Below are 246,708 nucleotides of genomic sequence, written 5' to 3'. Positions count from 1 at the left end.
TTTGCCCATAGCCTGTACAGAGAGATACCATAAAACTATGGCACATAGGGATTCCCCTGTACTAAGCACAATTCAGCAGGAACAGCCCCCTAAGTTTGCTCATAGCCTGTACAGAGAGATACCATAAAACTATGGCACATAGGGATTCCCCTGTACTAAGCACAATTCAGCAGGAACAGCCCCCTAAGTTTGCTCATAGCCTGTACCGAGAGATACCATAAAACTATGGCAGCATAGGGATTCCCCTGTACTAAGCACAATTCAGCAGGAACAGCCCCCTAAGTTTGCTCATAGCCTGTACAGAGAGATACCATAAAACTATGGCACATAGGGATTCCCCTGTACTAAGCACAATTCAGCAGGAACAGCCCCCTAAGTTTGCTCATAGCCTGTACAGAGAGATACCATAAAACTATGGCACATAGGGATTCCCCTGTACTAAGCACAATTCAGCAGGAACCGCCCACTAGTGCTCACCTGACCGTGTGTGCTGCTGGGTGCTGATCGCAGGTTGTGTGGCGCTCGTTGAGCTCAATCATGAGCAATTGCAGCCCTGGAGGGTGTGGTGCGCCCAAGGATGCTGATCCAGGAAAGCCCCAGGCCTCATCTGAGTCACCTAGGCCTCGGGGTGCTTCTGCAGAAGGAGGAGTTTCTGAGGGGCCCCAAGCGGAGTCCCCAGTGCAAGTTGCGGGGTTTGACCCTGATATGCTGCCGCATGAACCGGGATTCCAGGAAAATCTGGCTAAAGGAATTCAGAAGTTTAAGGAGAAAAGGGCTGAGCTTGCGGCTCTGAAATCTCTAATAAAGACCAAGAGATATGAGTGCGCTAAGGCCTACAGCCTGGCCCGGCCCCGCAAGAAGGTAGAGATTGCTGCCCTGTGCGACAAGCAGCGCACTCTGGAGCGGGAGCTGGACTTCCTTGGCAAGGGAATCGGCGCGGTAAAGGAATCGTTTGATAATGCCGAGCGGTTCCGGGAGATGGAGCAGAGGCGCCAGGAGGAAAAATACAGGGCATCGCTGAGAAGCAGAGCCATTACTGAGGTGTCCAGCGATGAGGAGCCTGAAAGCTCTGGGGCCCTCCAGCCAAACCGGCCAGCTCCAAAGTGCCAAGGAACACCCACTGGCACTCCTACTGGTACCCCCACTGGTACCCCCTCAGGTACACCGGGCCTCCTAAGGGAGATCAGGCAGGTGGAGTCTCCTTGCTCCCTGAGGCCGCAAAAAATGGTCTTTTCTACTGATGAAATTGATGATATTGACCCCAAGGAAAAGGTGAAAGCAAAGAAACAGAGACAGCAGCTGGAAGTAAGTGGCTTTGTCTACACAGAATCTGATTTCCCTGTCCTGCCCTCACCCCAAAATCAGCCTATGTCTATGGGTGTCTCCCAGGCTGCCCCTCAGTCAGCTGAGGATGTTGGGGTGCAGTCAGCCCCTGCTGCGTTGGCCAGTTGGGCACAAAAAGCAAATGCCAATGTGGTTGCAGCAGGGAACAGTGAGAATCTGCCATCTGGGAGGAATGCAGGGCAGCCGACGCAGAACATGGCTGAAAGGGAGTCAGTTTGCCACACTGCTGCAAACATTGGTGCAGAACAACAAGCGGGCCCTGATGGTGACATCTCACAGCAACCAGAGGCCATTACATCCACTACTGTGTCTCTCCCAGAGCAGGGGAAAGCTGGAAGTGATGGGAACAACTATAAAGGCAAAGCTGCAGTCGCTGAGCAGCAGGAGGAACAGCAAAAGGGAAACAAGAAGAAGAAGAAGACCACGGCTGCTCCTAAATCTGGCAGGAAGAAGGCGGCTGCAAAAGACTCTGCAGCGGACTCTTGTAGTTCAGCAATTCCAACTGTTGCCATTTCCAATGGTGCAAGTGTGCGTGGGCGTGACTGCAGTGAGGGGATCGGTGAGCGACTGCCTGAGGCTGGTGAGTGCACTGGGAATGTGAATTCTGTGGGTGTAAATGTGTGTGGGGGGAAAGTGTTGGGGGGCTCGGGTCCAACTGTGCAAGGGTCAAATGCTGTTGTGCAAGAGGTGAATGTGGGTGCAGATACAAGAGCTGTGGGTGCAGGTACAAGAGCTGTGGGTGCAGGTACAAGAGCTGTGGGTGCAGGTACAAGAGCTGTGGGTGCAGGTATGAGAGCTGTGGGTGCAGATATGAGTGCTGTGGGTGCAGGGGTGAATGACCCAACTGGTGCAGTTAATGCCACAGTGGCGGGTGTGAGTGCAGCGAATGAGGTGGCGGGTGTGAGTGGCCAAAGCTTTGCTAATATTGTCCGTGGCAAGGCTAAAGTGCCTGGCAGTGTGAATGTGGCGAAGGTGGCAGTGAGTGGGGCGCGTGGGGGTGACAAACCTGCAGTGGGGAATTACCCCCGACGTGGGAGGATCTACCCCGCAGACTCGGGGAGGCGCAGGAATGTGGTGCGGTTGCAGTGGGAGGGGGAGGGTCCCTTGCCTGAGGGAAATATTGTCGTTGATAAGATCTGTGATATGGGCTTCACTGCAAATGATATTTATTGTTTTGTGCATAACAAAGTGTTCAAAGATTATACCATCAGCTTCATGAGGCCCCAGGAGTTAGATGAATTCTGGGAAAAGTTTAGGGATGCTGCAGGGATGTGGGAGGGGTTTCGGGCAGTCCCCGTGTCTAGGCCTGGGGTCTGCAAGGTCACCATTCTCATAGAGAACGAGTCCATCCCCCCCGCAGACCTAAAGATCTGGCTGAGAAGGTATGGGGATGTGATAGGGGAGCTGGAGAGGGACTTTGGGTACAGGGGGATATGGACGGGGGGCTGGCAGGCTAAGGTGCGCCTACGCACTGTAGGCAATGTCACCCAGCACATCCCCAGCTCCGCATACATTGGCCGGGATTTAGTCTGCTGCTTTTATCCTGGGCAGCCCAGGGAATGTTGGAAGTGCGGCTCCACCAGGCATTTCAGTATTAGTTGCGATGTACTGAAATGCGCCATGTGCCTTGGGGTAGGTCATGTGGCAAAGCACTGTCCCAAAAGTATCCGGTGCAACTTGTGCGGAGAGCTCGGCCATGCGTACGGTTCCTGTCCTATGTCGTGGCAAAGCATTGATGAGGAATACCGCAAGGAAATGGGGGTGCTGGAGTCCGAGGCCACACAGGGTCAGGTGGTTGGGGAAACTCAGCCTGTGCCTGAACCTGACCTGTTCATCCCCCATAATTCATCTCAGCCTTCCCAGGGCCCCCAGCCTTCCCAGGCCCCGCAGTCTTCCCAGGCCCCACAGTCTTCCCAGGCCCCATAGTCTTCCCTGGCCCCGCAGTCTTCCCAGGCCCCGCAGTCTTCCCGGGCCCCGCAGTCTTCCCGGGCCCCGCAGTCTTCCCGGGCCCCGCAGTCTTCCCAGGCCCCGCAGTCTTCCCAGGCCCCGCAGTCCTCCGCATCTTTTAGGGCAACACGGGGAAGGGGGAGAGGGAGAGGACAACCTAGTGGACGGTCACTAATGTCCCAAAGGGTAGTTCAGGAGACCCCCCCTTCTGAGCGGCCTAGTGTGGCTGGAAACACATTGGGGGATCGGGTTAAGGTGGGCGAACCCCAGAAAGCCGCCTTAGCCAAACAGAAGGCTACCAACACGAGTGGGGGGAATCACAGGAAGAAAGAGGAAAGGGCAGAGGGTGCCCATGCAAAGGAGGGGGCTGATCCCTTTCCTTTATCTGTAAATAGATTCGCTCCTTTATCTTGGGGGGAGAGGGCAGAGTTGGAGGAGGAGGAGGAGCTAAACAGGGAGCTGGCACGGTCTGATAACGCCAACTCTTCCTCTTCGGAGTTTGAGGACATAAGTCCGGCTGAAGCTGAGAAACTTCCATCTGGTCTCTCTGCAAAGAGGGAATGCTCTGACGATGATAGGAAGGTTAAAAGGAGGGTGGAAACCTCCTCATCTTAATCACCCTGTAAATGGCTGTTCCCCCTCCGATACGCGTCGTGACCATTAATGTCGTGAGCGTTAAGTCTGTAGGTGCAAGAGACACGGCCTTTTTTTTGCTCTCCCGAGTTGAGGCAGACATTTTATTTTTGCAAGAGACCAGATTATGCAATCTTCAGGTGCTCCATAGGGCCAAGAAGGAATGGGTGCACGGTCCTTCCTACTGGTCTCTTGCGGCCGAGATGTACAGTGGAGTGGCGGTCCTTTTTAAGACCAGTAAGGTAACAGTCAAACGGGTGATTGAGGTAGAGATGGGCAGATGTATGGTCTTAGACGTCCTGCTGAATGGGCAGTATCTTCGCCTTATTAATGTGTACGGTCCTCAGACCCTAAAGGCGAGGAGGGATCTGTTTAGCAGGATTAAGCCCTTTCTTTTTACAGCCCGGCGAATTTTTGGCTTTAACACCGTGACTAGGCCTATGGATAGGGGAGGTGCCGCAGGTCGGCTGGGCTATGATAGCATTTACCTGAATAGCATAGTTAGTCAGGCCGGCCTAGAGGATGTGCACATTCGCCACTTCTCTGACCGCACGGGTTTCACTTTTTATAGAGGAACATGTAGAAGTAGGATAGACAGGTTTTTTGTTAAACAGGACTTCATAGTGTCTCCTCCTGAGGTGACAGCCGTGGAGTTCTCTGATCACTGTATGGTGAGTGTGTCCTTGAATGTTTCAGAGTCCCCTCAGAGGGGAAGGGGTCTTTGGCGCCTGAATTCGGCCCTCCTGGGGGAGGAGTGTGTAAATCAGTCCTTCAGGGAGTTCTTTCAGGCTCAGGAATCCTTATTAGATCTGTGCAACACTAAGGCGGAGTGGTGGGAGATGGTCAAAAAGAGGGCAGCAGGACTCTTTTGAGGCCTAGCAAACAAGATACAAATTGATAAAGATCGTGCCTACCAATCTCTCAGGAGAAAGTTAGACAGACTGGTGTCTGATGGGGCCCAAGGTGGGGAAGTTGCCAGGGTCCGTGCCCTCATGAAGGAGTATCAGTATGACAGGTACTCTTCCCTGGTTTTGGAGAGGGACTACGGGAAGCACCACTCGCCCGACCCTTACCAAAACTGCCGGGAAGTGTTTTCCCGCAAGTCCATACACGGCTTGCAAAATGAGGCTGGGGTGCTAGAGACTTCGGTCCCTGGTATTCTCAGAGTTGTTAAGAACTACTATGCTAAACTCCTGAAGGGGCAGGGGCTCTCCCGGGCCAGCATGTCTTCCTTTCTGGAAGAGACCCCTATTCTGCAAGATGAGAATATTTCTTTTGATGAATTGGAGTGTGAGATTGGAGTTGAGGAGGTCAGGAAGGCAATTGATGGCTTAGGCCTCAAAAAGTCTCCAGGGCCTGACGGTTTAACAGCCGAATTTTATAAACAGTTTGTTGATGTCCTGGCCCCTCGTCTCACATAGGTATTCAATAGCACACTGGAAGAGGGCCTACTCCCTCCCTCTATGAGACACTCAGCTCTTATTCTCCTCTCCAAGGGTTTGGACCAGTCTAAGGTTGAGAACTGGCGCCCCATCGCTCTTCTCAATACAGACCGAAAGATTCTGGCAAAGGTCATGTTCAACCGCCTTTTTCCTTTTGCAGAAAGGCTTCTTTCCCCCTCTCAGCACTGCACAGTGAAGGGCCGCAGCACCTTTTCCGCTGTCCTTGGCATCCGGGAGGTCCTAGAGCGGTGCAGGATCTGCGAGTGGGGTAAGTATCTGCTGACTTTGGATCAGTCAAAGGCTTTCGATAGGGTAAACCACGAGTATCTCTGGTTGCTCCTTGACAGGTACGGTCTTCCGGGTAAATTTGTTAATTGGCTAAAGATTTTGTATAAAGGGGCCGAGAGTTTCCCACTTGTGAATGGTTGGTCCGGGGAGAGCTTTGGGGTTTCTTCTGGGGTCCGACAGGGCTGTCCTTTGAGCCCTTTGCTTTATGTATTTGCCATTGATCCCCTCATAAGGCGGATAGAGTGCGATGCATTAGCAGGGGTTCCTCTGTCTCCCGGGAGGGCCCTGAAGGTCTCCGCTTATGCAGACGATGTCACAGTAGTCGTGTCTAGTGGGGAGGAGGCAGAGACTGTGGCACGGGTGCTAAGGGACTACTCAAGGGCCTCTGGGTCCTTGGTTAATCAGAATAAGTGTGAAACTTTCTGGATGGGGAAGGGAGATCCTGCCTTCGATCTTCCGGATGTCTTCCCAGTGGCCCAGCCCAAAATTAAAATTCTTGGTATCGAATTTGGCCAGGGCGATTATGCCAAGCAAATTTGGGAGGGCAAGTTGGAAACCGCATCTGTTCTGGTGAACCGGTGGAAAGGGTTGAAATTTACCCTCAGAGAAAGGGTGGATCTTATCAAAACCTACCTGATTCCAATCTTTTTGTATCTCAGCCATGTGTGCCTTTTGCCAGAAGCTTTCTACGTTAAGATCAAAGGTCTCTTCTTCCAACTGTTATGGGGGAATAAGACAAACCTCATCAAAAGGAATATTACCTACCTACAAAGGAAGGAGGGGGGTCTCGGTATGGTGAACCCCATTGTGTTCTTCGTGAACACCTTTATTAAATACAACTATAACAACCTCCTCTTGGAGAAGCCTCCTTTGTGGGTGGAGATCTTCAGAGTTTAGGCCCTTCCTTTTCTTGAGTGTTGGATGAGAGGCGGCTTGGTAAAGAGCGTGCGTGCTCCTCATGCCCCTCTCCCGCCTTATGTTGCCGTGAGTCTGAAGGTGATGAGGCGGTGGTGTGTGTCTGTTGGGGAGATCAGGGCTTCTCCAAGAAGGGACATCGATAGGAGAGTCTTGGGTTCCTACTTTCATGCATCACTGGCCCTGAAAGACTGTCCAGACGAGGTGTTGAGATCAGGGCTCTCATTAGTCAATTCCCCAAGGGTTCCCCCGAAGCTCAGGGATGTCGTCTGGCGCTCCTTCCACGGGAAGCTCTATGTTAATGGGAATCTGAAGTACAGACGCACTGATGACCGTGACCGTGCCCACGAGAGGAATGCTCTGGGGAAGTGGAAACAATGGACCACTTCTTGCTTCAGTGCCCCTTTAACATAGATGTTTACAAACAAGTCTCTGCTGCCTTGGGCATTCCTTGCCTCTCTGGTTGTAATTACCAGGAGTGGGCCTATGGGGCATTCAAGCGCCACAGGGGGTATGATTTGGGCACCCTTTTCTTAGTCAGCTCTGTTGTCCACTTTTACACCTGGAACGCACGGTGCAAGGTTTCTCTCAGGCGTGAAGTCCTCCCCTGTCCAGTGGTGGTGGATATGGTACTGGGTGAGCTCGGGAAGATACGCTCTTTGGAGAGACAAAGGATGGATGGAGCAAGGTGGAAGGGTCTGTGGAGGGGCATTCAGTTTGACCCACCGTGAGTCTCTTGCTAATTCTGATGTCTCTTTGGTGATGGGCTAATACTTTTCACCCCCCTTAGATTTTTGCCTTCTATGTATTTTTCTGATGGGGCTTCATACGGTTTTAGGTGAGTAGCCCAATCTTTTGTCTTCCTGGAGTCAGAGCCATGTTTTGTGTATATAGTTGTGTATAGTAGAGTGGCACCCAGCCAGGCTGAGCCGCTCATTGAAGTTGAGTTAAAGTTGGAAATTGAGCAGCGTTGTATAGCTCAGGTGCGACTATACATCAGCTTTGTAACATTTGTACAGTTGCCCACAGAGCAAGCGGATACGTTTATGGATAAGCTAGTTATGTTTACTGCATGTAAATCTATTTAATGCTTTTGCTTATTTATTATGTTATTTTAAGCTTTATAGTATTAGGATGCAATAAACAAAAATTTCCCCTGTACTAAGTACAATTCAGCAGGAACAGCCCCTTAAGTTTGCTCATAGCCTGTACAGAGAGACACCATAAAACTATGGCACATAGGGATTCCCCTGTACTAAGCACAATTCAGCAGGAACAGCCCCCTAAGTTTGCTCATAGCCTGTACAGAGAGATACCATAAAACTATGGCACATAGGGATTCCCCTGTACTAAGCACAATTCAGCAGGAACAGCCCCCTAAGTTTGCTCATAGCCTGTACAGAGAGATACCATAAAACTATGGCACATAGGGATTCCCCTGTACTAAGCACAATTCAGCAGGAACAGCCCCCTAAGTTTGCTCATAGCCTGTACAGAGAGATCCCATAAAACTATGGCACATAGGGATTCCCCTGTACTAAGCACAATTCAGCAGGAACAGCCCCCTAAGTTTGCTCATAGCCTGTACAGAGAGATACCATAAAACTATGGCACATAGGGATTCCCCTGTACTAAGCACAATTCAGCAGGAACAGCCCCCTAAGTTTGCTCATAGCCTGTACAGAGAGATCCCATAAAACTATGGCACATAGGGATTCCCCTGTACTAAGCACAATTCAGCAGGAACAGCCCCCTAAGTTTGCCCATAGCCTGTACAGAGAGATACCATAAAACTATGGCAGCATAGGGATTCCCCTGTACTAAGCACAATTCAGCAGGAACAGCCCCCTAAGTTTGCCCATAGCCTGTACAGAGAGATACCATAAAACTATGGCACATAGGGATTCCCCTGTAGTGATGAGCGAATCTGTTCCGTTTCGCTTCGCCGAAAAATTCGCGAATCTTTAAAAAGATCCGCGAAACGGCGAAAAATTCGCGAAACAGCGAAAATGTCGTGCGACAAAAAAAGTTCATCGCCCGCGGCTATTATTTTGTCGCGCAGCTATTGTTTCGTCGCCCGCGGCTATTATTTTGTCGCGCGGCTATTGTTTCATCGCAGGCGGCTATTATTTCGTCGCCCGTGGCTATTATTTCGTCGCGCGGCTATTATTTTGTCACGCGGCTATTCTTTTGACGCCCGCGACAATTCTTTTTTGACGCCGGCGACAATTTTTGGATGTGCGGCGAATTTTTCCGCGGCGAATTTTTTCAATCGTTTCGCGAAACAATCCGCCAATGGCGAAACGCGGAAATTCGCCGCGAATCCATGCCTGGCGAAACATTTCGCCCATCACTATTCCCCTGTACTAAGCACAATTCAGCAGGAACAGCCCCCTAAGTTTGCTCATAGCCTGTACAGAGAGATACCACAATTCTATACTAGGTATTTGCTTGTACGGAATGAAGTGAACTACAAGAACATATTTCTTCCTGATAATAGACTCATAATTCAAACTAAGTAGCACTTGCAATGAGAAGTGGAACAAACAGTAAATCTGCACGTTGCCATTAATTGCGGGCTGAATTGGCGGCCCCTGACAGGCGGTATTGTTGTTATTATTAAGGCAATAGCAATATTTCAGGCGCCAGGATAGGGCACGGCGCAGGAGAGAGCTACGCACTGTTACCCTTATCTGCTCTAGTGATTTGTTCTTAATTAGCGCCGTGATCTCCTTAATAAAATCTGCCTAATGAAGTGGAATTACAGAAGCGCCAAGCCAAGCATATCCTTTCCATCACGGGGAGACAGCTTTCCCAAGATCCTCTGCTTCCCAAGGGCTGTTAATCTTGAGGGCCCAGTAGCGCTAAAGGTAACGAGATAGAAAAGAATCGGGAACAACTGATAGAATTGTACAGTGACAAGCGCGGAGCCTATTGTGAGCCAATGAGCAAACACCGTGCAGCCACCTGGGGATTTGTGTGCATGGGGATATCTATTCATTGTATACACAAGGATAATTCCCAGTACGGGGAAGCCAGGCTTATGGATTGGGAACTTCCCACAAATGAATGTTTGTTAAAAAAAAAAAAATGAAATAATAGCACTATATTTTTTCTTCTCAGTTTTTCTTACTTCGGTGCAGATCCTTGTATCCCATAGCAACAGAGAGCAAGCATTTGATTGGGTTGCTAGATCTGGATGGAAGATTGTACCTCTGCCCTGGGGCCAAACGATCGGATTACATTTGAGCTTATGGGGCAGTCGGTTCGGGGACCACATCAACAAGCCGATGCGGTCCCCGATCCGACCGGATTTTCTAACCTGGCCGATCGAGATCTGGCCAATTTCAGGCCAGATATCGGTCGGCCAGGCAGCTCTGTTCTGCCCATACATGGCCCGATTAGCTGCCGAATCGGTCCAAGGGACCGATATCGGCAGCTATAGTCGGCCTGTGTATGGGCACCTTTAGGGTGAAGACACACAGAGCTACTAGTAGCAGCTACTTGTCATGGCTACTAAAACAGACAATGCTGATCATTTACTGATAATTGTCTCTACGTGTGTTTTAGCAGAGACAATTCTCAGTATTGTCTATGGCAGGGGATTTACTGGAGTTTGGTAGCCTTGAAAAAATAGCTGTTACTAGTAGCTCTGTGTGTCTTCACCCTTGTGCAGGGATCCCCATCCTTTTATACGCGTGAGCCACATTCACATGGAAAAAGTGTGGGGGAGCTTGAAAAATGTTCCTAGGGGTGCCAAATAAGAGCTATGATTGGCTATTTGGTAGCCCCTATGTGGACTCGTAGCCAACATGAGGCTCTGTTTGGTAGTAGATCTGGTTTTTATACAACCAAAACTTGCCCCCCAAGTCAGGAATTCAAAAATAACTCCCTGGTTTGGGGGCACTGAGAGCAACACCCAAGGGGTTGGGGAGCAACATGTTCCCCCCAAGCCACTGGTTGGGGATCACTGCCCTTATGGGTAGGTGGTACAGTGCAAGTCATGTGAATTGTAGAAAATTAGTCCATTAAAAAGTCCTTTGCAAATAAAGTCCATGTAATCAACCCTTGAAAAAGTCTTTCCCTTGGAGATGCAACCTGAAAATGTATTGTCTATGGGAGGCCGAAGGGGACATTTGCTGCATGTGGAAATACACATCCCAGGGGTTAATCCCCTCTAGGATTCCAGTAATCACTCTAACATAATGGGCCTTATTGTCTCTTATCACCCACAAGACATGATATGGGCAGCAGGGGGTTCTTCTCCTATCTCTGGGGTAGGATAAGGATAACTTGCCCCGTCTCCCCAAAGCCCAGGACAAAGGCAGGATTCCAGTTGGATAAGCCTCGAGATTAAAGGACTAACTACTTAAGGTCCCCATACACGGGCCGATTCGCTCACTTGGCGACCGATATCCCCCACCTACGGGTGGGCGATATCGGGAGAATCCAGGATAATTTGATCGTTTGGCCCCAGTCGAATTATAACGACGGTTATAGGAAAAGTCGGTCCAGGGACCGCATCAACGAGCCGATGCAGACCCCGATCCGACTAGATTTTCTTACCTGCTCCATCGAGATCTGCCCGATTTCAGGCCAGATATCGGTCGGCCAGGCCGCTCGTTTCTGCCCATACACGGGTCGATTAGCTGCCGAATCTGTCTAAGGGACCCATATCAGCAGCTACTATTGGCCCATGTATGGCCACCTTTAGCTGGGAGCCTGTGCCAGATTGTTGAGCTGCCAGCCTTTTACCAACCCAATGAGATGAAACCACGCTGGCTTGATTGGCCAATCACGTGTTGGCTTCTTATTCAGGCGATATCACAATAGGCATATTGCACTCTACTTGTAGTGATCTGTGTGGCCTTGGTGCAATGTAGGGCTTGTACCTGTAGGGCAGTGTGTGTAGCTGGGCAAGATGGCGTCAGGGGAAGCTGCTGCACAATGGAGCTGGGATAGTCGGTACGGCGGCCATGCCAATAATGAATTATATCACAGCAGTGAAAGCTGAAGCCTCCGAATGTTGTCAAACAAGAACAGCCATCACAAACGGCAGCAGGTTCTCCGGTAGAAACCCAACACTGCTTGTGTAGGTGGATGAATTCTGCTTCGGGTTTCAGCTCTTCGGCCAAATCAGTTATAAGAACCCGAGCACTGATTAGCCCTTTGTTTGGATCACAATGGCCCCCGCACTGCAAATATATCAAATAACGGCCCCACCGACTGGCGCTCCTGGGAAAGCAAAGGGAACTTGGCAATAAACATGCGCTCAATCTGTTTCCCAATCAAGAGCCGTGTAAATGTTTAGAAAAAAAATAGCAGTATGGCAGCACAGTATAATGGGGGGGGGGGGGTTGTCAGTCATTGCAGTTGATAGCAGTATGGCAGCACAGTATAATGAGGAAGGGGGTCAGTCAGTGCAGTTGATAGCAGTATGGCAGCACAGTATAATGGCGGGGCAGTCAGTGCAGTTGATAGCAGTATGGCAGCACAGTATAATGGGGGGTCAGTCAGTACAGTTGATAGCAGTATGGCAGCACAGAATAATGGGGGGGCAGTCAGTGCAGTTGATAGCAGTATGGCAGCACAGTATAATGGGGGGGCAGTCAGTGCAGTTGATAGCAGTATGGCAGCACAGTATAATGGGGGGGCAGTCAGTGCAGTTGATAGCAGTATGGCAGCACAGTATAATGGGGGGCAGTCAGTGCAGTTGATAGCAGTATGGCAGCACAGTATAATGGGGGGGCAGTCAGTGCAGTTGATAGCAGTATGGCAGCACAGTATAATGGGGGTCAGTCAGTGCAGTTGATAGCAGTATGGCAGCACAGTATAATGGGGGGTCAGTCAGTACAGTTGATAGCAGTATGGCAGCACAGTATAATGGGGGTCAGTCAGTGCAGTTGATAGCAGTATGGCAGCACAGTATAATGGGGGTCAGTCAGTGCAGTTGATAGCAGTATGGCAGCACAGTATAATGAGGAGGGGGGTCAGTCAGTGCAGTTGATAGCAGTATGGCAGCACAGTATAATGGGGGTCAGTCAGTGCAGTTGATAGCAGTATGGCAGCACAGTATAATGGGGGTCAGTCAGTGCAGTTGATAGCAGTATGGCAGCACAGTATAATGGGGGTCAGTCAGTGCAGTTGATAGCAGTATGGCAGCACAGTATAATAGGGGGTCAGTCAGTGCAGTTGATAGCAGTATGGCAGCACAGTATAATGGGGGGTCAGTCAGTACAGTTGATAGCAGTATGGCAGCACAGTATAATGGGGGGTCAGTCAGTGCAGTTGATAGCAGTATGGCAGCACAGTATAATGGGGGGTCAGTCCAGTGCAGTTGATAGCAGTATGGCAGCACAGTATAATGGGGGGGGGTCAGTCAGTGCAGTTGATATCAGTATGGCAGCACAGTATAATGGGGGGGCAGTCAGTGCAGTTGATAGCAGTATGGCAGCACAGTATAATGGGGGGGGGCAGTCAGTGCAGTTGATAGCAGTATGGCAGCACAGTATAATGGGGGGTCAGTCAGTGCAGTTGATAGCAGTATGGCAGCACAGTATAATGGGGGGGGGGCAGTCAGTGCAGTTGATAGCAGTATGGCAGCACAGTATAATGGGGGGGGGGCAGTCAGTGCAGTTGATAGCAGTATGGCAGCACAGTATAATGGGGGGGGGGCAGTCAGTGCAGTTGATAGCAGTATGGCAGCACAGTATAATGGGGGGCAGTCAGTGCAGTTGATAGCAGTATGGCAGCACAGTATAATGGGGGTCAGTCAGTGCAGTTGATAGCAGTATGGCAGCACAGTATAATAGGGGGTCAGTCAGTGCAGTTGATAGCAGTATGGCAGCACAGTATAATGGGGGGTCAGTCAGTACAGTTGATAGCAGTATGGCAGCACAGTATAATGGGGGGTCAGTCAGTGCAGTTGATAGCAGTATGGCAGCACAGTATAATGGGGGGTCAGTCAGTGCAGTTGATAGCAGTATGGCAGCACAGTATAATGGGGGGTCAGTCAGTGCAGTTGATAGCAGTATGGCAGCACAGTATAATGGGGGGGGTCAGTCAGTGCAGTTGATATCAGTATGGCAGCACAGTATAATGGGGGGGGCAGTCAGTGCAGTTGATAGCAGTATGGCAGCACAGTATAATGGGGGGGGTCAGTCAGTGCAGTTGATATCAGTATGGCAGCACAGTATAATGGGGGGGCAGTCAGTGCAGTTGATAGCAGTATGGCAGCACAGTATAATGGGGGAGGGGCAGTCAGTGCAGTTGATAGCAGTATGGCAGCACAGTATAATGGGGGGTCAGTCAGTGCAGTTGATAGCAGTATGGCAGCACAGTATAATGGGGGGGGGCAGTCAGTGCAGTTGATAGCAGTATGGCAGCACAGTATAATGGGGGGTCAGTCAGTGCAGTTGATAGCAGTATGGCAGAACAGTACAATGGGGGTCAGTCAGTGCAGTTGATAGCAGTATGGCAGCACAGTATAATGGGGGGCAGTCAGTGCAGTTGATAGCAGTATGGCAGCACAGTATAATGGGGGGGGGTCAGTCAGTGCAGTTGATATCAGTATGGCAGCACAGTATAATGGGGGGGGGTGAGTCAGTGCAGTTGATATCAGTATGGCAGCACAGTATAATGGGGGGGCAGTCAGTGCAGTTGATAGCAGTATGGCAGCACAGTATAATGGGGGGGCAGTCAGTGCAGTTGATAGCAGTATGGCAGCACAGTATAATGGGGGGGGCAGTCAGTGCAGTTGATAGCAGTATGGCAGCACAGTATAATGGGGGGTCAGTCAGTGCAGTTGATAGCAGTATGGCAGCACAGTATAATGGGGGGGGGGTCAGTCAGTGCAGTTGATAGCAGTATGGCAGCACAGTATAATGGGGGGGGGGGTCAGTCAGTGCAGTTGATATCAGTATGGCAGCACAGTATAATAGGGGGTCAGTCAGTACAGTTGATATCAGTATGGCAGCACAGTATAATGGGGGGGCAGTCAGTGCAGTTGATAGCAGTATGGCAGCACAGTATAATGGGGGGGGCAGTCAGTGCAGTTGATAGCAGTATGGCAGCACAGTATAATGGGGGTCAGTCAGTGCAGTTGATAGCAGTATGGCAGCACAGTATAATGGGGGGGGGTTGTCAGTCAGTGCAGTTGATAGCAGTATGGCAGCACAGTATAATGGGGGGTCAGTCAGTGCAGTTGATAGCAGTATGGCAGCACAGTATAATGGGGGGGGGGGCAGTCAGTGCAGTTGATAGCAGTATGGCAGCACAGTATAATGGGGGGGGCAGTCAGTGCAGTTGATAGCAGTATGGCAGCACAGTATAATGGGGGTCAGTCAGTGCAGTTGATAGCAGTATGGCAGCACAGTATAATGGGGGGGCAGTCAGTGCAGTTGATAGCAGTATGGCAGCACAGTATAATGGGGGGGCAGTCAGTGCAGTTGATAGCAGTATGGCAGCACAGTATATATGGGGGGGGCAGTCAGTGCAGTTGATAGCAGTATGGCAGCACAGTATAATGGGGGGGTCAGTCAGTGCAGTTGATAGCAGTATGGCAGCACAGTATAATGGGGGGGGGGGCAGTCAGTGCAGTTGATAGCAGTATGGCAGCACAGTATAATGGGGGGGGCAGTCAGTGCAGTTGATAGCAGTATGGCAGCACAGTATAATGGGGGGTCAGTCAGTGCAGTTGATAGCAGTATGGCAGCACAGTATAATGGGGGGGGGGGGTCAGTCAGTGCAGTTGATAGCAGTATGGCAGCACAGTATAATGGGGGGTCAGTCAGTGCAGTTGATAGCAGTATGGCAGCACAGTATAATGGGGGTCAGTCAGTGCAGTTGATAGCAGTATGGCAGCACAGTATAATGGGGGTCAGTCAGTGCAGTTGATAGCAGTATGGCAGCACAGTAAATGGGGGTCAGTCAGTGCAGTTGATAGCAGTATGGCAGCACAGTATAATGGGGGGGGGGTCAGTCAGTGCAGTTGATATCAGTATGGCAGCACAGTATAATAGGGGGTCAGTCAGTACAGTTGATATCAGTATGGCAGCACAGTATAATGGGGGGCAGTCAGTGCAGTTGATAGCAGTATGGCAGCACAGTATAATGGGGGGGCAGTCAGTGCAGTTGATAGCAGTATGGCAGCACAGTATAATGGGGGGGCAGTCAGTGCAGTTGATAGCAGTATGGCAGCACAGTATAATGGGGGGGGCAGTCAGTGCAGTTGATAGCAGTATGGCAGCACAGTATAATGGGGGGTCAGTCAGTGCAGTTGATAGCAGTATGGCAGCACAGTATAATGGGGGGGGGTCAGTCAGTGCAGTTGATAGCAGTATGGCAGCACAGTATAATGGGGGGGGGGGTCAGTCAGTGCAGTTGATATCAGTATGGCAGCACAGTATAATAGGGGGTCAGTCAGTACAGTTGATATCAGTATGGCAGCACAGTATAATGGGGGGGCAGTCAGTGCAGTTGATAGCAGTATGGCAGCACAGTATAATGGGGGGGGCAGTCAGTGCAGTTGATAGCAGTATGGCAGCACAGTATAATGGGGGGTCAGTCAGTGCAGTTGATAGCAGTATGGCAGCACAGTATAATGGGGGGGGGGGGCAGTCAGTGCAGTTGATAGCAGTATGGCAGCACAGTATAATGGGGGGGGGCAGTCAGTGCAGTTGATAGCAGTATGGCAGCACAGTATAATGGGGGTCAGTCAGTGCAGTTGATAGCAGTATGGCAGCACAGTATAATGGGGGGGCAGTCAGTGCAGTTGATAGCAGTATGGCAGCACAGTATAATGGGGGGGCAGTCAGTGCAGTTGATAGCAGTATGGCAGCACAGTATAATGGGGGGGGCAGTCAGTGCAGTTGATAGCAGTATGGCAGCACAGTATAATGGGGGGTCAGTCAGTGCAGTTGATAGCAGTATGGCAGCACAGTATAATGGGGGGGGGGGCAGTCAGTGCAGTTGATAGCAGTATGGCAGCACAGTATAATGGGGGGGGCAGTCAGTGCAGTTGATAGCAGTATGGCAGCACAGTATAATGGGGGGTCAGTCAGTGCAGTTGATAGCAGTATGGCAGCACAGTATAATGGGGGGGGGGGGGGTCAGTCAGTGCAGTTGATAGCAGTATGGCAGCACAGTATAATGGGGGGTCAGTCAGTGCAGTTGATAGCAGTATGGCAGCACAGTATAATGGGGGTCAGTCAGTGCAGTTGATAGCAGTATGGCAGCACAGTATAATGGGGGTCAGTCAGTGCAGTTGATAGCAGTATGGCAGCACAGTATAATGGGGGGGGGGTCAGTCAGTGCAGTTGATATCAGTATGGCAGCACAGTATAATAGGGGGTCAGTCAGTACAGTTGATATCAGTATGGCAGCACAGTATAATGGGGGGGCAGTCAGTGCAGTTGATAGCAGTATGGCAGCACAGTATAATGGGGGGGGCAGTCAGTGCAGTTGATAGCAGTATGGCAGCACAGTATAATGGGGGGTCAGTCAGTGCAGTTGATAGCAGTATGGCAGCACAGTATAATGGGGGGGGGGGGGCAGTCAGTGCAGTTGATAGCAGTATGGCAGCACAGTATAATGGGGGTCAGTCAGTGCAGTTGATAGCAGTATGGCAGCACAGTATAATGGGGGGGCAGTCAGTGCAGTTGATAGCAGTATGGCAGCACAGTATAATGGGGGGGCAGTCAGTGCAGTTGATAGCAGTATGGCAGCACAGTATAATGGGGGGTCAGTCAGTGCAGTTGATAGCAGTATGGCAGCACAGTATAATGGGGGGGGGGGCAGTCAGTGCAGTTGATAGCAGTATGGCAGCACAGTATAATGGGGGGGCAGTCAGTGCAGTTGATAGCAGTATGGCAGCACAGTATAATGGGGGGTCAGTCAGTGCAGTTGATAGCAGTATGGCAGCACAGTATAATGGGGGGGGGGGTCAGTCAGTGCAGTTGATAGCAGTATGGCAGCACAGTATAATGGGGGGGGGTCAGTCAGTGCAGTTGATATCAGTATGGCAGCACAGTATAATAGGGGGTCAGTCAGTACAGTTGATATCAGTATGGCAGCACAGTATAATGGGGGGGCAGTCAGTGCAGTTGATAGCAGTATGGCAGCACAGTATAATGGGGGGGCAGTCAGTGCAGTTGATAGCAGTATGGCAGCACAGTATAATGGGGGGTCAGTCAGTGCAGTTGATAGCAGTATGGCAGCACAGTATAATGGGGGGGGGGGCAGTCAGTGCAGTTGATAGCAGTATGGCAGCACAGTATAATGGGGGGGGCAGTCAGTGCAGTTGATAGCAGTATGGCAGCACAGTATAATGGGGGTCAGTCAGTGCAGTTGATAGCAGTATGGCAGCACAGTATAATGGGGGGGGCAGTCAGTGCAGTTGATAGCAGTATGGCAGCACAGTATAATGGGGGGGCAGTCAGTGCAGTTGATAGCAGTATGGCAGCACAGTATAATGGGGGGGGGGGCAGTCAGTGCAGTTGATAGCAGTATGGCAGCACAGTATAATGGGGGGGGCAGTCAGTGCAGTTGATAGCAGTATGGCAGCACAGTATAATGGGGGGTCAGTCCAGTGCAGTTGATAGCAGTATGGCAGCACAGTATAATGGGGGGGGGGGCAGTCAGTGCAGTTGATAGCAGTATGGCAGCACAGTATAATGGGGGGGGCAGTCAGTGCAGTTGATAGCAGTATGGCAGCACAGTATAATGGGGGTCAGTCAGTGCAGTTGATAGCAGTATGGCAGCACAGTATAATGGGGGTCAGTCAGTGCAGTTGATAGCAGTATGGCAGCACAGTATAATGGGGGTCAGTCAGTGCAGTTGATAGCAGTATGGCAGCACAGTATAATGGGGGTCAGTCAGTGCAGTTGATAGCAGTATGGCAGCACAGTATAATGGGGGGGGGGTCAGTCAGTGCAGTTGATATCAGTATGGCAGCACAGTATAATGGGGGGGGGCAGTCAGTGCAGTTGATAGCAGTATGGCAGCACAGTATAATGGGGGGCAGTCAGTTCATTATTAAATCTGTAATGACATTGAGAAAGTTGTGCTGGTTCTGTACCAGTAGAAATAGATCCACCTTGTGTTCTGCTGAGCTCCAGGCGCCAGTCCAGTTCGCACTAATCTATATTTAATTTTATAGCAAATCAGATTGAGATTAGGGAGAGCCGGGCGCTTGGCACCACATTAGGGCACCGCGTTGGCTCCGGGAAGGTCAGTAACGGATCGTTTGCTACAAAGTGCACAGCATTTACTGACAGGGGCTAATTAGTGTGTATATTGGTGCATTGCATGCTGATTGCAGTAGAGCCAGAGTAGAGTGTGGCCCTAATATCGCTGGTAGTGAAGGGGTTAAATAAGGCTGAGATTTTCTGTTATATTATAATTTCTCATTTCTGCTCCGGCCTGCTTGTTATTGACTGTGAGACATGAGCCATAAAAGCTGATTTAATTGATTTGGAGCTCGTAAAGTTCTGGGTCTTGTGATCCAAGCGCAGGCGTCCAATAAACTACAAGGCCTGTCAGGCAAACGGCTTCCGCTCCGCTAGAAATGATACAGATTTGCCCAAGGCAAAACATTCATAATGGGAATTCTGCGGATGATTCCTGAAACTTTACTGCCCCCTGCTGGAGCAGCCAGGAAAGTGCAACCCAGTCCCTTCAGAAGTCGGAATTCTGTGCTGTGATACATCTAGTATGGACTAAAGCAAAATACTTTTGTAATTATATTGGGCTCTGTGTGCTGACTTGGGCCACAGCCTTTCCTTGGGGCTCATTGGGAATGAACTTTGTGTTACATGGATGGCAACTCCCAGTCGTATCTCCCAGTTGTATCCCATGCATTACATAGGCCTCCTTTATTAAGATGGGCCCTTGCTAAAATGGTAGAGGAAAAGCGTTGCAGTTAACACATCTGCCCTCCACTGAACAGAACCAAAAAGGCCTGACACAGATCCCTGTCCTCCTTTTATCCTTTGGGAAAGTCTTACCCAGTCCTACCCAGTCCTACCCAGGGGCCACAGTAACTTCCTACCTCCCTAAGGAACCCTATCTGGATGGTCAACCACCTCCTCCCATTGGTATCTAACTGACCCTGCCTACCAGCTACTCGGACTTCTCTCCAAAAAACATACCCTATTTCTAAATCTGCATTCTGCTTCCCGACCACAAGGTGCATCCGTAGGGTAACAAGAGGGGAAGGAGGCTCCAGGGCTGCTGGGTAGCCCAGGGAGAGAAGGTAAGAACTGGTAAGAACCACCCATTCCAATAGGCCCAATATGGTGTGCAGCCAGCCGTAATAAAGCACTGAATCCACTAGTCCACATCCCAGGTTTAACTTCAATGGAACTGGATCACAGAATAGAACAGTTCAACATTAATATTGGTTTGTTCCCAGCTGCATATTGTGTCATCCACCATTAATCATTCCCCTCTGCAATGATTGGCTCACCCACTCAGTGTGTCTTGTACCATTGATTAGGAGGTGAGTTAATCAATGATGTAATTAAAAACAAAATGATACCAATAGTGTTTAAATGTAAACCCAATGCCAAGACAAATCAAATCTGGGCTAAAATTGGCCACCCTCCTACTGGTCCCAGCCTAGTGATTGGATCATCTATTAGGGCTTATGGAGACCTGTTGGACAATGAAACAGATTGGACATTCTTTACCCGAAAGTGCAGATTAGAGAGATTATAGACAACTATATCATTGCTCACAAAGTGGTTTTTGCACAGTAAAGGTCCCCATACACGGGCAGATTGTAGCTGCTGATATCGGTCCCTTAGACAGATTCGGCAGCTTATCGGCCCGTGCAGGGGCAGAAACGAGGGACCTGGCCGACCGATATCTGGCCTGAAATTGGCCAGATATTGATTGGGCAGGTTAAAAGTTTTAGTCAGGTCGGGGACCGCATTGATGTGGTCCCCGAACCGACTGCCTCATTGCTCCCCCATATCGCCCACCCATAGGTGGGGATATCGGGTGAAGATCCGCTCGCTTGGCGATATCGCCAAGCGAGCGAATCTCAACATGTATGGGGAGCTTTAGACTCATGAAAGCAACTGCCTGATTGGTTCCATAGGGCATTAGTGTAAAGTTGAACTGACATTTGGAAGAGGGTCTTTATTTCTACCCCAACCACGGGGACTGAAGGAAACTAGGTATCATCTGATCTTGTGAATACGATAGTGAGAAATCTATTGTAGCACATCTGTCCCTAGGAAGCTTTTTCTGCTACGCATGGGCCAGTGGAGACAGATGGCCAAATGGTCAATGGCTGCATGATTATCATTTAACCTTACTCAGAGTTCTCTGTGCATTTTATCCAGTTATTGTGCAGATGGCGGACATCTCCTTCATCTAACTCGGCTTCAATGAAAGAAGGGGATTTAGTCACTTTCCTCGTGAGGGAGCAAGAGGACAGTGATAGTTGGATTAGGGACTAAGCCAATCAATTTGTACGTTTGGAAGATGATGTAGAGCCTCTTTCCAAAACAATGTAACACAAAAGGATGGTGACCACCTTATAAACATAAGCAAAGGTGAATAGTTAGGGATGCTGTATGGTGTTACCCCAATTATGCCAAATCCCCACCCATAATCCACCTAAACCATTTCTACTTCCCCCAAGCCCTATCCCTGCAAACCATGCTTTTTCCATCCGCTCACTCTCCCACTTTCAACCCCCAACCCCAGTCCTCCACACTCTCTTACTGACTATTGCACCTACTTGCCCTTCAGGAACTAGTTAGTCAGGACAGGAGCATAAAGAGAATATATATATATTATTGCCCCCTAGGTAGCTGCCACTGGTGCCTACCCCTAGTTCAGTCCCTGGTAATGTCACAAGTGCAGGGTGACACTCAAAATTCTAGTACAGGTATAGGACCCGTTATCCAGAATCCGGAAGGGTATTCCGGATAAGGGGTCTTTCTGTAATTTGGATCTTCATACCTTAAATCTACTAAAAAAACAATAAAGCATTACTTAAACCCAATAGGGCTGTTCTGCCCCCAATAAGGGGTAATTATATCTTAGTTGGGATCAAGTACAGGTACTGTTTTATTATTACAGAGAAAAGGGAATCATTTAACCATTAAATAAACCCAATAGGGCTGTTCTGCCCCAATAAGGGGTAATTATATCTTAGTTGGGATCAAGTACAGGTACTGTTTTATTATTACAGAGAAAAAGGAATCATTTAACCATTAAATAAACCCAATAGGGCTGTTCTGCCCCAATAAGGGGTAATTATATCTTAGTTGGGATTAAGTACAGGTACTGGTTTATTATTACAGAGAAAAGGGAATCATTTAACCATTAAATAAACCCAATAGGGCTGTTCTGCCCCCAATAAGGGGTAATTATATCTTAGTTGGGATCAAGTACAGGTACTGTTTTATTATTACAGAGAAAAGGGAATCATTTAACCATTAAATAAACCCAATAGGGCTGTTCTGCCCCAATAAGGGGTAATTATATCTTAGTTGGGATCAAGTACAGGTACTGTTTTATTATTACAGAGAAAAAGGAATCATTTAACCATTAAATAAACCCAATAGGGCTGTTCTGCCCCAATAAGGGGTAATTATATCTTAGTTGGGATTAAGTACAGGTACTGGTTTATTATTACAGAGAAAAGGGAATCATTTAACCATTAAATAAACCCAATAGGGCTGTTCTGCCCCCAATAAGGGGTAATTATATCTTAGTTGGGATCAAGTACAGGTACTGTTTTATTATTACAGAGAAAAGGGAATCATTTAACCATTAAATAAACCCAATAGGGCTGTTCTGCCCCCAATAAGGGGTAATTATATCTTAGTTGGGATCAAGTACAGGTACTGTTTTATTATTACAGAGAAAAGGGAATCATTTAACCATGAAATAAACCCAATAGGACTGTTCTGCCCCAATAAGGGGTAATTATATCTTAGTTGGGATCAAGTACAGGTACTGTTTTATTATTACAGAGAAAAGGGAATCATTTAACCATTAAATAAACCCAATAGGGCTGTTCTGCCCCAATAAGGGGTAATTATATCTTAGTTGGGATCAAGTACAGGTACTGTTTTATTTTTACAGAGAAAAGGGAAATCAATTTTAAAATTCTGAATTATTTGCTTATAATGGAGTCTATGGGAGATGGCCTTTCCGTAATTCAGAACTTTCTGGATAACGGGTTTCCGGATAACGGATCCCATACCTGTATTACAAGCACTAAACTAATCACTGCCGATCATTTGACCGAAACGACTAATTAATGAATGAAAGAAACCAAACCAAGGCATTTTTGTTGATGATTTTATTGGTTTATATATTTGATTTCTTTAAATAATAATTAGTACTGCTGCTTTAGACAAAGTCTTTTTCTTCTGACACATCTAACAAGCTGCCTTTAATGCAACAAAGAATCAATTAGTGTTAGGTCCTGGTTACACATATAACACAACCCTCGTGAGTTTTACATAGTAAGTACAAATGTAGTGGTCGGTAAAAAACAGAGGGCGTTTGTTTTTGGGTTTTTTTGGTTCTTTTCAATTAATTCAGAGAAATATGAAAATATTTTCTAATATTCTCCACATATTTATGTACATTTTTTAACCCCTTTAGGTACCAAGGTAAATACTCGTTGAGTCAATTTTTGCCGATTTTGGGCCCCCCCCTATCTACACATCTAACCCCGCCCATCTTTTTTTTTTTTTTTACAGAGAAGTTTATCAAAAGGACTAAAGGCCATATCTGTATTGTGTGCAGTACAAAGCAACGACGGAAAGTCCATTTCGCCATAAGAAACTGATAATAATGGAATCTTTAACACCGATCTTCCCGACAAAATCACCCAACCAAGACACGTACAATATGGATATGGGGAATGCTATGAATATCTATGGAATGGCAGTTTTGTTTAATGCTACAAAAACATTGGACACAATGGCGGCTACATGAACCAATCACATTCCCATTTGGTTCCCATGTTCATATATCATGGCGCTGACCTTGATTATCCAAGCGTTCGGCCAAGCTTGGGATGTAGCAGCATTAATATGTTGCCTAGCAACCCTGAGTTATACTCACTGGGTATCTATACCTTGGGTCAGCGTTGGCCGTTGAAGATGATTTTGGTGGTTTTTTTATAAATATTTGGCACAAAACTGAATGTACTAAGCAGTTAAACAATATGCTCAGCCCAATGTAAATGTAATAATTTATTGAGTTTTTTGGAAACTAGATTTTGGAATAAAATGCCGTATATACAAGGAAAAACTTGAATTTTGAGAATTAGTTTGTGGGTGACCACATTAAAAATCGTTGTTATTCCATTCACTGAAAAACATTCTTACAAATATAGTTGAAAATTGACTTCTATAGAAAATTGGCGGGTTTTAGCTGCTGAAGTTTATCGTTTGAATTTTTCAAATTTGATCAACTCACATTCAAAAATAGCTTTTATCATCATTTTGCACCCAATTTTCTCAAACCGTGGAAAAACATGAATTTAAATTAAAAAAAAAAAACGCCCCTTAAGAAAAGCTGAAGTTTTTGGGGATATGTCTATGTTAAGTTAACCATACACAGACTGATTAAAACTGCTAACTCAGTCTCTCTGAACTAAGCTGAAAGCTTATTGGCCCGTGGTTAAGGCCCATCATCAATTATGTCCAATCATTATCTGGTGCATTGATAAGGTCCTAATACCAGTGCTTTGGCCCTTTATGTGGGAGGCCAAATTGGGCCCAGTTCTAGCAGTATATTGGAGGCTAAATTGGGCCCAGTTCTAGCAGTATATTGGAGGCCAAATTGGGCCCAGTTCTAGCAGTATATTGAAGGCCAAATTGGGCCCAGTTCTAGCAGTATATTGAAGGCCAAATTGGGCCCAGTTCTAGCAGTATATTGAAGGCCAAATTGGGCCCAGTTCTGGCAGTATATTGGAGGCCAAATTGGGCCCAGTTCTAGCAATATATTGGAGGCCAAATTGGGCCCAGTTCTAGCAGTATATTGGAGGCCAAATTGGGCCCAGTTCTGGCAGTACATTGGAGGCCAAATTGGGCCCAGTTCTAGCAGTATATTGAAGGCCAAATTGGGCCCAGTTCTGGCAGTATATTGGAGGCCAAATTGGGCCCAGTTCTAGCAATATATTGGAGGCCAAATTGGGCCCAGTTCTAGCAGTATATTGGAGGCCAAATTGGGCCCAGTTCTAGCAGTATATTGAAGGCCAAATTGGGCCCAGTTCTGGCAGTATATTGGAGGCCAAATTGGGCCCAGTTCTAGCAATATATTGGAGGCCAAATTGGGCCCAGTTCTAGCAGTATATTGGAGGCCAAATTGGGCCCAGTTCTAGCAATATATTGGAGGCCAAATTGGGCCCAGTTCTAGCAGTATATTGAAGGCCAAATTGGGCCCAGTTCTAGCAATATATTGGAGGCCAAATTGGGCCCAGTTCTAGCAGTATATTGGAGGCCAAATTGGGCCCAGTAATAGCAGTATATTGGAGGCCAAATTGGGCCCAGTTCTAGCAATATATTGGAGGCCAAATTGGGCCTAGTTCTGGCAGTACATTGGAGGCCAAATTGGGCCCAGTTCTAGCAGTATATTGAAGGCCAAATTGGGCCCAGTTCTAGCAGTATATTGAAGGCCAAATTGGGCCCAGTTCTAGCAGTATATTGAAGGCCAAATTGGGCCCAGTTCTAGCAGTATATTGAAGGCCAAATTGGGCCCAGTTCTGGCAGTATATTGAAGGCCAAATTGGGCCCAGTTCTAGCAGTGTAAGGTCACCTTTACTGAAAGGTGGAGCAAGTGGAGCAGGTTACAGCTTTTTCTAGGGGGCCACAGAGAGTTTACAAATAATACATGGAAAAAAAATCCCAAACTTTATTTTTTTTACTTTTGTTTTTTTTATTGTTTCCTATAAATACGTTGGATTTGCTTTAGATTTTAATTCAAACTCTGAGAACATGTTAGCACAGGTATAAAAAGATGATTAAGAAGTTCAAAATTCCCTTTAAAACTTGGATGAAAATTGATCTGATAAAATGTGAATAAAGCACTTGAATTTCTATAATTAGCGATGAGGGAATCTGTCCCGTTTCGGCCTAAAAATTCGCAAAACGGCAGAAAATCTGCGAAACGCATTTGTCGCAAGACTTTTGTTGTCGCACGCGTGGTTTTATGCAGTGACCACGCCTATTTTTCAGTGATCACGCCCATTTTACAGTGACCATGCCTATTTCACAATGACCACGCCCATTTGGCAGTGAGCACGCCCAATTTGCTGCAACCGCGCCTATTTTGACATCACTGCGCAACTTTCTGTTGATGCGGCCATTTTAGAGTGACCACGCCTATTTAGCAGTGACCACACCTATTTTACAGTGACCACGCCTATTTTGACACGCCCGCACAACTTTTTGTTGATGCGCGGCGAATTTTCCGCAGCAGTTCTGCTAAATAATTCTCCAATGGCGAAATGGGGACATTAGCCGTGAATCCACACCTCGCAAAAAAAATTCACCCTATATATAATGTTTTACAACTATATAAGATTTCCTGGGCCAATTTTTGTTTCAAGATTACGTCAAAACTTGACATTTTTATGAAGGCGGTCCTAGAAATGTTGCATTAAAAAAAAAATAAGGGATGGGATGGTGATTTTGGTCATGTTTATATGCTAAGGCAAACTACAATGCCATGCTAGGCCAAGCTAATGGTATTGCTCACAAACCGCAGTCTAAGTACTACTAGTTCATACTGTAAACAACAAAGCATACAGAGTTTAAATTCAAGGCCACAACATTTTTTTTCTTTTTTTTTACAATGTCCCTTGTTTCTTTGGTTTGGCCGAGTTCAACTCGTAGTGTATAAATGCATAACTTATATAATTATATATATATAAAAAAAAAAATGAAAAATACCATTGACTTGTATACTTCAATCTGACGAACGCACAGCGTTCGCGGCTCATATAAAACTGGCGCCTGCTTTTTTTTTTCGAGAAAAAAACAAAAACAATAACACGAGAAGTCATATTCCTGAGCTCAGGGGAAGCTCCGCCTTTACGCTCCGTCCGGACTTCCGTTAAAGAGATCAAATAAAAAAAAAAGACATTGCATACAAATTCCACCCTGAGAGCATAGGTAGCAAAACTGGAAAAGGTCTTTATAGGATCCCACGTAATATATTTCTATAAAGGTGTTTTTTTATTGCTGTTAAAAATCAGTGCGATATTAAATCTATTGTCTAACAACGGTTATGGAAGAGCTCGGATGCAGCGTATTTATAAAAATTCTAATAAAAAAGAGAACACCAGATATTTATATTTCTTCTTAAATTTGATATTTATCCCCCCCTTTTCCCAGAAAGGCCACGCTTCTCTTAGAAGAAAATGCAAGAATGCTGTGTACAAAAACGAGATCCTAAATGTTCCCTTTACATATCAGACAATTCCAGTTTTATAATACAATTAGAGAAAATTCTTCTAACCTATACTATTTCCCTTTTCAATGTTTATCCAGGTTTTGTATTTTTTTTTGTTCTGCCTCACGGAACACTGTCGCGGCACAAGTAATACTGTCAAAAACATTTCCAAGTAAGACCCTAAAAACCGTCCTTCGTATCTTCTATAGAAACGTATCCCGCATCCTCCACCACTTTTCCCTCTGCTCTTTCCATATCTGCCTCCTGAACTAGAATAAACTTCTCTTTTAGCACATTCTTATTTCCATAGAGCACGACCTTCTCTTTGCTGAATATCAAGAAAAAAAACAAATGTGGATAATTTTCACAGTTTTGACAATGACATTTTCCGATACGTTTCCATTTTTTCCCCCCCTCCTCTGTTACAAAACAATAATAACATTAGTATGAACTCAATGGTGATAATGTGCAATTTACATTAGCTTTTCTATGAGATTTTTATATATACATCTGTTTTTCTAAATACTGTTCATTTCCTTTTTCTTAAATCAGAAGTTTAAAAAACGGCATTTTCATGGTAACTGTCTGGCATATATATTTTTATATATATATTTTTTTTCTTCTATCAATTGCTGTCATTAAAGAAAGAGTGTATGACATTGTAGAATCAATTCAAAACCATTTTAGGAGAATCCTTTACAGACTTCGGTTTAAAGTCTCATATATATATTGGTCCAAAGCCTCGATGCCTTCTATATAACATCGTTAGCATCTGAACTTCGTTAGTAATAAATTCTTTTCAACCCTACGCTCTAGAACATTTCTTTCCTGCACTGTCCCCCTTTGTCGTGTATCTATTATAAAAGGCACTTGTAAGTCAACTCAATTCAGAGTCAGTTGCAACAAAGTAGGGACCATTACCCACAATATAGTCTTTCGTCGCTTCATTTAATAGTAGGTTCCGAGATGAGAAGGCATATGGCTAGCTGGCAGCCGGGTATTCGGATAAATACTTCCAGTTGGTGAATTCCAGTATGCGTTAGGGGCTGCAAAGAAACTTGACGATGTCACAGGTAGAGCTGGAGGATGGGGGGCAACAAAGTTCATCTTCTGTGGATGTGCATGGTATGAGCTCATATATGGCAGTTCTGAGGGATACTTGTACATGGTGGACTCTGGAGGATGAGGTTGAAGAGCTTGAGCAATCCCGTGAAAATCAAACTTGTAGGCATAGCGCTTGCCGTGGACTTTAGTCATAATATTTTTATCATAGTAGTAACGGAGTGCGCGGCTGAGCTTGTCGTAGTTCATGTTGGGTTTGCTTTTCCTCTCCCCCCAACGTCTCGCCACTTCGTCGGGATCGGTCATCTTAAACTCTCCGTTGGTTCCTTCCCAAGTGATACAATTGGAGTTGGAACTGTCGGAAAGAAGTTCCAGTAAGAACTGCCAGAGCTGAATTTGGCCACTTCCTAAAAGTGGTAAAAGTAAAGCAATTTACAAAGCTGAAAATAATAGAGTTATACTTTTTAGGATACAATTAGATGCTACTAAGTGCTTCAAGTCCAAGTCTACTGATTAGTGATGAGCGAATCTGTCCATTTTGCCAGAAAATTCGCAAAATGTGAATTTTTTTGTCACGTGTGCCTTTTTTTTTGTGGCTATTTTTGATGTAACCGCGACTCTTTTGGACATGTGACCATTTTTCCCGGGCAGATTTGAGCTGAAGTTTTGCGAAACAATTAAACAATGGCGAAATGTGGAAATTCACTGTGAATCCATGCCTTGGCGAAAAATTCGCTTATCACTACTACACATATATAATAAGCATAATAATAATCTCTTGGTATGTTATAGACTGACAGAGTTTCTGCTGGACATTATTTATACTTTTTATTTCTAAAATACATTGTTTACATAGCAAATAATTCTTGAACCAACAAATGTATTTGTAGCTGTAATATTGGTGTGTAGGCGCCATCTCAGTGTATTGTGCCTGAGTCTGAGCTTTCAGCCAGCGCTACACATTAGAACTGCTTTCAGCTAACCTATTGTTTCTCCTACTCCCATGTAACTGGAGGAGTCCCAAGCCGGACTTGGATTTCTTACTATTGAGTGCTATTCTGATACCTACTGGGAGCTGCTATCTTGCTCCCTTCCCATTGTTCTGCTGATCGGCTGCTGGGGGTGAGGGGGGGGGATATCATTCCAACTTGCAGCGCAGCAGTAAAGTGTGCCTGAGTCTGAGCATTCAGAAGGAGCCAGCGCTACACATTAGAACTGCTTTCAGCTAACCTATTGTTTCTCCTACTCCCATGTAACTGGAGGAGTCCCAAGCCGGACTTGGATTTCTTACTATTGAGTGCTATTCTGATACCTACTGGGAGCTGCTATCTTGCTCCCTTCCCATTGTCCTGCTGTTCTGTGACTGAAGTTTATCAGAGCACAGGTCACATGGCTGTGGCACCCTGGGAAATGAAGACTATGGCTAGCCCCATGTGTAATTAAATATGTTTAAATTTTTTTTTCTGAATCTAAAGTTCAATAATAAAAAAAAAGCTAGAAGTATTGGGAACACCTCTCATAATGCAAAAGATTCGCCCAGCAGGGGAAAATGCTTACGATTTCTGGGTTCAATAATTTGACCATTGATAAATCTGTCCTTTTGCCTTCACAGTTCTGTGTTTATGCTGCAATAACACCGTTATCTACACCTCTATTGACTTGGTGTGACCCAACCAAACAAATGGAACAGCGGCAAAGAATTTCTGCCACAATTAATAGGTATTTTTTTTAACCACATTTATCCTTTCCATATAGCAATTGTAAATTTCATACAAACCTACCCCCCCCCCCCATAAAAAACAATGTTGAAATGAACTTACCTGGATTAGCAAGGCGGCTGCTCGTTGGCCCAAGAATCTGATATGGATCTAAAACGAATAACAAATATACAGGTTTAGGTCCTGTTACGCACACAGCAAACTTTACTGGTTATAAGGAGACCTTCAACTTATGGATTAATGGAAAGGGAAACATACCTTATTTTAAAGTAACAGGCAGAGCAGGCTAGTAAGGGAGCTTGGAGTAGGTATAGGAGGTGGGTCAGGGGTGGATCGGAGGTGGGTCTGGGGCGGGTCAGGGGCGGATCGGCGGCGGGTCAGGGGTGGAGAACAAGTTATTACAAATTGACCAGCAGCTACATAATTTGTAATACTGACTCCAGCCCTGGCTGGTATTTTAGTGGCTAGGCCGGTGGAATATCGGCCAGGTGGCAACCCTACCCCCCAGGAATTCCAATGTAGCAAAAGGCACCTGTTAAACAGTTTGTGCTCCGGCCAGAGCCAGTGCTTAGGGTTGCTTTATTTCTGGGAAATTGCATGTTTAGAATCCCAGAATATCTTTATTGTAATATGGGAGCTTTCTTTGCATTTCCACATTGGATATAGAAGCTCCGACTACTTAACCAGGATTCAGCTTTTATTTTTACAACTTTTTGTAACAGCAACCAAGTCCTTTCGATAATCCTGCAGCTAAAACAATCCAACCTATTCACAAAACCAAAATGGTCGCCACCCCCTTGCTTCCTCCTGGGTTCACTTCCTGTCTGGACCAACTTTCCTGTTTGGTGCAAACTGTATTAATAACTTCACTAACCCCCACAAAACCAATTGCGCCTCTTTACATGCTGATTCTACAGTTTAATGGATTGTGGGGGTTTTTTTCCAAAATGTTGTGTTACAGCCACACAGGGATTGGATAGGCTTGAGATTAACCTCTGAACCTCTCTCCGGCCTATCCATTCCCCACTTGGCTGTACCATGGCACTTTTAGAAAAAAAATCTGAAGCTCTAGAAAATGGCAGCACTGCAGGTTATGGCTGAATTACAGACTGAATTGGGTGAAAGAAGAAAAGGCGGGAAATAAAAATATAAAACTGAAAGCAGATAAGGAAGAACTGGTGGAGTTAACAGGGGAAAATGCTCTTCCATTTGGGTTTGTAAAGAGCCCTATGAAGTATTTATTGTTTATTTTCCCACACCAACATACTGATAACAAACATAGGATATTTATTTAATAAAGTAGCTATATTATATAGTACAAATGAGTACATATAAAAATGTCCCCATACTATAACAACTCACCTAGCTGTGGTCTGGGGTCTTCTGTTTTGGGAACTGTGGCTGGTGGTTGAGATGCTAAAATGAGACAAAAACACTTATTTGTCAAGGCAGTAAATATTGTAATTCAGATTTATATATAGACATAGACAGAGAAGGCTATTTATGTTTCACATGTAAATATTTTTGGTTCCTCTTATTGGTGTAAATAAGTACAGAATAGTGTGTGCTGTGCAGTGCTGGGGTCCTGAGAGTTCAATCCCAGTCAGGGCACAATCTCTAGAGTGTGTGAATGTGATAGGGACCCTAGATTGTAAGCTCCCTGGGGCAGGGACTGATGGGAATGGGATAGGGACCTTAGATTGTAAGCTCCACTGGGGCAGGGACTGATGGGAATGTGATAGGGACCTTAGATTGTAAACTCCACTGGGGCAGGGACTGATGGGAATGGGATAGGGACCTTAGATTGTAAGCTCCACTGGGGCAGGGGCTGATGGGAATATGATAGGGACCTTAGATTGTAAGCTCCCTGGGGCAGGGGCTGATGGGAATGTGATAGGAACCCTAGATTGTAAGCTCCCTGGGGCAGGGGCTGATGGGAATGTGATAGGAACCCTAGATTGTAAGCTCACTGGGGCAGGGGCTGATGGGAATGGGATAGGGACCTTAGATTGTAAGCTCACTGGGGCAGGGACTGATGAGAATGTGATAGGGACCTTATACAGTAAGCTCACTGGGGCAGGGAGTGATGGGAATGTGATAGGGACATTAGATTGTAAGCTCACTGGGGCAGGAACGGATGGGAATGTTATAGGGACCCTAGATTTAAAGCTCACTGGGGCAGGGACTGATGGGAATGTGATAGGGACCTAAGATTGTAAGCTCACTGGGGCAGGGACTGATGGGAATGTGATAGGGACCTTAGATTGTAAGCCCACTGGGGCAGAGACTGATGGGAATGTGATAGGGACCTTAGATTGTAAGCTCACTGGGGCAGGGACTGATGGGAATGTGATAGGGACCTTAGATTGTAAGCTCACTGGAGCAGGGACTGATGGGAATGTGATAGGGACCTTAGATTGTAAGCTCACTGGGGCAGGGACTGATGGGAATGGGATAGGGACCTTAGATTGTAAGCTCACTGGAGCAGGGACTGATGGGAATGTGATAGGGACCTTAGATTGTAAGCTCACTGGGGCAGGGACTGATGGGAATGGGATAGGGACCTTAGATTGTAAGCTCCACTGGGGCAGGGACTGATGGGAATGTGATAGGGACCTTAGATTGTAAGCTCACTGGGGCAGGGACTGATGGGAATGTGATAGGGACCTTAGATTGTAAGCTTACTGGGGCAGGGACTGATGGGAATGTGATAGGGACCTTAGACTGTAAGCTCCACTGGGACAGGGACTGATGGGAATGGGATAGGGACCTTATACAGTAAGCTCACTGGGGCAGGGGCTGATGGGAATGTGATAGGGACCTTAGATTGTAAGCTTACTGGGGCAGGGACTGATGGGAATGTGATAGGGACCTTAGATTGTAAGCTCCACTGGGGCAGGGGCTGATGGGAATGTGATAGGGACCTTAGATTGTAAGCTCACTGGGGCAGGGGCTGATGGGAATGTGATAGGGACCTTAGATTGTAAGCTCACTGGGGCAGGGACTGATGGGAATGGGATAGGGACCTTAGACTGTAAGCTCACTGGGGCAGGGACTGATGGGAATGTGATAGGGACCTTAGATTGTAAGCTCACTGGGGCAGGGACTGATGGGAATGTGATAGGGACCTTAGACTGTAAGCTCACTGGGGCAGGGGCTGATGGGAATGTGATAGGGACCTTAGATTGTAAGCTTACTGGGGCAGGGACTGATGGGAATGTGATAGGGGCCTTAGATTGTAAGCTCACTGGGGCAGGGACTGATGGGAATGTGATAGGGACCTTATACAGTAAGCTCACTGGGGCAGGGGCTGATGGGAATGTGATAGGGGCCTTAGATTGTAAGCTTACTGGGGCAGGGACTGATGGGAATGTGATAGGGACCTTAGACTGTAAGCTCACTGGGGCAGGGACTGATGGGAATGTGATAGGGACCTTAGATTGTAAGCTCCACTGGGGCAGGGGCTGATGGGAATGTGATAGGGACCTTAGATTGTAAGCTCACTGGGGCAGGGGCTGATGGGAATGTGATAGGGACCTTAGATTGTAAGCTCACTGGGGCAGGGACTGATGGGAATGTGATAGGGACCTTAGATTGTAAGCTCACTGGGGCAGGGGCTGATGGGAATGTGATAGGGACCTTAGATTGTAAGCTCACTGGGGCAGGGACTGATGGGAATGTGATAGGGACCTTAGATTGTAAGCTCACTGGGGCAGGGACTGATGGGAATGTGATAGGGACCTTAGATTGTAAGCTCACTGGGACAGGGACTGATGGGAATTATGTAAAATCTCACTAAAGCTCTGTGGAAATGTGTCAGTGCTGTATAAATAACAGGGAAGATTTACTAAAATGAATCTAAACAGATGTAATAAAAGGTGTAACTAATAAGCAGGAAGCTATGGGTTGCTATGGGTTACTAAATCTGGGAAAACTTTGCACCTTTTATTACAATACCCAAAAACCAGTGTTACCACTTGGAAAAAATTTAAAATTTATTTGTAAATCGGCCTGGTACATTGATATATGTAATTTTCATACCTCCCAACATTTGAAAAATGAAAAGAGGGACAAAAAGACTTGACCATGTGGTCAATTTTTTTGACCACGCCCACTTTGTGGCCACGCCCCAATTGCCACACCCCATTTTAAAAATAGTTAAAATAGTGCCCACGATGGCCCAATAGACAGAACCCCATAGAAAGTACCCTCCATACACAATGCCCCCATAGAAAGTGCCCCCATACACAGTAGCCCTCCTTACACAGTAGCCCTCCCATACACAGTAGCCCCCCTTACACAGTGCCCCCCATACACAGTAGCCCCCCTTACACAGTGCCCCCCATACACAGTAGCCCTCCTTACACAGTGCCCCCCATACAGTGCCCCCCATACACAGTGCCCCCCCATACACAGTGCCCCCCCATACACAGTAGCCCCCCATACACAGTGCCCCCATACACAGTGTCCCCCCATACCCAGTAGCCCTCCTTACACAGTGCCCCCCCATACACAGTAGCCCCCCATACACAGTGCCCCCATACACAGTGCCCCCCATACACAGTAGCCTTCCTTACACAGTGCCCCCCCCATACACAGTAGCCCCCCATACACAGTGCCCCCCATACACAGTGCCCCCCCATACACAGTGCCCCCCATACACAGTAGCCCTCCTTACACAGTGCCCCCCCATATACAGTAGCCCTTCATACACAGTGCCCCCCATACACAGTGCCCCCCATACACAGTGCCCCCCCATACACAATAGCCCTCCTTACACAGTGCCCCCCATACAGTGCCCCCCATACACAGTAGCCCTCCTTACACAGAGCCCCCCATACATAGTGCCCCCCTTACACAGTGCCCCCCATACACAGAGCCCCCCCATACACAGAGCCCCCCCATACACAGAGCCCCCCCATACACAGTAGCCCTCCATACACAGCCCCCCCATACACAGTAGCTCCCCCCATACACAGTGCCCCCCCATACACAGTAGCCCTCCTTACACAGTGTCCCCCCATACAGTGCCCCCCATACACAGTACCCCCCCAATTGCCCCCATAGTGAGTACCTCATACATAGCGGCCCCCATTGCGGCCCCCATAGACTTCTTGGGCTCCTGCTCCTTTTTCGGCTCCTCGTACGGCGGCAACAGGTCCTTTTGTAAGGTTGTGCCCATGCGTATGTGTGACGTCACACGTACACACGGGCGCAACCTTATAAAAGGACCTGTCGCCGCCGTACAAGGAGCCAAATAAGGAGCAGGAGCCCAAGAAGAGACGGAGCCGGAGCGCTCCGCTGCCGCCAGCGCATCCCGCTGGCCTGGATAGTTTAATGAATGTTCTGCATTTCCGTAATGCGGGACATTCATTGAACAATCCGGGACAGCGGGACGCGCTGTAAAAACCGGGACTGTCCCGCGAAAAGCTGGACAGTTGGGGGGTATGAATTTTCTGTCAACTTTTAAAATAAGTTATATTGATTCATTGCCTTTTTTCCCCCAAAAGTGGTGCAACTGTCCCAGCATGCACCCAAAATCATTCTTCAATTTCACAATTAAGGCAAAAAAAACCCAAACATGCTTCCCATGGACAGAATTGGGGATATTTTGCACAAACCTTTTGTTGGTGGGGCTGGATGATTGGTCCAAGCAGATCTCCTTGAGGGCTCATATGATAAATCTGTTGGGAACGAAGCACTGATTATTTCATTGTGTAAATCCTGCAGAACCCCAAAATTTTCCGAGACCTCTATAGGACCCCTTATGCGGAAACCCATTATCCAGAAAGTTCCGAATTCTGGAAAGGTCATCTCCCATAGATTCCATTTTAATCAAATAATTCACATTTTTAAAAATGATTTCCTTTTTCGCTGTAATAATAAAACAGTACCTTGTACTTGATCCCAACTAAGATATAATTACCCCTTATTGGGGCAGAACAGCCCTATTGAGTTTATTTAATGGTTAAATGATTCCCTTTTCTCTGTAATAATAAAACAGTACCTGTACTTGATCCCAACTAAGATATAATTACCCCTTATTGGGGCAGAACAGCCCTATTGGGTTTATTTCATGGTTAAATGATTCCCTTTTCTCTGTAATAATAAAACAGTACCTGTACTTGATCCCAACTAAGATATAATTACCCCTTATTGGGGGCAGAACAGCCCTATTGGGTTTATTTCATGGTTAAATGATTCCCTTTTCTCTATAATAATAAAACAGCACCTGTACTTGATCCCAACTAAGATATAATTACCCCTTATTGGGGGCAGAACAGCCCTATTGGGTTTATTTCATGGTTAAATGATTCCCTTTTCTCTGTAATAATAAAACAGTACCTGTACTTGATCCCAACTAAGATATAATTACCCCTTATTGGGGCAGAACAGCCCTATTGGGTTTATTTAATGGTTAAATGATTCCCTTTTCTCTGTAATAATAAAACAGTACCTGTACTTGATCCCAACTAAGATATAATTAATCCTTATTGGAGCCAAAACAATCCTATTGGGTTTAATTACTGTTTAAATAATTTTATTAGCAGTCTTAAGGTAGGAGATCCGATTTACTGAAAGATCCTTATCCAGAAAACCCCAGGTCTCGAGCATTCTGCATAACGGGTCCCATACCTGTATACACATAACATGCTGTGTATAAGTAGATGTTGGTTTTTATGGGGTGAACATTGATTGCTTCAGAGCTGCAGGCAGATGTATGAAGAGAAAATGTTCCTTATCTATTATTTGTTATATAAAAACACCATTATAAATAAGATCTAGTTTACCTTTGGCTAATGAATTGGTTTCTTTGTGGCTCTCACTGGTGAGTTTATTCTCAGTCAATGATATCATTAAGATTTGAAGCAACTATAGACTTGTGTTACATTTCACCATTTCCTCAAACACCAGGAGGGCTGAAACCCTACTATAGTTTATATAAATACCCCGCTGTGTAGCCCCGGGGGCAGCCATTCCTGCACTGGTACAGCTGGGGTGTTTGCTACAGAAACCCTACTATAGTTTATATAAATACCCCGCTGTGTAGCCCCGGGGCCAGCCATTCCTGCACTGGTACAGCTGGGGTGTTTGCTACAGAAACCCTACTATAGTTTATATAAATACCCCGCTGTGTAGCCCCGGGGGCAGCCATTCCTGCACCGGTACAGCTGGGGTGTTTGCTACAGAAACCCTACTATAGTTTATATAAATACCCCGCTGTGTAGCCCCGGGGGCATCCATTCCTGCACTGGTACAGCTGGGGTGTTTGCTACAGAAACCCTAATATAGTTTATATAAATACCCCGCTGTGTAGCCCCGGGGGCATCCATTCCTGCACCGGTACAGCTGGGGTGTTTGCTACAGAAACCCTACTATAGTTTATATAAATACCCCGCTGTGTAGCAATGGGGGTTGCCATTTGATTTTAAATAGGGCAATAGGGAATATTTGCATAGCAGCTAAGTTGTATAGAATACTATGGTTTCAATTCTTACACAGCAAGATAAACAAGGGTTTAATGTTATTCAGGGCTCTCTACAGGACTATAGAATGAAAACCTCTTTCTCTTATAAAAGTAGGATATTTCTTACCAAGGGATAATTTGCCCTTTACTGTTCCTGTAACACTGTTCCCGCTGAAGTGCAATACTATGCAGTTGAAGTTGGCTTTGTATTACGTACCTTGCCTGCTGGTGATTCTTTGGCTTGCGTCTTGATAAACGGATGTGTTGGGGAAAATAAAAGATGCGCCTCCTATAGAAAAGCAACATTAAAGTTATGTGTTTCATTTGGGCTTAATGAATATATTTACAAAGTACTGCATTACGTTAAGGCAGGGATCCCCAACCAATGGCTCGTGAGTTACATGTGTCTCACCACCCCCTTTGATGTTGCTCCCAGTGGCCCCAAAGTAGGAGCCATTTTTTTCATTTCTGGCTTGGAGACAAGTTCTGGAAGCCCAGAGACTCAGTTTACTCCAAGCAGAGTCTCCTGCAGGCCACATGGGGCTACCAAATAGCCAATCACAGCTCTTATTTGGCCCCCAAAGAACTCTTTTCATGCTTGTTTGGCTCATTTGAATGTAGCTCACAAGTAAAAAGGTTTGGGGACCCCTGCCTTTAACAGAACATAACGTGTTTACTAGTTCAAAAAAGCTATGAGCAGTTCCTTGCAGCCAGCATAGTATTTAACAAATTCGCACATTTATCAAAGCAGGGGGATGCGTCAATTCATCAGAATGTGTTTGATGGAGCATGGCAGGGGCGGGCCAAGCCGTCCGGGCGCCCTAGGCAACCCGATCGGCCACCTCGCCCGCCCCCTCCGTTGGCGCGCATGCTCAGTTCGGGGGGGGGGGTGCCATGCCGTGGGTCATTGCCCCCGCCGCTTGTCATTAGCGGCGGGGGCAATGGCAAAGTAGGGGAACTAGGGGTAAGCAAGAGAGGCTTCTGCCTGGCGCCCCCTAATCATTGCGCCCTGGGCAGCTGCCTCTTCCGCCTACCCCTAGTTCCAGCCCTGGAGCATGGAGCTCCATAGAAGCACACTGAGCTCTAACACCTCTCTAAATGATGAATCATGGCAAAACATATAGATCTGAAATTATGTAAAATAGGGGGTGGTATTAACTTTATTTCTAAACAAGTTATAGTCCATTTTTGTATATGAAGGGTAAATATATATTTCTGGGAATTTATGTTATAATTCAGTTTCCTTTCTGGTAGTCTATCTAGAGCAAATCTGGATATACACACAGGACCAGAACCACTGTATTACAAGTCTGATTTCTCTATATTGTTTCCATCAAACTGATCAATGGGATCAAAATAACATCTGAGCATCTAATGTGAGAGAAAATTAAAAAAAAACATTATTAAATACTGTTGAATACTATTGATATATCGAGGGCAAATCATTTTCCCTAAAATTTGGTATTATTTGGCAGGGAATGCTTTCATTGGTAGACACCTAATTACATCAGCTCCCATTATTTTGTATTCTCTATTTGCACTTAAGTTACAAACTAATATTCCTGGAAGTTTTGTTAAATTGTAAAATAGGCTGAAATGCTACAAATCCTTCTGTATTCCCCAGTTCAGTTCATAATCATTTTCAGTCATTCAGATAGAACCTATAGAACCTTTTGCATTTTACCCTTTATAACTAAGCCTTTTCCAAAATATCACTGAAATGACTTTACTACTTTGGAACTCATAAAATCCAATGATTTCCTTCGGGAAGAGGTAGAATTTGGTCAAATGAGGGAAGAAATCGCCAATTCCTATATTATCAATGTGGAGAAAACATCGCTGCTTATTATCATTATGAATTTCTTGATCTTCCTATAGAAAAATAATGGATTTTTTCCAGGTCGGTCTAAGCAGTGAAGTATCCGGAATATTTTGTCCAAAGTTCTTTGTAATCAGGGGAAATAGTTAAACATAATTCATAATTCTTTTGGTTTGGCCAAATAGTCAGTATTACACCAAACATTTGAGAACCCAAAAAATGTAATATTTTTATAATTAACAATAAAGTTCAGATGTCTAGAGCTAAAGTCACATGACTTTAACCCTTCCATGGCTGTAGTTGGCTTTCATTTAGGAAATCAAATACAAGAGTCAACCAGAAACATAGAATTGTATGCACTGGCGGGCGCCATAGATTCCATGTTTGACGGGTTGGATCAAGTTTGACTGAACATTTGGACAATATAGTCAAAGCTAAACTGGCATTTTTATATTTCTGTCGGAGATGTAGTTTTATAAATTGGCAAAGTTGGTGAAATTGGTGAAATCTGTGATGATTTACTGCTTTATCACTGGGTCTCATTTTTCCTAAGCCCTATACCAAGGCGAGCTAGCGCAGTGAGCCGTCCTGGTTTCCTATCAATATTTTGATTGGTCTCCTGTAATTACACAGCTTTATGTGTCATTGCCTGTGATTTACATGTTTCACTTCTCCCCGTAATATACCGCTACAGAGCACATGCTGTTCATAATATTAATTACAGCATATCGTAAATGGCTTTATTGGTAATTACAGCCCCGGTGTATAAAATATCATGACACATTTGCAAGAAATTCTTCTCCATTCATGTTTAATAGAAGGGATGGGATAGTTCCAGATTGAGGGTTTAATTTGAGAAATTGATGATCTCATTAAAATGTAATTACGTGGGTTGCGCCACCCTGTTTCAGAGAATGATATGTGAGAGTAATAAAGAATGACAGGTCTGTATTCACAATGGTGCATTGGTGGCAAAGCCTTAGTGGTTGTCGAGCAGCATATAAAGCTAATCATTTTCTCTATTTAGCTAAACAATTGTTAAAATAAATTGGCTGGATGAACATTGTATATGCAATATCTAGTATAAATAAATCTAAAGCAACTGGACTTGTTTGGTAATCATTGAAGACGTTTCACTACTCATCCGAGCAGCTTCTTCAGTTCAACTACTCGGATGAGTAGTGAAACGTCTTCAATGGTTACCAAACAAGTCCAGTTGCTTTAGATTTATTTATACTAGATATACCATGACCTGGATGAATGGAAATCTTCATAGACATTGTATAGGCAAATATTTGTGCAGCTAAAGCATCTAGTGGTACAGGGGGTGGATTTAAGCCTGATGTATTTCAGGCAACCCAAAATGTCTCCCTGAAACCTTCCACTGAGTGGAATGGGATAAGTCTGAAACATTTCCAGGCTAAAAAGCTGCATCTTTCCGTAGTATCCCATTCAAATCAATGGGGACGACAGGGAGGCAGTTTTGGTTGGTTGCTGAAATATGCCCTGTGTGCCTTTAGCCTCATCAATACTATTGGTAATGCCTCAGCTCTGTTTATGATTGAAGGATGAGGGTCTGTGCCAGAATTACCTGTATTTCTAGCATGCATTAACCGTGGCGAGTTTTGTAAGGCCTTATCAACATCATCTGAAGTCAAATGTGGAAGAGGAGCTACAAAACAAAACAAAGCAACACCAAATTGAAAAAGAAGACGTTTTGACGGTCAGTTGAACCCCCGCCCCCATTAATTACATTTTAAAATCAATCAATTGAAATGACTGAGCCTCAGTTACTAACAAACGGCGGATGTGCGCCAACCCAGAAACCAATCGGCATTTAGCGTAAATTGGTTCTATGTGTTAGCGCACAGGTACAACTTGGCAAAAAGATGCCCGTTGTGTTCAGCAAACGCCGTACTGAAATATACATTTGTTATCGTCAATGGCAAAATGGTTACTATCCATTTATATCAATTTGTGAGGGACAAAAGGAGTCTAAAAATATTATTCTACAAATGTGTCAGGATTTTATGTTGCATGCCGTGTTATTTTGCCATAAAATATAAAGTAGATTATTTTTACTATAAAAACAAATGTATTCAGGACAAAAAATACACTGTATGGTATAGACATGGTGAGGTTGGAACAAGACACACGTCTACTTCTTGACTACAAAGCCGACAGTTATATCTACAGATCTTATTTATAAGAAAGAAAATAGAAGTTCCGTTCCATGGTCAGACAAGAACATGCAGTAACAGTGGGTTCTGATGGTTATGTAACAGGTTTCCTTACTTTCTCTGAGGTAGTGAAGATGTGAGAGGAGGATATCGGCATTGTAACTTGGAGTTAGCCGATGGAAATCTTCTTTGGTCATCTTGCATAATTCCTTCCCGTCGATGTTTTGGAATAGAAGAACATCGACATCTGGAAGCCCGTATTCTTTTATCGCCCATTCTAGCCACTGTCGGACGTGATCTGTGCTCCACAAAGTAGGGTCTGAAAATACATAAAGGCTACAATGTACAGTTCTGTAGATATTGCAGTACATGACCAATTCCTAAACACATTTAAGAAAATTAGATTTATTTCTTTTTTAAATTTCAATTTTTTAGCATTCCAAAAGCCCCAAGCTAAAGGGTCACCCTGCTATTGTTCCAGGAGAATCCAGGAAACTCTTCTTGGTGAACCTTATCCATCAAACTTGTTTGAAACTTGCAGAATCCTACATCCTTTTTGGTGAAGCTGAAGCCAAACTCCAGCTCATTAGATGAATGAGATATCCCTTCACGTCCTACTAATAGTCCCCATACACGGGCCGATAGTAGCTGCCGATATCGGTCCCTTGGACCGATTCGGCAGCTAATCGGCCAGTGTATGGGCAGAACCGAGCGGCCTGACCGACCGATATCTGGCCTGAAATTGGTTAGAAAATCCAGTCGGATCGGTGACTGCATCGGCTCGTTGATGCGGTCCCCAAACTGACTGCCCCATAGCCGCTAATGTAATTCGATCGTTTGGCCGCAGGGCCAAACGATCAGATTATTTTTTATTTTAGCTACTTGCTACCCGATATCGCCCACCCGTAGGTGGGGGTATCGGGTGAAGATCCTTGGCGACATTGGCAAGCGAGCGGATCTTATAGTGTATGGGGACCTTAAGCTAAGTACACTGGAATACCTAAGGATGTCTGTATTGGCATTATTTATTACTCTACAAAGTACCAGGCAATTGGCAGGACGTATCTACAAGACTGCTCTTTAATAGCAAATATTTGCTTGGTAGCTATGATTTACTGGCTATGGAACTCATAATTATGGAACTATGGAATTCATAATTATAGATTGTAAGCTCTACGGGGCAGGGACCTCCATCCTCTTGTGTCTTTGACTGTATTTATCTTGTATTTATCTGTATTTATTGTTATACTGTGTATTTATCTATTATTATCTTAATAACCCCCTGTTTGTATTAATGTATGCTACTGTACAGTGCTGCGTACATAAGTAGCACTTTATAAATAAACATATACATACATACATACATTTCACATACATTCACTTAGACTGTAAGCTCTACGGGGCAGGGACCTCCTTCCTACTGTGTCTCATACCACATGGCACTTATTCCCTGTGTATTTATACTTATTTATTGTATTTATTTATTATATCACTTGTCCTCCCTGTGTGTAATTGTGTATTCTGTAAGATTGTACAGCGCTGCGTACCCTTGTGGTGCTTTATAAATAAAATTATACATACATACATACATACATACATACATAATTAAATGTATATTTCTAAGGCCTAAACAAAAGCACAACAATTATGTATATATTCACCTCTTTGTATTTTCCATAATTTAGGGATGCACCGAATCCAGGATTAGGTTGGGGATTTGGCCTTTTTCAGCAGGTTTGGATTCTTCAAATTAGGATTTGAATTTATTATTATTATTATTATTATTATTATTATTAACATTTATTTATAAAGCGCCAACATATCCCGCAGCGCTGTACAATAAGTGGGTTCCATACATTGGACATACAGAGTAACATATAAAGCAATCAATAACCGATACAGGAGGTGAAGAGGGCCCTGCCCAAAAGAGCTTACAATCTATTATTATTATTATTATTATTAACATTTATTTATAAAGCGCCAACATATCCCGCAGCGCTGTACAATAAGTGGGTTCCATACATTGGACATACAGAGTAACATATAAAGCAATCAGTAACCGATACAGGAGGGGAAGGGAGCCCTGCCCAAAAGAGCTTACACTCTACAAGGAGAAAATTTGGTTCGTTATTTGGCTAAATCATTTTGCAAAGGATTCAGGGTTCACTATCCTAAAATAGTGGATTTGGTGCATCCCTAAAAGAATGATAGACCTTTCTCCGACTGTTTTCTCTTGTTAATTGATACTTTTTATCAGAAAAATAGAAGCCAATGTAAATGTGCCCTCTATTTTTCCACTTGTTTCCTAACACCATTGCAACCGAGTAAAAATTCACCGACTCTTCACCAGTTCGTGAACAAATAAATTCAGTCGGGACACCAAATAAAATGACACAAAGGCAGCCGCAGTGGCAATGCCAACATTTGATCAATATGCCCCATTGTGATTAGCAACAGCTGCCCGCTGTGTGTGTTGGAAAAGCTCTCAACTACCACAATTAATCATCGTTTCTCCCGCAGTCTTGAAATGATTAGCAAAATGTACTTTCACATTTCAGAAACGATACAATTAGCTATTTAGGAAAATATGCGTTTGGCGCAGCTGACTGGACTGTCCTCTGCTGAACAAGCAGAATCAAACGGCGGAGGAAAGTTGAAAACACCTGGAAGGGAGACAGATTATGAACCATGCCAACGCATTTGGAACAAATAAACAAATAAAAGTGAATAAAATGCCTCTGCCCTTTTTTGAAAATTTTTGGGAGCAAAAAACAAAAATGTAAAATAAGTGCATAATGTTTCATTCATGGTCTTCCTCCGGGAGGTCCTGAGTCCCGAAGCTGTGCCATCATGTTAATACTAAACAGCAAAGAAACTAATAAGCATGGAACGGTAATAGGACACAATCTTACCAGCAGGTACAATAACTCTCCTCTCATTGGTTGTCATATTTGGGGGTGGAATGTGTTTTTCTTCTATGTAGCTGCCATAATTCATTCCAACATTATCGGACCCTGCGCCCATTTTGCTTCCTTTTCCTATACTGCAGTCATCCGGGGAGCTCCTGAAATGAAAAATTAGACACATTTAGCAAGATAAAATACACATTTTTTAAATCTGCTTGGCTGTCTGGTGTAAAATGGATTATTTGTGTTTACGTTATCAAATGTCATTTCCTGTATGTGGTTTGAAGGATGCTGACTCCTAACACATTCAGAAAACATTTAATGCTTAGTATGGCTCATTGTTGAATAAACTGGTCCGATTGCCATCTTGGAGTCAGGAAGGAATTTTTTCCCCTCTGGGGCAAATTAGAGAGGCTTCAGATGGGGTTTTTGCCTTCCTCTGGATCAACTAGTAGTTAGGCAGGTTATATATAGGCATTATGGTTGAACGTGATGGATGTACGTCTTTTTTCAACCCAACTTACTATCTTACTATTTAACTCTATATAGATACCTCTAATTCTGGGACAACTAATGGATTCATTTTTTGATTCTCCATTTGTGGCAGAAAAAATCCGCAATGGTGAAACACGAAAATTTGTCCCAAATCCATGCCTGCCGAATTATTTTGCCCATCACTATCCAGGAAGCCCCTACTACAAAGAGACATGCTTGGAGCTTCTGGATCCACTGATGGTTGTCTAGTCCTTTATCAAAGTACCTCTCAAAGACAAGTTGTGTTTTCCATTTGTAGACAATTTTACAAGCATATGGACTATAGCAATGGGCCGCTGCAGCAGCCATTCCAAATTCATCCCAGTCTTTGGGGGATATGGGATATCATTAATATTATTATTATTATTAAAAGATATTTTCCTGGACAATAGTGTCCAATATTGTATTTCATAATTAAACCATCTTCTTAGAGAAGGTCCAGAGACTGAAGATAATGTTTCATTTGAACTGAGCTTTTCTAGATTTCAAAATACTAGGATTTTTTCAACTGCTAATATAATGAAAAGGAAACCACAGCACCACCTGCTGGTTGCGTCTGCTGACTGACAGCTGGGAGAAAATGTCAGAAGAAAATGTAGTATAAATAAAGCAACTGGACTTGTTAGGTAATCATTGAAGATGTTTCACTACTCATCCGAGCAGCTTCTTCAGTTCAACTTATTTATACTAGATATACCATGACCTGGATGAATGAAATCTTCATGTCAGAAGAAAAGTTTTCTGTTGCTCAGATAAAAGTAGACAATTTGCTGCCGCTATGAAAATTCCAGTGTCGAACTGGCCCAACAGAATACCAGGAAAACTCCCGGTGGGCCCAGGTGTCAGCTTCTAACTATTTAGCCTATTTCATGGTCATTCCCTATTTGTGTATGGGAACAAGGAAGCTTGATAGATGGAAGGAAGTGTAAGGAAAGGAGAATAGGATAATAAAGCGTTTGAGGAAGGAGAGGAGGAATTAAAGTTCTGAGAGTGGGCCCATTGGCCAGGGTTATCTGGTGGGCCCCTGGCATCCCAGTCTGACACTGGAAAATACTCCGCTACAAACAATTCACCAAGTGAGAAAAAAGCAAAAGTGCTCAGAAGAATCTACTATACTGTTTTCTAATCAGAGCAACATCCAAAGATTTTCTTCTGACATTGTCTTCCGTCAGTCAGACGGTCAGCAAAACTGACCACTTGGTGGCGCTGTTCTTTACATTTCATCATATGAAACTGCTAATTGTCAGGGACTTTTGTGGGTTGGAGCTGGGGCCGAGGAGGAAGCAGAGTACTGGCAGGCAGCACTTAGCACAAATAAGGTATCTGAAGAGTCAGAAACAAGTAGATCAGACCAGGAAAGCAATTTAGAATGCACCCAGGAATAGGTCCTATATTCGGTTATTGAACTCTGGTCTCTGGTGTCTTTTTTTCTTTTAATTTTAGTACTGCGCTGCAACAACATCATGAGGCGCCCACCATGAGGTGCTGCTGTGCTATGGGCAACTTGGGAGTGAAGCGGAGTGCTTTTAACCATAGCGTTAATGACACTAATATCTTACAATCTAGAGAAAAAATTTAATTGCAAAAGTGCTCAGAAGAGCACACCAACGAAATGTATGTTAATTTATTTGGGGGTCTCCATTTCCATCAAGTGCCTGAGAGTCCCCCCCCCCCCCCCACATTAGGGGCTCTGTACTGTTTGCAGTAGTAGTCCTGGGAGTTATAGTTCCAAATTAGCTGAAAATCGTTATGTCCGACAGTTCTACTTTAAATAACTGGGCCGTACACAGTCTTTTCTGCCCTGGACCCCAACCAGAACTGACAGGGCCCTGGCGCAGGCACTTGGCTGGACTGTGAATTGACTTTCAATCTATGTAAGTTGGACGGGAGTCAAGACAAGCTTATTTGTGTAACAAGCGGCACGTTGATGGCTTCTCGTGCACCTTTTCATGTATCGAATAACAGCCCGACAGAGACAGACGGACTCATTTATTTCTCTTCGGAAAATATTTTGGTTGGTGCAAACTCAACATATTTGCTTTAAGCACGGTGCTTAAACTTAGAACACTGAGGCACGGCATCCATTACTATGAACATGACAGCAAAATAGGGAAGAGAGAACTAAGTACAGAATAGAGAATTACCCCCATATGTAATAATAAAAGACACTAAACTTGCCCAGGAGCAGTAACCCATAGCAACCAATAAGATGTTTACTTTTAAAAAGGTGACCAGTAAATGCTGCCTGCTATGGGTTACTGCTTCTGGGCAAATGTAGTGCTTTTTATTATATAACCCCATTAAGCCGGATGTAAGCTCAAATGATATCATTGTCATTATTACATAACATAGTGGTACAGTTATGGGATACGTTATCCAGAAACCCGATACCCAGAAATCTCAGAATTACGGAAAGCTTGTCTCCCAAAGACTCCATTTTAATCAAGTAATTCAGATTTTTAAAATTGATTTCCTTTTTCTCTGTAAAAATAAAACAGTGCTTTGTATTTGATCCCAACTAAGATATAATTACCCCTTATTGGGGGCAGAACAGCCCTATTGGGTTTATTTAATGGTTAAATGATTCCCTTTTCTCTGTAATAATAAAACAGTACCTGTACTTGATCCCAACTAAGATATAATTAACCCTTATTGGGGCAGAACAGCCCTATTGGGTTTATTTAATGGTTAAATGATTCCCTTTTCTCTGTAATAATAAAACAGTACCTGTACTTGATCCCAACTAAGATATAATTACCCCTTATTGGGGGCAGAACAGCCCTATTGGGTTTATTTAATGGTTAAATGATTCCCTTTTCTCTGTAATAATAAAACAGTACCTGTACTTGATCCCAACTAAGATATAATTACCCCTTATTGGGGGCAGAACAGTCCTATTGGGTTTATTTAATGGTTAAATGATTCCCTTTTCTCTGTAATAATAAAACAGTACCTGTACTTGATCCCAACTAAGATATAATTACCCCTTATTGGGGGCAGAACAGCCCTATTGGGTTTATTTAATGGTTAAATGATTCCCTTTTCTCTGTAATAATAAAACAGTACCTGTACTTGATCCCAACTAAGATATAATTACCCCTTATTGGGGGCAGAACAGCCCTATTGGGTTTATTTCATGGTTAAATGATTCCCTTTTCTCTGTAATAATAAAACAGTACCTGTACTTGATCCCAACTAAGATACAATTAATCCTTACTGGATGCAAAACAATCCTATTGGGTTTAATTAATGTTTTATTGATTTTTTAGTAGACTTAAGTTATGAAGATCCAAATTACAGAAATACCCCTTATCCGGAATACCCTTGGTCCCGAGCATTCTGGATAATGCGTCCTATACCTGTAGAACTTTCTCTGGTGCAGAATATTCATAAATCCCAGAATTCCCTCTACTGTGCTGTACTTTATATTCTTTTATAAGAGTTACTAAAATAGGGCAAATTTTGACTTTAATTTTAAATATCCCCACCGCTCCCAGGGGCAATTATCTCAAACCTATTTTATTATAATTATATTATAGCGTTATGTAAGTCACCAACAAACGGCACTCACAGTTCCATGTTATAACCACAATCCCAGCATGTCATGAAAAATTTGTCCTGTTCAAAAGGCCAGAAAAATGTAAAAAGAAGAAAAAAAAAAAAATGATAGTCCCCATAGAAGCCAAGGAATGTGCACGGGGCCTGGTGGAGAACCAGATGGTTGGAATTAAAAAAATATACAAAACCGCGTGTCCTGAAATTCAGATCCTTTGGAGGAAATGCATTCGTAACAGGACTTGGTTTTAGGACAGAGCATAGAAGGCTCCAAACCTCAGGGGGCGCTATTTGTCCAGAATATGCCCTTGTGTGATAACCAGTAAAACTGCAGGCTTCATTGCAACAATCTGATTGGTCACTATGGGTAACTATAGTACTATGGGTATCTATTTTACCCTATAATTCATCTTATGGTGATAGAATTCCAAAATAACATCTGAACTAAGAATCCCTCAGAAATGGTAAAAATCCATTGCAGTCTGCAGCGTATCTACTTTCTCTTTCATTAGTTTTATGCGCTTAAGTTGGGGACATTGGAAACCAGAAGGTGTTTTAGATGGACACATTTCGAATTGGATTACAGCACTTTGACTCACAGGAATTGTAAAAATCTGACAATATGGCGTAATTCAGACCAAAGCCGCAATGTCTCCCAATAGGGCATCACGTTTCACTGTGTTCAAATTAGCAAAGCTAAGCAATGGGGGAAATCACTAGGATTTATTTCTGAGGCTATAATTCTTCCCAGGCTTCTTGTGCTGTTATAGTGCAAATGGTTCTGTCATTATAGTGCCATAAAGCATAAATCAGATTACACAATACTGCTCTTGTTAATGATCTGCCTCCCTGCTATGGGAAAGAGCCCTTCGTTATATGAGTGTATGGTGCATTGTTAGAATATATCGATGTTATTCAGTTTCATTAAAGGGGAACTAAACACTCTCTTTCGAGCACTTTTGCAATTAACATTCATTCATTATTTATTTTTTTATAATATTAGAAACATTATACAGGTATGGGACCCGTTATCCAAAATGCTTGGGACCTGGGTTATTCCGGATAAGGGGTCTTTCTGCAAATTATTTCAACAGTAATTAAACCCAATATGATTGTTTTGGCTCCAATAAGGAGTCATTCTATCTTAGTTGGGATCAAGTACAGGTACTGTTTTATTATTACAGAGAAAAGGGAATCATTTAACCATTAAATAAACCCAATAGGGCTGTTCTGCCCCCAATAAGGGGTAATTATATCTTAGTTGGGATCAAGTACAGGTACTGTTTTATTATTACAGAGAAAAGGGAATCATTTAACCATTAAATAAACCCAATAGGGCTGTTCTGCCCCCAATAAGGGGTAATTATATCTTAGTTGGGATCAAGTACAGGTACTGTTTTATTATTACAGAGAAAAGGGAATCATTTAACCATTAAATAAACCCAATAGGGCTGTTCTGCCCCCAATAAGGATTAATTATATCTTAGTTGGGATCAAGTACAGGTACTGTTTTATTATTACAGAGAAAAGGGAATCATTTAACCATGAAATAAACCCAATAGGGCTGTTCTGCCCCAATAAGGGGTAATTATATCTTAGTTGGGATCAAGTACAGGTACTGTTTTATTATTACAGAGAAAAGGGAATCATTTAACCATTAAATAAACCCAATAGGGCTGTTCTGCCCCCAATAAGGGGTAATTATATCTTAGTTGGGATCAAGTACAGGTACTGTTTTATTATTACAGAGAAAAGGGAATCATTTAACCATTAAATAAACCCAATAGGGCTGTTCTGCCCCCAATAAGGGGTAATTATATCTTAGTTAGGATCAAGTACAGGTACTGTTTTATTATTACAGAGAAAAGGGAATCATTTAACCATTAAATAAACCCAATAGGGCTGTTCTGCCCCCAATAAGGGGTAATTATATCTTAGTTGGGATCAAGTACAGGTACAGTTTCATTATTACAGAGAAAAGGGAAATCATTTTTAAAAATTAAAATTATTTTCTTATAATAGAGTCTATGAGAGATGGCCTTTCCGTAATTTGGAACTTTCTGGATAACGGGTTTACAGATAAGGGATCCCATACCTGTACTACTATGGTTATTCCTGCTTCATTAAGACAGATAGGCTACCTCTCTCTGGGTTCCAGACTAGTGGCCATCTTTAGAATGCAATTTTCAAGTGTGGGGGGGGGGGGGTCTGAGCTTCTTTCTCTAACAAATGGGGGGAGGTGCTTCCCTCTTGGCCCAGCACTGGTTAATGTTGAGCCAGGCATTACTGCTACTAACTACACCTCAAATAAACATGTACCAACAGGCACTGTGAACCCTCACAAACCAAGGGCCCTAATACAGGTTACATCAGCCAATGACTGAAGAGAGGCCTGTACTCCCACACTACTTCCTGTTACTGCTAGAGCTGCATTACTTCCTGTCAGTCAGGTGATCTCTGAGGGAGCACTCAGCCCTCACTCAGCCCTCAATCACTAAATGGTGGCCCAAAGGAAAAAGATTAAAAAGGCAGTAATTGCTGGTGTAAAAGCCTGAGCACACATTATAACTGATGATTTATAGGATATATATATATATATAGTTTTCATTGAACATGTAAACATGGCTGCAAATATCAATCAAGGCCAGAATCTGGCAGTGCACAAAAGTCACACAATGGGATACAACTGACTTTGTAGTACAGTTGATGCCCCATAGAATCTTTGAGCGCTATCAGTGCTGTTTTGGGCCACAAAATGCACATTTAAGTTCATTTTCTTATTAGATATTTCCAGTGTTAACAGAAAGCGAAGGGGATGGCGAATGCCTTGTGGCTGCGGTGTTGCGGTACTGCCAGGCACAAAGCTTATACACTTAGAATCAGACTTTAGGCTGTAGATGTAACACACAAACACATTAGCGGGTTATATGTAAGGGAAATATCCAACCATAGTGGCAATGTAATAACAGGTGCAGTTTGTACAGGTAACCCACAGCAACCAATCAGCAGTCAGCATTTATTGTGCTATTTTATTTAGAATACAGCAGGCATTGTATTGCTTAGTATGGGATACTAGAGATTTATCTGTTACCTTACATGGCTCCCATAATCCTTAATTCCACCCTGTGATGTGCACAGTACATAGAAATTGACCACTCATTACACACTGGGAAATAGATGGTCATTTCAGTCACAATTAAACCAGCTTTAGAATATAAAATATTGTAGCTTAGGGACTTATTTTATAATGGGGTTCATAGTTATAGTGTGGGAGATAAATAAAGGGTTCCCTGTGACCTTACCTAATTCACTCTTTTTGTATGACAATAAATATTGGATCATGTGATTCAGTGCCTGGTTATAATAAATTCTCATTTCACAAGGCACCAAATCATTGGTTCTCTGGTGACCAGTTAGATCAACAATATTGTTTGAGCCTCTGGCCATGTTCAATTATCAGATCACATGGGGGCAGTACTGCTGTCTGGCAGGCAGTGGATTTTGATGGAACTGTTTGAGTCCCCACTGCAGATGCAGCCCAGATGCTATGCCATTAGTGATGGGCGAAATATTTCGCCAGGCATGGAATCGCTGTGAATTTCCGCGTTTCGCCATTGGCGGATTGTTTCGCGAAACAGATGAAAAAATTTGCCGCAGAAAAATTTGCCGCACGTCCAAAATTGTCGCCAGCGTAAAAAAAGAATAGCCGCGGGCGTCAAAAGAATAGCCGCGCGACGAAATAATAGCCCGGGCGACAAAAGAATAGCCATGCATCGAAATAATAGCCGCGGGCGACGAAACAATAGCCGCGCGACAAAATAATAGCTGCAGGCGACGAAACAATAGCTGCGCGACAAAATAATAGTCGCGGGCGACGAAACAATAGCCGCGCGACAAAATAATAGCCGCAGGCAACAATTTTTTTTGTTGCACGACATTTTCGGCGTTTTGCGAATTTTTCGCCGTTTCGTGGATCTTTTGAAAGATTCGCGAATTTTTCGGTGAAGCGAAATGGAACAGATTCACTCATCACTATATGCCACCCATAGAATCCTGCCACCCTGGCCACAGACTGAATCCACAACCACTACTTATTGAAATTTTCCAGTTTGTTGGATCAGTATCTAAACCAGCCCTGATCATGTATAAGCTAGAATAGGGACCAATCTAGGCCTATCCATATTCTAATAACCTACCAAATTAGTCAAGAGTGGCCCATTAGAAAAGGAATGTCAATTCTTAAAACCCGATTCAATGATATATGTTATAATAAGATGATAATTCATCTCTTACCTTGATCCATTGACTTGAGTAGGATTGCATTCCATCTTGATGGTGACCCGGGATGGAGGCTGAGAGAGCCAGTCTTGCTGAGGCACGCGTGGACTCATTTTCGAGGTTTGCCCATAGTCACTGGAAGAAGATGCGGTCATCTCCGTTTTAGTAAGATGTGGCGTTCCGTAGGCGCACTCAAACAACGACTGATCTTCACTCACCACTGAAAGCGCTTCCTGCAAATAAAATGCTCAGTATTAGATTTGGTGAAAAAACACTAAAACAGACAACAACCAATAGATGAACAGTCTATTGGTGCAGAAGCACTGTGCAAACACTTTGTGTATATCTTCTATTTCTTGGGTTCTATCATTTTTTGTAACTACATTTTTTGCTATAGCAATGTACACCTCAGAGTCAATTAAACATGGGTATACAGAGAAAGCATTGATTTCTCCCTGTGCCTAATGTATGAAATCCCTTTTAACAAATGGTTTTTTTTATCTTAAAAAACTAAATTATCCATACCATGGAAATGTACCAGGCTTTGTATTACAGTAGGTTGCAGTGGGCACCGGGTCCCTACCAATATTTTTTTGCTGCATCTCAATGTTATTCTGTTGATTACAGATATATGTTTTGATCACATCTAAACAAATCTAACACAATCCACAGGATAGAACTTGGGCAACAATGAAAGCCCTTTATTTGTAGTTACAGAGGTGGAGGGTGATAGAAATAAAGAAAACATATGGATAGAATATTGGTGTCCAGATAAATATATAGAGGGGTTAGAGATAGATGATAAATAGATAGATAGATAGACAGACAGATGATAGACAGATAAATAGATAGATAGATAGATAGATAGATAGATATATGTCTAGATCAGGGGGCTCAAACTCAATTTACCTGGGGGCCGCAGGAGGCAAAGTCAGGATGAGGCTGGGCCGCATAAGGGATTTCACAAAAAATTGGCATTCAAGGGATAATGCAAGGCACGGCGGGCGGGAGCTGCTGATTGTGGAAATGACGTTATGCCATCATAACAGTTATTATGGGAAGACGTTCTGTGTGCACAATTAGCTCCTAAGCAGCTAATTGTGCACACAGAACGTCTTCCCATAATAACTGTTATGATGGCATAACGTCATTTCCGCAATCAGCAGCTCCCGCCCGCCGTGCCTTGCATTATCCCTTGAATCGCAATAAAAATCGCGATCCATTCATTGCTTTTGAGAAGGCGTTGGTGCGGGCCACAAAATATTGTACCGAGGGCCGCAAATGGCCCGCGGGCCGCGAGTTTGAGACCCCTGGTCTAGATAGACATATACAGATAGATGATTGATAGATAGATGGATGGATGGATAGATGATAGATAGATAGATAGATAGATAGATAGATAGATGATAAATAGATAGATAGATAGATAGATAGATAGATAGATAGACAGACAGATAGATAGATAGATATATGTCTAGATAGACATATACAGATAGATGATTGATAGATGGATGGATGGATAGATGATAGATAGATCGATAGATAGATAGATGATAGATAGATGATAAATAGATAGATAGATGATAGATAGATGATAGATAGATGATAGATAGATCGATAGATAGATGATAGATAGATAGATAGATAGATAGATGATAAATAGATAGATAGATAGATGATAAATAGATAGATAGATAGACAGACAGATGATAGACAGATAGATAGATAGATAGATAGATAGATAGATAGATAGATAGACAGATGATAGATAGATAGATAGATAGATAGATGATAAATAGATAGATAGATAGATAGATAGATAGATGATAGACAGATAGATAGATAGATAGATAGAGAGACAGACAGACAGACAGACAGACAGACAGACAGATAGATAGATAGATAGATAGACAGCTAGCTAGACAGATAGACAAAAAATGCATGTTTAGCATTCATAAATGTATCAATAACCGCATTTGTCAAACAATTTGTTTTGCTGCCACAAGATGGCAGTGTATCAAAAGAGAGTGCATGGGGGTAAAATGCTGTCTGAATCAACTATCTGGAGCATTATTGTACATTATAATAAGTATTATGCCATAGATATATATCACTGACTAACACCAACCAACCACCATCAACACCTCTAGGCAACTTTTATGGAGAAGCACAAAACAAAGCAACTGTACACATTTGGCTCCTAGAGACACATTTTAGATGACGTTGCAGAGGATTTGATAACACATCTCCAGATGAATACAGCTCCACTGATTATCTGAATTATGTAGAGAAATAAGTTCCTACTAAAGAGCAACCTCATGTGATTGTTGCTACACTGTAAGCTTTTTATACAACATTTATTTTGTCCTTGAGGTCATAAATGCAATGCCTTTAGTGGATAACAATGCTAACATGTGGGGGGGGGGGGCAGCCTGAGACTAAGCGTTCCCTGTAGGTTTAGATCTGCTGATGCTTCTCCTGACTCATCCAAACACCAGTCCAGCTGCCCAGGGCTGGCTGTAGGCCAATGCAACTGCACGAAGGTGATCAAAATATTATGAACAAAAGGGCAGGGGGGCAGAATAATGACCAGTTGAGGAGCAAACATGATAGGATTGTATAGTGGGAGATTAGGAAAGGGTGCCTGGAAATAAATGAGGTGGCAATGGAGTATGGTGGGACAGATTCTGGTGGAAGGGAAATTCTACCACAGGAGACAAAGATACGGTAAGTATAAGCCACTATCATTGTTGAAAGCTCACATTGCTAATATACTAGATACACTTCCATATTCCTTTACATAGGTGGACATTACCATAATGTTTTTCCATTTTGTTTTGTTCAGAAACAGCTACAAAACAACTGTACATAAATGGCCATTGTCTGTACATATCTCACAGCACTTTACAGATGATGTTCAGTCCCATAAGTTACTGTCCAAACTGGCTAATGATTTATAGGCACACATTTAATGGGTCAATATGTTTATAACTTTGGGGGGGAACCAAAGGACCCAGAAGAAACCCAAAGCAGCTATGGGAGGAACATACAAATTCCATGCACCCAGTGATAATCAACATCCCAATAAACTACCATGATACCATTATATGAGTGGAAAAACTGGCAAATAGTTTTAGCGCAATGGTCACAATCCATGTATTTAGCATTGGAATAGTAATGTAATAGTAAAAGTAAAGTACAAGATAAATGTATATATAAACATAATCAGTTCAATGCAGGCCAAATATAAGCAAACACACACATGTATTTAAGTTAAACAAACATGTTGCCCATGTAAGCTGATAAGGTCCCATTACATAGGGACTAGGGGGCTTGCTCCGTCTTATATTTCGCCAGAGCACTGCAGTTACATCACATCCCACATTTGCAGTTTCTATTTCTTAATTTCTAGTAAATTGGATTTCATTTGCATGGGAAGTAAATGTAGTATTTCAGTAAGAAATTAGGCAAACCTTAATACTGGCAAGCTCCTCCTTGGAGAAATAGTTTATGGTTATCCTAAACTGCCCAAAAAAAAGCTCATTTATAATAGGCTAGTGCTGAATAAAAGGCTTGTTAAATTTCATTTCCACTTGATAAATAGCTCCAGTTTTATTTTGATGTTTTCATAACTCAATATCCCAAAGAAAATCGTAAATGTCTTATAATCATTCCCATAAGCTTGACACCTGGATGACTCCACTCTATTGGATTAGAGAGGGTCCAGAGAAGGGCAACTAAGCTGGTAAAGGGTATGGGAAGTCTTAGTTATGGGGAAAGGCTGGCCAAGTTGGGTCTGTTTACACTGGGGAAGAGGTGACATGATAACTATGTATAAATATATAAAGGGATCATTTAATAACCTCTCTAATGTTTTATTTACCAGTAGGCCCTTCCAACGGGCACGAAGGCACCCACTTCGTTTAGAAGAAGGGAGGTTCCGTTTAAATATCCGGAAAGGATTTGTTACTGTGAGAGCTGTGAAGTTCTGGAATTCCCTCCCCGAATCAGTCGTACTGGCTGATACATTATATAGCTTTAAGAAGGGGCTGGGTGGCTTTTAAGCAAGTGAAGGAATATATATGGGACATAGCTCCTGGTCCGATTGCCATCTTGGAGTCAGGAAGGAATTTTTTCCCCTCTGGGGCAAATTAGAGAGGCTTCAGATGGGGTTTTTGCCTTCCTCTGGATCAACTAGTACTTAGGCAGGTTATATATAGGCATTATGGTTGAATGTGATGGACATATGTCTTTTTTCAACCTAACTTACTATGTTTTTGTGTTACTCCCTCCCTGGCTTTTGTTCCCTTATGCCTAGATTTACTCTTATATTCTGGCTTGGTGTATCATATTTGCTAAATACAGATTTACCAGGAAGATCAAATTTACATCTTCCTGTCCTTCTTACAAGCTGCCGACCTTAATTATTACACGGAATGATGGGAACTTCAGCAAAGTCTTTAGTCAAAGTGCAGACGATTCTGTGTAAGAAATGATCAAGGTATTCAGCTTGTAAGAAGAAAGATACTGTAATAAATAATCATTTTCAAACGGTGCAGAATTAAAACAACTAAAGTATGTTTTTTTAACCTTTATTTTCCCTGGACGTCCCAAGATCGGTTTGTTTCCTCCTTTAGACAAGCACTTCTAAAGCACTTAAAGCAAATGTACTCTAAACTGAAGCCTTCTGATTTCCTGAGCAGCATATAAACATCCTGAAGGTGCATTCAAGGGAAAAATCCAGTCCACGCACGCCCTGTTTATCCACTGAAGGAAAGGGGTTAAAAAACAAACCCTGAAATAATGAATTTTCATGCGCACTGTGCCATAGGTTAATGCATATTGTGCTCATTGTTCTGGGTGTTTATATATAACAATGGGTCATTTTTGATTCGGTGTTGGAAAATGTCCAAGTGGTAGGTCACTCCAGTTTTCTTCCTTTGCAAGAACAATTATTATAAAGTATAAACTATTATAAAGTATAGTTTAGTATATTACAAAATGACCACAGTTACAAACACCTAGGGGCACATTTACTAATCCACGAACGGCCGAAAAGCGTCCAAATGCGTTTTTTCTGTAATAATCGGTATTTTTGCGATTTTTTTTGTCGCCATTACGACTTTTTCACGAATTGTTGCGACTTTTTCGGCGCCGTCGCGAAAAAATCGGATTGGTTTTTCCGCCGTTTACAATTGCTCAATACGAAAAAATCGCGACGGCGACGAAAAAGTTGCGCAAAATACAATAAAGTCGTGACGGCAACGAAAAAATCGCACAAAATACGCAACGGCGACGAAAAAGTCGCAAAATTTTCATTTCCAATCCAATTTTTTCCCAATGCGGGATTCGGATTCGTGGATTAGTAAATGTGCCCCCTAGAATTCATGACGATTATTCCAAATACATGTGTCTTATCTACTTTTTCGCGACTTTTTCGTTGCCGTCGCGAAAAAATCGGATTGGCTTTTCCTTTGTTTACAATTGCTCAATACGAAAAAATCGCGACGGCGACAAAAAAGTCGCGTGAAATACGATAAAGTCGTGACGGCAACGAAAAAAATCGAGCAAAATACGAATAAAATGCAACAGCGACGAAAAAGGTCGCAAAATCTTCGTTTCCAATCCAATTTTTTCCCATTCGGATTCGTGGATTAGTAAATGTGTCCCCTAGAATTCATTACGATTATTCCAAATACATGTGTCTTATCTACTTTTTCGCGAATTGTTGCGACTTTTTCGTCGCCGTCGCAAAAAATCAGATTGGCTTTTCCGCCGTTTACAATTGCTCAATACGAAAAAATCGCGATAAAGTTGTGACGGCAATGAAAAATTGCACAAAATACGAAAAAACTGCGACGGCGCCAAAAAAAACTTGCGAAATACGATAAAGTCGTGACGGCAACGGAAAAAATTGCGCAAAATACGAAAAAAACGCGACGGCGACAAAAAGGTCGCAAAATTTTCGTTTCCAATCCAATTTTTTCCCATTCGGGATTCGGATTCGTGGATTAGTAAATGTGCCCCCTAGAATTCATTACGATTATTCCAAATACATGTGTCTTATCTACTTTTTCGCGAATTGTCGCGACTTTTCATCGCCGTTGTTGGTTTTTCCGCCGTATACAATTGCTCAATACGAAAAAATTGCGGCGGCGACGAAAAAGTCGCGCAAAATACGATAAAGTCGTGATGGCAATGAAAAAATCGCGCAAAATACGAAAAAAACGTGACGGCGACGAAAAAGTCGCAAAATTTTCGTTTCCAATCCAATTTTTTCCCATTCGGGATTCGGATTCATGGATTAGTAAATGTGCCCCCTAGAATTCATTACGATTATTCCAAATACATGTGTCTTATCTATAGGGAACATACAGTTCCCATTTGAGGTCTTAGAACCTGCACTAAAACATTGCCATCTATATATTAAAAGCAAATAAATATTTGATTAACCCAAGAGGAATACTCATTGTGTAACTCTTTGGATATGTACACATAAACACTGTATTGAAATTCTCCTTGAACCCGTGCCAAGCAGGGATATAGTGATTATATAGGAGGCCGATATGGGGCAAAAATACTGTTCCTGGGCCCAATGCACTTGGACAGAACTTGCAATGTTCAATATCATTAGGTGCATATGGATCTCTCACTGGAATTGTGGGTAAGCATGAACTGGCCAATGACCCCAGGCACACACCCCATCAAGTCATTGGTCAGGATGATTTTCTATAATGTTGTGGGTTGTGGAATGATTGCATTATGGTACAGATTGCTCCGTCAAGTATAATATTGTTCTATTAGAAATCAATGGTACTGTATATAATAATGGCACAAATATTGATAATATGGGGCTCTACTAAAGAGTTGTCTAATTTTTTGACAGACCCAGGAAGCATTAGAAATAATGGATGGGCAGGATGTTGGAGCAGGAGATGGAGCAAAGCTGTCCAAACAAGACTTCAATCAATCTAGAGCAAAATACCCCAACTAAACACGTCACCAAGAATATGATATAGCATGATAGGCAGCTGTTGCTATGTGAAAACTTGTACAGCAACATTCCTATAATTTAGTGGGCTTCATAGATAATTTTAAATATAATATAGGGACGTTATGGTGTAAATTGAATAAACAACAGACTATAGAAGCTTATTAAGCTTCTTATATGTTATAACATATAGTTCCTACATATGACTATACTGGACTCATGTTGGTATTGTAAGCTCAATGCATTTTACTAAATCATCAAAACCTTTTATTATATATTTTTTATCTTCTAATGTAACCAAGATGATATTTTCCTGCCTGGCAGTGCCTTAAAACACATGGTGGTTCAGTAAAATCTGCTCCATCTGCACTAAAAGATTCAACTCCAATAAAACCTGAGCAGAATTGATATTATATTATCAACGTCTGGAATGCTGGGGTTCTTCCAAACCAGTGTAGGCACATTATTGAACAATCTGTAAAATCATTCCATAACTAAACCTTGGCAAAAGACAAAAGAAATAGACAAAAACCTTTTGCTAGTGATTCAATCTTAAACAACGTAAAAAAAGATGAACAACTGTCTTCAAAACTGAAAGAAAATAAATAAACCTTCCCTGTGGCACAAACATCTCCTTAATGGCAACCAAATTCATTATTTATTTAGGATTTAATGAGTGAACATTCAAATTCTAGAAGTACAGGTATGGGACCTGTTATCCCGGCTCGGGCCCCAGGGCATTCTGGATAAGGGATCTTTCTGTAATTTGGATCTCCATACCTTATGTCTACTAAAAAATCCTTTAAACATGAAATAAACCCAATAGGACTGTTCTGCCCCCAATAAGGGGTAATTATATCTTAGTTGGGATCAAGTACAGGTACTGTTTTATTATTACAGAGAAAAGGGAATCATTTAACCATTAAATAAACCCAATAGGGCTGTTCTGCCCCCAATAAGGGGTAATTATATCTTAGTTGGGATCAAGTACAGGTACTGTTTTATTATTACAGAGAAAAGGGAATCATTTAACCATTAAATAAACCCAATAGGGCTGTTCTGCCCCAATAAGGGGTAATTATATCTTAGTTGGGATCAAGTACAGGTACTGTTTTATTATTACAGAGAAAAGGGAATCATTTAACCATTAAATAAACCCAATAGGGCTGTTCTGCCCCCAATAAGGGGTAATTATATCTTAGTTGGGATCAAGTACAGGTACTGTTTTATTATTACAGAGAAAAGGGAATCATTTAACCATTAAATAAACCCAATAGGGCTGTTCTGCCCCCAATAAGGGGTAATTATATCTTAGTTGGGATCAAGTACAGGTACTGTTTTATTATTACAGAGAAAAGGGAATCATTTAACCATTAAATAAACCCAATAGGGCTGTTCTGCCCCCAATAAGGGGTAATTATATCTTAGTTGGGATCAAGTACAGGTACTGTTTTATTATTACAGAGAAAAGGGAATCATTTAACCATTAAATAAACCCAATAGGACTGTTCTGCCCCAATAAGGGGTAATTATATCTTAGTTGGGATCAAGTACAGGTACTGTTTTATTATTACAGAGAAAAGGGAATCATTTAACCATGAAATAAACCCAATAGGGCTGTTCTGCCCCCAATAAGGGGTAATTATATCTTAGTTGGGATCAAGTACAGGTACTGTTTTATTATTACAGAGAAAAGGGAATCATTTTTAAAAATTAGAATTATTTTCTCATAATGGAGCCTATGGGAGATGGCCTTTCCATAATTTGGAACTTTCTGGATAATGGGTTTCCGGATAACAGATCCCATACCTGTAGTACATTCCCATTCCAACTTAGTACATCATTTTACACAATATTTTTTTTAGTCCTTTGTGTAAAAATCTTACAGTTTTAGCATATAGTGTATTTTTAATAATGCACATTATGTCTATTGTACATCATTTATATCTCTAATAAAAAAAAATCTTTTTCCGGACAATTGGTGTTTGCCAGTTGTTCAGTAATCATTTAGTAATTGCATGTATTTCTATAATAAACACTGGTGTTACTACGTCTGTGCTTTATGTTCCCACGGAAGTTTGTGGTTAATAATGTTTCTATATTATTTTCATAACCCAGATGAATGTTTTAACTTCATACTTAGCTGCAGCACCAAAATATGGCAACATTTTTGCGTTATTATTATGATATTGTTATTTACAAACTAGGCATTAACGTATGGCATCATAGAAAAGATCATTTTTATTACTCCCCAGGCATTTGGTGGAAGGGCAAAATGACAGTTTCCCACAAATTTCTCCCACTGGTTTTTGGAATTTCTGTATGAAATTTTGGATTTATTTTTGATTCATATTTTCTTTGATTTTACGACTATTATGTTTCTATTATTAAAAACACAAAAAGCCCATTATAATTAACAATAGAATAAAACAAGGGTTGGCCTCTTAATGGGGAAGATCAAATAAAAATATGTAGCTGTACAGGTATAATAACAGTAAAAATAAAGTAATAATACAGTAATAATAAAACAGTACCTGTACTTGATCCCAACTAAGATATAATTACCCCTTATTGGGGGCAGAACAGCCCTATTGGGTTTATTTCATGGTTAAATGATTCAATTTTCTCTGTAATAATAAAACAGTACCTATACTTGATCCCAACTAAGATATAATTACCCCTTATTGGGGGCAGAACAGTCCTATTGGGTTTATTTAATGGTTAAATGATTCCCTTTTCTCTGTAATAATAAAACAGTACCTGTACTTGATCCCAACTAAGATATAATTACCCCTTATTGGGGGCAGAACAGCCCTATTGGGTTTATTTCATGGTTAAATGATTCCCTTTTCTCTGTAATAATAAAACAGTACCTGTACTTGATCCCAACTAAGATATAATTACCCCTTATTGGGGGCAGAACAGCCCTATTGGGTTTATTTCATGGTTAAATGATTCAATTTTCTCTGTAATAATAAAACAGTACCTGTACTAGATCCCAACTAAGATATAATTACCCCTTATTGGGGGCAGAACAGCCCTATTGGGTTTATTTCATGGTTAAATGATTCAATTTTCTCTGTAATAATAAAACAGTACCTGTACTTGATCCCAACTAAGATATAATTACCCCTTATTGGGGGCAGAACAGCCCTATTGGGTTTATTTAATGGTTAAATGATTCCCTTTTCTCTGTAATAATAAAACAGTACCTGTACTTGATCCCAACTAAGATATAATTACCCCTTATTGGGGGCAGAACAGCCCTATTGGGTTTATTTCAATAAATGGACCAATTGCAGACTAACATGCAATACTACACATATTTCTAAAAGTACATTGCTGTGAATTTTCCTTTAAACTAAGGGAAAATAGTATCAGAGATGCATTACACCCACTTCCAAGCACAGAGAAGCCAACTATGACAGCAGATAGTAGAAGGCAGAAGGCACAACTTACATTACTGTACTCCTCGTAGGTTGGGATGAATGCCATGTGTTGCATTTTTCCTGATCCAAATTTAAAATCCAACTTCTCATCCTTTTCTTTCTTTCGCTTTGGATGTAGTTTGGCATCAATAGTTACATTGATATCTGATAAACCCCGAGCTCCTTAATCTCTATGAGACCCAGTAAGAAAACAATCAGCTTCCTTCGTAGTGGATCTCTGTGGGTGGTTTCTGGCTACCCCAGGTCAGAAGATCAATCAAACGACGTGCCCCAGTAAGCAGTTTTTAAAAATACTCATTTGTAATCGTTTTTTTTAAAGAAAAAAAAATTAAGTTCTTTTAGAGAGAAAGCCAGACTCAGCTCCAGGGCTATATACTGTGCTGGCCCGAGGCAGAAGTGCTTCCATGCCTCCTTGAGTTTTGTAACTATTGTCTGACAAGGATATTGTGAAACTCCAAGTGAACTACTTCTAGTGATTGATGTTTAAGCACCAGGAACTAGCAGTTTCTTTAATCTGAAAGGCAGCATCTCCAATTCCTGTTTTGTTTCCCCTTACCACCCCGCTACAATATGCAGGCAAGCTAACCATTCATAAAATAGCAGCTCAGACTACTGTCCTTTTTGTATTCCAAATATAGCAACCTAAATTGGCCTTGATCATAAAACTTGATATACCCATCTACTTGTTTATATCTTTCCTTTCAAATTCCCCCATCTTGCTTGCTAGCATTGCATCATAATGTGGGGTACGGTTTAGTATTACTAGTTAAGCCAAGCCTAGTTACCCAGGAAGCCCTTCGAATAACATTGTTGTCTAATGTAGATATATATGTATGTATTAGTGATGAGCGAATCAGTTCTGTTTCGCCGAAAAATTCACGAATCTTTCAAAAGATCCGCGAAATGGCGAAAAATTTGCCAAACAGCGAAAATGTCGTGCGACAAAAAAAATTGTCGCCCGCGGCTATTATTTTGTCGCGCAGCTATTGTTTCGTCGCCCGCGGCTATTATTTTGTCGCACGGCTATTGTTTCGTCACCCGCGGCTATTATTTTGTCGCGCGGCTATTGTTTCGTCGCACGCAGCTATTATTTTGTCGCACGGCTATTGTTTCGTCACCCGCGGCTATTATTTTGTCGCGCGGCTATTGTTTCGTCGCACGCAGCTATTATTTTGTCGCGCGGCTATTGTTTCGTCGCCCGCGGCTATTATTTTGTCACGCGGCTATTGTTTCGTCACCCGTGGCTATTGTTTCGTCACCCGCGGCTATTATTTTTTTGCTCGCTGTTGTTTCGTCGCCCGCTGCTATTGTTTTTTGACGCCGGTGACAATTTTTGGACGTGCGGCAAAACAATCCGCCAATGGCGAAACGTGGAAATTTGCCGCAAATCCATGCCTGGTGAAACTTTTCGCCCATCACTAGTATGTATATCTTTATTTATAAAGTGCTACTTATGTACGTAGCGCTGTACAGTAGGATACATTAATACAAACAGGGGGTTATTAAGATAATAATAGATAAATACACAGTATAACAATAAATACAAGATACAGTTGCAATAGACACAAAGGGGAATGGAGGTCCCTGCCCCGTAGATATCAGTGATAGCTTTGATGCAGATATCATTCCCATGCACAATGGACACCTCGATACTACTCTACATACACTCAAATCATGATGTACAAGAAGAGGAGCTGGCTGGATGCAGACAACCATGAAGGAACTCAGAACTTCTGTTAGTGATATATTCACTTTTTTGCCTAAAATGTATGGTTTCGCCAGCAGTAGTTGGCACTACGATCTCACCATGAGGTCTGTTTTGCTGAAAGTTGCTCTGAAAATGCAGAGGTCATTATTATCTGTCCCCTGCCTTCTACATCAACCAATGGGATTGGACCTTGATTTGGAGAGAGACTATCTAGATCAGTGATCCCCATGATCCCACATGTTGCTCACCACCCCCTTTGATGTTGCTCCCAGTGGCCTCAAAGTAGGTGCCATTTTTACATTTCTGGCTTGGAGGCAAGTTTTGGAAGCCCAAAGACACAGACTCCAAGCAGAGCCTCCTGCAGGCCAGAAGTCCCCATGGGGCTTCCAAATAGCCAACCACAGTCCTTAATTAGAATCCCCAAAGAAGATTTTTAATGTTTGTGTGGCTCCCCAACATCTGAGTGTGGCCCAAGAGTAAAAAAAGTTGGGGAACCCTTATTTTTTATTGATTTTTTTGTATTCGGACCTGTCGTACTTTGATAAATGTGCCCCTAAATGTTTATACTCATTAATTTATACTAATAAATAAAATCATTAATATGTACAAATTTTCCATAAATACCCTTTGTTTTCATGAAAGCACAATACTATTTATTACAAGGTAAAGACTTTCATATTCTGAAATTTCTCTCCTGTTTTGGATTTTTTTTTTCCTTTGGCCAACTGAAACTGAAATAAAGAGCCACGCCTAGCTCTCAGTCTCTCTGGGTAATTTCTGTTTGGCCTTCATATAAAAAAAAGAGTCATAAATCCACTTTTCCGCTTATGTTTTGCTTTAAAGAACAAGTATTGGCATTGGGTTTATAATTTAAATCTTGCATTGGCATTCACAGAAACGGACAAGCTAGCCATTGATGTAGAGCTAACTTTTTGTTTATTGTATCATAAGTGAGCAACCACATGTGGTTTCAGTTAAGTAAATAAGAAGGGGAAAAAAACTGCTCAAACAAGACTTAGTGGTCTTTTTAATCCTGGATTCAGACTGCATGGAAAATGTCCGGAATAATTATTTTGGGTATGAAAGCATTCTGTTGTACTGTACTCAGGTTTTTAAGACCTATGGGCAAAGGTATGACAAATAACATGCCGTGTTACCCTAGAGTAGACCAGGAACAATTCACACTCTATAAACTACAGATAGGGAGAGAACTCCAACCAAGGAAGGGGAAATTCCTATGAAAGCAAAGGGATAACAAGCATTAAAGGGTAAATAATCATGTATTGTAATTGTTTCTTTATTGTGTGTCTGTGTGGTTTGTGCTAGAGCTACTATGCATTCAGTGGGGACATTGCTTTGAAAATGTTTGTTGAAAAACTCTAGAATATTTTTAAACCATATGTTAAGAGTGAACAAGAACAGCAACGAAATGACTAAGCAACACAATATGGAACTAGGCTCATACATCTGAACTTCTTCTAATAAGAACGACAATTGTCTATAAATAAATCATTTAACCATTAAATAAACCCAATAGGACTGTTCTGCCCCCAATAAGGGGTAATTATATCTTAGTTGGGATCAAGTACAGGTACTGTTTTATTATTACAGAGAAAAGGGAATCATTTAACCATTAAATAAACCCAATAGGGCTGTTCTGCCCCCAATAAGGGGTAATTATATCTTAGTTGGGATCAAGTACAGGTACTGTTTTATTATTACAGAGAAAAGGGAATCATTTAACCATTAAATAAACCCAATAGGGCTGTTCTGCCCCCAATAAGGGGTAATTATATCTTAGTTGGGATCAAGTACAGGTACTGTTTTATTATTACAGAGAAAAGGGAATCATTTAACCATTAAATAAACCCAATAGGGCTGTTCTGCCCCAATAAGGGGTAATTATATCTTAGTTGAGATCAAGTACAGGTACTGTTTTATTATTACAGAGAAAAGGGAATCATTTAACCATTAAATAAACCCAATAGGGCTGTTCTGCCCCCAATAAGGGGTAATTATATCTTAGTTGAGATCAAGTACAGGTACTGTTTTATTATTACAGAGAAAAGGGAATCATTTAACCATGAAATAAACCCAATAGGGCTGTTCTGCCCCCAATAAGGGGTAATTATATCTTAGTTGAGATCAAGTACAGGTACTGTTTTATTATTACAGAGAAAAGGGAATCATTTAACCATGAAATAAACCCAATAGGGCTGTTCTGCCCCCAATAAGGGGTAATTATATCTTAGTTGGGATCAAGTACAGGTACTGTTTTATTATTACAGAGAAAAGGGAATCATTTAACCATGAAATAAACCCAATAGGGCTGTTCTGCCCCCAATAAGGGGTAATTATATCTAAGTTGGGATCAAGTACAGGTACTGTTTTATTATTACAGAGAAAAGGGAAACCATTTTTAAAAATTAGAATTATTTGCTTGATGATGAGCTGGGCATATGGATTACCATTACACTTGTCAGCTCTTCCTTTCTCTCCTACATGTATCCTTCCATATGTTAAAGAAATCCATTTTGTGAATGCGCCATAAAAAAAACACACACACACACTCAAATTGTCATTGTGCGATTGTTCCCCTGAACAAAGCCTGATCCTTGCATACCACTTCCATATCTTCCAAACCACATCCACCTTCCCAAAGAATCAACAGGAAAACAAAGTGCAAACTCAGAATAACTATTTCCCCAGAACAATGCGCTCGGCTGGTATTGCCAAGGGATTTGATGGGATTTGATGAATATAGGAAGGAGCTACTTAAGGAGCAGCACTAAGGAATGTTTTGGAAGGACATGATAGGTTATATAGACAGAAGCAAGTCGGTAAAGGTTATCGGTTCAGTTCTTACTCTTGACCCAGCAGTTTCTGTTGAGAAAACAAAAATAACCTCCTCTGTTCCAAAAGGACATTAGTTGGGAGTCAATTTTACTAAACAATATATTTTTGAAATCAACAAAAAGTTAATTTTTTTTCAGAAACTGTTACAGTCAGTTTTTACAATTAAAAACATTAATAAGATTAAGGTTTCTCAGTTTCTGTATGTATAATAGTAAGGAATGAGGTGGAGCCCAAACACATAGGGGCACATTTTACAAAAGTTCATTCGAATGCTCCGAGCGTATTTTCGACTAATTTTTCGTACACCGCATGACTTTTTCGTACGCTTGCGCGAAAAAAATCGGAAAGGTTTTACCGCTGTTTACAATGGTTCGGTTTTAGTGACTTTCGGATCGCCAATACGATATAATCGTGACTAATACAATTTTTTCGTAAGCATTTTCGGGATATTTGCGATCTTCAGAAATTTTCGTTTCCAATCCGAATTTTTCCCTTTCGGGATTCGAATTCGTGGATTAGTAAATCTGCCCCATACTGAACCTTGAAAGTATTTTTTTCCATTGATGTAAAGGATATTCTTATTGGTTTATTTTGGAATCTTGGGCTACAAACACGGGGAGGATTATTTATCAGTTTTTCCGGCTTCTAGAGTTTTTTTAAAACTATAACCAAACTCATTTCCACAAACGTTGGTCATTTATTAAAAGATCCGAATTGAAAAAGCACAAAAATGCAAAATACGCAACTTTTTTGTTTTAAAAAACCCCCAAAAACCTCTTAAACCACAAGCCAAGACAGATCTTCCAATTGTAAAAGGGCCATCAGCCTTTGACTTCTACGTGATCTCGACAGGTTTTAGCTGGCGTATTTTTGCTTTAATAATAAATCATTTTTGAATAATAAATCTCGAAAAATCATGTTTTTTGCAACAAAATACAATACATATATATAATTAAATATAATATATATATATATAATATGCAATAATTAAAAAACCCCTCTAGATTTTACTAAATTCAAATGTTTGCTAAAAAAATCCAATATAAAAAACTTTATTGATTGAATTAAACCATTTAATTTGTATTCTTATCATCATTTTCAAAAAATTCTAAATATTTTAAAGACTTTAAAAAAACTGAAATTGAAAAAACAGAAACATTTTGCCTAGGACAACTACCTTGACTTTTACATGAATTTGCAAGTTTTAGATACTGAAGTTCTACATTTCAGTTTTTTGTGCTTAATAAATGTCAAGCATTTAAATTTCGGAAGCAACATTTTGAATTTGGGAGTTTTTGTGCAAAAAATTTTAAAAAAATTATAATTTGAATGTTGATAAAAATTAGACCAAAACAGGGTGTAATGTTCCATTTTTTTGCATTTATCACCCTGCCCACTCTGTGCTCTGTTTTGGATGGCCACCTCTATGAATACAGAGTTTCCTGCATTTGGCAGGACTGTATTCATGAGGGGTGGCGATGGATGTCTCCCGCTCCCAAGCTCTACTTATTCCCTAATTTGCACATTGTAGAGTGTAAGCTCTTTTGGGCAGGGCTCTCTTCACCTCCTGTATCGGTTATTGATTGCTTTATATGTTACTCTGTATGTCCAATGTATGTAACCCACTTATTGTACAGCGCTGCGGAATATGTTGGCGCTTTATAAATAAATGTTAATAATAATAATAATAATAATAGATTGTAAACTCTTTTGGGCAGGGCTCCCTTCACCTCCTGTATCGGTTATTGATTGCTTTATATGTTACTCTGTATATCCAATGTATGTAACCCACTTATTGTACAGCGCTGCGGGATATGTTGGCGCTTTATAAATAAATGTTAATAATAATAATAGATTGTAAGCTCTTTTGGGCAGGGCTCCCTTCCCCTCCTGTATCGGTTATTGATTGCTTTATATGTTACTCTGTATGCCCAATGTATGTAACCCACTTATTGTACAGCGCTGCGGGATATGTTGGCGCTTTATAAATAAATGTTAATAATAATAATAGATTGTAAGCTCTTTTGGGCAGGGCTCCCTTCCCCTCCTGTATCGGTTATTGGTTGCTTTATATGTTACTCTGTATGTCCCATGTATGTAACCCACTTATTGTACAGCGCTGCGGGATATGTTGGCGCTTTATAAATAGATGTTAATAATAAATGTTAATAATTATTCAGGTAGTGGGGCCCTAAAGCAGGCAAAAAGGACAGGGCTGGCCTGTTGTCGATTGGTTCTGGGTGCATGTGATCTAGCGCAAAGACACAACGGGGCCGATTCATTAAAACATGAGTTCGAATTTCTGATGATCGCAAATATCACAAAAATGCTTACGAAAAAATCGTATTAGTCATGATAATATCGTATTGGCGATCCGAAAGTCACGACATTTTCGTACCAAACGATTGTAAACAGCAGCAGAACCTTTCCGAATTTTTCACGCAAGCGTACGAAAAAGTCACGCAAGCCCGAAAAAAACGGTGAAAATACACTCAGAGCGTCCGAATAAATGCTCCGTGCCTACGTGTCTTAATAAATCTCCCCCATAGCCTTCCCATGCTGGGTGAATTTGAGCATTTCGAGTCTCCCCTTCGAGTATTCCCCTTACCGACATGAGCTCTAGATTATGCCATAGAATATACAGTACACAGAGGTGTAACAAGTTACTAGGTCCCTCAGCAAGATAGAAATATTTTAGAACCCCCCTAAACTTCAGCAATAAAACATTTTTCATATACAGTTACATAGTTACATAGTTACATAGGGTTGAAAAAAGACCAGAGTCCATCAAGTTCAACCCATCCGAGTAAACCCAGCACCCACACCCTATACTTACTGATCTATACACTCACATACATAAACTATATACTGTATACAACCACTAGTACTAACTGTAGATATTAGTATCACAATAGCCTTGGATATTCTGCTTGTTCAAGTACTCATCCAGCCCCTCTTAAAGGCAAAAGTTAAATAAATTGATTATCAAACAATGCCCCCTATACCTCCTGGATCCCCAGCGCTTGGAAGATACAGGTAACTTATACTGCTACACACAGTGTGTATAGTACTGCAGCACTGACTCAATAGGGGCCATTTATGAATGCAGTCACAGCGCCCAAAGCACAAAGCACCCCAGTTCCAGCATTATGTTATTTCCTTGGTGCTGGTATCACTCAAATTCTCTGGTTTTATAAGACTCTATATCAGTGATCCCCAACCAGTGGCTCAGGGGGAACATGTTGCTCCCCAACCCCTTGGGTGTTGCTCTCAGTGCCCCCAAACCAGGGAGTAATTTTTGAATTCCTGACTTGGGGGCAAGTTTTGGTTGAATAAAAACAAGATTTCCTACCAAATAAAGCCCCTGTAAGCTGATAGGGTGCATAGAGGCCCCTAATAGCCAATCACAGCCCTTATTTGGCTCCTCCATGAACTTTTATGGTGCTTGTGTTGCTCCCCAAGTCTTTTTATATTTGACTGTGGCTCACGAGTAAGAAAGGTTGGGGATCCCTGCTCTAGAGTAACGTTAAGGTATTTTTTTTAAAAAAAAAAGTAATTAATCAATTCTACCTTTCCACTCCCATGTAAAGGATAGCAAAAGACCCCATTTGGAGACAAGCTGCCAGTTCCACCTCAGGAAGGGTATATAATTCTCCCTAATGCTTATGTCCCAATTGAGTGGTTCATTGGGCAAAGGGCTTATTCCAATATGTCCTTTCCATCTGGTAAAGTTTCCCATAAACAGAATAGCATGTCAATGTAGGGCTGCTGTGCCCAGAAAGACAATTAAATGGTCCCCTATGGCATACGTTTTCATTAAATAAATCGGTAACTTTTGTACAAAACAAAAATTCGATTTTTAATGAAACTTGCCTTGAGTTTCTGTGTTATTTGTAAAGGATGTGTAACGAGCAGGGTAATTGCTGTTATCCCATTACATACCATACGTCTGTACTGCCGAGTACGACAAATGAATGTGTTCTGCAAGGAGCCCAGCCCTTCCTGAGTCTGCCCCTTAGGTTCATCTATGTTGGATGAAGTATGTGTGGCACGCTAATGCACTCCTGGCTCAAAAGGAAACACGCTACATTGTGTTACAAATATTTCCATCACTTGGACCTTAGTTAACTGGGACCCCTAAAGAAACATTGCTTTGTTTTGCACCATTAGCAAAACAGAAAAAGAGAGGCAGGGCATTTGGATGCGTATTAAAGGGTCAAGATATGCTGTAACTACTGTTGAATTGTGTTTAGTACTAGAAAAAAAAACAATCCTGGCTCATTGTACAGGCTATGCACAATCTTAGGAGGCTGTTCCTGCTGAATTGTGCTTAGTACAGGGGAATCCCTATGCTGCCATAGTTTTATGGTATCTCTCTGTACAGGCTATGCACAAACTTAGGGGGCTGTTCCTGCTGAATTGTGCTTAGTACAGGGGAATCCCTATGTGCCATAGTTTTATGGTATCTCTCTGTACAGGCTATGAGCAAACTTAGGGGGCTGTTCCTGCTGAATTGTGCTTAGTACAGGGGAATCCCTATGTGCCATAGTTTTATGGTATCTCTCTGTACAGGCTATGAGCAAACTTAGGGGGCTGTTCCTGCTGAATTGTGCTTAGTACAGGGGAATCCCTATGTGCCATAGTTTTATGGTATCTCTCTGTACAGGCTATGAGCAAACTTAGGGGGCTGTTCCTGCTGAATTGTGCTTAGTACAGGGGAATCCCTATGCTGCCATAGTTTTATGGTATCTCTCTGTACAGGCTATGGGCAAACTTAGGGGGCTGTTCCTGCTGAATTGTGCTTAGTACAGGGGAATCCCTATGACCCCTGAGTGCATGAATAAATACAGATTCTTGGGCCACGTTTGACAAATGCTGGTCCAGATCTGCACTTATAAGAGATATGGCAACTTGGCTATATCCATATTATTTAAAATAAAAAAGGTAGAAACATTTAGACTCCCAGGTCATATTATTGTTGTTACGGTACATAAAAGCAATATTTCTAAAGTGACATTTCTTCATAACTGCTCTTGGTTATGAGGCAGGAAATCATAGAACTGCATGTCCCCGCACATATTATTGGGAAACTTCCTCGTGATACTGCGCAACCCTCGGCCTTCAGTAACTGCCATTCCCGCAATTCGGTGCCTAAATGTCAGTCTTTCCAGATTAGGGTAACATGGGAAGCCAAGCGCCTGCCCCGGGGGCACAGGAAACACCATCAGTCCCCCTTCTGCTTTATGGCGCTCACAGATATAGTAGCGCGTCTATAGCCAACTCTCTCGCCTCTGTTGCTGAAACGTTTACTCATACGGTGTATATCATTCATAGAGCGTTCTTCTTATGTAATTGTCCCGTAGGATATATTAAAAGAGCAGAGAAACCACAAGGCAATAATTACAGCCCCTTGTCCTTCCTACTGGTAAACCACCAAAAGCAGATAATGAACAGGCTCAGATAATATTTTCATAGCGGCTCCCCTGTGTGGAAATGCATAGGACCCTCTTAAAAATGGTATTGTTGACCACTACTGGCTACAACACATAATGCCCAGAAAGGGTTAAGTGGCAGATGGAATTTAATGTGGATAAATGTAAGGTCATGCACCTGGGATGTAACAATATGCAAGCCCCGTATACCCTTAATGGGACTGCACTAGGCAAATCCTTAATGGAGAAGGACCTTGGAGTCCTTGTAGATAATAAACTTGGCTGTAGCAAGCAATGCCAGGCAGCAGCTGCAAGGGCAAACAGGGTCTGAGCTGTATTAAATGGGGTATAGATTCACGGGAGGAGGGGGTTATTCTTCCCCTTTACAGAGCACTGGTAAGGCCCCATCTAGAATATGCTGTTCAGTTTTGGTCTCCAGTGCTCAAACGGGACATTATTGAGTTAGAGAGGGTCCAGAGAAGGGCAACTAAGCTGGTAAAGGGTATGGAAAGTCTCAGTTATGAAGAAAGACTGGCCCAGTTGGGTCTGTTTACACTGGGGAAGAGGCACTTAAGGGGGGACATGATAACTATGTATAAATATATAAGGGGATCATATAATAACCTTTCTAATGTTTTATTTACCAGTAGGTCCTTCCAACGGACACGAGGGCACCCACTCCGTTTAGAAGAAGGGAGGTTCCATTTAAATATTCGGAAAGGATTTTTTTACTGTGAGAGCTGTGAAGTTGTGGAATTCCCTCCCCGAATCAGTCGTGCTGCCTGATACATTATATAGCTTTAAGAAGGGGCTGGATGGGTATTTAGCCAAGTGAGGGAATACATGGTTATGGGAGATAGCTCTCAGTACAAGTGAGGGAATACAGGGGTAGGGGGGATAGCTCTCAGTACAAGTGAGGGAATACAGGGGTAGGGGAGATAGCTCTCAGTACAAGTGAGGGAATACAGGGGTATGGGAGATAGCTCTCAGTACAAGTGAGGGAATACAGGGGTAGGGGAGATAGCTCTCAGTACAAGTGAGGGAATACAGGGGTAGGGGAGATAGCTCTCAGTACAAGTGATGGAATACAGGGGTAGGGGGGATAGCTCTCAGTACAAGTGAGGGAATACAGGGGTATGGGGGATAGCTCTCAGTACAAGTGAGGGAATACAGGGGTAGGGGGGATAGCTCTCAGTACAAGTGAGGGAATACAGGGGTAGGGGGAATAGCTCTCAGTACAAGTGAGGGAATACAGGGGTAGGGGAGATAGCTCTCAGTACAAGTGAGGGAATACAGGGGTAGGGGAGATAGCTCTCAGTACAAGTGAGGGAATACAGGGGTAGGGGAGATAGCTCTCAGTACAAGTGAGGGAATACAGGGGTAGGGGAGATAGCTCTCAGTACAAGTGAGGGAAAACAGGGGTAGGGGAGATAGCTCTCAGTACAAGTGAGGGAATACAGGGGTAGGGGAGATAGCTCTCAGTACAAGTGAGGGAATACAGGGGTAGGGGAGATAGCTCTCAGTACAAGTGAGGGAATACAGGGGTAGGGTGGATAGCTCTCAGTACAAGTGAGGGAATACAGGGGTAGGGGAGATAGCTCTCAGTACAAGTGAGGGAATACAGGGGTAGGGGGGATAGCTCTCAGTACAAGTGAGGAAATACAGGGGTATGGGAGATAGCTCTCAGTACAAGTGAGGGAATACAGGGGTAGGGGGGATAGCTCTCAGTACAAGTGAGGGAATACAGGGGTAGGGGAGATAGCTCTCAGTACAAGTGAGGGAATACAGGGGTAGGGGAGATAGCTCTCAGTACAAGTGAGGGAATACAGGGGTAGGGGAGATAGCTCTCAGTACAAGTGAGGGAATACAGGGGTAGGGGGGATAGCTCTCAGTACAAGTGAGGGAATACAGGGGTAGGGGGGATAGCTCTCAGTACAAGTGAGGAAATACAGGGGTATGGGAGATAGCTCTCAGTACAAGTGAGGGAATACAGGGGTAGGGGGGATAGCTCTCAGTACAAGTGAGGGAATACAGGGGTAGGGGGGATAGCTCTCAGTACAAGTGAGGGAATACAGGGGTAGGGGAGATAGCTCTCAGTACAAGCGAGGGAATACAGGGGTAGGGGGGATAGCTCTCAGTACAAGTGAGGGAATACAGGGGTATGGGGGATAGCTCTCAGTACAAGTGAGGGAATACAGGGGTATGGGAGATAGCTCTCAGTACAAGTGAGGGAATACAGGGGTAGGGGAGATAGCTCTCAGTACAAGTGAGGGAATACAGGGGTAGGGGGGATAGCTCTCAGTACAAGTGAGGGAATACAGGGGTATGGGGGATAGCTCTCAGTACAAGTGAGGGAATACAGGGGTAGGGGGGATAGCTCTCAGTACAAGTGAGGGAATACAGGGGTATGGGGGATAGCTCTCAGTACAAGTGAGGGAATACAGGGGTATGGGAGATAGCTCTCAGTACAAGTGAGGGAATACAGGGGTAGGGGAGATAGCTCTCAGTACAAGTGAGGGAATACAGGGGTAGGGGGGATAGCTCTCAGTACAAGTGAGGGAATACAGGGGTATGGGAGATAGCACTCAGTACAAGTGAGGGAATACAGGGGTAGGGGGGATAGCTCTCAGTACAAGTGAGGGAATACAGGGGTAGGGGGGATAGCTCTCAGTACAAGTGAGGGAATACAGGGGTATGGGAGATAGCTCTCAGTACAAGTGAGGGAATACAGGGGTAGGGGGATAGCTCTCAGTACAAGTGAGGGAATACAGGGGTATGGGAGATAGCTCTCAGTACAAGTGAGGGAATACAGGGGTAGGGGGATAGCTCTCAGTACAAGTGAGGGAATACAGGGGTAGGGGGATAGCTCTCAGTACAAGTGAGGGAATACAGGGGTAGGGAGATAGCTCTCAGTACAAGTGAGGGAATACAGGGGTAGGGGGATAGCTCTCAGTACAAGTGAGGGAATACAGGGGTAGGGGGGATAGCTCTCAGTACAAGTGAGGGAATACAGGGGTAGGGGGGATAGCTCTCAGTACAAGTGAGGGAATACAGGGGTATGGGAGATAGCTCTCAGTACAAGTGAGGGAATACAGGGGTAGGGGGATAGCTCTCAGTACAAGTGAGGGAATACAGGGGTATGGGAGATAGCTCTCAGTACAAGTGAGGGAATACAGGGGTAGGGGAGATAGCTCTCAGTACAAGTGAGGGAATACAGGGGTAGGGGAGATAGCTCTCAGTACAAGTGAGGGAATACAGGGGTAGGGGAGATAGCTCTCAGTACAAGTGAGGGAATACAGGGGTATGGGAGATAGCTCTCAGTACAAGTGAGGGAATACAGGGTTATGGGAGATAGCTCTCAGTACAAGTGAGGGAATACAGGGGTAGGGGAGATAGCTCTCAGTACAAGTGAGGGAATACAGGGGTAGGGGGGATAGCTCTCAGTACAAGTGAGGGAATACAGGGGTAGGGGAGATAGCTCTCAGTACAAGTGAGGGAATACAGGGTTATGTATGTATGTATGTATGTATGTATAACTTTATTTATAAAGCGCCACAAGGGTACGCAGCGCTGTATAGTCTTACAGAATACAAAATTACACACAGGGAGGACAAGTGATATAATAAATAAATACAATAAATACATATATATATATATATATATATATAAGTGCCATGTGGTATGAGACACAGTAGGAAGGAGGTCCCTGCCCCGTAGAGCTTACAATCTAAGTGGTTGGGTAACATACAGGCACAAACTGGAAGGTAAGAGGCACCAGGTATGGGCATTTGCCCTTAAGCGCAGGACTGGGCAAAATAATGTCTTAGTGCTCCAGAAGGTAACAGGTGATTTTTTTCTTAAAGAGAGTGGGTGAGTGTTCCCTACGGAGGGATTCAGGGATAGAATTCCAGAGGGAAGGAGCAGCGAGATAGAAAGGTTTAAGACGAGAGAGCGCAGTGGGTGTGGATGGTGTAAAGAGACGGAGGCTCTGAGAGGAGCGGAGGAGACGACCAGGAACATGTAGGGAGACCAGTGAGGAAATGTAGTGAGGAGCAGAGGAGTGAAGGGCTTTGAATGTCAGCAGAAGGATTTTGTAAGCTATCCTTTGCTTGACAGGCAGCCATGCTAGTGAGCTTAATTGAGGCTGAGCTGGATCCCTCTTAGGAGAGAGCAGGAGGATCCTGGCAGCAGAGTTTAAGATTGATTGCAGGGGAGAGAGGTGGGAGTCTGGGAGGCCAGTTAGTAGGAGATTGCAGTAATCTAAGCGGGAAAGGATAAGGGCATAGATTAGTGTTTTAGCTGTTGCTTGTGAAAGAAAGGGGCGTTTCTTGGCAATATTACGGAGGAAAAAGCGGCAGGTTTTGGCAGTGTTATTAATATGGTTAGAGAAGGAGAGGGGTAGGGGGGATAGCTCTCAGTACAAGTGAGGGAATACAGGGGTAGGGGAGATAGCTCTCGGTACAAGTGAGGGAATACAGGGGTAGGGGGGATAGCTCTCGGTACAAGTGAGGGAATACAGGGGTAGGGGAGATAGCTCTCGGTACAAGTGAGGGAATACAGGGGTATGGGAGATAGCTCTCGGTACAAGTGAGGGAATACAGGGGTAGGGGAGATAGCTCTCGGTACAAGTGAGGGAATACAGGGGTAGGGGAGATAGCTCTCAGTACAAGTGAGGGAATACAGGGGTAGGGGGGATAGCTCTCAGTACAAGTGAGGGAATACAGGGGTATGGGAGATAGCTCTCGGTACAAGTGAGGGAATACAGGGGTAGGGGAGATAGCTCTCGGTACAAGTGAGGGAATACAGGGGTATGGGAGATAGCTCTCAGTACAAGTGAGGGAATACAGGGGTAGGGGAGATAGCTCTCAGTACAAGTGAGGGAATACAGGGGTAGGGGAGATAGCTCTCGGTACAAGTGAGGGAATACAGGGGTATGGGAGATAGCTCTCAGTACAAGTGAGGGAATACAGGGGTAGGGGAGATAGCTCTCGGTACAAGTGAGGGAATACAGGGGTAGGGGAGATAGCTCTCGGTACAAGTGAGGGAATACAGGGGTATGGGAGATAGCTCTCAGTACAAGTGAGGGAATACAGGGGTAGGGGAGATAGCTCTCGGTACAAGTGAGGGAATACAGGGGTAGGGGAGATAGCTCTCGGTACAAGTGAGGGAATACAGGGGTATGGGAGATAGCTCTCAGTACAAGTGAGGGAATACAGGGGTAGGGGAGATAGCTCTCGGTACAAGTGAGGGAATACAGGGGTAGGGGAGATAGCTCTCGGTACAAGTGAGGGAATACAGGGGTAGGGGAGATAGCTCTCGGTACAAGTGAGGGAATACAGGGGTAGGGGAGATAGCTCTCGGTACAAGTGAGGGAATACAGGGGTAGGGGAGATAGCTCTCAGTACAAGTGAGGGAATACAGGGGTAGGGGGGATAGCTCTCGGTACAAGTGAGGGAATACAGGGGTAGGGGGGATAGCTCTCAGTACAAGTGAGGGAATACAGGGGTAGGGGAGATAGCTCTCAGTACAAGTGAGGGAATACAGGGGTAGGGGAGATAGCTCTCAGTACAAGTGAGGGAATACAGGGGTATGGGGGATAGCTCTCAGTACAAGTGAGGGAATACAGGGGTAGGGGGGATAGCTCTCAGTACAAGTGAGGGAATACAGGGGTAGGGGAGATAGCTCTCAGTACAAGTGAGGGAATATAGGGGTAGGGGAGATAGCTCTCAGTACAAGTGAGGGAATACAGGGGTAGGGGGGATAGCTCTCAGTACAAGTGAGGGAATACAGGGGTATGGGGGATAGCTCTCAGTACAAGTGAGGGAATACAGGGGTAGGGGGGATAGCTCTCAGTACAAGTGAGGGAATACAGGGGTAGGGGAGATAGCTCTCAGTACAAGTGAGGGAATACAGAGGTAGGGGGGATAGCTCTCAGTACAAGTGAGGGAATACAAGGTTATGGGAATAGCTCTCAGTACAAGTGAGGGAATACAGGGGTAGGGGAGATAGCTCTCAGTACAAGTGAGGGAATACAGGGGTAGGGGAGATAGCTCTCAGTACAAGTGAGGGAATACAGGGGTAGGGGAGATAGCTCTCAGTACAAGTGAGGGAATACAGGGGTAGGGGAGATAGCTCTCAGTACAAGTGAGGGAATACAGGGGTATGGGAGATAGCTCTCAGTACAAGTGAGGGAATACAGGGGTAGGGGAGATAGCTCTCAGTACAAGTGAGGGAATACAGGGGTAGGGGAGATAGCTCTCAGTACAAGTGAGGGAATACAGGGGTAGGGGAGATAGCTCTCAGTACAAGTGAGGGAATACAGGGGTAGGGGAGATAGCTCTCAGTACAAGTGAGGGAATACAGGGGTAGGGGGGATAGCTCTCAGTACAAGTGAGGGAATACAGGGGTAGGGGAGATAGCTCTCAGTACAAGTGAGGGAATATAGGGGTAGGGGAGATAGCTCTCAGTACAAGTGAGGGAATACAGGGGTAGGGGGGATAGCTCTCAGTACAAGTGAGGGAATACAGGGGTAGGGGAGATAGCTCTCAGTACAAGTGAGGGAATACAGGGGTAGGGGGGATAGCTCTCAGTACAAGTGAGGGAATACAGGGGTAGGGGAGATAGCTCTCAGTACAAGTGAGGGAATACAGAGGTAGGGGGGATAGCTCTCAGTACAAGTGAGGGAATACAAGGTTATGGGAATAGCTCTCAGTACAAGTGAGGGAATACAGGGGTAGGGGAGATAGCTCTCAGTACAAGTGAGGGAATACAGGGGTAGGGGAGATAGCTCTCAGTACAAGTGAGGGAATACAGGGGTATGGGAGATAGCTCTCAGTACAAGTGAGGGAATACAGGGGTAGGGGAGATAGCTCTCAGTACAAGTGAGGGAATACAGGGGTAGGGGAGATAGCTCTCAGTACAAGTGAGGGAATACAGGGGTATGGGAGATAGCTCTCAGTACAAGTGAGGGAATACAGGGGTAGGGGAGATAGCTCTCAGTACAAGTGAGGGAATACAGGGGTAGGGGGATAGCTCTCAGTACAAGTGAGGGAATACAGGGGTAGGGGAGATAGCTCTCACTACAAGTGAGGGAATACAGGGGTAGGGGAGATAGCTCTCAGTACAAGTGAGGGAATACAGGGGTAGGGGAGATAGCTCTCAGTACAAGTGAGGGAATACAGGGGTAGGGGAGATAGCTCTCAGTACAAGTGAGGGAATACAGGGGTAGGGGAGATAGCTCTCAGTACAAGTGAGGGAATACAGGGGTAGGGGGGATAGCTCTCAGTACAAGTGAGGGAATACAGGGGTAGGGGAGATAGCTCTCAGTACAAGTGAGGGAATACAGGGGTAGGGGGATAGCTCTCAGTACAAGTGAGGGAATACAGGGGTAGGGGAGATAGCTCTCAGTACAAGTGAGGGAATACAGGGGTAGGGGAGATAGCTCTCAGTACAAGTGAGGGAATACAGGGGTAGGGGAGATAGCTCTCAGTACAAGTGAGGGAATACAGGGGTAGGGGAGATAGCTCTCAGTACAAGTGAGGGAATACAGGGGTAGGGGAGATAGCTCTCAGTACAAGTGAGGGAATACAGGGGTATGGGAGATAGCTCTCAGTACAAGTGAGGGAATACAGGGGTAGGGGAGATAGCTCTCAGTACAAGTTGATCCAGGGACTGGTCCGATTGCCATCTTGGAGTCAGGAAGGAATTTTTCCCCCTCTGTGGCAAATTAGAGAGGCTTCAGATGGGGTTTTTGCCTTCCTCTGGATCAACTAGCAGTTAGGCAGGTTATATATAGGCATTATGGTTGAACTTGAAGGACATACATCTTTTTTCAACCTAACTTACTATGTTACTATGTACAGGTATAGGACCCCTTATCCAGAATGCTCAGGACCAAGGGTATTCCGGATAAGGGGTCTTTCCGTAATTTGGATCTCCATGCCTTAAGTCTACTAAAAAATCAATAAAACATTAATTAAACCCAACAGGATTGGTATGCATCCAATAAGGATTATTTATATCCTAGTTGGGATCAAGTACAGGTACTGTTTTATTATTACAGAGAAAAGGGAATCATTTAACCATTAAATAAACCCAATAGGGCTGTTCTGCCCCCAATAAGGGGTAATTATATCTTAATTGGGATCAAGTACAGGTACTGTTTTATTATTACAGAGAAAAGGGAATCATTTAACCATTAAATAAACCCAATAGGGCTGTTCTGCCCCAATAAGGGGTAATTATATCTTAATTGGGATCAAGTACAGGTACTGTTTTATTATTACAGAGAAAAGGGAATCATTTAACCATTAAATAAACCCAATAGGGCTGTTCTGCCCCCAATAAGGGGTAATTATATCTTAGTTGGGATCAAGTACAGGTACTGTTTTATTATTACAGAGAAAAGGGAATCATTTAACCATTAAATAAACCCAATAGGGCTGTTCTGCCCCCAATAAGGGGTAATTATATCTTAGTTGGGATCAAGTACAGGTACTGTTTTATTATTACAGAGAAAAAGAAAATCAGTTTTAAAATTCTGAATTATTTGATTAAAATGGAGTCTATGGGAGACAGGCTTTCTGTAATTCGGAGCTTTCTGGATAACGGGTTTCCGGATAAGGGATCCCATACCTGTACTATGCTACTATGTTAAATAACAGCTATTTTCAGTTTCTACCTAATTTTTGAGGATTTTTACTTATAAATAATACCATTCAACATACTATACATCTCTCCCAGAAAGCAACGCCACCCCGGCGCCTGTCCTGTAAAGTCCGAGATCATTCGTCGGTTGGCCTTTCAAGTGCCCCATGTCTATGGAATTCGCATTAGGAAGTCATAGCCACAGCGCTCTAGCGCTTCCTGCATTTGAAACACTGTGGGAAACAGTGGAGGGTTCTCATTAATCAGCTTAGTAGAAGTGCAGTTTTGTTCCCAGGGTGCACTGGGTCGTTGGCTCGCCATAGGCAACTGAGCGCAAATGTTATTACAGAAAAGGAAAGTGTTATATAATGCTGAAAGGCATGAAATTGCAGAATGTATGACTGTGGCTAGGTCTTATATGCAAGGACTATATATATGCAAGGACTAGTGTTCTAAGCTTGACATAGTCTAAGCAATTCAATATGGCAGCTCCCAGCCCTATGTACAAATCCATATATGCAGAGGAGGAATGCTCTGGGCTCACAATAAACATTGCCATTAGTCAGTTATATTACTAGGAATAACCCTAAACCTCATGGTTATTGAACCTGTTCATCATTTATCACCTGAGCCCAACCCTCTATATTCCTGGACCAGCAGCCTTTGCATCTGCTACTTCAATTGTTACATATCTGCTTCCAACTGAAGGCAAAACAAAGGGGAGATAACGGTACTGAGGGATTACTTTAGAAATAACAATGCTACCTTCTGTTCATTGCAGCAGAGTGGCTACAGTCGGCTGAAAATTACATTCATGAGAAAAGGAAAGTCATCTTAGAGAAATGTAACATAATTCAGACTTCCTTTTCTGAGTAGAGAAACATCACAACTTTCCATTTTTTACAAACGTATTTTTCAGGCGAATGCATTGATTATGTTAACCTTGGGGGGGGTCGGCAATTTATCATGGTGGTCCAGTACCTACACATACAGAGTGCACTGTTTGGCAGTGCTACATGCAGTTTTCAGCAGAACTGACCAGCAGGTGGTGCTATTGTTTCCGTTTTATTATATTAGCAGCTTAAAAATATCTATTATATTTTGAAATCTAAAGAAAAAACGAATTGTCATACATTTCATAAGTGCCTAGAGGAGCAAAGTGGACATTCATTCCTCTTGAGAGTTTACATTTTCTTTAAGTTGTAATAAATAGCTCGCTAACAGAGTGTATACCAGCATGGCAGTAGACAGTAGAGCCATATACCTAGTGAACAATGGTTGGGGGTTGTGAGCCGGGGGGCTTTGGGACCCTAGTGGGGCCGTAGGGTGACCTAGGGATTTGGCCCGGTGCTGTATACCAATAGGGAACAACTTTAAGAACAATGGGACATGGGGTGGTAGGCACTGTTTTGGCAAAAAGCTCAGTTTCTCCTACAGTGACCCTAAAGGGCAACTATACCCCCAGAATAAATACGTAACCAACAGATAGTTTATATTATATTCAGTGACCTATTAAAGAATCTCCCCAAACTGGAATATATATATCAGTAAATATTGCCCTTTTACATCCTTTCCCTCGAGCCGCCATTTAGTGATGGGCTGTGTGCCCCCTCAGAGATCAGCTGACAGGAAGTGATGCAGCTCTAACTGTAACAGGAAGTAGTGTGGGAGCAAAAGGCAGAACTCTGCCTATTCATTGGCTGATGGGGCCTAAAGTCTGTTTTGTTTGTGTACACTATTAATTGTATTATTCCAGGGTGGCCCTTAGAACTATTAATATGGCAATTTTCTATTTAGGATTACCCAGTGGCACATACTACAGGTATGGGACACATTATCCAGAATTCTTGGCACATGGGGTTTTCCGGATAAGGGGTCTTTCTGTAATTTGGATCTCCTACTTTAAGTTTGCTAAAAAAAAATTATTTAAACAGTAATTAAACCAACTAGGATTGTCTTGCCTCCAACAAGGATTAATTATATCTTAGTTGGGATCAAGTACAGGTACTGTTTTATTATTACAGAGAAAAGGGAATCATTTAACCATTAAATAAACCCAATAGGGCTGTTCTGCCCCCAATAAGGGGTAATTATATCTTAGTTGGGATCAAGTACAGGTACTGTTTTATTATTACAGAGAAAAGGGAATCATTTAACCATTAAATAAACCCAATAGGACTGTTCTGCCCCCAATAAGGGGTAATTATATCTTAGTTGGGATCAAGTACAGGTACTGTTTTATTATTACAGAGAAAAGGGAATCATTTAACCATTAAATAAACCCAATAGGGCTGTTCTGCCCCAATAAGGGGTAATTATATCTTAGTTGGGATCAAGTACAGGTACTGTTTTATTATTACAGAGAAAAGGGAATCATTTAACCATTAAATAAACCCAATAGGGCTGTTCTGCCCCAATAAGGGGTAATTATATCTTAGTTGGGATCAAGTACAGGTACTGTTTTATTATTACAGAGAAAAGGGAATCATTTAACCATTAAATAAACCCAATAGGGCTGTTCTGCCCCAATAAGGGGTAATTATATCTTAGTTGGGATCAAGTACAGGTACTGTTTTATTATTACAGAAAAAAAGGAAACCATTTTTAAAAAGGTGAATTATTTGATTAAAATGGAGTCTATGGGAGATGGCCTTTCCATAGTTTGGAACGTGGGTTTCCGGATACCTGTACTGAAAAAGATATTTTTATGGAGAGCTAGTTTGTCTTGGGATTTTCTTTAATGGTATTTACCTGGATTCTCCTGGTAAAGTCACAGGACAGGCAGTTATCACCTTAGCCACAAGTTTACTGGCAGGGTCGGGGCAGTTACCATTGAAACAATTGGGGGGACAGTTTAGACAAGGGATCCCCAGCCTTTCTTACTTGTGAGCCACAGTCAAATATAAAAAGACTTGGAGAGCAACACAAGCACCATAAAAGTTCATGGAGGTGCCAAATAAGGGCTGTGATTGGCTATTAGGGGCCTCTATGCACCCTATCAGCTTACAGGGGCTTTATTTGGTAGGAAATCTTGTTTTTATTCAACCAAATCTTGCCCCAAGTCAGGAATTCAGGGGGCAACATCCAAGAGTTTGGGGAGCAACATGTTCCCCCTGAGCCACTGGTTGGGGATCCCTGGTTTAGAGCATTTTGCAGCAAGCTCATTGAGCTCTTTAATGTACAAAACACCTTATCTCTTTATAATCAGGCTCCTTGGGATATAATAATCCTGAATTCTCACAAGGGACTGCATTACGATTAAAAAAAAAACCCTTTGAAGGACGCAAACAACAATTAAAATCCATTAGAAGTGCCTTCAAAGTGGGAATAGCATTAATGGGGGGGAGTGGATCTCATTAAATCGACTGCTGATTTGAATTGTTTATAAAAATCACGGCCTTTCAAACGGCGCAGGCAATGGGCCCCCGAGTCTAAAGATGTTCCCTGGCGATAGGATGTGCTCTTTTCATTGTTTTCGCCGAGCTAAACACTTTAGTGGGCCCTTGGTACATCCACCCCGCTCCGAACGACCGATGACAGGTCAAATGGCTGAGCAAAAATCAGTTGAAGGAAGAGGAAGTCTTGTCGGAAATGAGATTAATCTTGTAACGAGTGTTCAGAACTGATAACCCATCTGTGCCTAGAAGAGCCCAAGCCGGAGGGCTATTAACCTTCACCTGACAAGCTGTGTGTAACCGTTATAAACAACATTAAAGGCGCAGGATACTCTTTCCCCCCCCCCCCCCCCCCCATCTAGACTAAACATTCATGGTTGCGTTTCATGGTGGGTATGCTGTGTGCTCCTTGGAGATTACGGCGAAAGCATTCCATTCGTGTCACTGAGAAAACAGTTGGGGGGGGGGGGGGAAAAAACATATTTAATACATATTTAAGAGAGATGGAAAATGACGATCACGCCATTGTGTTCCCGAATGAAAAAAATACCAGTAATAATCATTACTGGCGTTGGAAACAGTATGGCTGCTTCTGAGGTCAGTGCCATGGTTGAAATGGTTACTGTAATAAAATATACTTATGGCAACCAATCAGCATTCTGCATACAGTGTATATACATGTATATATATATAGATATTGATATGTGATGTTACATCTATCACATAATTTGCTGTATTGTAGGAAATAAATTGCCCCTTTTATTAACATGTTAGGGTATTACTGATCATCACCAGGGGGTATATTGATCTATATAATACATGAGTGACTTCTAATATCCTTATCATTTACAGTAGGGGGTACATTATCCCTTATAATACATGAGTGATACTCAGAGTTCCCTGTATAACTCAGCCTGCAGCCTTGTGCCTTTATATGGGCACAGAACCCCTCAGTGACTGCTAATATCCTTATCATTTACAGTAGGGGGTACATTATTCCTTATAATACATGAGTGATACTCAGAGTTCCCTGTATAACTCAGCCTGCAGCCTTGTGCCTTTATATGGGCACAGAACCCCTCAGTGACTGCTAATATCCTTATCATTTACAGTAGGGGGTACATTATCCCTTATAATACATGAGTGATACTCAGAGTTCCCTGTATAACTCAGCCTGCAGCCTTGTGCCTTTATATGGGCACAGAACCCCTCAGTGACTGCTAATATCCTTATCATTTACAGTAGGGGGTACATTATCCCTTATAATACATGAGTGATACTCAGAGTTCCCTGTATAACTCAGCCTGCAGCCTTGTGCCTTTATATGGTCACAGAACCCCTCAGTGACTGCTAATATCCTTATCATTTACAGTAGGGGGTACATTATCCCTTATAATACATGAGTGATACTCAGAGTTCCCTGTATAACTCAGCCTGCAGCCTTGTGCCTTTATATGGGCACAGAACCCCTCAGTGACTGCTAATATCCTTATCATTTACAGTAGGGGGTACATTATCCCTTATAATACATGAGTGATACTCAGAGTTCCCTGTATAACTCAGCCTGCAGCCTTGTGCCTTTATATGGGCACAGAACCCCTCAGTGACTGCTAATATCCTTATCATTTACAGTAGGGGGTACACTCTCCATGTTAATTAATGAGTATATTCAGTGATCCTTGACCTGTATTACACAGATTTGAGCTTTCTATGTTTATATTGCCACAGGAGGGATACATTGATGACTATATAATATTTAAAAGTCAAAGGGACTGAGTTTTACCTGTAACTTGCTTGCTTTCAAGGTTATTGGCCCATTGGGATCACCTGACTGGAAAGGGTGGGAGCTACAACATGGAGCTGGGCACTGCCGCTGTATAAACTATAGTTAATGTTAGATTATCCCAATGGGATATATGGGATTTCAATTTCCCATGTAAAACACTGTCACCTGACATCCAATGCAACATTAAAACAATGTGTTGATATTATCTAATCTTTGGTTATATGAGTGTCCATTTCCCGTACTCAGTCATATCTGAAATATCTGAATTTCCTTCCTTTTTGTATCGCAGGGAGTTTTCTTGCTCATTGGGTTCAAGCAAGTAGCAGTAGAGGTGCTTAACTTATTGGGACAGAGACAATAGAAAGGAAGGCTTACTGCCTGATTTGCTTTCATTCTAACTAGAGAAGTATCCTTGACTGTCAATGGAAAATTCATTGGATCTACTCAGATGTGTATCTAGGGGGAGGCACAATCGAGTAATTGCCCTGGGTCCTTATATTTATTGGGATCCCACAGGGTAGCAGTTCTAGGTAGAAAGAGTGAGGGTTATATAGGCATATAATAGTGACAGCAAGGCAAAATGGCCTGAAGATTTGCACGTTTGGTGCCAAGTGAGCAGATCTTTGCCTGATTTGGCAACCCATGAGCTGGATTTATTTAGGCCAATCAGATTGTTTGGCCATGGAGAAAAGACAGCAACAGTCGAGCAACAGTAACAGTCAAGGTGTAGGTAAGGTGAGGTGGCAACAGTTGAATAGATGGTGACAGTAGGCAAAGATGGGGATAGCAGGACAAATGGTGATAGTGGGGCAAGTTGGCATCTGCAGATGATAGCAATAGTAGGGCAAGGCAGAACCACATAAGAGTAGGATAAGTAGTAGGGCAAGATAGCAACAGGAAAAGGAACAATTCAGCATTGTGGCATCTGTGGGGCAAAATAAAGGTAGTAGAGCAAGACAGCAACAAGTAAACCAAGACAGAGGCAACAACACTATATGGCTACGTAGTTAAGTTGGGTTGAAAAAAGTCCAAAGTCTACCAAGTTCAACCCCTCCAAGCGAACCCCAGTGTATATATAAATACTTTGCATCACCCACTTAGGTTTATGCTTGACAGGATAGGGACCTCCTTCCTCCTATGTCTGAACACATGAAACCATCTTTATTACATACATGTGTGGCCCCCAACTAGCAAAACCCACCAGCAGCCGAAGGCTTTACATCCACAGCAGCTGTAGGGCCCTAGGTGTCTTAATCCCACTTTATAATAGGGTCTTGCAAAATCTGTTTAGCCCTACAATCCACCCACAAACAAAAATGGTCCTGAATATGTAGTTTAAATACATTTAAAGCAACTGGACTTGTTTGGTAATCACTGAAGGCATTTCACTACTCATCCGAGCAGCTTCTTCAGTTCAACTGACTGGTATGGATAAGTGGAAGAGTACATATGCTAAGGACTTCCCAGTTGAACTGAAGAAGCTGAAATGTCTTCAATGATTACCAAACAAGTCCAGTTGCTTTATTATTATTATTTATACTAGATATACCATGACCTGGATGAATGAAAATCTTCAAAGTCATAATGGTCCTGGATATGGTTATATCAGTATCAATAATACTGTAACATTTTATTATCTCTTTAGGCTAAACCATTCTAGCAATCCAGAGACCCCCATGACAGCCTTCGTTAACAAACCGCAGACACGTTTTGCTTTAGTGGGAGACGCCCATTATAAATATTGATTAAAACAACAGTGGTCGATAGGGGACTATTGGAAAGAATGAGCCATTCCAAGCGATAATGAGCAGACAGGCAGGAGGGCGATTGCACGGAGCCCAGTGGAACATACACTTCCATGCAGAGCGCGGAAAGATTACAACTGCGTTCCCATGACCCTTTGCAAGACTATCAGACTCTGTCATTGCTAAAGCTCTATCCATGGAAAAAAATGCAGGGTGTGAAGCTAATATCATTGCATGTTTCAGCAAAGCCGGTTCTGGAGCCCTTAACGTATTAGGGCAGAACAAAAACACTGCAGCCTGCACACTTAAGATAATGGAATATAAATATTTGAGACAGAGGCTCACAATTGGTTATTTCTCTTACCCTAATTTCAACAAAGGCCATTCCAAGTAAAATATATTACAGAGCTCCGAGCCAAATCGGGATTGGGACCGAGCCAGGCTGAAGGCTTGCGGAGCAACCCCCCAACCACACAGACCACCATACGATTATCCAGATGCCATTATCACTTAATGAACATCTTTTTTACTTCCAAAAAACCACAGATAGCAGAGTATTTATACTTCTCGTTTGCTTCAGAAACCTTTAATATTTATATTGTGCAACTGAAACTGGTTTGGCTGAAAAGGAACAGCAGACCCATGTGACTTTAGATATTCCATGAGTTGCAGAAAGCAGGATATATCTGGACAGATAGATTGTGCATTGGATCCTACATAGAAATGTCAAGGGTGATCAAGCCATTTTGATCCCCAAGGGGACCTGCACCACTTGCCTTGTCACCCAGATGTCACCCAGAACCTCTGTGACAGTAGCTCCTAAAGCTCACCTATGGAGGACCTATATGATAAGAAATATGATAAGAGTTTAAAAGTCATACTTTTGACTTTAAAGTCAAAATTATGAGATAAAAAGTCATAATTTTAACTTTTTAAAGTCATATTAATGTCATCATTTTGAATTTATCAGAATTGTTTTGGTTTTTTTTTGCTAGTGCTCTTCTGTATTCACTTGCATTAATTAAAGCTGGACTTTTGGTTGAGATGTAATAATGATAGCAAATGATTGCACCAGGTCTACTAACCCACAGCAACCAATCAGTAGGGAGCACTGACTGGTCAGACAATTAATTGGTTGCTATTATTTACTAGACCTGCAGCCAACATTGCAAAGTTCATTAGATTCCCTTAACAGTTCTCTAATGGGTAGGGTAACCGGTCACAAAGACTGCACCAAGTCTAGTACCCTATAGCAACCAACCAGCAGGTACCATTTACAGATCACTTGTTTGAAGACAAGCATCTGCAATTTACAATATCTGGTATAAGCTTTGTAACATTGTCCCAAGTTACATGAGCTCTGATGAAGTGCCTATCTGTGGGCAGCCATTTGTCTCCTCTGCAAGTGACACCTCCAGTGGTGGCACAAATGCCCCTGGAAAGGCTGTGCCGGAGAATACCATCTGCTGCCTGGCAATTTTTTCTTGTAAAATGATGGTTGTTTATCTCTTAATTCCATGATCCATTGTGGATGGAAAAAAAAAATCAGTGGAAACTTCTATCCAACCCGTCACCCACAGCGTGAGAGTTGGACCAAGAGGAAGTGAAAGGAAAAAAGGTTACGGACCAAGAAGTCCCTAATAGCAACATGGCCAGCCTGCCCCATATGCCATGGGAACCAGTTGCATGCTTCTTTCACTAATAATACTCTCTAATCTGTTGTCTGGTTGTTTTGGGTTACTGGAGATTAAGTGGATTAAGTTCTGGTGATTCCCTTCACGGTATCAAAACCTGACTGACACCTTTTCCTTCACAATGTTACCAAGATCTGTCCTTTTCTCTCCCAAGCAACTTATTCTCTATATCCTTATCCTATATCCCACCTAACATTCTGCATCCTACTACTATCAGGTCTTTTGGAATCCAACCTCATCCCCCTTCAGTTCCCTCTTCTTAAACTTCTCTATTAGGGTGAAGACACACAGAGCTACTAGTAGCAGCTACTTGTCACGGCTACTAAAACAGACAATGCTGATCATTTACTGATAATTGTCTCTATGTGTGTTTTAGCAGAGGCAATTCTCAGTATTGTCTATGGCAAAGTATTTTCTGGAGTTTAGAAGCAGTGAAAAAGTAGCTGCTACTAAGTAGCTCCGTGTGTCTTCACCCTTAAAGCTCTCAAGAGATAACTGACTATTACAATCCTTATTATGTCTCCCTGTTGACCAATGGATATTGTAACGTTCTTCTGCTACTTTTCAAAGTCCTTTATTTCTTTGAACTTCACTGCATCTTCATTGTTGTTCTCAGTCACTGTCTTTTACTCCCTCCCTGTCATGTCTCTATACTGCTCCTTACCTCTGGCCATATAAGGGGCTAGATAGGAGGGATTCCTGCACAAGGTATGTATGTATGTATGTATGTATGTATGTATAACTTTATTTATAAAGCGCCACAAGGGTACGCAGCGCTGTACAATCTTACAATATACACAATTACACACAGGGAGGGCAAGTGTTATAATAAATACAATAAATAAGTATAAATACACAGGTAATACTTTGTATTTATCTATTTTAATACCCCTGTTTGTATTAATGTATTCTACTGTACAGCGCTGCGTACATAAGTAGCACTTTATAAATAAAGTTATACATACATACATACATACATACAATGAGTGCCATGTGGTATGAGACACAGTGGGAAGGAGGTCCCTGCCCCGTAGAGCTTACAGTCTAAGTGGTTGGGTAACATACAGGCACAAACTGGAAGGTAAGTGTGCACCAGGTATGGGCATTTGCCCTTAAGGGCAGGACTAGGCAAAATTGTGTTTTATTGCTAGTTTGGAGTATTTTGGGACATCCCCATGTGGTAATTAACCATTTATTTATCTACAAATTGACTTTGATGTAAAATAGTGCTCCAGAAGGTAGCGTCTGAGTTTTTTCTCAAAAGAGTGTTCCGTACAGAGGGATTCAGGGATAGAGTTCCAGAGGTAAGGAGCAGCGAGATAGAAAGGGTTAAGACGAGAGAGAGCGCAGTGGGTGTGGATGGTCTAAGAAAACAGCTTTAAAGGACAGGTAAACCCTACATGTATATAATTTGGGCACATCTCCCACACCCAAACCATACCATTTGTACTGCATATATCCCTCCGTTCGCCAGCACTATCACATTTTCCTAAAACAAATAGTAGTTTTCCCCGGCAGCCATTTTCCCTCTGACACATCATATACGTGCTGTAAAGCTTATGCAATGAGCAGGCTTACACAGGCAGAACTTAGAGAAGGAATCCCAAGTGATTAAGGAGATGCTGCAGCTTTACTATTAAAAACTGGAAATGACCAGTTATAAATACATAGCAAATGAAGTTTCTATTGTATGGGAACAGCTTGGGAACTGTGCATAAGGTTTATGAGCACTTACAATGCACGGTTTCATTTCATTGTATTTCAGCATTTAGTGTTGGGATGCGTGCCAGGGCTGGCTGGATGTTGATAGGCAAAAGGACCTTGAACATCCTGATTCACATTAGATGAGTTTGGAGGGGGGGGGGGGTGTTGTTGGTCCCTTCGAAGGGAAGCAGCCAAGTGTTTGTGACTCCCATCACAAACAATGCATTGTGAAATGGGAAAACAATGGCAGAGTTCTCATAAACACCCTTGTTTGATGCTGACTTTGTTCACTTCCAATCACATTGGATGATACGGCCGTGCTACCTTTAAAGTATATGATGAACAGAAGACTATTCAACAGGAAGTTGCTATTGAGAGCACTTCCTTAATTGGCCCTCCCTGGTTTGGCCAGTTATCTCTATGGGAAATTAACAAAGGAAGTATCTGTCTGCAGGCATTTTATCATTAGGGTTCTGCTGGGGCAGCACTTTGGTGCAATGGAGGCAGCAGGCACATTGTATTCGCCTGGGATCTATAATCATTTCTACCTCAGCGCTGGCAACAAGATGGTGGGGAGGTTTGCTGATGGGGCTGCTTTGTCCAGGGATTCAGAAATTTTTAAAAAAAATGATTCACAGTTGTCATTTCCTATAAATTTAGTCATATTGCCTACAGGTATTGAGAAATCATAGGCAAATTTCTTATTGTAATTCTAGAATGGGTTTCTAGAATCTTATAAGGATTAGATTTGGGGTGAGTGCTTATTTGTGCCCTGGGTACCCCTGGAACTATAGCGGGGTGACTGTTACCCCAATGTTTCTATATATCTGTAACCTTGTTATGGGCTAAGGGGGCCCAGCCTGAAGGCCAGTTAGGGGGGGATTTGGGGTGAGTGCTTATTTGTGCCCTGGGTACCCCTGGAACTATAGCAGGGCGAATGTTACCCCAATGTTTCTATATATCTGTAACCTTGTTATGGGCTAAGGGGGCCCAGCCTGAAGGCCAGTTAGGGGAGGATTTGGGGTGAGTGCTTATTTGTGCCCTGGGTACCCCTGGAACTATAGCAGGGTGACTGTTACCCCAATGTTTCTATATATCTGTAACTTTGTTATGGGCTAAGGGGGCCCAGCTTGAAGGCCAGTTAGGGGAGGATTTGGGGTGAGTGCTTATTTGTGCCCTGGGTACCCCTGGAACTATAGCAGGGTGACTGTTACCCCCAATGTTTCTATATATCTGTAACCTTGTTATGGGCTAAGGGGGCCCAGCCTGAAGGCCAGTTAGGGGAGGATTTGGGGTGAGTGCTTATTTGTGCCCTGGGTACCCCTGGAACTATAGCAGGGTGACTGTTACCCCAATGTTTCTATATATCTGTAACCTTGTTATGGGCTAAGGGGGCCCAGCCTGAAGGCCAGTTAGGGGGGGATTTGGGGTGAGTGCTTATTTGTGCCCTGGGTACCCCTGGAACTATAGCAGGGTGACTGTTACCCCAATGTTTCTATATATCTGTAACCTTGTTATGGGCTAAGGGGGCCCAGCCTGAAGGCCAGTTAGGGGGGGATTTGGGGTGAGTGCTTATTTGTGCCCTGGGTACCCCTGGAACTATAGCAGGGTGACTGTTACCCCAATGTTTCTATATATCTGTAACCTTGTTATGGGCTAAGGGGGCCCAGCCTGAAGGCCAGTTAGGGGGGGATTTGGGGTGAGTGCTTATTTGTGCCCTGGGTACCCCTGGAACTATAGCAGGGTGACTGTTACCCCAATGTTTCTATATATCTGTAACCTTGTTATGGGCTAAGGGGGCCCAGCCTGAAGGCCAGTTAGGGGGGGATTTGGGGTGAGTGCTTATTTGTGCCCTGGGTACCCCTGGAACTATAGCAGGGTGACTGTTACCCCAATGTTTCTATATATCTGTAACCTTGTTATGGGCTAAGGGGGCCCAGCCTGAAGGCCAGTTAGGGGGGGATTTGGGGTGAGTGCTTATTTGTGCCCTGGGTACCCCTGGAACTATAGCAGGGTGACTGTAGGTGCTTGAGGGCCAGTTAGGCTGGGATTTGGAGCTAGGTTTGCATTTCACTAGAATGAAAAGAGTAAACAAAATATTACAAAACTACATATAATTATGCAATTACAAAATATGTTTGTAGATGCAAATTGTGCAACTTCTGTTGACATGTTTGGTTATGTATTAACAAAGTGTACTTAAGGAATCCTCACCCATAAACCAACCCATCCACGGTGAGGTACCCCCCCCCCTCATATCTGTGGTTAGTGTCTGTGTCAGTTACAGCACTCAGTCATATAGGAATGTCTGACACATAATAAAGCTATGTAATAACCACAAACCTCAAAATGTCACTTACACATGAGTTAGCACATTAGAAATGCAACATCTGCCTAACAGAAAAAAGGTTGGTTTGTGCTGCGCAATATTGTGGCCCTGGTCCCTTCTCGCTCATACGATATACGGCTAGTAGGACGTTATGGAAGAAGCCTAGCTAGGATGTAGAAAATGTTAATTCTAGAGATATCAAGGAATCAGGGAGGAGGCAGGGTATCAAGAACCTTTAGAATAATGTCCAACAAAGAGAGTTAGTCGCCCGCGATAGATCTCTGCTACTGTGGGTGACTAACCGCTCCGAAATGCCCTTCCACTACTAACAATAGGAATCACCAAAGGAAAGGCCTACGCATTACTTAGGCTTTCTGAAATTGCGCTACTTTGAGCTATTTTGGAAAGCCGAAGCGATGCCTACTCCTATTGGTGCCGGTAGAAAGGCATTTCGGAGCGGTTAGTCGCTCTCAGTAGCGAGATCTATTGCGGGCGACTAACTCACTCTATGGTACATTAAGATTCTTTGAGATTTTCATTATATGAATACTTGATTAAAGGTTGTACTGCCGGAGAAAACCTTCCCGTAAAGCAGGGATCCCCAACCTTTCTTACTCGTGAGTCACAGTCAAATGTAAAAAGACTTGGAGAGCAACACAAGCACCATAAAAGTTCATGGAGGAGCCAAATAAGGGCTGTGATTGGCTATTAGGGGCCTCTGTGCACCCTATCAGCTTACAGGGGGCTTTATTTGGTAGGAAATCTTGTTTTTATTCAACCAAAACTTGCCCCCAAGTCAGGAATTCAAAAATAACTCCCTGGTTTGGGGGCACTGAGAGCAACATCCAAGGGGTTGGGGAGCAACATGTTCCCCCCGAGCCACTGGTTGGGGATCACTGCCGTAAAGCAAACTCTTGTAGAATATGGCTAGAAGGCCTTGCTGGTAAGATCTCAAACTCTAAAAGGAGTTGCATGATGTATGGATCATCAACACGCTGGGCAATTTACGTCAAGCGCCAAACTGACCATTGGTGAAGTGGAAGAATATACAATACTAGGGATCAATGCAGTGATGCAGAGGAAAAAGATATGTAATAAAAGGCACTATGTTTGGCCAGGTGAAGTAACACATAGCAACCAATAAGATGTGTGCTTTGAAACAGGTGACCAGTAAGTGCTACCTTGGCATACAGGTATGGGAAAGCTTAGTTACAAACCCATTATCCAGAAAGCTCTTTAGGAGATGGGAAGGCCATCTCCCATAGAGTCTATTTTCAGCAAATTATTCTTATTTCTAAATATGATATCCCTTTTTCTTTGTCATAATAAAACAGTAACTCGTACTTGAATCCATATTGGGGACAAACCAATCCTACTAGGTTTGCTAAGGAGCTGTGACCCATAACAACCAACCAGCAGGTAAGATGTACTGGTCACCTATTTGAAAGCAAACTTCTTAGTGGTTGCTGCTCCTAGGGCAAACATAGGGCAAACATTGTGCCTTTTATTACATTTGGGGGTTAGAGGCCTATTTGTCAAAATTCTAATTTGTGCAATTTTTTTTGTACCACAAACCAATTTACAGATTGAAAAAAGCACAAATATTATTCATTTATAAAAAAAAATTCTGAATATAAAAAAGCATAAATGAATAAAAAACACAGAACCAATACGAATAAGAATACGAAAACCTGGAAAAATCGAATTTACCTGCGCTAAAAAGATCGATTTGGGGGAAAAAAATGTGACTGTTAATAAATTGTCCTCTTATGGTATGGATCCAAATTACAGAAAGATCCCATATCCAGAAACCCTCAGGCCCCAAGTATTCTGGATAACAGATCCTATACCGGTACTTGATAGCTCTGTGTAACCATTGTCAGTATCACCAAACATTATTTTATTGTCCCACTTCTGCTATATATATATATACAGTACCTTTTAAACACATTCTACCCCAAAAATCCTGCAGCCTTAAGCCACGTAATTGACTTGTGCTTCAATGCATCATTTCTCCCCAGGCTTCTGTTACCGTATGAAACAACAATAATACTCCTTATCAGGACAGAACAGACGCGCAGAGCAGATATAAATATTTAGTTGGACAGCTTCATTGTTCCACCAAAATCCGCTCGCGTAAACTCCTCTCTGTTATTCCTCCCCAAAAGGAAAGTTTGTTATGGATTTTAAAATTTATTTAGTTTAAAAAATGTCTTTTAGCTTTTATTTAATAGTAATTAATTCTTGGGTGGATTTTAGTGTACAGGTATAGGACCCAGAATGCTCGGGACCAAGGATATTCCGGATAATGGGTCTTTCCCTAATTTGGATCTCCATACCTTAAGTCTACCAAAGAATCAATAAAACTGCAATTAAATCCAACAGGATTGTTTTGCATCCAATAAGGATTATTTGTATCTTAATTGGGATCAATTACAAGATACTGTTTTATTATTACAGAGAAAAGGGAATCATTTAACCATTAAATAAACCCAATGGGGCTGTTCTGCCCCCAATAAGGGGTAATTATATCTTAGTTGGGATCAAGTACAGGTACTGTTTTATTATTACAGAGAAAAGGGAATCATTTAACCATTAAATAAACCCAATAGGGCTGTTCTGCCCCCAATAAGGGGTAATTATATCTTAGTTGGGATCAAGTACAGGTACTGTTTTATTATTACAGAGAAAAGGGAATCATTTAACCATTAAATAAACCCAATAGGGCTGTTCTGCCCCCAATAAGGGGTAATTATATCTTAGTTGGGATCAAGTACAGGTACTGTTTTATTATTACAGAGAAAAGGGAAATCAGTTTTAAAATTCTGAATTATTTGATTAAAATGGAGTCTATGGGAGACGGGCATTCCATAATTCGGAGCTTTCTGGATAACGGGTTTCCGGATAAGGGATCCCATACCTGTATTATATATTTTCCCCTGTACTTTTTTGTGTATTTTTTTTTTTTTTTTTGAATTATAGAAGTATAGGATCTATAATCCAGAATTCTCGGTACTGGAAGTTTTCATTTACTTAAACATTAGATAAACCCAGTAGGATTGTTTATCCACCACTATGGATTCATGCAGCTTAGTTACTATCAAGTACAAGGTATAGGACCCATTATCCAGAATGCTCGGGACCAAGGGTATTCCGGATAAGAGGTCTTTCCATAATTTGGATCTCCACACCTTAAGTCTACTAAAAAATGAATAAAACATTAATTAAACCCAATAGGATTGTTTTGCATCCAATAAGGATTAATTATATCTTAGTTGGGATCAATTACAAGGTTCTGTTTTATTTCTACATAAAAAAGGAAATCAGTTTTAAAATTCTGAATTATTTGCTTATAATGGAGTCTATGGGAGATGGGCTTTCCGTAATTTGGAGCTTTCTGGATAACGGGTTTCCGGATAAGGGGTCCTATAGCTGTACAAGGTTCTGATTATTACAGAGAAAAGGGAAATCATTTTTAAAAATGAATATTATTTGTTATAAATGGACTCAATGGGTGATAGCCTTCCTGTAATTCAGAGCTTTCTGGATAATGGGTATTTGGATAAGCGTTCCTCTACAGGTATAGGACCCATTATCCAGAATGCTCAGGACCAAGGGTATTCTGGATAAGGGTTCTGTCTGTAATTTGGATCTCAATACCTTAAGTCTACTAAAAAAATCAATAAAACGTTAATTAAAACCAATAGGATTGTTTTGCATCCAACTAGGAATAATTATATCTTAGTTGGGTTTTATTATTACAGAGAAAAGGGAATCATTTAACCATTAAATAAACCCAATAGGGCTGTTCTGCCCCCAATAAGGGGTAATTATATCTTAGTTGGGATCAAGTACAGGTACTGTTTTATTATTACAGAGAAAAGGGAATCATTTAACCATTAAATAAACCCAATAGGGCTGTTCTGCCCCCAATAAGGGGTAATTATATCTTAGTTGGGATCAAGTACAGGTACTGTTTTATTATTACAGAGAAAAGGGAATCATTTAACCATTAAATAAACCCAATAGGGCTGTTCTGCCCCAATAAGGGGTAATTATATCTTAGTTGGGATCAAGTACAGGTACTGTTTTATTATTACAGAGAAAAGGGAATCATTTAACCATTAAATAAACCCAATAGGGCTGTTCTGCCCCAATAAGGGGTAATTATATCTTAGTTGGGATCAAGTACAGGTACTGTTTTATTATTACAGAGAAAAGGGAATCATTTAACCATTAAATAAACCCAATAGGGCTGTTCTGCCCCAATAAGGGGTAATTATATCTTAGTTGGGATCAAGTACAGGTACTGTTTTATTATTACAGAGAAAAGGGAATCATTTAACCATTAAATAAACCCAATAGGGCTGTTCTGCCCCAATAAGGGGTAATTATATCTTAGTTGGGATCAAGTACAGGTACTGTTTTATTATTACAGAGAAAAGGGAATCATTTAACCATTAAATAAACCCAATAGGGCTGTTCTGCCCCAATAAGGGGTAATTATATCTTAGTTGGGATCAAGTACAGGTACTGTTTTATTATTACAGAGAAAAGGGAATCATTTAACCATTAAATAAACCCAATAGGGCTGTTCTGCCCCAATAAGGGGTAATTATATCTTAATTGGGATCAAGTACAGGTACTGTTTTATTATTACAGAGAAACCCCACTTTATATTTGCTACATTTATATGACAATTCGCACTATGCTAATAAACATTCTCATCACAATTTTAGATACCAATACACTCACCTAATAAATTTGTAAGGACCTTTCCAAATTATTGTATATTTATACCTACCGACATCTCTATACGATTTCACATTCAATTCAGATCATAGCCTCGGTTCAAAAACACTTACATAAATTGTAATTGCCGCTCTCGTGATTGCAATTACAATATGAGCAGAAATATTCAGAATAATAATGTACATTAACAATTATTAAGCAATAGAAAATTATTGAAATCTTTTATGGAAAATAAAACAAAAATGAATTAGTTTACCAGGCAGCTAGTATGACCATTTAAAACAATAATATTCAATTATAGCACAAAAACAAAATCCTTAATTAGTGCATCTTTCGTTAAATCCAAATATGCAATTGGAAAACGGGCCGTTTCCAAAAAATAAAAAGGCAAAACAGAAGCAACATAATGTCGTATAGTGCGTAGAAAAAGTAATTCCAATGTCCAACCACCCGATTTTCAAGGGGAAGAAATACCCCAGACACAAATGTATAAAAACAGAAATTAAAAAAAAAAATTTGAAATGCAAAAAAACGATAGAAAAATTGCACGGTGGGTCCACACTATTCAAGGGGAAATTTAAAAAATATACGGTTTTGCCGAGATTGAAGTTTTTAAAGCATGCGGATGGTTGGGATAGGAAAAAGGAAATTTACTAAGCACTGCAGAGGAAATCTCGTTGCCTGCTATTGTGGCGGTTGGGGGTGTTGCCCGAAACCAGACTTATCTGTCTTTGATAAAAATGAACTTTTAATTTAAAAAGAAAAATACTCAATGGAAACAAAGAAGAAAAACCCCAAAACAGGTATCTTACCTTAATGGTGCTAGCCATCTTCCCAAACAGTTTTATAAATGGTTTAATATTGCTAAAAAAAAATAATAATTATAGCTTCGCGCTGAGCAGAAAGTGGATTTGATGGGGTTGTTTGGAGCGGATGAGATTGTGCTAAGGCTGGGAAATGAAGTCAGCCAGGGGCAGGAAGAGAATTCTATTGACCCTGGCCGCACTCGCTCCAAGCAACAGGATATTTGGGAGCACCGAGATAAGAGAACTTAAAAACAATGGTGTTTTTCTGGATGATACGTGCTAGGAGATATATATATATAATTTTTTTTTTTTTCAAGTGTCAAATGTCCAAGTCTGCACGGGCAGGTGTGACAGCACGGAGCGTATAAACGATACGCAAAAGTTCAGGCAGGATACAGATGTCAGGAATAGCTGGCCAGGAATATTTCTTTTTTTTTTTCTTTGTCTAGGTTCATTGTGGCGCGTCCCTGGTGGATAGAACGAGTTTTTGTATTGTTGATTGTTGCAGCACAACAATGTATTTGTAGAATGTCTACAAAGGGTAGAGACGTGTCGACGGTCCGACCTCAACGGGGCAATTAATAGAGCGGAGGGGGATTTGGATAAGGGGGTCATTTCACTTCCAGTTTGGGTCGCAATGGAACCTCCATGTGAAACATGAATGGAAACTAAGTTCGGGCAAATGTTGTCTATAAGGGTTGGGCAACTGGTCACCCTGCCAATGCTGATTTACAATTCACAGTAACCCCTCCCACAACACCTGAAAACTGTAAGGGTGTGGCTTTAAGTTTTTAGTTGGGCAGTTTAATTAAATAGTTGGACAAATGTTGATCATTATGGCAGCACTGGGAAACACTGTCAAATTAGGAGTAGCTTGTTTTAATAGCTTCATGGTAGAGTATTATTATTATTATTATTATTATTTATATAGCGCCATCAGTTTACGCAGCGCTTTACAGAATAGAGGGGTACAAAAGACAGAACAGTTAACATGGACATATAAACAGTTCACAAAAATGGCTTGCAGTTACATTGGATGAGGATCGGAGACACTAGGGGGAGGGCCCTGCTCGCAAGAGCTTACATTCTAAAAGGGAGGGCTGAGACATAAAGTCAGGGTAACTAGAGTAGCCCATAAGCTACAATGAGGGTACCCCTGTGTCCTATCACAGGCCTTTAATTACCACCTTTTTTATGCAACAATTGAGAATTCAACACTGGCAGTACATAAAGTTCTCCACACTAACCAGAGCACTACATGTTGCATCCCTGTGGATGGTTCCACATATGGTCACTACCCTATTACCCCCACTACCCCAACTGTGGGAGCCAAGGGTTCTGTATAGCTTGGATATCTGACTAGCCCTATGGCCCCAATGACTAGCTCTACAGAAGATGCCCATAATGTCATTCATATTCCAAAAAGGACCTTTCTCTGTACCGTGCACCACAAGGAGGCCTCTAATGGAGACATTTCCAAGAGAGTTTTAACCAAGGCCCAGCCTTAGAGGTTATTGCTACCTATTTACCAAATTGGAAAGTAAATGTAGATACAGTATGTACAATATATATATAGATGTACTGCCAAACAGAGCCAGTCCATATAGGGGCTACCAAATAACCAATCACAGCTCTTATTGGCACCCCCAGGAACTTTTTCATGCTTGTGTTGCTCCCCAACTCCTTTTACATATGAATGTGGCTCACAGGTAAAAAAGGTTGGAGATCCCCATGTTAAGCTCTGCTCACATGAAACCATAAGGGGCATGGCCCAGCAATACAGGGGTTATATGGTCGGATATTGTTGCAGCTGTGCTCAATATCACCCTAAAATGATGTGCAAGTTTTTATCCTGTGGCATCCATAGACATGAACAAATGCCGCTGCCCTCGGCTGTAGACAGTAGACATGAGCAAAGTGAGATTAATGATGGTACATTTTTACCATAGTTGGCAGGAAATCCTCAAACTTGTCACGGATCCCACTCCAACACAAAGTCCATTCATTTTAATGGTATAACGGCAGTGTGTGATAAAAGACACAAGTCCATCAAGTTCTACCACATCATTTTGTTCTCCAATCAAAGGCCTTGTACTAAACAACCCATCTTTAACCCTTTCCCTACCAGCGGCTGCAGCTGCAATGTGTGTAATGCACTACCGTGCCACATGGTGCTCAGACAGATTATTTTTGCTAAGTTCCTGGGTGGCTCCGTTTGTTTAATATTCTGGTTATAGACCCCTGGCAGGGTCCTGAATTTCCAGACGACTGCCCACCTAGACCTCTGCCTAATATTTGGGTTATGACTTTGCCTGTTCCAACATTGAATCTATGTCACAATCACCAATGCAATCTTTTCTACCTGGTCCTTAGAAAAAAACTATAAACGATACCCCCAAACAATGCAGCTCTCTATAGAACTATATCACATAAACAGCTCACATGTAAATCCATGCTTCATGTGAATAAACCATTTTCATATAAATATACTTATTTAGTAGTATGTGCCATTGGGTAATCCTAAATAGGAAACTGCCATTTTAAGCACTAAGGGCCGCCCCCTGGGATCATAGGATTCACGGTGCACACAAACAAGCCAAGGCACACATACATGCTAGGCCCCATCAGCCAATGAATGGGCAGAGTTCTGCCTTTTGCTCCCACACTACTTCCTGTTACAGTTAGAGCTGCATCACTTCCTGTCAGCTGATCTCTGAGGGAACACACAGCCCATCACTAAATGGCGGCTCAAGGGAAAGGATGTAAAAGGGCAATATTTACTGATATATATATTCCAGTTTGGCGAGATTCTTTAATAGGCCACTTAATATGAAATAACTATCCCTTCGGGTTGGCAGCTCTGGCCTTGGGCAGGACAGTAAAACACATAAGCAGCTGTTAAGCCAAGGGAGCTAAAATGAATAGGGGCAGGTATTTTTGTTGTCATATGGCCACTTACATACATGTTCTCAAAGGGGGCTTGACTTCCACAGCCGCTCCCAAGCCTTTTTTCCATGTATCTTTGCAAAGGGGAAGAAGCACACCAGTGTCGGCAATGCCTTTAAATCATTTATTTGCAGAAATGAACAAACAGCACAAGCTTTCGGGGGTGACCCCTTCTTCAGGTGCAATACACACAAGTGAACAATTTACTCACTAAATACCTTAAAGGAACAGTAACACCAAAAAATGAAAGTGTATAAAAGTAACTAAAATATAATGTGCTGCTGCCCTGCACTGGTAAAAGTTGTGTGTTTACTTCAGAAAGTCTACTATAATTTATATAAATAAGCTGCTATGTAGCCATGGAGGCAGCCATTCAAAGGAGAAATGCACAGGTACATAGCAGATAACAGATAAAACACTATTGTATTCTAGAGAGGTTAACTGTTATCTGCTATGTAACCTGTGCCTTTTCTCCTTTTTTCCAGCTTGAATGGCTGCCCCCGTGGCTACACAGCAGCTTATTATATAAATTATAGTAGTGTTACTGTAGCAAACACACCAGTTTTACCAGTGCAGGGCAACAGTGCATTATATATTTATTACTTTAAAGCTCTTTCATTTTTTGGAGTTACTGTTCCTTTAACAGACCATGTGACACTACCATGTGACCCATTAACCCCATCTCGGCTGCAATGCCAAACAGTCCCAAGCAGCCATTCAATTATGTGAACCGACAATCCCCTTCATGGGAGTCCTTTACACTTCATAATCTATAAAACATATAACCATAAACACAAAGGGGCTGATTTACTAATCCACGAATCCGAATCCGAATGAGAAAAATTCGGATTGGAAAACGAACATTTTGCGACTTTTCCGCATTTTTTGCGATTTTTTTCGTCACCGTTACGACTTTCCCGTAAATTGCCGCGACTTTTTCATAGCCATAACAAATTTCGTGAATTGTCGCGACTTTTTCATTGCCATTATGCCTTTGGAGAATTGTCGCGACTTTTTCATAGCCATTACGACTTTCGCGAATTATCGCCACTTTCGTATTGAGAGCTCGAAAAAGTCGCAAAGTACCGATCATTTCGAAAAAAACACATTCGGACGCTTTTCGGACGTTCGTGGATTAGTAAATGTGCCCCAAAGTATCACATTTAAAAACCAATAATACAAAGTATCCTACAATAAACAGTTACAAAGTCTATAAAAAACATTTCAAGCTGAAGCTTTCGTTTAAACCTTGAGGGGAAAGAGAATCCAATTTTTTAATCCACACTGCCTCTCTTTTTGATAATTGTTTAGTCAAATTTCCACCTCTGAGTAAATGGGCTTGTTCTAATACTGCCCATCTGACTTGTGCCACTGAGCGCTTAGCTGCATAAAAATGTTTGGCCACAGATAATTCAGATACATATTTCTTTCCACTTTCTTGTTCAGATTTTTCTTTTTCTCTCCTTATATTACTTTTATGTTCATTTAAACGGATACCTGAAAGCATAGACATAACTTTTATGATATATATAAAATAAATCTAGAAGTAAATGTACTGCTTTACTGCTACCTCATGTGCTATTTACAGGTACAGAAGGGGCTGGAACCGTGTCTATGTAGCACTTGCACTGAAAAAAAAGCATCAATACATTGGATTTTCCTACTACTAGTGGCACAAGGGAGCCCTATACATTATACCCGGCATTGACCAGTGGCACCCATAATGACCCATAATGCAATGTGTGCAGTGATAAGTCAAATCAACTGAACTGGAACTCAGTTCTGAATTAGGAAAGCCGGTCAGATGACTAGTGAATTGTCTTCAAGAAAAATACAGCAAGTCCGATTGATGTGACTTGATACAGATATACCATGACCCGGATGAGTGAGAACCTTCACAAATGCAACTTGTGCAACTTTGGCAAAAGGTCTCAAGGTCAAAAAATGTAGAAATTCTAGGAAAAAAATTTGAATTGTGGAAGAAAAAAAATGTGCATTGCTACCAATCTTCTTGCACAGCGACAGACCCAGGTATAATGCTGAGACCCAACAAACTCTGACTCTCCCATCCTTTTTATAGAACATAAGACCTGGCACATTCAGCTACTAGAGTTTCCCCAGAAGCTGAGTCCTTTATTTTCTTTGGATTCTGTCCAGTCCCGACTCTATAGCGGCACTACTGTCTCACAGACACTACAGTAACCCTTTTAGCTTAATGGGAGGGAAATAAAGGCTGATTCACCCTGCCCCATAGACAATAAAGATGAATACACGGAAGGCCCACACAATTCTTAACACTGAGCTCAATAACTCTGTGACACTCACACGCCTGGGACTCTCGTGGGGTCTCAAGTTGCCACATACTAGTTCCAACCCTGTTGCTGTGGCTCTGTACTGTCTACTTGGGCCCTGACCCCTCTTAACTCCACAGTGGAAGTACTTACCCAGTTCCCCTCTTGTAATGTATTTCTGGCCTGGCCTATCCGATGTAATGAGTATTCTGGCCATCTCTTATATATTATATAATATATATTAATGGTAGTGATGAGCAAATTTTTTCGCCAGGCATGGATTTGCAGCGAATTTCCACATTTCGCCATTGGCGAATTGTTTTGTGAAACTCCCGTGAAAATTCACCGCGTAAAAATTTGTCGCGCGTCAAAAAAGTCGTGGTCACATCAAATTGGGCGCGGTCGTGTCAAAAGTGGGTGTGGTTGCGTCAAAATTGGGCGCGGTAGCATCCCAAGTGGGCGTGGTTGCACTGAAAGTGGGCGCGACCATGCCACAATTGCCCAGTTGTTTATTATTATTGTTATTATTATTATTACATTTATTTTATTAACATTTATTTATAAAGCGCCAACATACCCCGCAGCGCTGTACAATAAGTGGGTTACATACATTGGATATACAGAGTAACATATAAAGCAATCAGTAACCAATACAGGAGGGGAAGGGAGCCCTGCCCAAAAGAGCTTACAATCTACAAGAGTTTAGTGAAACATCCGTGAAGTCACGGTTGTGCCAAATTGGGCACGGACGCGTCAAAAGTGGGTGAATGTTGCGTCAAATTGGGCGCAAAAAAGGGCACGGTCGCGTCAAAAAAGACGTAGGTGACAAAAAAAAAACCATGCGGGCGACAAAAAAATCACGCCACAAGTTCGTATCATGAATTTTCCGCCATTTCGCGAATTTTCTTGCCATTCCGTGAATTTTATGGCGAAACTGGACAGATTCGCTCATCACTAATTAATGGTCTTTATTGGGAAATAGGCACCCAGTCCCCCTCCTGTACTATAGTCACAGCTGTCAGATAGGGGAGCTAACCTGGGCCCCGCACTTAGGAAGGACAGTAGGGTGCCCCATGCTGATTGCAGAATTGTCTGCTTATTGACACCTCCATCAATATGGGGCCCTGCACTGGACAGTTTGCCCTCTGCCCTTTAAACTTTTGGGACTGACCTTTGTATTGGGGAACTATGCACCCTGCCCATTTCTTTCTTTGTATTTCTGGTCTAGGGATTTATGTACCCAGTCTCTAGCCTGCACTTTATTGCTAGTCTATAAGGACATGTCAACCCCAAAAATATTATTTTGCCTAACAAAAGAAAACATGAATATACATTCATTACATATTTGTAATGGTTTTTTGAGTTATTTGTATAAATAATTGCTGCTTTGGGGGCTCTGGCATATGAAACAATGTAACACAAGGCAGCAGCCTGACAGACCTGACTCGCTGGGGGAGACTGACCTTTGCAACATGGTTTAAAAAGTAACAACCAGGACAAATGCTGATTTCAATGGCAATTACATTTACTAATAACTTTTAAAGCACTTATAATTTTAATAAGAAAGTTGCTTTGAATTATGTTTTCTTTTATTAGGCAAAAAATAATTTTTGGGGTTGTAATGTCCATTTAGGTGGCTATACACTGTAAGATCCACTCATCTGGTCTTTACATGCATTGTAGTTCCCCCCATTATACTGGGGTAGTACCCCCCCCCCAGCCTATCTCCAGAACATTATATCTGGTCTGTCGGCGGCAATGTGTGCTCTTGTATTTAGTTCTGGATGCTCTTGGAATAAAAAGGTTCAAAGAACCCATATCTTGCTCTACGGCAGTGATCCCCAACCAGTGGCTCGGGGGGAACATGTTGCTCCCCAACCCCTTGGATGTTGCTCTCAGTGCAACAGTGCAGTGAATTCCTGACTTGGGGACAAGATTTGGTTGAATAAAAACAAGATTTCCTACCAAATAAAGCCCCTGTAAGCTGATAGGGTGCATAGAGGCCCCTAATAGCCAATCACAGCCCTTATTTGGCTCCTCCATGAACTTTTATGGTGCTTGTGTTGCTCCCCAAGGCTTTTTATATTTGACTGTGGCTCACGAGTAAGAAAGGTTGGGGATCCCTGCTCTTCGGAAATGGATAGATGTTCCCTTGCACAGGACCCAAACCCAGTAAAACAATATGGTTAAATTAACCTCATCTGCCTTATTCTGTATTGTATGTTTTCAATATTACTATATCATAACAACCAATCAGTAATGTGCTTTCTTTATTGCATCTACACCAGCCTTATGAAACCTAACCACTGATTGGCTGGTGCAAAATACTAGACGCTGGCACCATACTAGTGTATAACCATGGCTGTGTTTGTGCCAGGGAGGGGCGCTGGGAGTAGTACGGGTTACATAAGATGTGGCTTCTTACTGTTTGGGTTAGAGTGCCAGGCTGCCTTTATCTGGGAGATTTAAATAGCAGAAGCAGAGGATGTGCATTTAGAGGACACTTCCTGCCGCCGAGCCCCGCAGCACCGAGCGGGGAGATAACGCTGAATTGTTTTGTCATTGCTTCCCTGAAACAATAAATAGGCCATTCAGCATCAGTAGCCATACATTAACTCTTTCAGCGATAAAGCTACCAAACTGCAGGCAGGGGCCCAGGTCAATAGGCGAAGCCTGGGAACACGGCCGTAGCAAACCGAGCATGTAAATCTGTACAGGTATGGGATCCAGTATACGGAAACCCGTTATCCAGAAAGCTCAGAATTACAGAAAGCCCGTCTTCCATAGACTCCATTTTAATCAAATGGTTCAGAATTTTAAAACTGATTTGCTTTTTCTCTGTAATAATAAAACAGTACCTGTACTTGATCCCAACTAAGATATAATTACCCCTTATTGGGGGCAGAACAGCCCTATTGGGTTTATTTCATGGTTAAATGATTCCCTTTTCTCTGTAATAATAAAACAGTACCTGTACTTGATCCCAACTAAGATATAATTACCCCTTATTGGGGCAGAACAGCCCTATTGGGTTTATTTCATGGTTAAATGATTCCCTTTTCTCTGTAATAATAAAACAGTACCTGTACTTGATCCCAACTAAGATATAATTACCCCTTATTGGGGGCAGAACAGCCCTATTGGGTTTATTTAATGGTTAAATGATTCCCTTTTCTCTGTAATTATAAAACAGTACCTGTACTTGATCCCAACTAAGATATAATTACCCCTTATTGGGGCAGAACAGCCCTATTGGGTTTATTTAATGGCTAAATGATTCCCTTTTCTCTGTAATAATAAAACAGTACCTGTACTTGATCCCAACTAAGATATAATTACCCCTTATTGGGGGCAGAACAGCCCTATTGGGTTTATTTAATGGCTAAATGATTCCCTTTTCTCTGTAATAATAAAACAGTACCTGTACTTGATCCCAACTAAGATATAATTACCCCTTATTGGGGGCAGAACAGCCCTATTGGGTTTATTTAATGGTTAAATGATTCCCTTTTCTCTATAATAATAAAACAGTACCTGTACTTGATCCCAACTAAGATATATTTACCCCTTATTGGGGCAGAACAGTCCTATTGGGTTTATTTAATGGTTAAATGATTCCCTTTTCTCTGTAATAATAAAACAGTACCTGTACTTGATCCCAACTAAGATATAATTACCCCTTATTGGGGGCAGAACAGCCCTATTGGGTTTATTTAATGGTTAAATGATTCCCTTTTCTCTGTAATAATAAAACAGTACCTGTACTTGATCCCAACTAAGATATAATTAATCCTTTTTGGATGCAAAACCATCCTATTAAGTTAATTAATGTTTTATTGATTTTTTTGTAGACTTAAGGTATGGAGATCCAAATTACGGAAAGAACCCTTATCTGGAATAGCCTTGGTCCCAAACATTCTGGATAATGGGTCCTATACTGGTACCTAGTATTTTTTGGTATAAATTATATAGACTTAAATGCTAGAAATGCTACATCTCCATAGAGGTTTCTGGGATATGTAGTTCCCTGTGCCTATAGGTGCAATATTATGAAGCATTTAGTACATGTCCCTTGTGACTCTGACTTGATATTGTTTATATCGGACACCAGCTTGCATTCTCTCTAGTCTACGGAATGTTCCCGGGTGAATACAAAGGCTTGATTTTCCAACACAAACTGGCATCAAAGTGATGGGAAGGCTGGGCAGAGCTCCGCTTGGCATGCAATGTGGCAGTTACCTAATGAGAGGGCAGAGTTTAGGAAGCACATTGGGGCAGAGGTGTGCCAATTACACTCGCTCATATCCTGGCAGCATTACATGGGGGCAGCGGGTCTGGGTCAGTGCAGATCAAAGAGGAACATGTTATGGTCACTGTTAAGTTTACTGAACATGGATGTCCCTTTAGGTGGAAAAATCTGATGACTGCTTTCCAGTAAATCCTGCCTGCTGATTGGCTCAGGAAAACTCTACCTGCAAACAATGTAGGTCTCTATAAAAATATATTGCATAAACAGCTCATTTGTAAAACCCTGCTTCATCTAAATAAACCATTTTCATAAAAATATACTTTTTTAGTAGTATGTGCCATTGGGTAATCCTAAATAGGAAACTGCCATTTTAAGTACTAAGGGCCGCCCCCTGGGATCATAGGAGTCACAGTGCACACAAGCAAGCCAAGGCACACATACATGCTAGGCCCCATCAGCCAATGAATGGACAGAACTCTGTCTTTTGCTCCCACACTACTTCCTGTTAGAGTTAGAGCTGCATCACTTCCTGTCAGCTGATCTCTGAGGGAGCACACAGCCCATCACTAAATGGCGGCTCAAGGGAAAGGGTGTAAAAGGGCAATATTTACTGATATATATATTCCAGTTTGGGGAGATTCTTTAATAGGCCACTTAAGATAATATAAACTATCTGATGGTTACGTATTCATTCTGGGGGTGTAGTTTTCCTTTACTAGATGCAATTTCAATATTGCACCTACACCAGTATACACTTGTGACCCAGACAGACAGAAGCTGATATCCTTGTAGATTGTAAGCTCTTTGGGCAGGACTCTCCTCACCTCTTGTATCGGTTATTGGTTGCTTTATATGTTACTCTGTATGTCCAATGTATGGAACCCACTTATTGTACAGCGCTGCGGGATATGTTGGCGCTTTATAAATAAATGTTAATAATAATAATATCCAGTATTCTGCACAGCACAACGCACAGGTCAAACTGTTATTACCATCACAGACACAAGAGGGAGCTCAAGCTCCTTGTTCTAGGGTGGGAGTGTGTAGTTGTCAGGCGTGCGAGAGGGAGACCAGAGCAACATATTTGCACAATGTGCCGGAGATAGCCACCTGAGAAGTGGCAGAGCGCGCCTTCTTTTTATGTTCTTGCCAGCAGCCAATTAAAAGAGATCTTTTGTGAGCGCAGGTTCTCTCCAGATAAAGGGGCTTTAGACGGCAGCAGCCTGACAGATGCCACACCGACTATTGAACCGCCATCACCCCCCCCCTTTCCCTTCCGCTTATCAAAGATTTCTCTCCCATATTGAGCAAAGCTGTTTCATATTTTCAGCACTTGTGCCAAGCCTGGAGTTCATTAAAGTGCTTTGTGCATGAGTCTCGGCCGTGGCGTTGTGTCCCCGGCATAAATGCGTCTGCAGAGAAGCCTCGGCCAGATATTAGTCTAGATGTGTGGCTTTTAACCATACTCATCCTCGCTCAGCTGCAGACTGTGCCGTTGGCTAGCACTGGGCCAATTGTCACGCTGCCGCCATGTCGGCTGTAATTAAAGTGAGAATACTGGGCCTCATTGGAAAATCAAATAAGTGGCCCCTAAACATTTTTCATAAACATATACTGAAATTGCCCCATGTCCTGGAACCACTGTATCTCCTGGGCCCCTCCGCAGTCACATGATCTACATGTCTTATCAGGGGCAAACAAAGGACCGGGGGCTTATTCATTGCATTTCATGTACAGAGAAAATGTTTACATTTTCCATTTTGCTTTCCCTTTATATTTGCAAGTACAGTGCATGTGTAGGCTCTGCTTTTGGTTTGTCCTTGACCAATTTGCTGGGCTTGGCATTGTTTCCCATTGCTGGCCATTACCTTTCTTCTGATCTCACACAGTTCTCCTGTTGTGTTATAATCCAAGAAAATAGATAAATAAAGCCTGCACTCTGGTTGGGGGAAACAAATATTTTTTTTTAAAAATAGCCCCCGTCAGCGCTAGGCCTCTAGGCCGCTAGGCCACCTGGGGAGGGAGCTCCTGGTGCGGGCGGCCATGTTGTTTGGTGTGTATGCGAATAATGAGTAGATCTCCCTGCTCGCTGTGATTATAGGTGCCCCTTAGGTTGAGCCCCTGTCCTACCCCCTTAAGCCCCCGATCAGCTCCATAACCTGCGCTTTGTCCACCCAAGCTCCATTGTCCCACTTTTGTCATCACTTCTCCCTTTTTACATTACTGTCCATCCCCTTTGCATCATGACCCACCCCCTTTCATGCCTGACCCCCATTCCTCTACCTGTAAGATTGTCTTATGGCAACCCTAGTACAGAGATACCATAAACATAAGCAAGCGCTGCTGTTACCCCATACAATTTAGCAGGAATCTCTGAATATATGGAAAAATACTTACAATTTTTTTTTTACCAAAACCTTAAAACTGATACAAACCCCCCCAAATCTGCTTTGGTAATACAGTACATTTCTGTTTTATTTGTATTTTCAAATGTGATAGACTGTATCCAGTGTACATGTTTTGAAACAACTGTGGTTGTTGTTACTTTGCCTTGCTAAGCTTTCTTATCTCGGTAAGACACTCTAAATGAATGCGGTCAGTAGCTAAATAAGCATAAATAAGCAACATAAACAATGGCTCTCTATATAGGATTTCTGGGATCCTATATAGGATCTCTGATATAGACAGGATCTCTGATATAGACAGGATCTCTGGTATAAATAGGATCTCTGGTATGAATAGGATTTTGGTTATAGATAGGATCTCTTATATGGATAGGATTTCTGTTATAGACAGGGTCAGACTAGGGGGTGCAGGGCCCACCGGGGCTCCAACCTTGGGGGCCCCACACCCCCCAAGGTACACATCCCCTGCAGGGGCCCCCGCCGTGCACCCCTAACCCCCCCACCACCGGGGCCCCCGCCCAACGTCCTCCCCTGAATGCACATATGTGAACGCATCAGGGGAGGACATCGGTGGCCAGGGGAAGCGGCAACAGGGTCGGGTCTGGGCCGCTTGGACCCACCAGGGCTGGGGCCCACTGGGTAATTTCCCTGTGTCCCGGGGGCCCAGTCTGACCCTGATTATAGAGAGAATCTCTGGTATGGATAGGATCTCTGGTATGGATAGGATCTCTGGTATGGATAGGATCTCTGGTATGGATAGGTTCTCTGGTATGGATAGGATCTCTGGTATGGATAGGATCTCTGGTATGGATAGGATCTCTGGTATGGATAGGTTCTCTGGTATGGATAGGATCTCTGGTATGGATAGGATCTCTGGTATGGATAGGATCTCTGGTATGGATAGGTTCTCTGGTATGGATAGGATCTCTGGTATGGATAGGATCTCTGGTATGGATAGGATCTCTGGTATGGATAGGATCTCTGGTATGGATAGGATCTCTGGTATGGATAGGTTCTCTGGTATGGATAGGATCTCTGGTATGGATAGGATCTCTGGTATGGATAGGTTCTCTGAGCTCTCTGTCACATAGCTAGAATTGCAGCCAGAAAGGTACTGCTGCCTATTAAAGAAAGCACAGGACAGTAACAGGGTGCTTTATGCCTGTTTTCTTTTTGCACTTTGCACCTGTCTGCAGTTTGGTAAATAAGCCCTTACTGTACCCTTAGCTACAAAGTTGAGAGCCACTTGTTGACATGAATAGGGACAAGCAACTTTTTCCAGGTTTTGCAGGATACTGTTGCAGTGACAGAGGATTCTGGGTATTGTAGTTCTGTAACAGCTGGAGCCCAAATAAACACATGATCCACCCTGCCGAACGGCATCATTGCATGGATCGGCCCACTCTAAGTGCCCATTGTTTCTCTCCATGGAGCGCGGGGAGACAGTGCACATCTGGTTGGGGGTCCCGGGGGTTAGCTGTGTATATGTATTTATGGAGGTGGGTGGGAGTTTATTCCTGGTTGTAAACTGTTACCAAATGTTCCAGAGAAAGGCCAGGTCAATGCAACTTCATCTGCTCGGATCATGTGCGGCGCGTCTGGCTTGGCCTCAACCTCAAGGCGCACATCAAATAGCCCCGGTAGGGCAAAAAAAATGGCACTTTGTGATTTGGCACATGGGGGGGACTGGCGCACACGTCATATAATCTGATACTAAAATAAATACAAGGACTTAAGGCAACGTAGAGTTAATTAGGCTGCAAGATCAGTCTCCCCCCTTACTTACACCTTGTCAAGCGGCGGCGCATTGATTGAACCAAGACATAATCATGGGCACGGGCATAGCTGGCATTCCTGGCAGGGCAAGAAATGCATAGAACTGCTGGCACAATGGAACCATGGGATTCATACTCCCTGTGGCAAGATACTCACCCCTGTGCCACACAGGCAGAGCAATTCCCATACACTATAAAGGATAGATAGTGCCAGTGGCACCAACTAGATCAGCTGGCACAACTACACCATTACAATACAATAGGAACTCCTTTTCACTATAATGGGGAGCAGTTATTCTGACTGACAGTTTTCCCTTACAGATGACAATGACTGGGGCAGAAGCCATGGTAACTTTTGTCCTGGTTAAGCAACGCTGATATAATATATTCCCCTCGCCATCTTGCCCTCCTTCCATTCTTCTTCCCTTCTATACTATACTTTATTATACTATACTAGAATTTATTATACTTTATTATACTATACTAGAATTTATTATACTATACTAGAATTTATTATACTATACTAGAATTTATTATAATTTATTAAACTATAATATAATTTATTATACAATACTATACTTTATTATACTATACTAGAATGTATTATACAATACTATACTTTATTATACTATACTAGAATGTATTATACAATGCTATACTTTATTATACTATACTATTCTTTATTATACAATATTATACTTTATTATACAATATTATACTTTATTATACAATACTAGAATTTATTATACTATACTATACTATTCTTTATTATGCTTTATTATACTATATAATACTTGTATTGAACCCCTATGGACTGGAATGGACACGGTCGAACTGGAGAGTGTGGGACCCACTTGGGCGGCTGCCCCAGGGCCCCCACACCCCCCCTAAGGGCCCCCCGCATCAGCCCCCATATAGCTCTCTACCCTCATGGCACAACAGGCCACATAAGAGAAAAGAAACTATGCAAGCATTTATTAAATGGATTGTTCACTTGTAAATTAACTTTTATTATGATGTAGACATTATTTTTTTATGTTTTTTCAGTTATTTAGCTTTTTGTTCAGCAGCTTTCCATTTGGCATTTTAGCAGCTATCTGGTTGCTAGGGTCTTATTTACCCTAGCAACCATGCAGTGGTTTAAATGAGAGATATACGAATTGTAGAGGGCCAGCATAGAAAGATAAGTAATTAAATAACAATAATAATACCTTACAGATCAATAGATTTTGGCTGCCGGGGTCAGAGACCCCTATTTAAAGCACTTGGTCTTGGCACTACCATGTTCAGGCACCCAGGCACCACTAAGGACACCCCGGCCGCACCCATATAGCTACAGGAATATTGCACGGCTATTGCCGAGCCATTGCTCGCCCCACAAACCAGTAGCTCCCACTCACACATGCAAATCATTTTCATTTGCTCTGGGCTTTGGGCTTTTCATTGCTCTCCAAACCGTGGCAAACAGAGCTGTCATTTCTCAGGCTGAACATTCAAGTCGGTTCCTTATGAGAACCAGATGTTCAAACAAGCCGTCGCTTTGTATCCCTGCTCCCCGGCGCACAACCCTGACATTGTACCTCGGGAATAAGTCCGGGCAGAATAGCCAGGCTCCCATTCGTTATAAATAGAACCTTGAAAGTGCAGTTTGAGAAGATTAATAAAGGGTAAGTAAAACACAACAACCTGTCACTTTCCCTTTCAGCTGTTTCTGAACACAATTCCCAGTGTGCATGGGGAAGTTCCCCTTTAAATAAACTTTTCTAAGGAACTTTTCAATTGGTCTTATCGGCCCGTGTTGGGGCAGAAACGAGGGGCCTGCCCAACCGATATCTGCCCTGAAACTGGGCAGATAGCGATCGGCCAGGTTAGAAAATTCAGTCAGATCGGGGACCACATCGGCTCGTTGATGCGGTCCCCGAACTGACTGCCCCATTGCCGCCGTTATAATTCAATCGTTTGGCCCTGGGGGATCCCTGGGGGATCGAATTCGCCTACAGGTTCCCCGATATCACCCACCTGCAGGTGGGGATATTGGGTGAAGATCTGCTCGCTTGGCGACATCGCCAAGGAAGCAGATCTGCCCGTGTATGGGCAGCTTTATACTTTCTGAATGTTATTGATGGGATCGGTGACCCCGGCAACCTAGATTAGATTGGCCTGATTAAAACCTCATTGGCTGTATTCCCTCTACCAGAGAGCACGTGACATCCCACAATCAGGGTCGAACTGGGCCGCCAGGACACCAGGAAAAATCCCGGTGGGCTCCGGCCCTAGTAGGCCCCGGTGGCCCAGACCCGACCCTTGCCGGCGCTCCCCTTGCCCAATCATTTATGCGATCTCAGGGGAGGACGTCGGGTGGGGGACCCTGTCGGGGGTTAGGGGGGGCTCTTGCAGGGGGGTTAGGGGACGCGGCCAGTGGGGGCACCTGCAGGGCCCCTGGGGCGGAAGCCCCGGTGGGCCTTTCACCCCCCAGTCCGACCTGCCCACAATACATTGCACTGGCGCATAGTTCAACATGGCAGTCCAGAATTAGACTGTGGCTTTGCCCTTATATTATTACCCCTTCTATGATAAATCCCTCCAAGTGCTTGGGGGTTATTACAGAAAGGGGCAATTGTCTCTGTTCTCCCTCCCAATACCCTCACTGGCGGTAAAGAATCAAACAACTAATAGGATCGGAATCAGAAGGTCAGAAAGCAACATGCCCCAAAGCCAGAGCAGCAAAGTCCCCTGTAATTGAATTGAATGTCGTTGGCCAGACAACTATATTAAAATTCTTCTTTTTCCCCCCATGTTTCTCCCCCTTGTTTGATGCTCCAGTAGCTCCCGGTATGACGGCGAGTCCTGCGCTCGCAATCTGGAAGCTTATTGCCTTCGTGTTGCCTTGGGTGCATCACATGTTTCAGATTTAGCGAGAAGCATTCACGCCATCACATTAAATCCGCCTACATATAGGGGAACATCTCCACATGACACATACCCTTTACTATTGGGAGAGGGGGGTAGATCATATGTCCTATGGCATATTTGTATTTAACCCCTTGTAGAAGCAGCAGCGCTAGTCTCAAAGCTTTAGTGTCTGGCAGGACTTCCCATTGCCAACGGCCTATAGGGCTTATAACAGTGAATCCTCAGCATTCCATCCTTTGTGTTGGCATTCTTGGCGTGTTGTATCCCTCAATAAAGCGGGTGGGGGGGCGGTAGTGTGTAGAAATGATAAACCCTGGTGTATATTCAAGGTTGACTTTGTTGTTTTTTATTTCAAGCAACTGTGAAATTAATGGTTTGACCATGTATTATATCCAACGTCCTCCACCAGTGGGTGCAAATGGGGGGTGTGATGGAAAAACATTACTTAGGACAGTGATTCCCAAACTGTGGGGCTGCCTTCCATTCACTTTTGCTTCAGCAGCTCTCCAGTTTGGAATTTCAGCAATTACCTGGTTGCTAGGATCCAAATGACCTTAGCAACCAGGGAGCGGTTTGAATGAGAGACTGGGATATGAACAGGAGAGGGCCTGAATAGAAATATGAGTTATAAAAAGTAACAATGACTATAAAACTGGAGCCTCACAGAGCAATAGGTTTTGGCTGCCGGGGTCAGTGACCCCCATTTGGAAGCTGGAAAGGGGCAGAAGAAGAAGGCAAATAAAAAACCATACAAAATAAATAATGAAGATCAATTGAAAAGCTGATTATAATTGGCCGTTCTGTGATATTAAAAGTTAACTCAAAGGTGAACAACCCCTCATATCCGAACTGCAACCCCCCTGTTACGGCTGAATTGTGACACCCAGCATCCCTCTGGCAATCTTAAGCTGTCAAGGGATACTGGGAGTTGCAGTTAAGCAACTGCAGCTGCACATCACTAATGTATATTGTAAAAAAATGTAACAGTCATTAGACAATGGAACATGAACTTTCTTCTATATCCTTCAAGGGACCCCTCTGATGGAACCTGGTCCAGGAAATTCTCCTATCTGCCCAACCCTAAAGTCAACCATTTGTCCAAGAGTTGGGTTAAACAGAAATATACATTATAATGGGCATAACGAGGTGAAGCTGGAGCACTATAAGGGTGGTGGGGGATTCTGGGACAGGGCATAAAACCTCCCAGTTGGCATCTCTGTAGCTCTATTCATAGTTTCTAAGTCACAACCTTTGCACACTTGAAGGCTACTTACTTAACTGTGTTGGACTTGAACGTGCCTTCTCTGACTGGTTCTGATACTGTGTTGTTGGGGTTGGGGGCTGGGAAATGTTATTAGCTGGAGACACTGTTTACATTGGTACTTCCGCCAATTGGGTGTGTACCCTGCCCATTAGCCAGATGAGCAGCAGTGGAGAAGGTATATCAAACTTCATGGCTTCATGGATTAGACTCTTATGGACAATCTCTACAGGTTGCTTGGAACTGGGCATACACGTCAAGATCTGCTAGTTTGGAGTAGTTGCAAATGAATGTATAAAAACCCAATTTAGCTACCAGCATTTTGGGCCAAATTGAGAAGATCTATTCTTTTAGACACTAGGCTAACAACTGGATCATGATGGATCCCTAAGACAATGTCGGCCCGTTGATGCCATCCTCTCCCAGCTGGATTTTCAAGCCTGCCTGATAGATATCTGGGCAATTATTGGCTATATTTGAGCTGGGCAGAATGATTTGTTGACCACTAGACTGCCCACTCAGTCTAAGAGCCTCATGGATTAGATTCTTATGGACAATCTCTACAGGTTCGTATAGAACTGGGCATAAACTTCAAGATCTGCTAGTTTGGAGTAGTCCCAAATGAGTGTATAAAAACCCAATTTAGCCACCAACGTTTTGGGCCAAATTGAGAAGATCTAATCTTTTGGACAGCAGGCTAACAACTGGATCATAATGGATCCCTAAGACAAAGTCGGCCCATTGATGCCATCCTCTCCAAGTTGGATTTTCAAACATGTCTGATAGATATCTGTGCAATTTTTTAGCTACATATGAGCTGGGCAGAATTATTTTTTGGCCACTAGACTGCCCACTCAGTCTAAAGGTGGCCATACACGAGGCGATTTCGCTCGTTGTGCGATGAACGATTATATCGACAAACGATCGTATGGTGATCGAGTTCCCATACGATATGCCATCCACGGGCAACGATAATTCGGGAAAGATTTCGTCGCATCATTATCGTAAAATACGTACGATCGTACATCTACGTACGATCGTACATCTACGTACGATCGAATGTCGTTGACTTCCGCTGCTGGCAATCGTGACATGCGCAGAGAACAATCGTTGAAAGACAAATGTCTGACACTCACACCAACTGGCAGATTTTATCGTTAAACGACCAAAATTTTTAAACCTGGCCGATCGATTTTGGGGACGATAATGTCGGCTCGTTTAGTGGGCCGACGATCGTTCGTACACCACCAACTATACGATAACTTAACGATAGCATCGGATTGTTCGGGAATCGGTCGTTTGTAAGTAAAAAATTGGTCCGTGTATGGCCACCTTAAGAGCCTCATGGATTAGATTTTTATGGACAATCTCTACAGGTTTGCATGGAACTGGGCATACACTTCAAGATGTGCTAGTTTGGAGTAGTCCCAAATGAGTGTATATTAACCCAGTTTAGCCACCAATGTTTTGGGCGAAACTGAGAAGATCTAATCTTTTGGATACCAGGCTAACAACTGGATCATGATGGATCCCTAAGACAAAGTCGGCCCGGTGATGCCATCTTCTCCCAGTTGGATTTTTAAACATGTCTGATAGATATCTGTGCAATTTTTAGCTACATATGAGCTGGGCAGAATGATTTGTTGACCAGTAGACTGCCCACTCAGTCTAAGAGCTTCATGGATTAGATTTTTATGGACAATATCTACAGGTTTGCATGGAACTCGGCATACACTTCAAGATCTGCTAGTCTGAAATAGTCCCAAATGAGTGTATATTAACCCAATTTAGCCACCAATGTTTTGGGCGAAATTGAGAAGATCTAATCTTTTGGACACCAGGCTAACAACTCGATCATAATGGATACCTAAGAAGACAAAATTGGCCCCTTGATGCCATCCTCCCCCAGCTGGATTTTTAAACCTGCCTGATAGATATATGGCCAATTTTTGGGCAGAATTATTTGTTGGCCACTAAACTGCCAACACAGTCTGAGAGAACAAGTTGGCAGCTTTTATTGCTCTCTGTATGGCCACAGGGAATAACATTGGACCAAGAATTTCTAGAACATTTTCTAGAAAATTATTAATGCATTTCCTCCCTAGGATCGATGTTCACGCCAGGCTTAATGAGCTGAGCAGAATTCTTCCATATGGTTTTGTTTGTTTTTGAATTATTACCCATTAATCATGCCAGCCTCCCTACGTTTTTACCCAAAAAAGAAGCTTTTTGAAACTCATTACTTTAAAATGATGTTCACTAGGAGCAAATGCCTTGGTCCTTGGCTTAATGCAGATCATAATGGGGCTTTTTTTGGATAACCTTTACTGCAAATGTAATATTATTTCTTCTGCCAGGAAACAAGAAATAGGAGGCACGCCGCAGTCCCCCCAAAAGGGGCCGATTCTGCAATTTCAAAGGTGATCGGGGGGTCCCTCGTGGAAGCCTGGAACAAAGAGACTGTTGTACGGAACTGAGAATTCTCTTCTGTAGGTAATTGTAGCTTGAATTCCATGTTTTTTAATGAGTTCTACGTCTTAATTTTTTTTTTTCTTTCTTTTTTTTTGCACGGCCCAAAACATGACGATCTCTTCCTCGGAATTGGATTGTTTGGAGGCTACCGAGGAGAGAAACGGAAGGTTCTCCGTATATAATGAGTTTGTTGTCTTGGTTTACAACCGCCGCGGCTAATTCGAGATAGAGTGAGATGAAAATGTCAGTGTGAGCCAAATAAAGTCACACTTCTGGCTCAGCTTTTCCTGCTGCGGATGAGCCAAAATTCCCACCACAGGCAGGACGGCTCAAACCGAGCAATGAAAGCCTTGTGTTTAATTAATTCCAACACATTTTCCACAGTGCGGCCATGGTTAGAAACCCAGACTGGATCCGATCTTAGCTCTTTTTGTTTGCAAAATATTGAAGTGTGACTGTTTACCTGCATGTTGGGTTAAGGGTGAAATATTATTAGTCTTCAAGCTTCTAGGAACTCGCTTACCAAACATTACAGCATGCATGGGCAGCAGCGGGGGTATTAAGCTTCCACTTCTTCTCAAACAATGTCAGGAATCAAGGTTGGTGTGTACCCAGTGCCAATAAATAGAAATGTGAGTCGGACTGACCCAAGGGAAGCATTGGGTGAGACCTGTTGTTAGAGAGGCCCTTATAGAAACAATGAGTGCTTGAGTCTGAGCTTTCAGTAGGAGCCAGCACTACACATTAGAACTGCTTTCAGCTAACCTATTGTTTCTCCTACTCCCATGTAACTGGAGGAGTCCCAAGCCGGACTTGGATTTCTTACTATTGAGTGCTATTCTGATACCTACTGGGAGCTGCTATCTTGCTCCCTTCCCATTGTTCTGCTGATCGGCTGCTGGGGGTGAAGGGGGGGGGATATCACTCCAACTTGCAGCGCAGCAGTAAAGTGTGCCTGAGTCTGAGCTTTCAAAAGGAGCCAGCACTAAACATTAGAACTGCTTTCAGCTAACCTATTGTTTCTCCTACTCCCATGTAACTGGAGGAGTCCCAAGCCGGACTTGGATTTCTTACTATTGAGTGCTATTCTGATACCTACTGGGAGCTGCTATCTTGCTCCCTTCCCATTGTTCTGCTGATCGGCTGCTGGGGTTGAAGGGGGGGGGATATCACTCCAACTTGCAGCGCAGCAGTAAAGTGTGCCTGAGTCTGAGCTTTCAAAAGGAGCCAGCACTAAACATTAGAACTGCTTTCAGCTAACCTATTGTTTCTCCTACTCCCATGTAACTGGAGGAGTCCCAAGCCAGACTTGGATTTCTTACTATTGAGTGCTATTCTGATACCTACTGGGAGCTGCTATCTTGCTCCCTTCCCATTGTTCTGCTGATCGGCTGCTGGGGGTGAGGGGGGGGGGGGATATCACTCCAACTTGCAGCGCAGCAGTAAAGTGAGACTGAAGTTTATCAGAGCACAGGTCACATGGCTGTGGCACCCTGGGAAATGAAGAATATGGCTAGCCCCATGTGAAATTTCAAAATGAAATATAAAAAAATCTGCATCTTATAGAATGTCCTATACCTAACAACTAACAAATTCTTTTCATTATTTAGTGTTTACAGTTTTTGACTTATTTGACTTCTTGACCTCTTCTCTCCTATTCATCTATCTGTCTCTTGTTCAAACCACTGCCTGGTTGCTATTATAAACAAGACCCTAGCAACCAGATAGCTGCTGAAATACCAAACTGGAGAGCTGCTGAACAGAAAACTATATAACTAAAAGAAACACAAAAAAATAAAAAAATGAGGACCAATTGCAAATTGTCTCAGAATAATAATATCTGCATCATGCTAAAGATCATTTATTTTATAAATAAAACCACCCCTTTTAAAAAGAGATGCAAATGTTGCCCCAGGTTTGATAAGTCATAGCAACCAAACAGCAAGACCCGAAAGTTTAAAAGGGACATACAATAATACATACGTGCAAAAGAAAAAGGCAAATTTCTTCAGTGTTAGAGATCTGTGTGGGTCCAATTTCTGAAACCTGGACCTCACCCACACTTGCACCCACAATTTGAGCCACATACACCCACTACCAGTGTCTGCTTAGTTGTTCCTGGACCTGACCCACTTGGCGCAGCACCCCCTGTTGGAATTACATACAGTTAAGGCAACTAATGCAGAGAAAATGGTGCATGTGTGATGCCGTGACCACAAACGCCCCCAAATGCCACATACACATTACACATTATATGCACTGGAGGTTACACCTTTGGAAATATTGTCAATAAAGCCCTATCCCTGAATCTATGGAGACATGAAATATGGCAATTATCACTGTGTGGGAGCTCAGTGCCCTTAGACTACCCCCAGCCCAGCCTCCAAACCTACCGAGCTTGGGGTAAGAGTGACAATAAGGTGACTAGGGTGCAGCATGGGTGGCTGAGATCTTTCTAAAAAGGTAGATTCATTGGCGTTCCTAGACTGTTCTGGGCCCCCCTGCAAAAATTTTTTTCTGGAGGGGCCCGGAACGCATGCAAGCATTACCTACCCCTCTCTTTCCACACCTGATCACCCCTCAAATCTCCACTCCCTGCCCATCCCTCACGTCCCAACTCCCTGCCCGCTAGCTCTCAGGTAGGAGAGCGGTTGGGAGGGGGGTTTACTATAGAGAAAGTGGTCCGGGCCCCCCCAGCAACTGCTGCCTCTTCAAGGTCCCCATACACGTGAAGATTCGCTCGCTTGGCGAGGTCGCCAAGCGAGCAGATCTTCACCCGATATCCCCACCTACGGGTGGGCGATATCAGGGAACATGTTGGCTAATTCGATCGTTTGGCCCTGGGTCAAACGATCGAATTATAAAGGCGGAAATGGGGCAGTCGGTTCAGGGACCGCATCAGCTCCCCGATCCCACTGGATCTTTGAACCTGCCCGATCGATATCTGCCCAATTTCAGGCCAGATATTGGTCGGGTATGGCCGTCGTTTCTGCCCCTAAACGGGAGGATAAGCTGCCGAATCCGCCCAAGGGACCGATATCGGCAGCTGCAATCGGCCCGTGTATGGGGACCTTTAGTTAAACCACTGGGTAGATTAACCCCTGATTGGGTAACTCCCAGTATCCTACTAAATGACATTGGTGCACCCCCTATTCTCCTACTCCTTACTCTTCATAATTGCTGTACTTTTTTGGTTTTAATCTTCAGAGATACAGAACCCCGAATCGCCGCAGTTGGAGCGCTGCCCGCTCGTGCTTATCACATCATTATAGAAAGCCCATATAATAATAGACAGACACGAGGAATTGCCTTTTAGCGAAAGCCAAGACGTTGCACAATCCCTGTTTGTCAGATCGCTTTAGCGGCTGAGGAAGAAAAAAAAAAACTTGATTAAATAACAAATATGGGGCCAATTATCGGGACTATTTGATAATATGGACAAAATGTAAAGGTCCCTCTTTGAATTTCTTTACACAAATATTTCCTTTCAAGTTGTGTGTTCGAGTACAGCCCTCGCTTATATAATTTATAGGCTGAGAAAATCCTACTGTAACTGAGCCGAACCATTACAGGAACATGGCTGCCCTCACTTCGTGTATAATTGCTACAATTCATTCTCAAAGGGGACATATAGCCACCCCTATAGCTTCACATAAATTGCTTTTCTGGGCACTTTCGCCATTTACATTTGTTGTTTTCCCCAGACAGAAGGCAAGAGCTTCATTTACTGATGCAGGAAGCGTCTCCTGACACTTTTCTGTTCAGTTCTATTGCTCAGTCTGACAGAAACAGAGTTGATCCGGGGTACCTGGGGCCCACTGGGTACCCGACTCAAGGACCCACCACCGCTCCCGGTCCATCCTAGGCCACTCCCACTACGTTGCTTACTTACTGTGGAAAAATAAAGATGGCTCTGCTTCCCACTATGGAACACACAGCCATCTTTATTTGTTCACAGCAAGTAAGCAACATAGCGGGAGTGGCTGGGGGCGGAGTGGGGTGCAGACAGCATTATCACAGGATTGATGAGGTGCTTCCTGCATTTGTAACAGCTAAAGTTTCAGCTTTGCCTAAGCAGCCATTGTCTCACTGACTGGCTAGTTACATGGTTCCCTTTCCCTCCACTTGAATTGTACTAAGAGGAAGCCAGAATGAGTGTGACCCATTTTCCTGAGGGGCATTGTTTGGATCTGGCCATCCGAAAAAGCCCCACAACAAGAAAAACTCCCTTTATCTTCATCTCTGAAGAGAAATACGGGAATGGAACCTGTTATCACGAATGCTTAGGACCTGGGATTTCTATATTTTTTTAATTTGGATCTTCTACTAAGAAATAATTGAAACATTAAATACACTAAATAGGACTGTTCTGCCCCAATAAGGGGTAATTATATCTTAGTTGGGATCAAGTACAGGTACTGTTTTATTATTACAGAGAAAAGGGAATCATTTAACCATTAAATAAACCCAATAGGGCTGTTCTGCCCCAATAAGGGGTAATTATATCTTAGTTGGGATCAAGTACAGGTACTGTTTTATTATTACAGAGAAAAGGGAATCATTTAACCATTAAATAAACCCAATAGGGCTGTTCTGCCCCAATAAGGGGTAATTATATCTTAGTTGGGATCAAGTACAGGTACTGTTTTATTATTACAGAGAAAAGGGGATCATTTAACCATTAAATAAACCCAATAGGGCTGTTCTGCCCCCAATAAGGGGTAATTATATCTTAGTTGGGATCAAGTACAGATACTGTTTTATTATTACAGAGAAAAGGGAATCATTTAACCATTAAATAAACCCAATAGGGCTGTTCTGCCCCCAATAAGGGGTAATTATATCTTAGTTGGGATCAAGTACAGGTACTGTTTTATTATTACAGAGAAAAGGGAATCATTTAACCATTAAATAAACCCAATAGGGCTGTTCTGCCCCCAATAAGGGGTAATTATATCTTAGTTGGGATCAAGTACAGGTACTGTTTTATTATTACAGAGAAAAGGGAATCATTTAACCATGAAATAACCCCAATAGGGCTGTTCTGCCCCAATAAGGGGTAATTATATCTTAGTTGGGATCAAGTACAGGTACTGTTTTATTATTACAGAGAAAAGGGAATCATTTAACCATTAAATAAACCCAATAGGGCTGTTCTGCCCCCAATAAGGGGTAATTATATCTTAGTTGGGATCAAGTACAGGTACTGTTTTATTATTACAGAGAAAAGGGCAATAATTATAACAATAATAACAATACTCTATAACAATACTTTATTAATTAAAATTGAGTCTATGGGTGATGAACTTCCCATAATTCTGAGCTTTTTTGATAATGGGTTTACAGATAATGGATCCCATACCTGTACCATAAAACAGCAGCATAGATATTCCCCTGTACTAAGCACAATTCAGCAGGAACAGCCCCCTAAGTTTGCTCATAGCCTGTACAGAGAGATACCATAAAACTATGGCACATAGGGATTCCCTGTACTAAGCACAATTCAGCAGGAACAGCCCCCTAAGTTTGCTCATAGCCTGTACAGAGAGATACCATAAAACTATGGCACATAGGGATTCCCCTGCACTAAGCACAATTCAGCAGGAACAGCCCCCTAAGTTTGCCCATAGCCTGTACAGAGAGATACCATAAAACTATGGCACATAGAGATTCCCTGTACTAAGCACAATTCAGCAGGAACAGCCCCCTAAGTTTGCTCATAGCCTGTACAGAGAGATACCATAAAACTATGGCACATAGGGATTCCCCTGTACTAAGCACAATTCAGCAGGAACAAGGGGATGACTTAGGCTAGGAATTTCTAGGAACTGGAGAGGAATAAGCTTGCACATAATCACAATCTGCTGAACAAAACAATAAATAACCCATCAGATCTGAATATGAAGGTTTGGCTGTAATTCATACGACGCACGCTGTGATAAAAACAAATGTAATACGTTCCGTTTTGTTTGTTGTCGTCTTTGCTTTATGTTTGTGATTAGTAAAATCTAATAGAAATAATTCCTGGAATTTCTTTTAAACTGAGATCAAAAAATCAGGAGAGAGAAAAGAGACGCCCTTTCGTTTTCCTCCTCTTTCCTAATTATCTCGTTTTCAGACAAAAGCTGTTCCTTAATATACTCAAGTGAAAGGCCCAGAAGCACCGATGTGCATGGAAACCATTTGCTATTCCTACATACAGGATTTATTCATTTTTTTTAATGCAAACTAAAAGAAATTGATTTAACGGACACGTAAACCCTTGAAACAAATGTCAGAGCTCCTAACCACTTTTGCAATTTACATTTATACCTTTTTTTCTGGTTTTCAAGATACAGGTATAGAATATGTTATCTGTAAACCCATCATCCTGAAAGATCCAAATATATGGGAAGGCCATCTCCTGTAGACTCCATTATAATTAAAAAAAAATCAAAATTATTTCCTTTTTCTCTGTAATAATAAAACAGTACCTGTACTTGATCCCAACTAAGATATAATTACCCCTTATTGGGGCAGAACAGCCCTATTGGGTTTATTTCATGGTTAAATGATTCCCTTTTCTCTGTAATAATAAAACAGTACCTGTACTTGATCCCAACTAAGATATAATTACCCCTTATTGGGGGCAGAACAGCCCTATTGGGTTTATTTAATGGTTAAATGATTCCCTTTTCTCTGTAATAATAAAACAGTACCTGTACTTGATTCCAACTAAGATATAATTACCCCTTATTGGGGCAGAACAGCCCTATTGGGTTTATCTAATGTTTAAATGATTTTTTAGTAGACTTTAGGTATGGAGATCCAGTTTACGGAAAGACCCCTTATCTGGAATACCCAAAGGCCCCGAGCATTCTGGATCACAGAACTCATACCTGTTATTGCTAATATAATGAATTTGAAACAACAGCACCACCTGCTGTTCTGAACAAATTTGCTAGAAAATAAAAGGGGTGGGTCACATTTAAGTTAACATTTAGTATGTTATAGAACAGCCAATACTAAGAAACTTTTCAATTGGTCTTTATTATCTATTTTGTATAGCTTTTGAATGATTAGCCTTCTTTTGTCTCTTTCCAACTTTCAAACGGGGGTCAGTGACCCCAGCACCAGAAACTATTGCTCTGTGAAGCTACAGTTTTTATTATTATTTATATTTATAAGACTTTCTCCTATTCATATTCCTGTATCTCATTGTAATTCTCTTGCTAAGGTAATTTGGACCTTATCAACCATATAACTGCTGAACAAAAAGTAAAACTATTAATAAAAACAATAAATAAAAAAGCACAATTCAGCCGGAACAGCCTCCTAAGTTTGCTCATAGCCTGTACAGAGAGATACCATAAAACTATGGCAGCATAGGGATTCCTCTATACTAAGCACAATTCAGCAGGAACAGCCCCCTAAGTTTGCTCATAGCCTGTACAGAGAGATACCATAAAACTATGGCAGCATAGGGATTCCTCTGTACTAAGCACAATTCAGCAGGAACAGCCCCCTAAGTTTGCTCATAGCCTGTACAGAGAGATACCATAAAACTATGGCAGCATAGGGATTCCCCTGTACTCAGCACAATTCAGCAGGAACAGCCCCCTAAGTTTGCTCATAGCCTATACAGAGAGATACCATAAAACTATAGCAGCATAGGGATTCCCCTGTACTAAGCACAATTCAGCAGGAACAGCCCCCTAAGTTTGCCCATAGCCTGTACAGAGAGATACCATAAAACTATGGCAGCATAGGGATTCCCCTGTACTAAGCACAATTCAGCAGGAACAGCCCCCTAAGTTTGCTCATAGCCTGTACAGAGAGATACCATAAAACTATGCACATAGGGATTCCCCTGTACTAAGCACAATTCAGCAGGAACAGCCCCCTAAGTTTGCTCATAGCCTGTACAGAGAGATACCATAAAACTATGGCAGCATTGGGATTCCCCTGTACTAAGCACAATTCAGCAGGAACAGACCCCTAAGTTTGCTCATAGCCTGTACAGAGAGATACCATAAAACTATGGCAGCATAGGGATTCCCCTGTACTAAGCACAATTCAGCAGGAACAGCCCCCTAAGTTTGCTCATAGCCTGTACAGAGAGATACCATAAAACTATGGCACATAGGGATTCCCCTGTACTAAGCACAATTCAGCAGGAACAGCCCCCTAAGTTTGCTCATAGCCTGTACAGAGAGATACCATAAAACTAAGGCCTGTACTTTCCATTTGCTGACCTTACTTGGCCACTTCTCCCCAGGTTGTTGAAACGGCAGGTGTAGTTAGAGTGCGAATGCCCGACTAGCAGCCCCCGACTCACTGTTGCAGGAGTATTTTGCTGTCCCTCCATAATACAGAGAGGGATATATACAGACAGCTACAGAGCTGGATTCATCATTTCTATAGAACACAGCTCAAGAATTCTAATAAATGGGGTTTTTAGCACAAGCAGCTCGGAGCCTTTGTTTGGGGCAGAGTTTGCCAGCGCCGGGTTTGTGACTCATGTCTCATCGCTTTCATTTTCCACTGGAAATTGGAAAACCAAATGGCCACGGAAAGTCCCCTGCGCTCTCCGTATATTGGTGGCGTTGGCTCGTCAGCCTGGGCAGGGTGTTCAGCAATGTAATGTGCACCATTAGTCAGGCACTATATTTATATGAATAGGCGCTCTGGCCATTGTGGAACTACATGTCCCAACATCCCCTATCATCTAGAACAGAGGTCCCCAACCTTTTTTACTCGTGAGTCAAATGTAAAAAGACTTGGGGAGCAACACAAGCACCATAAAAGTTCATGGAGGAGCCAAATAAGGGCTGTGATTGGCTATTAGGGGCCTCTATGCACCCTATCAGCTTACAGGGGCTTTATTTGGTAGGAAATCTTGTTTTTATTCAACCAAAACTTGCCCCCAAGTCAGGAATTCAAAAATAACTCCCTGGTTTGGGGGCACTGAGAGCAACACCCAAGGGGTTGGGGAGCAACATGTTCCCCCCGAGCCACTGGTTGGGGATCACTGGTCTAGAAGATTAGTATCTCACTGGTAAATGTAGCATTATAGAATGGGTGAATCCCATTGGTTGGACAGGTCTGATTTTAATTTGATCCATGCAAACTGGTTGGTAGCAAGGCCAGGTATGGCACCAAATCCAAAAGCCCGACTGATGTCTGACCAGGGATTGGCCAGGCGTCTATTGGCCTGCTTTAGAAATCTCCATGCCAAATGAGCAGATGGATCAGTATATGGCTAGCCTAAATCCAGCACGCTGTGCCTGGGGGTTAGAGTGCTGCCTAGATTAGAGAGTCAGTACATCTGTGCGTTATTGCAGTCTGAGCATCTGGGGAACAGAGAGCATTAAGGAATAAGGATACAACAAAGGCCGATATGTCTGCACATCTGTTATTCATAATATCATGTGCCTCATTCCACACATGGGGAGACCTGTCCCTTTGCATCGGCGGCACCCAATCCCGGCATTGCTGCCGACCCGCGGGCACTTTTTCACTTACTGTATGCAACTTACCGTCATCTATAACACCAGTCTTTTATTTTAACCAGATATCAGGGATAAGGACTGTTGTTGAACTGTAACTCTCAGCTTGCACTGACAACCTCCATTGCTGATGGTCAGGGGTTGGGTCAGTTCTGGTTTTGCTATCAATAAGCTCTACTTGATATCTCTGCATACCTGGTATATTAAAAAAAAGTACAGCACAGAATTTTGGCCTAATATTGCTTTAAATTGGATTCCAGCATTGCAGGTATATCTTATCCCTAGTCAGCCAGTGTGTGGCTGCCCATATGTACTCAACTGTCTATCATGGAACAGACCATGACACCACAAAGCAGGCTGGTCAGTTACCCAATCAGAATACAAACATAATGGGCTTTTTCATTCTACAGGTATGGGATCCCGTTATCCAAAAAGTTCCAAATTACGGAAAGGCCATCTCCCATAGACTTCATTATAAGCAAATAATTCTAATTTTTAAAAATTATTCCCTTTTTCTCTGTAATAATAAAACAGTAACTGTACTTGATCCCAACTAAGATATAATTACCCCTTATTGGGGGCAGAACAGCCCTATTGGGTTTATTTCATGGTTAAATGATTCCCTTTTCTCTGTAATAATAAAACAGTACCTGTACTTGATCCCAACTAAGATATAATTACCCCTTATTGGGGGCAGAACAGCCCTATTGGGTTTATTTCATGGTTAAATGATTCCCTTTTCTCTGTAATAATAAAACAGTACCTGTACTTGATCCCAACTAAGATATAATTACCCCTTATTGGGGCAGAACAGCCCTATTGGGTTTATTTAATGGTTAAATGATTCCCTTTTCTCTGTAATAATAAAACAGTACCTGTACTTGATCCCAACTAAGATATAATTACCCCTTATTGGGGGCAGAACAGCCTTATTGGGTTTATTTAATGGTTAAATGATTCCCTTTTCTCTGTAATAATAAAACAGTACCTGTACTTGATCCCAACTAAGATATAATTACCCCTTATTGGGGCAGAACAGCCCTATTGGGTTTATTTAATGGTTAAATGATTCCCTTTTCTCTGTAATAATAAAACAGTACCTGTACTTGATCCCAACTAAGATATAATTACCCCTTATTGGGGCAGACATTTACTAGCCAACTGTTAAAGGGGAATTATACCCCCAGAATGAATACTTAACCAACAAATAGGTTCTAAGAAATTAAGTGGCCTATTAAAGAATCTCCCCAAACTGGAATATATATATCAGTAAATATTGCCCTTTTACATCCTTTCCCTTGAGCCGCCATTTAGTGATGGGCTGTGTGCTCCCTCAGAGATCAGCTGACAGGAAGTGATGCAGCTCTAACTGTAACAGGAAGTAGTGTGGGAGTAAAAGGCAGAACTCTGTCCATTCATTGGCTGATGGGGCCTAGCATGTATGTGTGCCTTGGCTTGTTTGTGTGCACTGTGACTCCTATGATCCCAGTATACCTTCTTCCTGCTGATTGGTTGCTATGGGCTACAAGAACATTGCTGCAATGTTACAGCATTGAATCAGCCTCAGACAAGCTTTTGAAGTACTTTAAGTTAAAAACAACCAATGAAATCATTGATAGATATGATAGTGTTAAAAATGAAACACAAATATACTGGCACAGCATTGTGTAACCTCAGTTAATAAAGATATGGACAGTCTGTCCGCATTCTCCAGTCTCACAATAAACAATGTGTTGGGCTGTATAATCCGTGTATCGTTAGGCAAACACACTGTGTTTGTTTTTGTTAATTAACCAATCATTAGAGCAACTGCTAAATATTTGTGCCGGTCACATGTTTGGCAACAAAGCCTTTTCTCTCAGTTATAAAACAAATGTGATTACATTGCTACATTATATTATATTGCTCCCGGGGCTACCTAAAGGTCCCCATACACGGGCCAATCCTAGCTGCCGATATGGGTCCCTTAGACTGGTTCGGCAGCTAATCGGCCCGTGTATGGGGACTACCGACGGGCCTGCCTGACTGATATCTGGCCTGAAATTGGGCAGATATCGATCAGGCAGGTTAAAAAATCTAGTCGGATCGGGGACCACATCGGCTTGTTGATGCGGTTCTCGAACCAACCGCCCCATTGCCGCCAATATAATTCGATCATTTGGCCCCCACCTTAAGGTGGGCGATATCGGAGTAACTCGATTGCGAGTCCCCGAATCCGATGGGAAAATCAAACCTACCCGATTGATATCTGGGCAATTTTAGGCTAGATATTGGTTGGGTAGGCCCGTCGGAGGTTCTCATATATGGGCAGATAGGCTACTGAATCAGTCTAAATATCCAAATCAGCAATCAGCAATTAATCTGCCCTCGTATTGCCACCTTATTCTCAAGGATGAGTTTTCACCATAGACTAGAGCACCACAGTGCCAGAGCATCTTCCAGGGGCACCAACCAAGGACAAATTCACATCAACCCTTTCCTTTTTACGTGATAGGCCTATATAACTCCTATATAACATGAAGCGCTATCTACAGCAAATTCCTGTGAGAGTGCCAGGCTCTCTGTTGGACCTTAGGAGGCCCAGTCCAACACTGGTATACACTACCCAGTCTACCCAATGTAAAATCACTTAGATATTGGGCAGTGGTTCTTAGTATAGAAAAATACTATCAAAGACTGTTGCTACAGTAGATTCAATATGCATGACAGCAGAAGCATGGAATGGCCCTTGAATGACAGCACTCACGGTTGGGTTTCAATAAAAGCCACACAGGAAAAACTCCCCCCCAGAGTTCTAAATTCTGGTTGACCAATGATCCCATGCACACCACCAGCTCTGAGGCCTTCACCAGAGGATTGGTTGGTCTGTGTTTATGGGTGGGATCCCATGAACACCACCAGTTCTGAGGCCTTCACCTGAGGATTGGTTGGTCTGTGTTTATGGGTGGGATCCCATGAACACCATCAGTTCTGAGGCCTTCACCTGAGGATTGGTTGGTCTGTGTTTATGGGTGGGATCCCATGAACACCACCAGTTCTGAGGCCTTCACCTGAGGATTGGTTGGTCTGTGTTTATGGGTGGGATCCCACGAACACCACCAGTTCTGAGGCCTTCACCTGAGGATTGGTTGGTCTGTGTTTATAGGTGGGATCTCACGAACACCACCAGTTCTGAGGCCTTCACCTGAGGATTGGTTGGTCTGTGTTTATGGGTGGGATCCCATGAACACCACCAGTTCTGAGGCCTTCACCTGAGGATTGGTTGGTCTGTGTTTATGGGTGGGATCCCACGAACACCACCAGTTCTGAGGCCTTCACCTGAGGATTGGTTGGTCTGTGTTTATGGGTGGGATCCCACGAACACCACCAGTTCTGAGGCCTTCACCTGAGGATTGGTTGGTCTGTGTTTATGGGTGGGATCCCATGCACACCACCAGTTCTGAGGCCTTCACCTGAGCATTGGTTGGTCTGTGTTTATGGGTGGGATCCCATGAACACCACCAGTTCTGAGGCCTTCACTTGAGGATTGGTTGGTCTGTGTTTATGGGTGGCATCCCATGAGCACCACCAGTTCTGAGGCCTTCACTTGAGGATTGGTTGGTCTGTGTTTATGGGTGGGATCCCATGAACACCACCAGTTCTGAGGCCTTCACCTGAGGATTGGTTGGTCTGTGTTTATGGGTGGGATCCCATGCACACCACCAGTTCTGAGGCCTTCATCTGAGGATTGGTTGGTCTGTGTTTATGGGTGGGCTAACTCTAAGTCACCCAGTACTGAAGAAGCCTAACTCGCCAGGCCCCATTCCATACAAAGCACTTGACCTACAAGTCTTTCAGCTGATGCTTGCCAGCCTTTGCTGGGATGTGTAGGAAAGCTTGCCAGCTACATTGCCGCAAAGTAACTGAACTCATCGTTTTTGGCAGTGGTTGTCAGGCTGATTTGGTTCAAGTCCCTTTTCTGAGAACCAACATTTGGTCAAAGCCTCCTTTGTTCATAACAAGGCTGTAAATATATGAAAGCATTGATGAATCAGCCATAGTTCTACGGAACATTAAGGTCATAAAAGTAGTGTTCACCCCAAATATTGCTCTGGCTTCCAAGGAGGGTTTCTGAGTGCTCAGGAGAGCAAATATGCATGGTCTTTACTTCCCCTTAATGGCCTTCAGACTGAACCATTGTTCTGGGCCTGCCTAGGGGATCCAACATTATGTTCTGTGGCAGCCTATAAATTGTCCAGTTGGGAATGTCCTACCATGCATCCTTTCTGGGAAGCTTCCTGCACACAAAGATAATGGACCACATTGGGTAAAGAAGTGTGCATTCATGCTCTGTACCAGTGCGGCTTAGACCTGTACATCACATGGTCTATAACAGTTTATATTTTAGGGTTTATACCGCATTCGGCAGGGGTGGGCCAATCAAAACAAAGCCGTGCACTGATTAGCTGATTTATGTGGCACTAGCAACAGTATATCCTTAATCCCCGGAATTTTATGACCTGTGACAGATGGAGAGCATAGAAACCAGAGCAGTCTGGCCGCGGCACGTGTTACTGTTTGATGGCAGAAAAGAACCAGTATCCTCATCTAATTTGCCCATTTCTTTCTATTAAAGCCTAAATGTTTGTTTAATACAGAAAGCAAAGTCATATCCATCCGCCAAAAAATACAAAAACTGGTTATAATCTGTCAATGTGATTAAAAATACCCAAATGGAATGGGGTTTTTATTTTGGAGGGGGGGGGTAATTTACTGTTTTATTATTGATTTAATTCAACCAGTGTGCACACTAACCTAGGAGCGTGAAAGAACAGATTGGTGGAGCAAAATATTTGGTTATCTACTCTCTCCTGGCCTCTAACCATGCATTGGCCCTTAGATGTTGTCCTCTCCTGTTACATAGGCATAAACCCATATAATCTGATTGTTGGATCAGATCAGCCCAAGGGATGGCCCAGTTAAGCAGATAAGATTTCAGTGTGTTATTAGTTTTAGTGTAATCTATGCATAAAACCCTAAATTAGTGAATTAGTTACCAAGGATATTAACCCCCATCACAATCCTTGGTGGAACCAGAGCAGATATAATCCCTGTCTGTTTAATTCTTATTTACAAGGTCCTCTTGCCCCAACTTGGGTTCTTCCTAAAGGTGGCCATACACGTAAAGATCGGCTCGCCTGGCGAGGTTGCCAAGTGAGCGGACCTTCTCCCGATATGCCCACCTACGGGTGGGAGATATCGGGGGAATTTAGCCTAATTCGAATTATTAACTGTTAAGGGCGCAGTCGGTTCGGGGACCGCATCAACGAGCCGATGCGGTCCCTGATCCGAACCTGCCAGTCGTTGCTGCCCCTACACGGGCTGATAAGCTGCAGAATTGGTCCAAGGGACCGATATCGGCAGCTACAATCAGCCCATGAATGGCCACCTTAAGGTCTCCTGCCTCAACCACATATCTTCTATTCCAGCCCAAGCTCTATACATACATCTACTCCTCTTCCAAAAGGCTCCAAAAAATTACAGCCCTTTGTACTTTCTGGGGTGGTGATTCCCAACAACATGTTGCTCCCCACCCCCTTTGATGTTGCTCCCAGTACGTTTTGGAAGCATAGAGACGCTGTTTTACTCCAAGCAGAAACTTCTGTAGGTCAGTCGTCCACATGGGGCTACCAAATAGCCAATCACAGCCCTTATTTAGAATCCTCAAGGAATTTTTTCATGCTTGTATGGCTCCCCAACACTTTTTACATCTAAGTGAAGCTCACAACTTAAAAAGGTTGGGGATCCCAGATCTGGGGGATCAACTAACACCACTATATCACTGAGCTACATTAGCCATTCCATACTTGTTATTTATAGAGGCAAACAGGTAGATGGTATCAACTATAGAAGTAAAAATACTTGTTTCACCAACGTATCCATATAATACACACCTGCACTAGCTTCAATGGCTTTGCTATAACTCTAGAAACATATAGGACATGGTATTATGACCAAGTACAGGCTTCATTTCTGTAAGAGTTGAGTATCTAATGCAGTGTAGGCCCTGGAACAGCTCTTGTTTTGAGATGGAAAAGGAGTTAACTATGAATTCCCGAATCAACGGCTGTATTTTCACAGCACCTACAGTAGACTTGGTAGTCACATCCTATAAAAGCAAACATCAACCAGCTGGAATTTCAGGCTGCGGAATGGTTTTCTTCTTAGTTCAACCAGTTTTCTTGATGCTGAATCAAAAAGGAAATGTGATATGTCTACTCCCTCCCCAACTACTATAAATATATGGCTGTAACTTGTAGATACTGAACCCACGGGCTTAACAACAGGGGTAGGGTGGTCACCCAACACCTTCATATGCGGAGCCACATCCTGTGCAGCTAATTAGCAGTTAATTTAGTTGCATGCTGCAGACTGCACTGTCATTTAAATTATTGGCTGATTAGTCTCACACCATATGCATTTCAATTCCGTGCAACTTTAAGTGTTATGGTTGACGTTGGTGGCCTTGAGATGCCGTACTGTTGTACACTGGGGGATGCTTTAGATTTGCCAGTGGGGCCAAGAGCTCACAGCCATACCACAGGAAAAACCATATTAGAAAGTAGGGACTTGTAAAGGAAAACAGAGCTAGGGTTATTCTCCCAAGTCAAGTATTCTCATGTGATCCTACTGAGGGCTACTTCAGGGAAAACCTGCCAGAATGCAAAAAGACACATGAGAACATGTTATGACCTTAATATTTCTCTGTAAGCACAAAGTGTACGGTCTTGCAAATCATTTGCTCCAATTCGTTCATTGCTATCGTAGGTATTGTCGTGTGGCTAAAAGTATCAGGAGAAATGTTTCACAAGAGTTATCCAGACATTCTGGTTAGATTACCAATTGGAACACTCACTGCTGGGTTCCAACCAATCTCTGTAACCAATATTAGCAAAAGAACTATTTGTAAGAACTGTGGGCAGAGTTGGACTTGGGAATCTGGCCAATAAGCGACTCCCCCTTCTGCAGATCATGGGCAGGCAGTAGGCCTGGGGTGGTGGGACACAATAGGACTCCTTCCTGGACTGTTGGGGTTTTATGGGGGAGCAGAGGCAAACAAGCCTAACATCCCCAATGTCAGGCTTTAGATAGAGTGGAGTTTAAAGGTCACCTGTAGTAGACAAATGTTTTTTTTTAGAATCTGGCGGCCTGATTGGATGATCTGGATTTGGCAGATAGCAGCTCTAACTGCCTGCATGCATACTGTAATGCCAACAGTAATGTTTGGTGGAGAAGGAATAATGGTATGGGGATGTTTTCCATGGTTTGGGTTCTTGGTTTCATTGAAAACAAACCTTAAGGCTACAGCCTTCTTGGCAACTGTGTATCTAACTTTGTGGCCACAGTTTGATAAGAGTTCTTTCCATGGTTTGATAAAGGCTCTTTCCCATTTCGCCACAAAGCCTGGTCCATGCAGAATGGGTTTGAGAGATGGCAGTAGAAGAACTTGCCTGCCCTCCACAAAGCCTTGATCTCAGTACAACTAAATACCTGTAAAATGAATTGTAACTCTGGTTACTGATCCCCAACATCAGTGCCCAACCTCACCTATGTGGCTGAATGGAACAGGGTTGGCCTGGGGTGTGAAGGGCCCACCGGAGCTCCTGTCCCAGGGGCCCTACCACGCCCCCCCCCCATAGGGGCCCCCCTAACCCCCCTCGCAGGGCCACCACCCGACTTCCTCCCCTGAGCACATAAATTTGACACGTCAGGGGAGGAGCGTTCGGGAGAGGGTTGGGTCTGGGCCGCCGGGGCTAAGCCCTGCTTGCACTTTACTTGTTGTGCTGGCTGAAATATTTTGACCAGACTGTGTGGAGAGTGCCGACTCTCTAGGCTGTGCACCAAGTAGTAATTCTCTGGAGGATGTAAGGGTGTGCTGGTGTAAATATTTTTCCCATTCTCCCGGGGGCCCACAAGAGCTGGGGCCCACCGGGATTTTTCCCGGTGTCCCGGTGGCCCAGTCCGACCCTGGAATGGAAACAAATTCCACCAACAAAGTTCCAAATCTAGTGGAGCCTTCCCAGAAGAGTAGGGTGGTTATAGCAGCAAAGGGAAAGCAACTTCATACTAATTCCTTAGGTCTGGGAGTAAGATGGTGGAGATACCTTTTGCCCTAGAACCTTTAAAAGTAAGATTCCATACAATATAATGCAGATTGTAGATTTCTCTCCTAATTTGCCCAATGTAATGATCCTAGACAGACCTGTGCACAGAGGACGGGCTATAAGGCAGCAGAGCGGAGCTGCTAAAACACGTTATACCGACATGAACTTCTGCACCAAAGTTCACAGGAAATTGCTGGCATTGAACTAATTTCACACTTTCTTTTAGCGCAAAGCAAATAGTTTGGCTTTTGCACAAATCCAGAATCGTTTCTTCTCCATTTGTTTTAACTTTGTCCAGATTTTTCGGCCTGAAATCTAACAGATGCTCACTTTCAAATATGACAATTTCTGTGCCTGTTGGGCTGTGCCCGGCCGCTCCGGCAACACAGGGATATTGTGCGTTTGCACAGTGCCACTTTGGGAGTCGAGTAACTGGGGTTTCAGATATTCCTGGAAGCGGAGAACATTAAAAAGTAATATTAGGCTTTAGGGCTTGCGTTCCCTACATAATCAGGCACAGGTCCAGAAGTCCTACAAGAAATGGTTTTCATAAAATCACAGCTTTAAATGAAGATGAATTAGAAGAATCCCAAACTGAGCGGAGAACTGTGCGCACAAACATAAACAGTCCGTGCTGAGATTTATTGCACCAAATGGATCATTTCTCATTTTGCAGAAAAAATGAACAATAATTGGAAGTATTTAATATATATTTTGCCAATTTTGATTTGTGAGTCTGTCTCCAACTAACAACAAAGCTCTAGTCAGGAGGATTATCAGAATAATCAAAGAACTAGATCAATTTGGAACAATCAAATGTATTAAATATATTTTAACAACATATGCATTTGGACGAGGGGGGGTAACAGATCACTAGGACTAATATCTTTATGGGCACTAATAATTATTAGCCTTTATTCCTACATCACCAAAATACTATGCAGTAGACCAATGTCTTATCAGCTTTTATTCCTATATCACCAACATATTATTTAGTAGACCAATGTCGTATTAGTCATATTCCTGTGGAGCCAGCATATTATTCAGTGGACAAATGTCTTATTAGCCGAATTCCTATAGCACCAACATATTATTCAGTAGACCAATGTCTTAATAGCCTTTATTCCTATAGCACCAACATATTATTCAGTAGACCAATGTCTTACTAGCCTTTATTCTTATAGCACCAACGTATTATTCAGTAGACCAATGTCTTACTAGCCTTTATTCTTATAGCACCAACATATTATTTAGTAGACCAATGTCGTATTAGTGATATTCCTGTGGAGCCAGCATATTATTCAGTGGACCAATGCCTTATTAGCTGTATTCCTATGGAGCCAACATATTATTCAGTGGACCAATGTCTTACTAGCCTTTATTCCTATAGCACCAACATATTATTCAGTAGACCAATGTCTTCTTAGCCTTTATTCCTATAGCGCCGACATATTATTCAGTGGACCAATGTCTTACTAGCCTTTATTCCTATAGCACCAACATATTATTCAGTAGACCAATGTCTTCTTAGCCTTTATCCCTATAGCGCCGACATATTATTCAGTGGACCAATGTCTTAATAGCCGTATTCCTATTAGTCCAACATTTTATTCAGTGGACCAGTGCCTTGTTAGTCTTTATTCCTATGGAGCCAACATATTATTCAGTGGACCAATGTCTTATTAGCCTTATTCCTATTAGTCCAACATTTTATTCAGTGGACCAGTGCCTTGTTAGTCTTTATTCCTATGGAGCCAACATATTATTCAGTGGACCAATGTCTTATTAGCCTTATTCCTATTAGTCCAACATTTTATTCAGTGGACCAGTGCCTTGTTAGTCTTTATTCCTATGGAGCCAACATATTATTCAGTGGACCAATGTCTTATTAGCCTTTATTCCTATGGAGCCAACATATTATTCAGTGGACCAAAGCCTTTATTCTTATTATAGGAAATAATTTACTAAATATCCATTCAGAATGTGGTTTTCATTTGCGAAAACCAAAGTAAAAAAAAAAATTATTATAATTATTGAGCAGTGCATTTTTTTTTTAATGTAAATCTCCACAAAAAGTCAGCCGGAGCTTTAATGATCATGTCGCACTGCGTGGCAAATCCCCCATATTGTTTGATACACTCGCCATGCTCGCTGCCACCATTATAAAAGCAAGCTCTTCTAATAAAAAACAATGGTAAAGCCTGTTGCAAATAAAACTAAAAGCCTTCAAAGCTAGATTTAGCATATCAAAGGAAGGCTCTTATTTCACTTTCTTGAGCAAAAATGCTGAAATATTTCATCATCAATCACAAGCTCCGGCTTCCCAAAAACTGGGGCTTTATGTAACGAGATGCTGCCTGTGGGTTGAAAGAAAACTCGAGCCATAATCCAGAATTGTTTTTTTTCTTTTTGCGTTTTGGCATCGTGATGTTGTAAACAAACACAAGTAACGTGGCCCCTTTGGCAGTTGGATTCCTGGAATGGGGACCTCTCTCTCTCCGATCTGCGCCTTTAGGGGGGGGGGGAGTTTCATGATCTTTAAGCAAAAAAGAGCCGAAATTCCATCCAAGGAAAATGGCTTGAAATGATAAAATAAGCAGGGAAAGATATACCCAGAAAGAGGTTTAGTTTGCAGGTGGCGGGGTTTTGCTGAGCTTCTTGAATTTCCCTGAAGGCAGAAATTTGCTGTAAATTACTGGCTTTACGCTCAAAAGTGCTGTTATGTAAATATTATCTGTTCTGTAATGCGAGCGCAACCCGCAGGAGCGCTGGGTAATTCCCTGAAATAGGAGAGCAACTGCCGGCTGAGTGCTAAGTGCCTTGCTAGGCTCTATGGGATGTTACAGGGTAACTATATGTGTAGCAAGATGGAACCTAGGAAATCCTACATGGGTTGCAGATAGCACTTCCGACCTTTGTGTTCTGAATGATCTGTATCATAAATATAGTATGTATGTATGTATATCTTTATTTATAAAGTGCTACTTATGTACGCAGCGCTGTACAGTAGGATACATTAATACAAACAGGGGGTTATTAAGATAATAATAGATAAATACAAAGTATAACAATAAATACAAATAAATAAATACAAATAAATACAAGATACAGTTGCAATAAGTTAAGAGTCAAAGACTCTTTGAGGTCCCTGCCCCATAGAGCTTACAATCTAGATAGTTAGTTAGATAGTTAGAAACTAAGGGATATATTTATCATGCTGTGTAAAAAGTGGAGTAAAGCATTACTGGTGATCTTACCCAGAGCAACCAATCAGCAATTAGATTTTAACAGTTAGAAAATCAAATCAAAGCATCTGATTGGCTGTTATATACAACATCACCGGTGATGTTTTACTCCACTTTTTACACAGCATGATAAATATACCCCTAAAGGTGCCCATATACGGGCCGACTCTAGCTGCCGATATAGGTCCCTTAGACTGATTCGGCAGCTTATCGGCCTGTGTATGGGCACTACAGACGGGCCTGCCCGACCGATATCTGGCCTGAAATCAGCCAGATCTCAATCGGGCAGGTTAGAAAATCTAGTCGGACTGGGGACCGCATCGGCTCGTTGACGTGGTCCCCGGACCGACTTTTTCTATGCCCATCGTTATAATTTGATTGTTTGACCCCATGGCCAAACGATCAAATTACCCTGGATTCTCCCGATATCGCTCACCCGTAGGTGGGGATATTGGGAGAAGATCCGCTCGCTTGGCAACATCGTCAAGCGGGCGGATCAGCCCATGTATAGGGACCTTAAGCCATAAAGCAGGATGGAAGGAAGGAAAATCCTTATAGAGAAGAGCCATCTGTGTAAGCATAAGTGGGAAATAGGTGTAACTCCCACCTAGGTGTAGGGATGCCCTGTAAGTGAGGTGGAGGTCCCCGTTGAGACAGGCAAGTCAGGTTTTTGGTTTACTAATGGTAGGGGGAATACATAGGTGTACTCAAAAGGTTAGGAAGGGAAAGCTTCAGTGGAAAGAACCCTGGGTAAGATCAGACCTCAGATGAAGCCCAGTAAGTAAACAAGTACTAGGAAGAGGTTGGCTAGATCCTATGAGGAGTGAAAGATAGGGCTATTTAGTAGAGCAGCCTAAAGCTCCAGTAGGTTAGTACCCTCGGTGGGCTTCACCAGTATAGGGACATGTTTGAGCCATGTAACATTGTTTCACAGACAAAGCAACATGGTGGGCATTCCAGTGAAACCTTTCCAGGGAAACAGAACTTATGTCATTGATGACATTCTAGTTTCCAAGCAGTAAATTCTGGAATTCTAGATTCTGGAACCTTCATTAACAAAAGACATTAGTTGACAAGAATGTGTATTCTGTAACCAGGAGTAATCAAACTGACAAGAGTACAGGTATGGGACCTGTTATCCAGCATGCTAGAGACCTGGGGGGTTTCAGATAAGGGATCGTTCCGTAATTTAGATCTCATATTTTGTCTACTAAAAAATAATTGAAACATGAAATAAACCCAATAGGGCTGTTCTGCCCCCAATAAGGGGTAATTATATCTTAGTTGGGATCAAGTACAGGTACTGTTTTATTATTACAGAGAAAAGGGAATCATTTAACCATGAAATAAACCCAATAGGGCTGTTCTGCCCCAATAAGGGGTAATTATATCTTAGTTGGGATCAATAACAGGTACTGTTTTATTATTACAGAGAAAAGGGAATCATTTAACCATGAAATAAACCCAATAGGGCTGTTCTGCCCCAATAAGGGGTAATTATATCTTAGTTGGGATCAAGTACAGGTACTGTTTTATTATTACAGAGAAAAGGGAATCATTTAACCATTAAATAAACCCAATAGGGCTGTTCTGCCCCCAATAAGGGGTAATTATATCTTAGTTGGGATCAAGTACAGGTACGGTTTTATTATTACAGAGAAAAAACACAAACCCTACTCTATCCCCAATAACAGAGGATACCTGTGTATGCTAAGAACTATAATTCAGTAATAGCTGGGGGGGGGGTAAAGGTTACCCATCTTGGTGCCTTGTCAGAGCAGGAGTTCGGGGGGGATTCACAAGCTGTGTTCTTTCCCTATGTTGGCAACAGATCATTAACATTCTCAGCCCTTTAGATTCTTTAATAAAGAAGAGGAACGAGCACATTGCTCTGACCATCTGCATCGCATTGTCTGGAGAAGTTGAAAATCCTCCTTTGAGTCTGTAGGGATCACATTTGCGTACAGATGGGAGTCAAATAATTTCCAGATTAGACAGTAATAAAATTGCTTGTGCCCAACGCTCTTATCTTTTACCATGTTTGTCTGAAGGCTTCTACTGGTACAAGACAAACATGTCCTTCATCCCCAGTCAACTGTGGTCATTAAACCCAGTAATTAAACACATGAAATGGGCAATATTGCCAACATACCCGTATTTGTGGGAAGGCCACAAAGGCCTGGGCCAAGGGCGGCGTGATTTTAGGGACTGCATGCCGCCCAACCAAATTTGTTTGTTCCCGGAGCACCGGGGACCGGATGATGAGGAGCGGGAGCAACATGGGGCAGTGGGGAAGCGGTGAGGAGGACTTAAGGAGAGAAACTACTGCGCGTACACAGGGGGGGGGGCATGACATAAGGTGGCATAGGGGTGCCCAAACTATAAATTCAAGGCTGAATGCATGGCCTACTGGAATTTGTATTGGCTTGGCTGCTGTAAAGGTGGCATTTAACTCATGTTTAACTGAGTCCAGGGTCAGACTGGGCCTCCGGGAAAATACCCAGTGGGCCCCAGCGGCCCAGACCCAACCCAACCCTATTGCTGCTTCCTCTGGCCTCCGATGTCCTCCCCTGACACGTTTCACAAACGGGCCCATGCGGGGGGTTTAGGGGTGTGCGGCAGGGGACATGGCCAGAGGAGGCACCTTGGGGGGTGTGGGGCCCCTGGGGCGGCAGCCCCAGTAGGCGATGCACCCCCCAGTCCGACCCTACATGAGTCTACCTATCTAACCTATCATTGAATGCCAGCCAGCATCAAACTGGGTGTCCAAGGCCCACTGGGGCTGCTGCGGGGCCCCCACCTTATTTTTACCACATTTACTAAACACAGAAACATCTAAATCCATTATCAAAACAAAATCAGTGCGTGAAATCATCAGAATGCATTTGACTTTGAGTTGTTAGAGCTCAGTGCTGGGTCTGGGCACCGCACATTGTAAATCCATGCAAGTTATAGGGGGATTAGCCTTTCTATAATAAAAAAGAGGTTGCTCCATTGACAGCATGTGTATTTTTTTACAGAGTATGCATTGCTGGCGCTCGGGGAAAAATACTGATGTATAATAAATCTGGCAAAAAAGACAAAAAAAGAGCGGCCCTTGATCTTCTTACTAATATTCTGCTCCTGTCAACAAAAGCCAAACTATAATAAAGAGGTGAAGACATAAAGCAGTAAATTACAGAGTCAATGACACGTCTGTAGATCCACCCATGTGGCAACCAGCGCCGCTAGAGACGGGACTTTTGGGTCAGGTTCTGCAGTATTTTCTAAATCTAACCCAGAGCCGTATTCCTATTCTCCCTGTCTGTGTCCCAGCCACTGCTTTCTGTTTTATTTTATTGCTTATTTTTCTTAAAAAAAGGAATTTTTAGCGGTGGCCACAAACAGACCAGATCCAACTCTTTCAACACTGTTGGCTCGGTCGCTTTCTGATTTCATCTGTTATCAAGTAAGAAATCTGGCTTTTGTGGGGCAACAGAAGCCTTTAGCCTAGAGATAAGAATGTTCCGTGGGCCTTTGGGGAGAAAGATTTAGAACAAATTTCAAGGTTCGTCTATCGAGGGTTTAATTCAGCGAGGTCATGGTGGACAGTACAGTATCTAGTAGTGGGGAGTCTAAAGCAAGTGAGCGATCTTGAAAACCGTCCACCACTCAAATCCAATTCTTCAGTTCAACTGTGTATTCTGGGAAAAGGGAAATCGTTTTTAACAATTAGAATTATTTGCTTATTATGGAGTCCTTGGGAGATGGCCTTTCCATAATTCAGGTAAACGAACAAAGGACCTTATACGCACACCCTTAACTCTCCTCAAAAATTCGCGCTCGGTGCTCACTGCGGGGGGATCGGCACCCTCCCAAAGAATCCAAATAGAAAAAGGCAATGGCACTCAAGAGCTACAAACGGGACTAGCCCTTTAGATACTTTATTATGCTTGACAAAGGGGTTGTTTTGCCCCGAAACGTTGCACTTCCATAATACTTTCCGTAATTCAGAACATTCTGGACAACGAGTTTCCAGATAAGGGATCCCATACCTGTATTATACTGGTGTTAGCGACAGTATGGGTCTACCTACAACACATATCCTCAGCCTTTACTATTAACCTACAACTCAACCCAGACCAACGAACTACAGATTGTTGAACAATTCCCTGCAATTTTCCTGCTTTATCAAAACTTCCCCGGCCCTAATATTTCCTGGCAGTTGACAAATTGATGCCTTTGTCAAACCCGACAGCCTTGCCAGTGAGATCTGAATGACAGATTAATCAACCTTTATAAATGTGTTGTAAAATATATATATATGGCCGCAGTATATATTAATGCATTATAACTGGGCTCGCGTTCTGGTAAAAGCTATATTTTGGCTCAGTTGGGTGAAACGAGGAAACCACAAATTGTAGTTGTGTTTGTAGGTTTTGTTGGCTGGTAAATGTAGGCACGGCCTCGGGAGCCATGATGGAAACAACATGTTGTCGGATAATGTCTAAACGAGACTCAGCGGGCTGATTGAAATCATTTTTTTTTTTTATTATTGTTTTTGTCTGTTTTTAAATTCAGCCAAAACCGGTTCATTTTATACTGATCGTATTAAGGACTATGCTAGGTTTCTGTTTATATATATATATATATATGTATTTAATATATATATGTAGCAGAGTGAAACACCAGAAACCAATCAGCAGCTAGCAATTAATGGAATGCTGTTTGAAAGCAAGCATCTCATTGGTTGCTATGGTTGCTACACCTGGAGGGGGCAAACGTTACGCCAATTACACTGAACCCTTAGATTCTTCTAAAATGCTTTCTGCAAATATTTTTCAAGTCACATGATGATTAAATTATGCTACAAGTGAAACGATATTGACTTCCCCCAGTACAAGAACTTCACCCCATAGAAGAATACAATTGCAATCATACTTTCCTTAAATATCTCTGTTTGCATAGTCATTCAGAGCAAATGTACATATATTTGTTTTATATTTTATAATTATAAAATGGTTATAATATCATTGGCACCCCTTCCGCCATCTTGGGATTTTCAATAACACAAGAAGCGCTTATTCTTTTGGAGCAGACATATTGTTATATAAATCTAGGTCAAAGCAGTTGACAGATACAGTCCCACAGTATACAATACAAGGCACTAGGGCAGATATAGAATAGACATAGTAACATAGTAAGTTGGGTTGAATAAAGGCACAGTTCCATCAAGTTCAACCTTAATGCCTATATATAACCTGCCTGCTAATATACAAGGCAATCAAATGTACAAGGCAATACAACATCTTCCCTTGGGTATCCTTGCCATAGATTAGAGTAGTAATATCAGTGTAAAGTCTACGGTTCCAGGTTACACAAGTTTCTATGCACATGGTACGCCCCAGCATGGAAAGGACTAGATCAAATTTGATACTACTGACCAAAGGAGCCTTTACTCTTTACAGCTGCCCCAAAACCTGTATGTTGCCTAGAAACATACTTTCCCCATTCAAACATATTAAATGGATACTCCAAATCCAAACAAAACAAAAACATTTATTTTACCAATATATTAATTTAAAGATTTAAAGTTAATTGTATTTACTTTTAAAAGCAGCATCTGATCTTTACTATGGGGGCTACCTGTCCTGAATACATATACGGGTATGGGACCTGTTATCCAGAATGCTCGGGACCTTAAGTCTACCAAAAATCATTTCAATATTGAATAAACCCAATAGGGCTGTTCTGCCCCCAATAAGGGGTAATTATATCTTAGTTGGGATCTAGTACAGGTACTGTTTTATTATTACAGAGAAAAGGGAATCATTTAACCATTAAATAAACCCAATAGGACTGTTCTGCCCCCAATAAGGGGTAATTATATCTTAGTTGGGATCAAGTACAGGTACTGTTTTATTATTACAGAGAAAAGGGAATCATTTAACCATTAAATAAACCCAATAGGGCTGTTCTGCCCCCAATAAGGGGTAATTATATCTTAGTTGGGATCAAGTACAGGTACTGTTTTATTATTACAGAGAAAAGGGAATCATTTAACCATTAAATAAACCCAATAGGGCTGTTCTGCCCCCAATAAGGGGCAATTATATCTTAGTTGGGATCAAGTACAGGTACTGTTTTATTATTACAGAGAAAAGGGAATCATTTTTAATAATTAGAATTATTTGCTTATAGTGGAGTCTAAGGGAGATGGTCTTTCCGTAATTCTGAACTTTCTGGGTTTCTGGATAAGGGATCCCGTATCTGTACCATTGAAACAAGGTAGCAGTAGTTGGCTATCCTTCAGCCAAAACTCCAATTCTCACAATACTGTGCATCCTTCTTTGGCCCTCCCTCTATTACTTACAAACTATGAATGTATATTGGACATTTTTCTTAGCTTTCATTAGTTAAAGGTTGAATTCATTGGGCGGAGTTCCACTTGCCAGTAGGGAATGTGCATAGCTTATTAAGTATTTGTTATAATGAAATATTTGTATTGAAAAGCAGACCAGTGAATTATACCTAGGCGATATCCCAGGCGATATCGGGCGAATTTAGGCTAATTCGGTCGTTTGACCCTGGGGCCAAACGATCGAATTATAACAACGGTAATAGGCGCAGTCGGTTCGGGGACTGCATCAACGAGCCGATGCGGTCCCCGATCCGACTACATTTTTTAACCTGCCTGATCGATATCTGCTCAATTTCAGGCCAGATATCGGTCGGGCAGGCCCGCTATTGCTGCGCCTACACGGGCCGATAAGCTGCCGAATCAGTCTAAGGGACCGATATCGGCAGCTACAATCGGCCGTGTATGGCCAACTGTAGCTATTGCCTATTTCTTCCTTATACAGTATTCTCAGTTGATAATATCCCAATATCACAGGGAGTAGATTATAGGTGAAATGTAGAAAAGTACGGTCACTCACTTTGATATGAGCCGATGGGTCTGGAACAGTCTGAATCATGTCCTTATTCCAGTCCGGATTACATACCACACAGTCCCAGGGATAGCTGGAAGGCAAGGGATACAGACGTGAGCCTTAAGGAACCAGTTGGAGAAACAGTGATAAATTAGCAGCACATTCTTGCCTGAAAGAAATCCTTTCTTGTATAAGTAGAAATATAAAACCACAGCACATCCAAAATATTTCAGTTAGAGGTCGGCGTTTGTTAACGTTGGGCCTGAAAAATATTTCCAAGAGCCTCAAAACTAGCGAGAGCGCGTCCCAGTGGTTCTGTGTTTGTATATGAACCTTATCTCTGTCACTGCTGTATAATTCATAGGGTTCTAAGGAAAATAAACAGAACAGAACCCTCCTGCTTATCTGTGCAGCTAATATGAAATAGCCTCCGTTAGTCAGGGGGCTTAGACAGTGGAAAAAAAAACCCTACATTCTCTGTTGGCGATCAGATTAGAGTAAAACACACTTTTTGTCCCAGTAGAGAAAGTCAGAAAGGAGCACAAATCCACTCAAATGACAGACGTTGCTGAGCCAGTCTGGGTGTAAAAACAGGCCCGGACTGGGAGTCAAAATAGGCCCTGGCATTTCAAATACACAGAGGCCCAAACAGCCCCCCACTAGCCTACTAAGTAGTTACTGCCTACAGCATCTTACAGCAGCCCCTCTGGCATTCCCAGTACCCAGAGTCCCAAACAGCCCCCCACTAGCCTACTAAGTAGTTACTGCCTACAGCATCTTACAGCAGCCCCTCTGGCATTCCCAGTACCCAGAGGCCCAAACAGCCCCCCACTAGCCTACTAAGTAGTTACTGCCTACAGCATCTTACAGCAGCCCCTCTGGCATTCCCAGTACCCAGAGGCCCAAACAGCCCCCCACTAGCCTACTAAGTAGTTACTGCCTACAGCATCTTACAGCAGCCCCCCTGGCATTCCCAGTACCCAGAGGCCCAAACAGCCCCCCACTAGCCTACTAAGTAGTTACTGCCTACAGCATCTTACAGCCCCCCCAGCCCAATAAATAGTGACTGTCTATGGCACCTTACAGCAGCCCCTCTGCTATTTGCCAGAATTCAGATTTCCAGTGTAGAACCTTGAGGTGCCACCATGTACCCATGGCATTGTTGTTTCTAGACTGTCCAGTGAATGTGCCGTTTCTGATCATCAAGTTCATAGACACCAAACCATTCTCGTGGCTACCATCCCTCGCTACGTGGAAAAAAATTGAAATAATGTTACTGTTTTTATAAGCACAAGTGCTAAGGAACAAGTTTCACCAACCTGCATGATTTAGAACCCTTAACCTACTTAGCAGCTCTGGTTCTGGGTCTGTGATGTTGAAAGGAGGAGCTTGATGGCCACTTGTGCATTTTCCAACCCAAATTAACTACAATTTCCTTACAGGTTCAGTTCTTAATATGGCACTGGTTCTTATGTTCCAGGTCCTGTTCATAAGTCACTGTCCTTCTATAAACTAAATCTGGCCGCACACGCACTGATAATATCGTATGAAACCTCGTTTATTACAATATTCGGTGCTTGTATGATGGCTCGACGAGGCGATATCGCAAAAGGCTGCGGATATCGGTCAATCGGCCATTTTAAAAGATTTTGATGGCGCTCAAGCAAAATCTACCGTCAGGGCTGAATCGGCAGAAGGAGCTAGAAATCCTATTGTTTCTACCTCCAAATCTGACAATTCAGCCCTGAATGTCAGTGGAGGGTGGGAACGATCTTTAGTGCGACCAATGGTCACATGAAAGATCGAAATTGCTACATGTATGGCCTCCTTAAGTCTTTAGAAGGGAACAAATCTGTGCCAACCAGAGCCACACTTGAAATGTGTTTCATTTGAGTAGATCATGAGATGGGATCCCTTCACCTCAATGCAAAATGAATACATTCCTTGTTATGAGCCATACACGTTAAGATCCGCTCCATTGGCGAGGTCGCCACCTACGGGTGGGCAATATCGGCCCTGGGGCCAAATGATCGAATTATAACGATGGCAATGGGCGCAGTCAATTCAATGAGCTGATGCGGTCCCCAATCCGACTAACTCTTTTTACCTCCCCAATCAATATCTGGCCAATTTCAGGCCAGATATCAGTCGGGCATGCCTGTCGTTGCTGCCCATACATGGGCCGATAAGCTGCTGAACTGATATTGGCAGCTACAGTCGGCCCGTGTATGGGGACCTTAAGCCGATTCTTTCTCATCCTTCACAAATTAATCAAAACAAAAGTCATCATAATCATGATTTTTGGGGTTTTTGAGCTTCTGTGGGCTCAACTGTTGCATGAAACCAGAGAGAAAGGGTTATCCATTCCACCAAGATATATCTATATCATATCTATCTATCTATCTATCATCTATCTATCTATCTATATCTATCTATCATCTATCTATCTATCTATCTATCTATCATCTATCTGTCTATCTATATCTATCTATCTATCTATCTATCTATCATCTATCTATCTATCTATCTATCTATCTATCATCTATCTATCTATCTATCTATCTATCTATCATCTATCTATCTATCTATCTATCTATCTATCTATCTATCTATCATCTATCTATCTATCTATCTATCTATCTATATCTATCTATCTATCTATCATCTATCTATCTATCTATCTATCTATCATCTACCTATCTATCTATATCTATCTATCATCTATCTATCTATCTATCTATCTATCATCTATCTGTCTATCTATATCTATCTATCTATCTATCTATCATCTATCTATCTATCTATCTATCTATCATCTATCTATCTATCTATATATCTATCATCTATCTATCTATCTATCTATCATCTATCTATATCTATCTATCTATCATCTATCTATCTATCTATCTATCATCTATCTATCTATCTATCTATCTATCTATCTATCTATATCTATCTATCTATCTATATCTATCTATCTATCTATCTATCTATCATCTATCTATCTATCTATCTATCTATCTATCTATCTATCTATCATCTATCTATCTATCTATCTATCTATCATCTATCTATCTATCTATCTATCTATATCTATCTATCTATATCTATCTATCTATCTATCATCTATCTCATATCTATCTATATCTATCTATCTATCTATCTATCTATCTATCAATCATCTATCTATCTATCTATCTATCTATCTATCTATCTATCTATCTATCTATCTATATCTATCTATCTATCTAGCATCTATCTATCTATCTATCTATCTATCTATCTATCTATCAGCTATCTATCTATCTATCTATCTATCTATCTATCTATCTATATATATGATCTAGAAGTTGTTGTTGATCTATTACACCATCATCAACCACAGATCGTCACCTTTGAGTTTCTTGAGCTGTACACTAATGCACCCAACAATTAATATTTCCAAATGTTATTTGTTTATCCCATGGTTCTGATACTAAAGCATAGCATCTTCAGGCATAATATCCACTAGGATTCTGCATTAGGACAAAAGCAATTACCAGTGCTGTAGAAATCCATATTTAAGACAATGACTAGTGACTGGTTAATAAGGACCCGGCTGCACTATAGAAGAATTACAGTGGATACATTTTATTTTATGGAAAGATAAAAATGAAGACCACCAGGTCATTTACTAGCAGACATTGGTTCTGCCGTCATATGGGAATGATTTTTGGTCCTTATTCCTGGGAGCCAGATGTGCTAAATAAAACATGGCCAGTTGATATTTTTGGCAAAGCGTGAACTCTAACTCAACTCTGCACACATTTTATTTGCCAAATGCCAAAAACCTATCAGTAAAATAGAAGAAATGTGGTACAAAAGTATCTTTTACTATATTGGTACCAGGTCTGCCGAGTCAGCAGTTGGCAGCAGTCTGGGCGCGCGGGTAAAAGGATGGTTTGTTTGTGAAAAAGAGAATTATTGTGACTCAAGGGTAAGAACGGAAAGGGTGTGTGTGTGCAAAATCGCAAGAGATAACGAAGGGTATAATCACAACTGCCGTTGTTGTGTTAACAAAACCACTAAAATATCTTCATTTTTTTATCCTGTATTAGATAATGTGTAACCATTGCTGCGGTACCTTCAGTAGGATCATCACATGTACCCTAAAGCCTTAGCCCTACAGTTGTTACCTTGGACTAGTGATGAGCGAATCTGTCCCGTTTCTCCTTGCCATAAAATTTGTGAAACGCCAAGAAAATTTGCGAAATGGCGAAAACTTCACGAAGCACATCTATTTTTTTGTTGTCCGTGCTTTTTTTATGTGACCGCGCCCTTTTTTGACACAACCGCACCCCTTTTTACGCAAGTGCACCCTTTTTTGACACAACCGCACCCTTTTTTGATGCACAACAAAAAAAATCTGGGCGACAAATTTTTCCGCTGCAAATTTTCCCCGAAACAATTCGCCAATCGCGAAATGCGGAAATTCGCTGCAGATTCATGCCTGCCAAAAAAATTCGCTCATCACTACCTTGGACAGATACAAACTAACTACCCAACAGGCTACACGTAACATTGATTTGGATATCAGAAATGATATAAGCCAGGGCTGCCCAACTGGAGGCCCGTGGGCCGGATGTGGCCCACCAAAGGATTTTTATGACCCGTTTGGCTCAAAGCTCTATAATCCGCCACCCTACATGCTATATATATAAATAATTGACCCTCTTCTTGAAACAAGTTGGACAACACTGATGTAAACAATGATGTACGCAGGCTGTACTACTGCCTTAAAAAAAAATTGTCCCCTGCGACTATTCTTTTGACGCGCGACTATTTATTTTGAAGCCATGACTATTTATTTTGACGCCGCGACTATTTATTTTGACGCCACGACTATTCTTTGATGCGCGTGACTATTCTTTTGACGCGCGACTATTCTTTTGACACCTGCGACTATTTATTTTGACGCAAAACTATTCTATTGATGCCCGCCTTTTTGGACGGAAAATGCAGAAATTCGCCGCGAATCCATTACTGGTGAAATGAGGTTTCGTACGATATTATCAGTGCGTGTATGGCCAGCTTAAGTCTTTACCCCCAAATCTTACCCTTTTTGACCTTCTGGCTTTCAGGTTGGAAACCCCCATCCAAGGCCCTGGGCTCCCTAGCGGCCAGACCCACAGCTGGAGAACCACCGGTCTATGGAATGCCTTTATACCCTTACAGGGACTAGAAAGCAGGAGCAAGAAAACTGTGTTGCTAGAAATAGCAAAATATAAAGCAGCCGAGAAAGTGTAGAAGAAATTAGAATGAAAACAACCATAAAGGTTCATTTCAGCTTAATAAGGCTTGGTATTTATAAGGAATACTGTAATGCAGATTGCTTGGGAGCATACATCATATTATACCAGGCCGTGTTTGTTCTGTGATGTAGTATATTGGCATTGTGGAAAAGAGAGCCTTGCGGAGTATCAGGTATCAGAGTTTCCAACGTTCTACAGAAGCGGCACCATCATGATGTCAGGCTCAAGGGGGGAAATTATTGCAATAAAGGTTTTTTATTGGGGGTTTTAATGCCGCAAGTTAATTGAAATGTGTTTTTTATTGAACATTGCCAAATATTTGCTTTAAATCTGTTTGATCTGAAACCCTTAAAAGCTCAGCAGAAATCCACTCTTTATTTAATCATTAGATACCTGTATCATCATGAGAAAGGGACTTACATCTAAACAGTCACCCCCATAGCAGTAGTAGTATATCATGCCTTGGTACTGCCAGCCTGTACCCTCAGCCTTCTGTCTGCCTTGGTACTGCCAGCCTGTACCCTCAGCCTTCTGTCTGCCTTGGTACTGCCAGCCTGTACCCTCAGCCTTCTGTCTGCCTTGGTACTGCCAGCTTGTACCCTCAGCCTTCTGTCTGCCTTGGTACTGCCAGCTTGTACCCTCAGCCTTCTGTCTGCCTTGGTACTGCCAGCTTGTACCCTCAGCCTTCTGTCTGCCTTGGTACTGCCAGCTTGTACCCTCAGCCTTCTGTCTGCCTTGGTACTGCCAGCCTGTACCCTCAGCCTTCTGTCTGCCTTGGTACTGCCAGCCTGTACCCTCAGCCTTCTGTCTGCCTTGGTACTGCCAGCCTGTACCCTCAGCCTTCTGTCTGCCTTGGTACTGCCAGCTTGTACCCTCAGCCTTCTGTCTGCCTTGGTACTGCCAGCTTGTACCCTCAGCCTTCTGTCTGCCTTGGTACTGCCAGCCTGTACCCTCAGCCTTCTGTCTGCCTTGGTACTGCCAGCCTGTACCTCAGCCTTCTGTCTGCCTTGGTACTGCCAGCCTGTACCCTCAGCCTTCTGTCTGCCTTGGTACTGCCAGCTTGTACCCTCAGCCTTCTGTCTGCCTTGGTACTGCCAGCCTGTACCCTCAGCCTTCTGTCTGCCTTGGTACTGCCAGCCTGTACCCTCAGCCTTCTGTCTGCCTTGGTACTGCCAGCTTGTACCCTCAGCCTTCTGTCTGCCTTGGTACTGCCAGCTTGTACCCTCAGCCTTCTGTCTGCCTTGGTACTGCCAGCTTGTACCCTCAGCCTTCTGTCTGCCTTGGTACTGCCAGCTTGTACCCTCAGCCTTCTGTCTGCCTTGGTACTGCCAGCTTGTACCCTCAGCCTTCTGTCTGCCTTGGTACTGCCAGCCTGTACCCTCAGCCTTCTGTCTGCCTTGGTACTGCCAGCCTGTACCCTCAGCCTTCTGTCTGCCTTGGTACTGCCAGCCTGTACCCTCAGCCTTCTGTCTGCCTTGGTACTGCCAGCTTGTACCCTCAGCCTTCTGTCTGCCTTGGTACTGCCAGCTTGTACCCTCAGCCTTCTGTCTGCCTTGGTACTGCCAGCTTGTACCCTCAGCCTTCTGTCTGCCTTGGTACTGCCGGCTTGTACCCTCAGCCTTCTGTCTGCCTTGGTACTGCCAGCTTGTACCCTCAGCCTTCTGTCTGCCTTGGTACTGCCAGCTTGTACCCTCAGCCTTCTGTCTGCCTTGGTACTGCCAGCCTGTACCCTCAGCCTTCTGTCTGCCTTGGTACTGCCAGCTTGTACCTCAGCCTTCTGTCTTCCTTGGTACTGCCAGCTTGTACCCTCAGCCTTCTGTCTGCCTTCGTACTGCCAGCTTGTACCCTCAGCCTTCTGTCTGCCTTGGTACTGCCAGTCTGTACCCTCAGCCTTCTGTCTGCCTTGGTACTGCCAGCTTGTACCCTCAGCCTTCTGTCTGCCTTTGTACTGCCAGCTTGTACCCTCAGCCTTCTGTCTGCCTTGGTACTGCCAGCCTGTACCCTCAGCCTTCTGTCTGCCTTGGTACTGCCAGCTTGTACCCTCAGCCTTCTGTCTGCCTTGGTACTGCCAGCTTGTACCCTCAGCCTTCTGTCTGCCTTTGTACTGCCAGCTTGTACCCTCAGCCTTCTGTCTGCCTTGGTACTGCCAGCTTGTACCCTCAGCCTTCTGTCTGCCTTGGTACTGCCGGCTTGTACCCTCAGCCTTCTGTCTGCCTTGGTACTGCCAGCTTGTACCCTCAGCCTTCTGTCTGCCTTTGTACTGCCAGCTTGTACCCTCAGCCTTCTGTCTGCCTTTGTACTGCCAGCTTGTACCCTCAGCCTTCTGTCTGCCTTGGTACTGCCAGCTTGTACCCTCAGCCTTCTGTCTGCCTTGGTACTGCCAGCTTGTACCCTCAGCCTTCTGTCTGCCTTGGTACTGCCAGCTTGTACTCTCAGCCTTCTGTCTGCCTTGGTACTGCCAGCTTGTACCCTCAGCCTTCTGTCTGCCTTGGTACTGCCAGCTTGTACCCTCAGCCTTCTGTCTGCCTTTGTACTGCCAGCCTGTACCCTCAGCCTTCTGTCTGCCTTGGTACTGCCAGCCTGTACCACACTCAAGCACACGTAATTGGCGTAGGTGTCCTGCCTTAAACAGAGAGTAACACTGGCTACAATTTACTTTGAACTTCACTGCCACTTAGTACCAACTGATTTGTATAACATACATTGTTCTATAGAACAAGATAGGTTTAAGTGTGTTTATTCTGCTAGGCAGCTCTGTTTATACTGCCGACCACTAATAAGCCTCAGACTGCTGGCAAGTGGTAGTGAAATGGCTGATATTTCTTCTGAATAGTAAAGCCAATGTTTTCATTGGAAAACGCTCCATGGAGTGAAATATGGGATTGTTGATGCATTATCCTATGTGGTACATTCCAAGATTGGAAGTCAAGGGACATGACAGGGTTGCGTAGTTTTACAAGCTCTTAGCGTCATCCGCCTCCAACTTAATGGGAAAATATCATCTGCAAAGAAAATATTTAATTTAAAACTCAAAATAAATGTTTAATGTTTAATTGATAATAATTAAAATTAATTGATATGAATTAATTGATATTTTTTTGGTGAAGCAGAGAAAGCAGCCTGATCAAGGGACAAGGGTGACATTTATGAAGGGGACAGGCTACCAACTAAAGGCTTTCCATTGAGGAACTCATAGTTATATATTAATGTAGATAAGAGCCTTCCTGAATCTTAATTATTCTCCATGATCAGTGGTTCAGGCATTTATACCACCTCATTTTTTTTCAAACCAAAAACACCATCAAAATGTCCAAAATCACCCACCATGGATGCATTGGTGCATTTTCATATAATAATGACCTGTAATGGCATTTTAATAGGGAGCACTGGGCGAAAATGGAAAAACATGGTACACCCCTATGTGCCCGGTGTCTCACAGCTCCTACCTACTATGAATTGCCATTGGTACAAGAATGCCAGGCGCTGTACCCTTTGTGGAGTCGCCATATCAGTTCTTTGACACCCCCAATGGATGGGGATTAGTGATGAGCGAATTTTTTTGCCAGGCATAGATTCACAGTGAATTTCCACATTTCGCCATTGCAGAATTGTTTTGCAAAACTTCAAAAAAATCGTGGTCGCTGCAAAATGGGTGCGGTCATGTCAAAAAGGGTGGGGACACATCAAAAAAGGGTGCAGTTGTGTCAAAATGGGCACGGGCAACAAAAAAATTGCACGACAAACGTTTCGCAAATTTTTCGCTGTTTTGTTGTAGTTTCGCAAATTTTTAGGCAGACTGAAATGGGACATAGTTACATAGTTACATAAGGTTGAAAAAAGACCAGTGTCCATCAAGTTCAACCCATCCAAGTAAACCCAGCACACCTACCAATCTATACACTCACATACATAAACTATAAATACAACCACTAGTACTAACTGTAGATATTAGTATCACAATAGCCTTGGATATTCTGATTGTTCAAGAACTCATCCAGGCCCCTCTTATAGGCATTAACAGAATCTGCCATTACCCCATCACTAGGAAGGGCATTCCCCAACCTCACTGCCCTCACCGTGAGGAACCCCCTACCCAACATCCCCCGGCAGGGCATTCCCCAACCCCCTCACTGCCTTCACCGTGAGGAACCCCCTACCCAACATCCCCCGGCAGGGCATTCCCCAACCCCCTCACTGCCCTCACCGTGAGGAACCCCCTACCCAACATCCCCCGGCAGGGCATTCCCCAACCTCACTGCCCTCACCGTGAGGAACCCCCTACCCAACATCAGCTGGCAGGGCATTCCCCAACCTCACTGCCCTCACCGTGAGGAACCCCCTACCCAACATCCCCCGGCAGGGCATTCCCCAACCCCCTCACTGCCCCCACCGTGAGGAACCCCCTACCCAACATCCCCCGGCAGGGCATTCCCCAACCTCACTGCCCTCACCGTGAGGAACCCCCTACCCAACATCCCCCGGCAGGGCATTCCCCAACCTCACTGCCCTCACCGTGAGGAACCCCCTACCCAACATCCCCCGGCAGGGCATTCCCCAACCCCCTCACTGCCTTCACCGTGAGGAACCCCCTACCCAACATCCCCCGGCAGGGCATTCCCCAACCCCCTCACTGCCCTCACCGTGAGGAACCCCCTACCCAACATCCCCCGGCAGGGCATTCCCCAACCTCACTGCCCTCACCGTGAGGAACCCCCTACCCAACATCCCCCGGCAGGGCATTCCCCAACCCCCTCACTGCCCTCATCGTGAAAAACCACCTACAGATTCATTATTATTAACATTTATTTATAAAGCGCCAACATATCCCGCAGCGCTGTACAATAAGTGGGTTTCATACATTGGACATACAGATTAACATATAAAGCAACCAATAACCGATACAAGAGGGGAAGAGAGCCCTGCCCAAAAGAGCTTACACTCTACATTATTATTATTATTAACATTTATTTATAAAGCGCCAACATATCCCGCAGCACTGTACAATAAGTGGGTTCCATACATTGGGCATACAGAGTAACATATAAAGCAATCAGTAACCGATACAAGAGGTGAAGAGGGCCCTGCCCAAAAGAGCTTACAATCTACAAGATTCGCTCATCACTAATGGGGATGGATGGTGCGAGGGAACATGAGGTAGGAAAGGACCCAGTAAAGACAGAGCCTTGGAGATCCAAAGGAAAATCAGAAAAGATGGACCCTGATAACAAGTACTAGCTAATCATAGGCTACATCCTGCAAGTAGGCTCTTTAGGAGAGAAAATAGTTTGGGCAAGTTAGTATAGCAGTCTGACTAGCACTGAGGGTTAATATGATTTGCTTCACCAGCACTGGGTACACTTTAGGGGAGAGGCTCTTTGAAGTTACCTTGATAAATAGCTCTGCTTGACATGTAAAGGTCCCCATACACGGGCCAATTCTAGCTGCTTATATTGGTCCCTTAAACCGATTCGGCAGCTAATCGGCCCATGTAGGGGCAGAAACGATGGGCCTGCCCAACCGATATCTGGCCTGAAATCGGGCAGATATCGATCGGACAGGTTAAAAATTAGGATCGGCTCATTGATGCAGTCCCCTAATTTCCCCCGATATCACCCAACCGTAGGTGGGAATATCAGGAGAAGATACGCTCGCTTGGTGACATCACCAACCAGATCTTATCCGTGTATGGCCACCTTAACATCTTGAAAACCGATTGTATGACACCCATCCTGCCAAAGTTAAAGCAACTAAATTGTTACCCACTTCATTAAAAACCTCTGATTACTGTATGTAAAGCCTCAAATTCTCCTTCTCCAAAGTACAACAAGGGTCTAGTCCTGTATTGGTTTCTTACTTACTTATATGGCCATATAATGTGGAAGCTAAAAAAAAGTAACTTTAACTTTCTCAGATATTCTGATATTAAAGGCAAACTATACCCCCAAACAATGTAGGTCTCTATAAAATATATTGCATAAACAGCTCCTATGTAAAACCCTGCTTCATCTAAATAAACCATTTTCATATAAATATACTTTTTTAGTAGTATGTGCCATTGGGTAATCCTAAATAGGAAACTGCCATTTTAAGCACTAAGTGCCGCCCCCTGGGATCATAGGAGTCACAGTGCACACAAACAAGCCAAGGCACACATACATGCTAGGCCCCATCAGCCAATGAATGGGCAGAGTTCTGCCTTTTACTCCCACACTACTTCCTGTTACAGTTAGAGCTGCATCACTTCCTGTCAGCTGATCTCTGAGGGAGCACACAGCCCATCACTAAATGGCGGCTCAAGGGAAAGGATGTAAAAGGGCAATATTTACTGATATATATTCCACTTTGTTGAGATTCTTTAATAGGCCACTTAACATAAGTAACCTATTAAGAAGTATAATATAATAAGTATATAGGCATTAGGGTTGAACGTGATGGACGTACGTCTTTTTTCAACCTAACTTACTATGTTACTATATTACATAATATAAACTATCAATTGTGACGTATTCATTCTGGGGGTATAGTTTCCCTTTAACATGATATTACTATCTAATCTAAACCCATGTGTCAGAGAAAAACGAAAAATGTTGATTTTATATCTATAATGTAGATTTAGCTTTTCAGCCAATCGGCCTATATCTCCGGCTCCATGCAGCGTCTCCATTCCAAGTATTAATGTATTAAAATAATGTGCTAAACACATTGGAGGAGCTTTGCTTGGAACCGCTTAAGTCCAAACAATTTCTTGCTGCAAAGGAGCAGACTTGCCCACCCAACGTGCCTTTATGTTCTTGTGATCGAATGGCTCAGAGGGGGGAAAAAAAATGGCTCCGATTCAAAAATATAAGACGGGGGGAATCTTCCCTGCCAAGAGCTTGATTTATTAGTCCTGACAAATTTTTGGCTTTTGGGGGGACGCGTCCGGCTACCTCTTAAACCATCATCACATGTGGCTGTGTCCGTCTCTCCGTCGGATGGAAACGATGACAGAGGCTGTTTTTTTCTTTATTTTTTAAAGTCTTTTCCACCCCCAAGAGGAGAGGAGCGAAAATCTGAAGCTCTATTTGAATGGCGGCCAAAAGCAACGCATATTAAAGTCCACATACTGTTAAATAAGCTACTCTGCGCAGAGTCAGTGACACTAAATAAATCTGTTTGCTCAGCGCCGTACCGAGCCAGACAGCTAGGAGAACTCCAGCCCCGGCAGCTCCCTATACGCCTCACCCATGGGTCCTGCAGGGATGGGACAATCCATCATGGGGCTTTCCTGCAATATCTCCTGGCTCTGCCGTACCTGCTATTGACTATCCCCAGCTGGGAACAAACACTGTCTAAACAATACACACGTCTACATGAACTGACAATGAACTATATTGTTATTAAAGGCGCACTAACTTTAATGGGGTTTTCCAGATAAGGGATCTTTCCAGAATTTGGATCTCCATAACTAAAAAATCATTTAAACATTAAATAAATCCAATAGGATTGTTTTGACCCCATTAAGTATTAATTGTATCTTAGTTGGGATCAAGTACAGGTACTGTTTTATTATTACAGAGAAAAGGGAATCATTTAACCATTAAATAAACCCAATAGGGCTGTTCTGCCCCAATAAGGGGTAATTATATCTTAGTTGGGATCAAGTACAGGTACTGTTTTATTATTACAGAGAAAAGGGAATCATTTAACCATGAAATAAACCCAATAGGGCTGTTCTGCCCCAATAAGGGGTAATTATATCTTAGTTGGGATCAAGTACAGGTACTGTTTTATTATTACAGAGAAAAGAGGATCATTTAACCATTAAATAAACCCAATAGGGCTGTTCTGCCCCAATAAGGGGTAATTATATCTTAGTTGGGATCAAGTACAGGTACTGTTTTATTATTACAGAGAAAAGAGGATCATTTAACCATTAAATAAACCCAATAGGGCTGTTCTGCCCCAATAAGGGGTAATTATATCTTAGTTGGGATCAAGTACAGGTACTGTTTTATTATTACAGAGAAAAGGGAATCATTTAACCATTAAATAAACCCAATAGGGCTGTTCTGCCCCAATAAGGGGTAATTATATCTTAGTTGGGATCAAGTACAGGTACTGTTTTATTATTACAGAGAAAAGGGAATCATTTAACCATGAAATAAACCCAATAGGGCTGTTCTGCCCCAATAAGGGGTAATTATATCTTAGTTGGGATCAAGTACAGGTACAGTTTTATTATTACAGAGAAAAGGGAATCATTTTTAAAAATTAGAATTATTCGCTTATAATGGAGTCTATGGGAGATGGCCTTTCCGTAAGTCGGAACTTTCTGGATGATTGGTTTCTGGATAACAGATCCCATACCTGTATTGTCTTTGGTTAAATAGGATGCAATGTTTTAAAAAATTAAATAAGCAGAAAGTGCCTGTGCATTGGCCAATATGAAATGAGATAGTAGGAAAGAAAGCCCTGTGTGGCTAGGTAGGATGTGCAAGTTACCAGGGCTGAACTTGAATATATGTAAGTATAACTTTATTTATAAAGGGCCACAAGGGTACGCAGCGCTGTACAATCTTACAATATACACAATTACACACAGGGAGGACAAGTGATATAATAAATAAATACAATAAATATATATATATAAGTGCCATGGGGTATGAGACACAGTAGGAAGGAGGTCCCTGCCCCGTAGAGCTTACAATCTAAGTGGTTGGGTAACATACAGGCACAAACTGGAAGGTAAGAGGCACCAGGTATGGGCATTTGCCCTTAAGCGCAGGACTGGGCAAAATAATGTCTTAGTGCCCCAGAAGGTAACAGCTGAGCTTTTTCTTAAAGAGAGTGGGTGTTCCCTACGGAGGGATTCAGGGATAGAGTTCCAGAGGGAAGGAGCAGCGAGATAGAAAGGGTTAAGAGGAGAGAGCGCAGTGGGTGTGGATGGTGTAAAGAGACGGAGGCTCTGAGAGGAGCGGAGGAGACGGCCAGGAACGTGCAGAGAGACCAGTGAGGGAATGTAGTGAGGAGCAGGGAGACCAGTGAGGGAATGTAGTGAGGAGCAGGGAGACCAGTGAGGGAATGTAGTGAGGAGCAGGGAGACCATTGAGGGAATGTAGTGAGGAGCAGAGGAGGGAAGGGCTGAATGTTAGCAGAAGGATTCTGTAAGCTCCTTTGCTTAACAGGCAGCCATGCTAGAGAGCTTAAGTGAGGCTGAGCAGATTCCCTCTTAGGAGAGAGCAGGAGGATCCTTTGGTTGGTATCCAACATAGGCCCAATCCTACATGGGTAACCAACCAACACATATAGTTACATAGGGTTGAAAAAAGTCCATCAAGTTCAACCCTTCCAAGTAAACCCAGCACCCACACCCTATACTTACCTATCTATACACTCACATACATAAACTATATATACAACCACTAGTACTAACTGTAGATATTAGTATCACAATAGCCTTGGATATTCTGCTTGTTCAAGAACTCATCCAGGCCCCTCTTATAGGCATTAACAGAATCTGCCATTACCCCATCACTAGGAAGGGCATTCCCCAACCCCCTCACTGCCCTCACCGTGAGGAACCCCCTACCCAACATCCCCCGGCAGGGCATTCCCCAACCCCCTCACTGCCCTCACCGTGAGGAACCCCCTACCCAACATCCCCCGGCAGGGCATTCCCCAACCTCACTGCCCTCACCGTGAGGAACCCCCTACCCAACATCCCCCGGCAGGGCATTCCCCAACCCCCTCACTGCCCTCACCGTGAGGAACCCCCTACCCAAAATCCCCCGGCAGGGCATTCCCCAACCCCCTCACTGCCCTCACCGTGAGGAACCCCCTACCCAACATCCCCCGGCAGGGCATTCCCCAACCCCCTCACTGCCCTCACCGTGAGGAACCCCCTACCAAACATCCCCCGGCAGGGCATTCCCCAACCTCACTGCCCTCACCGTGAGGAACCCCCTACCCAACATCCCCCGGCAGGGCATTCCCCAACCCCCTCACTGCCCTCACCGTGAGGAACCCCCTACCCAACATCCCCCGGCAGGGCATTCCCCAACCCCCTCACTGCCCTCACCGTGAGGAACCCCCTACCCAAAATCCCCCGGCAGGGCATTCCCCAACCCCCTCACTGCCCTCACCGTGAGGAACCCCCTACCCAACATCCCCCGGCAGGGCATTCCCCAACCCCCTCACTGCCCTCACCGTGAGGAACCCCCTACCAAACATCCCCCGGCAGGGCATTCCCCAACCTCACTGCCCTCACCGTGAGGAACCCCCTACACTGCTTCAAATGGAAGCTCCGTTCCTCTAATCTAAAGGGGGGCCTCTGGTGCGTTGATTGTTTTTATGGGAAAACATCCCCTATTTGCCTATAATCTCATGCACAGAGATGGGATAAAAAAGTGATGTAAAAAAAAATCAGGACCCCCTTCTACTTCACATTAATACAAGTGCAGGCAGCAGAAGAGGGGGGGCTGGGAGTTTAATAGACCCCCAGGGTCTGGGAGTTTAATAGACCCCCAGGGTAATAGGGTCTGCTGATACACTGGTTGCCTAGTGACTGAAACACAAAAGGGATCATTTGCAACCCTGGGGGGGGTTGGGGTGAAAGAGCATTAAGGGTGCCAGAATGCACCCCTTAGTGCTTATGTAAGACATAGCCCAGCCCTCCCATAGGCAGGCAGGAAGTACAGGGCCTCCTGCCCAAAGGAGTCAAGAGGGATGGAAGCCTACGTGCCCCTCTGCACACCCATTTAGAATTGAGCACAAAGTGCTCGAACAAGTGCAAAGTGCAAAACAATGGGCGACAACAATGGGCCATTTTTTTGCACTTTGCACATTGCTTGGGGCATTATGAATGTGCCCTAAGGGCCCATTTACTGCCGCAACCTCAGTTGAGGTTGTACAAAAATGGACGCAATCATTGCATGAATTGATACCATTCATACTTGTGCCCTTTTGCACAGCGTACTTGATTCATTCAAACAAATGCACTCGTGACAATTCTATGGAGCACCTAAAACCACTTCAAGTATTGTCCAGTAGGTGATGATGGGGTTAAAACTCCTTCATCCCTATTTTGCACCACCCCCCCCCCCAACCGCCACGCTTGGCTATTTACCCCTGTTTTCCATTTTCATTCTGGGAAAAAAAGGAACATCTTGGCACGAACAGAAATCTCAGTTGACCAGCATGAAAATACAAGCATTTGAAGTCAATGAAATCAATTTGTATTTGATCTTTCTACAAAGAAATAAAAGCCTCATTTTTCCATGAACCCCCCCCCCAACCCCCCCAACGCCTCAAAAAAAAAAAGGAAAAGAAAAGCTTGTGTGCCGGCACTCGACATCGCGTACAACGGGGTAGAAAAGCAAATAGAAGATGAACGGGGATATTCTGATGCCGCTAAAACAGCAAATGAAGGCGATTTATTTGGGGCTCTCAGGAGCAGCGGAGATTTATTTTTCTAATTCCTGCAGCATTCTCCTGATTCCGAGTGGAAAAGGGAGCCAGTGTGAAGGGCCTCGTCCCAGACATAGGAATTTATTGAGAGAAGGGTGGGGGGGGGGGGTATAAAATTAAACAAATAATGGCACTGACATTAATAGTTTTGAGGCTCCTAAAGGGAAAAGTTGTATTCCAAATTGGGTGTTTGTGTATTTTTTCCCCTTCAGAAGTTACAGAAGAATGGAGCCTCCCAATGAAATTTCGGGGCAGTAGAAACCATCAAGATCACTTTTTAAAGACACCAATGAACCCCATGATATTAGGTTGAATCCAGTCCTGGGTTGATTTTCAACCTAATTCTTCTTCCCTCTACCTTTGAACATGAAATAAGATCTCAAAAATGTCCAGAGTGGATCAGTACCTCCCTAATAACATGGGGTTGGTTAGTCTCTAGTTAACTAGGGTCATTAAGTAGGGCTAGGCAGAAGAAGCACGGGCCTAGGGTGCAAAAGAGAAGAGGCGCTATGACCTTAGGCACATAGCGTTTCTCTAATTTTCAACCTAATTCTTCTTCTCTTTAACTTTGAACATTAAATAAGATCTTAAAAATGCCCAGAGTATATCAGTACCTCCCTAATAACATGGGGTTGGTTAGTCTCTAGTTAACCAGGGTAATTAAGTAGGGCTAGGCAGAAGAAGAACACGTCTAGGGTGCTTCTGACCCTGTGCAGTCACTTTCCTTGGGTGCTAGAAGCTTTTGGCCTGGCTCTAAGTAGAGGGGGGGCTCTACAACCCTAGGCACATAGCCTTGCTGTCTTCTCTAACTCTGACTAATTGTATCCACTTGCCTTGGGCACCAGAAACCTTTGGTCTGGCTCTGAATTGATGACTCTGTAGAAACACCTGACAGCTCTCAACGAAACCTGGGAATTGTGTTTATCAGCTGTAGGGTCACAAATTGAACCTCCCAACGTCACATACAACGCCAATAGCCCCATCTGAACCTGGGGCCCTAGAGCAAATGGCCTTTCTGCTGCACCCCAGCAATGTCCATATAAAGGCACCCAACTGCAAAAATATAGAGGTAAATAGGAACGACGGTGTGACAGTTGAGGGGGTAGAACTAGGGGTGACTGCCCGGAGAAGAGGTTGCTCAGTACAAATGTTTAGATCTATGGCCACAGGGGGAATTGTTGGTTCTGGAATCGTTTTTGCAGAAGGGAGACCTTACACCCCTCAAATGATGTCTCTATATGGCAACTTGTATTTTTTCTTTTGAGAGCTGCTTGGGTCAGCATTAACGGAGGAGATAAAAGGTGTAGAATAAATACCCCTTTGCAATGCATTTGTTTCATATGGGAAATAATGGGGGTGATGCCTCAGCCTCCCCCTGTCCCTATTAATATACATTGGGGGGGGGTGCAAATCTCTGCACAGGAACCTGCAGCAATTTTTCTAAGTAAAGGACATGGGGCAAAGAGCAAAAAAACATGGCTGACTGCACTAGGGATGCACCGAACCCACTTCCCTACCGAATCCTTCAAAAAAAAAGGCTGGATTCGGCCAAATCCCGAACCGAATCCGGAATTCCGTGCATTCCTAGACTGCACCCACTCTTTGCACTTTGCACCCTGCCTTGCACATAATAATCCCCATGTGTGTTTTATCCAGTATTCAGATTTTTATTGCTTTCAGTTACAAATATCCCATAAAAGAAAATGTCAGTGTCAATGTAGGATCTGCTGTACATATAAATATATATATATACACATACATACATGGGCACGCAGACTATTTACAAAAGTAATTCTATGCTGTAAATAAGGCAAATCCGTGCAGATTTTGCTAAGGGGAAAGTCACTTTTCTCCCTACATGGGGGGGGGGGGGAACATGTTTTTTCTCTCCTGCAGATTAACACATGGCGGCCTACAGACTATCTTGGATTATGTGGCCGAATGGAATGCAGTGGAACTATTCCTGATGCTGACATCTGTTTAGAAAGGAGCGGAGAATTCCCCAAACAGAACCTTTACAATCAAAGTCATTTACCAATGTGCTTAGAATAAACAAAATAATTCCTATAGAAGGGAAGGAGACGTGAGTCATGTCTGACACATTTCTACGCGGGACCCCCCCCCCCCCCCTCTCCTCGTTGCCCTTCTCCTCTTGCTCCGGGAGCAGGGAGTTTTTATGAGCATTAAATAGCAGTAAAAGCAAATAGCGACACTATATACCGTATAGGCGTGCCAGTTTGGAGCCCTTTATGCGGCACGGTTGGAAGGGATCCACGGGTTTTATGGGTTTCTTGCTCTGAAATTGGGTAAACAATAACTAAACGTGGACATTTATTTTATATAACAAGTGGAACGTTGAACGGGGGGGGGGGTATTACTCCACTCCGGGTTCAGAACTGCTGGGCTTTTTAATAATAACTGCTAAGAACTCCTAAGGGCTCATTTAACAGCGCACAATTGGACGCAGCCGTTGCTCAAATTGAATTCCGTCCAGAGTTTTCAGTGCAATTGTGTGGGGTCCGTGCCATACCCTGTACAAACCCTGTTTGCTACACAATTACGCACTTATTGCACTATGTACAATGCACTTCCCATCATAAATGACCCTTCTTATCCCTTTATTAATTAAGCTGCCATTGGTCTTATCGCCCTGCTGACTCCATTCGTTAAGAGGTATCTTTTTAAAATTCTCCCCCAGCAACCAATCAGCAAGTATTTAGTGTTCACTCCACTCTACGTGGTTGCTGTGGGTTACTAGACCTGGTGCTAACTTTGACTTTAATTACATTACGTACTCTTCCCATTTAAGATTCCATTACCGTAAAATGTCTACAATGTAGATATTGATATACTCAAGGCGATTTACCTTTCAATTCCTCTTGAAAAAATAAAATAGTTAGGAAACCACTATTAAACTGCTGGCTATATCATACTGCTAAAATATATATAAGCCCCATTTTCACCCCAACTTTAATATTCAGAAGGCTCATTTCCTAAAGAAGCGCAACCTGCAAAAAAATAGAGCAATTCTCCATGACCAAGCTCAATAGTGTATTTGGGGTTGGAAAATGTTACAGATACAGGTATGGGACCCGTTATCCAGAATGCTCAGGACCAAGGGTATTCTTGATAAGGGGTCTTTCCGTCATTTGGATCTCCATACCTTAAGTCTGCTAAAAAATCAATAAAGCATTAATTAAACCCAATAGGGCTGTTCTGCCCCCAATAAGGGGTAATTATATCTTAGTTGGGATCAAGTACAGGTACTGTTTTATTATTACAGAGAAAAGGGAATCATTTAACCATTAAATAAACCCAATAGGGCTGTTCTGCCCCCAATAAGGGGTAATTATATCTTAGTTGGGATCAAGTACAGGTACTGTTTTATTATTACAGAGAAAAGGGAATCATTTAACCATTAAATAAACCCAATAGGGCTGTTCTGCCCCAATAAGGGGTAATTATATCTTAGTTGGGATCAAGTACAGGTACTGTTTTATTATTACAGAGAAAAGGGAATCATTTAACCATTAAATAAACCCAATAGGGCTGTTCTGCCCCCAATAAGGGGTCATTATATCTTAGTTGGGATCAAGTACAGGTACTGTTTTATTATTACAGAGAAAAGGGAATCATTTAACCATTAAATAAACCCAATAGGGCTGTTCTGCCCCCAATAAGGGGTAATTATATCTTAGTTGGGATCAAGTACAGGTACTGTTTTATTATTACAGAGAAAAGGGAATCATTTAACCATTAAATAAACCCAATAGGGCTGTTCTGCCCCCAATAAGGGGTAATTATATCTTAGTTGGGATCAAGTACAGGTACTGTTTTATTATTACAGAGAAAAGGGAATCATTTAACCATTAAATAAACCCAATAGGGCTGTTCTGCCCCCAATAAGGGGTAATTATATCTTAGTTGGGATCAAGTACAGGTACTGTTTTATTATTACAGAGTAAAGGGAATCATTTAACCATGAAATAAACCCAATAGGGCTGTTCTGCCCCCAATAAGGGGTAATTATATCTTAGTTGGGATCAAGTACAGGTACTGTTTTATTATTACAGAGTAAAGGGAATCATTTAACCATGAAATAAACCCAATAGGACTGTTCTGCCCCCAATAAGGGGTAATTATATCTTAGTTGGATTTAGATGTTCATCAAGAGTAGAGTATTGTAGCCTGTTGTGAAGGGCGCTAACGATATTTGGAGAAGCAGTGTTGAAGGAACTTTTAGTATTTTCTTAGAAAGCTTTTGACGAGTGCCAATAATAATTGTTATTAATTGCATTGGCCAAACAGCTCATTTTGGCCCAATTCCCTATGATATTCTGACAAATGCCCAGAGAAAACAATCATGCTGAGAAATGTAAAGCTTGTTACCGATATCACAGCGATGACCCCGGGGGTCTAACATGTAAATCCGGCTTTTCTATGAGTACAACTCCATTGGGCAGAAGCCGTTACAATTCCCAGCCAAGAACCTTGGCCAAAATGAATGTTATGACTATTACATGCCAAAGATGTATACTCTGATTAAAACATGGTGTAACTGTTGACATGCCAAGAGCAATGCCCCCAATCTAGGCAACAGTAAAGATTATGTAACATTTATAATCCTTATATAATCCTTATACACTATCACAAGGTTAATGTTTAGGCCACAGGCCTTTCAGAGGTTTGGAGCAAAGGTTCCAACTGTGTTTAAGCTCAGACCTATTAACATGTTGCCTTTGATAACCTTCACTTTGGGGTTTTTGTCTTTTAATTGTGCTGTGAATGTCTGAACTAAGAAACTAACTAAAAAAATTAAAGAAGGAAAGGTAAAAACTAAGCAAGCTTTATCAGAAAGGTCTGTGTAAATACAGCCATAAGCACTCACAGAAACGCTGCACTGAGTCCTCTATCAAAAGAAACACAGGATTTCTTGTCTCCTTTTGTGTAAACATGTTGTTAGGGTATCTGACTTCCTCTCTCAGAAAAATCCTTCATTTCTGGGACTGGAGTCTGTGCAGCTCTCTCCTCTCTCCCTTCTCCTGCTCCCCCTCCCATAAGAATTAATAAAACGCACTCCCCCCCACCCTTAGGAAAGTGTAATCTGAGCTATAATGGCTAGAGCTGCAGCAGGAAGCTACTTAGAGTGGACCTGTCACCCAGACATAAAAAGCTGTATAATAAAAGTCCTTTTCAAATTAAACATGAAACCCAAATTCATTTTTATATTAACACATCCATACCCATTATAAAGGAAATTAAAAATCCCAGCTGTCAATCATATATTGCCTGCCCCGCCTTTATGCCTTAGGCATAGAGGCGGGGCCAACAATAACTTTAGTTTCCCATTCAGTACTACCTAGATGTCACTGCACTCCTCACATTCCCCCTCCCTCCTCCTCATCTAATTGTGTAACCAGTGCAAGGATATGGGTATCAGGCCCCCCCATTCTGGCACATAAACAAGATTTTGGGGTGATACAAAGCTTTTCTTACTAACAGTGTCCACAAAATGGTGCCGGCCTGCTTGCTTTGACTGAGTGGGGTTCTATAAAGCTCAATATGTGAACAGCTTAACCCACGGAAGGTTATACTGCGCTAAGTACACAGAGGTTTGCTTAAGGGAACTGCTGGTACCTGGGGCAATTGGTGAGAAAAAAGACAAGGATGTCAGAATGTGAGAGGGTGGGTGGATAATAGAATACAGAGAAATGTAAGAGAAAGGGGACTAAATGAGAATGCATAAAGTATAGAACATGTTCTCTATAGACCATTTCATTTTGGGCTCTGACTTATTCTTTAACCATCTGAACTATCCAGTTTAGCAATGAGCAATGAGAATGCAATAGTGTTAGCCTTACCATTTGCTTCCGCAATATATATATATATATATCAGGTGTCCATTGTTCTCCTGGCTGAGCTCCCCTCCCCACACAACTGAGGTCAAATGTAAAGCTCAAAATCAGAAACCAAACACTAAAATGAAAGTGGCCAGAAATAGAAATGGGGCTGATGTGTCATTGTTCTGGATAAATTCACAGGATATAAGTCATACGCTACGATACTCTGAATTCTGAAGTGTTTGGTCTTTAAAAGCGTTGGACGAGCACCAGATGAGTAATGGCCGAAGGTTTCTCTGTGTTTAGCAAGAGCAATTTGTGGGAGGAAATACTTCTGTTTTGCTCCTGCGAGATAAATACCAAAGAAAGTATATTTGATGGATCATAGTTTACTCAGACTTCACTGAAGTTGATGCATATATTTATTAACACAGAGAACGATTAGATTGAGCAGAAAAATACTGCAACTGAACGCAGTTCTATAAGCACATCAACGGGGATTTCTGGCCAGCTGTCTCAAAAGCCTGGTTTTATCCTACTGGAAATTCACTTAAGATCATATGGGCAACCCACCAGTTGGGTGATGACAGTAGATAGGAATAGTGTAGGAATAGTGTAGGTCAGTGATCCCCAACCAGTGACTCGGGGGCAACATGTTGCTCCGCAACCCCTTGGGTGTTGTTGGGCGCCTTTCTGTCCAGCATTGCAGGAGTTAAGGAGCAGGGACGCAAATGGCCAATCAGGAGGAGAGGAGAGGCTGTATGTAGCCCTTCCGCTCATTAGCAAGTTGCCAGTGCAATTCGTTACTTGTAGTTACAAGTTGCTACATATTGTTGGCTTCTGTTAGAAACTAACTGTTACGCTGTTACCAGTTACCCCCGATTTCCTTCCCTCTGTTCGGATCCCCGCTCGGCTATTCCTCGCGGCGTTGCTCGGCTATTTCTCGCGGCGGTGCTCGGCTATTAAACGTGGTATGCTCGGCTATTTCTTGCGGCGGTGCTCGGCTATTAAACGTGGTATGCCCAGCTATTTCTCGCGGCGGTGCTCGGCTATTAAACGTGGTATGCTCGGCTATTTCTTGCGGCGGTGCTCGGCTATTAAACGTGGTATGCTCGGCTATTTCTTGCGGCGGTGCTCGGCTATTAAACGTGGTATGCTCGGCTATTTCTTGCGGCGGTGCTCGGCTATTAAACGTGGTATGCCCGGCTATTTCTCGCGGCGGTGCTCGGCTATTAAACGTGGTATGCTCGGCTATTTCTTGCGGCGGTGCTCGGCTATTAAACGTGGTATGCTCGGCTATTTCTTGCGGCGGTGCTCGGCTATTAAACGTGGTATGCTCGGCTATTTCTTGCGGCGGTGCTCGGCTATTAAACGTGGTATGCTCGGCTATTTCTTGCGGCGGTGCTCGGCTATTAAACATGGTATGCTCGGCTATTTCTTGCGGCGGTGCTCGGCTATTAAACGTGGTATGCCCAGCTATTTCTCGCGGCGGTGCCCGGCTACTTCTCGCGGCGCTACTCGGCTATTTCTCTCGGCGGTGCTCGGCTATTAAAGGTGGTATGCTCGGCTATTTCACATGGCGTGCTCGGCTATTAACCGCAGCGTGCTTGGCTATTAAACACGGCCGCTCAGCTATTAAACGCAGCGTGCTTGGCTATTTTTCGCGGTGTTTCCACGCCACTCACCCTCGCATTACCGCACTAATTAGGCAGCCCACTCAGCTTTCCACACTCCGGTGCTCATTCCTGCATCTGGGCTCCGTGTAAACCCTAAAGGTCCCCATACACGGGCCGATAGTAGCTGCCGATATCAGCAGCTTATCGGGCCATGTAGGGGCAGAAACGAGGGGCCTGCCGGACCGATATCTGGCCTAACATTGGGCAGATATCGATCGGGCAGGTTCAAAAATTCAGTCGGATCGGGGACCGCATCAGCTCGTTGATGCAGTCCCCGAACCGACTGCCCCATTGCCACCAATATAATTTATATAATTCAATTTATAAATATAATTTTTTTTTTTTTTTACCTACACGGTCCCCGATATCGCCCATCTGTAGGTGGGGATATCAGGTGAAGATCCGCTTGCTTGGCGATCTCGCCAAGCGAGCGAATCTCAACGTGTATGGGGACCTTAACAGATATTGCTCCCAGTGGCCTCAAAGTAGATGCCATTTTAAAATCTCTGGCTTGGAGACAAGTTTTGGAAGCCCAGAGACACAGTTTTACTCCAAGCAGAGCCTCCTGCAGGCCGGCAGTCACATGGGGCTACCAAATAGCCAATCACTGCCCTTATTTGGCATCACCAAAGTACTTTTTCATGCTTGTGCGGCTCATCAACATCTGAGTGTGGCTTAAGAGTAAAAAAGGTTGGGGATCCCTGGTGTAGGTTATATATCTTATCCGGGGCAAAAAAAAGTGTCCATGAAGTTCAACCCATCTAAATAAAGCCCCAAAGAGCATACAGTATCTCTGACTAAGGATGATGCACAGTGTTGTGCTCTGTTTAATAATCTCATTGTCCCAGCAGAATGACACTTAGGGATAGGTGGCACGTAGGTTCCACGGCTTCTTGTATTTTGTACATTGTGTACATTTTAATCTCATAGGGAATTTCCTTTGTGTTCTCTCTCTTGTTTAGTTGTACAGGAACCAGTTCTGTTACACCTACGGTGCAATTTGCATTTCTAAAGCGTTTATTTTTAAATTGCCAGTGGATGAAAAATGGCTCTGAATCGGAATTTAATGATGTGCCTGCAGCGGCCAAATCCCCCAGCAAAAAAAACAAACCTCGTATTGCTTTATTTGCTTAGGCAACACCTTTAGCAGACTTAACAGAACCCAAAATATTAGAATGGGCTCCTCAGCGCCTTAGTGACAATTTGGCTTTCAGATTAAACATGTAAAACATATTTGTGCAATTCAGAAACAAACAGATCTTGTATCTCCAAGAACATTGATCCAAACCCCCACTGTGTTCTACACTAGAACCCAATAGTGAATGGAGCACAAAGGTCCTCGTGACATGATACATGTTGTGTCAATAAGGCTATTTGTAAAGCATAGTACAGGTATGGGATTCCTTATCCAGAAACCCGTTATCCAGAAAGCTCCGAATTACGGAAAGCTTGTCTCTCATAGACTCCATTTTAATCAAACTGATTTCCTTTATCTCTGTAATAATAAAACAGTACCTGTACTTGATCCCAACTAAGATATAATTACCCCTTATTGGGGGCAGAACAGCCCTATTGGGTTTATTTCATGGTTAAATGATTCCCTTTTCTCTGTAATAATAAAACAGTACCTGTACTTGATCCCAACTAAGATATAATTACCCCTTATTGGGGGCAGAACAGCCCTATTGGGTTTATTTCATGGTTAAATGATTCCCTTTTCTCTGTAATAATAAAACAGTACCTGTACTTGATCCCAACTAAGATATAATTACCCCTTATTGGGGGCAGAACAGCCCTATTGGGTTTATTTCATGGTTAAATGATTCCCTTTTCTCTGTAATAATAAAACAGTACCTGTACTTGATCCCAACTAAGATATAATTACCCCTTATTGGGGGAGAACAGCCCTATTGGGTTTATTTCATGGTTAAATGATTCCCTTTTCTCTGTAATAATAAAACAGTACCTGTACTTGATCCCAACTAAGATATAATTACCCCTTATTGGGGGCAGAACAGCCCTATTGGGTTTATTTCATGGTTAAATGATTCCCTTTTCTCTGTAATAATAAAACAGTACCTGTACTTGATCCCAACTAAGATATAATTACCCCTTATTGGGGCAGAACAGTCCTATTGGGTTTATTTAATGGTTAAATGATTCCCTTTTCTCTGTAATAATAAAACAGTACCTGTACTTGATCCCAACTAAGATATAAATAATCCTTATTGGATGCAAAACAATCCTATTGGGTTTAATTAATGTTTTATTTATTTTTTTAGTAGACTTAAGATATGGAGATCAAAATTACGGAAAGGCCTCTTATCCAGAATACCCTTGGTCCTGAGCATTCTGGATAAGGGGTCCTATATCTGTACTGTGGCGGTGAGTGTTTCGGTAAAGGGATCTCTCTCAGCTTTGCCTTTGCTGTAGGATGGAGGAAGGGTTTTCCACACTGACTGCATATACACTGTAGCCCAGAGAGCTAACCCTTTCTGCTCTCCTCACTGGAACCATTGGGTCCTCTGCTAACTATTAACCTCTAAGTAACCCACATTTAAATGTTAGAAAAGCTGGGGAGCAACACAAACAAAAAATGTACCTGAGGAATCTGTTTTTCAGTCTCACTTTACTGCTGCGCTGCAAGTTGGAGTGATATCCCCCCCTCCCCCCAGCAGCCTATCAGCAGAACAATGGGAAGGGAGCAAGATAGCAGCTCCCAGTAGGTATCAGAATAGCACTCAATAGTAAGAAATCCAAGTCCGGCTTGGGACTCCTCCAGTTACATGGGAGTAGGAGAAACAATAGGTTAGCTGAAAGCAGTTCTAATGTGTAGCGCTGGCTGAAAGCTCAGACTCAGGCACAAGGCACTGAGATGGCGCCTACACACCAATATTACAGCTACAAATACATTTGTTGGTTCAAGAATAAAAGGTTAAATGACAGAGGGAATTATTTGCTGTGTAACAGTGTCATTTAGAAATAAAAAGTACCCCATAAAAATCATGACAAAATCACTTTAATTTGTGTATTCAGATCTTGGAAAGAAAATTGCATTATCCGTAGTCACAAATGTTTCCCCAAACTTGCTATAAGTATTGAGATGGCTTCCCGGTAGTATTGTGACTACGATGGGATCTATGGAAAGTCACAGGGATTTTCCTGTAAATGTTAGAGCATATTAGGGGCTTTTAAATGTTCCCCCCAATGGTACAAGCATTTGCTAAGCAGCGTTTGTGTATTCACTTCATTTATAAGCGCAGGCAAGTTTCATGGATACATTTGTTGCTATTGCAATTGCCAGTTGGCTCAGCTTTACATTTGAATTATGAATTTTCGAACGCTCCGATGGGCTACAGGCCAACAGCAACACTACTGACGGCCGAACACAAGAACCGAATTACAATCCCACACCAGTGAAACTCGCTGAAAATTCCAAAACAATTGATATAATGTAGTTTTACAGCACAGTTAATGTAAAGTGAACCCATAACAATCATTTTTATTGTATTGTATGTCAACTTCTAACCACTTGTACTTATATTGTGATAGATATCTATATAATGGTTATCTGGTCAACAAGTTGTGTAAAGGTTCATAACCCGTTATGCAGAAAGCTCTGAATTACGGAAAGCCTGTCTCCCATAGACTCCATTTTAAACAAATAATTCAGAATTTTAAAACTGATTTCCTTTTTCTCTGTAATAATAAAACAGTACCTGTACTTGATCCCAACTAAGATATAATTACCCCTTATTGGGGGCAGAACAGCCCTATTGGGTTTATTTAATGGTTAAATGATTCCCTTTTCTCTGTAATAATAAAACAGTACCTGTACTTGATCCCAACTAAGATATAATTACCCCTTATTGGGGGCAGAACAGCCCTATTGGGTTTATTTAATGGTTAAATGATTCCCTTTTCTCTGTAATAATAAAACAGTACCTGTACTTGATCCCAACTAAGATATAATTACCCCTTATTGGGGCAGAACAGCCCTATTGGGTTTATTTAATGGTTAAATGATTCCCTTTTCTCTGTAATAATAAAACAGTACCTGTACTTGATCCCAACTAAGATATAATTACCCCTTATTGGGGGCAGAACAGTCCTATTGGGTTTATTTAATGGTTAAATGATTACCTTTTCTCTGTAATAATAAAACAGTACCTGTACTTGATCCCAACTAAGATATAATTACCCCTTATTGGGGGCAGAACAGCCCTATTGGGTTTATTTAATGGTTAAATGATTCCCTTTTCTCTGTAATAATAAAACAGTACCTGTACTTGATCCCAACTAAGATATAATTACCCCTTATTGGGGGCAGAACAGCCCTATTGGGTTTATTTCATGGTTAAATGATTCCCTTTTCTCTGTAATAATAAAACAGTACCTGTACTTGATCCCAACTAAGATATAATTACCCCTTATTGGGGGCAGAACAGCCCTATTGGGTTTATTTAATGGTTAAATGATTCCCTTTTCTCTGTAATAATAAAACAGTACCTGTACTTGATCCCAACTAAGATATAATTACCCCTTATTGGGGGCAGAACAATCCTGTTGGGACTTCTTGGCCAAGGAGATCAAACACCACCATAGGCACAATTACATGTAAAGCTGGGGCATGCCCCCCCCCCCCAACCAATAGCAGGCATTCCTTCAAGCTGTAATAGAAAATAAAGTAACCTAAACCATATGGGCTCTCTCTACCCATACCAACCTTTTAGGGTGGGTGGCCAGGATGCTGTTTATGTGCCAACACAACAAGTTGCCCCACTACCTAAACAAATTAGTACTCCCTGCCTCCCCTGACTCATCAATCACTCTACTTACCCCGCACTCACTTGTTAACCCCTTACTTACCTGCTTTAACCACCCAGCCCAGTCAAGGTTCCTTCCTGCCCTGCTGCTCGCCCAATTGGAGCCCCAAGCAGTATCAAGCAATATCTATCAAGCAATATAATATAGAGAGCCAGGTTTCTCATTCTACTTATTAATGCTCCAACAAAAAACCCATAGAGATGGAATTTAAAGAAAAGCTGAAAAAATAGATATGGCAAAACATTGTTCAACCATTTTCAAGTTTTGGATCCGGTGACCCGCATAACAGGAAAGGATCCGACCAGTCATATTGCAGAGGTTTCACCCACTGACGTTGCCACCTTACAAAGCGTACAGTAAACAAAATATTTTTCATTTAACTTGAAAATCAGCAAAACAGTAGAATAAAAAATATTTGTTTTATAGTGATGCTGCTATCTGCTTTTGAGCCTAGCCAAGGGTTATAGCTCTGCCCTTCCAAGGTTTTGTTGCGAAATGGCTTGGAAAGAGCTGATTTTTCCACAGTTTTGTCAAAAGTTTGGATTTAAGATTGAAATTTGAAATTTTTTCAATTGAATCATCTATATCAGAATGAGTAATGTCAATTGGAAGGGTTGAACTTGATGGATCTTACATATTCTAATACTTCAGTTTGCTATTGGGTTCAGTTGCTACAGAAAATTAAATCAGTGCTAGAACCATTCATTACAGGTGCTTTGCTTTTGGCCAATGGCTTAGTACAGGTATAGGGCCTGTTATCCAAAAAGCTTGGAACCTGGGGTTTTCCCGATAATGGGAGTGTTCTGCCCCCAATAAGGGGTAATTATATCTTAGTTGGGATCAAGTACAGGTACTGTTTTATTATTACAGAGAAAAGGGAATCATTTAACCATTAAATAAACCCAATAGGGCTGTTCTGCTCCCAATAAGGGGTAATTATATCTTAGTTGGGATCAAGTACAGGTCCTGTTTTATTATTACTGAGAAAAGGGAAATCATTTGTTGAAAAGTGAATTATATGCTTAAAATAGAGTCTATGAAAGATGGCCTTCCCATAAGAGCTTTTTGGATAACAGGGTTTCGGATAACAGATCTCATACCTTTATCACTTTCCATGTCCAGTGAGATATAAATCTGATGAGCAGAATCCAGCACAAAGCACAAAATAATTGAAATATTTAGACCAATAACACACTCTATAGTCAGAACTGCTTTCCCTGGCTGCAGTCATTGACTATTGATTCATATGAATGGGAAAGCCTCTGCCTATTATACATAGGGCACAATAAAGTGAATGGGGGGCGACTGCAGCTTTTGAAGATGATCAAAGTTCTCCCGGAAAGGTCTAATTCCCCCTAAGATATCTGTGAATCTATAACTAATAAAGAAGACCGTTGGGGAAAATATATTGTAAATAAGATCTTTCATGACTCAAGTGGTTAGGTTTAGCAAATGTCAACAATATGGCATCTTCCAAAAGAACAGCAAGAAAATATGTGTGAAACAACCCCCCCCCCCACCCCCCGACAGAACTTCTACATCCAACTTGTATCCATCTTAGAAAGTACAAGCCAAGAATATTTATGGCAGGGATCCCCAACTTTTTTTTACTGGTTAGCTACATTCAACTGTGAGAAGATTTGGAGAGCAACACAGGCATATAAAATGGTTCCTGGGGTGCCAATAAGGGCTGTGATTGGTTATTTGGTAGCCCAGTGTGGACTGGCAGCCTACAGGAGGCTCTGTTTTGCAGTACTCATGGTATTTATGCAACCAAAACTTGCCCCCAAAGCAGGAATTCAAAAATAAGCCCCTGCTTTGAGGCCCCTGGGAGCAACATCCAAGGGGTTGGGGATCACTAATATATAGGGTATTTTTTGTATGTTTTCCATGGGGTCCCAATGATATTTATCAGAGGTCCTAAGTACAGCGCAGCAGTAGTGATGGGGCAAAAAAATTCGCCAGGCATGGATTCGCGCCAAATTTCCACGTTTCGCCATTGATGGAATTTTTTTGCGAACTGGGTGACAAAATTTGCCGCATAAAACTTGTCCAAAAAATTGTCATCCGCGTCAAAAGAATTGTCGTGCGTCAAAAAGAATTGTCTCTCTCATCCAAAGAATTGTCTCACTCGTCAAAGGAATTGAAAGATTCGCAAATTTTTCGGCAAAGCGAAATGGGACAGATTCGCTCATCGCTACTCAGCAACTCAATATGATACTAAGGGTCTTTATAGTGTTTGGCAAGATGCGCAGTTTGGTGGAAGAAGCTAAGTTTTATAGGACATAGTACTATTGTTGGTCCTACACAAAACTTCTATTTTCATAGCGGCAGGCCTTTAGCCAAGATGGATATAAAAGAACCTGGCGCTGGTTTATGTCTGAGACGATGATCTCCAAAGACTCTACATTCTCATTCTCGAACCCTAACACAATGAATGATCTGCACAGCCAGTCCCTCCGCCCCCGAGGCTCTCATTCCGCCAATTTCCTCCAGAATCCAACCCAAGTGGATCGATCCTTCAACCCATTTCCCTAGGAGTTACCCCATATTGTGTTGCTTTTCTATGTTTGTGTCCCCGTGAAACAAATACCCTTTCTCCTGAGCATTTTGTCACGAGGCAGGTCATTGCCGATAGTACTTGCTGTAACATATAAGAAGCTGTCAGAGCACAGGCAGATACTAATGAGTTTATAATCCCTCGCTTCGCGTTTCAGCTCATTGGCCGAATTTCTATCGGGAAGAACGCCCAACGCTTAAGGCCAATCAGATTACCTGCAGGCAAACAAAACATTCAATTGTGACTTGTAATATATTTCCTCCGAAGGCAAAATATGGAAGAGCGTGTTTCCTTTATTGGCTCCTCGCAATGAAACCTGAGCTACTGTTCCCTGAGAAGCATGGCTAGAATGTATAACATTCTTTGTAGGCACATTGTGTTTTCTATTTACCGCTCAACAAATGGATTTTATATTTCTGCCCGAGCCACGTACGTACACAAACATTCCATGCTACGGCGCGGGTCAGATTTCTGATACCGTTACTCCTTAAATGGATCCTGTTGTGCTTATGGGCACGTTCAGTTTACGGAATAAAATAGCCAAAAGTGCACGCACCCCCCCCCTTTTTTTTAATGTACTTTGCCTATAGCCGCACTGTAGGCAGGACCCTTAATCTGTTCCAGATGCAGAGGTTGCTAATTCCTTACAATGCCATCCATCAAACAAATAAAAGGTCCATTCATTTCATGAGTGGTGGTCGAAATGAAATCATGAAAGTAATTGAGAAGTTTGAATGGGACTCAGACGTTCTGCACAGTGAAGGAAGAATAGAGGCTAGGGTCTTAATCTCAGTGTTTGGATAGAGGACGGGGGGAGATCTGAGAGGAACAATATAAATAGCTTATCCAAGTACCAGTATTAAAAACAAAACGATGAAAGGAGAGGTCAGTGAGGAACCGTGGGGACTGTTCTAACTCATAACCATGACAAACTTATTGGCTGCTGTAAGATGCATCATAGTTGACTGTAACTAGAATATCGATTGATTATATAAACTGTATCTGGTGCTGACTCAAGGCGAGCAAGACACACACAGATTAGATATAACTAGTGATGGGCGAAAAGTTTCGCCAGGCATGGATTCGCGGCGAATTTCCGCGTTTCGCCATTGGCGGATTGTTTCGCGAAACGGATGAAACATTTCGCCGCGGAAAAATTCGCCGCACGTCCAAAAATTGTCGCCGGTGTCAAAAAAGAATAGTCGCGGGCGACGAAACAATAGCGCGCAACAAAATAATAGCCGCGGGCGACGAAACAAGAGCCGCGCGACGAAACAAGAGCCGCGCGACGAAACAAGAGCCGCGGGCGACGAAACAATAGCCGCGCGCGACAAAACAATAGCCGTGCGACAAAATAATAGCTGCGGGCGACGAAATAATAGCCGCGCGACAAAACAATAGCCGCGGGCGACGAAACAAGAGCCGCGCGACAAAACAATAGCCGCGGGAGACGAAACAATAGCCGCGCGACAAAATAATAGCCGCGGGCGACAATTTTTTTTGTCGCACGACATTTTCGCCGTTTCGCGAATTTTTCGCCGTTTCGCGGATCTTTTCAAAGATTCGCGAATTTTTCGCCGAAGCGAAACGGAACAGATTCGCTCATCACTAGATATAACTCAACATTATCAACGTATAGGGGCACAGTTACTAACCCACAAATCCAAATGGGAAAAAATCGGATTGGAAACGAAAATTTTGTGACTTTTTCATCGCCGGCGCGTTTTTTTTCGTATTTTGCGTGATTTTTTCGTCGCCGTCACGACGCGATTTTTTCGTATTGAGCAATTGAAAACCCGTTTTTTTCGCGACGGCGACGAAAAAGTCGCAGAAAATATACGATAAAGTCGTAACGGCGAAGTCGCAAAAATACCCATCATTATGAAAAAACACGTTCGGACGCTTTCGGTCCGTTCGTGGATTAGTAAATCTGCCCCATAGTCTTCAGGTGGCCATACACGGCCTGATTCTAGCTGTCGCTATCGGTCCCTTAGACAGATTCGGCAGCTTATCGGCACATGTATGGGCACTACCGACAGGCCTGCCCGACCGATATCTGGCCTGAAATCGCCCAGATATCGATCGGGCAGGTTAAAATATTTAGTCGGATCGGGGACCACAGCAGCTCGTTGCTGCGGTCCCTGATCCAACTTATCCTCAGGGCCAAATGACCCAATTAGCCTGGATTCACCTGATATTGCCCACCCATAGTTGGGGGATATTGGGAGAAGATCCGCTCGCTTGGTGACATCACCAAGCGAGCGGATCTGAAGGTATATGGCCACCATTATTCTATAGGGCAACTGTTGTCCCACTTAACTCAAAACAAGTCTAAAAATATATGAAAACACTGCCGTGTTTCAACAATATATATATATATAGAGAGAGCAGCACCCCCAAATCCCACTCTGTTTGACCTTCATACTAAGTTTATAAATACATGGTAATCTTCTAACTAAATGGCTCCCCTTTAGCCTTGGTTCCCAAACTGTTGGGATGGCTGGTAGGGTGGCGGGGCTCAGCCTGAAGGCCAGTTAAGGTCCCCATACATGGGCTGATTCTAGCTGCCGATATCGGTCCCTTAGACTGTTTCGGCAGCTAATCGGCCCGTGTATGGGCACTACCGATGGGCCTGCCCGACCGACATCTGGCCTGAAATCGGTCAGATATCTATAGGGAAGGTTAAAAAATCTAGTCCGATCGGGGACCTCATCGGCTCGTTGATGTGGTCCCCGAACAGACTTTACCTATACCCGTCATTATAATTTGATCGTTTGGCCCCAGGGCCAAACGACTGAATTAGCCTGGATTCTCCCAATATCCCCCACCTGTAGGTGGGGATATTGGGAGAAGATCCGTTCACTTGGAGACATCGCCAAGCGAGCGGATCTGAAGGTGTATGGGCACCTTTAGGGTGATATTTAAAAATAGCGCCTATTTGCTAACTTAAAACAATCAAATAGTCCATGAAGAGATCAATTTAATTGCTCTTAATGGGGCTCATTTATAAACAGTGGGCAAATTTGCACCTGGGCAGTAACCCATAGCAACCAGTCTGTGATTAGATTTTCCCAGCCAGTTGCAGGCGGAATAATTAAAGCGAATTGATTTGTTGCCATGGGTTTTTGCCCAGGTTCAAATTTGCCCAGTGTTTATAAATGACCCCCAAGGTGTCAAAATGAAGTGCAGTTGAACTGTGGCTCAGATGTTTGTAGTGGGGATGGCATTGCTTTTGGGGCTCCTCATTTCAACAGTGTTCAAATGTGGGTGCAAGTCTGCTGCGCCTATTGACATAGCGTGCCGAGGGAACCCTGGAATTGGAAGAATTAGAAGAATTCCAGCCGTCTGTATAGGCTAACATGAGGCATTAGTAGTAGTCCTTCTTCAAAATGAAAAGAAATTTTTGTGGGGATATTTGGTATCTCTTAGAAATGTTCCAATATAAATAAAGTTGTTTGTCAATGTAACTGCTTTTGAAAACATTATCCCTCTGTCAGTTTACATTCCTTTTACTTCTGGTTCTGACTCCTGAAATAATGTAGCAGAAGCCGGCTGATTAAGGAACCTAGAGGAGGCATTCCCTTACATAGGGTTAGAATTAGAGAACAGAATATCTGACTGGTCATCCTGAGGACTCGTATGTCTGCACTGAATGGCCAATACTTTTAGATAACTGATAATGAGGCTTTCGTTTACTCCCAGAGCCGCCATCAGTGGGGCACAGGGGGGACAGTTGCCCCGGGCCCGGACGATGTCGTCGCTTTAAAGGGGACCCGGCTGTGATACAGTTTTTTTGCTCAGAACTATGGGCCCTGTCATTGGTGGCCAGCATAAAATTTGATTGCTTGCGCCCCGTGCGTCCATACGCAACCATATAAAATGTGCAGATGCAGCGGGGAGCCGGGCACAGATCCAGAGGATGCAGCCGGGGGAGCGGTAGGGGGAGGATGCCGCAGGAAGCTGCAGGGGAGCCAGAGGGAGTTGCTGGGGTGGGGGAGCTGGAGGAAGCCACAGGGGAGCCTGGAGGAAGTCACTGGGGGGGGCTGGAGCCGGAGGATGCTGGAGGGAGCCACAGGAGAATGCTGGGAGGGAGCTTTGTAGATGCAGGGGGGAGCCGGGGCACATATCAAGAGGGGGGAGCCGGCAGAAGTCGCTGGGGGGGAGCTGGAGGAAGCCACAGGGGAGCCTGGAGGAAGTCGCTGGGGAGGGGGCTGGAGCCGGAGGATGCTGGAGGGTGTCACAGGAGAATGCTGGGAGGGAGCTGTGCAGATGCAGGGGGGAGCCAGGGCACATATCAAGAGGGGGGAGCCGCAGGAAGTCGCAGGGGGGGGAGCTGGAGGAAGTCACAGGGGAGCCCGGAGGAAGTCGCTGGGGGGGGCTGGAGTCAGAGGATGCTGGGGGGAGACACAGGAGAACGCTGGGAGGGAGCTGTGCAGATGCAAGGGGGAGCCAGGGCACATATCAAGAGGGGGGAGCCGCAGGAAGTCGCAGGGGAGGAGCTGGAGGAAGCCACAGGGGAGCCTGGAGGAAGTCGCTGGGGGGGGCTGGAGCCGGAGGATGCTGGGGGGAGCCACAAGAGAACGCTGGGAGGGAGCTGTGCACATGCAGGTGGGAGCCGGGGCACATATCAAGAGGGGAGCCGCAGGAAGTCTCTGGGGGGGGAGCTGGAGGATGCTGGTGGGAGCAGGGGGGGAGCCCAGAAAATTTTGTTGTGAGGGGCCCCGTGATTTCTGATGGCGGTCCTGTTTACTCCTTTGCAGTTCTGGAGTGGAAAATGACCCTAGGGAATCAAGTCATTGGTTTTATGTTTTGACTTAATGCTAATGGTGTTTTAGTGGGGCCCATAGACACATCAACAACCATACTGTTCAGCTCTTTGGGGGAGTAAAGGGGGCCATACATGAGCCAATTGTAGCTGCCGATATCGGTCCTTTAGACCAATAGGAGTATGTATGGGCACCAACGATGGGTCCCTGATCCAACAGTGCCTATGCCAAATGCCCCATTTCGCCCATCCATAGGTGGACATATCGGGAGAAGATCCGCTCGCTTGGCGACACTGTGTGGCCACCTTAACTCATTCCCACTATGTCTTAAATTTCTTATCACTTATGGATTTAATTCTATTAATTTACATTAACTGATACCCTGTTTTGTTTTATAAAGCATATGGCGCTATCTAAATAAATACAATAAAACACAAGGGAAGGAATGAGGACGTGTGTGGCCGGCTAAGCAGCAACTCGGCAACAGCAATTTTTTTCATGATATTCTAGCTCTGCCGGGTCCATTTTCCATATGGATTTTACACAATGTATTCATTTACCCTAATGGCAGATGTTTCAGAGCCTCTCAGTTTGTAGGAATCAGTAAAAACGTGTGCGACGGAGGGAGTTTGAAGGCAAAATCTATTTTGGCAGATGAGGAATGTTTATTGCACTGTTTGTCCAGTGTTTACTCCACGCTCGTTTATTTATTAGATGATAAAAGGATTAAGACAGATATGTACAAATAGATGTATCAGGAGACAAAGGCAAACATATAATTCTCAGTGCGTCATATTAACAAACTCTGCCATCTGTCAGCCAATAGCCTTCTGCGTTCAGTTTAGAAAAGAGATGAGTAGTGATGCGCAAATCTGTCCCGTTTTGCTTCGCCGAAAAATTTCCGAATCTTTCCAAAGATTCGAGAAACGGCGAGAAATTCGCGAAACAGTGAAAATGTCGCGCGTCAAAAAAAATTGTCACCCGCTATTCTTTTGTCGCCCGCGACTATTGTTTTGTCGTGCGGCTATTGTTTTGTCGCCCAGCTATTCTTTTGTCACCCGTGGCTATTCTTTTGTCACCCAGCTATTCTTTTGTCGCCCGGCTATTGTTCTGTCACGCGGCTATTGTTTTGTCGTGACGCTATTGTTTTGTCGCCCGTGGCTATTGTTTTGTCGCCCGCGGCTATTGTTTTGTCGCCCGGCTATTCTTTTGCCACCCGGCTATTGTTTTGTCACACGGCTATTGTTTTGTCGCCCGTGGCTATTCTTTCTTCGCCCGCGACAATTTTTGGACGCGCGGCGAATATTTCCGCGGCAAATTTTTTCATTAGTTTCACGAAACAATCCGCCATCGGCGAAACGTGGAAATTCGCTGCAAATCCATGCCTGGCAAAACATTTCGCCCACCACTAGAGATGAGCAAATCTGAGGGATATGGATTGACAATCATAGAAACTGACCCAATGTCCAAATCCTTTCAAACCGATACACACAGCAGGTCTATGGCAGTTGGAGCCTTGGTGTAATGGGTGTCCCTCACCATCTGCCAGTTATGATTAATACAGAGCCAGTGGGTATGAATGCACCCCCATATGACTGCACCCCCGGGCAGCTGATGGTACCACCAGTGGGACATTAAGGAGAACTGGGCAGTTCTTAAACTTCTTCCCAAGAATTATTTTCTTTCCCTAAGTCATAATGACGGTTTGTGAATCTTTTCCAGCATTATTTAGAGACAAATAACTTGAATGAATTTCTTCCAAGCCATAAAGTTGCCCCTATACATTAAAGCAATGGCAATAATATTTGGAAATTCTTCATTTCCTTGATATAACTCTGTGCCATCATTAAAGATTTCTGCCATAGGAAGCAATGGAATAGGATTGTTCAAAGCTGGAGATCACTTTCTGATGAAAGAGCCTGGGTGGGCAGGGGGTAAGGACAAGGCTGCCTTGTACCCGCAAGTACCTTTTATCCAGAGAAAGCAACCCCAGCCCTTCATTCCATTTCCCAGGTTAGTTGCAAGTATCTCCAGCTCATTAATCTCCTTCTTAAGGACTGGAGCCCAAAACTGCCCCCCCATACTCAAGGTGAGGCCTTACCAAGGATTGTATGAGAGCTAGTTATGTGAACCTTAGCCTAAAAGTCAAATAGGAGTCTGACCAAGGACCCCTGCGGTCACTAACAACACCGGTCCAATTAGAAAATGTTCCATTTATCACAACTTTTTGTTATCTATCCTCCAGTCAGTTCTATATCCAAATACAAATATTATGTTCCAGGCCTCAATTGTATCATTAACTTTCTGTGAGGTACTGTATGAAACGCTTTAGCAAAGTCTAAGTTGATCACATCCTCTGCCATCCCAGAGTCTAGGTTCCTGCTCACCTCCTCATAAAAGGCAATTCAATTATTTTGGCAAGATCTGTTACTCATAAACTCATGCTGGCACAAACTCATAGTATTGTTATTTGCAATGTAGTCATGTATCTAATCCCTGATTTACCCTTCCAATTGCTGTTTTACTGCCAATGTCAGACTAACAGGCTTACAGTTTTCAGGCTGAGAGCGGGATCCGCTTTTGAATAGTGGCACCACATTAGTAATATGCCATCTCTCTGAATCATGCCAGACCTCAGTTAATCCTAAAAAATTAGGTAATTAAATTAAACGTTATTGGAACAATAGCTGAATGGTTGATAATTCAATGTATATCTCTAACCTTGCAGTTGGCTAAGGGGGCTCTCAAGCTCCAAGGGTGCTTTAATCATATAATATATGATAAGATACACACGCCAGAGCTCTCAGATTGTAGCTGCTGATATGGATCCCTTGGACCGATTCGGCAGCTTATTGGCCCGTGTAGGGGCAGGAACGAGGGGTCTGCCCGACCGATATCTGGCCTGAAATTGGGCAGATATCGATCAGGCAGGTAAAAAGATTTAGTCGGATCGGGGACCGCATCGGCTCGTTGATGCCGTCCCCGAACCGACTGCCCCATTGCTGCCGTTATAATTCGATCGAGCAAAATATATATACCCGTAGGTGGGTATATCGGGAGAAGATCCGCTCGATTGGCGACCTCACCAAGTGAGAGGATCTTTACGTGTATGGCCGCCTTTAGAGCAGAAGGAATGGCCAGAATCAAGAGGGTGCAGTTGAACTTGATGTCTCTGAGCATCTGAAAACGCCTGTATGTGGGCAAACCAGCAGATTAGAGCAAATCTGGGTAATGAGGAGGATGTTGGCAACTCAAAGCAAATGCTCTTGTTATTCACAATGCAAGGGGTTAAAGTAATTCATTATATGTATATATGTGTATATCTAAAGCAGAAGGTGCTCCCACCCAAACCCGACAGGTGGAGCGGCGGGGCGACTGGTAGCAATCAGGCACGGCGCTGCAGCGGGGCAGGAAATCTAAAATTAGCTTTTACTGCCTATAATAGAGGATTTATGGAATGGTTTAATTGGCAGTCTTGGGAGCTAAACCTTAGCCGGAGAACAAAAACAGCACTTTGGGCAAGTTATATGGACTTTTCCTTTAGCGGGATGAATAATGTGAGGCGAGGAATGAACTTTAACAATGTAATATCCCTTTCTTCCCTCCTACCAAATGGCCCGACTCCTTTCTTTCCCCCCTTCCTTCATTCCCAAGAAATCCCTTGATTGATTTCACATTTTTTTTTTAGTGTTTGTGGCTTTTGTAGAATTTAAAACATATTGCATTTTCAAATATATGAATCAAAGTGCAACTGAGTATTACATACATTAGTGAGTAATATATTATAGTTACTGTCTATATATTTGCTTTATAATTAGCCCCTAGCCCTGTCTCACAGCCTCTTTGTCTCTCTCATTATATAACGGTTATACGGAACAGAGTTATACACAAAGCAGCAGGCTGAGTTATACAGGGAACTCTGTACTCATGTATTATAAGGGATAATGTACCCCCTACTGTAAATGATAAGGATATTAGCAGTCACTGAGGGGTTCTGTGCCCATATAAAGGCACAAGGCTGCAGGCTGAGTTATACAGGGAACTCTGAGTATCACTCATGTATTATACGGGATAATGTACCCCCTACTGTAAATGATAAGGATATTAGCAGTCACTGAGGGGTTCTGTGCCCATATAAAGGCACAAGGCTGCAGGCTGAGTTATACAGGGAACTCTGAGTATCACTCATGTATTATAAGGGATAATGTACCCCCAACTGTAAATGATAAGGATATTAGCAGTCACTGAGGGGTTCTGTGCCCATATAAAGGCACAAGGCTGCAGGCTGAGTTATACAGGGAACTCTGAGTATCACTCATGTATTATAAGGGATAATGTACCCCCTACTGTAAATGATAAGGATATTACCAGTCACTGAGGGGTTCTGTGCCCATATAAAGGCACAAGGCTGCAGGCTGAGTTATACAGGGAACTCTGAGTATCACTCATGTATTATAAGGGATAATGTACCCCCTACTGTAAATGATAAGGATATTAGCAGTCACTGAGGGGTTATGTGCCAGTATAAAGGCACAAGGCTGCCGGCTGAGATATACAGGGAATTTTGAATATCATTCATATTATAAGGGATAATGTACCCCCTACTTTAAATAATAAGGATAGGGTAGGCAGTCCCACAATATACACACCATGGTGCCCCTCACTGTCTGTTTTGCCTCAGGCCCTTACCAAACCATGCATGGGTTAATAGATAAATAAGCGAATATAAATGTCAGTTCCGTATCGCGCCTTTGTACAATACACATTGAGGTTTAAATCACTGAAAACTTTGCTCACATTCGCTGAGTGATAATAGACTTTTATTTCCTTCATGTTTGGGGCCTAATTGCTTGGCTTCCGCTCACCAAAGGGAGCTGCAGTCCGAGGTCATTGGGGTCGACACTGAGTAGAACCATTAAAGGTCAGCGCCCCCTCAGGCTATTGCTTTGCCCTCGCGCCTTCTCTTCGCTTCCATTTCACCCCCTTCTGTTCCGTGGGATGGAAAAGCAGCAATGGGATCATTAACAAAAGTTCTGCCAACCTAAACATTTGTTCATTTGTCAATCCGCAGTATGGACGGAGCACGAGAGGCTCACGCAGAGCCCAGAAACATGTGGTGCGCCGTGGCTTTATTTATTATATCAAGTACAGCCGGAAAGCCCCTTACCCGGAGACGTGGGGATCAATTTTATGCTTAGGTACTAAGTATTTATGTGCTATTTACTAAGTACAGGTATCGGACCCCTTATCCGGAAACCCATTATCCAGAAAGTTCCGAATTAGGGAAAGCCCATCTCCCATAGACTCAATTTTAATCAAATAATTCACATTTTTAAAAATGGTTTCCCTTTTCTCTGTAATAATAAAACAGTACCTGTACTTGATCCCAACTAAGATATAATTACCCCTTATTGGGGGCAGAACAGCCCTATTGGGTTTATTTAATGGTTAAATGATTCCCTTTTCTCTGTAATAATAAAACAGTACCTGTACTTGATCCCAACTAAGATATAATTACCCCTTATTGGGGCAGAACAGCCCTATTGGGTTTATTTCATGGTTAAATGATTCCCTTTTCTCTGTAATAATAAAACAGTACCTGTACTTGATCCCAACTAAGATATAATTACCCCTTATTGGGGGCAGAACAGCCCTATTGGGTTTATTTAATGGTTAAATGATTCCCTTTTCTCTGTAATAATAAAACAGTACCTGTACTTGATCCCAACTAAGATATAATTACCCCTTATTGGGGCAGAACAGCCCTATTGGGTTTATTTAATGGTTAAATGATTCCCTTTTCTCTGTAATAATAAAACAGTACCTGTACTTGATCCCAACTAAGATATAATTACCCCTTATTGGGGCAGAACAGCCCTATTGGGTTTATTTAATGGTTAAATGATTCCCTTTTCTCTGTAATAATAAAACAGTACCTGTACTTGATCCCAACTAAGATATAATTACCCCTTATTGGGGCAGAACAGCCCTATTGGGTTTATTTAATGGTTAAATGATTCCCTTTTCTCTGTAATAATAAAACAGTACCTGTACTTGATCCCAACTAAGATATAATTACCCCTTATTGGGGCAGAACCGCCCTATTGGGTTTATTTCATGGTTAAATGATTCCCTTTTCTCTGTAATAATAAAACAGTACCTGTACTTGATCCCAACTAAGATATAATTACCCCTTATTGGGGGCAGAACAGTCCTATTGGGTTCATTTACTGTTTAAATTATTTTTTGAGCAGACTTAAGATAGGAGGTCCGAATTATGGAAATCCCAGGTCCCGAGCATTCTGGATAACGGGTCCCATACCTGCATTAGCGAAAAAATAACAATCTAATGGCAGTTCTATTTGTCATTACCTCAGAGGCCATTGTTCTACAGTCAACTGGTTTTGCTTAAAGTTCTCATAATGAATAAAGGATAAGGCAGGGAACCCTATGGCAGCTCCTACTCAGGCTTCAGCTTTGACTCTATTGCTGAGTTCTGGTCAGTAGGATTGCAGTCTGGCCAATAGGGAACATGGTGTAGCACCAACCCAACTACATGGAGAAGATGTAGAAGACCAGCTTGGTGGCCTGGACACCTTCTGACGCCTAAACCCATTTTAGGGGTGTAATTAGAAGGTGCAACTTGACCCTTTCATTTAAGGGTGCCCCAAGGGTGCCTCCCTAATAATCTGTGAGTTGGGTAAGTGGGGACCCAGAGCAGTGCAACATGGCTAGGGCCAACAGCTTGAGAAGATAAACTGAAGCAGGTCAGTGAATTATAAACAGAAAATCCCCCCCAGTGTAAAGGGAGAAAGACCCCATGACATTTGGGGGAGAGAAACAAGAGTTCACAAGGCTCATTTAGGCTCATTTATGAAGGGTACAAGATGCACTTTTTGAATGCCAATCACCATTTTTTACCCACAATGCAGTACCCCCCCCCCCCCCCCCGTATTCAAGTGTCATTTAGGGCACCACAACTTGTGTAACTTGGGCCCAGGAATGGCACCCCTGATACTGTACCAGCACCCTATTTATGTGCCGCTTGATTCACTCGGCACAAGTTTGCTGCGCCTTTAGGTGCACCCTGCTGTGGCGCCAGTAGTTCCAGGGATCCCTAGTGTCAGTAGGCGCAGTCTGGCACCATTGGTCAGAAGAGACAGTTTGGGCGCAATGGAAACCATATGGCAGGAGCGGGTTCGGACACACGAGCCTTTATAAATTGCATTACCTTTGTAAATGACACCAATAGGCCAAAATGGCGCACAATCCAGAACTCTTCCACTTCTCCTGCCTAGAACCTTTGTACAAGCCAATACCAGCACCTACTATAGACACAGAACCATATTGGTCAGGAAAGTGACCCAGTGCCCAAACCTACACGTATCTGTGTAATTGATCAGCACCCAGATGAAAAACATTTGCCCTAAGAAAAGCACTGGCTGAACCAATAGAAATAGTTAGTATAAAATCTTGTATGAAAGGTATCTCAATGACTCATATTTTGCATAAATGCCTTGTTGCTAGGGTTATTTGGAACCTAGCAACCACATAGCTGCTAAAATAATAATAATAAATAACTCAAAAACCACAAATAATAAAAAAATGAAAAACAAATTCAAATTGTCTCAGAAAGTTAATTTAAAGGTAAACAACCCATTTAAACGACAAGTCAACCCAAAATATAAAGAAATCTTAAAACGGCCCAGGGTGTGGCCTGTGTGGCCTGGAATACAACTATTTTGGAAAGTAAAAAAGAACTAACAAGGTCAATAAATGGTGCAAAGCAGACTAGTAACCCCTAGCAACTATTCGAGTAGCATTTGCTGGTCAACTGTTTGAATATGTACATCTGATTGGTTCATATGGGTCACTAGACCTCAGCAACTTGTGCTTTTTATTACAACTTGTGAGCAAGGCTGTGGCCTTTGCTTACTTACCCTTTATTCTATTTATATATATATATGTACCATTACCTAAGCTGTGTTAGAAAAATGAGACTATATGACATACACCTCATATAAACCTCTTGATGTGTCCATAGTCAGACTGGGGTACCCAGTACCTACCAGGGTACCAGAGGATCTCCCAGTGGGCCCCAGACAAGGACATTTCCCATCAGACCACCTTTATGTCTACAGTTGGCCTATATAAAATTCTATACTATCTAACTGCCATGGGAGTAGGCCTAAATTGCCAGGTTATTTCGGGGGGGCTCTAAGACAGTGATCCCCAACCAGTGGCTCAGGGGCAACATGTTGCTCCCCAACCCCTTGGGTGTTGCTCTCAGTGCCCCCAAACCAGGGAGTTATTTTTGAATTCCTGACTTGGGGGCAAGTTTTGGTTGAATAAAAACCCAAAGTACTGCCAAACAGAACCTCCTGTAGGCTGCCAGTCAATATAGGGGGCTACCAGATAGCCAATAACAGCCCTTATTTTGCACCCTGGGAACCTTTTTATGCTTGTGTTGCTCCCCAACCCTTTTTACATTAGAATGTGGCTTATGGTTAAAAAAGGTTGGGGATCTGTTCTCTAAGAGATATAGTTGATGTAACTGACACTGAAATGTCTCAATGGGGGAGTTGTGTAATTTCCCCCTAAGCACACAGCTAAAGGTTAGAGAATCTGCTCTGGTTCTGCAGCCGCATATACAGTATAACTAAGTCCGGCTGTGGATACTGATCCATGGGATTGGCCCACTATTCCCCCATATGCTTGTACAGTTACCTCTCCCCCAATCACACGGCATTACGGCGGCTCTTTGATGTTCAGCTCTTTCATTACTGTGTACATTTCGCTTATATATTGTATTGGGGCCGCGTAACTGCACTGTCAGTTCTACTCCGTGCATTGGAAAAGCCCACAGACTGCAGATGTCAAACCCACGTTGCTCTACTGACTCGGAATTGGACTTAACACCAGTCTTCCAGGTTCATCGCAGACTGACTATGGCTGATGGAATAAACCTAGAATAGACTGTGTTGCTGCATTGGAACGGCCCTATGTGCTGCCATTATACCTGTGCTTAAAAGGCTGCTGTACCTTAACATTTCCCTGCAGGACTGAACTTAGTAGGGGGGATAGGTTTATAGTGCGGACTCCATACAGGCTGAGCAAATGTAGGGGGCTGTTCCTGCAGGGAAATGCCTAGAGCAGTGATCCCCAACCACTGGCTCGGGGGGAACATGTTGCTCCCCAACCCCTTGGATGTTGCTCTCAGTGCCCCCAAACCAGGGAGTTATTTTTGAATTTCTGACTTGGGGGCAAGTTTTGGTTGAATAAAAACCATGAGTACTGCCAAACAGAGCCTTCTGTAGGCTGCCAGTCTACATAGGGGGCTACCAAATAACCAATTGAAGCCCTTATTGGACACCCTAGGAACATTTTTCATGCTTTTGCTGCTCCCCAACTCTTTTTACATTTGAATGTGGCTCACAGGTAAAAAAAAAAGGTTGGGGATCACTGGCCTGGAGTTTGTTGGCATATACATATTGCCAATCCCTATAAATAAAGCTTAGTTATATTCAATGCTTAGTAATGCCTCTTATGTATATACAAATATATAGATTGTAAGCTCTACGGGGCAGGGACCTCTATCCTCTCGTGTCTTTGACTCTTAACTTATTGCAACTGTATTTATCTGTATTTATTGTTATACTTTGTATTTATCTATTATTATCTTAATAACCCCCTGTTTGTATTAATGTATCCAACTGTACAGCGCTGCGTACATAAGCAGCACTTTATAAATAAAGATATACATACATACATACATACATACATTATGTTTGTGCCAAAGACCTTCGGCCCCCAAAGCAAGGGTGGCAAGTCTGTGCCATAACTGGGGGAGGTACAGGTGAATCCATGGGTTGCATAAAACAGTTATAATATCCAATAAACATGTTCTGGAACTGCACACCCTCCCCTTTTAATAATGGTTGCACCCTAGGCCCCTGCTGCCTAACCCCAGTCCCTCAGGTGGAAATACTGTATATGAATACAGCCCAAAGGGCACTCTCCTTGCACTTCCATATAGTTGTACCAATTGTGTCCCTCCTGCCTCTTCTGTTACTGATGCTGTAGAACCCTGTTGCTACTACCACCCGGAACAAAAGCGGTAATTCCACCACCCCAGTGTGGTGCATCAATTGGCACAGCAAAATGGCAGCCATAGAATCACAGAGAGTCATTTAAAAAGCCAAGCACCAAAAATGATGCAATTAACCACATGATTGTGCACATTGTTTACCTGTCCCCCATATTCATATATACACATACTTGGGGGGGGGGGGGAAGTGGCCAGCAAGATTGGCTAGGGTGCCCGGCTGGCATGGCCCAGGGCTGCAGTTGCCTTTGTTTTAACACATCTCCTATAATTACGCCGGTATTGTGGGGAAAAAAATATATATCTATATATATAACATTTTTAAAAAAAAAATTATATTGAATTTTCCGCACTGTTCTTGTGTAAGTAAAGGAGCAAGAAAGCAATAGGCTGCCAGGGTACGGGGTTAGGAAGCGCAGGTCAGAGTATGGTAAGTGCTTGTCTAATGTGGTCACGGAGGTAAACAACAAGGGGCAGAGGGACTGGAAGTAAATATGAATTTTCAGTCCCAACCCTTTCGCCCAGCCATAGGGGGGAATCCCATGCCAGCAGGGTCTCAAGAGCTAACGCTTAAAGTGACTGCCGCGAGACTTTCCGATATAGGCACTGACAGACAGGTCACCCTGCGTCCTTCTGGCCTAAGAAAGGGTTAAACTGCGACAGTAAGAAAGGAATAAGCGGATAAAGTGTTGGAGCGGCTGGGGAGGGCGTGAGTGCAAACACAGCAGCACTGTTTCTATATTAAGAAACTGCAAAAAGGAAAATATACCCTGCTTTTAATAGGGTGGATCTTGCAAATGTTTTTCCTTTAATAGACAGTGACGTACGGCAGTCTCTTTTTATTTATACACAGTACATTTATTATGAGGATTTGCAAATATTCCCCGGGGGGAGCTGCCATATTGCTTACCTCATCTGATACCCAGGGCTCAGGGGCCCGGGCAGCAACTGCATAGAAGTTACCTGCCACTAAGGCCAACATTCTGCTAGAACAAAACTTTGCCACCCACAATGCATTGCTGGTATCTGCCATTGTAAAATTCACAAGTTCTTTTAGTATGCCTTTTAGTACTGGAAATATGAAGATAAAAACAACCTGTTTTTCTTAGCGAATGGTCGCTATTTCCTATTTTTAATAAGTAGCACCTTTGAGAGATACAGCGTCTTATGGTTGAAGATATTTTAAGACTTAAGGTTTGGCAAGAACACCCCAGGTTGCCCACACAGTGACGTAGCTAGAGGCAACCAGGCCCGGGTGTAGGCCATGTACCTAGACCCCCTGCCACCCCCCTCTATCTATGGTTGCACCTCTGTCCTCCAGACAATCAACAGCAAAAACTAGCCAGCCCCAGTTTTTACCCACACAGTGCCATAAATAGTGCCAAAATGTGCATCCGAGCCCTCGGCTGCCCCCTATTCTCTGGAATTCCAGACACAGAAAAATCTCCTCAGCCATGCCACCCTTGATAGGCCTTATCCCAGCTCCAGCGGGCCCTGTTGAGGGTGTGGGCTCAGGTGCCCCCACTGTATCCACAAGTGGTTGAATCATAAAGGGGCCTATACAGACCCATCAGCTGAGAACCATGTTGCCCAACAGATATCTGACCCTAAATTCAGTGTTGGACTGGCCCATCAGGATACCAGGAAAACTCCCAGTGGGCCCAGGTGTCAGTGGGCCTCTTGCTCCTGACCATTTGGCCTGTTTCATGGTCATTCTCTATTTCTGAATGGGAACAAAGAGGAAAAAATAGATGGAAGAATAGATGCTAGCATGTAAATAAAAGAGACTAGGAGAATAAAGTGGTTGAGTGAGGAAAGGAGGAAAAATAGTTTGGAGAGTGGGCCTAGGGGTCTAAGTCAGGGGTGCCCAAAAGGTAGATCGTGGTCTACCAGTAGACCACTTTAAACTTTCTGGTAGACATCGAGGTGGAATGCAGTGGGATGACGTCCCCCACTCTATATATATTTGTTCCCACTTTATATACAGTATGTTTCTGTGTCAGACTACAAAGTGGGCCATGAAGAAGGGAAGTAAAAACTACTACATTCCTTTTACATTAAACCTGAAGTTGGCACTTGAATAATGTTATGTGGGCATTAAATGTGAATTTGGCACTACATTTGTATATTGCTATGTGTATTTGTTAAACATCGATTGATACTTTTTCTTGCTTATTGCGCCAGATGTCGCACAATTTTTACTGGGGTAGATCTCATGACGGAGGCCAGGTGGCAAGAGTAGATCCCAGGGTGACAGTCTGGGCACCCCTGGTCTAAGGTTTGCAGGTGGGCCCCTGGGGTCCCAGTCCGACACTGCGACACTATATTGGTTGGACTGGCTGTTGGTTTGACCCCATACACAGCCCAATTACACTTTGAAAGGCCAAGTTATCAGTCTTTATCAGCCCATGTATCTTTCAACCTACTTCATAGCAACCAATAAAATATTTCCTTTCATAATTCTGAATTCAATAGACTGATCAGAGCTAATTTTTGATTGGTTCCCATAAGCAACGTCTATAAGTGCTGACCCACTTTCTTGATATATAACCCCAATAACTAGCCTTTGTTCCTATTCTGCACTGCTAATTAGGGGGGTTTCCATTCCCCACTGGTGGGTTATGGGTTATGTGTTTGTGGGTGTCCTGATGAAGGTACTGTGACTGTAACAAAACACACTGACTATTTCTTTACCAACAAAAAAGCGAAGTCAGAATTGTTTTATAGAAGGGTCGAACAATGCCATAGGATATTCTCTTGGCCTCGGTAGATTTACTATATTACTGCTATTTTCTTACATTTGGTTAGAAGTCCTTTGTGATGGAGACTCATTTCCAAGTTAACAAGGTAATATGTGTCTATAGCCAAGTCCAAGTTAAGTGATCCACTTGTGATTGCCTAATGCCATATAATGCTGCCACCCCTCTACCAAAGCCACCACTTTCTACCCTTGCACAGATATATCCAAGACCCACCGAGATCATAATAATCATTGAAGCTTCCTGTAGCACCCAGGAGCAGTAACCCTTAACAGCCAATTAGCAGGTAGGATTTACTGGTCACCTGTCTATAAGCAAACTTCTCAATGGTTGCTTTGGGCTACTGCTTTTGGGCCAACTTAGCGCCTTTTATTACATATGGGGGAGGCAGAGTTCTACATTAATTGAAAGTTACAAGCAAAATAAGCTGCCACTGTTCAAGGCAAATAAATTCCACCAAGAAGATGTCAAACTTGCGACCCCCGAGCAGTTGGAAAGCACATACCCCCCTGCGTCGTAGGCATCAGGCTGGCCAGAGTTGGTATCCCCCAACTGCTAGGGTGAGCGTCAAGGCTGACAAAGGACCCCAAAGCACTAATGTTGCTACTAATGACACCACATGTATTGGGCAATTGATTCAGCCGTGCATCTGTAACAAGTTAAGTTCTCCGACCCCCGCCGTGCACTTCTAGTTACCGACGAGAGAGAGAAAGCTGAACTGTTCTCCCCAGTGACCGATCCGCATGTTTTCTTAATAAACCCACTCGGAATTTGACCTTCCTGCGTTGGCCAAACCTATAAGTGCCCTATCTGCTTTCATGCTCCTCCAGCGAGACACTGCTTGTACCAAAAGGTGCGATATAATACAGTACGTGGCCGGGGCTTAACAAGGCCCCTCTGTCAACGGGGAGTCAAATAAAGTGGGAAAAGGTTGATCTTGAAACACATCAATGCCGGCCCGTACAATTGGCTGAGTCATATTCCGACTGGACTCTCGTGTAAAGGCATGCTTTTCTATGAAAGTAGCGACCATTATAAATAAAACCTGAGCATCTGGAGCTTAACCCTCCATGCCCCAGAGACAATTGCCCCAAGGGCTAAAGCTAGAGTTAAAGAAGCCCTTTATTCCCAGTGCAAAGCCTACGACTTAGGACAAGGTCACATACTCCTTCCTTTTCTGCTTTAAGCATCACCATTCATCCCAGTCACCGTTCCTTACAACCAAAACAACATTGGGGAAGGGAAATAGAATCCCATCTGGATAATACAAGTTACAGGTTTTCATAAAAACATCCCAAGCTACTCCTTCTCTTTAAAAAAGAGAGAAACGTAAAAGAAGCTGTCAAACACGTATGTTTAATACCAGTTACCAGTCTATATCTACATTAATTAATGACACAGAGCCTCTACAGCAGGGATCCCCAACCAGTGGCTCGTGAGCAACATGTTGCACCCCAACCCCTTGGATGTTGCTCCCCGTGGCCTCAAAGCAGGGGCTTATTTTTGTTTTTCTGATAAGGAGGCAGAAAGACCAAGTATAATGTCAAACAGAGACTTCTGTAGGCTGCCAGTCCACATAGGGGCTACCAAATAGTCAATTATAGCTCTTATCGGCACCCCAGGAACCTTTTTAATGCTTGTGTTGCTCCCCAACACTTTTTCCATTTAAATGTGGCTCATGGGTATAAAAGGTTGGGGACCCCTGCTCTACAGTAAATCCCATTACCAATATATATAAACTTGACCAACACTGTACCCATTGTGACGTCTAACTCTGCTACAAAGTCCGGCGACAGAATTCAGCAGAAATATAAGTTAGCAAAGGGGATAAATAAGCCTTGTTGCTGTGAAATCAATCCGTCCAAATTTCATTTTGGCTACCAGAATTCTCCTCTCTTTGGCGATGCCCGTCGGAAAGTTTGAAGCCACGGCTGACTCTATCCCGTGCCAACATCAGCTGAGAATGAAGGAAAAAAAAAAAAGTAGCAAGAACTTACCGAGTCTGCTGGATAGACGCGAGCACAGATCCCGTGGATGGAGACTTTTCCACTGCAGCAGAGTGGGAAGGAGGGTGGATAGAGGGAGGCTGGACTGAATGTTGTGGTGACTCCAGCAGGAGCAGCCGCCAGTCTGAATGTGTAATCTCTTCGTGTGAGTGAGTGGCTAATGTGTACAGTTTGGGAACTGCCTGCATGTGGATGGGGGGGAACGGACTGACTCACAGGCTCTGGGAATAGGTTCAGCCCAGTGTGTGTGTAAGTCTGAATGAGGCTCTTTCTTTCTCCAATCATGGATGAGTGAAAACTAACTCCAGTCCTCCCAGACCTGTCCTACCTCCATGGGCTCATCAAACCTTTCCCAAGGAACCTTGAAAAGAAACCAAGGAAGGGGGGGGCAGAAAGAAAAGAAAAAGCGCTGGGAAAAAAGAAAGTGATTTAGGCAAAGACAAAATGAAAACAACACCATTTCGTTCAAATTTTTCAAAAATATTTTACCTAATTTTTAAAAAGTTTCAAGATTATTATTATTATTATTATTAACATTTATTTATAAAGTGCCAACATACCCCGCAGCGCTGTACAATAAGTGGGTTACATACATTGGACATACAGAGTAACATATAAAGCAATCAGTAACCGATACAGGAGGTGAAGGGAGCCCTGCCCATAGAGCTTACAATCTACATTATTATTATTATTAACATTTATTTATAAAGCGCCAACATACCCCGCAGCGCTGTACAATAAGTGGGTTACATACATTGGCCATACAGAGTAACATATAAAGCAATCAATAACCGATACAAGAGGGGAAGGGAGCCCTGCCCAAAAAAGATTGCTTTTATAGAGGTTTTTTGAAGGCTAAAACGCACTTAATATGCGCCAAAGTCTGCCATTGGCTGCGAAGCCAAGAGCGATGAGTGGAAAATGCCGAAAATAATGACATCGTAAATACAGAGAGGGGAAAAACTCTGCTCACCGCAACTCATTCCCAATGTGGTTTTTGCATTTTGGCATTTGTATTATTTATGAAAATGAATGTTTTTGATAACTCACCCCCTTTTTCAGCAGGGTGCCCTATCAATGCATGTACAGGTATGGGATCCATTATCCGGAAACCCATTATCCAGAAAGCTCCATATTACGGAATGTCTTTTTCCCATAGACTCCATTTTAATGAAATAATTCAGATTTTTAGAATGCATTTCCTTTTTCTCTGTAATAATAAAACAGTACCTGTACTTGATCCCAACTAAGATATAATTACCCCTTATTGGGGCAGAACAGTCCTATTGGGTTTATTTAATGGTTAAATGATTCCCTTTTCTCTGTAATAATAAAACAGTACCTGTACTTGATCCCAACTAAGATATAATTACCCCTTATTGGGGCAGAACAGCCCTATTGGGTTTATTTAATGGTTAAATGATCCCCTTTTCTCTGTAATAATAAAACAGTACCTGTACTTGATCCCAACTAAGATATAATTACCCCTTATTGGGGGCAGAACAGCCCTATTGGGTTTATTTAATGGTTAAATGATTCCCTTTTCTCTGTAATAATAAAACAGTACCTGTACTTGATCCCAACTAAGATATAATTACCCCTTATTGGGGCAGAACAGCCCTATTGGGTTTATTTAATGGTTAAATGATTCCCTTTTCTCTGTAATAATAAAACAGTACCTGTACTTGATCCCAACTAAGATATAATTACCCCTTATTGGGGCAGAACAGTCCTATTGGGTTTATTTAATGGTTAAATGATTCCCTTTTCTCTGTAATAATAAAACAGTACCTGTACTTGATCCCAACTAAGATATAATTACCCCTTATTGGGGCAGAACAGCCCTATTGGGTTTATTTAATGGTTAAATGATTCCCTTTTCTCTGTAATAATAAAACAGTACCTGTACTTGATCCCAACTAAGATATAATTACCCCTTATTGGGGCAGAACAGCCCTATTGGGTTTATTTAATGGTTAAATGATTCCCTTTTCTCTGTAATAATAAAACAGTACCTGTACTTGATCCCAACTAAGATATAATTACCCCTTATTGGGGGCAGAACAGCCCTATTGGGTTTATTTAATGGTTAAATGATTCCCTTTTCTCTGTAATAATAAAACAGTACCTGTACTTGATCCCAACTAAGATATAATTACCCCTTATTGGGGCAGAACAGCCCTATTGGGTTTATTTAATGGTTAAATGATTCCCTTTTCTCTGTAATAATAAAACAGTACCTGTACTTGATCCCAACTAAGATATAATTACCCCTTATTGGGGCAGAACAGTCCTATTGGGTTTATTTAATGGTTAAATGATTCCCTTTTCTCTGTAATAATAAAACAGTACCTGTACTTGATCCCAACTAAGATATAATTACCCCTTATTGGAGGCAAAACAATCCTATTTGGTTTAATTACTGTTTTATTGTTTTTTTAGTAGACTTAAGGTAGGAGATCCAAATTACGGAAAGACCCCTTATCCGGAATACCCTTGGTCCCAAGCATTTGCATTTGCAACCATTGCTTGTTCAAAAATTTAAACAATGCCTAAAACTCATCATTTCTTACAGCAGATGGGAGAATTTTTTTTCAGTTTCGTTGAATTTTTAAACAATGATCCCAGATCGTGGGAAATATACGGTGACGGCAAGGAAATGGAACCAAAATGCTAAATTATTTGAAGTTTTTTATTTTATTATTATTATTAACATTTATTTATAAAGCGCCAACATATCCCGCTGCGCTGTACAATAAGTGGGTTACATACATTGGACATACAGAGTAACATATAAAGCAATCAATAACCGATACAAGAGGTGAAGGGAGCCCTGCCCAAAAGAGCTTACAATCTTTTATATAATATATTATCCTTCTGCAATATATTCAGTTGTTTAAATTTTTCCCTACTTTTTTTAATTTGGAAATTGCCCATTAATGTAATAACACATAACATATTTTAGCAATTTCAATTAATTTTTAATTAATAGGGTTATTTTATTACACCAAAACCTGGTAAATACAGGCAGTATAGCACACAGAATGCCCTCCTATGATAAACACAGTCCTAGAAGCCAAATAATAATATTTATTGTGTATTTTGCCCATATTGAATTATAAACTTTTTTAAAAAAATGACTCAGCTCATATAACCAATCAGATGTGTATAAAACAACACGGCCAAATCCTATGAGACCGTCTAATAAACAACGTTGGGGTTTCTATCGCTCCGTCTAATCCTCGGTGTTTACCTATCCCTTATTTTCTGCAGTTTAAGCAAAAAAAGAAAATACAAAAAAGCTCTTACAGAGCAAATGGCAGAAAAATTGGATAAGAAATGGAGGCAATTCTTGTGTGAATGTGGGCTGCATAATGTATTAATTGGTGGCTATTCCGGTGGCGTTTGGGCGCGCGCGGCACACAGAAGTCTGATTGTGAGCGGGGAGTGTTTTCAATGAAAGTGGAGTTATTTTAGCTACAGACGTGTTTACATTTCTGTGGTTTAGTCTATAACTTTCCCTTTTTCTTGCTTCAGGATTCTGCTCCATGAAGCAAAGCCCTCAGCTCCCAGACATTCCAAAAAGTCTGCCAAAATAATAGAAAAAAAAAAATATTAAAACACACACACACATATACACAGCGAGACCCCCATGATTAGGTCAGGCCGGGGGCTGTGCTGACAGAGTTATGAGCTCTTCTCTCTGCCTCTCTATCTGACTCTTCCACCCCCCAATGCTCACTTCTCTCAAACCCTCTCGCTTGCAGCCCCCCCCCCCTCTCTCTCTCTCTCTCTCTCTCTCTCGCTCTCTCCTTTAGGGCTCTATTTCCTGTCCATAAGAGACACACAATGAAATGATCCTGAATCAGAACTTCAGGTGCTTCGGCAGCAGTAGCTATTCGGTTACTGGGCCCCTACATAGGAGATAGAATAAGTCATTACATAGTTACATAGGGTTGAAAAAAGACCAAAGTCCATCACTAGTGATGGGCGAAATGTTTCGGCAGGCATGGGTTCGTGGCGAATTTCCGCGTTTCGCCATTGGTGGATTTTTTTGCAAAACAGATGAAAAAATTTGCCACGGAAAAATTTGCCGCACGTCCAAAAATTGTCGCCGGCGTCTATAAAGAATAGCCAAGAGATGAAATAATAGCCGCGGGCGACAAAAGAATAGCCGTGCGACAAAACAATAGCTGTGGGCGACAAAAGAATAGCCGCGGCGACAAAATAATAGCCGCAGGCGTCAAAAGAATAGCCATGCGACGAAATAATAACCACGCGACAAAAGAATAGCCGTGCATCGAAATAATAGCTGCGGGCGACAAAATAATAGCCGTGCGACAAAAGAATAGCTGCGGGCGACAAAAGAATAGCCGTGCGTCGAAATAATAGCTGTGGGCGACAAAATAATAGCCGTGCGACAAAATAATAGCCGCAGGCGATAAAATAATAGCCGCGCGACAAAAGAATAGCCGTGGGTGACAAAAGAATAGCCGCGGGCGACAAAAGAATAGCCGCGGGTGACAAAAGAATAGCTGCGGGTGACAAAAGAATAGCTGCGGGTGACAAAAGAATAGCTGCGGGTGACAAATTAATAGCTGCGGGTGACAATTTTTTTTGCCGCACGACATTTTCGCCATTTCGCGGATCTTTTGAAAGATTCGCAAATTTTACGGTGAAGCAAAATGGAACAGATTCGCTTATCACTACCCAGCACCCACAAGCCTATACTTACCTATCTATACACTCACATACATAAACTATATATACACCCACTAATACTAACTGTAGGTATTAGTATCACAATAGCCTTGGGTACTATATAAAGGCAACACGCGTGTATTTTGTCACATGTGCTGTCAAATGTTATTAATATTCATCCGACTTATTCCACTTATTTTCACACATACACACACTCATACTCACTCTCTCACACTAATATATACACTCCTACACACTCTCACATACACACACACTCATACTCACTCTCTCGCACTAATATATACACTCCTACACACTCTCACATACACACACACTCATACTCACTCTCTCGCACTAATATATACACTCCTACACACTCTCACATACACACACACTCATACTCACTCTCTCGCACTAATATATACACTCCTACACACTCTCACATACACACACACTCATACTCACTCTCTCGCACTAATATATACACTCCTACACACTCTCACATACACACACACTCATACTCACTCTCTCGCACTAATATATACACTCCTACACACTCTCACATACACACACACTCATACTCACTCTCTCGCACTAATATATACACTCCTACACACTCTCACATACACACACACTCATACTCACTCTCTCGCACTAATATATACACTCCTACACACTCTCACATACACACACACTCATACTCACTCTCTCGCACTAATATATACACTCCTACACACTCTCACATACACACACACTCATACTCACTCTCTCGCACTAATATATACACTCCTACACACTCTCACATACACACACACTCATACTCACTCTCTCGCACTAATATATACACTCCTACACACTCTCACATACACACACACTCATACTCACTCTCTCGCACTAATATATACACTCCTACACACTCTCACATACACACACACTCATACTCACTCTCTCGCACTAATATATACACTCCTACACACTCTCACATACACACACACTCATACTCACTCTCTCGCACTAATATATACACTCCTACACACTCTCACATACACACACACTCATACTCACTCTCTCGCACTAATATATACACTCCTACACACTCTCACATACACACACACTCATACTCACTCTCTCGCACTAATATATACACTCCTACACACTCTCACATACACACACACTCATACTCACTCTCTCGCACTAATATATACACTCCTACACACTCTCACATACACACACACTCATACTCACTCTCTCGCACTAATATATACACTCCTACACACTCTCACATACACACACACTCATACTCACTCTCTCGCACTAATATATACACTCCTACACACTCTCACATACACACACTCATACTCACTCTCTCGCACTAATATATACACTCCTACACACTCTCACATACACACACTCATACTCACTCTCTCGCACTAATATATACACTCCTACACACTCTCACATACACACACACTCATACTCACTCTCTCGCACTAATATATACACTCCTACACACTCTCACATACACACACTCATACTCACTCTCTCGCACTAATATATACACTCCTACACACTCTCACATACACACACACTCATACTCACTCTCTCGCACTAATATATACACTCCTACACACTCTCACATACACACACACACATACTCACTCTCATTTTCACCGTTTCGCCAATCTTTTACAACATTCGCATATTTTTAGGCGAAGCAAAATGGGACAGATTCGCTCATCACTAGCGGCGGGGGGGACAGATTATGGACTAGGGGTTGGCAAAAGTGGTACCTGCGTAGAACCCCCTCTCTGTTGCACCCTAGGCTGCTGCCCCTTTTGCCTTCTCCTAGTTCCGCCCTGGTATTATGTATTACTGTAATAGTCTCTCCTGGGATGGAATATACAACGAAATATATTGGTGAGGGGCGGGGCTACATTTATAGCAGATCTTTTCAAGCTTTATGTCTCTTATACGGTGAAAAATACCCCCTATCCCTCCAGTGCAGAGGGTTCCGCAGAGAGACCGTTGCTTCCTTAATAACCACAATTGATTATTATTATTATTATTAACATTTATTTATAAAGCGCCAACATACCCCGCAGCGCTGTACAATAAGTGGGTTACATACATTGGACATACAGAGTAACATATAAAGCAATCAGTAACCGATACAAGAGGGGAAGAGAGCCCTGCCCAAAAGAGCTTACACTCTACAAGGAATTCCTATAACTAAATAATAAAGAATCTCCGCGTTTCTCTGACATTGGAATTATTCATGTTTCATTGGACACTTTCAGCAATTCGCTAGAAGTTACGGGATTTTTTTATTTTACACGTTTATGGTTGAAAGCGACTTTTCTTGAAGTGCTCGGCGTTACAAGTTTCCATAAACCATAAACCTTCAGGATTTTGAAGGAAATTCTCAAAGCCCTTTTGTATTTCCTTTACCATTTGGGATTATTGGTGACCCGCAGGTGACTTTTTTTGTTTTTTTGTCAGGACTTTTTTACGAGCGCTTGTATTTCTGAAAATCACCAGACAGGACTAACATGGGTTCCCTAATCCCCCTTTTCCCTTTAACCGCTCCGTTATGGGCGCAGATTAGTTTTAATATAAACATATGGACCTGTACACACACACATATATAATATATTTCCCTTTTGAAGCATCGTTACTTTATATATTTTGGACATTACAAAGCTGGGGAATTTTATGGTACCGTTTATAATGCAAAACGGATGGTATTTATAAAGCCGCAGCACTATTTTTAGCCATTGTGTGGGCCAAGTAAAAGCTGGTGTAAATAGCTGCTGAACGGCACAAACTCGCATACAAACCTGAGAGATATTAAATATGGAAGCTGCACTAAGGTTTGAACTGGGTGTCCGGGGCCCACTGGGGCTGCTGCCTGGGCCCCCCAACCCCAACCCACTCCACCCCATCCCCAACCCACTCCACCCCATCCCCAACCCCAACCCACTCCACCCCATCCCCAACCCACTCCACCCCAACCCCAACCCACTCCACCCCATCCCCAACCCACTCCACCCCATCCCCAACCCACTCCACCCCAACCCACTCCACCCCATCCCCAACCCATTCCACCCCATCCCCAACCCACTCCACCCCATCCCCAAACCACTCCACCCCATCCCCAACCCACTCCACCCCATCCCCAACCCACTCCACCCCAACCCCCTCCACCCCATCTCCAACCCCAACCCTCTCCACCCCATCTCCAACCCCAACCCCCTCCACCCCATCCCCAACCCCCTCCACCCCATCTCCAACCCCAACCCACTCCACCCCAACCCCCTCCACCCCATCCCCAACCGCAACCCACTCCACCCCATCCCCAACCCGCGACAAATGGGTTTCGTGAATTTTTTGCTGTTTTGCCAATTTCATGGCGAAGCAAAACGGGACAGATTCGCTCATCACTACTAGTTACCCATAGCAACCAACCAGCAGGTAGTATTTACTGGGCAGCTGATGTGGGCAAACTATAGCTTTTATGCCACATTACCCTGTAGGTTTCCTACAACTTCAATGCACCCAATATCATCTTACAAACAGCTTTAAAGCTCTAGCACTGAAACAACAAGAAAAGGGTATTTATGAAGAGACTAGAGATGTACAATAAAGAAATCTATATATATAGTTCCCATGTCACACACTGAATAGAAACAGATCTGAGCCTGAAGAGGGCAGAAAATCTCGAAGGGTTATGTAAATATTTATACTGCTAAGATCTATCAGAGAAACGTCTCCTGGCCCAGATAGCGAGGCTCTCGCCCCTTCATTTCTATCAGCGTATTTAGTGCTTTCCATATGACATCATGGGGAATCACAATCAAGGCTTCTCGCTGCCGCACACAAAGTCACTCAAGGTGCCAAGTGAGCAGTCTCTTCCACTGAATTCAACAGAAACCGTCGGAGGAGAATAGACGCACTTTGGCTTCTCACAAGGAATATTCGGCCAAAGCCACCATAAAGAACTAGGGCTCCAGTATTGGGACATTCCACTACTCTTCAAGTGACGAGAGCTTTGGCTGAAACCTATTGATAAAAAATTACCGAACCCTATAATTTTCTATATTAATTGAAACACCAAAACACATTAAGCTCAAAAGGGCATTGATATATATGAAATGCTTGATTTAGGTAGTGATGGGCAAAATGTTTCGCCAGGCATGGATTCGCGGTGAATTTCCGGGTTTCGCCATTGGCGGATTGTTTTGCGAAACGGATGAAAACATTCGCTGCGGAAAAATTGTCGCGGGCGACAAAATAATAGCCGCACCACAAAATAATAGCTGCGGACGACGAAATAATAGCCGCGGCTGACTAAATAATAGCCGCGGGTGACGAAATAATAGCCACGCGACAAAACAATAGCCACGGGCGAGGAAATAATAGCCGTGCGACAAAATAATAGACATGCGACAAAATAATAGCCGCGGGTGACAAAATAATAGCCATGCGACTAAATAATAGCCGCGGGTGACGAAATAATAGCCACGGGCGACTAAATAATAGCCACGGGCGACGAAATAATAGCCACGGGCGACAAAATAATAGCCGCGGGCGACAAAATAATAGCCATGCGACTAAATAATAGCCGCGGGTGACGAAATAATAGCCACGGGCGACTAAATAATAGCCACGGGCGACGAAATAATAGCCACGGGCGACAAAATAATAGCCGCGGCGACAATTTTTTTTGACGCGCGACATTTTCGCCGTTTCCGTTTCGCGAATCTTTTGAAAGCTTTGCGAATTTTTTGGCGAAACGGGACAGATTCGCTCATCACTAGATTTAGGCCCTACCCATTTACCCATGAGTCTGTTTATACACATAAAGGGCCAGATTCAATTCAACGAGAAAAAAGTTCATCGCGTGAAAACTCATGGACGAGATTCAATTTGAGACGCAGTTCAATTTAGAAAATCTTATCATATTATGTGAAAACTCTAAAGTCTATGATAATGGTTTCTCACTGGATTGAATCTGGTCCAATATAACTTAAGGTGGCCATACACGGGCCGATTGTAGCTGCCGATATGGGTCCCTTACACCGATTCTGCAGCTTATCGGCCCGTGTAGGGGCAGGAACGAGGGGCATGCCCAACCGATATAAGGCCTAAAATTGGCCAGATATCGATCGGGCAGGTTAAAAGATTTAGTCGGATAGGGGACCGTTGATGCGGCATCGACTCGTTGATGCGGCCCCCGAACCGACGGCGCCCATTGCTCCCATTATAATTCGATCATTTGGCCCCAGGGCCAAACAACCGAATTAGCCTACATTTTCCCGATATCACCCACCCGTAGGTGGGGATATCGGGAGAAGATCCGCTCGTTTGGCGACCTTAACGTGTATGGCCACCAAGTCATTGAAACACACTGGGCCACATTCAGTTCATTGAGAAAAAGTCATCTCATGGTTTATGATATGAAAACTCATGGATGAGATTCAATTCAAGGAGAATTCTTTTTCTCCTAATTCAATCCTAGTTATTTCCTAAAGACTTTAATAGAGTTTTCATATGATGAAGTTTTTCTAAATAGAATGGCATCTTGAATTGAATTGAAAAACCTGTTTCTCACTGAATTGAATCTAGTCCAACATAACTAAGTATGAGGAGCAACTCATGAAGTTGCCTTTTTATTGGTCAAGCAATACCATAATGCCACAACCTGGGTTCCTAGATGCCTCAGCAAAGAGCTCCTGGTAGAACATGGATCTTCTGCAGAAGAAGGCAATGAGGTTATAGGATTGTGTGAAAGTCAAATCTAGTATATCTCAGGGTCTAGATTGTGGTTCATGCCATCCATAGGCCCCACTTTGTCTCTCAACATGTAGCATGGGTTCAACACATTTCCCCTTCAATGTACCATTCCAAAATACCAGCAATGAGCCACTTATTAATTGTAATTTGACAAAACAGTTTATGTAGAATCCAATCCCAAATTAACAGCCCAAGTAGTATTGGTTTTATGGAAAAAGACAATGATATTTTTCAATAGAGGCCACAGGACTACAAGGACATGGGCACTTAAGGACAACTTTATGCTTATCCATGTTCTCAGCCTGATAAGGAAGGAATTTTATCTGACCTCGGAAAGTTAAATGAATTTTTTTTAAAAAAGTGATGTTTTCTCAGAGATTTCAAAGTGTCAAAAATGTATTTCAAGTTTTCAAAGCTCAGATTGGGCCCTACCCAGGGATCAGTTGTGGGTCCTGTTCTGCACTATATACCCATCCAAGGAGGCAGCTTTGCTAACGGCTGAAATCATTTTTTTCCATTTTCATTCAAATAAACGTAGCATTTTTCTTGCAAGTGTAAATTTTATTCCGATTTGTGAAAAGTAGCGTTCAGATCAAAATGTTTTTGTGTTTTTTTGAGCCAAATCTTCTTTCACAAAAGCTTATTATCCTATTTATTCTTTTGCCAGGTCTATTTCATCAGATCTGGGGTTTTACAAAAAATTTGCCAAACATAAAATGCATAAAATCAATCAATGCCACCGAGGAGCATAGTCTAGAGCAGGGATCCCCAACCCCTTGGATGTTACTCCCAGGTAGTGATGAGGGAATCTGTCCCATTTCGCTTCGCCAATAAATTTGCAAATCTTTGAAAAGATTCGCGAAACAGCAAAAATGTTGCGCGGAAAAAAATTGTCGCCCGCGACTATTCTTGCTACAATTTTTGATGTGCGACTATTCTTTTGTCGCCCGCGACTATTCTTGCGACAATTTTGGATGTGCGACTATTCTTGCGGCAATTTTGGACGTGCGACTATTCTTTTGATGCCTGCAACTATTCTTGCAACAATTTTGGATGTGCGACTATTCTTTTGACGCCTGCGACTATTCTTGCAACAATTTTGGATGTGCGACTATTCTTTTGATGCCTGTGACTATTCTTGCAACAATTTTGGACGTGCGACTATTCTTTTGATGCCTGCAACTATTCTTGCAACAATTTTGGATGTGCGACTATTCTTTTGATGCCTGTGACTATTCTTGCAACAATTTTGGACGTGCGACTATTCTTTTGATGCCTGCAACTATTCTTGCAACAATTTTGGATGTGCGACTATTCTTTTGATGCCTGTGACTATTCTTGCAACAATTTTGGACGTGCGACTATTCTTTTGATGCCTGCAACTATTCTTGCAACAATTTTGGATGTGCGACTATTCTTTTGATGCCTGTGACTATTCTTGCAACAATTTTGGACGTGTGACTATTCTTTTGACTCCTGCGACTATTCTTGCAACAATTTTGGACGTGCGACTATTCTTTTGAAGCCTGCAACTATTCTTGCCACAATTTTGGACGTGCTACTATTCTTTTGACGCCTGAGACTATTCTTACAACTATTCTTGCGACAATTTTGGGACGCGCAACGATTCTTGCAACAATTTTGGACGTTGGACTATTCTTTTGACACCTGAGACTTATCTTTGCGACTATTCTTGCTTCAATTTTAGGACGCGCGACGATTCTTGCGACAATTTTGGACGTGCGACTATTCCTTTCACGCCCACGACTATTCTTGCGACAATTTTTGGACACGTGGCAAATGTTTCTGCGGCAAATTTTTTCATCCGTTTCACGAAACAATCCGCCAATGGCGAAACGCGAATCCATGCCTGGCGAAGCATTTCACCCATCACTACTCCCAGGGTCCTCAAAGTAGGTGCTTATTTTTGAATTCCTGGCTTGAAGGCAAGTTTTGGTTTCATAAAAAAACATTTGACTGCCAAACTGAGCCTCCCTTAATGTCCCCATACATGGCCGATTCTATCGGCCCGTGTATGGGCACTACCGATGGGCCTGCCCGACCGATATCTGGCCTGAAATCGGCCAGATCTCAATCGGGCAGGTTAAAAAATCTTGTCGGATTGGGGAAAGCATTGGCTCATTGATGCGGTCCCCAGACCCCGGCCCCAGGGCCAAACGATCGAATTAGCCTGGATTCTCCCGATATTGCCCACTCGTAGGTGGGGGATATCGGGAGAAGATCTGAAGGTGTATGGGCACCTTTAGGCTACCAGTCCACATAGGGGCTACCAAATAGACAATCATATTTGGCTTGTGATTGTCTATCACATTTTTCTTATGTTTGAAAGCACCTCAAGGGTAAAAAAAATGTTAGACTCCTATCAAGCTAAAAATTTAAGCTGTGGGTAAATTCTGCATTTTTTTGCAAAAAAACAAAAAACAAATTGCCAATGGGGAAACACCGCACATCCATGAATGGTGAAAAATGTTGCTCATCGCTACTTCTGATGGCTAGGCAACTGGTTCCATGAGTGGCCATGGAGTGTTCTAGATGAGGCTAGCAATGTGGAAATCCGGTACATTCTTTCCCTGAGTAATTGGAATAACACTTCCATGGAATAACATTGGAGACAGAAGACTAGACATGGGAAGGACGATACAAGCCAATAAAGAACCATCTTTTCACTAAAAAACTGTAAAGCTCATTAGAAACGCTGAAGTTGAAGAGCGGCGCGTGCTTGTAGCCACAGCCTAAGCCCCAGGAATGGTTTCTATCAGACTCACATTTCATGGGATACACAGCACGCTCAGTCACACCTGGTAATCATCTATTGTTGCTCTTTTCTGCCCAGGACATGCTTAAACGTACATGATTCAATTTAGGCAACAGGAGATCCTCATCATCTGCGATTCCAGCCCAGTCCCCAAAGTTCAAGGGATTTATGCCAGGGAAAATGTCGGAGGAAAGATCTCACTCTTGGTCCCAAATTGACATCGTTGCAAGTAATAAAGTTCACGGCTTTTTTGTTCTTTTTTCCTTGCAGGTGGGGGATATAGAGACTTCCATGTTTAACGACCTGCGAGTTTGCGAGAGCGACACGTGAAAGCTCGCGCTCTCTTATGTAAGGGCACGGGGGGAGGGAGTTACACACTGGCTTTTATATCAAGCAACGGAGTTGGATTATTCCCTCTAATACAGTGAAATCTTCAAAGGGCATGTGTCTAGGAGAGGGAAGATCGAGATTAGGAGAAATCGTTTCCGAGGAAATGAAAGAAACACAAATATAACCGTGGTTATTGCGGGCTGCGTCTTCCGTATGACTCCATGGTGCTGCCAGTTGGGGCTGCAGTGATGAAATGGAGGTCTAAGGGAAACATTTAGCATTTTCAAAAGACATATAGGTCCTTGCTGTTAGGGAAATACTGCCCGTACCTGAAGAAGAACACATTGGTAGTGATGGGCGAAATGTTTCGCCAGGCATGGATTCACGGTGAATTTCACGCGTTTTGCCATTGGTGGATTGTTTCGCGAAACAGATGAAAAAATTTGCTGCGGAAAAATTGTTGTCCGCGTCAAAATAATAGTCGCAGGCGACAAAATAATAGCCGCACGACAAAACAATAGCCGCGCATCAAAATAATAGCCGTGGGTGACAAAATAATTGCCGCGCGTCAAAATAATAGCCGCGCATCAAAATAATAGCCACGGGCGACAATTTTTTTTGACGTGCGGCAGATTCACTCCTCACTTCATATTGGTCATATTCTACTAAGTGCTTTGTAAGGTTCTGCTGGGGTTTGATCCTGGGACCTCCTGGTTGCAAGTGCTCATTTTTCTTTTCACATGGATCCCTGGCTATGTTTTATCACCCCAGAAGCCTTATTGGTGGGTTGACCCTGCCCTAAATAAGCCCAGCCCTCCTCATGTAGATTGTAAGCTCTTTTGGGCAGGGCCCTCTTCACCTCTTGTATCGGTTATTGATTGCTTTATATGTTACTCTGTATGTCCAATGTATGTAACCCACTTATTGTACAGCGCTGCGGAATATGTTGGCGCTTTATAAATAAATGTTAATAATAATAATAATAATCCAGTGCCTGAGCATTGGCCTTGCTTCTGAGCTCTGTGGCACATCCCTAGCCCTCTGTCCCTTCCTTTGGCTCCTGTTTCTGCCCTTGTTCTCCTCTTGATTTCATCCAGTCCTGCTCCTCTCTGTCTGGATCTGTTGTCCTCTGCAACCTGCACCTCCAGCTGCCACATCTATGTCTGATTATTATTATTATTATTAACATTTATTTACAAAGTGCCAACATATTCCTATTGAGTTTAATTAATGTTTTATTGATTTTTTAATAGACTTAAGGTATGAAGATCCAAACTACGGAAAGACCCCTTACCCATACCTGTACCAATTTTCCCAGCCAGAGCTCTGTGTCTCAGGGGAGCAAAATGCTTTAAAATGATGTTATTTTATATTTTACATGATTTCTCATGACTATAACATTATATAAAGAAATAATCTTCAATCCCTATAGTGAATTTGCTGAACCCTATAAAGGCAAACGTTCGGCACAGCCCGACATTGTTCCACGGATCCTCTTGTCCTCGCTGACCTGCCCTCCGCAATCTCTGCGCTCAGACAATATGACAGATGTGCTGCTCAATGTGTTTCATATCATCCGTTTGTGCGCTGTCCAAGCTGATAGGAATTATACATTATGAAATTTTTTACCAGTGGCTTGTGGTTCCCATATGTTATTATTGAAAACCTCTGGTTTCTGGGTCCCTTTTTATGACAATAGCTTGTCTGTAGCTCAGTTTAACTATCACAGTCTGGCCTTGATATAAAAGAAAGACTTAGAAGCGCAGATTAAGATTTAATTAAAAAAGTGAAATGGATTCAGGAGGAGAAAGGGTTCTGCTCTTCCAGGCTCTTGTGTAGACATGACTTTTGGCAAGAGGTTTGTGGCAGCGAGTGAAGCTCCACACATGTTAGGGGTTATTAACAGCAAGTTGATATGAGATGGGACCACACAATAACTTCTATGAGACTTGTGGGAGCTTATTCAGCAGTAGGCATCTCTAGAGGATACACTATCATGCCCTGGGGCTACAAGAATGAGGGCTTATTCACACATAGAGTGCAAAGTGAAAATCACTGCGCACTTCCAGCCCCCACACAGTTCTAGAACCAAGTGCTATGGGCAAAAATGAGAGTCCCCTACTTTGTAAATTGCCGCCCATGTTTGCATATTGGGAATTGGGTCGTCTGGGTCGTCATGGGTTGTCTGTCCTTTCCATTTTAAGCCCCTTTGGGGAATCAACCTTTGTCCAGGGCCTCCCTTAGGCAGTCGCCGGAAGTTTCCTCTCAAGACAACTTCGTGCGACTGTTGGACATCACAGCAACGCTTGTGCCATCCCACCACCGATTTACATTCTAGCCGGTGAGATGGCATTGTGGGGAGATTAGTTGCCCGGGACAAGGAAGATTGGTCGTGGGGAGACTAATCTCCCCATGTACCACTGCCCTTAGCTCACAACACACAGCAGTGATCAAGTCAACCCAAGTTCCAAGGATATTTTGGACATCATATAAGTTTTCAACCCAAATTATACCCTAATTGACCTTTGAGCTAGGCTTTTAGGTATATCTAGGAGATAAGATAGGGGCTAAGACACTCCTACCCCCAATCCAACCCCACCAGGGAACCTATCCCTACAACTTGGGACTGGACCAGTGCACTGGAGGAGCTGCATCTAGTTCAGTGCTGTCCAACTTCTGCGGAGCTGAGGGCCGGAATTTCTCTTGCATACATGGTGGAGGGCCGCTAATGGAAGCCAGTTTTGGCCACTCCCCCATTTTAAACCACACCCACTTCAAACCACACCCATTTTATCACAATGGTCACTGCAGGGATATCAACCATCATTCATATGTTAAAGAATTATATTATGTCCTATTAAGACATACCCTTAAATCCATATGCCTCCTCCTCCCCTGTGGATAGCACAGCAACCCCCAGCATATAATTACACACCTAAGGGACCATTTAATGGCTATTGCCAACTGCTAACAAACTCCTAGAACAAACCTCTGCCAGGTTCACCTCCCACAGGCAGCATAGGGTAGGCAGAGTATGGCACACACAGGCAGCACTCTGCCTGTCCTATGCTGCCTGTGTGTGCCATACTCTGCCTGTCCTTTGCTGCCTGTGGGTGCCATACTCTGCCTTCCCTATGCTGCCTGTGGGTGCCATACCCTCCCTGCCCTATGCTGCCTATGTGCCATACTCTGCCTACCCTATGCTGCCTATACACAGGCAACATAGTCCAGGCAGTACATACAATGTCTGAGGTGTGAAGAGGTGAACAATGTGGGTAATTACAGCCTGAGCCTGAGGTGTGAACACTGCAGGGGGTGACATAAACATTGTTGGGAACAAGTTAATGGCCAGGACAGGCTGCTAGAACCAGGGCCGATAGACAGACAGGGGCAGAAATCAGGTGCAACATTCATGTTATTGTAATATAACAATTTTACATGGAAAAGCCTCCTGCCTGCTACAGTAGTCGCAACCCACGTGAAGCTGTCTCTGTTTCCCGGCCCCACTTAGGAAGTCTTATATACAACTTCATTGCTCACAGGTTTAAGCAGGTAATTAATCACCACTCAATGCTACAAACTGCAGACTGTTCACTTAAACTCCATATCCCTGCTATTATTTCTTATTTATAGCCACAGGCACTTCATAATATCTAGAGCTAAAGCTAATGAAAGAACATTATTAAGGGGGCGAAGGGGGATGAAAGCCGAGTTATACATGTATTTGTAATGGCTGGATATCAATAATAAGTATCCAGAAAGAAATGAAGCTATATTTAATAAACAGAGGGGAATATATAAACAATAAATATTATAACACAATGTACTGGGTAATTTATTGATTAAGCTGAACTGTTAGAAAACAGAAATGATTTCACTAATGTTTCTGCAAAGCAAAACGGGACATCACTAGAAATCACCAAAGATACACAAAACTGTATGTTGAAGAAAGATGGTCTATGATATAATATTCTTTATAATTTGTATTCGTGTTGAATTAGCTCATACAACATTAGGGTAAAAACAATATTTATTTTGGAGCCGGCCCCCTTGTATGACCCCCCCAAAGATTATCGGCAGTGGATAAGATGAGCCCAATGTTTTGGCATTTTTATCTACTCCAGCCGCCTGAGACAGAAGATATTTGGGAGGAATTTAACATTGGGCATGCATAGCAAGACCTGTTTGTCTGGGGTTGTCACAAACAAGCAGATCTTTGGCAGATTTGGTCACCCATGTGCTGAGACAAACCAGGCTGATTCAATCATTTGGCTTCTGGACCAGCTCAAATTTCAAGCCTATGGAGACTCATCAAGAAAGGATCTAACACACCGGTCCCCAACCAATGGCTCAGGAACAACATGTTGCTCCCCAACCCCTTGGCTGTTGCTCCCAGTGGCCTCAGAAAAGGTGCTTATTTTTGGATTCCTGGCTTGGAGGCAAGTTATGGTTTCATAAAAACCATGAGTACTTCCAAACAGGGCCTCCTGTAGGCTACCAGTCCACATAGGGGCTACCAATTAACCAATAACAGCCCATATTTGGCACCGCAGATACATGTTTTTGATGCTTGTACTGCTCCCCAACTCTTTTTACATTTGAATGTGGCTTATGGGCAAAAAAGGTTGGGGTCCTGCAGATAACAGGCAATTGGAGAGGCCGGGAGCAACCAAGCTGGCAGCTTTTATCAACCCATGCTTGGCCATGCACAATTTGCTTAAGGTCTAGTTGCACCTACCCACCAAATTCAAGGTAACATTTACCAGCCTACTGTTTAACAAAGCACTGCTATAGCTCACATCTTTTGATAAAATATTGAGTCCATAAAGCAATGGGCTGTGACTGTTCTGCAGATACCTCCCCAATCTAAGGTCTTTTCCTCCAGGTTATGGTCCCAGAAATGGTCTAAAGATCTATTATCCAAAATGCTCAGGAACTAAGGTTTTCCAGATAAGGGGATCTTTCTGTAATATGGCTCACCATTCCTTAAGACTGCTAAAGTATCATTTAAACATTAAATAACCCTAAAATGACCTACAATAAGGGGTAATTATATCTTAGTTGGGATCAAGTACAGGTACTGTTTTATTATTACAGAGAAAAGGGAATCATTTAACCATTAAATAAACCCAATAGGGCTGTTCTGCCCCCAATAAGGGGTAATTATATCTTAGTTGGGATCAAGTACAGGTACTGTTTTATTATTACAGAGAAAAGGGAATCATTTAACCATTAAATAAACCCAACAGGGCTGTTCTGCCCCCAATAAGGGGTAATTATATCTTAGTTGGGATCAAGTACAGGTACTGTTTTATTATTACAGAGAAAAGGGAATCATTTAACCATTAAATAAACCCAATAGGGCTGTTCTGTCCCCAATAAGGGGTAATTATATCTTAGTTGGGATCAAGTACAGGTACTGTTTTATTATTACAGAGAAAAGGGAATCATTTAACCATTAAATAAACCCAATAGGGCTGTTCTGCCCCAATAAGGGGTAATTATATCTTAGTTGGGATCAAGTACAGGTACTGTTTTATTATTACAGAGAAAAGGGAATCATTTAACCATGAAATAAACCCAATAGGACTGTTCTGCCCCAATAAGGGGTAATTATATCTTAGTTGGGATCAAGTACAGGTACTGTTTTATTATTACAGAGAAAATGGAAATCATTTTTAAACATTTGAATTATTTGCTTATAATGGACTCTATGGATGTTCGCTATTCTTTACTTCAGAACTTTCTGGATAACGGGTTTCCAGATAAGGGATCCCATAGCTGTAGTAGAACTTGCTGGATATGAGCCTTTTTCTGTAAATGGTACAACACAGACATGAGCCGAATGTTATTCAGCGCTACCGTCTCTGCAAGTAAATTTAATTAGAGAAAAAAAACAATTTAGTCTGAGTTTGTCAGTACAAAGATTCCGTCCCGCAAAACTCAACATTAATTCTCCCTGTCGGCTAAATTGTTCTCAGCTGTTTGTGAGCAGCGCCGGTGCAGCAGGTCATCTCTCCTCGCCTCCAGCAGTGCGGCACCAGGTGGCAGTTCCACCCACCACTAAAGGGAAAAGGGTTTGTTTTTCATTTTTATTCTGGCCAACTTATGGGCTAATGTGAAACAAGGCGCAGAGTTTGCCTGGGTCTAGTAACTCATAGCAACCAGCTAGGTATGTGCTATTCAACTGGCTTACAGCACGAAACGCATAAGGCTTTTATGAACATGTAAACGTTATCAAACGGACACTGCCATGATGTTTATGGGGTACTTTTTATTTCTAAATGACACTGTTACACAGCAAATAATTCCCTCTGCCATTTAACATTTTATTCTTGAACCAACAAATTTATTTGTAGCTGTAATATTGGTGTGTAGGCGCCATCTCAGTGCCTTGTGCCTGAGTCTGAGCTTTCAGCCAGCGCTACCCATTAGAACTGCTTTCAGCTAACCTATTGTTTCTCCTACTCCCATGTAACTGGAGGAGTCCCAAGCCGGACTTGGATTTCTTACTATTGAGTGCTATTCTGATGCCTACTGGGAGCTGCTATCTTGCTCCCTTCCCATTGTTCTGCTGATCGGCTGCTGGGGGGAGGGGGGATATGACTCCAACTTGCAGCGCAGCAGTAAAGTGTGCCTGAGTCTGAGCTTTCAGCCGGCGCTACACATTAGAACTGCTTTCAGCTAACCTATTGTTTCTCCTACTCCCATGTAACTGGAGGAGTCCCAAGCCGGACTTGGATTTCTTACTATTGAGTGCTATTCTGATACCTACTGGGAGCTGCTATCTTGCTCCCTTCCCATTGTTCTGCTGATCGGCTGCTGGGGGTGAGGGGGGGGGGATATCACTCCAACTTGCAGCGCAGCAGTAAAGTGTGAGTGAAGTTTATCAGAGCACAGGTCACATGGCTGAGGCACCCTGGGAAATGAAGAATATGGCTAGCCCCAATGGGGAAAACAGATTACAATGCAGGATTCTGCTGGAGAAGCTCTATTAACTGATGGGTTTTGAAAAAAACATGTTTTCCCATGACAGTATTGCTTTAAAGATAGCATGACTACATTTCCCAGCATCCCCTTTCCAACGACGTTAGCGACGACTGCTCAGAGCTGCATTTCATCTGGATTCTCTTAGTCGCAACAAAGCCGGAAAGTCTACGCTTAAACGAGAAATCTTCTTAAACGAGAGTGAGGGAGAGCGAAGCAAAACTTCTGTTTTTGGCATCTCGGAGGCTGCTTTAAGGTTGGAGGGGGGAAAAAAAAATAGCAACGTAGAGTCTAGACAGAAGAGATTGGATTGAAATCTGGAAGTCATTGAGAGAAGCCATGGCACAGGCAGCGAGAGATCACGTTACACTAATTACACATGAGAAATGTGCATCACTTTGCCGAAATACTTGGAAAAATACACGGTCCGATGGCAACGGTGCGCGGCAGTAATTACCCCTCTTGCCCCGAGCCCATCAATTGCCCCCCAATACCCATATGGCTTAGACTTCGCTCGCTGGAACATACCAACTTATTTTACATTTGACTCCCATTTTGAAATTATTTTCCATTTTTTTTCAACAAACTTTAAATTCATAAATGGAGAGCAAACGGATATTTTTACATTTTTTTACTCAAAATAATTCGCCTGACGTTTATTTCAGCTGGAATGTTCTTGAAGTGGTTTCGTTTCAGCCATTTTTAGTCCTGCTAAACTTAGCGCGTGCCCCGGGATTAAACTTTTCCTAAAATATCCATAAAAAAATGTATATATATATATACACAGGTATGGGACCTATTATCCAGAATGCTCGAGACCTGGGGTTTTCCAGATAAGGGATCTTTCCATAATTTATAATTTAAGTCTACTAAATATCATTTAAACATGAAATAAACCCAATAGGGCTGTTCTGCCCCAATAAGGGGTAATTATATCTTAGTTGGGATCAAGTACAGGTACTGTTTTATTATTACAGAGAAAAGGGAATCATTTAACCATTAAATAAACCCAATAGGGCTGTTCTGCCCCCAATAAGGGGTAATTATATCTTAGTTGGGATCAAGTACAGGTACTGTTTTATTATTACAGAGAAAAGGGAATCATTTAACCATTAAATAAACCCAATAGGGCTGTTCTGCCCCCAATAAGGGGTAATTATATCTTAGTTGGGATCAAGTACAGGTACTGTTTTATTATTACAGAGAAAAGGGAATCATTTAACCATGAAATAAACCCAATAGGGCTGTTCTGCCCCAATAAGGGGTAATTATATCTTAGTTGGGATCAAGTACAGGTACTGTTTTATTATTACAGAGAAAAGGGAATCATTTAACCATTAAATAAACCCAATAGGGCTGTTCTGCCCCAATAAGGGGTAATTATATCTTAGTTGGGATCAAGTACAGGTACTGTTTTATTATTACAGAGAAAAAGGAATCATTTAACCATTAAATAAACCCAATAGGGCTGTTCTGCCCCAATAAGGGGTAATTATATCTTAGTTGGGATCAAGTACAGGTACTGTTTTATTATTACAGAGAAAAGGGAATCATTTAACCATTAAATAAACCCAATAGGGCTGTTCTGCCCCCAATAAGGGGTAATTATATCTTAGTTGGGATCAAGTACAGGTACTGTTTTATTATTACAGAGAAAAAAGAAATCAGTTTTTAAATTCCAAATTATTTGATAAAAATGGAGTCTATGGGAGACAGGTTTTCTGTAATTCGGAGCTTTCTGGATAACGGGTTTCCAGATAAGGGGTCCAATACCTGTAATGCAACAACGCTGTGTTTCCGAGGTGCACGGGATGCTGTTTGTTCCATCTGGCACCATTCATCTGCATTTTCTTTAACCAAAAATCAATAAGACAAAAACTTTGCACATTAGAAAATGATAAATAAATTTAAAAAAAACAGTAACAATGTAACGTGAATCTTTCATGCTTCGTTAAAAAATTTGCGGAACTACCAAAAAATTTGTGAAATGTCAAAAAAGTTTGTGAAATGCGGGTGCCAATAAGTTTCATTCCGTATATTGAAAAAATAATGGGAAAAGCGACCAATATTTTTGTATATGTGTGTGACAACTGCATTTTTGAAGTTTGACGGTTGCATAAAATTCAGCATAAATAAATATCTCTTTTAATCAACATTTATTTCCCACCATGCATATATGAGAACGTTTTTACTTTATTTATTTGTAATTTATTTATTTTATCTTATTATCTTATGACTACTCCCTTTCACACTTTAATATAGGGCTTGCAAAGGGGTGGAGCTTCCTCTTTGGCTGCAACTGTTGAACCAGGTTGATGTTCCCCTGAGCCTGGGATCAACAAGACCCAGTAAAAGCCAGTGGGATCATTACCTTTGGAGATGTCGGGGAGCAGGGACCCCGTGTATGAGGAATAGTAAGAGCAGACTAAGTTTAATATAGCAGTAGTAGTATAGTAGGTAGCAAGCACTTTTAGGCTCCAACTGGGAGAGATAGTAGGGAGTAGTCTCCTTTACAAGCTCTGCTGCCTTAGTGAAGGGTCCGCAGTCCTGACAGCGGTGTAGGATATAGTCTTCTCCCTGATCCACGTCTACTGTAGGGATCCGGTCCATTAAGGTGGAAACCCTAAGGATATAAATCTACTTAACCCAGTGGGGCATCATTTGTTACTGCTGCATCTTGTTCCATATGCATTTGTGAGTATTTACTGCACACAGCCTAAGTGAGTTGTAGTTTCACTACCTCCCCCTTGATCTTTCCATGTAGCAAAAGCCCATCCTGTGTGTTAGAGTCCAGGGTACCCCAAGCTCTATTACCTATCTAGCTGGTATTGTCTGGGTTGCAGACATTTCCAAGGAAGGTAGAAATGTGTTTCTATTGGAATCTTTAGACAGACAAGACAAATATACACATAAGTAGATTAAGACAGACAGATAGATAAACAGACAGACAAATAGATTGATAGATCAATAGAGTAGATTGCACAGACACGGCCAATAGAACAGGCTGCCATGTAGGAAAATATTCCTAAATATGACGGGGCCGCTGGAAGGCCTCCTGCAATCAGGGGATAATAACCAGGAAATGATCAACACTTCTGGTGTCCAATTGAGAATGTCTGTCCAATTTGTCATCAGGAAGCAGCTCTCCGTGTTTTCCCTTCATTCTTCACTTTGAAAACATCTGAAAGTGATTAAAAACATCATGTTCGGTTCATTAGGTGCTTTTTCTTCCTAGAGCCAAAACTGCTGATGGGGATGGGGAGACATGATCACAAGGATGAGTGGGAACGATATCACTGACCGTGTAATTGGCCGATTCCCCCCATGGACCAATCAGAGATCTTCTGGCTGAGCTGTGCCTTCAGGGGCTTGACTCAACGTGTTTGGGAATCAGTATAAGGGCCTGTCTGTTTAGCTTTAAAGGGGATATAAACCCAATCATAACGCTGTCCCACTGCGCCCCCTAGTCTTGCTATAGAAGTTGCCAAAAAACATAATTATAGATGCAAGGAAATTCACCAATGACCAAAAACCTTATTATAAATGCAAGAGAAGTGACCAATGAGAATGCTGATTCCCAGCACTGTGTCAGGCCCCTTGCTGGTACCTTACATATAGAGATAATGATGGCATTTTCCCCTCATTATATGGCACAGGAATCAGACATGGGGATAAAGGGACAGACTTGTTCAGTGCTGGGAAACTGTGCTTATTGCTCCCAACTCCAATTGCAGGAACAGAGAACAGGGAGCCGGATTTACTCACATCAGCTGGGATTCTCATTGGGGGATTTCTTGCATTTTAATGCAGCCGCTGGCCCTTGAGATTAGGAGGAAAGTTTAGGAAAAGTCTTATTGTGCAATATTGCTTTAAGAATACAACCCTGATGTTGCTGGACTACAGCTCCCAGCATGCCTCACCCTTCATTATATGTTACATTATTCTGGGGTTTGTAGTCCAGCAACAGCTGAGTAACATTTAGTTGAGCAGTGCAGTGTAGTAGGGTTTATATCCCCTTTAAAAATGTTATTTATATTACAAAATAACCTATATAGTGAATGATAAACCTCCTGTTGTAAAATATAAGGATATTTTAAGCCACTGAGGAGTTTCATGTTGATATAAAAGCTCAAGGCTGAAGGCCGAGTCCTCTTATACAGGTCATGGAACTCCAAGGTGACTTCTAGTATCCTTATATTTTACAATGGGGGGTACGTTATTTATTTCAGTGAGTCATGTGACACAAATTACATCCCTGAGCACCAATCATAAGAGTAAAATGTAAAGGATATTCATGGCTTTTGTGTATTATATCCTTCTGATACACAAGAACCACAAATATCCTGCAAATGATATCCTTATATATGGTTCTTAGTTGGTTATAAAAGAGTAGTACAACCCCTGTTGTAAAATCTAAGGATATTAGAAGTCACCTGGGGAGTTCCAAGACCTGTATAAAAGTCACAGGCCTATATTTTATATGATCATGGAACTCTTTGGTGACCTATTATATCCTTATATTTTACAACAGGGTATATTATTATGTATATAAGAGCTTTGAATATCATGTAAAATATATCCTTATAATCAGCGATGTCATTAGTTGTAATCAGTGATGTCATTAGTTGTAATCAGTGATGTCATTAGTTATAATCAGTGATGTCACTTGTGCTACGTGACTCTGAACTTGAATATTACGTACCCGCTGTTGAAAAAAAACACCTTGGATTTCCATTCTACGGCCAATGATACAGTCAACAATACCTTCCTACTCTACCAGTGGTTTCCTTTTCTTTTTTATTTGCCCATAAATCCTAGTATGTGGGACACGGTGGGGAGGGCTGTGGCTCGTGGGTGAATACCAGGCCCCCTGTACCCGAGGTGTCGGCTCCCATAGTCGAGTGAAGCCGCGCTGAGTAGAGTCTGAGGCAGTGAGAATGGAGAAATACAGTTGGGCATTATGGGAACAGTAGGGCAAGTTAGTGTTAGTAGTGCATGCAACTCCGGCCAGTGTTGTGTGGCTAGTGTGTGGCTAGTGGGTCGTGGGTGGCTAGTGTGTTGCTAGTGGGTGGCTAGTGGGGAGCTAGTGGGTGGCTAGTGGGAGGCTAGTGGGGGCTAGTGGGAGGCTAGTGTGTGGCTAGTGGGAGGCTAGTGGGTGGCTAGTGGGGGGCTAGTGGGATGATAGTGGTAGGCTAGTGGGTGGCTAGTGGGTGGATAGTGTGTGGCTAGTGTGTGGCTAGTGGGCTGCTAGTGGATGGCTAGTGGGTGACTAGTGGGTGGCTAGTGTGTGGCTAGTGGGTTGAAATACCTGCTGGTCTGTAAGGTTTATCAATGTTTTTCTAAACAATAGCTCCTCCTCCATTATTCCTTCCTCCCTCACAGCCCTTTGATTATATCACTTTTCCTAGAGGGGCTGCATTTTTCCAATCTTGATGCACATCATGGGCTCTAAATGTCTGCTCGTAAGCACTAGGTCACCTGATCAGGGCAATACATGTCTGCCCGTAAGCACTAGGTCACCTGATCAGGGCAATACATGTCTGCCCGTAAGCACTAGGTCACCTGATCAGGGCAATACATGTCTGCCCGTAAGCACTAGGTCACCTGATCAGGGCAATACATGTCTGCCCGTAAGCACTAGGTCACCTGATCAGGGCAATACATGTCTGCTCGTAAGCACTAGGTCACCTGATCAGGGCAATACATGTCTGCCCGTAAGCACTAGGTCACCTGATCAGGGCAATACATGTCTGCTCGTAAGCACTAGGTCACCTGATCAGGGCAATACATGTCTGCCCGTAAGCACTAGGTCACCTGATCAGGGCAATACATGTCTGCCCGTAAGCACTAGGTCACCTGATCAGGGCAATACATGTCTGCTCGTAAGCACTAGGTCACCTGATCAGGGCAATACATGTCTGCTCGTAAGCACTAGGTCACCTGATCAGGGCAATACATGTCTGCTCGTAAGCACTAGGTCACCTGATCAGGGCAATACATGTCTGCCCGTAAGCACTAGGTCACCTGATCAGGGCAATACATGTCTGCTCGTAAGCACTAGGTCACCTGATCAGGGCAATACATGTCTGCCCGTAAGCACTAGGTCACCTGATCAGGGCAATACATGTATGCTCGTAAGCACTAGGTCACCTGATCAGGGCAATACATGTCTGCCCGTAAGCACTAGGTCACCTGATCAGGGCAATACATGTCTGCTCGTAAGCACTAGGTCACCTGATCAGGGCAATACATGTCTGCTCGTAAGCACTAGGTCACCTGATCAGGGCAATACATGTCTGTTTGTAAGCACTAGGTCACCTGATCAGGGCAATACATGTCTGTTTGTAAGCACTAGGTCACCTGATCAGGGCAATACATGTCTGCTCGTAAGCACTAGGTCACCTGATCAGGGCAATACATGTCTGCTCGTAAGCACTAGGTCACCTGATCAGGGCAATACATGTCTGTTTGTAAGCACTAGGTCACCTGATCAGGGCAATACATGTCTGCCCGTAAGCACTAGGTCACCTGATCAGGGCAATACATGTCTGCCCGTAAGCACTAGGTCACCTGATCAGGGCAATACATGTCTGCTCGTAAGCACTAGGTCACCTGATCAGGGCAATACATGTCTGCCCGTAAGCACTAGGTCACCTGATCAGGGCAATACATGTCTGCTGGTAAGCACTAGGTCACCTGATCAGGGCAATACATGTCTGCTCGTAAGCACTAGGTCACCTGATCAGGGCAATACATGTCTGCCCGTAAGCACTAGGTCACCTGATCAGGGCAATACATGTCTGCTGGTAAGCACTAGGTCACCTGATCAGGGCAATACATGTCTGCCCGTAAGCACTAGGTCACCTGATCAGGGCAATACATGTCTGCCCGTAAGCACTAGGTCACCTGATCAGGGCAATACATGTCTGCCCGTAAGCACTAGGTCACCTGATCAGGGCAATACATGTCTGCCCGTAAGCACTAGGTCACCTGATCAGGGCAATACATGTCTGTTTGTAGGCACTAGGTCACCTGATCAGGGCAATACATGTCTGCCCGTAAGCACTAGGTCACCTGATCAGGGCAATACATGTCTGTTTGTAGGCACTAGGTCACCTGTGAAAGCAAAGTGATGGTTTGAGGGCTGAGAGGAATGTGTCTATTTCCTGTACTGGAGGTGGAAGCAGAGAAATCTCTTATAAATAGCAAAGTAAATAAGAGCGAGAGGAAAATATTATGAAGAAGATGGTTTGGGAGCAATATTCAGGCAGGGGAGCGTGATTTCTGGTTTATGTTACAGGAGCAGCGCGGGGCAGGGCTTGGGGCAGGGCTGAGACTTTCCATAACACTCTCTGACTGTAATGAGGTTTAATCTCATGTTCCTTCCTATGTATCCCATACTGTGCAGCCCGGGTCTGTACCTGTGCTCAGTATCAGTGCAACAAATAGGGCTTGAATTCTAATGTCTCATAGGGAATGTTATCCCAAAGCTCAGGCTTACAGATAAGGAGGAGTTCTTTTTACACAGGGAAGGGTCATTTGATGAACTACCTCCTCCCACTATTCCTCTAAGATCCAAGGTGCCAACTGTGGGAAACATGGAGCCCCCTGAGGATCACTGGGACTGCAAGACATTGTACAGCATCAACTCCAATAATAAGTACTGGTTCTGGTGCTGTTAGAGCGCCTATATTACAAAGGGCCACTAGGGGGCGATTCATATCCTGACTTCCAAACAAGGTTGGTTATTTTGCAGCAGATGAATGTGAGTGTTCCTACTCTGTGCCTTTGTAGCAGATATCCTGAAGGGGATGATGGAGAATCGGAACCATCCTAGGGACATTTGTGTTTGTCCTCGGGGGAACTACACTGTGATTGGATGGGCAGAGTAAGACTGTCTCCAATCAAAATTCAAATTATGGCCAGTCTTGCTGTTCCTCTTATACATACTGTATGTGACTGTCAGTCTCCCCGTTCCTGTTATACATACTGTATGTGACAGTCAGTCTCCCCGTTCCTGTTATACATACTGTATGTGGCAGTCAGTCTCCATGTTCCTGTTATATATACTGTATGTGACTGTCAGTCTCCCCGCTCCTGTTATACATACTGTATGTGGCAGTCAGTCTCCATGTTCCTGTTATACATACTGTATGTGACTGTCAGTCTCCCCGTTCCTGTTATACATACTGTATGTGACTGTCAGTCTCCCCGTTCCTCTTATACACTGTATGTGACAGTCAGTCTCCCCGCTCCTGTTATACATACTGTATGTGACAGTCAGTCTCCCCGCTCCTATTATACATACTGTATGTGACTGTCAGTCTCCCCGTTCCTCTTATACACTGTATGTGACAGTCAGTCTCCCCGCTCCTGTTATACATACTGTATGTGACAGTCAGTCTCCCCGCTCCTGTTATACATACTGTATGTGACTGTCAGTCTCCCCGTTCCTCTTATACACTGTATGTGACAGTCAGTCTCCCCGTTCCTGTTATACATACTGTATGTGACAGTCAGTCTCCTCGCTCCTGTTATACATACTGTATGTGACTGTCAGTCTCCCCGTTCCTCTTATACACTGTATGTGACAGTCAGTCTCCCCGTTCCTGTTATACATACTGTATGTGACAGTCAGTCTCCCCGTTCCTGTTATACATACTGTATGTGACAGTCAGTCTCCCCGTTCCTGTTATACATACTGTATGTGACTGTCAGTCTCCCCGCTCCTGTTATACACTGTATGTGACAGTCAGTCTCCCCGTTCCTGTTATACATACTGTATGTGACAGTAAGTCTCCCCGTTCCTGTTATACATACTGTATGTGACTGTCAGTCTCCCCGCTCCTGTTATACATACTGTATGTGACAGTCAGTCTCCCCGTTCCTGTTATACATACTGTATGTGACAGTCAGTCTCCCCGTTCCTCTTATACACTGTATGTGACAGTCAGTCTCCCCGTTCCTGTTATACATACTGTATGTGACAGTCAGTCTCCCCGTTCCTGTTATACATACTGTATGTGACAGTAAGTCTCCCCGTTCCTGTTATACATACTGTATGTGACTGTCAGTCTCCCCGCTCCTGTTATACATACTGTATGTGACAGTCAGTCTCCTCGCTCCTGTTATACATACTGTATGTGACTGTCAGTCTCCCCGTTCCTCTTATACACTGTATGTGACAGTCAGTCTCCCCGTTCCTGTTATACACACTGTATGTGACAGTCAGTCTCCCCGTTCCTGTTATACATACTGTATGTGACAGTCAGTCTCCCCGTTCCTGTTATACATACTGTATGTGACTGTCAGTCTCCCCGCTCCTGTTATACATACTGTATGTGACAGTCAGTCTCCCCGCTCCTATTATACATACTGTATGTGACTGTCAGTCTCCCCGTTCCTCTTATACACTGTATGTGACAGTCAGTCTCCCCGTTCCTGTTATACATACTGTATGTGACAGTCAGTCTCCCCGTTCCTGTTATACATACTGTATGTGACAGTCAGTCTCCCCGCTCCTGTTATACATACTGTATGTGACTGTCAGTCTCCCCGCTCCTGTTATACACTGTATGTGACAGTCAGTCTCCCCGTTCCTGTTATACATACTGTATGTGACAGTAAGTCTCCCCGTTCCTGTTATACATACTGTATGTGACTGTCAGTCTCCCCGCTCCTGTTATACATACTGTATGTGACAGTCAGTCTCCCCGTTCCTGTTATACATACTGTATGTGACAGTCAGTCTCCCCGTTCCTCTTATACACTGTATGTGACAGTCAGTCTCCCCGTTCCTGTTATACATACTGTATGTGACAGTCAGTCTCCCCGTTCCTGTTATACATACTGTATGTGACAGTAAGTCTCCCCGTTCCTGTTATACATACTGTATGTGACTGTCAGTCTCCCCGCTCCTGTTATACATACTGTATGTGACAGTCAGTCTCCTCGCTCCTGTTATACATACTGTATGTGACTGTCAGTCTCCCCGTTCCTCTTATACACTGTATGTGACAGTCAGTCTCCCCGTTCCTGTTATACACACTGTATGTGACAGTCAGTCTCCCCGTTCCTGTTATACATACTGTATGTGACAGTCAGTCTCCCCGTTCCTGTTATACATACTGTATGTGACTGTCAGTCTCCCCGCTCCTGTTATACATACTGTATGTGACAGTCAGTCTCCCCGCTCCTATTATACATACTGTATGTGACTGTCAGTCTCCCCGTTCCTCTTATACACTGTATGTGACAGTCAGTCTCCCCGTTCCTGTTATACATACTGTATGTGACAGTCAGTCTCCCCGTTCCTGTTATACATACTGTATGTGACAGTCAGTCTCCCCGTTCCTCTTATACACTGTATGTGACAGTCAGTCTCCCCGTTCCTGTTATACATACTGTATGTGACAGTCAGTCTCCCCGTTCCTGTTATACATACTGTATGTGACAGTCAGTCTCCCCATTCCTCTTATACACTGTATGTGACAGTCAGTCTCCCCGTTCCTGTTATACATACTGTATGTGACAGTCAGTCTCCCCGTTCCTCTTATACACTGTATGTGACAGTCAGTCTCCCCGTTCCTGTTATACATACTGTATGTGACAGTCAGTCTCCCCGTTCCTGTTATACATACTGTATGTGACAGTCAGTCTCCCCGTTCCTGTTACACATACTGTACGTGACAGTCAGTCTCCCCGTTCCTGTTATACATACTGTATGTGACAGTCAGTCTCCCCGTTCCTGTTACACATACTGTACGTGACAGTCAGTCTCCCCGTTCCTGTTATACATACTGTATGTGACAGTCAGTCTCCCCGTTCCTGTTACACATACTGTACGTGACAGTCAGTCTCCCCGTTCCTGTTATACATACTGTATGTGACTGTCAGTCTCCCCGTTCCTGTTATACATACTGTATGTGACAGTCAGTCTCCCCGCTCCTGTTATACATACTGTATGTGACTGTCAGTCTCCCCGTTCCTCTTATACACTGTATGTGACAGTCAGTCTCCCCGCTCCTGTTATACATACTGTATGTGACTGTCAGTCTCCCCGCTCCTGTTATACATACTGTATGTGACTGTCAGTCTCCCCGTTCCTCTTATACACTGTATGTGACAGTCAGTCTCCCCGTTCCTGTTATACATACTGTATGTGACAGTCAGTCTCCCCGTTCCTCTTATACACTGTATGTGACAGTCAGTCTCCCCGTTCCTGTTATACATACTGTATGTGACAGTCAGTCTCCCCGTTCCTGTTATACATACTGTATGTGACAGTCAGTCTCCCCGTTCCTGTTACACATACTGTACGTGACAGTCAGTCTCCCCGTTCCTGTTATACATACTGTATGTGACAGTCAGTCTCCCCGTTCCTGTTACACATACTGTAAGTGACAGTCAGTCTCCCCGTTCCTGTTATACATACTGTATGTGACAGTCAGTCTCCCCGTTCCTGTTATACATACTGTATGTGACAGTCAGTCTCCCCGTTCCTGTTATACATACTGTATGTGACAGTCAGTCTCCCCGTTCCTGTTACACATACTGTACGTGACAGTCAGTCTCCCCGTTCCTGTTATACATACTGTATGTGACAGTCAGTCTCCCAATTCCTGTTATACATACTGTATATGACAGTAAGTCTCCCCGTTCCTGTTATACATACTGTATGTGACAGTCAGTCTCCCCGTTCCTGTTATACATACTGTATGTGACAGTCAGTCTCCCCGTTCCTGTTATACATACTGTATGTGACAGTCAGTCTCCCCGTTCCTGTTATACATACTGTATGTGACAGTCGGTCTCCCCTACCTACACTAGCAATTATACAGCCGGCATTGCTTACATATCCCTATTACATGGAGCATTGACTCAATACTTCCTGGAATCAGAGGTTTCAACATCTTTTTCCTTCAATAAAAATATCTCTATACAGCCACTAGATGGCGCACCTGTAGGGGAAATCTCTAGTTGGAGAACAGATGAAACTGTTATCTCTGCAGCTCAATCAATATCATTTATATAGTGCCAGCAAGTTACACAGCACTTTATCATTTAACAATCAAGGGCTACAGATTAAAAGCAGGATTGGAGGGCCCTGCCCACAAGAGCTCACACTCTAAAGCACTCCAGATAGGCTTATTGCTGGGAGTTTTATTTCCAGTAAATGCATTATATATGGTATTCAATGTGAAACAGGCAAAGTTGTACAGAGAAAACTAATCAAGAGTTTTATTTCTGAGACAGTAACTTCCTTAGTCCCTGCCCTGAGCGATATCTGCGTACCAGTGAATAACCCTCGGCCGAGGGGGGGCGAGTTGCAATATTAAATTCTTCCTTAGAAATCTGAAATCCCAGGATTACACCAAAGGAAAACAGTAGATCCGACTTCAGATACATTTAGGAGCCAGCATAGAAATGTATGTATTTCTCAATGAGTGGGCACAACTACTTTTAAGGGATATAGGAAAGAGCAGGGCGCCACTTACAGTAATGCACGTAAGGTGATCTGCAATTTGCAGCTTGGTTGGTAAGCTATGCCCTATGTGTCATTGCATTTAATGAGAATGTAAACCCTCAAAACAAATAAATCTTTTCACTTTATTAGTAGTTTTTACACTGCTGATATAATGAATCTGAAACAACAGCGCCACCTGGTGTTCATTAAATCAGACTGTCGATACTTGGCTGAAAATTAGGAGCAAGTTCACAAACAATTCCTTTAGTTTTTTATCTGTTGGGCAAAATGAACAGCAGGTGGCGCTGTTTCAGGAACCCAGGGTCAACTATGGACCCCCAGGGGGCCCTAGTGCCTATGTAGGATTCAGTGAGGATCAAGGAGGAAAGAGATTGGAAAACAGGCTGGACAGAGACTTTATTGTGGCATCACAAAACAAAAAGGTAGTGGTACAGGTAGGGTTAAATGTTCTATTAGTGCCCAAGGCTCAGTGCCCAATCAAACCTGCCCCCCTGCCACTGGTCACTTACACCCCCTCCTGCTGCTACTGCAGAGCATTAGGGTTGCCTCCTGGCTTGTATTTAACCAGCCCAGCCAGTAAAATGCTAGCCAGGCCAGGGGACAGTATTACAAATTTACTAGCAATGTATTAGCCGGTAACTTTGTTATACCTACTTATTCTGCCTTTGGCCCAATCCTGCCTCCCCAATCCCCCTCCATCCCACTCATCACCCCTTCAGCTTTGCCTCCTCACAAATATTGGGTCCATATGGGTCATTCATGTCATAGCGCTGCCCTGTTGCATTATGGTCCTACACTGATTGGGTCCTAATCCCTCCCTGTGATGTCATTTGCCTGCCCCTCAGCTCCACCCCCTGCCCTATGCCATTGGCCGGTTCAGCTCTGGAAGAAAGGTGGCAACCCTATTGATCACTTGCAACAACAACACCCCTCCCTAGTCACTATCTCCTCCCCAGCTGATCACCCACCCCATTGTGCCCCAGGCAGCTGCCTTTTCTGCCAACCCATAGTTTGCCCCTGCAGCAACCAATCAGCAAGTAATACTGACATGATCCTATCAGTTTGAGGAATGAGTCCAGTTTCAGACTGGGCCACCTGGAAACAAGGAAAACTCCCGGTGGGCCCAGGTGTCAGTGGGCCCTCCTGCTCCTGACCATTTGGCCTGTTTCATGGTCATTCCCTATTTCTGAATGGGAACAAAGAGGAGAAATAGATGGAGGAATAGATGCTAGCATGTAAATAAAAGAGACTAGGAGAATGAAGAGGTTGGGTGAGGAAAAATAGTTTTGAAAGCGGGCCTATGGTGTAAGGTTTTCTGGTGGGCTCCTGGGGTGTGAGGAGCAGCAACCTTAACAAAACCCAAAATTCAGGATCAACAGCCAACTTGGAAATAGGTTAGGGTTTGGGTTTGGGAATGATTTTGGGGAGACCTTGAGAGCCTTGGAGTCAGAAGCTCATTTTATCAAATAAACCACAGAGGAATGGATAGAAGTGCGGAAAACATTAATTCCCTATTGCTGATTGGCTGCCAAGTTTTGATCGGGAGAATGTAATCTAACCTCAGATACAAGAGAAAACATATTCTCTTTGGTTTGTACTTTTTGTGTTTCTTTAATAATGACGATCTTGTTAACGATCAGGTAACAATTATCATATCCCTTCCAGCGCCTCGGAGAACAATGGCAGCCCTTGTTTGAAGACCAAGAGCAGGATGATGGATTAGATTAGAAGGTGTGTCCTTGTATCTCCTGCGGTTGTGGGACCTTGTGCCAGCGCTGAGCTGCCTTACTGGGAACCTGACAAGCTGTTTCCTAATTGGCTTCTCATTAAAGAGGCAAATATTAAGAGCTATTAAGAGCAGCTGAAACTCCACAATGCAGAGGGTTACCCTACTGAGCAGTGGGCCCCACTAGACAACCCATGCTACCAAATCTGTGGTCTGAAGCTTTATATCCCAATGAAGTCTTTGCCAGGCTCCTTGCTTGTCACAAGAAATGTTAAGCCAATCAGCACTAAGAATGCCCAGAAAGCACTAAGCACTGCCCAGATATATTGTGTCATGGACACGAGTCCAAAGAGTTGACTATGATCAGAAAGATGAGGAGCTAATGTGGACAACTTTAAAGACATGGACCATCACCAGGGTCGGACTGGGGGGTGCAGGGCCCACTGGGGCTCCCGCCCCAGGGGCCCTGCAGGTGCCCCAGCCAGCCGTGTCCCCTAACCTCCCCCCCCTGCAGGGGCCCCCCACCAACCCCCCACGCAGGGCCCCCACCTGACGTCCTCCCTGAGCACGTATAAATTGAATGCGTCAGGGGAGGAACAGTCAGAAGGGGGAGCACCGGCAAAGGTCGGACTGGGCCGCCGGGGCCCACCGGGATTTTTCCAGTGTCCCGGCGGCCCAGTCCGACCCTGACCATCACTGCCATAAGGCTGCTTCTGAGCCAATATTATTCCTAAATCCTGATATTACAACAAAATACGGTACTAAATAATATAAACTGACTAAGGTGCCTAATTGACCTATTAGGAAATGCCCAACTGGCATCTGGAAAACTTCATTTCCAGTAGTAAGTTCTTGGTTAGATTTTTACCACCATGTGTTGACTTGTGCTACAAGTGCACTTTAATTAATTGATTTAATTAGAAGACATGTTCATTTAAATTACTTATATTACATGGTCCAAATTGCAACTTTTTCCTACACACAGTTTCTACTACAGACCTTTAGACTAAAAGACCTCTGCAAAATTGGAGCAGGGTTCATTTCTACCCTCAGTTGGGCCCATAGGATAGTAGATATCACTGCAGTTATAAACTTACTCATTCTCCTTGATGGGACTTCTCGGATATTTAATTCTAATGAGCTTGTACTCCTAGAGCACCTTTAACCATAGTAATGGCTGATCATCCATCATGAAGGCCTGACTACGATAGGCCTTAGACTTACATTGCTTCTTCTTCTTGGGAGAGTCATCTGTTACTCACAGCCCATGGGACTATTTAGAAGATCTCCTAGGGCTTCATTAAGCTCCCCCCACCCTTTCCTGATAACTGAAGGGAAGGGGTACTAACACATTCCATTGGGTTGCCTATAGTCCTACATCTCAAGTTACTTTATCCACAATCCTTTACACCAGAGGACCAAGGGATCTCAATGACACTTGCACAAGGGCTAGCACAAGTAGTACAGTTGTATTGTTTATAGGAAAACAAAGTTTCAATCTCAAATGGACCTCAACATTGGTTAACTTTCTTCAAATAATAACATATGTTGGTCCAATGAACAAATAGATGTTATCTAACAGCCATGAGAAGGAATCTGCCTTCATAACTAAAACTAACTCTTAGCCCTTTTGGTCTTAAGGGAAAAGTGGTTTCTTGCTTCTCTTTCAAACAGGCTTATTGGGCCCTACAGTTTCTGAAGGCAGGATCTGCTCAAACCCCACTGTCTCTATTTAGAACCTTCTCCTCCACTTTATACCTGACTATGGGGCCACCAGAAGGTTCATCTTCGGCTTCCTCGTCCGCTAGGTTAGGACCTATTCCCTCTATATTGCAATATAATTGCTAGTTATGGTCTTTAGTATGACTTTGGTTAACTTTGTTCAAATAATAACATATGTTGGTCCAATGAACAAATAGATGTTATCTAAATATCTAACAGCCATGAGAAGGGATCTGCCTATATAACTAAAACTAACTCTTCACCCTTTTGGTCTCAAGGGAAACGTGGTTTCTTGCTTCTCTTTCAAACAGGCTTATTGGGCCCTACAGTTTCTGAAGGCAGGATCTGTTCAAACCCCATTGTCTCTATTTAGAACCTTCTTCTCCACTCTATAGCTGACTATGGGGCCACCAGAAGGTTCATCTTTGGCTTCCTCATCCATTAAGTTAGGACCTATTCCCTCTGTATTGCAATATAATTGCTAGTTATGGTCTTTAGTACAAATACAGTAGAACAAATAGATGTTATCTAACAGCCATGAGAAGGCATCTGCCTATATAACTAAAACTAACTCTTTGCCCCTTTGGTCTCAGTTTCTGAAGGCAGGATCTGTTCAAACCCCATTGTCTCTATTTAGAACCTTCTCCTCCACTCTATAGCTGACTATCGGGCCACCAGAAGGTTCATCTTTGGCTTCCTCATCCATTAGGTTAGGACCTATTCCCTCTATATTGCAATATAATTGCTAGTTATGGTCTTTAGTACAAATAGATGTTATCTAACAGCCATGCGAAGGCATCTGCCTATATAACTAAATCTAACTCTTTGTCCTTTTGGTCTCAATTTCTGAAGGCAGGATCTGTTCAAACCCCACTGTGTCTATTTAGAACCTTCTCCTCCACTCTATAGCTGACTATGGGGCCACCAGAAGGTTCATGTTTGGCTTCCTCGTCCGCTAGGTTAGGACCTCTTCCCTCTATATTGCAATATTATTGCTAGTTATGGTCTTTAGTATGACTTTGGTTAACTTTGTTCAAATAATAACATATGTTGGTCCAATAAACAAATAGATGTTAACAGCCATGAGAAGGGATCTGCCTTCATAACTAAAACTAACTCTTCGCCCTTTTGGTCTCAAGGGAAAAGTGGTTTCTTGCTTCTCTTTCAAACAGGCTTATTGGGCCCTACAGTTTCTGAAGGCAGGCTTCCTCGTCCCTCTATATTGCAATATAATTGCAAGTTATGGGCTTTAACATATAAAGCAGTCATTTCTACCTGGTGGAAGGGTTTTTGGAGCTGAAAGGCTGCACCGTTAATAAAATGAAGGTATAGTGGTCCTTCTAATACAGCACTTTGTCCTTTATAACAGGTTTTAGTCCAACAGTTTCTACCCTAAAAGCAAAAAGAAAACTACCGAACCCAAGGAGACCTCAGTGTATTGGTACCAAAAGTCCTAAGTTGACAAAAGAGTTTCTCAGCTATGTCCAGACGGGGGCAGTAAACGCCAATTCATCTAATAGTAAATGCATTCCTATTCCTGTGCAAGTTGGCAGCTCCAGTAGGTGCTCTGAGTTCCTTTATTTCTCTCCGAGATCTGGACTGTTTACATTTACCAAATGTTTTTGTTGGAAAAACCACAAAAGAAGGAGAAGAAACACAGAACCAGTTGGGGAGTCAGGGCATCCAAACATGTGGTAGAGAATTTATTTCCTTTACTGAATGGTTCTCAGTCCAGATCGGAGGTTTAAAATTCCAAAGGGGCTCTGTGCTCAGCCTACTGCCTGAGGGTGGGCAAAGAATCCTTCATTTTATTTCATAGGAATTCAGAAAGGAACAAGGGGTCTTTAGTGTAAGGACCAATCAGAGCAGCATCCTGGGATTGTTTAGCTGCCTGTTTTAGACTGGAGGGTTGGGAGGCCTGTAGCTGGGCAGTGGATAAGCTTCAGATGTGGTTGTACCAAAATGGAGGTTGAGCGAATTGATGATGTTTATAGATGTTCCTTGCCCCGCCTCCTCTTCCCACCAAGTGCATGTATTGATGCTTGGGAAGCCTATAGGTAGCTCCACGTTTCCTATAGTGAACACCATCAATACGCATAGCGAAATTGCACCTAAATAATCAACCCCAATAATCCCCCCAACATGGCCACAATTACACACACAATTCTGAATTCTGGGTAAAAAAACATGGCGACTTGCATTTGATACTGCACTTTACACACTGTACTTGTAGATGGAAATAAGCCTTTTGCAGGGTGGAATACATTTTTTTCAATTTTCATTCTACAAATTTTACTTTTGTGAGACAGCGCCCCCTAATGGCCATGGCATAGACAAACCACACAAACCATTTGAAATAATCCATCCCATTTTCCCAGCAACAAAAGTCAGACACAACTTTCATTGTTTCCAACATATACAATTGGTCACGGAAACTCTTCCCTGCTTATCCTTATGCCTTACTGTAAATCTTTTGGGCAAGTGAAAGCTACAGAATTTATTGGGCAACTCCCAATCACTCTGTGTAATGTAATCACTGCGGGACTCTTGGGAAATATGCAAATATACAGCTGGACTTGTTGCGCTAGCTCACGTTTTGCTGAATGCAGCACAATATGAGTTCTCAATGGATTTAGACACCATTTGAATCCAACAGTCTCTGCCTGGTGACTAAAAGCCTGCAAGCTTGACATCTGAATATTAAGGAAGTAACCTAAAAAGAGAAAAAATTCAAGATTATGATGAGTTTTCAAAACAAACTGACATTTACAATACAAAAAAGTAAATATTGGACCAGGATGTTAATGGGGTCTGTTTACATTTTGGAAGGGTTACAGTGACACAGAAACTATAACACTATAAGACCATAAAGCCAAAAATAAACTCCAACTTCAAGTCACACTGACCTTCCATAAGCCACATGCTTAGGTGAAAAATCTATAGGTACAAAGTTTCATATTTGAGATGATGTTGATTCGCGTTCTGACTTCTTCTACTATACCCAGGTTAGGGGCATGTCTAGATTTAGGCATAATGATTTTAGGGGAGAATAATGTAGAAGTAAAAAGGGTGAAAATGGCATATAGGTGGTGGGTAACTAGGGCACAAGAAGAGAGACAAACCAAGAGGCAAGACATTTTTTTCACGTGAATCCTCAACCCTTGTTATATCTGGCAGTGTTGCTCCACCAGAAAACCCAAAGTGCTTCCTTCCTGTTCCTGTTTCTTCCTCCCTCTTTGCCCCCCTGTGCCAGTACTAGAGCCCCTCTATGATCTGATTATGATGTTTGGCCATACCATACTGGCTATTGTAGACTCCTGATAATACAATATACATGTGACAGTTTAGAATAAGGTAACTGGTTAATTGCATGGAAACCATTCAGGGGATTTAGCAGTTGTGCAGGGGAGCAGGGGGGGGAATGAGAAGGCCTGAGAGTGATACCAGCCACCAACATGACCTCAGCCTGTGTCACTATGACCGTGTAGACCACGGAACCCTATGGGTGAGGCACCTTTCAGGAACTCGAGTCGCACAACAGAAGAATCTAAAGAATGCGGTGAATAAAGCTGAGCTGTGACTTACCCAGATAGACTAGTACAAAGCTTGGTGCACAGTCAGGGCTGTCTCTAGTTGAGGCCAAATAGTTGTAGATCTTTATTATTTATACACAGTATGACTGTACAACCTGTAGTACTACAACTCCCAGCATCCACTGAAAGCTGCTGGCTAGTGATGGGCGGAAAAATTCGGCAGGCATGGATTCGCTGCGAATTTCCGCGATTGGCAGATTTCTTTTGCAAAATTCGCCCTGGAAAAATTCGCAGCTCGTCCAAAAATTGTCATGAGCGGCAAACGAATTGTGGCGGGCGTCAAAAGAATTGCCGCGCGTCAAAAGAATTGTTGCGCATCAATTCTTTCGACAATTTTTGGACGCACAGCGAATTGTCTCTCATCAAAAGAATTGTCTCTCTCATCAAAAGAATTATCTCTCGCGCAAAAAGAATTGTCTCTCTCATCAAAAAGAATTGTCTCTCTCATCAAAAAGAATTGTCTCTCTCATCAAAAGTATTATCTCTCGCGCAAAAAGAATTGTCTCTCTCATCAAAAAGAATTGTCTCTCTCATCAAAAGAATTATCTCTCGCGCAAAAAGAATTGTCTCTCTCATCAAAAAGAATTGTCTCTCTCATCAAAAAGAATTGTCTCTCTCATCAAAAAGAATTGTCTCTCTCATCAAAAAGAATTGTCTCTCTCATCAAAAGAATTATCTCTCGCGCAAAAAGAATTGTCTCTCTCATCAAAAAGAATTGTCTCTCTCATCAAAAGAATTATCTCTCGCGCAAAAAGAATTGTGTCTCGCGTCAAAACACATCGTCGTGCCTCAAAACGTATTGTCACGCGTCAAAAGAATTTTGCGCAATATTTTCCCTGTTTCGCAAATCGTTTTGAAGATCCAAGTCTTGGAACTCATAGCAACCATTCAGATGTTGGCTTTCTAAAAGCTGAATACTAAATGCTGCCAGCTGATTGGTTGCTTTAGATTTTAATGCTACGGGGCAGGTAAAGGGGAACTTAAGCAGCAGCAATGAGCTTTCCCATTGTTAGTGAGACAGCCTTCTCCACAACGCCTAACATGGCGCAGCCCTTTATGATAGCGTTTGCTTTATATTGGAACTTACCTGAACTTCTCAATCCATTCTGACGAGGGCGCTATTTATATACTGCAGCTGCTGTTGCTCAGTTGAGCCTCTTTCATCAACTATATCCACACCCAGTGGCCTGGGACTCTACCAACCTATTTGTATGGGGAAATATTAATGAGGAAACAACATGGCAGCCATCCAATGTTACATAACTACCCTTCATATTTTTAGTGTTTGATTAAATAGATTTTGAGAGAAATACACAGTTAGGGGCAGTTTGATATTGTCTTCCCAAAATGTGCCCTGTACCCCATTACCTAAGAGTTTTAACTAGGCATGCCTCTGCTCGGCCAAACATCCCCCAACCCCACTGCAAATCAAATTCAGTTACAAGGTGGCGGAACACCTTTTGGAAGTCAGGTGGAACATTTGGCTTGGACAGATCAGCAATACAACAAGATGGCATAATAAAACCTAGGCCTGAGCCAACACACATCCATAGAATAGTGGGAATTGGCCAAATCAGTCCACGTAGGGCCAACTATAGTCCGATCAGACCCATACAGGCCAAAAATGTAACTTGAAGGACATGAGTCTTTTTTCAACCTCAGTTATTGTGCAACTGTGATAATATTTCCTTTTTTTGGGTACTTCCCTGAGCATATGAATGTTGGCCGCCTTCATTGGGTTCATCCACACCCAGTGGCCTGGGACTCTACAGACCTTCTTTTTGATGGCTAATATCAGGAAACATGGCAGGAAGCCAAGGTTACACAAGAGATACTATCAGTATCTGGACACGCATAGGGGAGGCTGAGCAATTGGGCTTCTGTAAAGGGGAATTTGGGATAAAATCATTAGAGCAGATTGCCAGATAACAGTCCCCTAGCCTGCTGGCAGCGTCCTACACATGCCAATTACATCTCAGCCCTGATACAATGGAACAGATTAGTCAGTGGGAAAATCACTTCTGACACAGAAATTCCACCTCATATTAAGGCTCCAAAGCTTGGGTGGAAATATCTAATGTAACCAATTATAATCACACACAGAGCAGATTGGAACAGGATTGTCATTAATAAAAGCTGCATGTCCATCATGTTCTGCGTCTAGATGATCCAAACTCCAACAAAACTACTACAGGTATGGGACCTGTTATCCAGAATGCTCAGGACCTGGGTTTTTTTTTAGATCTTTCCATATTATGGATCTCCATACCTTAAGTCTACTAAAAAAATCATTTAACCATTAAATAAACCCAATAGGACTGTTCTGCCCCAATAAAGGGTAATTATATCTTAGTTGGGATCAAGTACAGGTACAGTTTTATTATTACAGAGAAAGGGGAATCATTTAACCATTAAATAAACCCAATAGGGCTGTTCTGCCCCCAATAAGGGGTAATTATATCTTAGTTGGGATCAAGTACAGGTACTGTTTTATTATTACAGAGAAAAGGGAATCATTTAACCATGAAATAAACCCAATAGGGCTGTTCTGCCCCAATAAGGGGTAATTATATCTTAGTTGGGATCAAGTACAGGTACTGTTTTATTATTACAGAGAAAAGGGAATCATTTAACCATGAAATAAACCCAATAGGGCTGTTCTGCCCCAATAAGGGGTAATTATATCTTAGTTGGGATCAAGTACAGGTACTGTTTTATTATTACAGAGAAAAGGGAATCATTTAACCATGAAATAAACCCAATAGGACTGTTCTGCCCCAATAAGGGGTAATTATATCTTAGTTGGGATCAAGTATAGGTACTGTTTTATCATTACAGAGAAAAGGGAATCATTTAACCATGAAATAAACCCAATAGGGCTGTTCTGCCCCAATAAGGGGTAATTATATCTTAGTTGGGATCAAGTACAGGTACTGTTTTATTATTACAGAGAAAAGGGAATCATTTAACCATGAAATAAACCCAATAGGGCTGTTCTGCCCCAATAAGGGGTAATTATATCTTAGTTGGGATCAAGTACAGGTACTGTTTTATTATTACAGAGAAAAAGGAAATCATTTTTAAAAATTAGAATTATTTGCTTATAATGGAGTCTATGGGAGATGGCCTTTCCGTAATATGGAACTTTCTGGATTACGGGTTTCCGGATAAGGGATCCCATACCTGTATACTACTGTAGATCCTTACCTAAATATTTCTAGTTCATTTGCCAATGTATCCGGTTCTGGGAAAGAATTCAACAAAAGGGAATGTATTTACAGGCCTGCAATGACACGGGGGATTTTTCTCTGCTGCTTTTAAAGCCCAAAATGACAAAAATCACAATTTGGGGTAGCATAACAGTATGCAGTAGCATGCAGTAGCATAACTAGATGTTACTGGGCCCCAGAGCAAATTCAATTTAGGGCCCCAAAACAATGGTAAGTTGGCCTATTCTACCAAGATATGTTGATATTGCTCATTAATTTGGGACTTACTGGGCCCCTTACAGTCTTGGCCCTGCAGCAACCACAGGGTCTGCTTTCTCTGTAGTTTTGCCCCTGTTTGGAGTAGGTTCAAGTCTGTGAGTGAAGGGGCATGTGCTTATTCCTCCATACTCCATGTGATGGCAAAAATGATGGAAACTTCAAACCGCACATCATTAGTGATGAGCAAATTTTATTGGCTAGGGATGGATTCTCTGCGAAATTCCGCATTTCGCCATTGGCAAGAAACTGTTGCAATAATTTGCTACTACAGAAATGAGAAGTGAGTAAAAAGTCACAATGGCGTCAAAAAGGTTGCGGTTGCAAATAAGTCATGGTCGCATCAAAAAAGTCACGGTCATGTAATAAAAGTCAGGGCTGTGCCAAATAAGTCACTGTTACATCAAAAAAGTCATGGTCGCGCCAAATAAGTCACGTTAAAAAAAGTCATGGTTGCGCCAAATAAGTAGCTTCAAAAAAAGTAATGGTCGCGCCAAATAAGTAGCTTCAAAAAAAGTAATGGTCGCGCCAAATAAGTAGCGTCAAAAAAAGTAATGGTCGCGCCAAATAAGTAGCATCAAAAAAAGTAATGGTCGCGCCAAATAAGTAGCGTCAAAAAAAGTAATGGTCGCGCCAAATAAGTAGCGTCAAAAAAAGTAATGGTCGCGCCAAATAAGTAGCATCAAAAAAAGTAATGGTCGCGCCAAATAAGTAGCGTCAAAAAAAGTAATGGTCGCGCCAAATAAGTAGCATCAAAAAAAGTAATGGTCGCGCCAAATAAGTAGCGTCAAAAAAAGTAATGGTCGCGCCAAATAAGTAGCATCAAAAAAAGTAATGGTCGCTCCAAATAAGTAGCGTCAAAAAAGTAATGGTCGCGCCAAATAAGTAGCATCAAAAAAAGTAATGGTCGCGCCAAATAAGTAGCGTCAAAAAAAGTAATGGTCGCGCCAAATAAGTTGCGTCAAAAGAAGTAATGGTCGCGCCAAATAAGTAGCGTCAAAAAAAGTAATGGTCGCGCCAAATAAGTTGCGTCAAAAAAAGTAATGGTTGCGCCAAATAAGTAGCGTCAAAAAAAGTAATGGTCGCGCCAAATAAGTAGCGTCAAAAAAGTAATGGTCGCGCCAAATAAGTAGCTTAAAAAAAAGTAATGGTCGCGCCAAATAAGTAGCGTCAAAAAAAGTAATGGTCGCGCCAAATAAGTTGCGTCAAAAGAAGTAATGGTCGCGCCAAATAAGTAGCGTCAAAAAAAGTAATGGTCGCGCCAAATAAGTTGCGTCAAAAAAAGTAATGGTTGCGCCAAATAAGTAGCGTCAAAAAAAGTAATGGTCGCGCCAAATAAGTTGTGTCAAAAAAAGTAATGGTCGCGCCAAATAAGTTGCGTCGAAAAAAGTAATGGTCGCGCCAAATAAGTTGCGTCAAAAGAAGTAATGGTCGCGCCAAATAAGTAGCGTCAAAAAAAGTAATGGTCGCGCCAAATAAGTTGCGTCAAAAAAAGTAATGGTTGCGCCAAATAAGTAGCGTCAAAAAAAGTAATGGTCGCGCCAAATAAGTAGCGTCAAAAAAGTAATGGTCGCGCCAAATAAGTAGCTTAAAAAAAAGTAATGGTCGCTCCAAATAAGTAGCGTCAAAAAAAGTAATGGTCGCGCCAATTAAGTTACGTCAAAAAAAGTAATGGTCGTGCCAATTAAGTTGCGTCAAAAAAAGTAATGGTTGCGCCAAATAAGTTGCGTCATAAAAAGTAATGGTTGCGCCAAATAAGTTGCGTCAAAAAAAGTAATGGTCGCGCCAAATAAGTTGCGTCAAAAAAAGTAATGGTTGCGCCAAATAAGTTGCATCAAAAAAAGTAATGGTCGCGCCAAATAAGTAGCTTAAAAAAAAGTAATGGTCGCGCCAAATAAGTTGCGTCAAAAAAAGTAATGGTCGCGCCAAATAAGTTGCGTCAAAAAAAGTAATGGTCGCGCCAAATAAGTAGCGTCAAAAAAAGTAATGGTCGCGCCAATTAAGTTGCATCAAAAAAAGTAATGGTTGTGCCAAATAAGTTGCATCAAGAAAAGTAATGGTCGCGCCAAATAAGTAGCGTCAAAAAAGTAATGGTCGCGCCAAATAAGTTGCGTCCAAAGAAGTGGACTGTCAAAAGGGTTGTGCAGTAACCGCATTTTGCACATTTTTTTGCTGTTTTGTGAATTTTTCAGCAGTTTTGCCAATTTTTCCATGAAGCAGATGGGACAGATTCGCTCATGACTACACATTGTTTAGAGTTGCACTTAAATCTGCCCTGTGTGCTTGAAGGTCAGTGACATGTCTGTGTACCTTGGCTTCTTATCCATTGGAGAGAAAATGTCACTAGTCTAAGGGGTACAAAATAATTCATGTTAATGCTTATTGGACCATATCTGACCTCTCAGCACACAAGCCAATGGTGTGTAAAGGTCCCCATACACGGGCCTATTCTAGCTGCCGATATTGGTCCCTTAGACCCACTTGGCAGCTTATCGACCTGTGTATGGGCACTACCGACTGGCCTGTCCTACCGATATCTGGCCTGAAATTTGCCAGACCTCGATCAGGCAGGTTAGAAAATCTAGTTGGATCTGGGACGCGGCTCGTTTATGCGCCCCCAGACCGACTTTGCCTATACCCGTTGTTATGGGGCCAAACGACTGAATTAGCCTGGATTCTCCCAATATCGTAGGTGTGGATATCGGAAGAAGATCCGCTCACTTGGCAAGATCGCCAAGCGAGTGGATCTGAAGGTGTATGGGGACCTTAACTATAGGGTTGGCCATGTATGACCTCCTTAAGTTCAGGTGTGTGAGTGAACGTGTGAGAGTTTATACGTGCCAGTGAGTTTAAGCGTCTCCATTAGTTATTAAAGAGAACTGGCAGAAGACACGGTTGTTTAGTGAAGCTGACATTATAGAAATGTCGTTGAGTGAAAGAGGGCACGGTGACATGTACTAATGTAGAAAAACAAGATAAAAAGGAAAGATGTTAGTAACTAGACTCTCCAGCTGAAGTGTGGGTGTTGCTTAGCAATCCCAATAAAGCCTTGAAAAAATGCCCTCAATTACTGTAAGTACCTTCACAATCATCTCCCGGCGCTCTCTGCAGCTTCTCTTACATTCAGGGATGGCTGTCTCTTTCCTCCATGACAATGAGATCAGCTGGAGGGCTCACATCAAAGCCTGAGATGAGTTAACTTCCTGATATCTCTTTCGACATTCAGAAGTTATAGAGGTTTGCTAAATCATTGGTTATAACAAGCCCCATTACTTGTGGTTAAAGAGACATTCACATGTATGTTGCAGATAAAAGCAGCCTGGAGGTGCCAACTAAGAAGACTATTGTGTCTAAAATGTTGGACTGGGGTCTTATTCACATATCAATACGCCTGGCCACAAAATCCTGTAGGTGGCACCGCATCAGCCCGTGGTTAGTAGCTCTGCACAGACCCCCATATTATCCAGTAGTTGGCCTGAGGGCCAAATGATTAGCTCAGCCCAATATAGTCCACCAGTAACTTCAGAGAAGGTGGAGCCAAACAAGTTCAAAAGTCAAATAACTGAAGGGATGTTCTACTTTTGGTTCACTTATGTTCTCTTCCAGGGTGGTCCAAACCTAGTCAGGACCTGCCACAGGTAAAGCTTAGCTGCAGTCCAAACCCAAAGTTGCCAGGGGTTTCAAGCCAACCTACTCACCATTGTGCCGTACTCTACCAAACAGCCCTGGAGACATTTTGTCATTCTGTAGTCATTATTTATTATTATTATTATTATTTATAATTGTTATAATATTATTTATCTTTAATGGGCAATGTTAATGGGCTTTGCTTACATACTGTATTCTTTAATGTCAAAGAGGGGCCCCAAAATGTACAGACTGCTACAGGTCATCAGCCTATTGATCTGACTGGGG

The 246,708-nt window shown here is 43.0% G+C and overlaps 1 protein-coding gene across 5 annotated transcripts; it reads right to left on the bottom strand.

Moving 5' to 3' along the window:
- Positions 1 to 22,878: 22,878 nt before the first annotated feature.
- On the bottom strand, positions 22,879 to 199,450 carry erg (v-ets avian erythroblastosis virus E26 oncogene homolog). Of its 5 annotated transcripts, XM_012956554.2 has the most exons (11): positions 199,185 to 199,450; positions 147,922 to 148,006; positions 52,538 to 52,755; positions 44,162 to 44,313; positions 41,365 to 41,568; positions 40,661 to 40,741; positions 37,468 to 37,539; positions 35,404 to 35,466; positions 31,145 to 31,198; positions 29,885 to 29,932; positions 22,879 to 28,471 (listed from the first exon to the last, which is right to left on the bottom strand). In XM_012956554.2, the coding sequence occupies exons 1-11, from the start codon at positions 199,379 to 199,381 to the stop codon at positions 27,951 to 27,953; spliced, it is 1,695 nt and encodes a 564-aa protein (XP_012812008.1). In that variant the 5' UTR covers positions 199,382 to 199,450; the 3' UTR covers positions 22,879 to 27,950.
- Between the last annotated feature and the right edge of the window lie 47,258 nt (positions 199,451 to 246,708).

Source organism: Xenopus tropicalis, chromosome 2, assembly GCF_000004195.4.
Source record: "Xenopus tropicalis strain Nigerian chromosome 2, UCB_Xtro_10.0, whole genome shotgun sequence".
Taxonomy (NCBI): domain Eukaryota; kingdom Metazoa; phylum Chordata; class Amphibia; order Anura; family Pipidae; genus Xenopus; species Xenopus tropicalis.
The sequence above is the reverse complement of the archived record's forward strand: the minus strand, read 5'-3'. Positions and strand labels throughout refer to the sequence as shown.

Coding starts and splice junctions, on each gene's coding strand:
- erg (XM_012956554.2), bottom strand. CDS start 199,381: ATGCAGGCAGTTCCCAAACTGTACACATTAGCCACTCACTCACACGAA. Junction 148,007..199,184: donor GCGTCTATCCAGCAGACTCG/GTAAGTTCTTGC, acceptor CTTGCCTTCCAG/CTATCCCTGGGACTGTGTGG. Junction 35,467..37,467: donor AAGAATCACCAGCAGGCAAG/GTACGTAATACA, acceptor CGTTCCCAACAG/ATTTATCATATGAGCCCTCA.